General features: G+C 39.9%; 5 protein-coding genes and 1 long non-coding RNA gene across 8 annotated transcripts; 1 reads left to right on the top strand and 5 right to left on the bottom strand.

Annotated features, from left to right (window-relative positions):
- Positions 1-240: 240 nt before the first annotated feature.
- On the bottom strand, positions 241-25,081 carry LOC130917659 (myb-related transcription factor, partner of profilin-like). Of its 2 annotated transcripts, none has more exons than XM_057839286.1 (7): positions 24,726-25,078; positions 16,505-16,711; positions 9,927-10,021; positions 6,163-6,337; positions 4,335-4,496; positions 4,236-4,268; positions 241-991 (listed from the first exon to the last, which is right to left on the bottom strand). In XM_057839286.1, exons 2-7 carry the CDS (start codon positions 16,647-16,649, stop codon positions 510-512), a joined length of 1,092 nt encoding a protein of 363 aa, XP_057695269.1. In that variant the 5' UTR covers positions 16,650-16,711; positions 24,726-25,078; the 3' UTR covers positions 241-509. The 2 variants fall into 2 exon arrangements, with proteins under 2 accessions (XP_057695269.1, XP_057695270.1); XM_057839287.1 differs by having other exon boundaries at positions 529-1,026; positions 24,726-25,081.
- Positions 25,082-27,764: 2,683 nt separating this feature from the next.
- ints4 (integrator complex subunit 4) lies at positions 27,765-71,847 on the bottom strand. Its single transcript, XM_057839285.1, has 22 exons — positions 69,362-71,847; positions 61,786-61,980; positions 61,601-61,718; positions 60,183-60,401; positions 59,800-59,876; positions 59,146-59,196; positions 58,994-59,082; positions 58,811-58,931; positions 53,912-53,983; positions 52,252-52,426; positions 49,982-50,187; positions 49,781-49,923; positions 45,707-45,822; positions 45,500-45,633; positions 41,542-41,696; positions 41,382-41,475; positions 41,018-41,229; positions 38,180-38,239; positions 37,955-38,114; positions 36,958-37,101; positions 34,641-34,761; positions 27,765-29,536 (listed from the first exon to the last, which is right to left on the bottom strand). Exons 1-22 carry the CDS (start codon positions 69,413-69,415, stop codon positions 29,352-29,354), a joined length of 2,901 nt encoding a protein of 966 aa, XP_057695268.1. The 5' UTR covers positions 69,416-71,847; the 3' UTR covers positions 27,765-29,351.
- Positions 71,848-72,340: 493 nt separating this feature from the next.
- kctd14 (potassium channel tetramerization domain containing 14) lies at positions 72,341-107,856 on the bottom strand. Of its 2 annotated transcripts, XM_057839289.1 has the most exons (5): positions 104,888-104,904; positions 104,469-104,620; positions 95,303-95,530; positions 95,104-95,238; positions 72,341-74,561 (listed from the first exon to the last, which is right to left on the bottom strand). In XM_057839289.1, exons 2-5 carry the CDS (start codon positions 104,520-104,522, stop codon positions 74,250-74,252), a joined length of 729 nt encoding a protein of 242 aa, XP_057695272.1. In that variant the 5' UTR covers positions 104,523-104,620; positions 104,888-104,904; the 3' UTR covers positions 72,341-74,249. The 2 variants fall into 2 exon arrangements, with proteins under 2 accessions (XP_057695272.1, XP_057695273.1); XM_057839290.1 differs by having other exon boundaries at positions 95,303-95,527; positions 104,469-107,856.
- Positions 107,857-109,669: 1,813 nt separating this feature from the next.
- Positions 109,670-120,279, bottom strand: slc31a1 (solute carrier family 31 member 1). The gene is made up of 6 exons (XM_057839293.1): positions 120,092-120,279; positions 119,775-119,867; positions 117,347-117,489; positions 115,191-115,263; positions 114,958-115,126; positions 109,670-110,504 (listed from the first exon to the last, which is right to left on the bottom strand). The coding sequence occupies exons 3-6, from the start codon at positions 117,485-117,487 to the stop codon at positions 110,303-110,305; spliced, it is 585 nt and encodes a 194-aa protein (XP_057695276.1). The 5' UTR covers positions 117,488-117,489; positions 119,775-119,867; positions 120,092-120,279; the 3' UTR covers positions 109,670-110,302.
- Positions 120,280-122,607: 2,328 nt separating this feature from the next.
- Positions 122,608-138,461, bottom strand: rps3 (ribosomal protein S3). Its single transcript, XM_057839288.1, has 5 exons — positions 138,320-138,461; positions 137,373-137,503; positions 131,577-131,670; positions 131,207-131,301; positions 122,608-123,042 (listed from the first exon to the last, which is right to left on the bottom strand). The coding sequence occupies exons 1-5, from the start codon at positions 138,410-138,412 to the stop codon at positions 122,661-122,663; spliced, it is 795 nt and encodes a 264-aa protein (XP_057695271.1). The 5' UTR covers positions 138,413-138,461; the 3' UTR covers positions 122,608-122,660.
- A 22,006-nt stretch (positions 138,462-160,467) lies between these two features.
- LOC130917666 (uncharacterized) lies at positions 160,468-163,855 on the top strand. The gene is made up of 3 exons (XR_009063508.1): positions 160,468-160,583; positions 163,530-163,626; positions 163,709-163,855. It is a non-coding gene; the product is annotated as an uncharacterized LOC130917666 (long non-coding RNA).
- Positions 163,856-243,793: the final 79,938 nt, after the last annotated feature.

The raw sequence follows: 243,793 nt of genomic DNA, 5'->3' as shown, positions 1-243,793 counted from the left end.
AGGAAGTTACCAGCAAACATCCCCATAGTCAACAGGTGGTGACATGCAAACGTTCCCAGAGTCGACAGGAAGTGACCCGGGAATGCCCCAAAAATTAACAGGAAGTGACCCGTGAATGTTGCCAAAACCGACAGGAAGTGATAAAAAATCAACAGGAACTGAAATACCCCAAAATTAACTCTTTGGCTCCCATAGACGTCTTCCTGTGATCAACACATTTCAATTCACAGCACAACAATGAAAGATTGTTTTTCTGTTTATTAGTTTTATTGTAGAATAACATGAAATGATTTCATGACCCGTGTATTGCCATCATCGCGAACCTTGTATCGCATAACGTATCGCTAGGTACCCACGCACAGTCCGTGACGCCGCCGCTACTATTGAGGGCAAATTTCAAAATTTATTCTCACATTTCACAAAGGACTCGTTTTAAAAGTAGGACCGAAAGTAAATCGGCTTACCGGCGTCCGATTCGTTAAGTCTTTGTATTTTTTTCAACTGCTCGGCTAGCGCTGAGCGGTCTCGTCCGTTTTGGCGTCCACCTTGGCGTCCTTAAGCGCGGCCAGCGCGGCGGCCGAGAAGGTTTTAAGCACGCCCAGAGTTTCCCTCTGCAACGTCAGCGACTGGTCGACGAACTCCCGTTGGCCGTCGGCCAGCGCCCTCAGCGAGCGCGCCAGCGTCCCCAGAGAACGCGACACCGACGCCAGGAGCTGGCGACCGGCACGCTGCTGCTGCACGCTGTGGCGCGCCAGCTGCGCCAAGCCGCCAGAGGGCGGCGGCGGCGAGGGGCTGCGCTGACGCTCGGGGGAGGAGTCGCCGCCGGCCTCGCCGGAGGGTAGGAGCGACGGCCAAGACGAGGAAGCGGCGCCCGAGGGGGGTGACCGGTCTTCTTTGGAGGGTGCGCGGTCGTGGCGCGAGTACGTTTGGACCGGCTTGGGCGGAGCGAAGTACGAGGGGGCGGAGTTGTCGTCGTGGTCCGCGGAAGGTTCTGGTAGACGGAAGGCAGCAAATCAACTTGGACTTCTAAAGCGTTCAGAGGCAGTCAATGAGTTTAAAAAAATCAGTGCATTGACTTTTATGGGAACATCGCCCCTACCAACATGGCTGCCCTGAGGCCATTTTAGTAGGGGCGATGAAAATGCTTCTGGCATGAATTCCAATGAGTTTATCACTGATAGACGTCCAATCCATTTGGAGCAGGAGGGTTGACAGCAAAAGTAGGCACAATCGTTCGCTGCCACCCTCTCGCTTGAATCGGATTGGACGTCTAGCGCCGAAGTTTATCGCTAGTAGACGTTACATTGACTTTGACGGGAAGTCGCCCTTACCAACATGGCTGCCCTGTGGACACGTTGGTAGGGGCTTTTCATGCTTATGCTGTGAATTCCAATGAGTTTATCACTAGTAGACGTCCAATCCATATGAAGGGTGAGGGTGGCAGCGTTCATTCGCTGCCAACCCTCCCCCTTCAAATGGATTGGACGTCTAGAACCGTCAATGTAGTAAATATAAGATGCTTTGACGTTAATAAAATAATCTTTTAAGATAGCTATGCCTTTATTTTCATGTCAATGCATTGACTTTGATGAGAATGTTACCCCTACTGGGGGTGATGAAAGCTTGTTTCATGCTTCTGCCATTAGTTCCGTGGCCATGTTGGTAGGGGCAGCGTAAACTCTTTTAATACTTCTGCTGTCAATTCCAAAGAGTTTATCACGAGTAGACGTCCAATCCATCATGCTTGAAATGGATCAGATGTCTAGCGAGGCAAATGGGAGTAAATAGAAGATGCTTTGACATCGATGAAATAATTTTTGAACTTGGGTATGACTTCCTTTTCAGGTCGATGCATTGACTTTGATGGAAATGTTGCCCCTGCCAACATGGCCGCTCTGGGGACTCTTTTTACAGTCCTGCCGTCAATTCCAAAGAGTTTTTCGCTAGCAGGCGTCCAATCCATTTGAAGCAGGAGCGTTGGCAGCAAATGAAGGCGCGATCGTTCGCTGCCACCCTGCCGCTCGAAACTGATTGGACGTCTAGCGTCTAGTTAGAGTTTATCGCTACGAGATGTTACATTGACTTTGATGGGAACATCGCCCCTACCAACATGGCTGCCCTGAGGCCATTTTAGTAGGGGCGATGAAAATGCTTCTGGCATGAATTCCAATGAGTTTATCACTGATAGACGTCCAATCCATTTGAAGCTGGTGAGTTGGCAGCAAATGAAGGCACGTTCCTCCCCTGCCACCCTTCCGCTTCAAACAGATTGTACGTCCAGCGTTGTCAAAGGCAGCCAATGAGTAAATAGCAGTAGCAAAATAATCATATTTCATCATCATTTAATGTCAATTCATTGACTTTGCCCCTACCAACATGGCCGCTCTGTAACCATTTTGGTACGGATGACGAAAGCTCTTTTCATGCTTCTGCCGTTGATTCTGCAGCCATGTTGGTAGGGGCAACGTCACACTCCTACCGTCAATTCCAAAGAGTTTATTGCTGGCAGACGTCCAACCCATTTGGAGCAGGAGAGTTGACAGCAAAAGTAGGCACAATCGTTCGCTGCCACCCTCTCGCTTGAATCGGATTGGACATCTAGCGCTGAAGTTTATCACTAGTAGACGTTACATTGACTTTGACGGGAAGTCGCCCTTACCAACATGGCCGCCCTGTGGACACGTTGGTAGGGGCTTTTCATGCTTATGCTGCGAATTCCAATGAGTTTATCACTTCAAGACGTCCAATCGATTTGAAGGGTGAGGGTGGCAGCGTTCATTCGCTGCCAACCCTCACCCTTCAAATGGATTGGACGTCTAGAACCGTCAATGTACTAAATATAAGATGCTTTGACGTTAATAAAATAATCTTTTAAGATAGCTATGCCTTTATTTTCATGTTAATGCATTGACTTTGATGAGAATGTTGCCCCTACTAGGGGTGATGAAAGCTTGTTTCATGCTCCTGCCATTAGTTCCGTGGCCATGTTGGTAGGGGCAGCGTAAACTCTTTTAATACTTCTGCTGTCAATTCCAAAGAGTTTATCACGAGTAGACGTCCAATCCATCATGCTTGAAATGGATCAGATGTCTAGCGAGGTAAATGGAGTAAATAGAAGATGCTTTGACATCGATGAAATCATTTTTGAACTTGGGTATGACTTCCTTTTCAGTTTGATGCATTGACTTTGATGGAAATGTTGCCCCTGCCAACATGGCCGCTCTGGGGACTCTTTTTACAGTCCTGCCGTCAATTCCAAAGAGTTTTTCGCTAGCAGGCGTCCAATCCATTTGAAGCAGGAGGGTTGGCAGCAAATGAAGGCACGATTATTCGCTGACACCCTCCCGCTCGAAGCGGATTGGACGTCTAGCGTCTAGCTAGATTTTATCGCTACTAGATGTTACATTGACTTTGATGGGAATGTCGCTCCTACCAACATGGCTGCAGGGGCAACGTAAGCTCTTTTCATGCTTCTGCTGCTTATTTCAGTGAGTTTAACACTAGTAGACGTCCATTCCATTTGAAGGCGGAGGGTTGGCAGCGAATCATTGGACGTCTAGCAACATCACTGTAGTAAATAGAAGATGCTTTGACGTTAATAAAATAATCTTTTAAGCTAGCTATGCCTATTTTTTTATGTCAATGCATTGACTTTGATGAGAATATTGCCTTGGTAGGGGCCATTAAAAGCGCTTTTCATGCTTTTGCTGTGAATTTAAATGAGATTATCACTCGTAGACCTTGCATCGACTTTGATAAGAATGTTGCCCCTACCAACATGGCCACCCTATGGCCATTTTAGCAGGGATGGTGAAAGCTCTTTTCATGCTTCTGCTATCAGTTCCGTGGCTATGTTGGTATGGGCAGCATAAGCTTTTTTTTTCAGGCTTCTGCTGTCAATTCCAAAGACTTTATCACAAGTGGCCGTCCAATCCGTTTGAAGCGGGAAGCTTCATTTGCTGCCAACCCTCACGCTTGAAATGGATTGGAGGTCTCGCGCCGTCAATGGAGTAAAGAGCTTTGACGTTGATAATTTTTTTAAAGCTAGTTATGACTTCATTTTCACGTTGATGTTTCGACTTTGATGGGAATGTTGCCCCTACCAACATGGCCGCTCTAGTGACATTTTGTTAGGTGCCATGAAATGTCTTTTCATGCTTCTGCCGTCAATTCCAAAGAGTTTTCTTTTAGCGTCGAGCAAAAATATCCTATCAAAATAAAGGAAAGGCTTTTACCTGCGTCGTCCTCTGACGAGTGAAAGGGGTCTCCTGCCAAAGGTCAGACAAAAAGTCTTATCAGTGTCAAATGGGCGAGTTTCCGCGACGGACACTTACCGCTCAGTTCCTTGTCTGGCGAGGACAGAGGAGAAAAGTCCAAGTTGACTCCTCCGGGCAGCGAGAGCGAGCTGTTGTCGGCATCCAAGTAGGGGTAGCCGCCGGCCTTTTTGATATCCGGAGCGTCGTCGTCCTCGTCCTCGTCCACGTCGCTGACCGCATCTGGGAGGGAGAAATGTGGGCGTCAAACTCATTTTTTGCATGGATTTTATTTGGTTTTAGGTCAGTTCTTGTTGATTTAGGAGAAATTCTGGGGTACTTCCAGGTCCTTTCAGGTCACTTCCTGTTGATTTTGGAGTGTTTTTGGTTACTTTCTGTTCATTTTGGATCATTTCCTTTCTATTTCCGCTTACATTTCCTGTTGATTTGAGGGCATTCCCACGTCAGTTCCCGTTGATTTTAGGTCATTTTTCTTACTATTTTGGTCACTTTCTCTTCACTAATTCAATCGCAGCCAGTGCAACCATCTAACTAACCATCCAACTAACCAACGACATGTTTTATTGAAGTTGCCAAGCCTGTCACGATATGCAATGAGTCCATTTATCGCACGGGAAATAAAAACGAGGGTGTTCGTGCGTGTGGATGGCATATGAGACTCCATTTCTTTTCACAGATGTTAATTGGTCATAAACACACCACAGAATTAAGGTTCAGACATACAAAATAAGGAAACACATCTGTATTAAACACTGTAAACGTTAGCATTGCTACATTGAGGCTAATGGGGAAAAAAAGACAACCTACTTTAGCCTTCTATAAAACATTGGTAGTCTTCTCCAAAACGTAAACTCGCATTTAACTCAGTACTTCTCAAATAGTTTTTTTTTTGCAGTACTAGAATAAAGTGTACGTGCACATCCACTCAGTGGGTGGCAGTGGCGCTCTCATTCTCAAAGTGCGCGCAGTATTTTTGAAGTAAGCAAGAGCACATACAGTAGAAGAGAGACATGAAGAGCTGTGTGCCGTTTTCGAAAGCCGTTTCCTGGCCGGACTCACGTAGCGACCCACTGTCTTCTCCGGTTCTCTCGTGTCCGCCCGAGAAGTGTCATTTTCGGCTTGGGATCGTCACGACGACCGCCCTCACCTACGGTTCTTCCTCGGCCGCCGAGAATGCGCTTTTTTTTGGGCCGTTTGCCTTTTGGCTTTGACATTAAGTAAGCCAGAAATGTTCCAACATTAACAGGAAGTGACCTGTAACCGAAATTGATAAGAACTGATCCAGAGATGAACAGGAAGCAACCAAAAATGATCCAAAATCAACAGGAAGTGACCTGGACTAGAACTTCTAATTAAAGTAACCCAAACTAAAGAACTACCCAACAAATGCTCCGAATCAACTAAGTGTCTTGGAATCGAACCTAAATTTATAGGGAGTGACCCGAAATGAGCAGGAAGTGACCTGGACTTGAAGCTATATTAACAGGAAGTGACACGAAATGAACAGAAGTACCCCGCAAATACGCCAACATCAACAACTGTCCTGGACTTCAACCTAAATTTATAGGATGTGAGCTTAAGATAACAGGAAGAAAATAAGAAATGCTCCAAAATCGACAGGAAGTGACCTGGAATAGAACCTTAATTTACAGGAAGTACCCCACAAATCCTCCGAAATCAACTAAGTGTCCTAGAAATTGAACCTAAATGACTAGAAAGTGACCTGAAATGAACAGGAAGTACCCATGAAATGCTCAAAAATCAACAGGAAGTGGCCTGGCATTGAAGGTAAATTTAGTGAACTGAAACATTCCAAATTAGAACGATTTGACGCATATTGCTGTTGACAGAGTTGAAAAAAAAAAATCTCCCAGCTCGTCTCTTTTACCTCCTGTGGGACTCATGAGCAGGATCCCGTGGACCATCTTCTCCACCGAGTCCAGCGACTTCCTCTTCCTCCTGACCGCCGAACTGTCGGCGACTTGCTCGGCAGCGTCCAGGAGAGCCATGCGGCGCTTGCCGTCACACTTCAGGTCCGCCCACTTCTTCATGATTTGCCGCACCTGAAGGAGAAAAAGCCAAACGATACAGAAAAAAAATACTCAATATTGTTTTAGTTGAATAAAAACAAAAAAGAAACGACCTCGTCGGCCATTTTGTGTCAGTATCATGCGTTAAATGTGACGTTCTAGTCATAAACGTCAGATAAATTAAATAAAAGGCATATTTTCTACTCATGTCTTCTTATTGCCAGCCTGTTTTCGTGGTGTTTGTCGCCCCTTGTTGGCGCTAAGGTGTCATTGCTTTCGGTAGGTTCCAGCACTTTCTGTTGAAGTCAACATGTGGACTCGAACTGATAGCGAAAACAGAACTAAAAGACCAGCTAACGTCTGCAGCCAGTGTACCATTGCAGTTCTTGCCATCTTATCACATTGTTTGTGCCTTATAGATTAGATTCTTTTTTGTTTTACATTCATGAGCTTTATGTACGATATTGGAGGCTTGTATATTTCGTTTTGTTTGCATGTGGTAAAATATAGTTACAATATTTCATTTGGAGTCTGATTTGTCAGGAGGCTTGTATATTTCGTTTTGTTTGCATGTGGTAAAATATAGTTACAATATTTCATTTGGAGTCTGATTTGTCAATTTCAGTAAACATTAACTACAATCGGCCGCCAAGGGGCGCTCTTGACTCCTACTTATATTGTATCTAGGTCTTTTTTGTTGTTGTTTATAGGGCGTGTTTTGGACAGAACAGGGGACTCTTAACAGACCGGACATTTTGTGCTAAAGTTAGCCCTCCCTCAGCCTAGCTTTGCCAGTACAATAGCTAAATAGATTTTGGATACTTGATGTATAGACTTCAGAATGATATTGACGGGACAGGGGGCCGATTAATAGGGGGCCTGCATTGTTGGCGTGGCCGTCAATGTTGACCGAGTGGAATCACAGGAATCTTTTTTTTTGTTAAAAACTCTTGTGAATAAATGCTTAAATCCCTGAATTCTTTATAGATATGGACGTAAAACAGTCTCGATTCTCGGTTAAAAGCAAAAAAAAAAAAAAAAAAAAACAACGTGCAGTTAGCATTTATTTTACGTAAGTATGTCGAAGTACGATGCTAGTCTGTCAGTCAATGTGGCGGCCGCCAAATGTAAACAAAGCTTTTAGGTGAAAATTCTTGTGAATAAATGCTTAAATCCCTGAATTCTTTATAGAAATGGAAGTAAAACTGTCAATTCTGGGTTAAAAGCAAAAAAAAAAAAAAAAAAAAAAAAAAAAAAAAAAAAGTGCAGTTAGCGTTTATTTTACGTAAGTATGTTGAAGTGCAATGCTAGTCTGTTAGTCAATGTGGCAGCCGTCATGAGCTTTAAGGTGAAAATTCTTGTGAATAAATGCTTAAATTACGTAAAAGAGTCTCGATTCTTGGTTAAAAGCAAAAAAAAAAAAAAAAACGTGCAGGTAGCATTTATTTTACGAAAATATGTCGAAGTACAATGTTAAACTGTTAGTGAATGTAGCTAGCGGCCGCCTGATGTAAACAGAGCTTTTCCGGAGAAAATGCTTGTGAATAAATGCTTAAATCCCTGAATTCTTTATAGAGATGGACGTAAAACTGTCAATTCTCGGTTAAAAGCAAAAAAATGTGCAGTTAACATTTATTATACGTAAGTATGTTGAAGTGCAATGCTAGTCTGTTAGTCAATGTGGCGGCCGTCATAAGCTTTTAGGTGAAAATTCTTGTGAATAAATGCTTAAATCCCTATATTCTTTATAGATATAGATGTAAAAGAGTCTCGATTCTTGGTTAAAAGCAACAAAAAAAAGTGCAGTTGGCATTTATTTTACGTAAGTATGTCAAAGTACAATGCTAGTCTGTCAGTCAATGTGGCGGCCGACAAATGTAAACAAAGCTTTTAGGTGAAAATTCTTGTGAATAAATGCTTAAATCCCCGAATTCTTTATAGAAATGGACGTAAAACAATGTCAAATCTCGGGTAAAAGCAAAACAATGTGCAGTTAGCATTTATTTAGTATATGTCGAAGTATGATGCTAGTCTGTCAGTCAATTTTGCGGCCCCCGTATGTAAACAGAGCTTTTCCGGTGAAAATTCTTGTGAATCAATGCTTAAATCCCTGAATTCTTTATAGATATGGACGTCTGTCAGTCAATGTGGCGGCCGCCAAATGTAAACAAAGCTTTCAGGTGAAAATTCTTGTGAATAAATGCTTAAATCCCCGAATTCTTTCTAGAAATGGACATAAAACAATGTCAAATCTCGGGTAAAAGCAAAACAATGTGCGGTTAGCATTTATTTTACGTAAGTATGTCGAAGTACCATGCTCGTCTGTCAGTCAATGTGGCGGCCGCCATATGTAAACAGCGCTTTTCCGGTGAAAATTCTTGTGAATAAACGCTTAAATCCCTGAAGTTTTATAGATATGGATGCAAAAGAGTCTCGATTCTTGTTTAAAACAAAAAAAAAAAAAAAACGTGCAGTTGGCATTTATTTAGTATATGTCGAAGTATGATGCTAGTCTGTCAGTCAATGTGGCGGCCGCTGTATGTAAACAGAGCTTTTCCGGTGAAAATTCTTGTGAATCAATGCTTAAATCCCTGAATTCTTTATAGATATGGACGTAAAACAGTCTCGATTCTCGGTTATAAGCAAAAAAAAAAAAAAAACGTGCAGGTAGCATTTATTTTATGTAAATATTGCGAAGTAAAATGCCCATGCTGTAGCGGCTAATTTCTCCAAATGATTTTTTTTCACGTTTCAAAATGCATGCATGGTGCAAAAGAATATAATAATTACCTTGAATCATCGAACAAATCGCTCCTGAGACAAACCTTCCTGTTTGTATGCGGTAGAGCATTCAAACTTTTTCAACCTAAATCCAGCGTTGGATCGCTGCATGTGTCGCTGCGACCGACTGCGAATAACTGAAGCGGATTGTGGGATGGCCCACTATTTGAAGGGCGCACTGAAGGTCGAATCTGACCCTTCAATATCATTATGAAGTCTATAATTGATCATTTGACAAATAAACCTTTAGGATTCCATTTTTAAACGAGTGACCGAAGCAAATGCGTAAAATGGGACGCCACTATAGCGAAGCTAACGGGACTGCGGATGAGCTGGATGTTAAACAAAACCAGGAGTAAAAGGCTTTGTGCATGGTAGTGAAGTTGGAAAAAAAGGCTGACAATGTGGCTGTTGTTAAACTGAAGTGCTGCAAGGTAGTCTCTCGCTAAGCTAAAGGGTACTTCTGTTAGCACTAGCTACTTAGTTTAGCTAGTTTTGCCAACTATTCAATTCTTATGTGGCTGAAGTATTACTAGATACTGTCAATCGCAGCCCCTAGGTCGCGGCTGAGGGAGCGTACCAACTATCTCAACAAATAGCGCAAACGTAACACAAACAAATGGGACCCCTTCGGGTCCGTTTTGCAGTACGGGGGGGGAGTCACGTCATTACACAAAATTAATATCTCAAGCCCCACATTTATTGCAAAATGGTCAGTGAAGAAAATATTTTACCTCAGGTTGGCTGCAACTGAGCCCGTCACTGCTTACAGATGGCCGCCAAATCGGGCTTTTAGCATCCATCCCTCGACATATGCCATATCTATGGACACGTTACTCACCTCTCTGTGGTTCTCTCCGAGACCGTTTATCTGGTCGGTGATCTCGGCCCACTTCTGTTTCTTGGCTTCTGCCGACACGCCGTGGTTAAACTTCCCTGAAGGAGGAAAGAAAGGACAACATACAAATATGCTGACTGACGACCATTCACCGGACGTCTATGGAGGCCAATGAATTTAGCCATTATCGGGCACGAATTTAAAGATTAAATTAAAAAAAATTAGCTTTTTAGTCTTATTGGGTGCTATAACTGCAGTTCATTTCTCATGGATTTCATTCAGTTTTATATCCAGGTCACTTCCTGTTAAAAATGGGGCTTTTCGAGGTCACCTTCTGTTGATTTAGGGTAATTCATGGGTTATTTCCTGTTTATTTTGGTCACATTTTTAGGGTAAAAACTAGATCGATCAGGTCTGATCACGTCATTTTCAAAGTATCGGAATCGGCAAAAAAATATCGGACATGCCTTTTTTTAATATATATATTTTTTAATTAAATCGTTTTCTAATTGTATTCATCGTTACAGACATAATATGTTACACTCATCCAGAGTCTTTAGTTTAGGCTTAAGGTAGGGTTATCAAATTTATCCCGTTAATTTTTTAAAAAATTTATCACGTTAAAATATTTAACGCAATTAACACATGCGCAGCACGACCCACTCACGCATTGTCGCGTTCAATCTGTAATGGCGGCGGTTTACCTATATATAGAGCTAAAAGGCAGCGTAAAATGAGTAGAGTGCATTTTGGCAGCCTTTGGATCCTTTTTTTAATTGGTAATCAATTACAATCCCTCTCCCTATGATTAGAAATATCGTGGGGAGCAATGAGGGGTAAAAGGTAATAATTGATCTTTTTCTTAACACCTTATATTATTTCCCAACGCAGAGAAGATATATCAATTGGAACCACTACGCACAGTCATGGTTGCACTTCCCATCAAGCATTTGGGTAGAAGTTAAATGGCTACAATATCATTTACTGAAAGCTCAACAAATACACTAGATGGCAATATTTAGTCACAATATACAAAGTCACATTTATCCTTTAAGAATTACAAGTCTTTCGATCCGTGGATCCCTCTCACAGAAAGAATGTTAATAACTAGGCCTGCAAGCAGGACTGAACGGGCCCTCGCAATCTCGCGCAACTCGGACGTCACGCAACTCGGACTGTGTGCAGGTCAGGGTGGTGGCAGATCCTCCTCTCTAATCATCTCATTAGAACCTAAGATGCTCAAAAGTAGCCTATATACATTCCCACACCCAAGAGATAAAAACCCCTATTGGAGAGAGTACTACAAAAAAGGAGCCACTACTGAGCTGTGCAGCCAAGCCCTTATTCAAAACCCAAAACTAATCTTCTAAGTGGGCCAATTCGACCAAGTGTGCCAAATATTGTGGCTCTATAAGCTGCCTGAGTCTCTGAAAAAAAATATTTCCTTTAAATGGCGAACAAAGGGTCGTCACGGCAACAGACAGAGACACGTGGACATGGGCCGTAAATAAGTATTTTAATAGGTCTTGAAACTACAATGACCAACCTGAAAAGAACTGAACATGTATTGGAAAAACGAGTGACTTTCTATTGCCACTAGTTGGCGCTGTAGGTTTGATGCAAATGACCCCTACAAGGCCCTTCAGGGTATGACTCTCAACAAGCACGGGAAGTTTGGCGCAGATATGTTGTATATCTGCCGAGTTATGACTGTTCAAAGTTTTTGGAGAGAAAAATTGTTGACAGTCATTTTCACTTTCCTGTTTGGACCCCTCCGCTTCAACGAAACTTTAATATTTTTCATCAGGCACCTGAAGACAGGTCTTAAGGCTTCCCTTATGCAGCTTTGAGGTAGATTGATTTTTTCCCTTTAGAGGAGGAGTGTGTCCCGTAAAAAAAGGGCATTTCCTGTTCCCACTAGGAGGCGCCAAGCACAAATGGTAAATTTTCAATCCAGTCCTGCTCAGGCTGGTATACCTCACACACATGCCAGATTTAAAATAGATTGAACGTTGTATGAGGGAGTTATCAGTCATTTTCCGAATTCGGTGTTTTGGCAAAAAAATGGCCGACTTTGGCACCCCGCCCAGGTCAGGCCCGTGAATGAAAACACACCATTTTGATAACTTAAGATTTCATATGCCTCATGAACAGTCTCGCCAATTTTGAGAATGATCAAACTAATTCCCTAGGTGCCAAGGTGTAAAATGTGCACACTGTAAATCGATAAAAATTTCACATTCAATCCAAAATACCCGATTTCCTGTTGGGTTTGGAATATGCATGCAAGAGACTTTTTGGAGCAGTTTTGTACAAGGTATCGACTCTCCGAATTTCATCCCTCTACGTTGAAAAAACCTAAATGGAGAGGCCTTTTTGAAAATTTCAAGGGGGCGCCACTGAGCCATTTTGTTACATGTTTTCGTAACGTTGCAAGATTATTGAACGTTATGCAAAGCCACATGTATGTCCAAATTTTTGTGAGTTTTCGTGCATGTTCAAGCCTCCAAATGTAAACCCCTACTGTGAACCGATAAAAATTTCACATTCGATCCAAAATACCCGATTTCCTGTTGGATTTGGAATACGGGTGCAAGAGACTTTTTGGAGCAGTTTTGCACAAGGTATCGACTCCCCAAATTTCATCACTCTCTGTTGAAAAAACCTAATAGGAAACGACTTTTTGAAAAATTCAAGGGGGCGCCACTGAGGCATTTTGCTACACTTTTTCGTAACATTGCAAGATTATCGAACGTTATCTAAAGCCGCATGTATGTGCAAATTTTTACGAGTTTTTGTGCATATTCAAGCCTCCAAATGTAAACTCCAACTGTGAACCCATGAAAATTTCACATTCGATCCAAAATACCCGATTTCCTGTTGGATTTGGAATATGGGTGCAAGAGACTTTTTGGAGCAGTTTTGCATAAGGTATCTACTCCCCAAATTTCCTTGCTCTATGTTGAAAAAACCCAATAGGAAAGGCCTTTTTTAAAACTTCTTTCTGTCGCCACTAGTTGGCACTGTAGAGTTGATGCAAATGACCCCTACAAGAACCTTCAGGGTATGACTCTCAACAAACACGGGAAGTTTGGCGCAGATATGTTGTATATCTGCCGAGTTATGACTGTTCAAAGTTTTTTGCGTGACAAATTGTTGACGTTCATTTTCACTTTCCTGTTTGGACCCCTCCGCCTCAACGAAACCTCAATATTTTTCATCAGGCACCTGAACACAGGTCTTAAGGCTCCCCTGATGCAGGTTTGAGGTCAACAGATTTTTTTCCCTTGGAGGAGGAACCTGTCTCGTAAAAAAAGGCATTTCCTGTTCTCACTAGGGGGCGCTAGACCTAATGGGTAATATTTCAATGCACTCGTGTTAAGGGTGGGATACCACACATACATGCCAAATATGAAAAAGATTGAACGTTGTGTCAAGGAACTATAAGTCATTTACTGAATTTGTCATTTTGCCGAAAAAATGGTCGACTTTGGCACCACGCCCAGGTCAGACCCGTGAATGAAAACGCACCATTTTCAAAACTTAAGATTTCATATGTCTCCTGAACAGTCTCACCAATTTTGAAGATGATCCAACTAACTCCCTCGGCGAAAAGGTCTCAAATGTGCACCCTGTAAATCGATAAAAATTTCATATTTGATCCAAAAAAACCGATTTCCTGTTGGGTTTGGAATATGCATGTAAATGCTTTTTTGGAGCGGTTTTGGACAAGGTATAGACCCCCCAAATTTCATTGCTCTACGCTGACAGACCCTAATGTTATAGGCCAATTTAAAAATTTCAAGGGGGCGCCACTGAGCCATTTTGTTATATTTTTTTGCAACGTTGCAAAATTATCGAAATTTACAATTTTCCGGACGTATGTGCAAATTTTGGTGACTTTTCGTGCATGTTGAGGCCTCCAAATTGGCCGTTTTCATTTGCCCTGAAAAAAAAAAAAAATAATAATAATAATAAAAAAAAAAATAATCCTTTGCAAAACAATAGGGCCTTCGCACGCTTCGTGCTCGGGCCCTAATAATAATAATAATCCTTTGCATTACAATAGGGCCTTCGCACGCCTAGTGCTCGGGCCCTAATGAAAATGCCATCTTGAGGATTTATTGTCATAATAAACAAATACAGTACTTATGTACTGTATGTTGAATGTATATATTCGTCCGAGTTTTATTCATTTTTTTCTTAATGCATCGTCTAAATGTATATGATCGGGAATGATTGGAATTGAATCGGGAGAAGAAGAAAAAAAGCAATCGGATCGGGAAATATCGGGATCGGCAGATACTCAAACTAAAACGATCGGGATCGGATCGGGAGCAAAAAACATGATTGGAACAACCCTAGTAAAAACCTTCAAGTGTTATTGGGGCCAATAAACACAATTATATTTCCTGATAATGACCCAACATCAACAGGAGGTGACCAGAATAAACAGGACGTGATCTAGAAATAGCCAAAAAAAAGGAAGTGACGTGAACGACCGAAAGTGCTGTTCTGCTCCTCACTTTTCAGATCTGGTTCAAATAGGAAGGGTAGAACCGACGACATGTTGGGAAAGCTAACGGGTGACACGCTGGGATTTCGGCAACGGGCCCGGTGACGTCACGCACTGCGACGTAACAAAAATGGCGACCTATCACTTAAAATAATTTTACAAACTTTATTAAAACAAAAACATTAAGAGGGGTTTTAATATCAAATTATTATAACTAATACTAACATTTATCTCTTAAGAATTACTCGTCTTAAAAATAGAGGATCCCTTTAATAAGCAAGTGCCGCAGTGACTGAGAGCTGGGAAAGGGGGTGAGAGAGGCCGTGCGAGCGAATGAAGCAGAAAAAAGGTTTGTGGACTGGAAAAGAAAAAAACTATCGCACGTCCTTGCGATGGGACTATCGCGCATGCGCACATCGCAATGGCGATGTTTAAACGATATATCGTTCAGGCTTACTAGGAGGCATATCGGACAACGCCAGTGTTGGCAGCAGAGGTTGATTGTCTCCCCCAAGGGAGCAGTGATGGCCAAATGAAGCTTCTTGAAGCAATGAAGCATTGCAGGCAATTGGTTCAAAGCTTCATGGTGGTTTATAGTCGAGTGCGACTTATCTATGAACAAATGCCGTTTTCGTGCAATATTTGGTGGGTGGCAGCTTATAGTCAAGTGGGACTTATAGTGCGAAAATTACGGTAAATTAAAAGTAAAGTACCGTATTGGCCCTAATATAAGATGGTGTTTTTTGCATTGAAATAAGACTGAAAAAGTGGGGGTTGTTTTATATTCGTGGTCTAGACATTATACCCATTCATGACGCTAGATGGCTCCAGATTGAAGTGATGTTCTGTCATGACAAATCTCAGCTACTCTCAAGTTTAACCAGTTTGCATTATTTTATTGCAGTGTTTTTCCTTATTCAGATTTGTTTCAAGACTACAGTTACAGTTAGACCTCACTTTGATGGTTAATGCATTTATTGCACTTTTGTTGTTTTATCACAATAGATTGGTTCATTTTAGGGCTGTCAAAATTATCGCGTTAATGGGCGGTAATTAATTTTTTAAATTAATCACATTAAAATATTTGACGCAATTAACGCACAAGAGGGGTTTTAAATGAAAATTTCGATAACTTGTACTAACATTTATCTTTTAAGAACTACAAGTCTTCTTTCGCTTTAACAGAATGTTAAATGTTAATGCCATCTTGTTGATTTATTGTTATAAACAAATACAGTAGTTATGTACCATATGTTGTATATATCCATCTTGTGTCTTATCTTTCCATTCCAACAATAATTTACAGAAAAATATGGCATTTTTTATTGATGGTTTGAATTGCGATTAATTACGATTAATTCATTTTTAAGCTGTAATTAACTCGATTAAAAATTTTAATCGTTTGACAGCCCTAGTTTACATTTCAAATACCAGAAGCCATTCATTGACGAATGAACTTTAGTTTACATATTTCAATGTTCAGATATTAAGATTTGAATGAATGAGGCAAAATAACATGCTTTGTCTCTCAAATATATTGTTATAATCATGTTTCAGATGTACTGTAATTATTTTCTGTATAAAAGTTAATTTGGTGTTCAAAAGGTCTTTTTTCAAACTTGAGTCTTGAAAAAGAGGGGGTCATCTTATAATCAGGGCCGTCTTATATGCGGGCCAATACAGTAATGGAAATTGCAGCTGTAATTTCATTCTTTTAACAAGCCATATAACTTGCTATGATCCAAGGTTCTGAACAGGCGTGATACTGGTGTGTGGCCACCGTGTACACATCTGATGTTGCTCACCGTGGTCCGCAGTGTGCTCAAGGAGCATGTGTGTCTGCTCAGACACATGCAAAATTAGAGGGAACATTGCTAGTGACTAACCAGAGTAATCTGACAGCAGAAAGCGCCACACGATTGAACCCAGAGTAAAATACTATCCTATTTGGACGCAAGTCGCCATATTGAGTTACTAACATTAAAACAAAGCTTATGGATTTGACTTCCAAGCGAGAGAAGACAAACGGCCCATTGCCCAGGTTGACGGACGGATGGCGACTCACTCAGCAGGATGTACCGGTTCCTCCTGACTTCCCGCAGCAGCATTTTGACCTCGGAGAAGGAGAACCTGGGCCTGGAGCCCGCCAGGCCCCGGCCGGCCGCGCCCACTTTGAACTCCTCGTCCTCGTGGTGCCAGACGCCCTCCATTGTTAGCCCCTCGCTTTCCGCCACGCTTCGTGCCAGCCCTCCGGATTGGCTTCTTCCCGATCCTGTGGCGGGAGGGAAGAAGGAAATTATCAATGCGCCGCCTAAAGTTGAATGAGCAATTATTCCTAATTGCAGCACAGGAATTCATTTTAGGGCATTTACAGGTCACTTCCTATTAATTTTGAATCACTCTTGGTTTATTTTGCAGCTGTCTGTTACTAGTAGTAGTAGTATTAGTTTCTGTTGGCATTACGTTATGCATCCACAAGATGTAGTAGAGCTAAATGGAATGTCATGCCATGTTTAACCAAACCAATATTGACCCGTATACAAGGCACATCTGCTTATACTGTCAGCTTTTGAGAAAATGGAAGGCTTTCAGGTGCGTCTTATAGTATGGAAAATACGGTAAAAATGAAGGCTCATTATGTATTTGAAGCCAACTTAGTCATTTTGATAGCAGGCTAATATAGATACAGTGGGGCAAATAAGTATTTAGTCAACCACCAATTGTGCAAGTTCTCCTACTTGAAAAGATAAGAGAGGCCTGTAATTGTCAACGTGGGTAAACGTCAACCATGAGAGACAGAATGTGGGGAAAAAAAACAAACAGAAAATCACATTGTTTGATTTTTAAAGAATTTATTTCCAAATTAGAGTGGAAAATAAGTATTTGGTCACCTACAAACAAGCAAGATTTCTAGCTGTCAAAGAAAAAGCTGTCTTTCTTCTAACGAGGCTCCGCTCGTTACCTCTATGAATGGGACCTGTTTTAACTCATTATCGGTATAAAAGACCGATGGGAGGAATATAATATGACCCGGAATGAATCAGCATAATGTGAGGATTCCCTTTGTGACTACATATTGTGATGATTGCCTTTGTGACTGTATCAGTATATTGTGATGATTCCCTTTTATGACCCGGAGTGAATTAGCATATTATGATGATTCCCTTTTGTGACTGTAACCTTGACTCAGCATATAATGATTATTCCCTTTTATAACAGCAACCTTGTTTTCTTCGCCACTATGGCGCCTTTGTGATGTACGATTCCCTTTACCTTGTTTTCCTCGCCACTTTGGCGTCTTTGTGATGTGTGATTGCAAAACATGTGTCAAAACACATGCAACAATGGGCAAGTGGCTCGTCATCTGAGGTAAGGGACTGACCATCTCTGATCTCAGGTGTGAACCACTATAAGAGCTGGGGATTTTCCCTCTTCGGTTAGAGTCTGCTGTGGGTTAGTATACGGACGCCCAGGTTGTATTCCTCTGCAGCTCTACCAGGGTGTCAGCTCTCCGCCCGCTTGTCAATGGTAAGAGTTTTGATTGCTCAAAGGAATATCTTATATGGGGATTTAGAAGTGACAATCTACATCTAGCGTTATTGTTTTCTTCCTTTTTCTACAATAAAAATAGATTTCACAAAAGTGTGCGTGTTGCAGACTCACTGCGAACCCAGAAACGAAATTTCGCAAAAGTGTGACTCGGAAATTTCGTAAAACAAAGACACCTGTCCACAACCTCAGTCAGTTACACTCCAAACTCCACTATGGCCAAGATCAAAGAGCTGTCGAAGGACACTAGAGACAAAGTTGTAGACCTGCACCAGGCTGGGAAGACTGAATCTGCCATAGGTAAAACGCTTGGTGAGAGACAGAATGTGGGAAGAAAAACAGAAAATCACATTGTTTGATTTTTAAAATTAGAGTGGAAAATAAGTATTTGGTCACCTACAAACAAGCAAGATTTCTGGCTGTCAAAGAGGTCTAACTTATTCTAACGAGGTCTCACGAGGCTCCACTCGTTACCTGTATTAATGGCAACTCTTTTAACTCATTATCGGTATAAAAGACACCTGTTCACAACTTCAGTCAGTCACGCTCCAAACTCCACTAAGGCCAAGACCAAAGAGCTGTCGAAGGACACCAGAGACAAAATGGTAGACCTGCACCAGGCTGGGAAGACTGAATCTGCAGTAGGTAAAACGCTTGGTGTAAAGAAATCAACTGTGGGAGCAATTATTAGAAAATGGAAGACATACAAGACCACTGATAATCTCCCTCGATCTGGGGCTTCGTGCAAGATCTCACCAAAAAATGATAACATCAAAATGATAACAAGAACGGTGAGCAAAAATCCCAGAACCACACGGGGGGACCTAGTGAATGACCTACAGAGAGCTGGGACCACAGTAACAAAGGCTACTATCAGTAACACAATGCGCCGCCAGGGACTCAAATCCTGCACTGCCAGACGTGTCCCCCTGCTGAAGAAAGTACACATCCAGGCCCGTCTGGGGTTCGCTAGAGAGCATTTGGATGATCCAGAAGAGGACTGGGAGAATGTGTTATGATCAGATGAAACCAAAATAGAACAGGACGACTGATCTGTAGAGGTGTGCAAAATTTCCGATTCTTAGATTATTCGCGATTCGGCCGTGGAAGATTCGAGAACGATTCACAAACGTCCAAATTCCGATTATTGAAATATGCCAAGTAAAGCGGAAGTACAACACACTCAGCGCGCCGCGCGGTCAATGAGGAACGGAGCGAGAGTAGCTAAACATCATGCTTCTCATTACCCGGCTCCTCGGGTAATGCCAATGCTCAACTCACGGCTCTAGCTCAACTCATGCCACGAGATAAAAAAACACAACAACATACCTGACTGCTGCCGAAAAGCTGCTACAAAGTAGCATAATGTTATGGTAGATATCATTTATATAGGACTAGATGCATTATAGATTCGGTAGCGTTAGCAGCTCACCTACAAAAATCTAGATGCGGGCGTTAGTAAACGGCCGCCATCTTAAAGCAGTACACCTCCCTGCAAGGCTGTTGTAGCGAACCTTCCAAGCAAACCTGATCAACTTTTTATCTAAAATACTCCTAAATCGGTAAAATATTGACTTGAATCTATCTTTAAAATAGTTTTAAAACTTTCACATGTCGAAAGAAGACAAAAGGGAAATTATGGAATAACGGGAGCAATTTTAACAACTTTAACGGTTGATTCACAACATTAAATGAATTGAATGTAGTTTAAAGCTGCTGATACAGAATGGGGACTGGAGTTTTTTATTTACTGTTATTTTTGCATATTTGTTTACTGCTATGTGTTAACTTGATACTGAAATAGTAGTTTGGTTTAGCCTGAGAGTATTTTTGAACAATTTTGGAACTAATGTACAAAACATTTTAAAAAATAAATAAATCAAAAAGGAGGGGGGTGCATCTATAATCGTTTTATAATTGAATAGGAGCCTCTGAATCGTAATCGTAATCGAATCGTTAGGTGCCCAAAGATTCCCAGCTCTACTGATCTGTGTAAAGGAAAGAATGAATGGGGCCATGTATCGAGAGATTTTGAGTGAAAATCTTCTGTCGGCAAGGGCATTGAAGATGAGACGTGGCTGGGTCTTTCAGCACGATAATGATCCCAACTATACAAATAAAATTGAATTGAATTGAATTGAACACACAGCCAGGGCAACAAAGGAGTGGCTTCGTAAGAAGCATTTCAAGGTCCTGGAGAGGCCTAGCCAGTCTCCAGATCTCAACCCCATAGAAAATCTGCGGAGGGAGTTGAAAGTCCGTGTTGCCCAACGACAGCCCCAAAACATCACTGCTCTAGAAGAGATCTGCATGGAGGAATGGGCCAAAATACCAGCAACAGTGTGTGAAAAGCTTGTGAAGAGTTACAGAAAACGTCTGGCCTCCATTATTGCCAACAAAGGGTCCGTAACAAAGTATTGAGATGAACTTTTGTTATTGGTCAAATACTTATATTCCACCATGATTCGCAAACAAATTCTTTAAAAATCAAACAACGTGATTTTCTGTTTTTTTTCCCTCCACATTCTGTCTCCCATGGTTGAGGTTTACCCATGTTGACAATTACAGGCCTCTCTAATATTTTCAAGTGGGAGAACTTGCACAATTAGTGTTTGACAAAAATTTGCCCCACTGTACATAGAGCATTTGTTGCCTTCATTATAAGGCGTAAATAAGGCTTTCAATCTTTTTGTGGCTCCAGACATATTCGTTGCTTATTTTTTTTTGCTCCAATATGGCTCTTTCAACATTTTGGGTTGCTGACCCCTGATTTTGGGTCACTTTCAGTTCATCGTGAATCCTATCTTCAACTATTGAAGTGGCAATTTAGCACCTCCTAATGCATAAACTGTCAACTGCACGTCAAGTTTGTAAACAGGGTTTTTGTTGAGTTTTTCCCAAACGAATCACATAACAATTAAAGATACACGATAATATTGGTCACCGATAATTATCGGCCAATAATGGCAATTATGACGTCACATAGATAATAAAAAAATTTAACCGATAGTGCAATCCGATAATTATATACTTGATTTAGCCTCCAAATGTGCGCAACCGAAGAATTCAGCACGCCGCCTCCTCAACCCCTCCCCTCTCTGGAGCCCCTGAGGGAGGAGGGATTGAGGAGGCGGAGTTACATGACAAGAAGTAGTTGAATATTATGGCGGCTCTTACAAAAAAAAAAAAAAAAAACGACGCTCTCGCTATCTGCGAAACATGTACCGCAGAAGTTCCACGAGGCCGAAAGAAAGCGTCATTCAAAACCATTAACCCAGCATCCATTTAAAACTGCATCACAAAGATTTTTGGAACGAATACGAGGCTGCTGCTAGCGGGAATGCTAAAGCTATTGTAAACACAAGCTAAACTACGGGGCTTGTGACAATACAGAGTCGGGTTGTTTGGGAAAGCAGCCCACGGTGGGTGGTAAACTCGCATCTATGGCTAAACACTGGCACGACTGGAGACCGATAGTCTGCAAGTAGCCGTCTTCCGACGGAGCCCGCCGCTCTGGTCGGTCCGGCAGGCCACTGCCGCCTCGCCGTTGGCAGGGAAGGCAGAGCCCGGTTCCCCGGCTTCGGGACCTCCGGCGAACACCCCGGTTTCTCGAGCGTTCACCCACGGCGTGCGAGCAGAGCCAGGCCCCGAATACGCCGCGGCGAACCGGCCGGTGCGGGTGGATTATCCGGTACGAACGTAAACGCCGCCGCCGAGACACGATTTTTTTTTTTACCGAAATGACCCGAGAGCCAAAGCTCTGGATAAAAAAATAATGCCATTTATACGACCACCATTCTTCATGGAAAACATGCCAATCACATTTTCACCACGGACATTTGGAAAAGTGATGTCCAGTAAGCAAGCTTATCATGACGGCACAGTGGTTAGATGATAATTTAAACATGGACAAAACGAAGTCAGCCAGTCAATAATGCATTCAGTATGTAAAATGACGAGCGGTCAGATGACTTTGTAACGTTGCTTTTATTTCGGCTTAACAAAACTCAGGCACAAAACAACACGCTCGGAGATGCGAGCTCCAACTCCATCCAAATAGTACTGCCGTGTATCAGTTTAGCTGCTGTAAAGCAAATGTCGGGAGTGCCGCAAATGTAAACAAAGCGCTGCAGAATGGGTACATGACATCTCGCTCTTTTGAGTTAATCATATTCACAGAGTGCAACAAAGCATATAACATTAGCAATCACTTTTCAAATTGATTTTATTTGTCTGCTCAATTACAGTCACAGTAGATAATCTAAACTTATTGGCACTTAATAACACTTATCAATTTAAATATGATATTATATTAGATGTTGGAATTGAATACTTGTTCATATTTTATGTTGAAAAAAGACAATAAATGATATTTTTGCACATTAATATTTTCTTTTGTGTATACTTTAAATTTTTACATAAATCTTTTAATAGAATTATCGGCTTGACATTATCGGTTGGAATGAGGAGGAAATGATCAGTTATCGTTATCGGTTGAAAAATGTATTATCGTGCATCACTAGTGCTAGTCAAATGATCTGTTCGAGAAATAATTTTCACCCATTATAAAAAAATTTTGTTCATTTGATTATTTTCTGTTGTTGTTCTTTTAAAGACAATATTTTACCGTAGAACTCTTAATTTTAAAATCATGTATAGGAACGTCAATTACATGCAATGACACTTTTCGGGGCACCCTGGTCCGGCCCAGCCTATACGCAGATTATGCAGCTGCTTAGGGCCCCTGACCACTAGGGGGCCCCCAATCTGGCAATTGTTTAATTTATATTCTATTTTGTTTACTACAGTTTGCTTTATTTGACTTTTGTGAGTTTTGATACTTTATTACAAGCTTAAAAAAAAGTTCTTCCTTAACTTCTTTCTTTCCTCTTTTAGAAAAAGGTTTGGTGCTATCTACTGTATTTGGGGTGACAAGTTTGAAGTATGCAGTGCAACAAAATCTGATTAATATACAAAATATGGACGTATGGCTTGGATTTCATGTATGGGTTTCACAGTACACTGTGACGAAATGGTGGGCCAAAAATATGGGCCCCTTTGCATTATTTTGCTTAGGGCCCCCAAATGGCCTGGGCCGGTGTTGTGCCGAAAAATAGCCGCCCCGCGTGAAATGTCCCCCCCTGACGGGAACGCTTATTTATAATGCTTTACTGAGGTGAAAACATCAAATGTTTTCATGGACGCATTACAGTAATGGATTTACGACTGTAAAATCAGTTTTAAATAAAAATAATTAGACAAAATACTAGTCCTTTATTTTAGTAACAAATCGTGGACTGGGCCACATAACCATCTTTGAACAGAAATGTATTAGTCTACAGGTTTTCACAACCATATCTCAATGCAGGGCCGGCCCAGGCCATTTAGGGGCCCTAAGCAAAATAATGCAAAGGGGCCCATATTTTTGGCCCACCATTTCGTCACAGTGTACTGTGAAACCCATACATGCAATCCAACCCATACGTCCATATTTTGTATATTAATCAGATTTTCTTGCACTGCATACTTCAAACTTTTCATCCCAAATGATTGTCAGTACTTACACTAGATAGCGCTAAGCCTTTTTCCAAAAGAGGAAAGAAAGAAGTTAAGGAAGAATTTTTATTTTTTAAAGCTTATAATCAAGTATCAAACCCCACAAAAGACAAATAAAGCAAACTGTAGTAAACAAAATAGATTATAAATTAAACAATTGCCAGATTGGGGCCCCCCTAGTGGTCAGGGGCCCTAAGCAGCTGCATAGTCTGCGTATAGGCCGGCCCGGCCCTATCTCAATGACAATTTATTAGTTCAAGCAGAGTAAAAAAAAATACATATATTCACGGTACAAAAAAATCGTTTCTATGTCCATCGATTGGTAAGAAAAAGCTGTACGAGTGACGTGTGGACGCTCAATAATAAAATAAATAAACAAATAAATCAAATAAACGCTCAATAAAGCGCTATAAATAAGCGTTCCCGTCAGGGGGGACATTTCACGCGGGGCGGCTATATTTCGGCACAACACCGGCCCTGGGGGCACCCCCTTAAACTCCGCATATGTTGGCGGTGTTAACAAGCAACAAAATTATCAAAACGTAGAAGTATATTGTCGTACGAATAAAAAAGAAAAATCCTAATTATCGATAAATGTGTAACCAAACGGCGGTTCCTCAAAATCAGGTGACTCGGATTTTTAATTTTTCCAAGAAGCGCTAAAACTCCCATGATGCTGATTGGCGTAAACACAAAAATTACAACACAATGTGAACCCAGCTATGATTGTTTTTCTGGGTATGATACAAAAATATCCAGAATTATAAAATTGAAACATTTCATCTTAAACGAGAAGGCGTCTTTTCTTAATGAACTGGGTGGCTTATAATGTCTATTTAATACTTTCAATGTCATTCCGATTAGCCAACAGTGCTCGCTTTGGCAGGCTAGCAAAGCATTGCGAGCCTTCCTCCGTCAAAGACTGCAAAGTACGTCGAAAGCGTCGCCGCGGAGACGATACGACGCCTCACTAGTTAGCAACCAGCTAACGAGCCGGGCTAGCCAGCTAGAAACTAGCAGGCGAACGAGCCGTCAGGGATCGGCGTTCGCGTTTATTCGACGTCAATTAGCGAGCTAGTTGCTAACTAGCTAGGCGTACGCTAGTGCTCGCTAGCCGCAGAGTCAACGCGTGCTTGCCGAATTGTGTGTGATGAAGAAAGGGAACAAAAGGATGAGTTTACCGACAAAATGGCGACGTCGGCCCTCCTCCTTCCTCCGAAGCGATCTGGAAAATTCGCCGAGTGATGCCGACCGAGGCTACCCCGCACACCCGGAACGCGCAGTGTTTGCTGCGCGCACGCGGAAAGCCGACAACGGTCATGCAAACTACGGCTCGCGTTCCACATTCGTCGGGAAATGTTCAGCAAAGTTTCTCTCTGGTCAAGCTGGCGGACGTTGGGTGTTTCCCGTGGTCAAATTTGCGAACCATCGTCATCCAAGCGTTACCGTGAACGCATTCAAAGCATTTAAAAAGAGAGTTGACTTGTGTTCGCTTGCTTAAACATTGCCTAAGTCATATTTTTGCCAAATTCAGATTTATGACTATCCTACCCAGGGCCGGCGCTAGCTATTTTGGTACCCTAGGGCCTAGGCATAAATGCTTTGTGGTGCCCCCCCATCCAGCAATACAAGACAAAACATTCAGGGATTATACGGTGAAATATTGTTTTGAATCTAAATTAATTATAGTATTATGCAGGCCCATATTTAAACACAGATACATGAAAACTTTAATATGATACCTTTATAGACATGGACTGATAGGGCACTATATAAACATTCTGGACGTAATGTGGAAACAATGAATATGAAAGGGGAAATCTACATAGCTTTAAGATTGTTTTTTTTTTTTTTTCTGATTAGTTTCACCAGTAGATGTCGCTCTTGGCCTCTGAACCTCTCGAAAATGACTACGGCTTCTTACTCATGGAAAAATTTCGGTATCAACATAGTCGTTGCATAAAACCACTACCGGTATTTCTCGTAACATTCCATTTAATTTTCATTGTGCAATGAATTTGCAAGTCACATTATTTCCACCACAGTGTTTTGGAGTGTTTTTTTTTTGGGTTGTGCACACTAATAAACCGATCATAACCAGATTTCTCGAGTTACCAGATTATTCAAGTGGTCTTGTAAAGAGCATGATCCGCTATCCTTTATCTGATAAACACCGCTATTTTACATCTCTGAGCATGTGTACAAATGGAAAAATGGATGTCGCTAGAGAGGCCTTAGGGACGCCAAACTGATTCGCTTTCAGCCTATGGGCCTACTCTGCAGTTAGCGAGTTTGTTTAATGCAATCGCCACACTCGCATTTGAAGAGGTTCAGTGGGACAACTTCAAGCAAGCATGGGTTTTTGGTAGACATGGAGGAAGGCCTATGCTGAGACCAAGAGTTTTACGTCATGTACTTGGAAAGAAATCGAACTATTGACTTAACATGTAAACCAGGTTTTTCCTGATGATCACATCACTGAAGTGCACGTAGATGCGTCAAATCTCATTATTGTCATTACCTGGCTATTCCCAGTTATCAGATTATTGTAGTCATGTAAACGTAGCTGATAATGAATAAACAATTGTTTTTAAAAAACAACAACAACAACAACATTCTTACCTGCAAGTGATGCGCGGGCATCATCTCGCTCCTTTTTCCTCTTCCTTTTTTTCTGCCCCCGACTCTCGTTGTCTTTTCGATGACATTTCCTTTCAAGAATAAACTTCTGCCAAATATGCGACTGAAGCATAATGGAGCCATTTCAAAGCAGCTGCAGGTCCCAAGAGCAACAGTGCAAACAATTGTTTGTAAGTATAAAGTGCATGGCACTGTTTTGTCACTGCCACGATCAGGAAGAAAACGCAAGCTATCACCTGCTGCTGAGAGAAAATTGGTCAGGAGGGTGAAGATTCAACCGAGAATCACCAAAAAGCAGATCTGCCAAGAATTAGAAGCTGCTGACTGGAACGCAGGTGTCAGTGTCCACAGTCAAGCATGTTTTGCATCTCCATGGACTGAGAGGCTGCCGTGCGAGAAGGAAGCCCTTGCTCCAAAAGCGGCACCTTAAGGCTCGACTGAAGTTTGCTGCTGATCACATGGACAAAGATAAGACCTTCTGGAGGGAAGTTCTGTGGTCAGACGAAACAAAAATTGAGCTGTTTGGCCACAATGCCCAGCAATATGTTTGGAGGAGAAAAGGTGAGGCCTTTAACCCCAAGTACACCATGCCTACCGTCAAGCACGGTGGTGGTAGTATTATGCTGTGGGGCTGTTTTGCTACCAATGGAACTGGTGCTCTACAGGAGTAAATGGGATAATGAAGAAGGAGGATTACCTTCAAATTCTTCAAGATAACCTAAAGTCATCAGCCCGAAGATTGGGTCTTGGGCGCAGTTGGGTGTTCCAACAGGACAATGACCACAAACACACATCAAAAGTGGTAATGGAATGGCTAAATCAGGCTAGAATTAAGGTTTTCGAATGGCCTTCCCAAAGTCCTGACTTAAACCTGTGGACAATGCTGAAGAAACAAGTCCATGTCAGAAAGCCATCAAATTGAACTGAACTGCACCAATTCTGTCAAGAGGAGTGGTCAAACATTCAACCAGAAGCTTGCCAGAAGCTTGTGGATGGCTACCAAAAGCGCCTAATTGAAGTGAAAATGGCCGAGGGACATGTTACCAAATATTAGCGCTGCTGTATGTATATTTTTGACCCAGCAGATTTGATCACTTTTTTCTGTTCACCCATAATAAAGTCATAAAAGAACCAAACTTCATGAATGTTTTTTGTGACAAAGAAGTATCTGTTCCAATCACTCTATCAGAGAAAAATCAGAGTTGTAGAAATAACTGGAAACTCAAGAGAGCCATGACATTATGTTCTTCACAAGTGTATGTACTTTTGACCACAACTGTATATTTGTATTACTTGCATTTATCAGTTATAAGTTTTATTTTAAATACTATATATTGTTATTATTATTGTTGTTAAAATTACTATTTGTTAGGATTTTTTACAAACTTGATTTTTTTTTTTTTTGTGCCCCTTCAGGCAGAGTTGGTGCCCTACGCGCAGTGCGTGTTATGCAGATGCGGAGCGCCGTGTCTGATCCTACCACTGCTGCATGTCCTGCCTTACTGCTTTTCTCCTAAACCAGACATGTCCAAAGTGCGGCTCGGGGTCCAAATGCGGCCCGTGGTCAAATTTCATCCGGCCCCCAGCCTCCATCATAAGACCAATAACGTCTGGCCTGCACACAGACTTAATAAATAGACTGTGTTGTTATGCGGCCCAAACGGAGGGGAACACACCCCGGTTGAACTATTCATGTGATAGTTTGTGTCAGTTCAAGTCAAGCAATATTTACTTATGGAGTTTTACCCTTTTTTTTAAATAACCATTTAAGTCACTTCTCCTATACTCCACACACAAAACAGAAGGAAAAAAAATGGCCCAAATGTGTATTTTAAATCCATGATCCATGCCCGATTCAGTCCTTCTATAGAAACAACTCCTGCTTTACATTTAAATTGCAGTTCTAAAACACTTTTTTTTTTAAAGCAATGTACACATTTGGGCCATTTTTTTCTGTTTTTTTGTGTGTGGAGTATAGGAGAAGTGAGTTAAAAATTGTGTAAAAAGATAAACTCTATAAATAAATGTAACTTCACTTGAACTGACACAATCACATGAAAAATGCAACTGTGGTGTGTTCCCTTCCGTTTGAGCCACATACTACCACAATTTATGTCTAGCGGTTGCATTTACACATGAATGGTTGCTGTCTGTCTGACAACGACTTGCTAATTCAAAAGCACTTGGGTCATTTTGGCCACCTCTCAGTTTTTTTAGGAGAGCCCAAATCGGCCATTGCTTGGGAATATTAGGAGTATTTGTCTTGAGAAAGGCCGAGTCGGCCTCTGCTGGGTTTTCTAGTGTGAAAGAGTTCAATGTGAGGTGATTTTACCAAACAAGACACGCTGACATGTACAACAAGATTACAGGGAAGATACGCAGCGAGAAATTGAAGCAACTTGAAGCTAGTTTAATTTCACTGCAGCAGTATTTCGCAAGATCCCGAGAGTCGAAAGAGAACGCCACAAAGGCTAGTTGCGAGATTGTTGAAATTATTAATTAAAAAAAATAAAAAATAAAGCAAATGTGACAGACAGAATGGCTTGCTAAAAGTTGCTTAAATATATTGTTCTACATTAAGGCCGTCAGCCAAGGTCGGCCCCCCACATTTTTGCCACACCAAATCTGGCAAAAAGTTTGGACACCTCTGTCCTAAACCAATGAAAAGGGTTCAGAAATACTTTCTGTAACATATTTATGTCATATGAGAGATAGGAAGTGACCTGGAAATGCCCTAAAATTAACAGGAAGTGACCACATATCAACAGGAAGTGACTAATGAACAAGAAGTGCCCCAAAGTTAACAGGAAATGAACCAGATATGCCCTATAATTAACAGGAAGTGCCCAAAATCAACAGGGAGTCAACTGGAAATGCCCTAAAATCAACAGGAAGTGACCTGGAAATGCCCTGAAATCAACATAAAGTGACCGAAATCAAAAGAAATTGACCTGGAAATGCCCTAAAATTAACAGGAAGTGACCCAAAAATGCCCCAAAATAAAAAAAAGACCAGATATCAACAGGAAGTGACAAGAAAAACGCCCCAAAATGAATAAGGAATAAAATACGCTTTGCTTGTACTTTTCACTTTTACTTAAAAAAAAAAAAAAAAAAAAAAATTCAATAACATAATCATTTTAGTTAGCCGTAATCAGGCATGAGGTGTTAGCGTCTGGCGGGTTTGGGCATGATGAAGACTTTGACCGGTTCGCTGAAGGCGATGGTTCCCTCCGTGCCGCCCTCCGGTGGCGGGAAGCCGTCCGGGCCGTCAGTCCACGCCGGCTTGGGGTCTCCGGGAATGGAGGAGGAGCCGTAGGCCAGCAGGAGGCGCACTTCTACATGACAAGGTTCTAAAAGGAGGGAGAGTATATCACATTTTGACTCGTGTAGGGCAAGATATATCGATCCTTTCACGCAAAAATAGTGACTTATTTTTAAACTCATTGCCAGCCGTTGACGTCCAATTCACTTTAACTGGGAGGACTGGCTGCGAACGCTCATCTTTCAGTGTCATTCTAAACCATTTGATATTTAAAAAAAAGCCACGATTAAATGTTCGTTCAACTCTTACTGTTTTTCCATTGGTGATCTTCCTGAAGTTGCCCCAAAATGAACAGGCGATGACCCAAAATCAACAGAAAGTGACTCAAAAAGTGACCAATGAACAGGAAGTGACCTGGAAATGTCTCAAAATGTCCAAAAATTGTCCTCAAATGAACAGGAAATGACCCAAAATCAAAAAGAAAGTGATCCGGGAATGTCCCAAAATCAACAGGAAGTGACCCAAAATCAATAGGAAGTGTCCCAGGAATGTCCCAAAATCAACAGGAAGTGACCGGGGAATATCCCAAAATCAATAGGAAGTGACCTAAAATGAACAGGAAGTGACCAAAATCAACAGGAAGTGACCCAAAATGAACAGGATGTTCAGTTCAGTTCAAAGTTTATAGTCCCCTAAGAAGGGGAAACTTGTCTTACAGCAGGTAAGCATACAGATAACAGATAACACAACTAAGCCTGTCGCAATATGCAATAATTCCATTTATCGCACGGTAAATGAAAACGAAGGCGGTAATTTTCCCGCTGCGATTTACCGCCTCACGTGCATGTGTGCGCGCGCGACAGATGTGCTGTGGACGTGCTGTTAAAAGTTTGGCTTGCTTGTTACCAACAGCGCAAAATGCTTTTACGAGGATTCCCTGTGTTTTATTGATTTCTGGGTATGTTCGTTTTATACATTTGAGTTTGCGTGACCATCATTCAATGGGGGGAGGCGGGGCTGAGTGCACTGTCAGCGTACATTGCTGAAGAAATGAGACCGTTTTACCTCTGTTTAATGACACTTAGCCTAGGTTCATACTGCAGGTCTTCATGCACGAATCCGATTTTTTCGTGTTTTTCCGACTCAATTGAAGCATTAACTTGACGGTCTGAACGTGACAAGTCGCATAGAAGTGGACCATTCCAAATCTGATCTGGGCCCCATTTTTCCAGAATTTGGCTGGCAGTCTGAACTTTCAAGTCTCCCGAATCGGAATTCATGCAGCAATGATGTCAGCAAAGCGAAAGCGGCAGGAAGGACTGGAGCGATGTAGCTGAGCATTAGCTTCTAGCTTGAACTCTGCTTCTATGCACGAAGCGGGCTTGACCACAGTCATAAAAAAATAAATAAATAAATGAAGAAACGGATAAGCCTGACAATTTTCGATTTTCATTCTATGCGCCGAATGGGCAATATTTCAGTATTGCTTACATGGCCGAGACGGGCCAAATTGACGCACCGACGTCATGTCACGCACACGAGTCAAGGCTTATGTGCGTGCATGTATGCATTCTATCAGTCCATATAAACTTTGAATAAAAGACTAAACGGGGATTATTAGTGTCTGTTATTTGTGTCATCTTTTTGGAAATGAAAATATGATCACCCTGGAATGACATACAGCTAGCATGTGTAATTTGTTTTGATGCTTCTGGGCATGCGGGTCAATTTGCTGAGCGCATCCCGGGCTGCGAATTAGTGCTCATGCATGATACTTGAATGGGCTCCATGGACAAAGGCAGTCTGAAGGGGCACACCAAAAAAAACAGACATGACAAAAAATCGTTCTTGTGCATTAAGACCAGTGGCCTATACTACGAAGCCAGTTTTCTGGCGTAGCAGGGTAACTTCGAGAGTAACTTCATCACGTGCGACCTAAGTTCGCAGCTAAGCGAGACTACGAAAGGTGGATATGTTGGAACCGAGAAGTGTTGCCATGGCAACACACGCCAAACCTGGTCGTCTCAGAGTTAGATCTTGCTTAACCCCAGAATTCTAATTAACCACGCTATAATTAAACAGCACTCCTCCGCGGACGTGTCCTCCTGACAATGACAGCGTACCTGGACGACCCATACGACATTGGCGCGCGGATTGTGAGGGGCTCTGTGCACGGGTTTTTGGAGACCGCCAGAATCCGCTGGCGTACCCGGAAGATGTTCTCCGTGAAAGATTTTCAGCTGAGGGAATTCTTTACCTGTGCCAACTGATCGAGGCGGACGTCGCTATAATGTAACCCGCCGAAGTCAGGCCCTCACAAACGGGCAGATTGTGTGCCTCTCCGTGCGCTCTTTCGCCAGGGACAATATATGCATTCCAATGGTGATGCTGAATATCTGCGTAAGAACACTTCACTGTATGCCGTGCGATTCGAAGTGGGGTATGGAAACGCTTCAAATTGATCGTTGAAATTGCTGAATGTAAACGAATGCGGAGCTTTGCTCTCATATACAAGAAATATATTTAACGGACTTTTCCAGCGTTATTTCGTTGTGTAAATGAGTTAATAATAATCATAGAAATATGAAGACTACGTAAACATTGAGAAAACTTGCGTTTTTTTCTGCCAACTGGAAGAGATTAAATTAAATGTCAAATCCACTGATAGGACAGACGCACAAATATAAAAGATATAAATGTTTATTGAATACTCATCTTACAGTCTTGTTTAACTGTGAAAATTCGTTACAAAAGACGGGCTTTAATTCACGCAACAACGCATGGCATCCCCGCATTTCCTTCTTCTCCTGAGTCCTCACAAAGATAACATAAAATTATGGAGGAGGGGGGGGGGGGGGTCGGGTCGGGCTCGGGCCTGCAAATCAAGTTAATTGATCGGGCTCGAGTCGGGCTTGATTTTTTAGGCCCAAACTAAGGGGGAAAAAAAAAAAAGGACATACGTATTCATACAGTCAATGGGACTAAACATACAATTATCCTGCTTCATGTGGTGATGCGCCATAAATGATTTCTTACTGTTAACGTACCAAATCTTATTTTATTGTCCTGACAGCAGGCTTTATTTCTTTGCATGGACATAAGTAAACTGGCATATTGACGCATTCACAAATCACACGATCTGTAAATTCGCTGTCAACAGACCCGTCGCGCTCTACTCGCTGAAACGGTGTTGGATTTCACGGTGAGGGTGGATTTTAATTCCTCATAACTCCGCATGATCATCGCGCATTCCTCCTCCGTGAAGTAAGGTGCCCGTGCCATCGTCACAAGTAGTGTTTGACTCTGGTGTCCGCCCCCTTTTATGTGAACGCGCAGTAACTCTGACTGGGTTGTCACAGGTTCGACTAATCAACCTCATAATCAGCGTCGTAGCACCGACTGACCACAAACTAGACAACCAGGTTTTGTCAACTCTGGTTACCTGCTGGTAAACTGGATTACTTCTGGGGAGGTTGAACTCAGTTCGTAGTATAGGCCACTGCAGTATTAAGCTAGCCTTAGTGAAGCCCAATTTTTGTTACTGCTACTTAATTTATTTTTCTCTGTTGTTGTTGTTGTTGTTGAAGTGCAATTGTTTGTGTTACTACAACTTTATGCCTCTGTGCCTAAATGCTTAAGTTATTGAAGTGCAATTTTATTTCTTCCTTGAAAAAGACATTTTTTCTATTCTGTGTTCCTGTGCGGTATTGGTATTGTCTTTTACTTAAAAGAGGCATGGTCCGTTGTTTTTAGTTGCGATTTCTTAAAAAGTATTTTTTAATTTAAGATTAAACGTTTATTGCGTTTAAATGGATGCACTTAGTATTACTTAGTATTATTAAAATATACTGTATTCTTACTGTGTTATTGTAAATTGGTTAAAAAAAATTGGGGGGAGGGCGCAATAATATCGCATATCGCAATAATTTATGAGAGAATTTATCGCCCACCAAAATGTGTTATCGCGACAGGCCTAAACACAACCACTCATACACATACAATAAAATAACACAGACTACAAATTTAAAATGCCATAGACAGTTTTGCATCTAAGTGCAAGAATTGTGCAAATTTAGCAACCGAATTGCACTGGGTAGGAAGGAGTTCTTTGTCCTATTTAACTTAAAACAAGGGACTCTGAATCTCCTGCCTGAAGGGAGGACCTCAAACGAGCGATGAAGGGGATGTTGTACACAATTCAGGATGTGTTTTGCCTTCCTCATGACCTGCCTCTCATAAATATCTGTTAATGAGACCTGTGGACAGCCTATTATCTTACTGGCGACCTTGACAATATGGTTGATGTTATTTTTCTCCTTCATGCTAATTCCTCCATACCAGGCAATAAAAGCAAAAGTAAGAACCGATTCAATAAAAGATTTATAAAACAAGGACAAGATAGCCTTATCAACGTTAAAAGAGTAAAGCTTCCTTAGGGAGTACAATTGTTGTTGGCCCTTTTTGCAGAGAGACTCTGTAGATGTGACCCGGGAATGTCCCAAATTGAACAGAAAGTGACCCGGGAATATCCCAAAACCAACAGGAAGTGACCTAAAATGAACAGGAAGTGACTAAAAAAGTGACCAATGAACAGGAAGTGACCTGGAAATGTCAAAATGAACACAAAGTGTCCAAAAATTGTCCCAAAATCAACAGGAAGTGACCAAAAGTCAATAGGAAGTATCCAAGGAATGTCCCAAAATCAACAGGAAGTGACCCGGGAATGTCCCAAATCAAACAGAAAGTGACCAGGGAATATCCCAAAATCAATAGGAAGTGACCAAAATCAACAGGGAGTGACCAAAAATGAACAGGAAGTGACCCGGGAATGTCCCAAATTGAACAGAAAGTGACCCGGGGAATATCCCAAAATCAATAGGACGTGACTTAAAATGAACAGGAAGTGACCAAAATCAATAGGACGTGACCCGGGGATGTCCCAAAATGAACAGGAAGTGACCCGGGAACCAAAACAAAACAAGAAGAGATTCAAAACAAACTGGAAAGCACAAACTAAACAGGAAGTGACCAAAATTCAAGAGGAAGTGACCTGTGAATGCCCAAAACTGAACAGGAAGTGAACCAAATATGCCCCCAAATCAACAGGAAGTGACCCGGGAATGCCCCAAAATCAACAGGAAATGATTCAAAATGTACAGGAAGTGACACTGGATCATTTCTGATAAACCCACCTGTCCAGGCACCGTGCGACAAGTAGATTTGCGTGATGAGTCTGTGGCGCTGCGGTCCCGGTTTGCGGAAGTCTCCGGGTTTCGGCTGGATCACGTGACTCTGTCCGTCGGGGTAAACCACCTAAACGACAGCACGAGGTCAATACAAAAAAGGAGATTTTTTTCAAACTCTTTCCACTCAGGCACATGTTCAAGAACTACTTTTTGGATCTGAAGACACCCCAAGTCGTTCAGCACCATTGACCATGTTAGACATGAGCTTTGGGCCATTTACAGGTCACCACTTCCTGTCCCTACTAAGGTCATTTCCTGTTGAGCCATTTTATGTTGATTTCAGGTCTTTTCGGTTTCACTTCCTGTCGACTTTTGGGCAATTTCTGGTTCACTTCCTGTCGACCTTTGGTCTATTCTGGGTCACTTCCTCTCGATTTTTGGTCTATTCTGGGTCACTTCCTGTCGAATGTGGGCCATTTCTGGGTCACTTCCTGCTGATTTTTGGTCAACTCTAGTTAACGTCCTGTTGATATTTTTTTTTCATTTCAGGGAATCCTGAAATGAAGTATTTTGGTCACTTCCTGTTGATTTTGGTTCATTTCTGGGTCACTTCCTGTTGATTTTGGGTCATTTCCAGTCATTTTCTATTAATTTTGATCACTTCCAGTGGATTTTGGGTCATTCCTGGATCTCTTCCTGTTGATTTATGGGCATCTTCCTGAGTATTTTGGTGACTTTTTTCTTAAATTTGTGTCAGTCCTATGTATCTTTCGATGCATTTTGGTCATTTCCAGCTGGTTTTTGGGCAATTCTGAGTGACTTTCTGTTCTGTTGATTTTTGTGTAATTTCTGGGATACTTCCCGTTGATTTTGAGTCAATTCTGGGTTACTTCCTGGTTTTTTTGGGTCATTTCTTGGTCACCTCCAGTGGATTTCAGTACATATCCGGGTCTGCCTATGGATTTTGGTCACCTTCTCTTGATTTTTTTGGCATTTCTGGGCGACTTCCTGTTGATTTCCTGTTATTTCTGAGTCAATTTTGGGGTCACTTCTTATTGCTTTTGCGCCATTTTAAGGTCACTTCCTGTTGATTTTGGGCCATTTCCAGTCATTTTCTATTGATTTTGGTCACTTCCAGTGGATTTTGGTGCATTTTTGGGTGACTGATTTTGGGTCAGTCCTGGATCTCTTCCTGTTGATTTCTTGGCATCTTCGTCAGTATTTTGGTCACTTTTTTCTTGATTTCGTGTCAGTTCTATGTATCATTTTGGTCATTTCCAGCTGGTTTTGGGGCAATTCTGAGTGATTTCCTGTTGATTTCGTGTAATTTCTGGATTACTTCCCGTTGATTTTGGGTCAATTCTGGGTTACTTCCTGTTAATTTGTTTTCATTTCCTGTTGATTTTGGGTCATTTGCGGGTCACTTCCTGTTTATTTTAGGACATTTCCGTGTCCCTTCCTGTTGATTTTGGGTCATTTCCTGTTCACTTTGGGTCTTTTGCGGATCACTTCCTGTTCACTTTGGGGACATTTCCAGGTCACTTCCTAATGACTTTGGTTCACTTTTGGGTATTTTCTTATGTATGATAGTCATTCTGTTTTTGTTTTTGGGCAATTCGGAGTGACTTCTAGTTTACTTCCTGTTGATTTTGGGTCATTCCTTGGTCACTTCCAGTGGATTTCTGTACATCTCCCTGTCTGCTTGTGGATTTTGGTCACCTTCTCTCGATTTTTTGGCATTTCTGGGCGACTTCCTGTTGATTTCCTGTCATTTCTGGGTTACTTCCTGTTGAGTCAATTTTGGGGTCACTTCTTATTGCTTTTGGGCCATTTTAAGGTCACTTCCTGTTGATATTAGCTCATTTGTGTTTATCTTTATGCATTTTGGTCACTTCCTACTAACTTTTAAGCAATTCCGGGTGACTGCCAGTTAGATTTCAGTACATTTCCAGGTGACTTCCTATTGATTTTGCCCACTTCCTGGCGAATTCTGTACATTTCTGGGTACCTTCCTGTTGCTCTTGGGTCATTTCCTGTTCATTTTGGGTCATTCCAAGGTCGCGTCCTGTTCATTTTGGGTCATTTCCGGGTCACTTCCTGTTGATTTCTCAGTATCTTCCTATGCATTCCTATGAGTTCCTTTTGATTACATGTCATTTCTGGGTTACTTCTATACTTCCCACCTCAAATGGATCGGACCGCTTCCGACAACAAGGTCATTTCAATTCACAGCGCAAGAACGATCGGACGTCAATGACGATAGACGTTCACAATCATTTGGGAGGGGAGAGCTGGCGGCGATAGGACGACGTGTCAATTTCACCTCCACTTTGACAGAGTTGTGGGGGTCCCGGACGTGCTCCAGAGTGGCGTCCACGTCTAGCGCCACCACCAGGCCGGAAGTGAACTTGACCGGGTTGTCCGACTCTCCCGTAGGCTCGATGATGTTAGCCACAGCTCGGTGTATCTGCCCACAACAACACACAAATAAAGCTTTTTTGTTTCTAATAATCAAAATTTAAAAAACTTTTTTTTTTTTCCCCTTCATTTTTTTGATGTAGTATTTTGAAAATGATATTTCTGGTGCATAGTGGGGATTTTCCAGGTCACTTTCTGTTCATTGCTCACCACTTTTTGTTGCTTTGGGAACATTTCTGTGTCACTTCCTGTTGCTTTTGGGATATTTCGGGTCATTTCCTGTTCATTTTGGGACATCTATTGTTTTCAGGTCACTTCCTGTTGTATTTGGGCCTTCCTAGGTCACTTCCTGGTAATTTTCAGAGCATTCCCGAGTCACTGTCTGTTACTTTTGGGGAATTTCTGGGTCATTTCCTGTTTATTTTGGAGGGATGGCAGCGAATGAACATTCATTCATTCGCTGCCACCCTCCCACTTCAAATGGATTGGACGTCTACTAGTGATAAACTCATTCCAATTCACACTAGAAGCTTGTTTTTCTGTTAATTAGTTGTTTGTAGGATATGATTTCCTGACCGACGTATCGATAATCGTTGTATCGTCAGATCATCGTTATCGTGAGCTTTGTATCGTATCGTATCGTGAGGTATCCAGAGGTTCCCACTCGTATTTGGGAGTAGTCCCGAGAAAATGGTACATTTTGGGGCAATTTCCAGGTCATTTTCTGTTTGTTTTGTGGGCAATCCTGGGTCACTTCCTTTTGCTTTTGGAACATCTCTTGGTCATTTCCTGTTCATTTTGAATCTTTTCCTGTTGATCTTGGGTCATTTCCAGTCATTTTGGGATCACGCCCTGTTGTTTTTAGGGCAATTGCATATCATTGGATGGCGGTCAGACCCTACCTGAAGCGGAAGCGTCAGCTGCGGCAGAGCGCTCTGCCTCAGCGCCGTCTGGAGCACACGGACCAGCTCGGAAGGCTTGCGGGCCGCCGGCCGGCGAGCCGCCTCCGCCAGCCGATCGGCAAAAGCGTCCCTCATGTGAGGCAGCTCGGCCGCAAACAGTCTGCGGATGGAGGGCGAGCGCTAGTCAGCGTCTGTCCGGTCGGCGGCGGCGGCGGGAGAACGTACCTGTGGAAAGAGTCCAGCTCCTGCAGGAACTTTTCACAAGCGGCAAGCAGATCTTCCTCCCTGTGGGAAACACAAGCCCCTTTCAAAACATCTTGTAGTGCTAACTTATCAACTTCACACTTCTTGGTCACTTACTATTGATTTTGGGCCATTTTTGGGTATTTCAAGTGTATACTATTTACTTTCTGTTGATTTTGGGTCATTTCTGGGCATTTTCAGTGTATTTTGGTCACTGCCTATTCATTTTGGGGTGTTTGCGGTTCAGCTCCTCTTGATTTCTATTCTGTGTCTGATCACTGTTTATTTGAGGACATTTTGGGCTCACTTCCTCCTATCGGGCCACTTCCTGTTGATTTGGGGGCATTTTAGGGTTACTTCCTGTTCACATCGGGTCACTTCCTGTAGAACGTGTCACTTCCTGTTGATCTTGGGACATTTCGGGGTGATTTTTGTTGATTCGGGGGCATTTCAACGTCACTTCCTGCTGATTTTGAGGCATCTCGGACTTTCCGTAGATTACGTGTCACTTCCTGTTGTTGTTGGGGCATTTCAGCATCACTTCCTGTTGATTTTGGGTCATTAGAAGTCATTTCTGTTGATTTGTTAGCATTTCAAGGTCACTTCCTGTTGGTTTTGAGGCATCTCTGACTTCCTGTAGATTACGTGTCACTTCCTGTTGATTTGGGGACATGTTCAGAGTCACTTCCTGTTCACATCGGGCCACTTCCTGTTGATTTTGGGACATTTCAGGGTGATTTTTGTTGATCCGGGGGCATTTCATGATCACTTCCTGCTGATTTTGAGGCATCTTGGACTTTCCGTAGATTACCTGTCACTTCCTGTTGATTTGGGGAAATGTCAGTCACTACTGTTGATTTGGAGGCATTGCAAAATCACTTCACTTCCTGTTGATTTTGAGGCATTTCAGGGTCACTCCTTTTGATTTGGGGGGCCTTTCAAGGTCACCTTTTGATTTTGGGGCATTTTAGGGTCACTTCAGTTTGTATAGGGTCACTTGTTTATTTGGGGAAATTTCAGGGTCACTTCCTGTTGATATCAGCTCCCTTCTTGGGCCACTTCCTGTTAATTCGGTGGCATTTCTGGTGTGAAAGAATATTTTATTCAAGCTTATAAAACACAATTATTAACTGCTGTGAAACTATATGCTTGCATGTGAGACTGTATTCATGTTCGTGCATTCTAAATATGTGTGCTTCATATATTCCTTTGAACTTCCACAATGACGCCTGTTGACTGCCTTATCTATGACTCCCAGAGCTAGTTTCCAAGGTCATAACTCAGGATGTTTTTCTGGGGAAAATCCCCAGGTTGGGCTGTAATAAGTTTCACATAGGGCTGTCAAACGATTAAAATTTTTAATCAAGTTAATTACAGCTTAAAAATGAATTAATCATAATTAATCGCAATTAATCGCAATTTAAACCATCTCTAAAATATGCCATATTTTTCTGTAAATTATTGTTGGAATGGAAACACGACAGATATATACATACAACATACTGTACATAAGTACTGTATTTGTTTATTTTAACAATAAATACACAAATGCCATTATTAACATTCTTTCTGTTAAAGTGATCCACGGATAGAAAGACTTGTAGTTCTTAAAAGATAACTGTTGTTATAGTAATTTTATATTAAAAACCCTCTTCATGTTTTTGTTTTAATAAAATTCGTAAAATTTTCAATCAAAAGTAGAGTTAATATAATAATAAGAAGAATAAAAATAACAATAATAAAAATAGAGTGACCAAAGTCTAAGTTTTACGTGTATTTTGCATAGCTATTTTGATATGGAATGCCAGCTCATTTTGAATTGTTATTTAACTGTGTGTAAGAATAGGGCCTCATTACTATAGATTGAAGTGCTTTTCTTTTTGTGAACATTATTTTTTTTTGGAGAGATAGGAATATTATTTTTGTTGTGCTTTCACTAATGTTTGTTGTGAAGAAGAAGCTTATGCCAATAAATGGCGCGGTCCAAAGAACGCCTGTGTCCACTCGCCTTTACTGTATAACATGTCTCTGTACATATCTTACCCAAAATACAACAAGACACATAATTGCCACTAAAAGAAAGAAAACTTACCGAAATATGTGTGGAGCACAAATAGCAATTTGCATTGCATTGTGAATACAGCATAAACGTCTCACAACTACTAATTCTCCCCACGTTTAGAAGAAATGACATGAGTATGGAACGGCGCTTCCCCCAAGTGGCCGGTGGCATTCTCTTCACTCTTAATGTCCATAAAAGGCCTCATTGTAATCTGTTTGAGGCAATGTGCGAGCGGGTCATTTAGTGCATGCGTTAATTGCGTCAAATATTTCGACGTGATTCATTTAAAAAATTAATTAACGCCCGTTAACGCGATAATTTTGACAGCCCTAGTTTCACAGTAAGTATCCAGTTTTGAGAAACAACACCAAATAAGGAGAAGCAGTTTGAGCTGACTCACTTCACAAACTGTTGCTATTCTGAACTAACCGATCATCGCGCACCACGCGCCCAGTGTTATGACATGTTTTGACTATTGCACTATTGCTACTAAATAAAAAGGCAACATGGGAACTCGAGAGTTGGGAGACGATTCACGCTGCTACACAGCCGTGTGGCGCAGCTGCAGACCCCATGCGCACGTTAAACTTTGAAGCTGACTCGAGTTATTCCTGACTGCAAATGGTTTAATCCCCGATAGGTGGGAGGTTTCTCATGTTGACACTCGAATAGAATACTCGTGTGTTTTATTTCCTGACGTCGGGCTAACTTCCTGTTGCTATCTAGCACGTCAATGTTTGACATGATTGGCGACTGACCCGCGGGCGGCGCGAGCAGTGAGGACCAGCGTGAGCGCCCGCGCCTGCAGGCGCACGTGATGGATGACAGCCAGCTGTCTGCTCTGAAGGCCGCTGTACATGAACTCCAACTTGTAGCTCTCCTCCAGAACCTGCCGAGCAGCCGCCGCAGCCGTCACGTTCTGCTGGGGGCAGAGGGGAACCGCCGTCTTCCATAGCTTCTCTTGCAGCGCCTGAGCATAAAGACAAATAAATTGAAAACATTACCAACAGTCTTTACTGTAGCTCCCCTTTGGTTTTTATTTGAAAATCCCAAAATATCTAATTATATATATATTTTTTAAGTTAAAAATAAGCGGCCTATTTCCTCCTACGTCCAAGGCACCTTGATAAGGAGAAGCTGGCAGCGCAGGTAAGTGGCGCAGAAGTCGGCGGCTCCGGCCAGTTCCGTCTGCAGCCGGCCCAGTCTCTCCAAATCCCTGCCGTGCGGAAAAGCGCCTAAGCGATCGAGCGTCTTTTTCAGCTTGCCGGCTCGACGAGCTTACCGAATGGTAAAGACCAGAAGGTCCCGAGCTCCTGGCGCTTCCAGGTTCTGAATGGCGCCGACCCTCTCCAGACTTTGCCGTAAGAAGAGCTGAGCAGACTCCACGCCCTGAGAGTCGATGGAGTCCGAACCGTGGACCTGCTTCCTGCCAGGCAACTAAACTCAAAACCAAAGATGAAATTTCCAAGTCAAAAATAATAATAATACAGCGGTCCTTCAAGATACAAGCAACACAACATTCAAGTTTGGGGCATTTCCTATTGATTTGGGGGGGTTCTGGGTCACTTCCTGTTGATTTTAGATCATTTCTGGTCATTTTCCAATGTAGTTTGGTTAATATTTACTGTTGATTTTGGTTCATTTCTGGGCATCTTTCAGTGTATAATGGTCACTTCGTGTTGAGTAGGGGGCATTTCTGATCACTTTCTAGGTTATTTTGCTCATTCCCTGTATATTTTGGGTCCTTTCTGGCTATCTTTCAGTGCATTTTGGTCACTTCCTGTACATTTTGTGTCATTTCTGGGTATCTTCCTGTGTATTTTGGTCACTTCCTGTTGATTTTTGGTCATTTCCAGGTCACTGACTTTTGATTTTAGGGAATTTCTGTGCATCGTCCAGTGTATTTAGGTCCTTTTCTGTTGATTTGGGGGCATTTCTGGCCACCTTCCAGTGTATTTTGCTCCCTCCCTCCCTGTATATTTCGGTTAATTTCTGGCTATCTTCCAGTGTATTTTTGTCTCTTCCTATGTATTTTGGGTCATTTATGAGCATTTTCTGCATATTTTTGTCACTTTCTGTTGATTTTGGGTTATTTCTAGTTCTCTTTCAGTGTTTTTTTTCCACTTCCTGTTGATTTGGGGGCATTTCTAGCCACCTTCCAGTGTATTTTGCTCACTTCCTGTATATTTTGGGTCATTTCTGGCTAACTTCCAGTGTATTTTTGTCACTTCCTATGTATTTTGGGAAAATGACGTGTCCGATCACCTCATTTTCAAAGAACCGGAATCGTCAAAAAAAATATCGGCCATGCCTTTTTTTAAATATATATCAGGGGTCGCGTTAACTGAATATTTTCCGTCGTTGACCGGTTTTTTAAAACGGTGACGGAAAAAACTGAAGTCCATCTGTCATTTTGACAGGTTGCAATTCACACCCCATACCACAGGGTGGCGAGTGAGCATATTAATTAGCTATTGTCTCTCTTGATGCATGACGTCGTTGGCCTTACTTGGAAAAATGTCAAGGCAACTGAGTGTTTGCCCGGCACGACCAGCCTGTTCTCCCTGTATTTTTCAAACACTGAGAGAAAAGTCTGGGACACAGCCTCTCGAGTAGATACAAAATCAATCGACAAATCAGATTTGTTTATTTGCGTGACGTGTTCTTCACGAGCAACGTCACTCTTGCGCGCCGAAAGTCGTCTCGACAACAACACGGATGGCGAACGGGAGAGCCGAGAATATGCTCCAATCCGCGGTAAATTCAGTTTTAAATGAGCTAAAACACATCGACACGAGACATTGACAACAGTCTGTCTCGCGCTAGCCATGTTGAATAAACTCCGTTCTCCTCGTATGTTTACTTCCGCGCCCAAGTCACTCGTCCTGCCCTCGTCGCTTTGCTAACGGCACGTCTGCCCGTCGCTGATTGGTGCACTCCGCTGTCTGTTTGCCTCTTGTTAAGCTTGTTCGGACAGAACATTAATTAGAAATGAATGAAAACTAAATACTATTGAATATGTCATTATTATCATTTCAAAAATGTAAGTGACGCGTAAAAATAGATTATGACCGGATTTTTATGACACTGTCAGTCAAAATGACAGACCATGAAAAAGTCTAGCGGAACCTCTGATATATATATATATATATATATATATATTTTAAATTAATTCATTTTCTAATTGTATTTAGCGTTACAGACATAATATGTTACACTCATCCAGAGTCTTTAGTTTAGGTTTAAGGTAGGGTTATCAAATTTATCCCGATAACGGCGGTAATTAATTTTTTAAAAAATGTATCACGTTAAAATATTTAACGCAATTAATGCATGCGCTGCACGACCCACTCACGCGTTGTCGCGCTCAATCTGTAATGACGCCATTTTACCTCTATAGAGAGATAAAAGGCAGCGTAAAATGAGTAGAGTGAATTTTGGCAGTCTTTGGAGCCTTATTTTAATTGGCTAAAGCCTTACAGTCCTTCTTCCCACAATTAGAAATATCATGGGAACCAATGTGGGGAAGCAAGGTAGCAATTGATCTTTTTCTTAACACCTTATTTTATTTCCCAACGCAGAGAACATATATCAATTGGTAGCACTACGCACAGTCATGGTTCCACTTCCCATCATGCATTTGGGATGGCCACAGTATCAATTACTGAAAGCTCAACAAATGCACTAGATGGCAATATTTAGTCACAATATACAAAGTCACAAGTCTTTCTATCCGTGGATCCCTCTCACAGAAAGAATGTTAATAATGTAAATGCCATCTTGAGGATTTATTGTCATAATAAATAAATACAGTACTTATGTACTGTATGTTGAATGTATATATTCGTCCCAGTTTTATTCATTTTTTTCTTAATGCATTGCCAAAATGTATATGATCGGGAAAAATTATCGGCAATGATTGGAATTGAATCGGGAGCAAAAAAAAAAAAAAAAAAAAGCAATCGGATTGGGAAATATAGGGATTGGAAGATTCTCAAACTAAAACAATCGGGAGCAAAAAACATGATCGGAACAACCCTAATTTTTGATCATTTGTGAGCATCTTCCTGTGTATTTTTGTCACTTTCTGTTGATTTTGGGTTATTTCTGGTTCTCTTCCGGTGTGCTTTTGTCACTTTCTGTTGATTTTAGGCAATTTATGTGCATCTTCCAGTGTATTTTGGTCCTTTTCTGTTGATTTGGTGGCATTTCTCGCCTTCTACCTGTGCATTTTGGTCACTCCCTGTATATTTTGAGTACTTCCAGTGTATTTTTGTCACTTTCTGTTGATTTTAGGTTATTTCTGGTTCTCTCCCAGTGTATTTTGGTCCTTTTCTGTTGATTTGGTGGTATTTCTGGCCACCTTCCAGTTTATTTTGCTCACTCTGTATATTTTGGGTCATTTCTGGGTGTCTTTCAGTGTATTTTTGTCACTTTCTGTTGATTTTGGGTTATTTCCAGGTCCCTTCCTGTTGATTTTGTGTCATTTTTGGTTCTCTTCCAGTGTGTTTTTTGTCATTTTTTTGTTGATTTTGGGCAATTTCTGTGCATTTCGGCCACTTCCGATTCCTTTTTTTGGCATTTGTCGCTTCCTGTCAATATAAGCTCAATTTCGGTTAAGTAGATTTCAAGCTGTTCTATCGTCATTGTTGTTTGCTACATATCCGTGCAAAAAAACGTGTGTGTGTGTGTGTGGGGGGGGGGGGGGCAAGGGGTAGGCGTAGTGTCTGTAGGTGCAATCGGGGAAAAGCACCAAGATGGTGGGAGATGACTCACTTTTAAATTTGGGGCATTTCCAGGTCACTTCTTGCCGATTTTGGGCCATTTCTGTATGTATTTTGGTTATTTTGGGTCATTTCTGGTCATCTTCCAGTGTATTTTGATCACTGCCTGTTGATTTTGGGTCATTTCTGGACATCTTCCCATGTATTTTGGTCACTTTCTGTTGATTTTGGGTCATTTTTGGTTCTCTTCCAGGGTATTTTGGTCACTTCCTGTTGATTTATGGCAATTTCTGTGCATCTTCCAGTGTATTTTGATCCTTTTTCTGTTGATTTGGTGGCATTTCTGGCTATCTACCTGTACATTTTGGTGACTTCCTATTCATTTTGTGGCATTTCTTAATTCCTGTCGATATTGGCTCACTTCCGGTTTAGCAGATTTCAAGCTTCAGCATTACTGTTTGCAAAGCATCTGTGCAATAAACCAGTGTCCGTGTGTGTGTGTGTGTGTGTGCTAACCCGTAGAGGCGGCACCAGGTGTGAGAGGCTATCCCTGAGGTAGGCGTAGTGTCTGAAGGTGTGGTCGGAGAAGAGCGCCGGCATGGTGGGACACGACTTGGCGGCGTTGAACACCAACACCAAAACGGCAATGTCTGATAACGGTCAGGGAGAAGTAGCTTGTACGGAACAGCGAAAGGAACGGGGAAACCGGGGGAGCGAGGATACAGGCCGGGTCGTCCATGTCAGGTTCTGGGGTGTCAAAGTAAGGGTGCGTGCTGAGGAGCTCTGGGACCAGAGGCAACACCAGCATGGGGTGGCGCCCGCCCAAAAACTTCAGACACCTCCAAAGAGAGAGAGAGAAAAAAAAAATCAAATTTATTCTTCCTCTGATCAAAATGCTCTCTCTCACCAATGAGTTTATCACTAGTAGACGTTAGACATGTGCCGATTAGGGCTGTTCCAAACGACTAATTTTCTCCCGATTAGTCAGCCGACTATTCTTACCATTAGTTGACTAATCTAATATATATATATATATATATATTTTTTTTTTTTTTAAACTAATTTAGCAATGACATTTTTGTTGACGCTTATCAATTCACAAAAACGTTTTGGAACACTTTAATTCTTTAATAAAGGGATCCTCTATTTTTAAGACAAGTAATTCTTAAAAGATGAATGTTAGTATGAGTTATAATAATTTTATATTAAAACCCCTCTTAATGTTTTTGTTTTAATAAAGTTTGTAAAATTATTTTAAGTGATAGGTCGCCATTCTTGTTACGTCGCAGTGTGTGACGTCACCGGTCCCGTTGCCGAAAATCCAGCGTGTCACTCGTTAGCTTTCCCAACATGTCGTCAATTCTACCCTTCCTATTTGAACCAGATCTGAAAAGTGAAGAGCAGGACAGCACTGTCGGTCGTTCACAAGACGAGCTTCAGGGAAAAATGCGTGCAGCAAATACCTGATAAGACAAAAGTTGGGCAAAACTGGTGATGCGAGAGAGTGCTGTTAGGAACTCCGGTTGGGAGCGAGAGTGTATCCTTTTGGGAACTCCGGTTTTATTAGCAGATATTCAAGGTAAGCATATTGCGTTTTCAAAAGTATCCCAATTATGTAGATTGTTAGCATCCAGAGCTGGCGTGTGCTTACATACAGTACAGGCCAAAGAGCACACCTTGTGTAATCCACTGTAACGCGTGGTAGCTAGGATACGTGTATAAAAGTACCAAAAAGGGAAGAAGCTTCCACTAATGCACATTTATTCACAAAAATAATATTTCCACCTTGACCACTCTTCACTCGGGAGCCCAGCAGTACGCAAACACGCGTTCCCTGACGAACTCCAACATTGTTGTGAGGTCCACGTCAGAGTCACTGTCGTCACTGTAGCGTGCTATAGTGCTTTAATTATTTAGTATGATTTGGGGAAAACTCCCACAAAGAATAGTCAACATAAAAGATAGCAATAGTAATCCAAATCCGCGTTTTTTACTCACTCGAAGATCCAGGAATTAGACCGATCCCATGTCAAAAATGGACAGATCCGAAACCAATATTGCAGACGCTGTGGGACCGTCGGATCCAGAAAATAGACGGGTCCCTTACTTGACTGAGGATCCAGGAAAAATGTTCGGGCGCCAGTTGTAATGCGTGGTGGGTAGGATATAAGCCTGAACGATATATCGTTTAAACATCGCAATCGCGATGTGTGCGTGCGCGATAGTCCCATCGCGAGGACGTGCGATAGTTTTTTTGTTTTTTTTTATCCACATACGCCCTGCTTTCTGCTCTGCCCAGAGCCTCACACCCTCCCTAGTCCAACTCTTTGAACCTCACAGTCACTTGCAGCACTTGCTTATTAAAGTTAACGATGCTGGTATCTTTGATCTTGCCAAAGAAGCGGACAGCACAGCACAGCAGCTGTCAATCATCGTTTAACTGGTTAAACAGTTTCTGCAAGGAAGTCGCTTTGGAATGAATGTGTGTGCCTGTGGAGATGTTTGAGACATAAAAATAAATGCCAGAAGTGATCATGAGGAGTTTGTAATTTCTACATGTCCACCAAGAGTCACAGCTAAGGTAGATAAATAGAAGTATTTAATAAAGCTAAGCATTTTTCGACTACAGTACTTTATTCTTGTTCAAAAATTATTTTGGTTGTACAGTTACGTTTAAAACTGATCATAGTTATTACATTTGAAGTGCTTAAAATATACATTTTTTAAAATCATACTTTGGGGAAAAAGTGAGAAAAAAACACGCCTGAAATGTATCTTTCCAATGCTAAATCTGAATAAATACATTGAGAACACACACAAAAAAAATAAAAATTTGGGGGGCGGGGTGCGCAACTTCGCAGTTTTTCACTTATCGCGGCGGGTTCTGGTCCCCATTAACCGCGAAAAACGAGGGATCACTGTACACTGGTCATTGTGAGTCATCCAAAGTCTTTCCAAACAGCTATTCAAGTCATCTAGTGAAAATTTCTTTAAAAAAAATATATATATATATACTGGACTGTCTCAGAAAATTAGAATACACAATATTCTAATTTTCTGAGACAGTCCTGTACATTAATCCACCATTTAAAGCAGGGGTGTCCAAACTTTTTGCAAAGGGGACCAGATTTGGCGTGGTAAAAATGTGGGGGGCCGACCTTGGCTGACGTCCTTTACATAGAACAATATACAGGACTGTCTCAGAAAATTAGAATATTGTGTATTCTAATTTTCTGAGACAGTCCAGTATATTTTTTTAAATATCGGAAACCCCCCAAAAAATCACAGCAATAGTTTTTTCCAATATCGTTCAGGCCTAGTAGGATACGTGCATACAAGGACCAAAAAGGGGGAGAAGCTTCCACTTATGCACATTTATTGACTAAAAATAATAATTCCACCTTGACCACTCACTTCACTCCCCTTGTTTCCATTTGACTGAAAATTGCATCCAAAAGCAGCGCATCGTGGCATTTTACTTCGCGAATTTAGGCAGCAATAAGCAATTGTTGAACACGCTACACATTTGGAAAGATCCCAATGACGTCATCACTGCGAGCCCGCAAACCATGGCGCCAACTAACGGTCAAAATATGGACTAAATATTATAAAATATTGCCACTGATTTAACATTTTATGTGTTTCTAACAACATATTTTAGTACAAGAGAACAATTGTGGTTTATTAGAGCCTACATGTATTTATGTTAGAGGATCACTTTAAAGTGGTGTTGTAACGGTTTATTTTGAAAGTGTTTGCACTTAGTTTTATTGATTTGGGTGGATACACTGCCCTCTGGTCTGCCTCATTTCACATGGCTGGATCCAACTGCTCCCTGTTATAACCAACGTAAACTAAGTTTTTGTTTGATTAATGTTTTTTGATGCATTCATAATTAAGTTCATAGGTATATTTAGCCGTTTTTTGGGGGGAATATTTGTCTGAACCATGTGTCTGAGCATTGTAAAAAAAAAAAAGTTCACATTTTATAGCATTTAAGTTAGCGGACTTTTACTATGAGAGTTAGCCAATTCTTCTTTTGTTGGACTTACTGTATATCGTCATCTATTTTTTTATACCGTTTGAGGCTCAGCTCAGGTATTTTAATTTTTCATGTTCCTTATCCGATTACTCAATTATTTGAACTAACTGGTTCATCAACTCATCGACGACTAAAATAATCGATAGCTGCAGCCCTACTGATTTCTAAAGAATGGAAAAATATATGAACTAACTTTTTTTCTGCTGTAAGAAGAGTAATCTTTCCTTTGGTGGGTTCCATGTTTATATAGCAATAGAACAGAATTTTCCGTGGGCCTTGCAAAATATGTCAAAATCCAGTAAAACGGCCGGGAGTGAAGGGCCTTGCTCCGGGTGAAAATGGCTGGGCGTGAATGAGGTAACGACATCTGTCGTAGGCATTCATTAATGCCCTTGATAGTATCATGTCATAATTATGACGGTTTTATGACAGTCTTATGACACCCCTGTCAAATAAAGCGTTGCCTATTAACACAAATTAATCAACAAATAAGCCAGACTGGACTATTAGCCGCAGGATTACAATAGAAAGCAGCTTATAGTCCGTTTTAAAAATTTAAAATCCTGTTCAATGGAAAAATGTCTGTTTTTTTTCAATCCATATACCTCAAAGTAACACATTTATCATACTGTCAGAATCGCATACTGGCACATGCCTAGCTACTAGACGTCCAATCCGCTTGAGGCGGGAAGGTCCTCCCTCTTGAAACGAATTGGACATCTACGGCAGCCAATGAGTTAACGAGGAACACTCACTTCCAAACAGAGTTGCGGTCAGCGGGATACTTGTTGAGGTTCTTGAGCAGCTCCAGCAGAGCCAGCTGGACGCACTCCTTGGTGGACACGTTGGTGTAGCACAGGAGCTCGTGCAAAGCCTCTCGGATATCGCGAGACGAGTCCTGAACAAGAAGGAGAAGGAGAATGCGGCGATTTCCCTTGGTCCGACTGCCGGCTTACCTCTAGTACGGCCAGCACCGTGTCCAGCTGGTCCTCCCTTAGCGTGATGTGCGTAGAGATCTCTCGCAGCACGTGGATGGACTGCAGCCGCACCTCCTCGATTTCATCGTTGAACATATCCACCAGGAAGTCCAGGCACTTTTCGGCGAAGCCCGGCGACGAGCCGGCCAGCCGGCACACGGCCTCCACCGCCGCGATGCGCACCTCTGACCACACAGAAAAAATAGGACCGTTTTTTTCCCCTCTTCTTTCAAATTTAAAATAGAAAAAACACTCTTTATATTTCCAGTATAGTGGTACCCCTACATAAGAATTTAATTTGTCCGAGGACTTGCTTTATAAGTCGAAATGGTCGTATGCCGAGCTGGATTTTTCCTATAAGAATACATTACAAATCTATTGATTTGTTCCATAATCCAAAAACCTACGCGAGGTCCTTAATACAGTGGTATCAAAAGTATCTGAACATTATGGAATTTCTCACGTTTCTGCATAAAATCACCATCAAATGTGATTTGATCTTTGTAGAAATCACACAGATGAAAATATTAAATATTTTTCCACCTTCTGTCATTGTTTGCATGCTATCTTCATTATAAACAGTGGGGCAAATATGTATTTGGTCAACCACTAATTGTGCAAGTTCTCCCACTTGAAAATATTAGAGAGGCCGGTAATTGTCAACATGGGTAAACCTCAACCATGAGAGACAATGTGAAAAAAACAGAATTAAACATTGTTTGATTTTTAAAGAATTTATTTGCAAATCATGGTGGAAAATAAGAATTTGGTCAATACCAAAAGTTCATCTCAATACCTCGTTATGCACCCTTTGTTGGCAATAACGGAGGCCGAACGTTTTCTGTAACTTTTCACAAGCTTTTCACACACTGTTGCTGGTATTTTGGCCCATTCCTCCATGCAGATCTCCTCTAGAGCACTGATGTTTTGGGGCTGTCGTTGGGCAACACCGACTTTCAACTCCCTCCAGAGATTTTCTATGGGGTTGAGATCTGGAGACTGGCTAAGCCACTCCAGGACCTTGAAATGCTTCTTACGAAGCCACTCCTTTGTTGCCCCGGCTGTGTGTTTGGGATCATAGTCATGCTGAAATACCCAGCCACATCTCATCTTTAATGCCCTTGCTGATGGAAGGAGATTTGCACTCAAAATTTCTCGATATATGGCCCCAATCATTCTTTCCTTTACACAGATCAGTCGTCCTTGTCCCTTTGCAGAAAAAAAAGCCCCAAAGCATGATGTTTCCACTCCATGCTTCACAGTGGGTATGGTGCAATTGAGTATTCTTTCTCCTCCAAACACGAGAACCCGTGTTTCTACCAAAAAGTTCTATTTTGGTTTCATCTAACCATAACACATTCTCCCAGTCCTCTTCTGGATCATCCAAATGCTCTCTAGCGAACCGCAGACGGGCCTGGACCTGTACTGGCTTCAGCAGGGGGACACGTCTGGCAGTGCAGGATTTGAGTCCCTGGCGGCGCACTGTGTTACTGACAGTAGCCTTTGTTACTGTGGTCCCAGCTCTCTGTAGGTCATTCACTCGGCCCCCAGTGTGGTTCTGGGATTTTTGCTCACCGTTCTTGTTATCATTTTGACGCCAGGGGGTGAGATTTTGCATGGAGCCCCAGATTGAGGGAGATTATCAGTGATCTTGTATGTTTTCCATTTTTTAATAATTGCTCCCACAGTTGATTTCTTTACACCAAGCGTTTTACCTATTGCAGATTCAGTCTTCCCAGCCCGGTGCAGGTCTACAATTTTGTCTCTGATGTCCTCCGATAGCTCCTTGGTCTTAGCCATAGTGGGGTTTGGAGTGTGACTGACTGAGGTTGTGGACAGGTGTCTTTTATACCGATAATGAGTTAAAACAGGTGCCATAAATACAGGTAATGAGTAGAGCCTCGTTAGAGCTTGTTAGAAGAAGTTCGACCTCTTTGAAAGCCAGAAATCTTGCTTGTTTGTTGGTGACCAAATACTTGTTTTCCACTCTAAGTTGGAAATAAGTTCTTTAAAAATCAAACAATGTGATTTTCTGTTTTTTTCCCCCCACATTCTGTCTCTCATGGTTGAGGTTTACCCATGTTGACAATTACAGGCCTCTCTAATCTTTTCAAGTAGGAGAACTTGCACAATTGGTGGTTGACTAAATACTTATTTGTCCCACTGTATGAATACCTATAAATGTTTGGGTGGTTTTAGTTAAAGCAGACACTATTTTCATCTGTGAATCAAACCCGAGCGTTACGTACCGAACATCTCATCCTCCAGGCCGTGGACAAAGGCTCCGCAAGCTCCCGAGGCGATCAGGTTGACCGTGTTGGTGTCCACTTTCTCTTTGGGGGCGTCGTCAGCCCACTTCCTGCCGCTGGAGAACTCGCCTGACGCGAAGAGTTCCTTGGCACGTTCGTGGGCCGTGCGCTTCCTCTAAAAACATCGCAAAATGGATATCATTAGATATATCCCCATGAGACCCTGCGTACTCATTTGAGGGCATTAGATTTCTGCCTCTGAGACCCTTTAAACGTCATTTTTAAAAACTTTGACCACTTGGGCACATTCAAGGATATTGCCAGCACCCTCTTGTGGTGTCGACACTACCTTACAACTATTTAAATGAATGAAGACTGCGGTCTTCTCTGCTATCATAATAATCAACACGGCCCCGTGTTCAATACAAAACCCTCCTACCACAACAAAACAAGTACTAACTAATATTCACATAGAAACTCAAGTTATACAGTACAACATAAAATATACAATATAAATGAACACTACATCACATTTGTAAAATACAAACACATAATAAAATAAATAATAGCCCATTTAGATAAAATACATTGAAATGAGCTAAAACACCTGTAATTAAATAATAAGAATAATACACAGATCCTGCTTACACAATTACATTTATTAATTTCTGTGTTGCGCTTTAACTTGAGAAAATCCACCGATAAAGCTTTTGAAAACCGTTCATAAGAAAAAAAAAATATTCATTTAGGCATTTCATTTGTAAAATACATGTTAAAATCTTTGTCTTTGGGATTGCTTTTCTCTTTAGCACAGGACTTCTTTTTTCTTTCAGAAAGAAAGCTGAGCAATACGCGGGGTCTGAAAGGCAAGTTGTTGTTGGATTATCTTTAAATACCCGCTACTTTTTGAGCAGAATTCTAGCTTTGTATAGGCTAATGTTCCTATTGTTGAAAGCACAAAGGTGTGTAATAAACAACTAGCACATTTATATTTTACATTTTGTTTTCTTACTGTACCGAAAATGAACTCAACCGTGACCTCAAAACCGAGGTACGTGCCGAACCGAGATTTTTGTGTACTGTCACACCCGTAATGCACGGTATGAAAAATATAATAATTTCCTTGAATCCTCGAACAAGTCACTCCTGAGACAATCCTTTCTGTGAGTACGCCGTACAGCTGTTGTTCTTTTTTAACCTAAATCCGGCGTTCGATCGCTGCATGCGTGTTTGAGAATAACTCCGCCTAATGTGGGCAGGCCCCCTACACGAAGGCTTGGCGCAGTGTATGACGGATGTGACCCGTCAATACAATTATGAAGTCGATGAAAATATGATTTATCCAATTACTCGATGGAATTTTCAGTAGAATACTCGATTAATAAAATATTCGACAGCTGCAGCCCTAATCTTAAATAGCAACGAGAAATAAAAGCTTGGATGTCAGGAGGATACCGCATTTTTAGCTGGTTTAGATAAAATTGAGGGGCTGGTTGACCTCAGATTGGCCTATAAAAGAATTGGTAGATATCTCAAAAATGATGGCAGCACAAACCAAACTTTGTACAGCACAAACGATTTATATTAATTCGCGTCTGAAGGGTGACGGGGGGACTTCAAGAAACTCCACAGAACATACTCGTCGTTCATGATAACTCACCCGCAGATCCGACATGAGCTTCTTGTCCAGTGTCTGCTCCAGGAAGTGAGGACTGACGTGTGACATGGAGCCCTGGAATTAGGAGTGGGAACCTCTTATTACCTCACGATACGATACGATTTGTGTTACAAAGCTCACGATAACGATGATCTGACGATATGGCCATACAACAATTATCGATACTTTGGTCAGGAAATCATTCGAGGATATTCTACAAACAACAAATAAACAGAAAAAACAAGCTTCTGCTGTGAACTGGAATGAGTTTATCACTAGTAGACATCCAATCCATTTGAACTGGGAGGCTGCCATCCCTCCCACTTCAAACGGATTGAACGTCGATGGCCGTCATTGAAATATTAGACACCAATTATTGATTCTAAGATAAAAATGACAGACATTTTGAATAATAAATATAACTAATTACTTTTGTTGTCTGGCTGGGTTGAAACAAAAGCGGTTGCGCGACGTCTGTAAACAGGGGTTTCCGGGGTAAAATGGACAAATTAAAAATAGTTTGGGGGCTTCATGCGCCATGAATCTGCTATGGCAGCATATAGACATATGGTTCTATCAAACACAACAGTTGTTTTGGCTTAAAATACAGCAGTTTCTTTTAAAGAGGAGTGCAAGAGCAGAAACTGCTTTTTCAGTCTTGTCTGTGTTTTCCGCCATATATTGTTATCGGATTTATTGGGATGACGTCAAAATTACTATTATCGGACCGATAATATAATTAGGTTTACAGCTACAGTTTGTGGAGTTACGTGTGAGCGATTTGCTATGGGAATTGTAAATACATTAGCATTCGTAGCATTTAAAATAGCAAAGTATTGTAAGGAAAATTAGGCTAATCTAATCTACTTAATTTACATATTGATCACACTATATGGATGTTTGAACAGTAATCGTTTTGTGTCGAGTGTTTTTTTTTTGGTTAAAACGCGTGTCGTTTTGATCAGACGCGTACATACAGTGGGGAGAACAAGTATTTGATACACTGCCAATGGGTTTTCCCATTGGCAGTGTATCAAATACTTATTCTCCCCACTGTATGTGTGTTACAGCTTTACAAATATTCAAAAGTGAAGGAAGTAAAAAGCTTCAGAAAGCCCAATTGCTTTGTTTGCTGTCCGTCAAGCTGAACAATTTCACGTTAAGTGAGGACAGAACAGGTCATGTTTATAAAGTAAAAAATAAGATACTGTGAGGTACAATTAGTGCAATTTAGGGCAGTCAAACGATTAAAATTTTTAATCGAGTTAATCACAGCTTAAAAATTAATTAATCGTAATTAATCGCAATTAATCACAATTCAAACAATCTAAAATATGCCATATTTTTCTGTAAAATATTGTTGGAATGGAAAGATAAGACGGATATATACATTCAACATACTGTACATAAGTACTGTGTTTGTTTATTATAACAATAAATCCACAAGACGGCATTTACATTAACATTCTTTCTGTGAAAGGGATCCACGGATAGAAAGACTTGTAATTCTTAAAAGATAAATGTGAGTACAAGTTATAGATATTTTGATAGTTTGTATATTGTGACTAAATATTGCCATCTAGTGTATTTGTTGAGCTAAACTTAAAGAGCATACGACACCAGAAAAAAAGTCTTAAATGGCATTATTATGTGAATTAGAATCATATTTTGAGACGATTCGACCATATACAACAATTTAGCAAAGCGCAGATGACGAAAAATTAGTCTTTTAATCTGCCGGTTAGCCACGCCTACAATTATAGGGCTTTAGCGTCCCCAACAGGTGGATGACGTCAGCGGTAGACTAGGCTCATCGGTTTTACTATTCAGCCCATTGAGGGGGAATTGTTCAGAACGAGGAAAACGAGACGAAGAGAGCTGCAAAATGTCATTGTTTCAGTCTCTCTACTCCCAATATTTTTACAGGATATTCTTTTTATCCAAGTATTTTCCCCAATAGCTACATAAATGGCTGGAGAAGGACCAGTCAGCCCGTCGAGGGGGAACTATTCACAATGAGGAAAACGCGACGAAGAGAGCGGCAAAATGTCATTGTTTCTGTCTCTTTACTTCAATATTTTTACAGGATATTCTTTTTACCCAAGTACTTTCCCCAATTGCTAAATAAATGGCATGGTCATGACAAATAACTTGTGCTAAATGGAATATAAAATAATAAAAATCCATTTATTCAAGACGACATGGCAAAATTACTCCATAATGGTCAAAACAGTCGACTTTACCTTTACTGTCACACCTGCCGAACGATATTTTATGACACCTAAATCGGACATATGTCATTTCCCTTCCCCGGCTTCGGAGAATGTAAACAGACCAGAAGGAGTGACAGCTAGCCGACATGCTAACCCGAACCGAGGGATGTTTCAAAGTCTTCGAAGTGGAAAATCACACATAACTAGCCTGGATTATTTGACATGACGACCCGGTTGTCGAGTTTCTTTGCGGATCGGCAAACCGCCCGGCGGAGAGCAATTTACAGTTCGTTCCCTGGAGGAGGGTGGCTGGAATTGTTGTGTAGCTAACGTGCTAACAGCTAACTGCTAATGAGCGTGAGGATCGCTTTTTACATGCCTATCAATGATCAAACGTAAGTAGTCCTTTATTTAAAGGAATTTTATAGTGTTTACTTTGTAATCACTGTATTCGTATTTGACATAATACAAAACAAGATGTTTACTCACTTCCTTGTAAGTCCAATGGTCCCACAGTAAATATCCACGGTGAATGGGAACCTTTTGAAACTCCAAAAAGGCGCATACGCCTCTCCCGCATACAGAATGATTTTTCTGCAGCCGTTTGGCTGGCGTGATGCAAAAAATAAAAGTATTAATCCGCAAAATCAGCTGAATCCTTCGTCCTCATACACAACAGTACACTGTAGCGTGAAGAGGACGTCTTCTACCGTACACGTCACAGCGCCCTCCTCCTCAATGCGAGACCGAAGCCGGAAGTCACTCATTTTCCTGGCGCGGGATTCAAAAAACTAAATAAATATAGCGATCGCTTCCACACACATCCAAGCGGTCCATATCATTCAGGAGCATAAAATACCGCGTGTATTATGAAATAAACATGCTTTTTCGTGTCACAAGCACTTTAATGTTTGAATAGAGTATTATTTTGCATTGCTATTTTGATTGGGAATGCCAAATCTCTTTTGAAGGAGAAAAGATATCGTCATCGCACACACCATATAATTGTTTGCATTAGTCTAACACATATATAGTCTAACACATACATATGGTACAGGTTTTCATAGGCACCGTCTAACTGTTTGCATTAGTCTAACACACGTAATATAATTAATCAGGAAATAGTATCATTTTCATATTTACGGTAGGACTACACTACTAATATAAAATAAATAGCACACCATAGTTTAATGAGAAGAAATAGAAGAGATACACAATGCCGTCTTATCACAAGATTGACGCACCAACTCTGGCAATCAGCTCTCCCAGCAAACTCCAAGGACAAAGCGCTTTGTCCTAAAACAAGTACAACCAGCCCGGACAGCAAAGTTGATAGCGGGCGTCCCAATCCGCGCACAAACCTAAGCCGCCCAAAACCGGCCATAGAGGGGATGGCCCAAAAGCAACGCCCAGAAACGCCTTCGACAAGGCCCGCCTCCGCAAAGACTTTAAAAAGACTGGACACTGAGATAACAGATTTTTTCTGCTCGGAAACATATAGCCTTGTTTTGGATCCAGAATTGTCCCTCCGTCGTCTGTTTTTGCCTTGTTTTTACCATTGTCGACGAATAAATTGTCAACCTGTTTTCGGTGAGTGTTCTTCAAGCTTTTGAAACATGGAGTCAGTACAAACGGTTAAAATAAGAGGACGCGCGAGATTCGGCCTTCCCGGCGGGCGCACGCGGAGCAGCGTCAGCCGAGCGGCAATTGTTTTGGCTGGTGCTGTTCTCGGGTGCGTCTGGGCCGAGGGGGGGCGAATTTCAACAATTTGCATTGAGCGCTTTTCTTTTTGTGAAAATTATTGTATTTTTGCGAGATAGGAATATTATTTTTGTTGTGCTTTCACTAAATGATACTCTAGCGACTTAAATGTTCTTAACTGCCCAAATGCATGATGGGAATTTGAGCAACCATGAGTCACAGTGGTTGCTGCAAATGGTATATCTTCCCCGCGTTGAGTGCAATACATGGTGTTAAGATAAAAGTTATTCTTCCCAATGACACTTGCCACAATAGTTATAACAGTTATGGAAGAGATACCACCGCTTGTTCCATTATATAGCGCGGCTCCAATAAATGTCGCGTTACCATTTCGCCCTTCTTAGTAAACGGCGATGCTGTGGGGCGCCGATTCATGTAGGCTCATTGCTGTCAGTTGGCTCGGTTCGTCCGATTTTCCTCATGAGGAATACGGCGGCATACATACAAACACCGAGAGGCGTTGGATGACATATTGTGGGTACTTTTATTAAGAAAACAAAAGCATGTGGCGGACGCAGGCTGAACTGCACACTTTCTCTACTCTCTCGCTCGCTCGACCACTTTCTTCCTCACTGCTCAATCTGACAATCCCGATCACATTGAAAATAACAGCGGGTGCCGGTACCACCTGCGTCCACTCCACTTGCTTGTCTCTGCCCTTAGCTCTCAATATACTTCAAACGGCGCTATTGTAGTCTGTTCGCGGCAATGCTTGAGTGGGTCGTTCTGCGCATGCGTTAATTGCTTGAAATATTTGAACGTGATTAATTAAAAAAATAAATTACCACCCATTAACGCGTTAATTTTGACAGCTCTAGTGCAAATACAAAAAAAAAGAAGGGTAAAACATTTTGGTCAGTTGATGTAAAAAATTTGTCATGAACATAGGATAAAAATATTTTGTGTCATTTTGGAAGGCCTAGCCTACCAGCGTTTTGGCTGCTTGCACGCGAACCATCCACGAGCCGTCGCCGACCATGTGGCTGATCTTCCCGAAGGCGTCGTCCGCCAGCCGGATCTCTTCGTTGGATGACGGGATGGGCACGATGCTGCAAAAACAAACGTTGAGCGATGCGGGGACGGGACGGACTCGGGAGGGAGGGACGCCCACCTCTCGGGGTAGAGGACGCTGAGCACCCAAACCATCTGAACGGCGGCCGAGCGAACTTGCTCGTAGTCGTCCGCCAGCAGCCGGCAAGACTGCGGGCGGGCCGGTCAGCGGTCTGCGTTGGCGAGGGCGCAAGCGGGCGGAGTTTCGCTTACCTGCTCGTAAATCCCTTCCTGGATCTTCAGTCCCCTCTCGTGCAGCTGCAGCTGGAAGGAACAAAGAAACAAACAAAGGAAGGATAGCAAGAAGGAGAGAAAGAAAAAGTGGGAGAAAGAGAGAAAAAAAGAGAAAGCGTGGGAGAGCGAGAAAGAGAGAGGAAGAGGGAGTGAGAAAAAGGGAGACAAAGAAAGAGTGGGAGAGAGAACGATACAGGAAGAAAGAGTGGGATAAAAAGATAGAAAAAGAAAAAGCGCAAGGGAGACAGAGAGAGAGCGAGAAAGAAAAAGAGCAAAACAAAAGAAAGAACAAAAGAAAGGACAGGAGAGAAAGAAAGGAAGAAGGAAGAAAAAGTCAAGCAAGGAAAAACTAAGGTGCTAGAGCAGTGGTCTCAAACCGGTCCTCAAAGGGCCGCAGGGGGTACTGGATTTCATTCCAACCAAACGAGACAAATACCTTTTCACCAATCTGGTTTCTTACAAGTGTAATCAGTTGACTGCAATCAGGTGCTGCTTATGTTAGTAGAAACCTCATTGGTTGAACTGTTTGTGCTGGATCTGTTGGAACAAAAACCAGGACCCACTGCGGCCCTTTGTGGAGTCGGTTTGAGACCGCTGTGCTAGACTAACCCAGCGTAGCCTAGCTTAGCCTACCATTGCTTTGAGGGCGGCGGCTCGCACTCTGGGGTCCCGATCTCCAAAGTAGTCGCTGATGACGCTCGGGACGTCCCCTGAGGGAACAGAAAAGCGTCCGCTCGATCACGTCGGCCAATCGTTTCTTTACAGCTACAAATCAAGTCAGAAACCTTGGCGTAACTATTGACTTAGACCTAAAATTTGATAGCCATCTAAAGTCCGTCACTAAATCTGCTTATCTGCTCTCAGTCGAAATGGATTGAACGTTTATCCCCGTCAATGGGTCTTTAATATCAATTTCCTTCTTTTACAAATGACCAAAACACATACTTTGTAACATGAGCCAGCAGCCATTAAAAAGCAAAAAAAACATTCATTATTCGTCGAACAAAACAACCCACCGGCGGGGGAGGCGGCGGGCCCCTCGCCCTCGCCTGCCTTAGGGCCGTCGGCGGCGCCACCCAGATGTCCCAGCAGCTGCAGGCACTTGTTCCTGACGACGAAGGAGGCGTCCGCCAGGTGGCGGCGGGCCACGTCCGACAGCCGCCGCGCCGCCGCCGGGCTCTGCGCGCCCACCGTTAAGAGCGTGTCCAGCAGCTGTGCCAGAACCTGATGCGATTCTGACAAGTGCAAAAACAACATAATGGAAAAAAAAAAAAAACATGATATATAAATGACAATAATTACGAAGTGACACACAATAAACACATACAATGGCAAAATAATATTTCCAAAAAGTTTTAAGTATGACAAAAAAAAATGTATATATAATTGACAAAAAATATTTTATATTATTTTTCATTATAAATAAAAAGAAAATTGAAAATACATAAAATAGTGAAAAAATAAATTAAAATATGGGAAATAAATAAAAATTTTGAAAACAAAAAACAAAAACAAATTATAATGTAACTAAAAATATAAAATAAACAAAAACAATTACTTAAAAGATACATTTATGTAAAATATAGAAATAAAAAGATTTTAAAATGAATATCAAAATTGTAAAAAATTAAAATAGGGGAAATAAATCAAAATTAAACTATAAAAATAAAAAATAACATAAAAATTCAAACATAGCAAAAAATTGAAAATAAACAAAAAACATTAGTTAAAAAATTAATGTAAAATATGATTAGACATAAAAAGTCAATTTAAAATAAAATAGTGAAAAAATAAAATAGTGAAAAAATAATTGAAAATAGGGAAAATGTATCACAATTAAAATTTTAAAAATTCAAAATTGTGAAAAATACATCAAAATATATCAAAATTAAAATATGATTAGAAATAAAAAAATAAAATTCAAAAAATGAATTTTTCAACAATAAAAAATAACAATAAGTCTAAAATATAATTAGAAATTTGAAAAAAATCAAGTTAAAAATGAATTTTTCAACATTAAAAAAATTGATAAATCTAAATTAAAATATAATCAAAATTAAGAAAATTAAAAATGAATTAAAAAAGTTTTTAAAAATCTAAAAAAATTAGAACTAAAAAGAAAAAAGCTTAAAAATAAATTACAATGCGGAACACAGAAAAAAATCAAGAAAAAAAAAAAAAAAGTTTGAAAGAATTTGAAATCATAAAATTGAAATGTTGACCAAAAAAAAAAAAAAACAATAAATTAAAAAAAATTTTTTTTTTTCAAGTGAAAAAGAAAAAATAATTAATTTTAATTTAAGAATTAATAAAATAGGATTACATTTTTAGGGAAAAAAAAAAAAAGAAGCAAGACACGAACAGAAACAAAAAACACAGCCAATGACAAAACATTAAAATATATCCTAGAAATATTTCTGAAAATGTGACTGACTCTCGTTGTGGACGACGGCGAGCAGATCCTCCACGATGCAGTCGGGAGCGAAGCCCTCGGTGGTAGCCAGCACGCCAAGCAGCGAGGCCATCTTCAGACGCACTGACTTGTCCTTTTCCTGCCCCGACAAACTTATGAGCGCATGTACGGAAAAATACCTACGAGCAAAAGATACTTCATCCTACCTTGTAGTAATGTTCCAGGAGGATCCTGACGACGCCCTCCACGCTCTCGGCCTCCACGGGCTTGCGTGCGAACTGCAGCAGGAAGTGCAAGGCGTCGGTAGCGTTGGCTGCCTTACACAGATCCACGTGCAGCGCCGCCGACTTGCTGGGCTTACACAAACGGAGCTTCTTAGACGGGGCGTCTTCAGTGGGAACCTGCGCAAAACAGGGATTACCGTTGAAATTCATCAGTTGCCACAGCGACGAATGAAACCACATGGAATTAAAAAATATATACGGTTCTGGCCAAAAATATTGGCACCCCTGCAATTCTGTCAGATACAGATAATGCTCAATTTCTCCTAGAAAATGATTGCAATTACAAATGCTTTGGTAGTAATATCTTCATTTATTTTGCTTGCAATGAAAAAAAAAAAAAAATCATTATCATTTTACACAAAACTCCAAAAATGGGCCGGACAATAGTATTGGCATAGTTCAGCCTAATACTTGGTTGCATAACCTTTAGACAAAATAACTGCGAACAAGCGCTTCCGGTATCCATCGATGAGTTTCTTACAATGCTCTGCTGGAATTTTAGACCATTCATCTTTGGCCAACTGCTCCAGGTCTCTGAGATTTGAAGGGTGCCATTTTCAGTTCACTCCACAGGTATTCTATGGGATTCAGGTCTGGCCACTTTAGAAGTCTCCAGTGCTTTTGCTCAAACCATTTTCTAGTGCTTTTTGAAGTGTGTTTTGGGTCATTGGCCTGCTGGCAGACCCGTGACCTCAGAGTGACCCAGCTTTCTCACACTGGGACCTACATTATGCTGCAAAATTTGTTGATAGCCATCAGACTTCATAATCCCATGCACACGGTCAAGTAGTCCAGTGCCAGAGGTAGCAAAGCAACTAGTGCTGCAATGATTAATCGATTAACTCGAGTATTCCATTAGAAAACAAAAATATTCAAATTCAATTTTGTTGCTTCGAGTATCCGTTTAATTGAAGAGGCATTGTAATGGTTTATTTTGAAAGTGTTTGAATTTTGTTTTATTGTTTAGGGTGCATACACTGCCCTCTGGTCTGCCTCGTTGCACATGGCTGAATCCAGCTGCTCCCTGTTAAGACCAATGTAAGATAAGTTTTTGTTTGAGCTAATGTTTTTAATGCATTTGTAATTTACTTTATAGGTACAGTGCCCTCCATAATTATTGGCACCCCTGGTTAAGATGTGTTTTTTAGCTTCAAATAATTTTTTTATTCAAATAATATGGGACCTTAATGGGAAAAAAAGAGAAAAATCCAACCTTCAATACAAGTCGAATTATTCAGTGGGGAAAAAATCCCACATGAAGAAATAATTATTCGACATCAAATAATGTGTGTCACAATTATTAGCACCCCTGTTCTCAATACTTTGTACAACCCCCTTTTGCCAACAAAACAAGGTCTGGGGACTGAGATGGCCATGGGAGGAGCTTGATTTTGTGTCTGGTGAACCATTTCTGTGTAGATTTGGCCATATGTTTAGGGTCATTGTCTTGCTGAAAGACCCAGTGACGACCCATCTTCAGCTTTCAGGCAACAGATTTGGATTTCAAATGTCCTGGTATTTCAAAGCATTCATGATGCCATGCATCCTAACAAGGTTCCCAATTCTGACCAAAGCACACGGTCCCAGTTGAAGCCTGGGACCGTGTGCTTTGGTCAGATGAGACCAAGATTGAGCTTTTTGGCAACAAACACTCTAAGTGGGTCTGGCGTGCCACGAAAGATGCGCATGCTGAAAAGCACCTCATACCCACTGTGAAGTATGGTGCTGTGGGGCTGTTTCGCTTCCAAAGGCCCTGGGAGCCTTGTTAATTAAAAAACACATCTTAACCAGGGGTGCCAATAATTATGGAGGGCACTGTATATTGCCTGAACCATTTGTTAAGACCATTGTATAAAAAATAAATAAATTAATTAATTTAAAAAAGCATTTTATAGCATTTAAGCTAGCGGACTTTTGCTATGTAATTTAGCCAATTGTTCTTTTGTTGTACTTAGATCCTTATCTATTAATTCTTTATACCGTTTGAGGCTCAGCTCAGGTATTTTATTTTTTTATGTTCCTTAACCGATTACTCGATTATTCGAACTAACTAGTTCATCGATTAATCGACTACTAAAATAATCGATAGCTGCAGCCCTAACAGCAACCCCAAAACATCAGGGAACCTCCGCCATGTTTGGCTGTGGGGACAGTTTTTTTTTCTTTGAAGACCTCGTTTTTTAACCTGTAAACTATGTTGATCCCTTTTCCCAAAAAAGCTCTATTTTTGTTTCATCTGACCAGAGAACATTCTTCCAAAACGTTTTTGGCTTTCTCAGGTAATCTTTGGCAAACTCCAGCATGGCTTTTTTATGTCTCTGGGTCAGAAGTGGGGTCTTCCTGGGTATCCTACCATAGAGTCCCTTTTCATTCAGACGTCGACGAATAGTAATGGTTGACACGGTTGTACCCTCGGAGTGCGGGAAAGCTTGAACTTGTTTGGATGTTAGTCGAGGTTCTTTATCCACCATCCACACAATCTTCTGTTGAAAGCTCTCGTCAATTTTTCTTCATCTAGGGAGGTTAGCCAAAGAGCCATGGGATTTACACTTATTGATGACACTGTGCACGGTAGACACAGGAACATTCAGGTCTTTGGAGATGGACATTGGCCTTGTGATTGGCCATGCTTCCTCACAATTTTGCTTCTCAAGTCCTCAGACAGTTCTTTAGTCTTCTTTCTTTTCTCCATGCTCAATGTGGTACACACAAGGTCGCAGGACAGGGGTTGAGTCAACTTTAATCCATTTTAACTAGCTGCAAGTGTGATTTAGTTATTGCCACCACCTGTTATGTGCCAGAGGTAAGTAACAGGTGCTGTTAATTACACAAATCAGAGAAGCCTCAGATGATTATACAAAGCGTGCCAATACTTTTGTCTGGCCCATTTTTGGAGTTTTGTGTGAAATTACAATGATTAATTTCTTTCCCCCATTCCCTTTTGTGTTTTTTAATTGCGAGCAAAATCAATGAAGACATTACTACCAAAACATTTGTAATTGCAATCATTTTCTGGGAGAAATTGAGAATTATCTGACTGAATTGCAGGGGTGCCAATACTTTATGCCAGCAGTGTATATTACAATATTAAAAGAATTTCACCAGATGACTTAAATAGCTCTGTTTGAGAAGACTAGTTGACCCACCATGTTTTTGCATTCAGTATTTTATTACATTGTTTTTTTCCTGGGTTTTTCTCTTCTTTTTCTCATGTATCCTTATCTTTTTTCCCTTTATATTCTTTAAACCTTTAACACCGAACGTGTCGGCAGCGACGCGTTTACGCATATCATCTTTGAAGCTTCGTCACGCTGTAATTATGTCACCCACCTGCCGCTGGTTGGTCTCATTTAAAAGTGTGGAAGTTGATGTCCACACCGGTTTTTATTTGAAGTCAATCGGCCAAGAAAAACGGGAGATAATGTCATTTGAGTTTTATAGTTTTATTCCACTCATAAATATGCATTAAAACGCTGCATGGACCATGTATCCATCTCCATATTTCCATCATTTCTTGTCCTTTTTCAAAAGCGAAAGCAGCACAAAAGACTACTTATCCCAAGAGCTGTTGTGATGTCAAGAAGGACGAGCCGAATGTGATCATTTTTAATAAATTTCCGAGCGAGGCGGCAACTAAGGAAAAGGAGGCATGCAAAGCAAGCAACGGCCGGTTGGATTGAGCGAGCGACTTTGAAACATGCAGAATGAATCTAAACCTACATTTAGCACAAGCTAATGCATTATTTCATTAATTAAAAGAAGAAGATGAGCCGTATTTGTTGTTTTTTTTTCTTGGGATGAGTCGGCGTCTCGGCGAGTAGAAGTGACAGCAGCGCGCAAATGGCGAAAGAGTAGGCTGTGTGACGTTGTGTGTGACGCAGCTCCCTCTGTGACCTGTTCAAGAAGAAGCTTTATTGAGTGCGCAAAAAAAAAAAAAAAAAAAAACTTTATTGGGTCGCATGCCTAAAAATTTGAATTGAACTGAACTACTTGTCAATATTTTTTAAAATACCTCTAAATGTATATATATACACCTGTATATATTTTTTTCTTCACTATAACCTTTTCAATTTTTATGTAGGTGTGTGTCGGAGAAGCTTGATTGCATGTAGGTATATACTTTTGATAAGGTGATGGGTACAACACCTAACTTCACAAAGAGATATCCTCCATACCCTTTTTGTGTTAGATGATATATATATACATATATATAATTTTTTTTCTCACTATTTTGCACAGTATATAACCTGTTTTGACCATAGAATGTGTAAAGCCCAAAAACGCCTATGATCATACCTGCTGTTTGTGTTGAATTGTCAAACATAAAACTATTCAATCTTATTTTTTTCTATTGAATATTTATCCTAAAATTTTCTCCTACAAATCCTACAAATTTTGAAAAAAGATTTTGGGATTTTTTTGTTTTTGTTTTTTTGGGTCCAAAATGTGGATTATAATTGGTCAGTGAAGAAAACAACAGTTTAAACACAATGTTCAAGGTGTCCTGAAAAAAGGGACCCAACTTGGCCATTGTAAACAATTTTTTTCTTTGAAATGATAAAGGCAACATCAAATGCATGCAAATTCGGCCAAAATAGGCTTAGGTGTTAAAGGGTTAAACGATTTATCATATTCATTCTAAAAATCAGATCTTAGAGTCCGTATTTTTTGTTGCATTATAAGTTTAAGTTGCTTCAATTTGATTCTATTTAAGTATTTATTATTCATTTATTTAAGAACAGAAGGTTCAAAAAATTGCAAAACCACGATCTATTATTGTATTCCTGTAATATCGTTAAATCCAGGCTAAAGAGGTTTATCTGCGAATGATGAAAATTGCTGAATATAAAAGGGAAAGAGGAAGCCATATCTTGACACACTTGCTGCCATTATGAAGCAAACCAAAAGTTTACGTGTGAAAAATAATAATAATCGCACATCCTGCGATAGGACTATTGCGCATGTGCACATCGCGATTACGATATTCATACCATATATTGTCCGGGCTTAGCTCACGATACGATTTATGGTACAAGGCTCACGATTATCTCACTAACCATTATCGATACATCAGTCAGAAAACCATTATCATTACCTAAATTTACATTTAATTTGATTTTTGGTCACTTGCAGTTTTTTTGCACATTTTTCTGGGCATTTTCCTCTTGATTATTGGGGCATTTATGGATCACCATAAATTATTTTGGGTTACTTCAACAGGAACTGACCTGGGAATGTTCCCAAATGAATGGGAAGTGACTCAAAAATCAACAGGAAGTGACCTGTAAAAGCCGTAAAATGAACATGAAGTGACCAATAAATTCCCCCCAAACCAGGAAGACTGGCTGTGAATGCTCAGTTTCAGTGCCACTGACAGCATATTTGACCCTCACAGTCAAAATTGATTGGATGTCTACTCGTCTAGCGCCGTCAATGGCAGCCAATGAGTTCACCATTCACCATTTTAGTTGAAAATGAAAAGGTAGGACATGACCAAAATGCAAAAATACTAAGGAAATGACCCAGAAATTCAATTTTCTAATCTCAAAGCCCCACCCTCCCCAAAAAACGCCCAAAAACAAGAAAAACTGTGAAAAAACATAAATGCATAAGAATGTGGAAAAACTGAAAAACGCAAAAACTTGACAATGGCGTACCGCACGCAGGCTATTTTTAGACAGTGACGTCCCATCGTAAAGCGGAAGTAAAGCCGAAGTGGGACATTATAGACCCGCCCTCGCATAGACTCAACGTAAAAAGTGCTACTTTTCTCCGGTAATCTTTCAAAAACGAACATGCCGATCACGCATTGCTTTTTTGGAACTTGTAGAAACGATTCTAGACATTACGACCATGAAGGATGTTTTCTTCATACGTTCCCGGAAACCAAAAACTCGGGAGGAAAAAATGTGAAGACCGAATCAACTTGCGCGGACTTTAACACCAGCTCGGCGAATCCATTCACGTTTCATATGCAGTAAACATTATGTTGGGTTGACATGGTCTTTCAGAAGACAAAGAGGTAAGCCATTTTTATATTTTTAACTTATTTTTTTAGCGTAACGTTGTGCCGTACTGCTTCTGTCTGACAATGAATGACCTCAAAAGAATTACAATGGTATCTGACTGCCACTGTTACCGTTTCTGTTGTGTATATATATATATATATATAAAAAAACAACTTTAGTAAGGGGGAAGTGTAAATAAATTATAGGATTAAGATGTGTTATCAATGAAAAAATTAAAAGTGTTCGTCGGCTGTCACTGAGTAGCATTTGCGATCGCTACACAAAGCTAACTAAATTACCCCCAAGAACGGTAAGAGACGTAGGACAACCTGAGGATATATAAGAAAGACAGGGCTGATGGTAAAGGCTAGCTTGTTGAAACAGGAGAATGTCATTGTCAGTCGCGTCGATAAAAAAGCTAAAGCTATGCTTAGGTCGGCTCGTTTTTTTCTTCTTTTTCAGCCTTCGACACGAAAGCCATCTCTTTAACTGAACATTTTTATATTCTTCCACATCTATGCCAGTCAATTTGGCACCAGGCACATCATTTTCGGAGAGAATTGGTAGGATTAGCTCTGTAAATATCTCCTTCGTACACGATTTCCATTCATTTCCTATTAGGGACAAACGGTGGCTTGTCCTTGCTTAGCAACAGTAGCTAATGTCATGAATATTAATGAGCGGAAGTGACGTGTTGCTTGCGGTACGCCATTGCACAAGAAAAAACGTGCAAAAAATGCGGGAAAGCCATGAAAAGCACAAACACAACAAAATATGAGGGGGAAAAAAACCCTAAAAAATTCACATTGCAACATTTTGCAGAAAAACCGTGAAAAGAAAATGCTAAAAAAATGAATAACATGAAAACAACAAAAAACTGTGAAAAAAAATAGAAAAACAAAAATGCAGTGAACACATTTTTGGGGGTGAAAAATACGTTTAACAAAAGGTGGAAACAATGACAAAATGACGTTTTTGTCCAGTTCTGCTAACTGAAAGCGTCAATAACACTCTAAAGTTGCTGTATTTTTTTATTCATAGCATTTAACTCATCGGCTACCATAAACAAAACTAGATGTCCAATTCATTTTGAAGGAGATGGGGTGAATAAACCCTCTGAGTCGAATTAACATAAAAACTACACTTTTTTGGTCGCAACCTTTCTACATCTTTACAAAACGTTGTATGTTTTCTTGGCAGGGACATATCGATATTTTGTCACACCTCGAGTTCTCGAGTAAAGCCCTTTGAGTGGAAAAACAGCTCGTATTGTACTAAACATGTCAAATGTCACGTTCCTGTTGTTTTAGCCAGTTTGTCATTTCTTACACGAACGTAAATACAACCTCGACTTCTCATTTTGTTTTAGAATGCACCGGGGTTAGCAACGCCGCTTAGCAGACAGTTAGCTAGCTAGCTGTCGGCAGTAAGCTTATCTCTTCAACGTCATGACAGTAAACGATAAAAAATCATATGAAGGTTCTTCGTACCTGGACCACCCTGGAGAATTCCTCGTAAACTCGCTTTTTTAAATGCGCCGCCATGTCGTCGCTAAGCACCGTTTAGCTTAGCTTAGCTTAAATTAGCTTGCGCCGAGCAGGCGTTTGTCCCTCTGCGCTTTCCGTCCACGGCAAGAAGCTCGAAACGCGATTCACACAGGCTGTGTCCTATCCGCCGAAGTTGATAAAAACGAGTTAAATTAAAAGCTCCCGATCAAGATAAAGATAGACGTCGAGTCATGTGGCGTCCATTTGTTTTTCAGCTGTGAATTTCAATGAGTTTATCAGTCGTAGACGTCCAATTCGTTTGAAGCTAGCTGGGGCAGTCGGTGGCAGCCACTAAGTCTAAAGTCTAAATCTTTGACATTGAAAAAAGTGGAAATGCAATTCATGGAGAAGTTGCGATGGTAGCTTTGCTGTGTTGGTTGATATATTTGGTCACTTTCTGCTGATTTTGAGGCATCTCTGACTTCCTGTACATTACGTGTCACTTCCTGTTGATGTTGGGGGATTTCAGGGTCACTTCCTGTTGATATCAGGCCACTTCCTGTTGATTTGGGGGCATTTTAGGGTCACTCCCTGTTCACATCGGGTCAATTCCTGTACAACGTGTCACTTCCTGTTGATTTTGGGACATTTCAGGGTCACTTTTGTTGATTTGGGGGCATTTCAAGGTCAGTTCCTGTTGATTTTGAGGAATCGCCGATTTCCTGTAGATTACGTGACACTTCCTGTTGATGTTTGGGCATTTCAAAATCATTTCCTTTTGATTTTGGGGCATTTCAGGGTCACTTCTGTTGAGTTGGGGGGATTTCAAGGTCACTTCCTGTTGATTACGTGACACTTCCTGTTGATGTTTGGGCATTTCAGGGTCTTTTCCTGTTGATTTGGAGACATTTCAAGCTCACTACTGTTGATTTGGGATGATTTCGAGGTCACCTTTTGTTGATTTTGAGGCATCTCGGACTTCCTGTAGATTTCGTGTCACTTCCTTTTGATTTTGGGGCATTTTAGGGTCACTTCCTGTTGACCTGGAGACTTTTCAGGGTCACTTCAGTTGGTTTGGGGGCATTTCAAAGTCACTTCCAGTTGTTTTGGAGGCGTTGCAAAATCACTTCCTGTTGATTTTGAGGCATTTCGGACCTAATGTAGATTACGTGTCACTTCCTGTTCGTGTTGGTGCATTTCAGGGTCATGATCTGTTGATTTGGGGACATTTCAAGATCACTGTTGATTTTGGGGTTATTTCATGGTCACTCTCTGTTGATTTTGAGGCATCTTGTCATGTCACTTCCTGTTGCTGCTGGGGCATTTCAGGGTCACTTCCTGTTGATTTGGGGGCATTTTTGGGGTCATTTCTGTTGATTTGGGAGCATTTCAAGGTCACTTCCTGTTGGTTCTGAGGCATCTCGGACTTCCTGTAGATTACGTGACACTTCCTGTTGATGTTTGGGCATTTCAGGGTCACTTTCTGTTGCTATGGGGACATTTCAAAATCATTTCCTTTTGATTTTGGGGCATTTCAGGCTCACTTCTTGTTGACCTGGGGACATTTCAGGGTCACTTCTGTTGATTTGGGAGCATTTCAAGGTCATGTCCTGTTGATTTTGAGGCATCTCGGACTTCCTGTAGATTACGTGACACTTCCTGTTGATGTTTGGGCATTTTAGGGTCACTTGATGTTGCTATGGGGACATTTCAAAATCATTTCCTTTTGATTTTGGGGCATTTCAGGGTCACTTCTGTTGATTTGGGGGGATTTCAAAGTCACTTCCTGTTGATTACGTGACACTTCCTGTTGATGTTTGGGCATTTCAGGGTCTCTTCCTGTTGATTTGGAGACATTTCAAGCTCACTACTGTTGATTTGGGATGATTTCGAGGTCACTTTTTGTTGATTTTGAGGCATCTCGGACTTCCTGTAGATTACGTGTCACTTCCTTTTGATTTTGGGGCATTTTAGGGTCACTTCCTGTTGACCTGGAGACTTTTCAGGGTCACTTCTGTTGGTTTGGGGGCATTTCAAAGTCACTTCCAGGTGTTTTGGAGGCGTTGCAAAATCACTTCCTGTTGATTTTGAGGCATTTCGGACCCAATGTAGATTTCGTGTTACTTCCTGTTCGTGTTGGTGCATTTAAGGGTCACGTTCTGTTGATTTGGGGACATTTCAAGGTCACCACTGTTGATTTGGGGTTATTTCACGGTCACTTTCTGTTGATTTTGAGGGATCTTGGACTTCCTGTAGATTAGGTGTAACTTCCTGTTGCTGCTGGGGCATTTCAGGGTAACTTCCTGTTGATATCGGGCCACTTCCTGTTGATTTGGGGGCGTTTTTGGGGTCATTTCTGTTGATTTGGGAGCATTTCAAGGTCACTTCCTGTTGGTTTTGAGGCATCTCGGACTTCCTGTAGATTACTGTCACTTCCTGTTGATTTTGGGGCATTTTAGGGTTACTTCCTGTTGACCTGGAGACATTTCAGGGTCACTTCTGTTAATTTGGGGGCATTTCCAGGTCATGTCCTGTTAATTTTGAGGCATCTGGGACTTCCTGTAGATTACGTGACACTTCCTGTTGATGTTTGGGCATTTTAGGGTCACTTTATGTTGCTATGGGGACATTTCAAAATCATTTCCTTTTGATTTTGGGGCATTTCAGGGTCACTTCTTGTTGACCTGGGGACATTTCAGGGTCACTTCTGTTGATTTGGGAGTGTTAAGCATTGTTTTAAGTGTGCGCCCTCACTCAGTGCATTACGGTGATAAGTGGCTGAATTTGAGTTTCACTTTTCTTTATGTGACGTAGTCCTCCCCAGCAGAGAGAGAGAGAGCTGTGTGGAGCGCGCCAAGGCCAGCATTTTGTTATTGCATTTGTAAGTTTAATGCACAAATAAAAACGCCCGTGAAGGCTGACTACAAGACACGCAGTCCTTTCTATTTTTCCACGCACGGACGAGAGGTTACCACCACTGCGTGTAAACCTCGTCACAGGGAGCATTTCAAGATCATGTCCTGTTGATTTTGAGGCATCTCGGACTTCCTGTAGATTACGTGACACTTCCTGTTGATGTGTGGGCATATCAGGCTCACGTCTGTTGATTTGGGGGCATTTCAGGGTCACTTCCTGTTGACCTGGGGCATTTCAGGGTCACTTCTGTTGATTTGGGGGGATTTCAAGGTCACTTCCTGTTGATTACGTGTCACTTCCTGTTGCTGCTGGGGCATTTCAGGGTCACTTCCTGTTGATATCAGGCCACTTCCTGTTGAGTTGGGGGCATTCTGGGGTCATTTCTGTTGATTTGGGAGCATTTCAAGGTCACTTCCTGTTGGTTTTGAGGCATCTCGGACTTCCTGTAGATTAGTGTCACTTCCTGTTGATTTTGGGGCATTTTAGGGTCACTTCCTGTTGACATTTCAGGGTCACTTCTGTTAATTTGGGGGCATTTCCAGGTCATGTCCTGTTAATTTTGAGGCATCTGGGACTTCCTGTAGATTACGTGACACTTCCTGTTGATGTTTGGGCATTTTAGGGTCACTTTATGTTGACCTGGGGACATTTCAAAATCATTTCCTTTTGATTTTGGGGCATTTCAGGGTCACTTTCTGTTGACCTGGGGACATTTCAAGGTCACTTCCTGTTGATTTTGAGGCATCTCGGACTTCCTTTAGATGTTTGGGCATTTCAGGGTAACTTCCTGTTGATTTGGGGACGTTTCAAGCTCAGTACTGTTGATTTGGGGTTATTTCAAGTTCACTTTTTGATTTTGAGGCATATAGGACTTCCTGTAGATTACCTGTCACTTCACTTCCTGTTGACATTTCAGGCTCACGTCTGTTGATTTGGGGGCATTTCAAAATCACTTCCTGTTGAGTTTGGGGCATTTCAGGGTAACTTCCAGTTGACCTGGGGACATTTCAGGGTCATTTCTGTTAATTTGGGGGCATTTCAGGGTCGCTTCCCGTTGATATGGACTCATTTCCAGTAAATATCGGGCCACTTCCTGTTGATTGAGGCCATTTTAAGGTCACCCCCTTTTCACATTTGGTCACTTCCTGTTGATTTGTGGGCATTTTAGGCTCACTTCCTGTTGATATCAGGCCACTTCCTGTAAAATGAGTCACTTCCTGTTGATTTGGTGGCATTTCAAGGTCACTTCCTATTGATTTTGAGGCATCTGGGACTTCCCGCCGATTACATGTCACTTCCTGTTTATTTGGGGGCATTTTAGGGTCAGTCCCCGTTGATATTGGGTCACTTCTTGTTGTTTCAGGAGCAATTTGGGGTCACTTCTGGTCTATTTCAGGGAATATTTCATGTTGAATAACTGGTCACTTGCTGTCAATGGAATGGCAAATAGGGCCAGTGAAAATGAATGAATGAATGAGTTTTGGGCAAATTTTGGAGGAACCGTACTTTCTTGCCGCAAAAAAAATAATGGCCTGTTGCGCTTCAGTATCATGAAATGTTTGCTGCATAAATGACGTGATTTGGACAAAAACTGTTGGACGTGTAGCAGAGGCCGACTTCATTCAAGTGTCAATACACAGACTTACATGAGAACGTTTCACTGCCCCTACCAAGATGGCCGTAGGTGGCCACCTTGGTAGGGGAAGGGAAGTCTTTTCATACAATACCCGTGGATTTAAAACAAGTTCATCACAAGTAGACGTCCAATCCATTTGAAGTGGGAGAGTTGACAGCGAATGAACGAACATTCATTCGCTGCCACCCTTCCGCTTCGAATGGATTGGACGTCTAGCACCCTCAATGCGTTGTGTCCAAGCCATGAGAGCAATGATTCTACATTCAAGTATGTAGTCCATTTAGTCAGTTTAAACAAGGTATTTATTTGCCTTCTGCTATTCCTGAAGAAATACAGACGTCACCACCAGGTAAAGGTCATCGTATGGAAAAAGTTGTTGCTTCGGCCTAGGAATTTCCTCTCCCCCACGTGAGGTTGGACGTCCACTGTGTAGCCCTGACTCCGGATGTCCTTCTTCACGCACTCCAGCAAGTCGGCGCCTGAGGGCCCCGTGTTCCACGGTCCGAACGTCACAACGGAATCCTTGTTAGCCCGCAGCATTCTCAAGGCGTCGTCGAAGCTAGCCAAGTCCTCCTCTGTCCGCAGAACGCAGATCACCACGGTAGAGCGGCGGGAAGCCACCGCCTCAGAGCGGGCGATGCGGATTAGAACCTGGAACGGGGACATGAGAACCCGCTGAGAAATTTTGAGCGGTTTGACGCGAGATCGCTATAATGATAGTTATGCTACGAGCGAGGCTCAACACAGACAGAAAATGGCTATGATGAAACAACTAGACCAGACATGTCCAAAGTCCGGCCCGTGGTGAAATTTCATCCGGCCCCCAGCCTCTGTCATAAAATCAATAACCTCTGGCCCGCACACAAACTTAATAAATTGGTCCGCAGTACTGCAACCAACATATGAAGTAGCTTACACACGAAATGCAGCTCCTCATTTACCCACTAAAAGGCAGCAGCACTTTAACCCTTTATTGCCAAATGTATCACATTTGATACACCTAAAATTTCCTGATTTTCAGACTAATTTAGAATTTTGACATTTGTTTTTGGGAAAAAAAAAATGATGACTGTAAGTCAACACATGCATCTGCAGGTTCCATGAGAAAAAAAACATGATTTAGCATGGGTTATAGATATTAGAGCGCTTATTGCACATATTCATTTGGACTTTTCTTTTCACAAGTTTGAAAAAAAGGTTTCAATAGGATCTTATTTTTCAAATTTTGGGATTCTCTGATAATTGCTTCATGTTGCAGGTATTTAAAGAGCATATGACACGAGAAAAAAAAAGTCTTAAATGGCATTATTATGTGAATTAGAATCATATTTTGAGACGATTCGACTATATACAACAATTTAGCAAAGCGCAGATGACGAGAGATTAGTCTTTTAATCTGCCGGTTAGCCACGTGTAACCCAGTACAGAAAATATAAAGCCATTTTATTTTGAAAGTGCAATTATTTTGTAAAAGGAAATAGTTGTTGTTTTACGCTTGACTTCCTCCTGTGAGTTCACATGTGAGGATAATAGTATTTTAATTGGTCCGATTAACATGATCCCGCCCTCTCGAGACATCGTCTCGAAGGTTCTTTATTTTACGTTCTTTTCCGCTTGGATGCCAAAGAGGAAGGACGTAGTCAACTTCCTCAGCGCTTGGAGCCAATAAGTCACCCTTCTAGAAATAAAATAATTGACTCAACGCTGAAATAAGGCCGTTTGAACAAATAATAAGAAGGAAATTACATTTCCTCGGTGAGTGTTGACAAAATGAAGGAAAATAGTGCAGACATTCATCATTGCTAATTTGATGCTAATTTGAAAATATTATTTTGAACTTATAGTGTATGTGAACTGGAGGATTGGAGCCTGCATCCACTCAAGTTCACATTAAAAGAAAAACTTCGTCTTGGTGAGTTGTTTTGTTCTTGCCAAGTTGGCTAAATGCTAGGCGCGAAGCTAGCGAAATGCTAATCGCGACGCTAACACGAAGCTAGCGAAATGCTAATGCTAAGCTAGCGCGACTCCAACGTTAGCAATGAGTGAAAAACAGTTAAAATTCAATGAAGAATTGTTTGTTGTTTTATGTTATAGCACCGAATGATGTAACCATTGTATTGTATTGATTAAGATGATGATGTTATTTTGCATTTGAATGGCAGATGCATAAGCATTAACTTTGATTTGGATATTTTTGAAATATGTGAATATTACTGGTACAATGTAATATTTAGACAAAGGAAAAAAAAAAAAAGCTATAGCTATGGAAAAGATTCAATTATTGATAAAAGGCTGTATACAGTAATTTAATTATTGTTATGCAGGCTGGGTTTTTTGTTTCCTCCTTTCATTCCATTCATTGGACGTGGATGAAGAATTCGAAACTGGATAAAGACACTGGATAAAGACTTTTCCAACAGATGAAGATGGCGAGCTAATGCCCGGAAACCAACTGAATTGAATTTAGACGGACTGTCTGGTTTGAATTTTTGTTATTTTATTGTATATATTTGTGTATATATCGCCGGCTTAAATTGTAAATAGTTTTTGTATTAATACAATTATTTTGTTACTCATCTCGACTCCAGTTATTTCAGTTACTAAACATTATTTTCCTTATTGTAATCTCCGAGAACCTAGTTTTCTGCCCAAATACAATTGCATTCATAACAGAACCCCGTCATCTCGAACCGGGGGTTACACACGCCTACCATTATAGGGCTTTAGCGTCCCCAACAGGTGGATGACGTCAGCGGTAGACTGGGCTCATCGGTTTTACGATTCAGCCCATTGAGGGGGAATTGTTCAGAACGAGGAAAACGCGACGAAGAGAGCCGCAAAATATCATTGTTTCAGTCTCTCTACTCCAATATTTTTACAGGATATTCTTTTTATCCAAGTATTTTTCCCCAATAGCTAAATAAATGGCTTGAGAAGGACCAGTCAGCCGTCAAGGGGGAACTATTCACAATGAGGAAAACGCGACGAAGAGAGCTGCAAAATGTCATTGTTTCTCTTTACTTCAATATTTTTACAGGATATTCTTTTTATCCAAGTGTTTTCTCCAACTGCTAAATAAATGGCATGGTCACGACAAATAACAGTCTTGTGCTAAATTGAATATGAAATAATAAAAATCAATTTATTCCAGACGACATGAAAAAATGACTCCATAATGGTCAAAACTGTCGACTTCACCTTTACTGTCGCACCTCCCGAGCGATATTTTATGACACCTAAATCGGACATATGTCATTTCCCTTCCCCGGCTTCGGAGAATGGACAACAAACCAGAAGGAGTGACAGCTAGCCGACATGCTAACCCGAACCGAGTGATGTTTCAAAGTCTTCGAAGCGGAAAATCACACATAACTAGTGTTGAGGTAATTATCGGGGTTTGATTGATTAAATGTTTGCTTGGTTGGTTGAATGAATATTTGCTTGTGGTCATATATACCATAAATAATACATATTGCCATATTTTTCTTACTTATATAACCAGTAAATGATTATTGCTTGCTATACCAGGTTGTTGTATAATGCTTAAGTGTTACAAAGGGTAAAAGAGGGTCGGGATGACAACTATTTTGCCTCATGGCCGCACCATTGCGTAACTAGACCTTCCGAGGCATCTTCAGCACCTGGCGTCTGGACTTTCGTCTAGACCTCCGAGGACGATTTTCCATCCGAGGACATCTTCCATGGCTGCAGCGTTATATAACTAAAGTGTCTGGGTCATTTTGACTGTTTACATGATCATTTTGATTGTTTACATGGTTGTTTTGACTGTTTACATGATTGTTTACATAAGCTCTTGCTTCCACATGTGTATTCACTTAGTTCCACCTACATGCACACACATATCCAATCGAAAACCACATGGGTGTCTCCAGCTTGCTCTCCCCTCCCTTAGGGCGACATCCATCTTTGTTTAGGACAAACCCCTAAATAAAATACCAAGGAGGATTTTTTTTCCTTGAGATCAATTTTGGTGACTCACGAGTCACATGTTGCTCTCCTTGGCCAAGAAAACTGAGTGTCTTCTCTCCTTATTTCTGGGTAATTTTACAAATGTCAACCTAAGGATCTATTTTTGATATTTTTGAACTTGACAACTAGCCTGGAGTATTTGACATGACGACCCGGTTGTTGATTGTCTTTGTGGATCGGCAAACCGCCCGGGGGAGAGCAATTTACAGTTCGTTCCCCGGAGGAGGGTGGCTGGAGTTGTTGTGCAGCTAACGTGCTGCTAATGAGCATGAGGAGAGCTTTTTACATGCCTATCAATGATCAAACGTAAGTAGTCCTTTATTTAAAGCAGTGCTTCTCAATTATTTTCTGTTACGCCCCCCCAAGGAAGACGTAAATGTTTTGCAGCCCCCCAAACTTTGCGGCCACTGTAAATAGTATCATTTGTCTATATTACTATTATAAGTACACCTCTGCCTCACACTGTATCCTTTTTTTTCAATTAGAGAAAATAACAGAGATCAACTTATAAAGTATAACTTTATTAACGTTGTTTTGTTTGTAAAAGAAAAAACTCAACACACATCAATTTGCCTGAATAAAAAAAAAAAAAAAAGTCACATCCAAACTTTAAAACTACACTCAAGGTAAATTTTTGACCATTTGATACTGAAAAATAAAATCAGTAAATAAGAACAAATTCAAATTGATTAGAAACATGAACTCATGAGGACAATATGCCAAAAAAATTGACCGATAAAACAAAACTGAATCGAAGAAGAAGAAGAAAAAAAAAAAAGTGTCTTTGGACAGAAGGACAGTTTTTATTTTCACTGCTCGCTGCTCACGGTATCACCTCCAGTTAGCAATGGTGTGGGGTTATTTTGGCACTGAGCATGCCAACAGTGCTCACTGGTTTACTGATATAACACTGACAAAGCTGGACGATTGTTGGCAATATTCGGCACGTTTTCGCTGAAAAATAACCAAGCGGCTTATCAATGAGATTGGGGTCTAATGTCTTTAAGTGGCGTTCTAATTGATTTGGCTTCTGGCTGTCCGCTATTATCATTTTTAGACACAGTAAAACAGTGGTCTTTCCTCATCCACCACTGTATTAAATGTCAAAGCCAAAAGGCCCGAAAAAAAGCGCATTCTCGGTGGCCGAGGGAGAACTTTAGGTGAGGGCGGTCGTCGTGACGATCTCAAGCCGAAAATGGCACTTCTCGGTCGGACACGTGAGAACCGGAGAAGACAGTAGGTCGCTGCGTGAGTCCGGCCGGAAAACGGCTTTCGAAAACGGCGCACAGCTCTCGTCTCCAGCTCTTCATGAGTCTCTTTCACCGGTAGGTGGATGGCGAGATAGTGTAAAGCGCTTTGAGCGCCTTGAAAGGTGGAAAAGCGCTATATAAGTATAACACCATTTACCATTCCGTGTGCTCTTGCTTACTTCAAAAATACTGCGCGCACTTTGAAAATGAGAGCACCACTGCCACCCACTGGGTGGATGTGCAAGTACACTTTATTCTAGTACGGCAAAAAAAAAAAAAGCATGTTCCCCGAGGTCACACGCGCCACCCCTGGCATCGCTCTGCGCCCCACTATTTGAGAAGTATTGATTTAAAGGAAGTTTGTAGTGTTTACTTTGTAATCGCTGTATTCGTATTTGACATAATACAAAACAAGATGTTTACTCACTTCCTCGTAAGCCCAATGGTCCCACAGTAAATATCAACGGTGAATGGGAACCTTTTGAAACTCCAAAAAAGCGCATACGCCTCTCCCGCATACAGAATGATTTTTCTGCAGCCGTTTGGCTGGCGTGATGCGAAAAATAAACGTATTAATCCGCAAAATCAGCTGAATCCTTCGTCCTCATACACAACAGTACACTGTATAGTGAAGAGGACGTCTTCTACCGTACACGTCACAGCGCCCTCCTCCTCCTCAATGCAAGACCGAAGCTAGAAGTCACTCATTTTCATGGCGCGGGATTCAAAAAACTAAATAAATATAGCGATCGCTTCCACACACATCCAAGCGGTCCATATCATTTAGGGGCATAAAATACCGCGTGTATTATGAAATAAACATGCTTTTTCGTGTCACATGCACTTTAAGGGCTAAGCAACATTACTCCGTGTGACCCTCTACTTCCAATTTTCTAAAATGGCGACAATCAACAAAAAAAAGTTGACTGTGGCGTCCGGCGCTTCAAGGATAGGTGGAAATTGGACTATTTCTTCACTAAAATACGCAACAACTGTGTCTTGCCTCATTTGCAAAGAGACAGTTGCTGCTTTTAAAGATTTCAATGTGAGGCGATATTACCAAACAAGACACGCTGACACGTACGACAAGATTACAGGGAAGATACACAGCGAGAAATTGAAGCAACTTGAAGCTAGTTTAATTTCACAGCAGTAGTATTTAGCAAGAGCCCGAGAGTCGAAAGAGAACGCCGCAAAGGCTAGTTGCGAGATTGTTGAAATTATTCATTAAAAAAAAAAAATAATAAAGCGAATGTCACACACTGAATGGCTTGTTAAATTTTGTCTGAATACAGTGCCTCGCAAAAGTATTCGGCCCCCTTGAATCTTGCAACCTTTCGCCACATTTCAGGCTTCAAACATAAAGATATGAAATTGAATTTTTTTGTCAAGAATCAACAACAAGTGGGACGCAATCGTGAAGTGGAACAACATTTATTGGATAATTTCAACTTTTTTAAGAAATAAAAAACTGAAAAGTGGGGCGTGCAATATTATTCGGCCCCTTTACTTTCAGTGCAGCAAACTCACTCCAGAAGTTCAGTGAGGATCTCTGAATGATCCAATGTTGTCCTAAATGATGATGATGATAAATAGAATCCACCTGTGTGTAATCAAGTCTCCGTATAAATGCACCTGCTCTGTGATAGTCTCCGGGTTTTGTTTAAAGTGCAGAGAGCATTATGAAAACCAAGGAACACACCAGGCAGGTCCGAGATACTGTTGTGGAGAAGTTTAAAGCCGGATTTGGATTTCCCAAGCTTTAAACATCTCAAGGAGCACTGTGCAAGCCATCATATTGAAATGGAAGGAGCACCAGACCACTGCAAATCTACCAAGACCCGGCCGTCCTTCCAAACTTTCTTCTCAAACAAGGAGAAAACTGATCAGAGATGCAGCCAAGAGGCCCATGATCACTCTGGATGAACTGCAGAGATCTACAGCTGAGGTGGGAGAGTCTGTCCATAGGACAACAATCAGTCGTACACTGCACAAATCTGGCCTTTATGGAAGAGTGGCAAGAAGAAAGCCATTTCTCAAAGATATCCATAAAAAGTCTCATTTAAAGTTTGCCACAAGCCACCTGGGAGACACACCAAACATGTGGAAGAAGGTGCTCTGGTCAGATGAAAGCAAAATTGAACTTTTTGGCCACAATGCAAAACGATATGTTTGGCGTAAAAGCAACACAGCTCATCACCCTGAACACACCATCCCCACTGTCAAACATGGTGGTGGCAGCATCATGGTTTGGGCCTGCTTTTCTTCAGCAGGGACAGGGAAGACGGTTAAAATTGACGGGAAGATGGATGCAGCCAAATACAGTAACATTCTGGAAGAAAACCTGTTGGTATCTGCACAAGACCTGAGACTGGGACGGAGATTTATCTTCCAACAGGACAATGATCCAAAACATAAAGCCAAATCTACAATGGAATGGTTGAAAAATAAACGTATCCAGGTGTTAGAATGGCCAAGTCAAAGTCCAGACCTGAATCCAATGGAGAATCTGTGGAAGGAGCTGAAGACTGCTGTTCACAAACACTCTCCATCCAACCTCACTGAGCTTGAGCTGTTTTGCAAGGAAGAATGGGCAAGAATGTCAGTCTCTCGATGTGCAAAACTGATAGAAACATACCCCAAGCGACTTGCAGCTGTAATTGGAGCTAAAGGTGGCGCTACATAGTATTAACGCAAGGGGGCCGAATAATATTGCACGCCCCACTTTTCAGTTTTTTATTTGTTAAAAAAGTTTAAATTATCCGATAAATTTTGTTCCACTCCACGATTGTGTCCCACTTGTTGTTGATTCTTGACAAAAAATTAAAATTTTATATCTTTATGTTTGAAGCCTGAAATGTGGCGAAAGGTTGCAAGGTTCAAGGGGGCCGAATACTTTTGCAAGGCACTGTATATATATTAATCATTATTCGTTTTTTGTTTTTTTAAGGTTTGATTTTTATTTTAGGAAGGATAAAGCCTGTTGAGTATGCAGTTGAGTAAAAAATATTTCCATATAGTGTATAATGCATACTATATGGCAATAGGCCTATATTTTTTTGCTTTTGTTTTTTAAATAAAACTGAATTTTTCTATCCAGACGGAGTAGGCACACTTTAAATTTATTTTATTTAAATTTATATAAGTTTAATTTAAAGTTATACAGCCATCTTTGAGTGGACTTGGAGTAAAACTCAAGTATCTCGAGGCCGGGCCGAGTGTCCTCTTTTTTGGAAATCAAAATATGGTCACCCTAACGTATAGATATTATAGCCATGAAATCCTTGTAAGATAAATCATATTCGATAACAGTTTCATGAATGTACGGAGCCTCTAAAAGGGACATCGACAGAAATAAAATCAATTTAAACCATCTGGTGCACACCAGAACAACCTGGTAAATATTAGCATTATATAGCATTTAAGCTAGCGGACTTTTGCTATGGAAGTTAGCAAATTGTTCTTTTGTTGTACTGAGATCCTAATTTTTCATATCATTTAAGGCTAAGCACAGGCGCTAGTTGAGTCCAAGATTGAAGTAAAGCTAAACTAAATCTTGTATTATCTTTTTTAGTACGCCGAAACTGCTGCTAACTGATGCGCGCCGGAGCTTAGCCTCAAATGATTAAAAACTGTCATTTCTGGAGAAATTACGATGGGGCTTTGCTGTGGTAGATACAGATCTATCATGTCACTTTCTCTTAATTTGGGGACATTTTGGGGACACGTTCGGTTGCGTGGCTAACAATGGCATCCACTTACTTGGGCGCCAGTTGAATGTCAATGGCCTGTAATAGTAATCAAAGTTTTGGGTAAAAAAAAAAAAATAACCACACAGGTTTTTCTGCCATTGAAAATGAATGGGAAATTTGGACGTACATGCCCGTCAATGACACGGAAGTGCTATGGCTGTCAATGACACTGACTTACTTGGGCGCCAGTTGGCTGTCGTGGTGAGTGGTCAAAAATCACAATGGCCTATGTTTTCCAGCCATTGAAAATAAATGGGAAATTTGGACGTACATGGCTGTCAATGGCATCCCATTAGAAATGAATAGGCAGGTTTTTGCTTGGCAAATTTTGGCGGAACCTTAGGTTTTTGCCAAATTCTGTATTTTGATATATAAACGTTGTCATGTGGTCAAAAATTGTCGGGCAAGTAGCGTTTGATTGCTCAAAAAAACTACATTTACAGGCGAATGAAAAATTTTGTGGGGTCATTCGGAAAAATTCCCTGCATCCGGTGAAAATTTCAGTCATTTCGATATTTTTATCTTGATACAATCATCAATGATCAATATTCAAACGGGATTTTATTAGGGAACAACTTTGAATTTTTATGATGTCGCTGCTGATGGAGACTCATTTATGCCTAAGGGAGGTGTCCATTTTGGTTTTCGGTCACTAGCCGCTTTGGTTTTGAAAATATTTGAATTTGAAGTTTTTGAAAATAGGCCCCGAGCCCCATCAACTGATAGTGAAGTCGATGACCTAGTACCGTATTGACCCGAATATAAGACGGCCCTGATTATAAGACGACCCCCTCCTTTTCAAGACTCAAGTTTGAATAAAAGACTTTTTGAACACCAAATTAATTTTTATTAGGGCTGCAGCTATCGAATATTTTAGTAATCGACTGAAAATTCTATCGATTAATCGAGTAATCGGATAAAATATTTTTTTTTTAGGTGAAGAGCAATTACAAATATACATGAGAAAAAAAAAGACATTTAATCCAATATTGAACCATTTTCAGTCAATCAATGTCTTTATTTTTAATGTACATTGTTGAAAACAGCAAGTAATTGCATCTCAGATGTGACTAGAAAAAAAAATCAATGCTTTCACTCAAAAAACTTCTACATCTTATAAAAAACAAAAACATATTTCTTACCTAAAAATGTAATTACGCTTGATAACACACATCACTTGAAAGCTATGTGTTTTTCCCACGTGTTTCAATTTAATTTCCATTTGTGTCAAGCTATTTTTAAGTTTGAGTTAAGTTTTAAGTTTGTCTAAACTGTAAGTACTGATAGGATTTGGGATTTTTTGCAGTGTTCAAAATAAATGTATGATACCTGCTGTATTGGAGCACATTAGGGACCAGTGATACTTTGTTTTATTCAGCAATGACTACTGTGGCCTATACTACCAAGCCGGTTTTCTGGCTTAGCAGGGTAACTTTGAGAGTAACTTCATCACGTGCGACCTAGGTTCGCAGCTAAGCGAGACTACGAAAGGTGGATATGTTGGAACTAGGGTTGTTCCGATCATGTCTTTTTGCTCCCGATCCGATCCCGATCGTTTTAGTTTGAGTATCTGCCGATCCCGATATTTCCCGATCCGATTGCTTTTTTTTTGCTCCCGATTCAATTCCAATCATTCCCGATCATTTTTCCCGATCATATACATTTTGGCAATGCATTAAGAAAAAAATGAATAAAACTCGGACGAATATATACATTCAACATACAGTACATAAGTACTGTATTTGTTTATTATGACAATAAATCCTCAAGATGGCATTTACATTATTAACATTCTTTCTGTGAGAGGGATCCACGGATAGAAAGACTTGTGACTTTGTATATTGTGACTAAATATTGCCATCTAATGTATTTGATGAGCTTTCAGTAAATGATACTGTAGCCATGCCCAAATGCATGATGGGAAGTGGACCCATGACTGTGTGTAGTGCTACCAATTGATATATCTTCTCTGCGTTGGGAAATAACATAAGGTGTTAAAAAAAGATCAACTGCTACCTTGCTTCCCCACATTGCTTCCCATGATATTTCTAATCGTAGGGAGAGGGATTGTAAGGCTTTAGCCAATTAAAAAAAGGCTCCAAAGGCTGCCAAAATTCACTCTACTCATTTTACACTGCCTTTTATCTCTCTATTGAGGTAAAATGGCGCCATTACAGATTGAGCGCGACAATGCGTGAGTGGGTCGCGCAGTGCATGCATTAATTGCATTAAATATTTTAACGTAATACATTTTTAAAAAATTAATTACCGCCGTTATCGGGATAAATTTGATAACGCTACCTTAAGCCTAAACTAAAGACTGGATGAGTGTAACATATTATGTCTGTAACGTTAAATACAATTAGAAAACGATTTAATAAAAAAAAAAAAAATATATATATATATATTAAAAAAAGGCATGGCTGATATTTTTTGCCGATTCCGATAGTTTGAAAATGACGTGATCGGACCCGATCGATCGGCATCTCTAGTTGGAACCGAACACACGCCACACGCCAAACCTGGTCGTCTCAGAGTTCGATCTTGCCCAATTAACCACGCTGTTTTAAACAGCACTCCTCCGCGGACGTGCCCTCCTGACAATGACAGCATACCTGGACGACCCATGCGACATTGGCGTGCGGATTTTGAGGGGCTCTCTTCGGAGGGCACGGGTTTTTGGAGACCGCCAGGATCCGCTGGCGTAACCGTAAGATGTTCTCCATGAAAGATACAGATTTTCAGCTGAGGGAATTCGTTACCTGTGCCAGCTGATCGAGGCGGACATCACTAATGTAACCCGCCAAAGTCAGGCCCTCACAACCCCGCAGATTGTGTGCCTGTCCGTGCACTCTCTCGCCAGGGACAATATATGCATTCCATCGGTGATGCTGAATATCAGCGTAAGAACACTGTATGCCGTGATATTCGGAGTGGGGTATGGAAACGCTTCCAGTTGATTGTTGAAATAGCTGAATGTATACGAATGCTGAGCTTTGCTCTCGTACAAGAAATTTATTTAACGAACTTTTCCAGCGTTATTTCGTTGTGTAAATGCATTTATAATAATCATGGAAATATGTAGACAATTTAAACATTGAGAAAACTTGCGTTTTTTTTTCTGCCAACTCGAAGAGATTAAAATAAATGTCAAATCCACTTATAGGACAGACGCACAGATATAAAAGATATCAATGTTTATAGAATATGCATCTTACAGTCTTGTATAACTGTGAAAATTCGTTACAATAGCAGGGCTTTCATTTACGCAACAATGCATGGCATTCACGCATTTCCTTTTTACTACTGAGGCCTCACAAATATAATTTTTTGTGTGTGTGTGTTTTCGGGTTGGGGCCTGTAACTCCCCACTTGCAGCTTGTCCTAAAAGTTCTCTAAAAGGTCTTCCGCTAGTCCAAAACGCAGCAGCAAGACTTTTAACAGGAACCAATAGAAGAGAGCACAACACCCCTATGCTCCAGGCCCTTCACTGGCTTCCAGTCGAGTTTAGAATGAAATTTAAAATCCTCCTTACATTTTGAGACCATTAATGGGTTGGGGCCATCTTATCTTACCGATGCTCTGGTTCCATACCGCCCCAACAGAACACTCCGCTCTCAGAATGCAGGTCTACTGGTAGTTCCCAGGGTTTCTAAAAGTACTGTCGGAGCTAGAGCCTTTTAGCCACCAAGTCTGTTTTATGGAATCCGCTTCCAGCTAATATTAAAGAAGCCGAGACAGTCTGCACATTTAAGATTAGATTTAAAAACGTTCCTATTCGACAAAGCTTATGGTCAGGCTAGTTGAAGTCGGAGTAGATTCACAGTTTAGTCTAAGCTGCACTCAAAGCTAAAATGCTGGGGGAAGTACAGCCACTGAGTTCTCTCTCCTTTTTCTCACTCTACCTACCACTTGTCTTACTTTATTTCTATTTTCCAATGTTAATATCTAGTTGTCTAGTCTCTTCATCACTAGTCACCCGGTGTCGCCTTTCCTCCCTCCCCTCTGGGGAGGGGCTATTTTTCAGCTGCAGCCTCCTGACTGGTCCGGACCCCTGGCTGGATGGACGTCCTCGTTGCTACCCCCCATCCCATCTGGCTAGATGGACCTCTTCTTGTTCCTTTACTCCACTGCATCTTTACGGACTGTAACTTCTAGCGGTGTAACGGTTTGCGGTTCAAAGCCGAACCGTATGGTTCGCCCTGTACGGTTCAATACGCCTTGATAAACCGCGGCTTTTCGGTTTTGCAATTAATGTATTCCGAACGCTTGTGGAATGAATTGATCGAGCTCTGTGTGCCTGTGTGTGACGTGAAGCACCGCTGTGGAGAAATTCCCGCCCCGCAAGTAAATGTCGGATCGCTGTCAAGCACCTGTGTAATAGAAGCTGAGTAACGCACTCTCTCGCTTACGAGCGAAGTGAAAGTGAAACAAGAAAGAAAACAAATAGCTATAGCGAGCGGAGGAGTGGAGAGACAGAATTTTGAGTAAGCACCGGCTTCTTTCAAATCTGCGGTGTGGCAACATTTTGGTTTCCCCGTAGACTCCAATGCGAAGGGAGTGAAAATATTGAAGAAAAAAAAAAAATTGCAAGCATTGCTCAGCGCTTGTTCCCCATGCTAATGGCAACACTTTTATAACATGACTCCGGCACCTCAGCCGGCATCACCCACAGATATCACTTTCTCAGGGTAGGACAACCCCGAAGATGACACCAGTGAAAACACACGGCGGGCTTCGTTAATTTATTTGCAACGCTTGACCCGCGTTACATTGTTCCCTCGCGGACATATTTCTCCAACAACGTAATCCCCGACATTTATGAAATGTCACGCGAAGCCATCGAAGATAATTTTGCTAAAGCACATAGTTTCGCCCTGACCACTGATAGTTGGAAGTTGGACGTCCCGTGCTACAGAGTGCTACTACCTAACTGTGACGGTCCACTATAATTCATACCTGTCAAATAGTACGGTCTCGTCGTAATTTGTACAAGTGAGCACTCATTTTTAAATGTGTACGCCGTACGTTGCGTTCAAATTCTGTGCATATTTCGTGCATTACGTTTTTTTTCCTCCGTTCGTTAATACGTTGGTTGAATGACGCGAGAAAAGGCACGGAGAGGGTAGAGTGTTTGTTGTGACGCTGTAGCAAACGCGATGCTAGGCTAGGTGGCTCCAATATTACCTGACTTAGCTGCTACGCCTAGATATCTCATGCATATAGAACTACATGCGAAATGACAGACTCGGTAGCGTTAGTAAACAGCCGCCATTTTAGAGCAGTAAACTTCTCAGAAAGGCTCTGTTGTAGTAAACCTTACGAGCTAACCTAAGGAACTTTTTATCTAGAATACTCCTAAATCGGCAAAATCTTGACTTGAGTCTATCTTTAAAGGATGAAACAGTTTTAAAATTTTCACATGTCAAAAGTAGACAGAAGGGAAGTAACGCAAAAACGGGAGCAATTTTATCAACTTTAACGGTTGATTCACAACATTAAATGACCTCCAAACATAGCAAAGGTTACTATGTTTTTTTTTGTTTTGTTTTTTTTTTTTTATGAAAAAAAAAAACATGAAAAGTATCACCAGTTACTTTGCCAAGTAACTTTTTTACTACTGTGTGTGTATTTCAGTAGTCAGTCACTACAATAGCCAAAGAGCTAAGAGGCATTTTAACAGTCGAAAATGTTTACAATTTAAGTGTTTATTTCATTTTTTAAAAAGCAAAATAAAGGCAGTTTAAAAAAAAAAAAGCAAAACGCAAACCGAAACCGTGATCCCAAAACCGAGGTTTAAACCGAACAGTAAGCTAACTGATCCGTTGCGCCCCTAGTAACTTTGCCTGCTAATTCCCATAAGCAGTCCTGGGGCTTCCTGTCTAACCGTCCTGGGAGTGGATCTCTCCTGACTGTGGTACTCCCCAAGGTTTCTCATTTTCTCCCAAAGACTCTGGAGTTTTTGGAGTTTTTCCTTGCAGACATGGAGGGTCTAAGGATGGAGGATACCCAGGACTTGAATTTATTTATTCATCTTCGTTGCTTCATTTGCTGTTTCCGATTGTGTATCACATTGCCTCTGCAAAGCCCTTTGAGACAACCTTGTTGTGATTCAGGGCTATACAAATAAAATTGAATTGAATTGAATTGAAATCAAGTTAATTGATCTGGCTCGGGCCGGGTCGGGCTGGATTTTTTAGGCCCAAACTAAAATGAAAACACATACGTATTCATACAGTCACAATGGGACTAAACATACAATCATCGTGCTTCATGTGGTGATGCGCGATAAATTATTTCTTACGGTTAACATACCAAATCTAATTTTATTGTCCTGACAGCAGGCTTTGTTTCTTTTCATGGACATAAGTAAACTGGCATATTGACGCATTCACAAATCACACCATCTGTAAATTCGCTGCCAACAGACCAGTCGAAGCGGTGTTGGATTTCGCGGTGAAGGTGGATTTTAATTCCTCATAACTCCGCATGATTATCGCGCATTCCTCCTCGGTGAACTAAGGTGCCTGTGCCATCGTCACAAGTAGTGTTTGACTCTGGTCTCCGCCCCCTTTTATGTGAACGCACAGTAACTCTGGGTTGAAACAGGTTCGACCAATCAACCTTATAATTAGCGTCGTAGCACGGATTGACCACAAACCAGACAACCAGGTTTTGTCAACTCCGGCTACCCGCTGGTAAACTGGATTACTTCTGGGGAGGTTGAACTCCGTTCGTAGTATAGGCCACTGAGCTAAAACTGACAGTTAGCTTTATTATGTTTTAATTTTACACCCTCATCACTCTACAGCGCTGTTTTTACAGATTAAATAAAGCCTGTATGTAAGACACGTAAGCCACGTATCGACAGTGGTCATAATCAATAGAAAACCTACCGTAATTTCCCGAATATAACGCGCACTTTTTTCCCCCAAAATCAACTTGTAAACTCATGGTGCGCATTATAAACGGGTACATGGATGGAAACAGAAATATATATGTATTACATATATATAAACCGATTTTTTTTCATTGACACGGCCACGTTGTGTTGAAGAAACGTATGCGGCGACCCGTTGCCGACCATTACGGTACGTGACGTCACCGTTTTGTTTCGGTAATACTTCACTCTAATCAGCCGAATGATTTCGTTTGTGTTAAATTCTGCTTTTTTCACTCTTCATAAAGCACAGAATTTAGTTTCTTGAACTCATTTGAGTCGACGTTTATTGCAGCTCCGCAATTCGGACCATAACAAATGTAAGGACACACACTTCCTGTGTCCGTCAACTATATCGGTCCCTCGGGAAACTCAAACCCAAATAACAATAGTTACTTTTGTTACTGTCGAGTTGACAGCTATGCGCTCTCACGGATTTCCGACTTACGTTCTCACTTTCATTTTACCGTATCAATCCATGGAAGAAACATTTATTCATCATGAGGAAACGAGCAAGTTATACAGCAGCCTTTAAAAGAAAAGTCACATCTGTTTTGTTTTCTCCTAGATTCTGGTAAGTTGGAGAAGTTGTCAAATCATATTATTACCGTAAATATTGTCAGTTTACGGTAATGTTTTGAACTACCAATGTGCTATGCTTGTGCTGTGTTTCACCAGTCAGTAAAATGACATCTCTGTATCTGTACACAAGCTCTGTTTTCTTCTAAAATTAGGGTGCGCGTTATAAACGGGTACAATATTTTCCCTAGATTGTACAAGTAAATTTGGGGTGCGCATTATACACGGGTGCGCCTTATATTCGGGAAATTACGGTAGGCCTCCAAAGGGTAACGTTACGTGAGCGAGTGACAGTAACGTTATATTTATTAGTGATGAGAAGTCTACTGCTTAAACATGGCGGCTGTTTACTAACGCTGTCCAGTCTGTCACTTCGCATCTAGTCCTAAATGCATGCGATATCTATGAGACGCATCGGACACTACCTGCTACCACACTAGCATCATGCGGGCATAGTTTTTAGCAACGTCGGCGTAGTTTGTAGCGGCTGTAGTAAGTTTTTTAAAAATTTTTTTATTTTTATTGCTGCTTCTTCCTCTACACATGTGACGTCAGCGCGTTGTCCCGCATTAAAAGTAGTCCGGGCAAAACGTGATGCTTAGAGCTGGCAAAATTAAACGATTCCTCGAGGTGAATAAAATTACTCGGATCAGTTTTAAACTCGAGTTACTCGAATATTCGTTTCAGCTCAAATTTTTATACAGAAAATAATTACAGTACATCCAAAACAAATGATTATAACAATATATTTGAGAGAAAAAGCATGTTATTTTGCCTCATTCAAATCTTAATATCTGAAATTATAAATATTAGGGCTGTCAAACGATTAAAATTTTTAATTGAGTTAATCACAATTTAAAAATGAATTCATCGTAATTAATCGCAATTCAAACCATCTATAAAATATGCCATGTTTTTCTGTAAATTATTGTTGGAATGGAACGATAAGACACAAGACGGATATATACATTCAACATACGGTACATAAGTACTGTATTTGTTTATTATAACAATAAATCAAGATGGCATTAACATTAACATTCTGTTACAGTGATCCATGGACAGAAACTTTTAGTTCTTTAAGATAAATTTTACAGAAATTTTAGATTAAAAATCCTCTTAATGTTTTCCTTTTAATAAAATTTGTAAAATTTTCAATCAAAAATTAAACTAGTAGCTCGCCATTGTTGATGTCAATAATTACACAATGCTCATTGTGCTTAAACCCATAAATTCAGTCGCACCAAAGCGCCAGCAGAGGGAGACAAAAAAACATAAGTAACAAGTACACATTTCACTGTCCTGTCATTTTAATCTGTTTGAGTGGGGCCATGTGCGTTAATTGCGTCAAATATTTTAACGTGATTATTTTAAAAAATTAATTAACGCCCGTTAATACGATAATTTTGATGGCCCTAATTAAAAACCCTCTTAGTGTTTTCGTTTTATTAAAATTTGTAAAATTTTCAATCAAAAAATAAACTAGTAGCTCGCCATTGTTGATGTCAATAATTACACAATGCTCATTGTGCTTAAACCCATAAATTCAGTCGCACCAAAGCGCCAGCAGAGGGAGACAGAAAACACAAGTAACGAATGGACATGTCACTGTGCTGTCATTTTAATCTGTTTGAGCGGGACATGTGCGTTAATTGCGTCAAATATTTTAACGTGTTTAATTTTAAAAATTAATTACCGCCCGTTAACGCGATCATTTTGACAGCCCTATTAAATAAGTAAACTAAAGTGCAATCACATTGATAAATGAATGGCTTCTGGTTTTTGAAATGTAAATAAACCAATCTATTGTGATTAGACAACAAAACTGCATTAACCATCAAAGTGAAGTCTAACTAACTGTAGTCTTGAAACAAATCTGAATAAGGAAAAACATTGCAATAAAATAAGGCAAACTGGTTAAATTTGAGAGTAGCTAAGATCTGTCATGACAGAACATCGCTTCAATGATATCTGGCGCCATCTAGCGTCGTGAATGGGTATATTGTCTAGACCGCAAATATAAGACGACCCCCTCTTTTTCAGTCTTATTTCAATGCAAAAACACCGTCTTATATTTAGGCATGTGCCGGTTACCGGTTTCACGGTTTGCCGTGGTGTGAAAACGTCGCGGTTTCAAAACCACTAAATTTTTCCGTCAGACCGTAGGACGGTATTCGCTATTTTTCTTGTGTCAAAAATGCAGCCAGAAGCGGCGCTCACCCCCTCCCGTTTGTTGCTGTGTGTGAGAGTGACGCTATCGGCTACACAGCCAGCTAACCCAAAAACAATTACTCCAAACATAAGGCGTACTGTTCTTCAATTTATTGAGCTCTCAAATCGTGGTAAGTTTAATATACAAAATGAATACATTTAAAATGTTGTACAATTAGATTTTTCCATGTGAGTAGCTTCCACAGATTAGCACCATGGAAAAAGTTCGCCAAAAACAAAACACATTTTCCTTTCAAATTCAATATACAAACTAAGTAAAAACTTACAAAGATGAATGTTAGCCTAGGCTCAGCTGGGAGAGCAACTTCGTTGAGTGTTACAGCCGCAGAGTGAGAAAACAAGCTTGATTCGCTTGAATGAAGGGGAAAAAGTGATAGCATCAAAGATCGCTAATTGCAAACGATGATCTTGCCCTAAGCACAAATCCACGTTCGCTGGATCAAGGTGAGGTCTCACTCCCAATGTGTGTTTTTTTGTGTGTTTTTTTTTAGATGAAATCTTTCCACAACAATATTGACATTTTAACTAACTTATACATTTTTACCTAACTTATGAATTCCTTATGTTCTTTTTAACACAAAGGCATGACATCATGTAGACTAGAGTTGACACAGTGGCTGAAAATGGCGAAACTTCACTTAAGCTTTTCCACCCTCAAAAAAAAGTCATGCAGTATAAATTTTTAAACATTTTATTCAGAAGTGTTTTTACTTGATAGAAATGATTTTGTTCTTGCTGTAATCTTGTGCAACTTGAGCTGTGGCTGTGAGTATAGTCTATAAGTTATATTTATTTTAATTTTATTTCAAATATTTTTTTATTGATAATTTATTTATTTTAACAATATATTCATGTTCCAATTTCCAACTATGGTCTGAAAAAAAAAAAAATCCTGTTCAATGGAAAAAAGTTGTTTTTTTTAACCCATACATCCCCAAATTTTTGGGAGCTATAATTGCAATACCGTGATACCGTGAAACCGCGGTATTTTTGCTCACGGTTATCGTACCGTCAAAATCTCATACCGGCACATGCCTACTTATATTCGGGCTAGGGCTGTCAAAATTATCGCGTTAAAGGGCGGTAATTATTTTTTTTAAATCAATCACGTTAAAATATTTGACGCAATTAACGCACATGCCCCACTCAAACAGATTAAAATGACAGCACAGTGCAATGCCAACTTGTTACTTGTGTTTTTTGGAGTTTTGTCGCCCTCTGCTGGCGCTCGGGTGCGACTGATTTTATGGGCTGAAGCACCCATGAGCATTGTGTAATTATTGACATCAACAATGGCGGGCTACTAGTTTATTTTTTGATAGAAAATTTTACAAATTTTATTAAAACGAAAACATTTTAGGAGGGGTTTTGAAATAAAATTTCTATAACTTGTGTTAACATTTATCTTTTAAGAACTACAAGTCTTTCTATTCATGGATCGCTTTAACAGAATGTTAATAATGTTGATGCCATCTTGTTGATTTATTTTTATAATAAACAAATACAGTACTTATGTACTGTATGTTGAATAGATATATCCATCTTGTGTCTTATCTTTCCATTCCAACAATAATTTACAGAAAAACATGGCATATTTTATAGATGGTTTGAATTGCGATTAATTACGATTGATTCATTTTTAAGCGGTAGTTAACTCGATTAAAAATTTTATTCCAACAAAAATTTACAGAAAAACATGGCATATTTTATAGATGGTTTGACTTGCGATTAATTACGATTATTTTCTAAGCGGTAGTTAACTCGATTAAAAATTTTTATCGTTTGACAGCCCTAATTCGGGCCAATTAATTAATATAACAATAATAATAATAATAAAATGAGAGCACAGTGAAAGGTGTACTTGTTGTGTTTTTCGGAGTTTTGCCGCCCTCTGCTGGCGCCTGGGTGCGACTGATTTTATAAGCTTCAGCACCCATGAGCATTGTGTAAGTAATTATTGACATCAACAATGGCAGGCTACTAGTTTATTTTTTGATTGAAATTTTTACAAATTTTATTAAAACAAAAACCTTAAGAGGGGTTTTAATATAACATTTCTATAAAATTTATCTTAAAGAACTAAAAGTTTCTATCCATGGATCGCTTTAACAGAATGTTAATAATGGAAATGCCATCTTGTTGATTTTTTGTTATAATAAACAAATACAGTCCTTATGTACCGTAAGTTGATTGTTTATATCCATCTTGTGTCTTATCTTTCCATTCCAATAATAATTTACAGAAAAACATGGCATATTTTATAGATGGTTTGAATTGCGATTAATTACGATTAATTCATTTTTAAGCGGTAGTTAACTCGATTAAAAATTTTAATCGTTTGACAGCCCTAATTCGGGCCAATACGGTATTTTTGACAACCCTGTCTAAGAAGAAAGACAGAGCGGTCTGTTCCCTGGAGGAAGAAGAAATTCGCCGTTTTAAATACTGACCTCTATGTTCTCCTTGTAGTGTGGAACTCTGGCCAGAAACTTCTGCCTGCCCACCAACTCGCCAAACAACTCGGGAGTTTCCTCCAATCGCTTAGTCAGCAGCTGGACGTTGTAGTACACCGATTCCTTGTGAACCTACGACCCACACGCTGACGTGTTCTTAACCGGGCCACGCGGCACCGTTACGGAAAGACCATACCTGCGGGATATCGCGGACGGGCAGTCTCCCGGACCGGAGGAACTCCAGAACGGCCCCGAAGTGCTGTCCGTCGCGGTCCAGGAAGTAGTGTCCCCGCGCGTCCCTGGGAAGTTTCGGGGGTCCGTTGAACCACTCGGCCAGCTTGGACTCAGGGTACTTGGTTAGCGTCTCCACGCTGGTGCAGAAACTTTGCCCGCCCACGTTTAAGTCGATCACGCTTGGGTGCTGCTGCAGGGTGGGGGGGGGTGGGGGGGGGGGGGAAATGTGTTGGGACGTCCTCCACGCAATCGTTTTCAGAGGATCAGAATCGGTTAAAAAACATCATGTATTTTATTTAAGTATTTACTTATTGGCTGCTATTGATGGCACGAGATCCATAATACCCTAATTTTCGCACTATAAGGCGCACCCGACTATAAGCCGCAGCCCACCAAATTTGGCACGAAAACGGCATTTGTTCGTAGATAAGCCGCACTGGACTATAAGCCGCAGCTGTCCTCACTGTATCATGGGATATTTACACCAAAAGATATTGACCGGTACAACCTTATTTGACAGCGGCATCATACGACCGACTGTCATAAGTGTGTCAAATGAACCATCATTAAACTTTGAACTAATTAGTGCAAAGCTTCATTGCTTCAAGAAGCTTCATTTGGCCATCACTGCTCCCTTGGGGGACACAGTCAACCTCTGCTGCCATCTGCTGTCAAAACTTGTCTGACATGCCTCCTAGCATGCACTGCAGCGCTACAGATGTAAATAACAATCAAAAATCATGTTCTGTGCTAAATATTTCTTCAGTTAATGTTCCAATTGTCTCATCAATTGCAATCAATGGTATTTGCTAACACTTTATTTGACAGTGGGGCCATAAGACTGTCATTACACAATCATAATTATGACATGTCTCTGTCCTGAGCAGGGGTCGCGTTAACCGAATATTTTCCGTCGTTGACCGGTTTTTTAAAACGGTGACTGAAAAAACTGAAGTCCGTCCGTCATTTTGACAGGTTGCAATTCACACCCCAGACCACAGGGTGGCATATTAATTAGCTATTGTCTCTCTTAATGCATGACGTCGTTGGCTATTCTGTCCAGAATATTGTAGCGTCACCGTGGTCTGGCGGCAGCACCGTGATTGACACATCAACGCGAGGTTCTTATTGGTGCACCCGGTGTGCCAGCGCGTCATCCAATTGGTGGACTAGATTGTCGCCTGTGTATAGACAAGTTTCCGAGGTACTTCCGGTTTACTTCCTTATGTCTTCCTTCCCCTTCCGTTTCCGCCTGTTTACCGTTGAAGTCAATGGCGGTGGAATCGAAGTTGGGAGGTCTTTATACAAGATCCCGGGAATGTTATTTTGATGTAGGCGGGTGGAGAACCAAGCCAAGGCCTCCATGCTTCGTACCATGTCGATTTCCAAACCATGGGTGCTCGTACTCGTCATAAGGAGATGTACAAAACTGACAGCTCCTGCAGTCATGCCCCCACTGTTATGGAAGGTAATGTGCTCTAAAAATACGAAACCTAAAATCTGGCGCATGAAACGGCTTGTTGCCTTTGCTATTGATATTAGGATGATGATTGTAATTACGAAGTTTAACCATTTTTACAACAACTAGCTTCTGCTACTGCTGCTAGCCGCCTGTTGCTAATCGTGTTTGAATGCACCGCATAAATCCAAGTGTTACAAGTTTTTATTCGTTTGTTTACAGCTGGGAAATGCTGTTATAAAAGAGAAGACAACTTGACTTGTACGTTGATGGACATATATCGAACATATATCGTTTGCGTTCCACAATGATGATGACAGCTCGACTCCCGGGAGAGGCCGAGAGAGGCAGGAATTGTGACAGACGGTGGTTCGCCGAGATCGCCGTGATCCAACTACGAACTTGTGAATGGTAGCGTCTTTAAATATATGCTATTGGAGCTGGAATTACCGAGGACGGGAAAAAAGCACATCTAAATGCCGCCGAGGGCCTCCGTGATGTCGCTATTTGTTCACGAGGCTCCGGAGCTCTGCGGTCTGATATCACATTCTCGTATGCTATTTTTGCAATACTTTTATAAATGTGATTTATTGACCTGTTTTGGAGTGCACCAATTGTTTTAAATAAAACAAGAAATTGAATCATGTCTAATGTTTTATTGCGATCAATGCCTGCAATAAAAAAAAGAATGACTATGTACATAACTTTGTAGCATTTCCTTGTAACAAAACAATCCATGTCAGCCCTTCTGCAGTCGGCAAATGTAATATAACTTGTAATTTCACCACATTTTGGTCACTAATGGCCGTAGTATCAATCCATTCCTCACGTTAACACAGGCTGACCGTTGTTAATAATTTTGTCCACGAATGATCAACGAAGTGACACGAACTGCCATCCAATCTCATCTACGTGTCATCTAGGTCGTGCTGAATCAATTTTTGAAGATTCCATGGGTTGCTCTGGCTTGATTTCGTAGTTTTATCGTCGTCAATACACTGCTAATACACTGCTACTCGACCGGACCGGAAGTGCGAAGCAGACATTTTCCAAGATGGCGGCGCCCGTATTTCGTTCAGGAAACTTGTCTATAGACCCCAATCACATGACGTCACAACTCCGCCCCCTGACTGGAGCAGCCATATTGTCCGTCAGCTCATCGTGTTTACACATTACCGCTACGTACATGCCTCCTATTACGGCGTGTTTTTCTGCTCGTTAACATTAATAATCAAAATGGCGAAGGCGTGTGTGGCGGTTGATTGCAGTAACAGAGAAGATAGACGGAGAGACTTGAAGTTCTACCGTATTCCGAGAGACCCGAAGAGGAGAGCGAGATGGACTGCTGTAATTCGACAAGAAATCTGGGCACCAAACGATCCACAGACTATGTAGTAGTCATTTTATATCTGGTAAGATGCATTTAATATATATTTAGAAGATTTTGGGCTGACAACCACAATTAAGATCATTGTGTGACGTTGGTGATTGGGGTCTATATAGTTGCCTCTTTTTGTTTGGGAGTGGAGTTGTTTTGTTGGTGTTGTTGGCGGTAAGCAGAGTAAAAAGAGGGAGAAAAATACAACTTCCGTGTCTAATTTTTCGCCGCCAAACAAGCGTTACAATATTAATTAAAAATGAATGAAAACTAAATACTATTGAATATGTCATCATTATCATTTTTAAAATTTAAGTGACTGGTAAAAATAGATTATGACTGGATTTTTATGACCCTGTCAGTCAAAATGACAGACAACGAAAATGTCTAGCGCAACCTCTGGTCCTGAGCATTCATGAATGCTTACAACAGATGTCATTAAGTGTTATCCGGAAAATGATCTCACTTTTGAATGGATGCAAAAGATCCAAGATGAACAAAAATTGAGTTAGTGACATAATTTGCCAAATGACACTTAATGACATAAGCATTCAGTAATGTCCATGATAGTGTCATGTCATAATTTTGATGATCTTATGACAGTCTTATGACACTGCTGTCAAATAAAGTGTTACCTAAAAAAAAAAATCAACAAATAAGCCGCACTGGACTATAAGCCACAGGTATCAAAATGAAAGAAAAAAGTAGCGGCTTATAGTCCGAAAATTGTGGTAATATATATGGCGGAAAACACTCAGATGACTCGAAGTTCCGCTCTGAGACCTCCAATTTGGCCAACTTTCAAAATTGTCCGATATGCATGTGTACATCATTGAAAAGCTTAAAATCTCAATTCTCTGGGGGAAGAAAAATTTTGAACAGGAGGGCATTTAAAAAATAAAAAAAATGAAACAGCAAAACCCTATCTGGAGGTGAGAGCATGCGAGACCAGAATTAAAGACGCGATGATTTGTCGATCCAAAAACTCCATGTAGCATGTATCACTGAGTGTCAAGACACAGCTCTGAATGGCCACAGCTGGATTTTATGGGTGAAACATGGTAATATAAAAAGGGTCGCGATGCAGAAATCGCAGACATCAAGGAGTGGTTGAGATTTAGTTTTTCATATATTTATCCTTTTAAATGTTTTTTTTTTTTTGTGTATTTTTCTTTGGATCGATTATTTATCATCTAACATATCGGGAAAAAATGTGACAGTAACAAAAAAAAAAAATACAATTAAGCAATAGTTATGAGGTAGATATCCGTGACTTTTTGACAGACACCATTTTTTTCATTGTGACATAATTTGTTTAAAAGTTTAAAATATGCGAGTGAATCATTTTTTAAAGTCGTTTTTTTTTCTTCAACGAAATATTAGACATCAGTGAATGATTCTAAGTACGGTTGTTCCGATCATGTTTTTTTGCTCCCGATCCGATCGTTTTAGTTTGAGCATCTGCCGATCCCGTTATTTCCCGATCCGATTGCTTTTTTTTTTTGCTCCCGATTCAATTCCAATCATTCCCGACAATTTTTCCCGATCATATACATTTTGGGAATGCATTAAAAAAAAAAAAGAATAAAACTGGGACGAATATATACATTCAACATAGAGTACATAAGTACTGTATTTGTTTATTATGACAATAAAGCCTCAAGATGGCATTTACATTATTAACATTCTTTCTGTGAGAGGGATCCACGGATAGAAAGACTTGTAATTCTTAAAGGATAAATGTGACTTTGTATATTGTGACTAAATATTGCCATTTAGTGTATTTGTTGAGCTTTCAGTAAATGATACTATAGCCATTTAACTGTTCTGCCCAAATGCGTGATGGGAAGTGCAACCATGACTGTGCGTAGTGGTACCAATTGATATATCTTCTCTGCGTTGGGAAATAACATAGGGTGTTAAGAAAAAAAAGCATTTACTACCTTTCTTCCCTACATTGCTTCCCACGATATTTCTAATCGTAGGGAAAGGGATTGTAAGGCTTTAGCCAATTAAAAAAAGGCTCTAAAGGCTGCCAAAATTCACTCTACTCATTTTACGCTGCCTTTTAGCTCTATATATAGGTAAACGGCGCCATTACAGATTGAACGCAACAATGCGTGAGTGGGTCGTGCAGCGCATGCGTTAATTGTAGAGCTGGGAATCTTTGGGCACCTAACGATTCGATTACGATTCAGAGGCTCCGATTCGATTATAAAACGATTATTGATGCACCCCCCTCCTGTTTTTTTTTTTTTTTTTTTTTAATAAAGTTTTGTACATTAGTTCCAAAATTGTTCAAAAATACTCTCAGGCTAAACCAAACTACGATTTCAGTATCAAGTTAACATATAGCAGTAAACAAATATACAAAAATAACATTAAATAAAAAAACTCCAGTCCCCATTCTGTATCAGCAGCTTTAAACTACATTCAATTCATTTAATGTTGTGAATCAACCGTTAAAGTTGTTAAAATTGCTCCCGTTATTCTATCATTTCCCTTTTGTCTACTTTCGACATGTGAAAGTTTTAAAACTATTTTAAAGATAGATTCAAGTCAATATTTTACCGATTTAGGAGTATTTTAGATAAAAAGTTAATTAGGTTTGCTTGGAAGGTTCGCTACAACAGCCTTGCAGGGAGGTGTAATGCTTTAAGATGGCGACCGTTTACTAACCCCCGCATCTAGATTTTTGTAGGTGAGCTGCTAACGCTACCGAATCTATAATGCATCTAGTCCTATATAAATTATATCTACCATAACGTTATGCTACTTTGTAGCAGCTTTTCGGCAGCAGTCAGGTATGCTGTTGTGTTTTTTTATCTCGTGGCATGAGTTGAGCTAGAGCCGTGAGTTGAGCGTTGGCATTACCCGAGGGGCCGGTTAATGAGAAGCATAATGTTTAGCTACTCCCGCTCCGTTCCGTCCCGAAGACTGCGCGGCGCGCTGAGTGTGTTGTACTTCCGCTTTACTTGGCATATTTCAATAATCTGAATTTGGATGTTTGTGAATCATTCTCGAATCTTCCACGGCCGAATCGCGAATAATCTAAGAATCGGAAATTTTGCACACCTCTAGTTAATTGCGTTAAATATTTTAATGTGATACATTTTTTTTAAAATTCATTACCGCCGTTAACGGGATAAATTTGATAACCCTACCTTAAGCCTAAACTAAAGACTCTGGATGAGTGTAACATATTATGTCAGTAACGTTAAATACAATTAGAAAATGATTTAATTAAAAAATACAAAAAAGTAAAAAATATACAATATACAGCTATTAAAAAATGGCATGTCCGATATTTTTTTGCCAATTCCGATACTTTGAAAATGACGTGATCGGACATCCCGATTGATCGGGACATCTTTAATTCTCAGCTAAAAATGACCGACATTTTGAATAAGCAATATCATTAATTGCCTTCGTTTTATGGCTGGGTTGAAACAAAAGCGGTTGCGTGACGTCTGTAAAAGGGGGTTTTCAGGGTAAAACGGGCAAAATCAAATTAGTTTGGGGGGCTTAAAGCACGATAAATCTGCTATGGCAGTATATAGACATACTGTTCTATCAAACACAACAGTTGTTTTGGCTTAAAATAGAGCAGTTTCTTTTAAAGAGGAGTGCAAGAGCAGAAACTGCTTTTTCAGCCATATACATTTTTAATTAAAAAAAAAATAATAATAATTTTAATTAATCAATTTCATTTTACAGAGCCCCTAAAGGGATATCGACAGAAATAAAATAAATTTAAGCAATCTGGTGCGCACCAGAGCCTATCTGGTAACCATTAGCATCGTATAGCATTTAAGCTAGCGGACTTTTGCTACGTAAGGTAGCCAATTGCAACAACGGAACAATTGGCCAACTTGCATAGCAAAAGTCAGCTAGCTTAAATGCTATACGATGCTAATGTTTACCAGATTGTTTCTAGTGCGCACCAGATGCTTCAATTTATTTAATTTCTGTCGCTGTCCCTTTAGGGGCACCGTATAATCTTTTAAAAAATGTAAAATTCTTATTTAATCATTCCTTTTGAGTTTCAGTCACTGCCCATTCATTACAGGGTCACTTCCTATTAACCTTATTATTGTTAACCTAAAAATTAACCCTAATTTTAAGGTGTTAACCTTAAAATTAACAGGAAGTGAACCAAAAATGCCACAAACTCAATAGAAAATCCAAAGATATGCTCCAAAATTCACTGATTGGTTACCATTGACTGCCATAGACGTCAAGCCGTTTAAAGTGGCAGCGAATGAACGAACGTCCAGTTGTAATGCCCCAAAATCAACAGGAAGTGACCCGATAGCTACAGTAAGTGACCTCAAATTGCCCCCAAATCAAGAGGAAGTAAACTAATATCAACAGGAAGTGCACCAATATCTGCAGGAGATGACCCAGAATTGCCTCAAAATCAACAGGAAGTGACCTGACATGCCCCAAAATGAATTCATTGGTCGTCATTGACCTTCATAGATGTCCAATCGGTTTGAAGTGGAAGCTGATTAACGAACGTCTAGTTGAAATTCCCCTACATCAACAGGAAGTGACCCGATATCTTCAGGAAATGACCCCGAAATGCCCCCAAATCAACAGGATTGACCGAATGGACCGAATGGATGACAGGCGACGGATGACCGAGCAGAACAACCGGTAGAACGCCCGGGATGCCAGGCGCTGGACGACCAAGCAGAATGACCGGGACCATGCCGTACAGTCTACGCTGCTCGCGAGCAGAGCCCGCAGAGACTCAGAAAAATTCATCTTTTTGAAACAGGTGGCGATGAGGGAAAAGTTTAACTCGCTATCGTAGCCAACACGTCATCTTTCAGTTTGTTATGTGTAAATAAATTGTTACTTTGCTATCAAAAACTCAATTTGTCTTGTTGTTTCTGTTTTCTTGTAAAAGGAAAACATTCAGATGTTTGGGATGTAACTAAAGCAAAAAATAGCTGTGTTCAAGTCAAAGTTATGTTTGAAATGTATGCGTTCACAAAAAGCTCAATTTCTCCATTTTTTCATCAGAAATTGGAGAAATGCTCAAACTAAGCTATTTTCTAATGCTGATTCCTAAAGAAAGGAATAAGATATGAACTTATTTTTTTTCTGCTGAAAGAAGAGTCTAATCTTTCTTTTGGTGGGTTCCATGTTTATAAAGCAATAGAACACAATTTTCTGTGGGCCTTGCAAAATCAGTCAAAATCCAGTAAAACGTCCGGGAGCGAAGGGCCTTGCTCCAGTGAAAATGGCTGGGAGTGAATGAGTTAAATGACTAGCGCTATCTAGCGTTAAAGCTGAGAAGTGCAACACTGTACCTGGCTCGCGAGCTAATTTTTAAAAAATTATTATTATTTTTATTGAACCATATTCACACACTAAACAAAGCACCCAATATCAACATCAAATACAATATTATAGATTGAGGATTATCAAGCAGACAATAGAAACAACAACAACAAAACAACGACAAACACAAAAACAAAACAAAAAAATCAACAAATTTTCTTTTGAGGACTTTCTAAATCAAAAGAAATTGTTTGAATAAAGAAATTGATAAATGGTTGAAAACTCACCTTTTTAAACTGGCTTTTAATTTGTAATTCTTTTCTCTATTGTTTTGTACTGTCCAGGTTGTGTGAGCTTTGTTATTATTTTTTTCCTCAACTGTAAAGCGCTTTTGAGCACCGGTAAAAGTGCTTTATAAATAAAATGTATTTTTATTATTTTATTATATGAAAACAGATGAAGGGCAGTCCCATCTATCAAATTTAAGGCTTTACAAAAGATAGAGAAATCATTCCTCCCGTGAGCCAAACGTTGTTTGGTTTTAAAAAATCTAAACTTATGAATAAAAAAAGCTTCCCTATACGCAATATCACATTTAAAGCAAATTCTAAATTCTTATCTGTTTGATAAACACCAAACTAAAGTGTTTCTTCGGTTAGGGGTAAGCTCGCGGGCTAATTAGTTGGCTAGCTAATTATTTCGTACAACGAACACCCCTCTATAAAAAGTCTGAAGGCTGCCCTCTACTGGCTAGCTCAAAAGTATCACTCCACAATTAAGGAATCTGCCCTATTACATAAAAAAATAGATAAAATCGTGCTTCGAGAATCAATAAAGTGCTACATAGCTAGCAAATTTCAAGTCAATCGGTTCTCGATTGACTGAGGATTTCAAAATGAAGTGTTTGTTGCTGTGTCAAGCGCAAGAATGCGAAACGTTACTGGAATGAGAATCAGAATCGAATCGATAAAACGAATTGAAAGTCATTTGTAGTTTTACCGGAGATGCGCGTCCCCAATTTTCCTCCACAACTTTGTGACCGACTTGGTTCATGTTTTCTTGTCTTTTTCGTCGTTACTTGTGGAGCAGGCAGGTGAGGCGAGGAGGCCGGGCCAAACCCGGACGCGCATAAGTAATGCTGCCTTCACATGCTGTGGGAAAGATGAGCGTTAACGCGATCGGGAAATGACAATGAAAAACATGACGTAGCAAACATAGAACACACACGGACTTGATTTTGGCTTGTTTAAAGGTATTTTAGACATATTAATGAACCTACTACACCCAAACGTTATGTTTTTGTTACTTGGGATTTTAGCAAACACTTGGTTAAGAAATTAGTTTTATAAATGTGCACAGTACGTTATTGTGCTAGCGTAAAAAACAACTTTGTCGATAATGTTTTTAAAAACACTTACGTTTCTTACCATTCCACAAGTTCTTCTTCGTGCCCCAATCTCACCATTCCACAAGTTCTTCTTCGTGCCCCAACCATTTTTAAATATGTGTAAAAATAAATAAATAAATAAATAAATAAATAAATAAAAATAATGCTGCCTTCATATACACTGGGAAAGATGACGCTTACCACCTGCTAATTGGTAAGTAGGAGTACGTCCTTTTCAATTGCTTTTGTTGTAGCAAACAAGAAACTGCAAACACCGACTTAATTTTAGATTGTTGCGTGGGCAAAACTGTTTTAGACATATTAATTCATCTACTACACCCAAACGGTATGTTTTTGTTTGATACTTGACATTTTGGCAAACACATAGTTAAGAAACAAGCGTTTTATAAATGTGTACAATACCTTATTGAACGGAGCCCCCCGGGTGCCAGGGTAGGGGGAAAAAAATCATAGCTAATCTGTACCCCCAATTTAGTCATCTGTACGCACAGATGACTAAACTGTACCCACAGTTTAGCAATCTTTACCCACAGATTACCAATCTGTACCCACAGATAACTGTACCCACAGTTTAGCAATCTGTGGGTACATTTTAGTAATCTGTACCCACAGTTTACTAATCTGTACCCTGTACCAGTCTAGTTCTGTGTATATGTGATATCAACGAAGCATCATGTGGGCGTAGTTTGTAGGCTGTCGGCTACATTTAGGTATTATTGGAGCCATCTAGCATCGCGTTTGCAACGGCGTCTTCCCACTCCTGCTCCGCTCTCTCGTCTTCGTGAGTCCTTCTCTCTCAGACTTTTTTTATTCAACCAATTTAGTAACGCATAGTAACGCACGCCTTTCCCGCCTCAGTAACGGCGTTGCCAAGATGAGAAAAGTAATTAGATTACTCACTAATGAAAAAAATAACGCCGTTAGTAACACCGTTACTAACAACACTGCTCAGGAGTGATTTGTTCTAGGATTCAAAGTAATTATTAGTTTTCGTACCATGCATTCATTTTGAAATGTCGAGAAAAAAATCAATGGGAGAAATTAACCGCTACAGCATTGGCATTATACTTCACAATATTTACGTAACATAAATGCTACCTGCATCAATCGAGAATCTTTTGCATCCATATCTACAAAGAATTCAGGGATTTAAGCATTTATTCGCAAGAATTTTCAACGGAAAAAGCTCTTTGTTTAAAGATGTCGGCTGCTAATTTCCTTACGGACTAGCCTCATAGTTCGCAATATTTACGTAAAATAAATGCTACCTGCATGATTTTTTTGGCTTTTATCCAAGAATCAAGACTGTTTCACGTCCATATCTACAAAGAATTAAAAGATTTAAGCATTTACTCACGAGAATTTTCAACGGAAAAAGCTTTGTTTACATATGGCTCCAGCTGATTTCCTTACTGACCTGCCTCTTAGTTAGCAATATTTACGTAAAATAAATGCCAGCTGCACGTTTTTTTTTTTTTTATATATATATATATCTATAAAGAATTCAGGGATTTAAGCATTTATTCACAATAATTTTCAACGGAAAAAGGCGGCAGCTGTTTTTCTTACTAACTAGCCCCATAGTTTGCACTATTTATGTAAAATAAATGCTAGCTGCACTTATGTATATATATATATATATTTTTTTTTTGCTTTTAAGCAAGAATCAAGACTTGTTTTATGTCCATATCTCAAAAAAATGGAGGGATTTCAGCATTTATTCACAAGAATTTTCCGGAAAAAGCTTTGTTTACATATGGCGCCGCCAATTTCCTTACTGACTAGCCTCATAATTCGCAATATCTACGTAAAATAAATGTTATCTGCATTTTTTTTTTTTTTTTTTGCTTTTAAGCAAGAATCGAGACTGTTTTACGCACGTATCCATAAAGAATGTAGGGATTTAAGCATATATTCACAAGAATTTTCAACGTAAAAAGCTTTGTTTACATATGTCGGCCGCCAATTTCCTAACTCACTAGCCTCATAGTTCACAACATTTACGTAAAATAAATGCTACCTGCATGATTTTTTTGGCTTTTACCCAAGAATCGAGACTGTTTCACGTCCATATCTATAAAGAATTCAGGGATTTAAGCATTTACTCACGAGATTTTCAACGGAAAAAGCTTTGTTTACAAATAGCTGCAGCTAATTTCCTTACTGACCTGCCTCTTAGTCCGCAATATTTACGTAAAATAAATGCCAGCTGCACGTTTTTTTTTTTTTTTGCTTTTAAACAAGATTCGAGACTTAGTTTTACGTCCATATCTCTAAAGAATTCAGGGATTTAACCATTTATTCACAAGAATTTTCAACGGAAAAAGGCGGCTTTTAATTTTCTTACTAACTAGCCCCATAGTTTGCACTATTTATGTAAAATAAATGCTAGCTGCACGTATAGATATATATATATTATTTTTTATTTTATTTTTTTGCTTTTAAGCAAGAATCGAGACTTGTTTTATGTCCGTATCTCCAAAGAATTGAGGGATTTTAGCATTTATTCACAAGAATTTTCCGGAAAAAGCTTTGTTTACTTAAATATGGCGGCACCAATTTCCTTACTGACTAGCCTCATAGTTCGCAATATTTACGTAAAATAAATGCGACCTGCACAATTTTTTTGGCTTTTGACCAAGAATCAAGACTGTTTCACGTCCATATCTATAAAGAATTCAGGGATTTAAGCATTTACTCACGAGATTTTCAACGGAAAAAGCTCTTTGTTTACATATGGCTGCAGCTAATTTCCTTACTGACCTGCCTTTTAGTTCGCAATATTTATGTAAAATAAATGCCAGCTGCACGTTTTCCCGGACGCTGCCCGGCGGGTCATGGGAATAACACTGCCGGATCGCTGGTCGGCATCGTTTATGGTCGGAACTACGACGGTATCTGATCGTCTTCGAACCTCCGACTTTCGTTCTTGATTAATGAAAACATTCTCGAAGAATCGAGACTTGTTTTACGTCCATATCTATAAAGAATTCAGAGATTTAAGCATTTATTCACAAGAATTTTCAACGGTAAAAGGCGGCAGCTGTTTTTCTAACTAGCCCCCATAGTTTGCACTATTTATGTAAAATAAATGCTAGCTACACGTATATATATATATATATATATATATATATATATTGCTTTTAAACAAGAATCGAGACGTTTTATGTCCATATCTCCAAAGAATTGAGGGATTTGAGCATTTATTCACAAGAATTTTCCTGAAAAAGCTTTGTTTACATATGGCGCCGCCAATTTCCTTACTGACTAGCCTCATAATTCCCAATATTTACGTAAAATAAATGTTACCTGCACATTTATTTTTTAAGCAAGAATCAAGACTGTTTTACGCAGGTATTTATGAAGAATGTAGGGATTTAAGCATTTATTCACAAGAATTTTCAACGGAAAAAGCTTTGTTTACATATGGCGGTCGCTAATTTCCTAACTGACTAGCCTTTTTTAAATTTTTTTATTTTGCATATTGAAGATTGTATATAACAGTCCATTCTATGCGTAAGTGTGTGTGTGCACGCTATGGGGCAGCTTTGAATCTCATAACACTTTGTGAATTGACAATAAAGGCGTTCTATTCTATTCTTTGTGCTTCAGGCAGTCTCCTGCCTGGACTGTGATGTTAATTTCTCAGTGAGAATTCAAGTTAAAATGTATAATAATGCAATGTGTAGTTCTTCATAGCCACTTCATTTTTCTCTCAAAGTGCACAAAATTGATGCATTTTACAATCAAATGTTAAAAAAAAAAAAATCTCCCTAGAGGGCCTGTTTTTCCCTTCGTACAGCGATTCTTGTGGGGTGGGCTGAGTCAAATTCCAGGGCTGCTTTTTAGTCCCAGTCCACCACTGCCCATAACCCCTGGGACTTTCACTTTTTCAATTTCTTAGCCTCATAACCAGGGGTCCCCAAACTACGGCCCGCCTCCACATTTGGTCCGGCCCCCTGAACAATACCAGAGAGCATTTGTTTTCAAAAGTGTTATTTATTTCCTGGCTTTTTTCTGTGAAGGACCCAGAGAGGGTTATTTGGTTATTATCTATTTACCCTAATTTTCAGACTAAAAGCCGCTACTTTTTTCTCTCACTTTGAATCCTGCGGCTTATAGTCCAGTGCAGCTTATTCGTTGATTTATTTGGGTTAATAGATAGGACTTTATTTGACAGCGGCGTCATAAGACTGCCATAAGACCGCCATAATTAGGACATGACACTAACACGAGCATTAATGAATGCTTACGACAGATGTCATTAAGTCTCATCCGGCAAATTATATCACCAACTCCATTTATGTCAATCCTGGATCTTTTAGAGATAATTTGACATCTGTCATAACCATTCATTAATGCTCATGGCAGTGTCATGTCATAATAATGATGGTTTTATGAAAGTCTTATAGCGCCACTGTCAATTAAAGTAGCAAACTAGCAATTAATGAAACAACTGGAACAGTAACCGAAGAAATAATTAGCATAGAACATGAATTTTGATATTTACATATGCGGAGCTGCAATGCATGCTAGGAGGCATGTTGGACAACAACAATGTTGACAGCAGGCGGCGGCAGAGGTTGACTATCTCCCCCAAGTGGCCAGTGCAGTGATGGCAAAATGATGCTTCTTGAATTAATGAAGCTTTGGAGCCAGTGGTTCATTTGGTTTTATGACAGACTTATGATGCCACTGTCAAATAAAGTGTTACCGGTTAATATCTTTTGGTGTAAAGATCCCATTCTACATTGAGCACAGCTGCGGCTTATAGTCCAGTGCGGCTTATCTATGAACAAATGCCTTTTTCATGCGCCTTATAGTCCAGAAATTACGGTAATTAATAGTGTTATTATTGTTATTTTATTATTATTTTTATTTACTTTTGTTCCGTGAAGAATCCAGAAAGGGTTATTTGATTGTGGCTTTCTGAAACACAATACATTTTTACATTTAGGCACTCCTGCAATCCTCACACTTTTTCTGTTACAAACTGACCCCAGCCCCTCATTAGAGAAGGGAAAAGTTATGTGGCCCTCACAGACAAAAGTTTGAGGACCCCTGTTCATGACGTTTGATGTTTTTACCAACACGCGTCTTTTTTGCCGTTTTAATGATCATTATCAGGCAATAGGTTGATTCTGTGGGAAGAGAATAGCACATTTTATTTGAGTGATTCCAGCATAAGTTCCCTATTTTTTCAGCATCACCCATCACATTGGTCCCGCCGCTCGACAACTTGGAAAGGCAGCGCGTGTCTTTAAAAGAGATTCTTTAAGAGTTCATTTGATTGTACGAAACGAAGCCGGACCAAAAGATCCGACGCGCCGCACGGGCTAGTGCCGGCCGCCCTAAAGGCGGCGCTAGACAGCAAACTACAGATCATAATTAACGAGCATTGCAAAGCGTTTAGACCAGGGCGATGTTAATGGCAGTGCTCCGTGACGTCCACCACCACCGCCTTGCGCCAGCCAAACAGGAAGTAGCCGGCCCCGGCGCCCGCCGCCACCGCCGCACACAGGAACACGTTGTACGTCATGAAGATCAACATCAGTAGGTAGCTGACCACCACCTGGATGACGTGCAGCAGCGTCTGAAGGAAGTGGGCGTGGCTCAGCATCCTTTGCCTGGTGAACGACAACATCTGAAGTACAGTATGTCAAAAGCCCAACTTGCCCCCCCACCCCGTCAGATGAAAATTTATAGCAGAAAACACAGACAAGACTGAAAAAGCAGTTTCTGCTCTTGCACTACTCTTTAAGACAGCGGTCTCAAACCGACTCCACAAAGGGCCGCAGTGGGTCCTGGTTTTTGTTCCAACAGATCCAGCACAAACAGTTCAACCAATGAGGTTTCTACTAACATAAGCAGCACCTGATTGCAATCAACTGATTACACTTGTAAGAAACCAGATTGGTGAAAAGGTATTTGTCTCGTTTGGTTGGAATGAAATCCAGTACCCCCTGCGGCCCTTTGAGGACCGGTTTGAGATCACTGCTTTAAGAGAATCTATGGGGCGCCGTTTGTAAAGCAGCACATACTGAAAATTACGACATTTTCTCACATTTAGCGCAGCACAGTGTTTAAAATGTGAAATATTTAAGAGTGACTTTTTTTTTTTGCACATTTACAACATTATTAAGCAACTTAAATGTTTATTTTTAAATAAGAAGTTTTGGACCTGATTGTTTAAATCCAGAAGTGAATATTTAATTTAAATCTTAAACTTATATCCTATAGACCCTACCCACGTGACGTCACAACTCCTTCCTCCTGACTGGTGCCGCCCAATTGTCCGTCAACACATCATGTTTCCCTGTTACGGCTACGTACATTCCTCCAATTTACGACGTGTTTTTCTGCTCGTTAACATTAATAATCAAAATGGTGAAGGCGTGTGTGGCGGTCGGTTGCAATAACAGAGAAGATAGACGGAGAGACTTGAAGTTCTACCGGATTCCGAGAGACCCGGAGAGAAGAGAGCGAGATGGGCTGCTGCAATTCGACGAGAAAACTGGGCTCCAAACGATTACCACAGATTGTGTAGTAGTCATTTTATATCTGGTAAGATGCATTTAATATATATTTAGAGGGTTTTGGGCTGACAACCACAATTAAGATCATTGCTAGGCTAATCGCCGACAACATACACGTATGTATGTCGTGAGAGAGCTATCGCTAAACCATATAAACATTAAAAGCCCTAACTCCATTGACAAACGACATGAAATACATTAGACTTGACAGTGGATGTTAGCAATAACAAAAGATTTTGAATTGAAAATTTCGTAACTCACCTTTCCAAGCACAAGATAGATTCCTGCCGAATTTTCGTGGACGAGGACCTGTTTCACCCAACCAGCAACGAAGTATTTATAAGCCTCCAAGCTCTTAAAGTTTTTCAAACTTTCGTGAGAATAGGTTGATTTTGTGTGGACAACATAATTGTAAATATCAGCGTAGCAGATGTCAGGCAGACAGGGCGAAGACAGTGGGTCGAAAAACATCGATTTAGGCATCAAATATGGATCTGGCGAATGGATAAACTGAAGCTTTTCCACATAACGCCTTTTATGCAATGCATCAAGTGAGTTTATGGCATCCGAAAGCACCGGGTCTTCCATGAAATGGATTATAAATTGCTCGATCAATTGAGACCATTGATAATACAGACACAAAATGACGGACAAGTGGGCGGAACCGTACAGCGAGCACGTGATTTTGTGACGTCGGTGGGTAGGGTCTATATCCTAAATGTTAAATCAGGAAACGGTCAGAACTAAATACTTAGCTTAATATGCAAATTCACATAACAGGAGACCGGAAGTAACAAAATAAAAGCTGGAGCACACAAAATACTCTTTAAATAGTTTCTCCTAAATATGTATTTTACCTATATATTGTTATTATTAGGGTTGTTCCGATCATGTTTTTTTTGCTCCCGATCCGATCCCGATCGTTTTAGTTTGAGTATCTGCCGATCCCGATATTTCCCGATCCGATTGCTTTTTTTTGCTCCCGATTCAATTCCAATCATTCCCGATAATTTTTCCCGATCATATACATTTTGGCAATGAATTAAGAAAAAAATGAATAAAACTCGGACAAATATATACATTCAACATATTTGTTTATTATGACAATCAATCCTCAAGATGGTATTTACATTATTAACATTCTTTCTGTGAGAGGGATCCACGGATAGAAAGACTTGTGACTTTGTATATTGTGACTAAATATTGCCATCTAGTGTATGTGTTGATCTTTCAGTAAATGATACTGCAGCCATTCAACCCAAATGCATGATGGGAAGTGGACCCATGACTGTGCATAGTGCTACCAATTGATATATCGTCTCTGCATTGGGAAATAACATAAGGTGTTAAGAAAAAGATCACTTGCTACCTTGCTTCCCCACATTGCTTCCCATGATATTTCTAATTGTAGGGAAAGGGATTGTAAAGCTTTAGGCTAACAGAGTAAGGCTCCAAAGGCTGCCAAAATGCACTCTACTCATTTTACGCTGCTTTTTATCTCTCTAAATGGGTAACACGTCGCCATTACAGATTGAGTGCGACAAGGCGTAAGTGGGTCGTGCAACGCATGCAGTAATTGATTTAAATATTTAACGTGATACATTTTTAAAATATGAATTACCGCCGTTATCAGTACCTTAACCCTAATCTAAAGACTCTGGAGAAGTGTAACATATTATGTCTGAAACGTTAAATACATTTAGAAAACGATTTTATTAAAAAATATATATATTTTAACTAAATTATATATATTAAAAAAAGGCATGGCCGATATATTTTTGCCGATTCCGATACTTTGAAAATGTCGTGATCGGACCCGATCGATCGGGATGCTAGTTATTATCACAATGACTCATGTCCAAGAGCAGACTGCGACCGTTGAGTAAATTGTATTCATTTTCAAGCAACGTAAACCGACAGTCTGAGCTGCTCCACCCGCTTTTATCCGCCCGACGACGTTAAAAAAAAATAAAAAATGCGATATTAAATAAGTTCTCGCGGCACACTTGACGATCTCTCACAGCAAACAAGTGTGCCACGGCACACCGGTTGAAAAACACTGTGTTAGATGATAAATAATCGATCCAAACAAAGAAAAATTGAAAAGAAAAAAAAAAAGTTTAAAAGGGTAAATATTAGAACTGTCAAAATTATTGCGTAAATGGGCGGTAATTATTTTTTTGAATTAATCACGTTAAAATATTTGACGCATTTAACGCACATGCCCCAATCAAACAGATTAAAATGACAGCACAGTGTCATGTCCACTTGTTACTTGTGTTTTGTCGCCCTCTGCTGGCGCTTGGGTGCGACTGCTTTGTATGGGCTTCAGCACCATGAGCATTGTGTAATTATTGACATCAACAATGGTGAGCTACTAGTTTATTTTTTGATTGAAAATTTCACAAACTTTAATCAAACGAAAACTTTAAGAGGGGTTTTAATATAAAATTTCTGTAACTAGTACTACCATTTATCTTTTAAGAACTACAAGTCTTTCCATCCATGGATCGCTTTAACAGAACGTTAATAATGTTAATGCCATCTTGTTGATTTATTGTTATAATAAACAAATACAGTACTTATGTACCATATGTTGAATGTATATATCCGTCTTGTGTCTTATATTTCCATCCAACAATAATTTACAGAAAAATATGGCATATATTATAGATGGTTTGAATTGCGATTAATTACAATTTTTAAGCTGTGATTAACTCGATTAAAAATTTTAAATCGTTTGACAGCCCTAGTTTATATATTATATATATATATATATACTGTATATATATGATATAAATATATTTCTGTCTCCATCCATGTACCTGTTTATAATGCGCTCCATGATTTTACAAGTTGATTTTGGGGGGAAAAAAGTGCGCGTTATATTCGGCAAATTACGGTAATCGATAGAATTTCAGTTGATTACTCGATTACTAAAATATTGAATAGCTGCAGCCCTAAATTAGATTACTCACTACTGAAGAAAATAACGCCGTTATACTCTAACGCCGTTACTGACAACACTATGCGACATGGAGTTTTTGGATCGAAACAAGGTAAGTACGCAATAATAGCTCGTTAAAGTCGTCGTGTCTAATTCTGCTCTCGAGTGCTCTCACCTCCAGAATGTCGGCTTTAATTGACTGTTTCAATCATATTTTTGAATTAAATATGTTGAACGTTTCAATTTCTATGCCTTTTTGAACAAAAGAAAAACGACATTGCTTCGAGTGGACGGGCATATTTTTTTCCGGGCTGAGGGAGCTTGGTGGGGTCAAAGTGCATCATTCTCTGTCGCCCTGTAAATCTGCACTGCCCCCTAGGGCCTGGCATGAATGCTACATCGTTTTCATGCGGAATTGCGACATTGTTTAAATGGAGACACAAATGCAAATGCAAATTTGAAATTTTTCGTATTCTCGGAGAGTCACCATGTAAACGACCCCTTCGTGTTTTCCGCCATAAATTTGCAGCTGATGGGAGGGGGCCAACTACACGGAGGTCAGTTTTGCCTTCGGCTCGGACCGGTCGGTCGACCTACCCGACGGTCTTGTGAGTCTCCATCAGTACGGTGCCGTCGCTGCCCGGCAGCGGCATGCAGTTGTAGCGCACGTTGACCTGACTGCGACGCAGCAGCGCCTCCCGGCCCATCTTCATACCCTCATACAGGACAGCGAGGAGGAAGACGCCCAGGCAGGCGCCTGCCATTTCTGCATAAAAAAGGAGGAGGAGTCCAGACCGGGTTTGTTGGAGTGCCGAGTCCCCAGAGCTCACCTCCGGGGGAATTGATGATCAGTCCGCTGAAGAGCAGTGGCACGTTCTGGTAGTCCAAGTTGAAGGTCATGGCCTAGGTAAGGACAGAGTTGGTTTTAGTGTTAGCTTATGGCCATTGTGATTACCTACCATCAGTGTTGTCAATTTTACTTTAAAAAAGTAATTAATTACAGTTACAAATTACTTCTCCCAAAAAGTAATTGCGTTAGTAACTCCTGAATGTAAGAGTAATTAGTTACTTGGCAAAGTAACTAGTGATAATTTTCATGTTTTTTTTCTACAAAAAAAACAAACAAAAAAAACAGGTCACACAATGTGAAGTTTAAAGGGTTTTTGGGACAATTGGCCCTAGCCCAATTCTTTACCCTCCACTTAACTAGACACAAGGGTATTGCGATAACTAGATAGTAACCTTTGCTATGTGTGGAAGTCATTTAAGTTGTGAATCAACCGTTAATTTGTTAAAATTGCTCCCGTTATTGCATTAGTTCCCTTCTGTCTACTTTCAACATGTGTAAGTTTTAAAACTGTTTCATCATTTAAAGATAGATTTAAGTCAATATTTTGCAAATTTAGGAGCATTTTAGATTAAAAAAAAAAAGTCTCTACAACAGAGCCTTCCTGAGAGGTCTACTGCTTTAAGATGGCGGCTGCTTACTTACGCACGTAGTCCTTAAAACATGTTGCCAATGCAGCCGTGTCTGTCATTTGCATCTAGTTCTATAATATGTGATATCTACCGTATCATATAGGCGTAGTTTGTAGGCTGTCGGCTACAGTCAGGTATTATTGGGAGTAGAGCTGAAACAAATACTCGAGTAACTCGAGTAACTCGAGTTTAAAAACTGATCCGAGTAAGTTTATTCACCTCGAGTAATCGTTTATTTAGACAGCTCTAAGCATCACGTTTTGCTCGGACTACTTTTAACGCGGGACAACGCACTGATGTCACGTGCGTAGAGGAAGAAGCAAAAAAAAAAAAAAAAAACCCTTACTGCAGCCGACAGCAGCTACAAACGACGCCGACGTTGGTAAAAACTAGCCTGCATGATGCTACGTTGGTAGCAGGTAGCGTCTGATAGAGATCACATGTATGTTGAACTAGATGCGAAATGACAGAGTCAGCGGTGTTAGTAAACAGCCGCCATCTTAAAGCAGTAGAGCGCTAAGCACTAATAAATAAGATTAACGTTACTGTCACTAGCTCACGTAACGTTAGCCCTGCAGAGGGCTAGGTTTCTATTCATTATGACCACTGTCGATGCGTGGTTAACGTGTCTTACATACAGGCTTTAACATAACATAGCGTTGTGGAGTGATGAGGGTGTAAAATAAAAACTTAATCATGCTAACTATCAATTTTAGCTCAGTCGTCATTGCTGGTTAAAACACCAAGTAGCACGGGTCCCTAATGTGCTCCAATACAGCCTGTATCATACATTTATTTTTAACACTGCAAAAACTCAAAATTCTATTAGGACTTACAGTTTAGACTAACTTAAAACTTAACTAGAACTTAAAAATGGCTTGACACAAATAGAAATTCAATTGAAACACGTGGGAAAAAATCCTAACTTTTAAGTGATGTGTGTTATCAAGCGTAACGCCAATTTTAGGTATATATATATATATTTAATAAGATCTAAAGGTTTTTTGAGTGAAAGCAGTGAATTAGTCTTTTTTTATTCCAGTTACATCTGAGATGCAATTGTTGGCTGTTTTCAACAATATACATCGGAAATAAAGACACTGACTGAAAATGGTTCAAAATTAGATGAAATGTCCTGTTTTCTCATGTATATTTATAATTGCTTTTCACCTAAAAATACATTTGTTTTATCCGATTACTCGATTAATCGATAGAATTTTCAGTCGATTACTCGATTACTAAAATATTCGATAGCTGCAGCCCTAAATGGGAGCCACCTAGCATCGTGTTTGCAACGGCGTCTTCCTCACTCCTGCTCTGCTCTCTTATCTCCGTGAGTCCGTCTCTCTCCGACTTTTTTTATTCAACCAACGTAGTGACGCATGCCTTTATGCCTCAGTAACGGTAACCGCGTTGCCAAGATGAGAAAAGTAATTAAATACATTACTCACAACTGAAAAAAATAACGCCGTTATATTCTAACGCTATTATTAACAACACTGCCTACCATGCCTCCATGTCCCTCGTGTCCACCTCCACCGTGGTCCTGCCCACCCCCGTGGGTGTGCGCCGGAGTACCCATCGTCGGGTGAACGTGGTGGGCGTGGTCCTGGTGACTGTGCTCCATCTGCATGGCACTGTGGTTCATGACTGACACACACAAAAAAATGGCAAATTAGGCTTTTGACATTTTTTAAAGTAAATAACAGACTTCACCATCAGTTGACGAGACAGCTTTAACAAACATTGCGACATGCCTTCCCGTAGGGGGCCCGCCCAGGAAGAGCGTTCTGGTGGCTTTCACGGTGATAAACTCAAACCCTATCCCTGTATGACCAGTGTTCTGCCAAAACGTCCACCATGAGGCGAATTTGACACCCAAAGTACTACCGTGCGCTTTCAACTTGTTTTGTTTAGATGCATTCAGGGAGACCGTACTAAAAAATGCCTCAAGAAAAAATACTTAAATTTAGTTATATCAAAGAGCGACGGTTTAAATATGCAACGTGACTAATGGGGTCAACAGATCAACACTGCTTTAAAGCTACGCCAGCTAAGGAAATACTATGGTTAAATGTATGAAAGTGAAATGCAGTGGTATGAAAAAGTATCTGAACCTTTTGCAATTGCTCACATTTCTGCATAACATCATCAAATGTGATCTGATCTTTGTCAAAATCACACAGATGAAAAAACAGTGTCTGCTTTAACTAAAACCACCCAAACATTTATAGGTTTTCATATTTGAATGAGGATAGTATGCAAACAATGACATGAGGGATGAAAAATAAGTGAACCATCACATTTAATATTTTGTGCCACCCCCTTTTGGCAGCAATAACTTCAACCAGAGGCTTGCTGTAGCTATCTTCACGCTAGCCTGTTAAATCATGTGGTGTCTTTAAAGCACTGTAAAAGCTATTATTTATTTTATTATCTGTTTATAGTTTACAAATGTGATGTAGTATTCATTTATATTGTATATTTCATGTTGTATAACTTTAGTTCCTATGTGAATATTAGTTCCCACTTGTTTTGTTGTGGTTGGAGGGTTTTGTATTGAACACGGGGCCGTGTTGGTTATTGTTATAGCAGAGAAGACAGCAGTAACAAAGACAAGTCAACTGTGCCCCGATCTACCACTCAAGAGATCTGATGGACTCAAAAAGTGGGTTACGATTGCATTTTAGTTTGAAAATCGACCAAATCCACCATATTTTTACACGAGTGACTTCCTGTCTGCTAGCTAGTAGTATTGACGTAGGAGGGTCGCGTCTCGCGTCAAATAATAAAGTCTGCCGTTCTTTTCGCGTGCGTCGTTGAGCCGCTTTGGGAACGTGTCTAACACACGGCCGCACTGCGGCTGGTGTGCATTGGCTGATTGACTTTTACGCCCGCGTTTCACTGCGCTGTCGCGCCGTTGACGTTTCTGGGTTATACTGTCCTACCGTCTTGGTCCTCATTCTAGTAGATAAGACAGAGTAAATATAATCTACACAAAGAAACTGTAACCCGATCGACTCACAGCCTGGAAAAGTAAGGGTTACATTACGTCATAAACTCGTTCGGTACCCCTCCGTTCCGAACAGAGCACCACGTACCGAAAGTTCAATACAAATACACGTACCGTTACACCCTTACTAAGTACTACTGTGCACTCTCAACTTTTTTTGTTTAGATGCATACAGGCAGAACGTACTAAAAAAAATGCCTTAAAGAAGCGTCACCTTTTTCTTTGTTTCACCACCTGTACCAAGCTTTTTGAAACCTGTGTTGACAAGAAAATCCGCCGTGCGTTCGTCTGCTGTGCTGTCATGTCGTCGTATTTCTAGCATTTCATGGGATGTAGAAACAAATGGCGAGTCAAATTTTACGTCGGATGTCGAAAAGATCGTGTGTCGATGCGATCGTATGTCGAAGTACCACTGTATACTTTTCAGCGAATATTTTTTTTTTACTTGTATTTGAATACATTTTTTGGATGACTACTTTTACTTGAGTAATATTATTTTGAAGTAGCGTTACTCTTACTTGAGTACAATTTTTGGCTACTCTACTCACTTTTGAGTAAGGTTAACAACTGACAATGACTGGATGACTTTGAAGATTTTTTTTTTAGGTGGCCCATATGCATTCAAGCTCTTGACAAATGGAGTCGAAGCCACTGCTCTAATTGACGACCAAAATAGATAATAAGAACAATATCTGTCAGCTGCCAACGAGATGCTCTGCCCTTCGTCGGCCGCATCACCGTCGTCAAGACGACAACTGCGTAATCTGATTGGGCGAGTGGCCGCCGGCAAAAAGAGGGCGTCTGACAGCCCATTAAAGGACTTTGATCAAACGCTTGCACTCAAAAGCAACAAGTGATGCCTACGTGACGCCATTTGGACTGTATACGTTACAAGAACTCGTCAACTGTTTGCCTAATCAACCTTTGATCTCCAGGAAGGCTTTACAGTCAGCGTATCAGGTGCTTGCCGGTCAGGAAGCGTCGTCAGCGGGTTCTTCCAGGGTGCTTTGATAACCTACAACAATGGATAGAACAACATCAAACGAGTCCAAAAATGAAATTTCATTTGCATTGCATTTTTTGACTGCCTCACCCTAACAAAGTTCCTACTTTTCGCTGGCCAAAAGTAGCGTGCGTATTGTGCTACATTCCACAAAGTCAAATCAATCAACTACCTCGTTAAGTCAACAAGCAAGTCAGCCTACAGAGGTCACCGAGACGAAAAGTAACGAGACAAACCTGAGGAATTCTTCTTGGGGTCTTTCGCTCCCTTTGTCAGAGAGGAAAAATAATGGCAAAACGGTCAAATAGCCGCTGCTCTGCTCTTCTAGTCGCCGTTCGTCCCTCTCGTCTGGACTCGTCTCTGAGCCTGAGGACGGCGAGTCCACTTTCCCCACCAACGTCATCACACAGCGCCCAGAGGAGGAGCGTAAAGCCGAAATGGACAAATGAAAACAAGGGTCGGCGGCCTGAGTAATTGCGAGCCAAACACGTGATCATTTTTAAGTATGTTGTCAGTTGACCGCGTCTCGTCACGTTCATGAAAAACCAAACCGTTTGGAAATTGGTTGAAATTTCAGCTATCTAAAGCTATTTCAAAATATCGAATGGCTCCGACAAAAATGGCCGACAAGTGACGACGAACGACCCCATCGGCGCACAGCTCGAATCAGCCATCTAGCCTTATTTTTGTGATATCTGCGGACTTTGATCCCATCCACGTAGCGGGAGAAATCACGTGATATGGTTCGTGCGACGAAGGGAGCTAGCAGCAGCTAGCTAACAAAAAAAATAAATAAAACCTGGCTAGCTAAACAATCGAGTTTTTTTATATTGAACAATCATACATGTACAAAAAAGAACTGTACAATACTAGTAGATTAAAAAAATGGCTAAAACGTCTAACTTTCATCGCATTCTTTTTACGGTTCATTGTTTTTTTAATGGAGATGAATTCGTTGTTTCACTTTCGTAAATTAGCATTTATGTATATGAATTGTACAGAGGATGAGTGTGTTGTTAATGAGAAAGTCCACCTCTTTGTTTTCTACAACTAGTCCATATATAACGTCATTTTGAGAAAAAGGTTCAAGCTAAATATTTGTGTGCAGCCAGTCACGTACATCAATCCAGAATAACAATCGAGACTAAAAAGCAACGTCTCGGAAAAACGAGGGTAGCGTACTTGTTTGTCGCACAGTGATGACGTACCGAGTTACTCGTGCAGTGTCAAAAGAAAAGTGAAAATCACCGTAGCTAACCAACAGGTTCTGCTAGTTGTTCTTGTTAGATGGGAGCTTTGCAATGCAAAGTGCCAATTTCATGTTGTTCCTCAACTTTATATTTATACTAGGGCTGTCAAAATTATCGTGTTGACGGGCGGTAATTATTTTAATCATGTTAAAATATTTGACGCAATTAACGCACATGCCCGGCTCAGACTAAAATGACAGTACAGTGTAATGTCCGCTTGTTACTTTTTTGGTGTTTGGCGCCCTCTGCTGGCGCATGGGTCCAACTGATTTTATGGGTTAGTACCATTAGTGAGCATGGTGTAATTATTGACATCAACAATGGCGAGCTCCTAGTTTTTTTGATAGAAAATTTTACAAATTTTAATAAAACGAGGGGTTTTAATATAAAATTTCTATAACTTGTACTAACATTTATATTTAAGAACTACAAGTCTTTCTATCCATGGATCGCTTTAACAGAATGTTAATAATGTTAGTCATCTTGTTGATTTGTTATAACAAATACAGTACTTATATACAGTATGTTGAATGTATCTATCCGTCTTGTGTCTTATCATTCCATTCCAACATTAACAGAAAAATATGGCATATTTTATAGATGGTTTGAATTGCGATTAATTACGATTAATTTTTAAGCTGTAATTAACTTGATTAAAAATTTTAATCGTTTGACAGCCCTAATTTATACCGAAATGACCGGAATTCTCGTGCAACACCGGGAATCTGTCGAATATCACTTAAGAGAATTAGCGTTCAATTATCCATAATCAGCCTTGAAGCACACCGATTAATGTTGCTCCAAGTACACAAAAGTATGCTAAGTTTTGGTACACTTAACCAGGGTACCAGGGTGTATGTTTAGATTCCTTTAACTGGTATAAAAAAGAATCACTGTTGGGGGGGGGGTGGCACAATATATGTACTGTACGTCTTTTTAATTAGTGGACATTTGCCGTGATGCTACACCAACATTGAAAACGCGCTTAAATTTACTTTCTTACGCAGTACTCTTATGTATTTTGTTTTGATCAGTAAAATTGCATAAACTGGTGGCCATTATATGGTAGGCGATTTTCTCCCAGAAAATACCGTACGCAGAATTCGATACTCAGTAATTTGCCATGGGGATCTCATTTAGCACCAATATTGTCAGAAAAAGGATATTTTTGCATTTACCTTATTGGATGCCATTGACGGCACTAGACGTCCAATTTGAACTGTTTATTCGTTGCCAGCTTCCCCTTCAAATTGATTGAACGTCTACTCGTGATAAATTTATGTGGAAGATGGTGCATGTTGGCCATCAAAAGAAATTTACTAACCCTCAGTGCCATTGACAGCAGTTTATGTCCAACTCATTTGAAGTGGAATGGCTTACAGCGAATGATGACAATTTTCAATACACAGGGTGTTGTATGGTCATCGGCACTGAAGGAGTTTAAAAAAAAAAATTAATTCATGCATTGCTATCAAGTTAAAAATGTAGTACGTTGGCAACACTAGCTTTTGTAGCTTTTTATTTTGTGGAAAAACGCACAAAGTCGGGTCGGGGTTTAGGCGGTGGGCACGGGAGTAGCGCCCTGAGGGACATCAGGCTTGGCGCCCTTCTGCTCGGAGACGGGCGTGGTGGGCAGTGGCTCGTCCTTGGGTTCCACGATGCTGACGTGGTCGGGGAGGGGCTTCTTGGGTCCGATCTTGCCGCTGGGGTCCCAGGGCAGCATGATCTTCACCTTGATGCCCAGCACGCCCTGGCGCAGCAGGACGTGGCGGACGGCCGTGTCCACGTAGTAGTTGACCGGGTCACCGCTGTGGATCATCAGCCCGTCCACGAACTTCATGGACTTGGCGCGCTGGCCGCGCAGCTTGCCCGACACCACCACCTCGCAGCCCTTGGCGCCGCTCTCCATGATGAAGCGCAGCACGCCGTAACACGCCCTGGCGGACAAGACCATAAGTTCGAACATCTACTTGTGACAAACTACTTTCACGATGGAGAGAAGACGTCTAATCCATTTGAAGCAGGAGGTAGGCAGCGAATCAACAACTGTAAGGGTTGTGTAAAACTTGAATTATTGAGTTACCACTAGAATTTATTTTTCATGAAAATGAGCCACAAACAACAAAGGGATCCAAAATAAACCAGAAATGAGCAAAAATAATTAGGAAGTGGCTCAAAAAAGCAGCCAAAACAAGAGAAAGTGACAAAATTCCCCAGACACCCAGAGATGACCCAAAATAAACAAAATGACACAGAAAGACATCCAGAAATAACCAACAGTAAACAGGAAGTGATGCATAGATGCCCCGTAGTGAACAAAGTGATGCAAAAATGACCCAAAATAAACCAAGGGACCCATAAATAAATCAAAGTAACCTAGAAATGACCCAAAAATAAACAAGTCACCTGAAAATACTCAAATGTGCAGAAATGAACCATAAACAGGATGTAACCTAAAAATGACCCCCCCCCCCCGCACCCCAAAAAAAGAAAGACCAATACACTGCAACCCATCCAGAATTGACCTATAATAAACAGGAAATGACGCAAAAAATGACCCAAAGTAAACAGGTAGTTGTCCAATATAATAAACCAACGGGAAATGACCCTAACAAAATGACCCAAAATAAACAGGAATGATTCGTGATTGGGCGTCCATCATTGTCAATGGCACTAAAAGTTAATTTCCCTCTCAGACAAATGCCTCAGCGTCTTCACCGGGCAAAGAAACGGACATTGCTGGCGGAAACGCAAAACGCGGTCTGCCGCGAACGCCGTTTCTGATCCGACTCGTCATCGTATCTTCATTGAGGGGTGGTGATTTTTAAAAGCCCAACTTGATGACGGACTCTATAAACGACTTCATGTGTCTTAAAGTGCCTGACAGCATAAAAAAATATTAATATGTGAATTAGAATCGTATTTTCAGATTATTCGACTATATGGCGGAAAACACTCAGGTGACTCGAAGTCCCGCTCTGAGACCCCCCAATTTGGCCAAATTTCAAAATTGTCCAATATGCATTTGTGATACATCGTTGGAAAGCTTAAAATCTCAATTTTCTGGGGGAATAAAAATTTTGGACAGGAGTACATTTAAAGTGATCCTCTACCTTAAATACATGTAGGTTCTAATAAACCACAATTGTTCTCTTGTACTAACATATGTTAGAAACACATAAAATGTTTAATCAATGGCAATATTTCATAATATTTACTACATATTTTGACCGTTAGTTGGCGCCATGGTTTGCGGGCTCGCAGTGATGACGTCATTGGGATCTTTCCAATTGTGTAGCGTGTTCAACAATTGCTTATTGCTGCCTAAACTCGTGAAGTAAAATGCCACGATGTGCTGCTTTAGGATGCAATTTCCAGTCAAATGGAAACAAGGGGAGTGAAGTGAGTGGTCAAGGTGGAATTTATATTTTTAGTGAATAAATGTGCATAAGTGGAAGCTTTTCCCCCTTTTTGGTCCCTGTATGCACGCATCCTACCCACCACGCGTTACAACTGGCGTCCTAATATTTTTCCTGGATCCTCAGTCAAGTAAGCGATCAGTCTATTTTCTGGATCCGACGGTCCCACCGCATCTGCAATATTGGTTTCGGATCTGTCTATTTTTTCCCCCCGTCGGTCCCACCGCGGTTTTTCGGATCAGTCCATTTTGTGGAATCGACGGCCTGTTCGCGGCTGTGACATTGCCATGGGATCGGTCTAATTCCTGGATCTTCGAGTGAGTAAAAAACGCGGATTTGGATTACTATTGCCATCTTTTTTGTTGACTATTTTTTGAGGGAGTTTCCCCCAAATCATACCAAATAATCAAAGCACTATGGCACGCTACAGTGACGACATTGACTCTGACATAGACCTTACAACAACGTTGGAGTTCGTCAGGGAACGCGTGTTTGCGTACTGCTGAGCTTCCGAGTGAAGAGTGGTCAAGGTGGAAATATTTTTTGTGAATAAAATTTGCATAGGTGGAAGCTTCTCCCCTTTTTGGTACTTTTATACACGTACCCTAGCTACCACACGTTACAATGTACAAAACCTAGTGTGCTCTTTGGTCTGTACTGTATGTAAACCACACGACAGCTCTGGATGCTAACAATCTACCACAATTTTCAGACTATAAGCCGCTACTTTTTTTCCTTGATTTTAAATCATGCGACTTATAGTCCAGTGCGGCTTATTTGTTGATTTATTTGAGTTAATAAGTAACGCTTTATTGGACAGCGGCGTCATAAGACTGTCATAATTATGACGTCACCATCATGGGCATTACTGAATGCTTGTGTCATTAAGTGTCATCCAGCAAATTATGTCACTAACCCCATTTATAACACTAAATGACATCTGTTAAAAGCATTCATTAATGGTCATGACATTTTCGTGTCATAATTATGATTGTCTAGTTTAGTTTAGTTTATTCACACATCGTATCATGGTACACACATGAACATGGTCATATATACAAGCAGTTCATCTGACAAGATGTATGAAAGGGACACTCCGAATAAGCTATTTAAAGCTTTTTAGTAGGGGCCCAGTCAAACAACACACATACTGTACACACATTCATACACATACATGCAATTAACTATGGGAAATTTCAAAATTCTGATTACATCGGATTTGACATGTGATACCTTAGGAGTGTTATTCAAAGACAGCATATTAAACATACATAGCAAGGAGATGAGTTTTCAGTTTTTTCTTAAAAATAGAGATGGAGTGTGACATTTTAAAAGTGTTTCGTCCAGTTCATTCCAGATCTGTGGTCCTCTGCATACAATGCCAAAGCTTGTAGACTTTAGACTTCTGGTTTTTCCAGTGATGTGATTTTTTTCTTCTAGTAGTATATGTGTGCTGAGGAGTACTGATTGGGATGAGATCACTTAATTTATGGTTTAGTTTATGGATGACCTGATACATTATGCAAGCATTTTGAAAGTAGTTGTGTTCTTTTAGCCTCAGAAGGTGGTGGTGGTGAAATATTAATTTAGTAGGAGCATGGAACCCAGACCATGTTATGGCACGTATGACTTTTTTCTGTAGGGTTTCAAGCTTTTTTAGATAGGTTGGAAATGTGTTGCACCATATGATATTACAATATTGTAAATGTGGCTCAAATAAAGATTTATACTTGGGGAGAAGTGCAGATAGTGGGATATAATGTCGCAGTTTAAAAAACAGCGCAGCATATTTCGACAGTTTATTCGTGAGCTCATCAATATGTTTTTTAAAATTAAGGTACTCATCAATATGGACTCCCAGGAATTTTGTAGAGCAGACTCAATGGTTTCTCCATTTATGTTTAAGCAGATTTGTTTGATGGGCTGTTTTTTATTGGAGCGAAACAATTTGTTTTATTGATATTTAGAGAGAGTTTATTACATTTGAACCATGTGTCTATTTTCTTTACTTCACTATTTATGATTTGTGCAGTGAAGTGCAGAGGGATGTTTATGGAAAAAGAATAAATTTGTATCATCAGCAAATAGTACTTTATAAAAACCAGATGAGGAATTAACAAAGTCATTAATGTAAAGGATGAAGAGGAGTGGCCCTAAGATGGAGCCCTGGGGGACTCCATGATTGAGGAGTTTGTATGATGACTCGGAATTGTTAATCTTGACATACTGATGTCTTCCAGATAGATAGCTACTGAACTACTCTAGTGCTAGGCCTCTAATCCCATAATGTTGTCAATTGTATCGTGGATTTTTTCTGTTAGATCAAGTACTGCCATATATGTGCTATTTTTCTTTTTGAATCCATACTGCAATGGTACAATGATGTCTAGTTTGTCTAGATAGTTACTGAGTTTGTTGTAGACTACTCTTTCCAATACCTTGGAAAAGGTAGGCAGAATAGATATTGGTCGGTAATTGCTCAGATCATTTTTATCTCCAGATTTAAAAATTGGTGTGATTCGTGCAATTTTTGCTATTTGAGGCACTACTCCAGAGAGTAGTGATAAGTTGATACAGTGGGTAAGAGGTGCAGTGATAATGTTGGAAATGTGTTTCAGAATTATGTTAGAAATTCCATCTGCTGCAGCTGAATTTGAATTCTTCATGGTCATGATTATTTTATAGACTTCATCATAGGTAGTTGGATTAAGGAAGAAGGAGCCCAGGTAATTACCTGATAAATAATCTCTAAAGGAGGCATCTTGAGGCTGACTGATTTTACTAGATATATATCATACCAATAGAGGCAAAGTAATCATTGAATTTGTCAGTAAGACTTATTTGTGGTGGCTGTAATTATATTATTATCATGGGCAGGGAACACAGGAGTTTTTTGTTTTTTGCTTAGGACCTTGTGTAGTACTCTCCAACATTTCTTACAGTCACCCTGTGATGCGTTTATCAATTCTGCATAATGGTTACTCTTTCTTTTCCTGATGTGTGTAAGTTTATTTCTATAATTAATATATTCATTTTTATTATTATAATTAGGTGTGTTTATACATCTTTTGTATATTTTTGTGCTTAATCGATTTTAGTATACCCTTGGTAATCCATGGATTTTGATTGAATGTGCTGCATTTGATGGTTTTTTCAGGAATTGTCCTTTCAATCGAGTCACTTATTTCTTTAGTAAGCGTCTCAAATGCGGTATTAGCATCACTACAACTGTATATTTTATTCCATGCCTTGTCCTTCAAATCCTCACTCAAATTATACATAGTTTCTTCATTTAATATTTTTATTTCATGTTGTATGGGTGATGATTTAATATGAAGGTCAGCAAATAATACAATGGGGTAGTGATCCGAAATGTCAGAGAGTACGGCTCCAGACATAAGTGTAGAGTTTTGAATATTTGTGATGATGTTATCAATAATTGACTTTGTGGATTGAGTGACTCTGGTATATATGGTGTCTAATGACAGTCTTATGGCACCACTGTCAAATAAAGTGTTACCAAATACTATAACTAGCAGTTAATGAAACAAGCGGAACAGTAACCGAAAAAATAATTACCGCAGTACATGAATTTGATTGTTATTTACCTCTATAGCGCTGCAATGCATGCTAGGAGGCATGTCGGACAACAACAGTTTTGACAGCAGATGGCAGCAGAGGTTGACGGTCTACCCCAAGGGAGCAGTGATGGCCATATGAAGCTTCTTGAAGGAATTGCAGCCAATTGGTTCAAAGCTTCATGGTGGTTCATTTGGTCTTACGACAGTCATATGATGCCGCTGTCAAATTGTGTTACCGCTTAATATCTTTTGGTGTAAATATCCCATAATACACTGAGGACATCAGCGGCTTATAGTCCAGTGCGTCTTATCTATGGAAAAAATGCAGTTTTCGTGCCAAATTTGGTGGGTGGCGTCTTATAGTCAGGTGCGCCTTAAAGTGCAAAAATTATGGTACATAATTATATTGGGATAAGTTTAAAAAACGCAATATGCTTACCTTGAATATCTGCTATCTGAATATCTGAGTTTCCAACAGCGTACGCTCTCTCGCTGTGTTGTCATTGAGACTTTTGCCCAACTTTTGTCTTATCAGGTATTTGCTGCACGCATTTTTCCCTGAAGCTTGTCTTGTGAACGACCAACAGTGCTGTCCTGCTCCTCACTTTTCAGATCTGGTTCAAATACGAAGGGTAGAACCGACGACATGTTGGGAAAGCTAACGAGTGACAAGCAACGGGACCGGTGACGTCACGCACTGCGACGTAACAACAATGGCGACCTATCACTTAAAATAATTTTGCAAACTTTATTAAAGGGATCCTCTATTTTTAAGACAATTCTTAAAAAATGTTAGTATGAGTTGTAATAATTTGATATTAAAACCCCTCTTAATGTTTTTGTTTTAATAAAGTTTGTAAAATTATTTTAAGTAATAGGTCGCCATTCTTGTTACATCGCAGTGCGTGACGTCACTGGCGCCGAATGCCCAAATTCCAGCTCGTCACTCGTTAGCTTTCCCAACATGTCGTCAGTTCTACCCTTCCTATTTGAACCAGATCTGAAAAGTGAAGAGCAGGACAGCACTGTCGGTCGTTCACGAGACGAGCTTCAGGGAAAAATGCGTGCAACAAATACCTGATAAGACAAAAGTTGGGCAAAACTGGTGATGCGTGAGAGTGCTGTTAGGAACTCCGGTTGGAAGCGAGAGTGTATCCTGTTGGGAACTCTGGTTTTATTAGCAGATATTCAAGATAAGCATATTGCATTTTCAAACGTTTTCCCAATTATGTAGATTGTTAGCATCCAGAGCTGTCGTGTGCTTAACAGTACAGGCCAAAGAGCTCACCTTGTGTAATCCAGGTCTTTTACATTGTAACGCGTGGTAACTAGGATACGTGTATAAAAGTACCTGAAAGGGGAGAAGCTTCCACTTATGCACATTTATTCACAAAAAATAATATTTCCACCTTGACCACTCTTCACTCGGGAGCTCAGCAGTATGCAAACACGCATTCCCTGACGAACTCCAAAATTGTTGTAAGGTCCACGTCAGAGTGACTGTCGTCACTGTAGCGTGCCATAGTGCTTTAATTATTATTTAGTATGATTTGGGGAAAACTCCCACGAAGAATAGTCAACAAAAAAGATAGCAATACTAATCCAATCCGCGTTTTTACTCACTCGAAGATCCAGGAATTAGACCGATCCCATGGCAATATCGCAGCCGCGATTAGACCGTCGATTCCACAAAATAGACTGATCCGAAAAGCCGCTGTTGCACCGACGAATAAAAATAAATGGACAGATCCACAACCATTATTGCAGACGCGATGGGACCCTTACTTGACTGAGGATCCAGGAAAAATGTTCGGGCGCCAGTTGTAACGCGTGGTGGGTAGGATACATGCATACAGGGACCAAAAAGGGGGAGAAGCTTCCACTTATGCACATTTATTCACTAAAAATAATAATTCCACCATGACCACTCACTTCACTCCCCTTTTTTCCATTAGGATACATGCATACAGGGACCAAAAAGGGGGAGAAGCTTCCACTTATGCACATTTATTCACTAAAAATAATAATTCCACCATGACCACTCACTTCACTCCCCTTTTTTCCATTTGACTGGAAATTGCATCCAAAAGTAGCACATCCTGGCATTTTACTTCGCGAGTTTACATAGCGATAAGCAATTGTTGAACACGCTACACATTCGGAAAGATACCAATGACGTCATCACTGCGAGCCCGCAAACCATGGCGCCACCAACGGTCAAAATATGGACGAAATATTATAAAATATTGCCATTGATTTAACATTTTATGTGTTTCTAACAACATATTTTAGTACAAGAGAACAATTGTGGTTTATTAGAGCCTACATGTATTTAAATCAGAGGATCACTTTAATACAAAAACATTAAGAGGGGTTTTAATATCAAATTATTATAACTCATACTAACATTTATCTTTTAAGAATTACTTGTCTTAAAGATAGAGGATCCCTTTAAAAAAAAAAAAAAAAATTAAACAGCAAAGCCCTAACTGGAGGCAAGAGCACGCGAGAGAATTAAAGACGCCACGATTTTAACAAGATATCGCGTACATACCATGTTTTGATACAAAAACTCGATGTAGAATGTACCACTGAGTGTCAAGACACACCTGTGAATGGCCTCAGCTGGATTTTTAAAATTTGATTTTATAGGTGAAACGTGGTGATATAACAAGGGTCGCGATGCAGAAATCGCAGACAACAAGGAGTAGTTGAGATTTTCTTTTTCATTAATACCCTTTTAAACTTTATTTTTCATTTTTTTGATTTGGATCGATTATTATTGCGGAAAATGCGACAGTAACAAAGATAATACAATTAAGCGATTGTTATGAAGTAGATATCCGTGACTTTTTTACAGACGCCAAATTTTTCATTGTGACGTCGTTTAAAAGTTTAAAATATGCGAGTGCATTTTTTAAGTCTTTTTTTTTTAATTTAATATTAGACATCAATTAATGATTCTAAGCTAAAAGTCACATTTTGAATAATATAATTACTTGACAATGATTGACATCATTTTATATAAATTTGCGTCTGATAGGGACCAACTTCACGGAGGTGAAATGGGCGGGGCACCCTCTAAGGGTGGCTGTTCTCACCTTCGCACGGCCAACCCTCCCAGCAGCTTGTAGCGTAGAGATTCGGCTTGAGCGATGGCGCACAGCCCGCGGGTGGCCACTTTCTCAGCGTACAGCTGCAAACAAAGCCAGAGTCACGAACATCAACATCTCAATTGTGACATCATGAGCGGTCGCGTCTCGAGAGCCCGCGGGCCGCCATCCCTCACGTCCTCAGACAAATGCCTCAGCGTCGTCAGAAGCAGAGTCAACCCGGCCGGTCGGGGGCGCCGCCGGCGGACACGCAGAACACGCATCCGGAGCGGCGCTCTCCTGACGCCGAGCCGTCCCGTCGGTCTCGTCATCGAGTCATCACCGGACGGAGGGACGACAGCTCTCTGCTCCGACTAACCTCTACACTGCCTTCGGGGAAGCCGAACCTCTTCTGGACCACGGCAGTCAGCTCACGGATACGACGGCCTTTTTCTCCAAGAACATTTTGGGTCCTGTGGACAAAAAAGTTACACGTAAGCCTTTCGCGGTATGCAATAATTCCATTTATCGCACAGTAAATGAAAATGAAGGCGGTAATTTTCCCGCTGCGATTTTTCACCCCACGTGCATATGTGCGTGCACGTGCGGCAGATGTCCCGTTAAAAGTTCAGCTTCCTTGTTACCAACACCGCAATATGCTGCGACGAGGATTCACTCCGTTTTATTGACTTCTGGGTTTGTTCGTTTTATACATTTGAGTTTGCGTGACCATCATTCAATGGAGGGAGGCGGGGCCGAGTGCACTGTTGGCGTACGGCAATGAGCGTGCAGAAAATGGGACGGAAAATGATGATTGATTTCCAAGCCTAACACCACAGCCCCTGTGTGGGAATATTTTGATTTTAAACCAAATGAAAATGGCGAGGCAACCAAAAAAGGACGAACCAATCTGCAAAATGTGTTTGGAGGTTGTTTCAACAAAGACAAATCTACATGCTCATTTGAAACACTATCACTAGGGTTGGGCATCGTTTGAAATTGAAGGATTCTGGTTCCGAACAATTCTCGAAAAAAAAAAAAAAAAAAAAAAGCTGGGTCAAAAAATTTGTAGTTTAAAAATTTATTTGATTATATAAAAGAGCATATGACACGAGAAAAAAAAAAAGTCTTAAATGGCATTATTATGTGAATTAGAATCATATTTTGAGACGATTCGACTATATACAACAATTTAGCAAAGCGCAGATGACGAGAAATTAATCTTTTAATCTGCCGGTTAGCCACGCCTACCATTATAGGGCTTTAGCGTCCCCAACAGGTGGATGACGTCAGCGGTAGACTTGGCTCATCGATTTTACTATTCAGCCCATTGAGGGGAAATTATTCAGTACGAGGAAAACGCGACGAAGAAAGCCGCAAAATGTCATTGTTTCAGTGTCTCTACTCCAATATTTTTACAGGATATTCTTTTTACCCAAGTATTTTTCCCCAATAGCTATATAAATGGCTTGAGAAGGACCAGTCAGCCCGTCGAGGGGGAACTATTCACAACGAGGAAAACGAGACGAAGAGAGCGGCAAAATGTCATTGTTTCTGTCTCTTTACTTCAATATTTTTACAGGATACTCTTTTTATCCAAGTATTTTTCCCAATTGCTAAATAAATGGCATGGTCATGACAAATAAGTCTTGTGCTGAATGGAATATGAAATAATAAAAATGCATTTATTCAGGACGACATGGCAAAATGACTCCATAATGGTCAAAACTGTCGACTTTACCTTTACTGTCGCACCTCCCGAACGATATTTTATGACACCTAAATCGGACATATGTCATTTCCCTTCCCCGGCTTCGGAGAATGTAAACAAACGAGAAGGCGTGACAGCTAGCCGACATGCTAACCCGAACCGAGTGATGTTTCAAAGTCTTCAAAGCGGAAAATCACACATAGCTATCCTGGATTATTTGACATGACGACCCGGTTGTCGAATGTCTTAGCGGATCGGCAAACCGCCCGGCAGAGAGCAATTTACAGTTCGTTCCCCGGAGGAGGGTGGCTGGAGTTGTTGTGCAGCTAACAGTGCTGCTGCTAATGCATTAGGAGAGCTTTTTACATGCCCATCAATGATCAAACGTAAGTAGTCCTTCATTTAAAGGAAGTTTGTAGTGTTTACTTTGTAATCGCTGTATTCGTATTTGACATAATACAAAACAAGATGTTTACTCACTTCCTCGTAAATCCAATGGTCCCACAGTAAATATCCACGGTGAATGGGAACCTTTTGAAACTCCAAAAAGGCGCATACGCCTCTCCCTCATACAGAATGATTTTTCTGCTGGCGTGATGCGAAAAATAAACGTATTAATCCGCAAAATCAGCTGAATCCTTCGTCCTCATACACAACAGTACACTGTAGCGTGAAGAGGACGTCTTCTACCGTACACGTCACAGCGCCCTCCTCCTCAATGCGAGACCGAAGCCGGAAGTCACTCATTTTCCTGGCGCGGGATTCAAAAAACTAAATATAGCGATCGCTTCCACACACATCCAAGCGGTCCATATCATTCAGGAGCATAAAATACCGCGTGTATTATGATATAACATGCTTTTTCGTGTCACAGGCACTTTAATGTCTTCGATTTTTTTTTTTTTTTTTTTAATTAATGTGTATGAATTAAAAATGTATTATTATTTTATTATTATTTAGTATTACTACAATTAATATGAAATTTGTGAATAATATGAACGGGAGGCAGCAAGGAACGAAAACTGCGACAAGGATTAAGTCGACGAAAGAGGGGTGGCGGACACGGCCTCCCATCGGTCCTCAGCTATTCCCCATCTTCTGGATCGAATCAACTGGATAAACTAACCACTGAATTATGAACTAATCTACTGTATCTAATCAACATAACGATCACAAGGACACAATCGACAATGGACTATTGGGAAAACGAACAATTAAGGGGGATGGTTAAATAAAAAAAAAAAAAACAACAACAACAACAACCTTGTAATCACTACGCAATCTGATTGTCAAAAATTTCTGCGTCCTATGGTATACTTGGGGCAGGTTTCAATAAGCTTCGGCTTCTCCCGTCTGCCCTTTTCTTTTCGGGTTTAATTAATTGTAAACACATATAAATGCTGTATGTTTGTTGGATGTGTCATGCCTGAAGGGAAAATAAAGAAAAAAAGAATGGATGGAGACGGAGCAACAAAGTGTGGAGAAGATTGGGGAGTAGAAGCCACTTTTGGTTTAAAATATTATTTGCACTGATTTTGTTTAAAGCCTTCGTACAGTTGTTCAAGAGCAGAACTGATGCCGAGTTAACAGTTTATTTTCCACTGGGGTTGTGTGTTTTGCTTTTTTAAGACAGTTTATATTATTTGCACGTATTAGTGACAGAATGTGCCATTTCTGTTTGTTATTTATAATATTTTGTGTTTGTCACTGAATTAACAGGTCAGTTTGTTACCAACCATTGTGTGTTATTCAAACTCACCTAAGTCAGCTGGTTAGTTGTTATCAAGAGTACTAAAACCCTTTTCAACATTAGTCTGATAACTAAGTAAGGACGCTAAATAACTAATACATGCTCAGACAGGCCAGTATCGGATCGGAAGTTTAAAACAATATCGGTATCGGATCAGAAGTGCAAAAACCTGGATCGTGACATCCCGAGTCTGGATGACGATCTTTGTTAATAGCGTACCGCACGAATGCTACTTTTCGACCGTGACGTCGCATCGTAAGGCGGAAGTGGGACGCTATAGACCCGCCCTCGCATAGAAGCTATGTAATTTCTGCTACTTTTCTCCGGTAATCTATCAAAAACGAACATGCCAATCACTCATTGCTTTTTTGGATCTTGTAGAAACGACTTGACATTACGACATATGAAGGTTGTTTTCTTCATACGTTTCCCGAAACCAAAAACTCGGGAGGAAAAAACGATGAATCAACTTGCGCAGACTTGTAACGCCAGCTCAGTGAACCCATTCACAATTCATATGCAGTAAACATTTTGTTGGGTTGGTATGGTCTTTCAGAGGAAAAAGAGGTAAGCCATATTGATATTTTTAACAGATTTTTTAGCGTGACGTTGTACCGTGCTGCTTGTCTGACAATGAATGACCTGAAAAGAATTAAAATGGTATCCGACTGCCACTGTTACCTTTTCTGTTGTTAAAAAAAAAAAAAAAAACTAGTAAGGGGGGGAGTGTAAATAAATTATAGAATTAAGATTTGTTATTAATGAAAGAATTAAAAGTGTTCATTGGCTGTCACCAAGTAGCATTTGCGATCGCTACACAAAAAAATATAAATTACCCCCAAGAACGGTCAGAGACGCAAGACAACCAGAAGACATAATATATAAGAGACAGGGCTGGTGGTAAAGGATAGCTTGTTGAAACAGGTGAATGTCATTGTCAGTCGCGTCGATAAAAAAGATAAGGCTATGCTTAGGTCGGCTCATTTTTTTCGTCTTGTTTAGCCCTCGACACTCAAGCCATCTTTTTAACTCAACGTTTTTATGTTCTTCCACATCTTTACCAGTGAATTTGGCACCAGGGACATTATTTTCGGACAGAATTGGTAGGTTTAGCTCTGTAAACATCTTCATACACGACATCCATTCATTTCCTATAGACCCTACTCACCAACGTCACAGAATGACGTGTCGCTGTATCCGGCCGCCATATTGTCAGTCAGTGTTTATCCGTTTTCTCAATTTGTCGTGTAATTTATAGTGCAATTCATGGAAGCCCCGGTGCTTTCAGACGCTGTAAACTCATTGGATGCGTTGCATAAAAGGCGTTATGTGGAAAAGCTTCAGTTTATCCATTCGCCAGATCCATATTTGATGCCTAAATCGATATTCTTCGACCTGCTGTCTTCGCCCTCTCTGCCTGACATCTGCTACCCTGATATCTACAACTATCTTGTCCACACAAAATCAGCCTATTCTCACGAAAGTTTGAAAAACTTTAAGAGCAGCACTCTAAGCAACATTACCCCGTGTGACCCTTTACTTCTAAAATGGCGACAATCAATAAAAAAAAAAAGTTGACTGCGATGGCCGACGCTTCAACGATAGGTGGATATTGGACTATTTCTTCAATAAAACACGCAACAACTGTGTCTGCCTCATTTGCAAAGAGACAGTCGCTGTTTTCAAAGAGTTCAATGTGACGCAATATTGCCAAACAAGACACGCTGACATCTACGACAACATTACAGGGAAGACACGCAGCAAGAAATTATAGCAACTTGAAGCTAGTTTAATTTCATAGCAGCAGTATTTCGCAAGAGCCTGAGTGCCGAAAGAGAACGCCACAAAGACGAGATTGTTGAAATTATGAATTAAAAAAATTATAAAGACAAATGTGACACACAGAAGGGCTTGCTAAAAATTTGTTTAAATATATTGTTCTATGTAAATCAGCCAAGGCAGCCCCCACACATTTTTACCACACCAAATCTGGCCCCCTTTACAAAAGGTTTGAACACACCTGTTTAACTTCTTTCACTTGGTACCAGCTAATTATTATTCAAATAATAATGATGGTGGAAGAAATAAGCATCTTGAATTTGAACCTGTATGTTGTCGGCGATTAGCCTCGCAATGATCTTAATTGTGGTTGTCAGCCCAAAACCCTCTATATATATATTAAATGCATCTTACCAGATATAAAAGGACTACTACATAATCTGTCGTGATCGTTTGGTGCCCAGTTTTGTCGTCGAATTGCAGCAGTCCATCTCGCTCTCCTCTCCGGGTCTCTCGGAACACGGTAGAACTTCAAGTCTCTCCGTCTATCTTCTCTGTTATTTCAACCAACCGCCACACACGCCTTCACCATTTTGATTATTAATGTTAACGAGCAGAGAAACACGCCATAATAGGATGAATTTACGTAGCCGTAGTGCTTAAACCCGACGAGCTGACGGACAATATGGCGCGGAGGCGTGGTTGTGACATCATGTGAGTAGGGTCTATTGGGGGCAAACGGTAGTATGCCCACCCCCCCCCTTAGCAACAGTAGCTGAAGCGACGTGTTGCTTGCGGTACGCCACAGTCATCTTTTAGCACCTAGTGGCCAGTGTTTGAAACGCAAGTAGCACAAGAGCTGATTTTTTTGGGGGCTTTCAGAGCAAAGTCCTGAGCACAAACATGTCAGACGAGGTCCTGAGCCTCGCGCTCACCTGGTGGCGAGGATGATGATCTCTGTCCTGGTCGGGGTGACACGCACCTCCACGCCCGAGTAGCCATCCTCAGCCAGTTCGCGAGTCAGAAACTCATTCAGCTCGGCCTTGAAGATTCCATCGGAGACGAACTGAGGGCAGAAAATTACCCGGTGAGCACATTTGTTCGTTCGATGCCAGCCCTCCTACTTGAAACGGACTGGACGTCCATCGCCGTCACTGGCAACTGATGAGTAAATAGCAGTTGCTTTAATATTGATAACATTTTAAAATCTGGTGAGAAATAAACTAGTTATGACTTCATTTGATTGTTAATGCATCGACTTCGATGGGAACGTTGCCCCTACCAACATGGCCTCATTAAAGTTCTCATGCTTCTGCCGTCAATCCCAATGAGTTTATCACCAGTAGATGTTCACTTGATATGGATTGGACATATAAGGCAGTCATTGGCAGACAGTTAGTTAAAATATCAAATGTGCTCTTCCTCTAGCCGAGATACACCCTCTCATCTTTACATGTATCACTATTTGATGCCCAATGGACGTCAAGCGCAAAAAGTGCCACTGCAACCTGCTACGAGTCGCTAGCATTATTAGAAGCAATGCAACGGCTTCTACCGAATAACAAAGTTGCTAATTAGCATGGCTAACGTACACCGTGCTCACATCATAAATAGCTACCATCACGTCTTCCCCATTACGTAAAGTACAACAAAAAGCGGCAAGCGTTGCTCCGTCGGCTAGCTTGGCGCTACCGCCGCCGCCATGTTCGCGAGCCGCCAGAAAGCAGCGCGACACCGGCAGTTAGCATCCCGTGCCATCCTAGCCGAGCGGACGCGGACGAGACAAAGACACGCCACGGCGGACAAAATCACTCTTGTTGCCTTCTCTTCGTACGCTTATTTCCGAGAAATAAGGCTCCGAAATGGGGAAACTGGCACTTGCCTTCCTCTTCTTGGAGATCTGCACCGCCATGTTTTCGCAGGCCGTAGACAGGAAAGGACGACAGACCGATGCGGAAGTTAATTTATACAACATGTGACTACTTCCTGTTACGTCACGCTTGGGACTTGTCGTTTTCTTGGTATTTTCAGTCCAACTGTCTTCATGTGATAACAAACAAAATGAAAGCATGTTATTGAAGTTCATTCAGAAATATTTATATTTATTTAATCTTTTTTGTCTGTCTTTGTTTCAGTATTGAAAGGTCATATTGTGACTATTTCAAATTATTTAAAGAGTTAATATTTTATTTCATGTAAACTTGTTGATTTTTTGTTTATGTATTTTGTATTGTTTGATTAAAAATAATATATAACAATATAAATATATATACAAATAAAATATATTTAACTTTTTTTTAAACTTAATTTAGTCATTGATTATTTTTTAATATGAGATTGACTGTTTTTGTAAATCTCTAAAATGTACTGATAATAAGAAAGGAAAAGTTTTTGGAAGTATATCGCATAGAGCAGGGGTCGGGAACCTATGACTCGTGGGTACAGACTGTGGGTACAGATTAGTAATCTGTGGGTACAGATTACTAAACTGTACCCACAGATTAGTGGGTACAGGTTACTAAACTGTACCCATAGATTGCTAAACTGTGGTTACAGTTTAGTAATCTGTACCCACAGATTACTAATCTGTACCCACAGTTGAGTAAACTGTAAAAACAGTTTAGTAATCTGTACCCACAGATTACTAAACTATAACCACAGTTTAGCAATCTGTACCCACAGATTACTAATCTGTACCCACAGATTAACAATCTAATTGTTAATCTGTGGGAACATTTTAGTAACCTGGACTCACAGTTTACTAATCTGTACCCACAGTTTACTAATCTGTACTCACAGTTTAGCAATGACAGAACCCCCCTCTCAAGGGACGGCTCCAGAAGTCCCAAGGATTGAGCCCACCGAGGGCTACTAATCAGAGTCCATGGCCTCATCCTCTGAGGGCATTGGTCAATCTCAGAGTCCATGGCCTCATCCACCGAGGGCATTGGCTCTATCTCCTCCTCGCCAGTGGAGGAATCAAGTACCAATGGCACAGGGTTGGGTTCAGAGTCAGATGTAGGCATGGGCTGAGAGCAAGCTGCTCTAGGTCGACCCCGCCGCATGGACGGTTGGTCTGGATGGAGGCGGTGGAAGTCTGATATGAGGGTCCGATCTACAATCCGCCCAGCTGGAACCCACATCCTCTCCTCAGGACCATATCCTTCCCAGTCCACCAGATATTGGAGGCCCCTGCCCCGGCGGCGTGACTTGAGCAGGCAGCGAACTGTGTAGACAGGACCCCCGTCAACCAGGCGAGGAGGGGGAGGTAGTGCTGCATTGGGGACCAGGGGACTTTCATGGACTGGCTTTAGTTTGGAGACATGGAAGGTTGGGTGAACCTTCATAGACCTGGGTAGTTTGAGTCAGATAGCTGATGGGCTGATGACCTTCTCGATGGGAAACGGACCAACGAACCTGGGTGCCAGTTTATGTGATTCCACTTGGAGTGGCAGATCCCGGGAAGAAAGCCATACCTTCTGACCCACTTGGTATGCAGGGGCTGCAGTCCGCCGTCGGTTGGCTCTGATGGAATAACCAGAAACAGACTTTAAAAGAGCAGTGCGGGCTTGAGACCAGATTCGGCGACATCTCCGTACGCAGGCTTGGGCGGAAGGGCAGGAAGTGTCTCCTTCTTGGCTGGCGAACAGGGGCGGTTGATAGCCGAAGACTGTGTGAAAGGGAGACAGGCCGGTGGCAGAGCTGGGAAGGGAGTTGTGAGCGTATTCCACCCACAGCAGATGTTGCGTCCAGGAACGGGGGTTTCGTGAAGCCACGCAGCGGAGGGATGTCTCAAGCTCTTGGTTGAGCCTTTCCGACTGGCCGTTTGACTGGGGGTGATAGCCTGACGTGAGGCTCGCTGTGGCTCCCAGGAGGTGCGTGTTGGTTTAGCATAGCCATTGAGTCAATCTCGCAGCGAATCAGCGAGCGCGCAGGTCACGCAGTGAATCATGGGAAATGTAGTCTCGGGACAACACTGAAGTGGTGCTTTGTAATCTGTTCGCTTGTGTGAAAAAGCTACATTTCCTCACGCCATTAGACGCCAATTCCTGCCGAGAGCTGTGCCGAGCTGTGTTCTAACTTTTCCATAAGAACTGCTCCATGTGTTAATAAAGAGACAAGGTTGTCAGCGCGTCGTGTGTTCGATACATTTGTAAACAAAAAGCTCATAACAAGACATGCACAATCCGTTTAAGAGACGCTGGAGTGGGAGGCGAGGAGGAGATCGGCGAGAAGCAAAACTTCGTGGTCGAATGTGGCGGCAGTCCGCTATTATTTTGTTTTCTTATTGTTGCCACAATAAAGTGGAGAAAGCCATCGAAGACTCATCTCCTTCTTTCCCCCCAACGTTTTTATATTATTATTTTATATGCACGAGAGCTGCCGGATCTGCCAAAATGAACATGAAATCTGATTATTATTTTTTTTAACAATGTCATCAGATAGACAAAAACATAACATTATGTGCAAATGCCTGCATCTTCAAATCATAAAAATAATAACAGCCTATATCTTACCAATGTTGTAATCTCAATGGGTCTTGTATCCATTCCATGTCAGGTAGTCTAGGTACATTGTTTGCATTCTGGTTAGCGTCTGGTTAATACATGTTAGATCCAACATAAAATTCCAAGCTCCTCTTTTTCCTCCAACTCTTCAAAAACTTGGATCTCCTCCCTTGCGCTCGGTCTATCGCTTATATCGCTGTTTGAATCATTGTTTGAAGGGCTTTGTTTGTCGGCCGTATGTATGGAGCTGCCAACGCTGTTCCCGGTGTGACGTATCACTTCCGGGTTCGTCCTCTTTCAGGCTCGAACTTCGGAAACGCGATTATTTTGTCAAATATACAACATATAAATTATTTTTTCATGCTTTATTTGGTGGACAATGTTTAATTACTTTACTTGTGACCCTATTTGGCATGTGAAGAAATTAGTTCACACTACAGCTTTAAGAGTGATGTGATGCTTCTGCTCATGACAAGCATTGCATTTTAAATACTTCATTGCACTTCTCTTGATTAGTGGAAAGTTTAATAAACCTTACTAGGTAGAACAGAGGGTACAAAGACTGTAATAGTGACACGCTTATGGTTCGTTCCGCACAGGCGTTTATTGTTTTAAATTCCGGTATTCTTCTGACGATACAGATACTTTAAAAATGACGTGTTCGGGGCATCTTTAGTTGACATGATAGTAAGGGGCGCCCTAACGCCCACTTTACTAACTTGACGTGGAAATGAGCGGTATGAATCGAGTAAACTAGCAGATTTTTAAATTTTTTTCCTCAAGGGCGCTTGTGCGCCCCCAAATAGATTGCGCCCTGGGCGGTCGCCCACATTGCCCATAGCAAAAACCGCCTGTGGGTCCAGTGATACTAATGCGCCGGCGCGCGTGCCGAGCTCATGGAGCAACCCCTGCGTCGGTGCGCATATCGCTACAAGAAAATCACATGACCGATGCATGAACTCATTGAACTGTGTCGACACAGTCATGACGCGGTAAACTGGTTCAAAAGGAAGCGCGTCTGTCAACGCGATGGAGCTGCTGAAACAATCCACATCTCACGGTTACTTCCTCGTTGTCTACATGCTGTGGAAATGGACGTAAGACAGGGAAAACGCATTTGTCATCTTCCATTCAAAATACAATTAATTTTAAGGTAAATCTTAGTTTATGAGTGTGACGGGTGCACGCGGGACCCTCGTTTTTGTTGCCTTGCCTTCAAGAATACGTGCTGGCATTTGACCTGCTAACTCAGTGGTCAGAGCAAACGCCGGTTGTCCCCGGCGCGTGGGTTCGAGTCCTGGTCAAAACATGTTGAACGGATCGCGGCGCGTTACCAAAGCCTACTATTAAAGTTACTTTTTTTTGGCTGGTGAAGTCTCGCATTTGTACTTTGTATATGACTAACCTGTCATATACAAACAGTTGCCACCTCCTCAATGCTGAAGCATGATTGGGCCAAGCATGAGAATGAAGTTTCTGATAATCTTCCCACAGTCACTTTTTTGGTCATTTATTAGAAATCTGTATTTAAGCTATAATTTATTTTTTGTCCACTTCAATTTCTTTCTGATGGGCTATGGTAGCACTTAGATGACGAAGCGGGGAGTCAATGAGGCAATGCAACTGTAGATGAAATTGCAAAAGTGCAACGATGCATGGCTGAGCCGAACATGAACCAAAGCTGAACTGAGCCAATGGACATCTTCTCTAAACCTCTTTCAACTGGAAATTCTTGTGCATGCTGACATCGTTGGTTCCATGTGAGTGTGTTGTCCACAGCAGGCTTGTTTAAAAAAAAAAAAAAAAGTAACCAGCTACATTTTAAACATTAAAAAAATATATGTTTTTGAATAAAATGTTATCAGAACAAAAAGTCCACAGGCATTCCTCATTCACCCATTCAGTATTACTTACATTTTCACATTATAATATATGTTCACTTAATTTAAAGATATGGAATAATGCAATATGAATGCAAAGACTTAAATGATTTGATTTTACATGCTATGTCATCAATTCAGTGTCAGTCTGTCAAGTGGGTTGCCTGTAGGGACTTTTTTATGTCCAGCAGGTGTCAGTATTCAACGACACAGTACCCACACTGTGTCAACACGCTTCATGAGGTCTCACGGACCCATCACTACGGTGGGTGAATTATGCCATACAAAGGGTCACCACACAGGTCCCCCCAGAATTCACCCACAGAGGACGCCAGGCGCAACCCGAATCAACAGAACGGAACGCATGGGTTGCGCGGCCGGGGCGTCTGTGGAAGACGACCGAACAGACGGTCAGGCAGCCGTCCAGGACGCCAGATGCGGGACGTCCGAGCAGAACAGTCTGGAGGACGCCCAGGAAGAGGAGCGCGCCGTGCAGCACTACCCAGGCGAGGCCGGAGAAGCGGACGCCGAGAGAGCGTTGCTCAGCAGCGGTCGAGGAAGAGGTCGAGACGTGCGACAAGCAGTACCACCCAGTCGAGGCTGCAGACGAGGGCGATGGGCGCGGCGGTCGAAGTCGACCGGTCGAGGCCGGGGACGAGGGAAACGCCGAAACTGTAGTCGAAGCGACGTCATCGTCGTCCAAAGGCGGCGGACGAGGAGAGACGTCGGGGGCGACGTCCGCTTTGCCTGGCACGGCCAGACTGTTCTCCCTGTATTTTTCAAACACTGAGATAAAAGTCTGGGACCCAGCCCATTAACGGCCTCTCGAGCAGGTACAAAATCAATCGACAAATCAGATTCGTTTATTTGCGTGACGTGTTCTAAGTGAGCAACGTCACTCTTGCGCGTCGGAAGTCGTCTCCACAACAACACAGATGGTGAACAGGAGAGCTGAGAATATGTTCCAATCCACGGTAAAATCAGTTTTAATTGACCAAAAACACATCGACACGAGTCATTGACAACAGTCTGTCTCGCGCTAGCCATGTTGAATAAACTCCGCTCTCCTCGTATGTTTCCTTCCGCGCGCAAGTCCCTCGTCCTGCCCTCGTCACTTTTCTAGCGTCACGTTTGCCCATCGCTGATTGGTCCACTCCGCTGTCTGTTTGCTGTGGCTTGCTCCGCCCTGGAAATTTTATCCGCTGAATGGTGGCCAGACTCAATAGACCCCACTCACATGACGTCACAACCACGCCTCTGCGCCATATTGTCTGTCAACTCGTCGTGTTGACGCATTACCGCTACGTTAATTCCTCCTATTATGGCGTGTTTTTCTGCTCGTTAACATTAATAATCAAAATGGTGAAGGTGTGTGTGGCGGTTGGTTGCAGTAACAGAGAAGATAGACGGAGAGACTTGAAGTTCTACCGTATCCCGAAAGACCCGGAATGGAGAGCGAGATGGACTGCTGCAATTCGACGAGAAAACTGGGCACCAAACGATCACCACAGATTATGTAGTAGTCATTTTATATCTGGTAAAATGCATTTAATATATATTTAGAGGGTTTGGGGCTGACAACCACAATTAAGATCAGTGCGAGTCTAATCGCCGACAACATACAGTTTCAAATTCAAGATGTTTATTTCTTCCGCCATCATTATTTTTTGAATAATATTTAGCTGGTACCAAGTGAAAGAAGCTGGCCTCGTCTCCGGATCATCAGTTAAACAGGGGTGTCCAAACCTTTTGCAAAGGGGGCCAGATTTGGTGTGGGAAAAATGCGGGGGGCTACCTTGGCTGATTTACATAGAACAATATATTTAAACAAATTTTAGCAAGCTCTTCTGTGTGTCACATTCGCTTTACTATTTTTTTTTTATTCATAATTTCAACAATCTCGTCTTTGTGGCGTTCTCTTTTGACACTTGGGGTCTTGCGAAATACTGTTGCTGTGAAATGACGGTGACAATGCCGTGAGAACTCATTGGCCGCTTTACTCCAGAGGAAATTAGTTCAGCTTCAATTCTTCGATGCACTATCAGTGGCGCCACCAGGGGGTGGCCAGGGGTGGCCATGGCCACCCCTATAAATTGGTTGGCCACCCCACTGGCCACCCCGCTTGCCAGTATATCGTTAGATTGTTGTAGCATCAGTTATGCATTTCTTTCCAAATGAATGCATTTATTTTGTTTTGTTAAATGTAGGGCTGTCAAATTTATCACATTAACGGGAGGTAATTTTTTTTTTTTCTAAATTAATCACGTGAAAATATTTATCGCAATTAACGCATTTGCGGTACGACTTATTCACCCATTGCCGCAAACAGCCTACAATGGCGCCGTTTTACTTGAATACAGAGATAAGAGGCCGAGTGGAGTAGATACAAGCATTCATTGGGGCTGTGCTTTGAATTGGCAAAAGCTTTGTCATCTCTCCCACAGCAACTATAAATATTGGGGGAAGCGACGTGGGGAAGAATGACAAGAGTTGATCTTTTTCTTATGACCCTGTAGTGTACCCAAAGCAGAGAACATATAGCATTTGCAGCAACCACACACAGCCATGGTTGCACCACTTCCCATCATGCATTTGGGCAGAACAGTTAAGTCGCTACAGCAGGGGTCAGCAACCTTTTTGGTGTGGAGTGCCACTTTCAAATTTTCTTGTCAATCAGTGTGCCACCCCAAGATTTATGACGCGCATCCGAATTTTTATATCCGGCAGAGCTGTAATTTTACTCCAAATAAAAAAAACATGGACATACATTTAATTTGTATAACTACCATTCGTCTTCATCAATTAACTAAAAACTAATGCATATTGTAAAAAATATCAAAACTTGAAAATAAGTGCAACAGTAATAACAGCTGTACAGCTGTACCATTTTATGCAAACATATCACACACACACACACACACACACACACACACACACACCCCAGCACGCAAAGGGGAACAGGTGTGATTCTCAGTGCAGGTCTCCCACAGTACAGAGAGCCTTCAAAGTCAGAACAGCCGACTCTTACATTTTGTCTTGTTCACTAGCTTAAACAGTGAATTATATGCACAATTTTATATTTTATATTACACATATAAAAGATGCCCACTTTAATGTGTTCCTTGGCCCTGTTTTCTATGAATTTTCATGTTTTGTCTCGTAGTGGCGTTTGACACTTGTTGTGCGACACACAACACTCTCGAGGCATAATGCACAAAAAGAGCTACCGGAAGTAACCAGGCAACCAGTTGTTACCGGTATCCCCAAGGAGCCGCTGTCCGCTACAATATGATCGGCTTACTAGTTAAGCGTAGAAGAGGAATTGGGCGTCTGTGCGAGAAAAAGAGAGGGAGGAGCAAAGGAAGGTGTTGAGAGAGAGCGGAGAGCGCCGTGAAAAGGAGAGAAGAGGCTGTGTCCCCCGCTGGTTTTTGTTTTGTTTAATAAAAGTCTCCAGTAAAACGCCATCCAACGCGTCACAGTGTTTTTATACACATTGCCACCTCTCCGAAGTAAGCACCGGACGAATCGACGGCAACGAGCCACGTTAATCGCCGGTTCACTCCATACTAAAGTGCAAGCATCGCTTCACCCGCTGCCCTGACCTGACAGCTGGCAATCGGGGTCCAACCGGAGTGTTGCGATGCGCCGGGACAGGGGTGTACAGTCCCGTATCTTAAGCGACCGGCCTTCGCGCCGGGGCGAGTGTGTGACATCGAGATCTCAATTCAAAGCCCGGCGCGGACGCCGGCGATTCGCCGGCTGTCTACTCGCTTACTAGCCCGCCGGCCTCCACGCTGGGGCTTGGAGTAACAGCACTAAAAAGTGCAGATTGGTGACAATGTGTACTTCCGCCAGCTCTCTGACTGGTTGGCTTCGTGACACGTTAGTAGCGGGTGCTGAACTGAGCGCGCAGAATTGAGTGCGCAGAGGGGGAAAAAAAACGACGAGTGCAGGAATCGAGAAATTGAAGAGCTGGAAGTGTGCTCAAAATCCATAATTGTTCGCAAATAACGCTATAGGCAGAGGGGTCGGGAGGGACGCTCCTGTAAAGCCCTAAATAACAGGGCGTGCAACTAAAAATGTCTTAATTTCAGGTAAAAAAAAAAAATGATAATAATATTTTGCCATGCGCTCGCGTGTTACTGGTTAACCCATCGCGTGCCAGTGCTGACACGCGTGTCATAGGTTGCCGACCCCTGCGCTACAGTATCATTTTCTGAAAGCTCAACAAGTACACTAGATGGCAATATTTAGTCACAATATACAAACTCACATTTATCCTTTAAGAATTACAAGTCTTTCTATCCGTGGATCCCTTTCACAGAAAGAATGTTAATAAAGTTAATGCCACCTTGTGGATTTATTGTTATAATAAACAAATACAGTACTTATGTACAGTATGTTGAATGTATGCATCCGTCTTGTCTTATCTTTCCATTCCAACAATAATTTACAGAAAAATATGGCATATTTTAGAGATGGTTTGAATTGAGATGAATTACAATTAATTAAATTATAAGCCGTTAACAACTCGATTAAAAATTTTAATCGTTTGACAGCCCTTGTTAAATGTACACCTTATGCTTAATATATACGTCTCACAATAAAACAATTGTTGTGGAACTCAAAATGTTGACTGGACAGTTATGGACTATGCACATTTAATCATTAGTAAAATCAAATATTTCACAATACACCAAAGTATATCAGTAGCCATGTCCTTAAGTCTTTCCGATAGTTTTCCCCTGACCTTTTTACTGCAATAATATAATGAAAACCTGAAATTATGGCTTTTAGTTTTGGCCACCCCAAGATTTTAAGTGGCCCCATCTGGCCACCCCTATGAAAAATTTCTGGAGGCGCCACTGTGCACTATGCACTTGAGATGTTTCCTTGTTGATCTTAATCAGAGGTACTGAAAAGTTGTCTGTATTCTCATAGTGTTCATCAGATAATAAGCCGATGTAACGCGTAATAGTGCCCCTGCCAACTCGCGACAGTGAACTTTAGTTCCCACCCCATATCAAAGAAACTAAATGCTTAACATTACACCCCCAGATCAAAGAGTCAATTATTTATTTCTTTATTCTGCCTTAGTGGCAGCTACACCCAGTACATTCGCACTCCAGCCATTTGTATCAGGCCCATCTTCAGATACATGCCCATCGTTCCTTCTATTTCTTCTTTGTTGGTGTTTATGGATCTTCTATGTGTTTGAAGGCTATACTCATTTGCGTTTATTGTGAGTGACTCAATCATGTCTTCAGACACAAATTGTCGGAAGCATTCCAATGGTGTGTGGAGGGAATGAACTAGAGCTGTCCCGACTAGTCGACATTGTCGACGTCATCGATGACGTAAATCCGTCGACGAGCGCAACATCCCGTCGACGGTTAATAAAGGGTTAAAAAAAATATATGCGTGGAAAGTTCAGAATGTCGGACGCCCTCTGTATGCAAGCGGGGAAAGCGGCACAAAGCCAAAAAAAAGCGCACCAGTGTGTCCAAAACATTGACTTATTTCAAAGAAACAAAGGAAGGTACACTCTTTCTGTCCTCTCTTCAATGCCAAGCTTGGCTGCACGTCGGCCGTGAATAAACACCTCAAGCGCCGTCGCCCAGTTTGTAAGTCCATCTAACTAACAAACGACATGTTTTATTGAAGTTGCTAAGCCTATCGCGCTATGCAATGAGTCCATTTATCGCACGGCAAATAAAAATGAGGGCGGTAATTTTCACGGCTGCCTTTTGTCGCTGCGCACGTGCGTGCGTGCATACATTGGTGCGTGCGTGCTGATGGCTTGTGAGACTCCTTTCTCTTATCAACACGCTGTAGAATTAAAGTTCAGACATATCAAATAAGAAAACACATCTATATTAAACATTGTAACGTTAGCATTGCTACACTGAGGTGAATGCGGGGGGGGGGGGGGGGGGGAGGCAACCTACCGGTACTTTAGCCTGCTATGAAACATTGGCAGTCGTCTCGTGAAAGCAAACTTGCGGTTAAAAGGTGACACTTCAAACATGAAAAATCGCTGGTTAACAGCATTTGCAAACGAAAAAAATGACCAAAAAAATCTATTATTGACACATGCAATGACAAAAAGTGCTTTTTTTGCGAGTGTAAAGCTGAAGTTAGCGGTTTAGCGAACGTACTTCCGGTTAGCGGTTTAGCGAACGTACTTCCGGCGAACATTTCAAAATAAAAGCATGTCATGTTCGTCATATAAATAACGATTTCAGGAGTTAATCCCGCATACTTCAGAATTTAGATTCTACACTAAGAATACCTTTAAAATGACACCCTTTATGAAAAATCTGATTGGCAATGAATAATTATTATAATAATTATAAAACTATTATATATAGTACTATACTATAATATTAAGGCTAGGTGTTTTTTCAAGAATTGTTTTAAAACATGTTGGAAAGGCGAAGTCAGTGTTCTTAATCTGTTTACATTCCATTGTTTTGCACTAGTTAATTCTACCAGCATTTGAACTCATTGTTTATTTGTGATTTATTATTGTTATTTACGTGTTTATTTGTACTTTAATAAATAATTTAAGTGTTCCAATATGTTTTTGTGAATTGATAAGCGTCAACAAAAATTTCATTGCTAAATTAGTAAAAAAAAAAAAAGTTTTTTTTTTTTTTTTATAGATTAGTCGACTAATCGTAAAAATAGTCGGCTGACTAATCGGGAGAAAATTAGTCGTTTGGGACAGCCCTAGAATGAACATCTTTTGTGAGAGGTGGGCCAGAAATATCCAAATCAGGGCTGATGAAAACTGCCAGCGATATCTGTCACGGGGCATGGCATGTTTGGCTGGTCGGGGCTCAATGTCCTCATTGGCTGGGCAGTCAATGGGTGGATGGTTTTCTTTGTCCACTTCTTCATGGGTTTCGTCATCTGTCTCTTCATTAGGGATGGGAATTGATACGATTTTTACGATTCCGATTCCATTATCGATATTGCTTAACGATTTGATTCTTTATCGATTCTCTTATCGATTCTAATTTGGGGGAAAAAGAAGAACAAATGTTTTGATTGGCATTGAGTTTGTTTAATCAGAAGTCACAACCTTACAAACGAGGTCAAAAGAGGCCCAAAGCCTCAATGTTAACTGTGGCGATAAGTGGCAAATACACAAGAATGTGGAACATTTTACTGAAACATTTTTCTAATAGAAATAAAAAAAAATATTGGTATATATTGGCATATAGGTTGTTGTTCTGCCTTTGGCAATATGTGTTAAAGCAGGGGTCCCCAAACTTTTTCCCATGAGGGCCACATAACTTTTCCCTTCTCTGATGAGGGCCCGGGGTCAGTTTGTAACAGAAAAAGTGTGACGACTACAGGAGTGACTAAATGTAAAAATTGTTTTTTTTTTTCCAGAAAGCCACAATCAAATGACCCTTTCTGGATTCTTCACGGAACAAAAGTAAATAAATTAAAAATAATATAATATAATATAATATAATATAATATAATATAATATAATATAATATAATATAATATAATTAGGGCTGTCAAACGATTAAAATTTTTAATCGAGTTAATTACAGCTTAAAAATTAATTAATCGTAATTAATCGCAATTAATACCATCTATAAAATATGCCATATTTTTCTGTAAATTATATATATATTCTGTAAAATAAATTGTTGGAATGGAAATTGTCCTCTTTAGACCGACATAAAACTACAAAAAAAAAAGTACACAAGCATTGCATTAGCAACAACGTTAGCTTACCACGCTATACAGGTTCACTAAACATAAACAAAAAGCGTCTCATACAAAAAATATAACATTTCGCTTACTAACATAATATGTACATACTTTACAACAACCATACTTACGGACAAATCTTGTCCAACGATCATATAAGGACAACATTACAACGTAGGCATCAGCCCGAGACGTCGTGCAGCCATATTGAACTGGCAAGAAAAAAATAAACCATGTCGCAAAGCGACCACAAGAGTTCGCTGTTAGACAGCGCAAAAAGCCTTGCTTACCAAAAGGCAGAATACTGTCTGAGCGGGACATGTGCGTTAATTGCGTCAAATATTTTAACGTGATTAATTTAAAAAATTAATTACCGCGCATTAACGCGATAATTTTGACAGCCCTAAATATAATATAATAGTAACACTATTAATTAAATAGATAATAACCAAATAAGCCTCTCTGAGTTCTTCACAAAAAAAAAAAAAAAAGCCAGGAAATAAATAACACTATTGAGAAAAAAAAAAAAAAAATCAAAATGCTCTCTGGTATTATTCAGGGGGCCGGACTGAATTGGGGACCCCTGTGTTAAAGTGTATTATTTACCATTACTGTAGATTGAAATGCATGCCTTTCAGTTTTTATGGCGCTATCACGCTTAAGTGGGGGCGCCCTTGCGCTTCCTCACGCGAAGAAGAACGCGCTCACGTGAAGAAGAGCGAGCTTACACGCGAAGAAGAAGTGCAGCTGTCACAACAAGCGAGTGAGCGAATTAGTGAGAAAGGCAAACACTGCTACGAGCCTACGTTCTTTGTTAATGTTTGTAAAATATCTACAGAGGCAACGCCTCTATGTATCATCTTTTGTGTTGTTGTTGTGTGTTTCCACTCGCGATCGGACACTTAAATCCAGTTGTGTGGTGGTTTGAACGATGTGGAAATGCTGGCGAACGTGTTAGCAGCTAATCATCGCTGATTTACGTTGTTGCAAACCTGTTATTACGGACGAATTTGATGTGTTTCATTTCTATTTTTAGTTTCACTCTTCAAGTGATGGTTGAATAAAGTCAGCAAATTATACCAAAGTCCTCTGCATTGTCATTCGGGAGTTTAGCTAGCTGTATAGCCAGGACTGAGCCTTAGCGTCTCGGTTAGGACAGTGCAGTCATATTCCCTCCCGATGCAGTTATCTCCACCTTGCAATGACTGCAAGTTGCTTTGTTGTAATTTTTCCTCGTGAAGTGAAGACACACTTTCGAGCGTTTGAACCTACGTGCTGTCATTGTTATGTTTACAGCTGCAATGCTCGTGCTAAACCATCGTAACCTTTCATTTTCACCCTCTTTCCTGGTAAAGTGTAGTCAAACTTTGGAGTAAGTGGTTCTTGGCGCCATGCTAGTTTGATGTGTCTAGACAACAAGACACGTCACGACGCAATAAGCATCTTTAGGAATCAGTAAAGGGATCGTTAAAACTTTTTCATTGTGATGTCGAGGCCTCGAAACACTAGAAACCGGTTCGGAATTGGAATCGGATTTCGATTCCCATCCCTACTCTTCACGAGTTTCATCAAAGTCTTTGTCCACATCACTCTCTTCATTTTGGACGGCATCGATGACCTCCTGCACAGTGTAGAAGGTCTTTCTCCTTGCTGAAGACATTCTGAAATGACAAAAACTACATGGAAATAACATTTGTAGATAGGTGGGGGGCAAAGTAGGTTTATTTACACATCTCACTAGTCAAACAATACTGTCTGGCCAACTTTATTGTGCTCTGATTATCAGGTGAGAATGTTCAAGAATGTGAAACCATCATCCCAAAAGGAAGGCATGTTGCATTTCTACAAAGATGATAATGTCTGCAATGGGAATGCATTTCCGAACGTTGTCACCTTTTCTGGAACAATGCAACAGACACCCTTCACCATCCCCCCAGATCTAACTGCTTAGGCCAGGGGTCGCCAAACTTTTTCCTGTAAGGGCCACATAACCCTTCTCTTCTCTGATGAGGGGCCGGGGTCAGTTTGTAACAGAAAAAGTGTGACGATTGCAGGAGTGCCTAAATGTAAAAATGTATTGTTTTTCAGAAAGCCACAATCAAATAACCCTTTCTGGATTCTTCATGGAACCAAAGTAAATAAAATAAAAATGATATAATATAATATAGTATAATATCATATAATTAGGACTGTCAAACGATTAAAATTTTTAAGCAAGTTAATCACAGTTTAAAAATTAATCGTAATTAATCGCAATTCAAACATCTCTAAAATATGCCTTATTTTTCTGTAAATTATTGTTGGAATGGAAAGATAAGACACAAGACGGATATATACATTCAACATACTGTACATAAGTACTGTATTTGTTTATTATAACAATAAATCAACAAGATGGCATTAACATTAATATTCTGTCAAAGCAATCCCTGGATAGAACGACTTGTAGTTCTTAAAAGATAGATTTTAGTACAAATTATAGAAATTTTATGTTAAAACCCCTCTTAATGTTTTCGTTTTAATAAAATTGGTAAAATTTTCAATCAAAAAAATTAACTAGTAGCTCACCATTGTTGATGTCAAGAATTACACAATGCTCATGGTGCATAAAATCAGTCGCACCCAAGCGCCAGCAGAGGGAGACAAAAAACACAAGTAACAAGTGGACATGACACTGCTGTCATTTTAATCTGTTTGAGCGGGGCATATGCGTTAATTGCGTCAAATATTTTAACGTGATTAATGAAAAAAATTAATTACCGCCCGTTAACGCGATAACTTTGACAGCCCTTAATATAATATAATATAATATAATATAATATAATATAATATAATATAATATAATATAATATAATATAATATAATATAATATAATATAATATAATATAATATAATATAATCAGGGGTGCACATAATTTTTTTGCCCAGGTTCTCAGAGGAGGACCTGGAGATGTGACTTGGTCCTCATTGAGCTTGAGAGCCGACCCACCTGATGCGATAAATTTATGACAAGCTTTACTTAGAGCCAATTAACTTTGATTAATTATATTAACAGTTAATGCTTGATTAACATCAACTGGCACAACAAAATTGCCATTACTTTGAAGTGAAATGTAAAGAAATAAACATAAAAGCACCAATTCAAAATAAAGGGCATTATGCGGCTCCCACATTAACTCCAAGCCTTTTTAAAAGTGGGATGTCCTCCTCATAAGACCTCATTGAACGTGTATGTTTAGCTTTGTAAAATGCGAGCAAAAACACGTTTGTCAGTGCATGTCGCTGTTCATTACCTTTATTCCGCCCTATTCCGCCACATATCCATAGGGCGAGTCGGGTCCTGTTTGACATCGATAGTTTGCTTAATTGCCACATGCTCTCTGTTTTTTTCGTGCTTTTCAAAGTTTGGATGGCTGAAATTCTTTGACCCTACATAAAATGCGTTGCTCTTATCGGCGACATTGGGATACTCACGGCACATTTTGTACCGCATTTCCGTGCGAGCATCATTCACTTCTAGCCATGGTACCTCCTGTAGCCACTTTTCAGCAAAAGTCCTTTTTTTCGGTAGCTCCGGTGACGTCTCTGTCGTCTGTCTGTCTTTTGACGGGGGTGGGGGAACACGGAAGTAATTACTCAGTGTGGCCTGCCTCATCGACATTTTGAGAAGTTATTTTCTCGTGTCCGCCGCAAATAGTGGTCAGCCATCGGTACGCAAAAGCGTATGGAAGCCGTTGAGGGCCAGCGCGTTTGTCTACGTCCAGTACGCATGTGCGGACCACTTATGTGCACCCCTGAATATAATATAATATAATATAATATCATGTAATGTAATATAATGTAATAATACTGTATTAATTAAATAGATAATAACCAAATAACCATTGCTCAGTTCTTCACAGAAAAAAGCCAGGACATAAATAACTCTATTGGGGGGAAAAAAAAAAAAAAAAATTTTTTTTTTTACAAATTTTTTTTTTTTTTTTTTACAAATTATTTTTTTTTTGTTGTTGTTCAGGGGGCCGGACCAAATGTGCCGTAGTTTGGGGACCCCTGGCTTAGGCGATGAATTGAGCCAACATACTAGGCACATATACGTACACAAACAGAATGAGAAACTGAACTATTGTCGGTGATTGCAATTATAAGCAGTAGAAAGTGGTATGCTATTGCAATATATTTTGGTAATACATCTCCTTGTAAAGTGGGTTCCAAATAGCACTGGTTTGGAAATTAAAAATAAATATAAAGCCTATATAATACAGTACAGTATATTTGGAAAGTGTACTAGATGTGTGTAATTTTAAAATATATTGTGAAAAATAGAAGGTCCCATGTGAAAATGTCTATTTAGGCTACACTCAGCTAGGTAACTTGTAAACCTACACCATGGCCAGTTTGACTACCCAAGGGCCAGAGCTGTAAAACTACAACATGTATACAAGATGCTCTAATTTATATTCGATGAATGTATTTCACTATTACTGCATATGTACATGGTCTAGTAAGTGTAATGATTACAAAAAAAATATTAAAGGCATTATACTTACTTAAATCTGATAAATCCAGTCCAAGGAACCAAAGTGTTGTTGCCGGTGTTGTTAATTTTACTTTAAAAAAGTAATTAATTACAGTTACAAATTACTTCTCCCAAAAAGTAATTGCGTTAGTAACTCAGTTATCTGAATTTAAGAGTAATTAGTTACTTGGCAAAATAACTAGTGATAATTTTCATGTTTTTTTTTTTTTTCTCAAAAAAAAAAAAAAAAGTCATACAATGTGAAGTTTAATGGGTTTTTGGGACAATTGGCCCTAGCCCAATTCTTTACCCTCCACTTAACTAGACACAAGGGTATTGCAATAACTAGATAGTAACCTTTGTTATGTGTGGAAGTCATTTAAAGTTGTGAATCAACCGTTAAAGTTGTTAAAATTGCTCCCGCTGTTGCATTAGTTCCCTTCTGTCTACTTTCAACATGTGTAAGTTTTAAAACGGTTTCACCATTTAAAGATAGATTTAAGTCATAATATTTTGCCAATTTAGGAACATTTTAGATTAAAAAAAAAAAAAAAGTAGGTTCGCTAGGAAGGATCTCTACAACAGAGCCTTCCTGAGAGGTCTACTGCTTTAAGACGGCGGCTGTTTACTAACGCATGTAGTCCTTAAAACGTGTTGCCAATGCAGCCGTGTCCATCATTTGCATCTAGTTCTATAATATGTGATATCTACCGTATCATGTGGGCGTAATTTGTAGGCTACAGTCAGGTATTATTATGCTTGAGCGTTTACGTCACAGCAGCACGGGATCATGCGAGATTTGCGACAACGCAGCCATTTCGGAAGCACGTCTGCATCACGGGACATTTAAACTTAACGGCAAATACAATTCAACTACGAGTGCCAAAGATGGAAAAACGTAAGGAAAACTTGCCAGTTCGATACGGAGACAAACTTGTTTCCACGGCGAAGGACAGATATGTGAGCAATTTTAAGGATGTGAACAATGTTGACCCTTACGAGCAAGCCGAACACAAATGGAATAAAGATGTCGACAAGCTTCCACCACTACGCGAAACTGACATCGTGCTGTATTTAGTGTTTGGTGTAAGTTACTACACTCATCAGCAATTCTGAAACTACAAATCGCTACAAAGCTACAAACAGTTTTGCTGCGGATGGGTGCAGGATCTGCACATTATGACCATAGCAAACGGCAACACCATCTTTCCAGCAAAGGTAGGCAATGTGTGTTTACATTAGTCTGTGACCACGGATGTACAAATTTTTTGTTGCAGAAAATGTAGCCTGTGTACAAATTCTTTGCCACTCTCTCACGTCAAAATATTACAGCTTTTTCATTTAGCAACGACAGGAATTATGTCTTATGAAGACAATGCACATGTATGCATGCTAGTTGTTTAGCTGTAGCTATAGCTAACAACAGGCCGACTTAGGGCATAAAGTTACCGAAATTTGCGTAAACAAACGAAATTAACTTACCGGAGCGGAAGTGCATAGAGCAAACTCTGTGTGTAACTGGAGAATCAAACGTTATGCCCTTCCTTCTGATCGAGGCCACCCATGCCATTCTTCAACGTTTGGTTAGTTCAGATATGACCTTTCCCTCGCCTTTTCTCCATGTAAGGGTCCGGAAGAAATTCAATGTTGTTCCGTCGAGCTGTACATTCTCCTTTCTATTCGATCGGTTCTTGCAATTCTTTACCGCACAATAATTTCCAACCATTTTTAAAGAGCGACCTGTGTTGAAATGCCTCACTGTTTATGTTTACCGCTTCCATAATGGCGATAGCGGCGGAAACCTCGCGAGTGCCACGTCATACGCTCGAGCCTAATTGCAGCCACCTAGCATCGCGTTTGCAACGGCGTCTTCCCCACTCCTGCTCTGCTCTCTCGTCTCCGTGAGTCCGTCTCTCTGACTTTTTTTGTTCAACCAACTTAGTAACGCACGCCTTTCCCGCCTCAGTAACGGTAACGGCGTTGCCAAGATGAGAAAAGTAATTAATTAGATTACTCACTACTGAAAAAATAACGCCGTTAGTAACGCCGTTATATTGTAACGCCGTTATTAACAGCACTGGTTGTTGCACAGCCAAAGTTCTGCAGATTCTGAAAGTCCTGGAACTGTGGGCAGGGCTTATATACAAATTTCCTATTGTGAGACTGAACTGTAGGACCCAGTGAAAACAACAACAACAAAAAAACATTTCAATCCTTTTTTACAAAAAATAAAAATGTTGTAACTCTACAACGCTGGCCTCTACAAGGTTAATTAAAAAAAAAAAAAAAAAAAAATTAACGCCCGTTCGCGTGATAATTTTGACAGCCCTAATTTAAACATAATGCGAATGGTAGACGCATTTAGATTTTTTTTAAAATGTTATTTTATTTTTTTAATGGGATAGTTGGACAAATGGCTGCTCGGTTGTTCCATAAGCATGTGTTACTCCTTTTTTATTCCATTTGCAAGGAGCAGACAAAAAGGTGTACATTTCAAGTGTGTTGCTTACGTTGTCAACCCTCGAGATCTAAATAGCTGTCATTAGTTGTCAAGGGAGCCACCATTAGGCCGAGAAATCCCAAAACCCAGGAAGCTCATAGGGTCCCTTAATTTGCATGGAGCAGACAAAACGTATTCATGTGAGTGAATTCAAGTGTTGTCACCTCTCGAGACTTAAATAGCTTTTAAATATAGATACATATAGCTGCTGACGAGAGCCATCATTTATGTTCTCAGTTGTTTTTTTCCAATTCCAGCATCTGAGTGAGCTGAATGGGCTGAGTCTTTCCACACACGTTGATGCATTAGGAGCGTCCTGTGTTTAAGGACAGCAGTGTATCGGCTTTGTCGTGGGACAATTGCCTTGCTTACAGCTGCATGTGGTGCCCTTTGGGTTGTACTTTTTATTAAATACAAACTTGTTCGCTATTACTGGTCTCTGAGTCTGTGATTGAGATTCATCACAGAATCCTCCGACCACATGGATCCCACAGACTCAGAGGGCATTCGGCAAGAACTTGCTGCTCTTGGTGACGAGATCAACAGACCTAATGAGACAGTGCGCGAACTAGAGGAAAGTGATTATTTGTTAACCAGTCATTTTGAGCAACTGCTAAACCTGCTGGTGGTGTTGTTGCTGCTTCTGCTGGTGGTGTGGCTGCTGCTGCTCTGTCATGGATAAGTCACGCGGGCGTCTTTTGATTATCCGGTCAGGGGCAGTGTGTCAGTCAGCAACCTGTTGGATTTTTTTTTTTTTATTTTTTTTTTTAAAGGCGATCAGACTGTGGCCAGTTACTTGAGTCAGCTCCGTATTTTGGCAGCGGAGTGTGGCTTTGATGACGCGGCACCGTGTGGGATTTTCTGCCGGGGGCCGTCTCCTGCGCTCAAGGATGAGCTGGATGCCCATCCTGATTCGCCCAGTCTGGAGAATTGGATCGTTTTGGCCTTTCCTCTCGAAAATCGTCTGCAAGAACGTGAAAGGAAGCGAGCCAGGGAGCGCCGGGGACCGAGGCCGTCTGCGAGGCCCAGCCCGACCACTTCCTGGGTGGAGGGCATCGTCCACTCATCGCTCGTCTCGGCGTCCGCGCGGAGTCCAGCCTTGACGGAGGAGGAGCCCAGCGGCGGGCGCCTTTCGGGTGCGGAGCGAAGACTGCTGAAAGCAGGAGTCTGCGTACATCGCGGCTTGCCGGGGCATGGTCGCCACCTGTGAAGCAGCACGCCCGCGTAGACTGATGGACGCCCGCGTAGATGATGGACGCTCTGCTCCCTCTTTTCAGAGGGAGCAGAGCGTCCATCATCTCGTGATAAAACAATGATAATAATGTTTTAGTATGCTTAAAAGTTAATGAATTGGACCATCCAAAAGCTCATGGGTGAAACTATGTTTTCAATATTTGACTGATTAATGATTATAATGAAGAAGAAAAAAATTGTTATAAAAGGAGGTCTATACTCAATAAAACTGGGGGAGGGGGGGCGTGTATTTAACAGGACGTGCAAGTGGGAGAGTAATGTCCCATTTCAAAACAAAACAAAAAAAAGAAACATTTTCTTGTGTGCTTTTAGCCGGAGATTGAAATAGGTTTAGGAAAAAATTATCATATAAATTACAGTGTTGACAAATCGTTTTAAAGGGGACAGTGAAAAAGTAATGTTTCATTTAAATGCATTTTAGACAATGAGATATGATCGTAGCAAATTCAATGAAAACCTTAGAGTTAATTATGTGGAATCATTATCATGAGGTTTATTTTTACATAGTGGATAGTGTGAAATGTGACTTAGATTTTTAGGGGGGTTGAAAACGCTGAATATTGCTTAAGCTCCTTGCTATTGGATCACATGCTGAAAGAATTAGCCTATCTTTGATTTCAGCTGTGAACCAAATAGTGAAAAGACATTTTCATCAATTTCAGAATTTGGAATGAAAACACAATTCTAAATTTAGGTCAATTTTGTTGTTCTGAAATTATAGTGGGAATTACTGGCCAATTTTGTAATGATAGGACACGGCAAAATTTATTGAATAAATTACAAAAGAGGGAATTGAAAAATTTGGGAGCAGAAGCAAAATACTGGTATTTCCCCGAGTGGAAATAATTATGCTGGGGAATTTTGTAATCCAATTTGACGACACGATAATATTATGAGTTTTAGATAATGGGCTATTTGTTTTTCATATTGCCTATTACGATTTTCAAATTTACATTGTATGATTGCAATTTTCCCAGTTTAAGTCTAATGTTTAATTTTTTTGATTTTCAATGTGCTACTTTTATTCAGTCGTGAAAGTGGGCTGTTCCGGTAAGAAATTTGGTGCCGGAACGGTGCTTAGATCCCGAAACTAAAGAGAAAACTAATAAATAAACAAAAAATATATATATATGACAGCAACTGTCAAAACCTCATGCTTGTTTTTTTTTTTTAATACAACCACACAAACATTACAACATAAGTGGCATGCTACATTGTTAAACAACTTTAAACATAAATGACAAGCCTAAGGAATAATCATGAATCAGAAATTACAATCGCAAATAACTTAGTAGAAAAATAAATGAGTGAGAGAAAAGAATAGATATATAAAAAAATAATAGTTAAAGAAGAATTTTAGGGTCTATCAGCCAATTCAAGCTCCTTAACAATCCTACACCGTTTCAAAGCATTTTCCCCCGTCATATATATCATATATAAGAAAAATAATGACATATTTCTTTGTAAAAATATTAAAATTTGGAATAAATGTGAAATATGTATTCTTATGTATGAAAAATTTACCATGGCTGCCACACGGGCATCACCAAGAGGAATGAAGTAAATGCCACCAGCCGGTAGAGTTCTGTCTTTATCGCTTGGTGAAGCGCGCCATCTAGTGGCCGTTTTTTTATTGTTTCAACAACAACAACAAAAAGAACAAGAATGAAAGTTCTTTAAATGTTTTTCATTGTGCATAATGGCAGCAACACTCTCACAACCACTGTGGTGTTTGTGTTTAAGTAACGTCTGTAAGTATTTTGTCGTCAAATTAAGAAATACCCTTTGTATATTGTCTTTAGGTTGCATGTTTGAGACGGCCTCTTTTGTTGTTAGCAACACTGTCGCTGCCTGTACATCATTTTTGGAATTGTTGTAGTTTAAAAAAAAGAGAGAGAATGGGAGACACAGTTACGCATCTCTGAAAAGACCCGGAGTGTGAATCTCTTTATGTTTAGCTGTTTGGATAGCGGAAGCGCGGCCATTTACATGTTGTATGAGACATTTATGCTGTTGTATTGCATTCATCGTGTACTACACATATTTCCGTAAGTTTATCTTCTATTAGTGTCAACTACGGGTCTGTAGTTGTAGTTTGTGTTATATATGTGTACAGTATAGGGCAGCACTTCTCAAATAGTGGGGCGGGCCCCCCCAGGGGGGCGCAGAGCAATGCTGGGGGTGGCGCATGTGACCTTTGGGAACATACTTTTTCTTCGTACTAGAATAAAGTGTAATTGCACATCCACTTAGTGGGTGTCAATGTCGCTCTCATTTTCAGCGTGTGCGCAGTATTTTTGAACCAAACAAGAAAACACAGCAAAGAGCACTGGAGATATGAAAAGCTAAGACAAGGAAATATGACGAAGCGTATGTAGCACTTAACTTTTGGCTTTGACTTTTAGTACAGTGGGAGACGAGGAAATACCAGTCCATCTACTTTGTCTAAAAATGTTCGCAGCAGACAGCAGGAATTATTTTTTTCAGCGAGTGCCAAATATTGCCAACAATACAGTAAACCAGCGAGCACTGTCAGCATCATATAAGGTGGCATACCAAGTTGCTCAGTGCAAAAAAAACCCACACCATAGCAAAGGAGCTGATACTGCCTGAAGCAAAAATAAAAACTGTCCCTCTGTCCAATGCCACGTCGTTTTTGTTCTATTAATTTTTGTTTTTTTCGGTCTAATTGTTTGACATATTGTCCTCATGAGTTATGTTGCTAATCAATTTGAATTTATTATTATTTACTGATTTTATTTTTCAGTATCAAACGGTCAAAAAATGTATCGAGTGTATTTTTACAGAATGTATTTTGATGGAGTTTTTAACACACTATTGTAAGTTGAACTAGATTACGTTTTTCTTTAATATTCAAAAGAACACAATATTATACAGAGTTGTACTTATAATAATAAGAATTTCATATACAAATTATACTACAGTATATTTACAGTAGTGGCAGAGAGTTCGGGGGGCGCGGAACGTTTACGTCTTCCTATGGGGGGGCGTAACAGAAAATAATTGAGAAGCACTGGTATAGGGGGATATATGTTATCAGTCTTGTAATGACTTGTTCTGCTTTCTTGTATATAGTTAAATGCTGTGGCTAAGTAGCTGTGCTTCTTGTACTTGAAGGTCCCCTCATCTGTGTCAATAAAAGAACATTCTAAATTGAAATTGAGGGGTATTTCTTCAAGGAAAATATTCTAACCTCTATCCAGTGGTGTTACCAGGATGCCAGGTGTGGGTGGGCATTAGTCTTACCTGGGGTCGGGGGGGCAAAAAACAAAACAAATAAAGCTACAATGCTCAATAGGGTCGAAATCCAGCGGAAGGCTACTGCACCTTAAAACATGTTTTGTTTTCTCCTTGAGATAACTGTTGTTGTGATTTGGTTCAAACAAATAAAAGTTGATTTGATTTTAGAACACATCCATAACTGACACGGTATGGAAGCCCCCCCCCCCAAGTTTTATTTATTTATTTTAGGGCTGCAGCTATCGAATACTTTAGTAATCGAGTAATCGACTGAAAATTCTAGCGATTAATCGGATAAAACAAGTATATTTTTAGGTGAAGAGCAATTATAAATATACATGAGAAAACAAGGCATTTCATCTAATCTTGAACCATTTTCAGTCAATCAATGTCTTTTTTTCCCGATGTATATTGTTGAAAACAGCCAACAATTGCATCTCAGATGTAACTAGAATTTAAAAAAAAAAAGACAAATTCACTGCTTTCACTCAAAAAACCTTTAGATCTTATTTAAAAAATAAATACATAAATAAATAAATAAATAAAAAAAAAATATATATACCTAAAAATGCCGTTACGCTTGATAACACACATCACTTAAAAGTTAGGATTTTTTTCCCACGTGTTTCAATTGAATTTTTGACAAGCCATTTTTAAGTTCTAGTTAAGTTTTAAGTTAGTCTAAACTGTAAGTCTTGATAGGATTTTGAGTTTTTGCATTGTTCAAAATAAATGTATGATACAGGCTGTATTGGAGCACATTACAGTGGGGAGAACAAGTATCAAATACTTGTTCTCCCCACTGTGCACCAGTGCTACTTGGTGTTTTATCCAGCAATGACAGTGGTCATAATTAATAGAAACCTAGCCCTCCGCAGGGCTAACGTTACGTGAGCTAGTAACAGTAACGTTAATCTTATTTATTAGCGCTTAGCACTCTTTATTAGCGCTTAGCGCTCTACTGCTTTAAGATGGCGGCTGTTTATTAACGCTGCCCAGATGCGGCCGAGTCTGTCATTTCGCATACATGTGATCTCTATGAGACTCATCAGACGTGCGGGCTAGTATTTAGCAACGTCGGTGTCGTTTGTAGCGGCTGCCGGCTGCAGTAAGTTTTTTTTTTTTTTTTTTCTTGCTTCTTCCTCTACGCACGTGACATCAGCGCGTTGTCCCGCATTAAAAGTAGTCCGAGCAAAACGTGATGCTTAGAGCTGTCAAAAACGATTACTCGAGGTGAATAAAATTACTCGGATCAGTTTTTAAACTCGAGTTACTCGAGTTGCTCGAGTATTCGTTTCAGCTCTAATTTATTTATTTATTTTTTACTTGCTGTTGCCTGTTTCCGCCGGTAGAAAAAAAAAGAAGTTTTTTTTTTTACTTGCTGGTGCCTTTTTCCGCCACTGGAAAAATTGTTTTTGTTTTGTTTTACTTCTCAGAGTCCTTACACAGAAGCTAAGCTAAGCTTACTTGTAGGCTCCAGCCCAGGATGTAGATGTTGCACTCAAAGGCAACCTTATCCGTGACTTTGTGAAGGTATCGTATACTTTTTCTCGACAAAATGAAGTAAGTGATGTGTATGATATTGTAGTTTTATTCTCCCAAACATTGTGTACAGGTGCCGTGTCGCACTTCTTGTCGCAAAATCAAACCAGAGGACCCCACGGAATCTCCAAATGGATTCAGGACGACGTAGATGAAGCTCTGGGACTTTCTGTGTGTCGTTGTGTCAATTGGAAGCGGCTATACGTATATATATGTTAGGGTTGTCAAACGATTAAAATTTTTAATCGAGTTAATTACAGCTTAAAAAGTAATTAATCGTAATTAATTGCAATTAATTGCAATTCAAACCATCTATAAAATATATATATTATATATATATATATATATATATATATATATATATATATATATATATATATATATATATATATATATATATATATATATATATAAAAATATAAGAATATATATATTGTTGGAATGGAAAGATAAGACACAAGATGGATATATACATTCAACATGCGGTACATAAGGACTGTATTTGTTTATTATAACAATAAATCAACAAGATGGCATTAACATTATTAACATTCTGTTAAAGCAATCCATGGATAGAAAGTCTCATAGTTCTTAAAAGATAAATGTTAGTACAAGTTATAGAAATTTTATATTAAAACTAGAGATGTCCCAATCGATCGGGATGCCGATTGATCGGGTCCGATCACATCATTTTCAAAGTATCGGAATCGGCAAATAAATATCGGCCATGCCTTTTCTTTTTATATATATATTTTAATGAAATCTTTTTCTAATTGTATTTAATGTTACAGACATAATATGTACACTCATCCAGAGTCTTTAGTTTAGGAGTAACGTAGGATTATCATAAATATCCCGATAACGGCGGCAATTAATTTATTAAAAAATGTGTCACGTTAAAATATTTAATGCTATTAATATATGTGCTGCACGACCCTCTCACTCATTGTAACGCTCTATCTGTAATGACGCCGATTTACCTATACAGAGAGATAAAAGGCAGCGCAAAATGAGTAGACTGAATTTTGGCAGCCATTGGAGCTTTTCTTCAATTGGCTAAAACCTTGCAATCGCTCTCCCCACGATTAAAATTATCATGGGAAGCAATGTGAGGAAGCAAGGTGGCAATTGATCTTTGTCTTAACACCTTGAGTTATTTCCCAAAGCAGAGAAGATCTATCCATTGGTAGCACGACGCACAGTCATGGTTTTACTTCACATCATGGTTACACTTCCCATCATGCATTGGGGCATGGCTGCAGTATCATTTACTGAAAGCTCAACAAATACACAAGATGGCAATATTTAGTCACAATATACAAAGTCACAAGTCTTTCTGTGTGTTATTTGTTGTTGTGAATCTGTGTGCTCACCTGCTGTAAGATAAGTTTCCCCTCCTTAGGGGACAATAAACTTGAAACTTGAAACTTCTATCCGTGGATGAGGATTTATTGTCATAATAAACAAATACAGTACTTATGTACTGTATATTGAATGTATATATTTGTCCGAGTTTTATTCATTTTTTTCTTAATGCATTGCCAAAATGTATATGATCGGGAAAAATTATCGGGAATGATTGGAATTGAATCGGGAGCAAAAAAAAGTAATCAGATCGGCAAATATCGGGATCGGCAGATACTCAAACTAAAACGATCGGGATCGGATCGGGAGCAAAAAAACATGATCGGAACAATCCTAATTAAAACCCCTCTTAATGTTTTTGTTTTAATAAAATTTGTAAAATTTTCAATCAAAAAATAAACTAGTAGCCCGCCATTGCTGATGTCAATAATTACTTACACAATGCTCATGGGTGCTGAAGCCTATAAAATCATTCGCACCGAAGCGCCAGCAGAGGGCAGCAAAACTCCATAAAACACAATTAACAAGTCGGCATTTCACTGTCATTTAAATCTGTCTGTCTAATTGCGTCAAATATTTTAAAATGAATAATTTAAAAAATTAATTACTGCCCGTTAACGTGATAATTTTGACAGCTCTAAGATATATATATATATATATTAGGGATAAGATATATATATATATATATATATATATATTAGGGCTGTCAAACGATTAACATTTTTAATTTTTAAATATGTCATATTTTTCTGTAAATTATTGTTGGAATGGAAAGATAAGACACAAGACGGATATATACATACAACATACTGTACATAAGTGCTGTATTTGTTTATTATAACAATAAATCCACAAATGGCATTATTAACATTCTTTCTGTTTAAGTGATCCACGGATAGTAAGACTTGTAGTTCATAAAAGATAAATGTTACAGTTACAAGTTATAGTAATTTTATATTAAAACTAGGGCTGTCAAAATTATCGCGTTAACGCGCGGTAATTATTTTTTTAAATTAATCACGTTAAAATATTTGACGCAATTAACGCACATGTCCCGCTCAGAAAGTATTCTGCCTTTTGTTAAGTTTTACAGCAAGGCTTTTTGTGCTGTCCAACAGCGAACTCTTGTGGTTGCTTTGCGACATGGTTTATTGTTTTCTTGCCAGCTCATTATGGCTGCACGACGTCTCGGGCTGATAATGTTGTGCTTATATGATCCTTGGACAAGATTTGTCCGTAAGTATGGTTGTTGTAAAGAATGTACATATTATGTCAGTAAGCGAAATGTTATATTTTTTGTATGAGACGCTTTTTGTTTATGTTTAGTGAACCTGTATAGTGTGCTAAGCTAACGTTGTTGCTATTGCAATGCTTGTGTACTTTTTTTTGGTAGTTTTACGACGGTCTAAAGAGGACAATGGTTTGAGGCCATTTTATTAATAAATCAGATGAAAAAGGAAGAAGTCTAATTATTAAGGCGTCGTTCACTAGCTGTCTAGCTTTGGAAAAAGTAGACGCTTCGGAGTGAGGACAGCATAGACAGATTTTAATGACAGTAGAGTGAAATGCCCACTACAGTCCTTATGTACCGTATGTTGAATGTATATATCCATCTTGTGTCTTATCTTTCCATTCCAACAATTTATTTTACAGAATATATATATATAATTTACAGAAAAATATGGCATATTTTATAGATGGTTTGAATTGCGATTAATTACGATTAATTAATTTTTAAGCTGTAATTAACTTGATTAAAAATTTTAATCGTTTGACAGCCCTAATTATAATTATTTTTAGGGGTGCAACAGTACACAAAAATCTCGGTTCGGTACGTACTTCGGTTTTGAGGTCACGGTTCGGTTCATTTTTGGTACAGAAAAAAACAAAACGCAAAATATAAATGTGCTCGTTGTTTATTACACGCTTTTGTTCTTTCAACAATAGGAACATTAGTCTATACAAAGCTAGAATTCTGCTCAAAAAGTAGCGGGTATTTAAAGATAATCCAACAACAATTTGCCTTTCAGACCCCGCGTATTGGTCAGCTTTCTTTCTTTCTGAAAGAAGAAAAAAGAAGTCCTGTGCTTAAGAGAAAAGCAATCCCAGTGACAAAGATTTTAACATGTATTTTACAAATGAAATGCCTCAATGAATCATTTTTTTTTCTTCTTATGAACGGTTTTCAAAAGCCTTATTGGTGGATTTTCTCAAGTTAAAGCGCCACACAGAAATTAATACATTTAATTGTGTAAGCAGGATCTGTCTATTATTATTTAATTACGGGTGTTTTAGCTCATTTCAATGTATTTTATTTAAATGGGCTATTATTTATTTTATTATGTGTTTATATTTTACAAATGTGATGTAGTATTCATTTATATTGTATATTTTATGTTGTTTAACTTTAGTTCCTATGTGAATAGTAGTTCCTACTTGTTTTGTTGTGGTAGGAGTGTTTTGTATTGAACACGGGGCCCTGTTGGTTATTATTATTACAGCAGGGAAGACAGCAGTAAATCAACAAAGACAAGTCAACTGTGCCCCGATCTGCCACTCAAAAGATCTGATGGACTCAAAAAGTAGGTTACGATTGCATATTAGTTTGAAAATGGACCGGATCCACCGTATTATTACACGAGTGACTTCCGGTCCCCCCGATCCTAGCTAGTAGTATTGACGCAGGAGGGCCGCGTCTCGCGTCAAATAATAAACTCTGCCGTTCTTTTCGCGTGAGTCGCGTTGAGCCGCTTCTGGGACGCATCGAACACGCGGCCATTGCCATTTCACGCTACACAGAGTTATATGACATGTGTCACAAATGATCCCGGACCAGGTTATTGAAAGCCCCTGCGACTCCCTTTTGCGGAGGATGTCATGCATCCATTAACGGCGCCTTGTTGGTTCAGGAGCCTCCTCCTCTTCCTCAAATGTCAAAGCTAATACCAATAGCATTTTATTAAACAAATTTAATACATAAATTAAAATGCTAACGATGGACTACGTCAGCATATTTGGTTGATCAACGTTACTAACCGTCAGGGGCGGACTGGGACTAAAAAGCAGCCCTGGTGTTTGACTCAGCCCAGCCCACAAGAATCGCTGTATACAGACCCTCTAGGGGGGTCCGGGGGCATGCCCCCCCCCCGGGAGAATTAAAAAATATATTTTCTTGTAAAATGCATCAATTTCGTTCACTTTGAGAGAAAAATGAGGAAAATGTGTCTAGACCAGACATGTCCAAAGTCAGGCCCGGGGGCCAGATGTGGCCCATGGACAAATTTCATCCGGCCCCCAGCCTCTGTCATAAAATCAATAACGTCTGGCCCACACACAGACTTAAAAAATTGGTCAGCAGCACTGCTACCAGCATATGAAGTAGCTTACACACTAAATGCTGCTCCTCATTTACCCACTAAAAGGCTGCGGCACTCCACACAACATTACCCCGTGTGACCCTTTACTCCCAATTTTCTAAAATGGCGACAATCAACAAAAAAAAGAAAGTTGATTGCGATGGCCGACGCGTCAAGGATAGGTGGAAATTGGACTATTTCTTCTCTAAAATACGCAACAACTGTGTCTGCCTCATTTGCAAAGTCGCTGCTTTTAAAGAATTCAATGTGAGGCGATATTGCCAAACAAGACAGGCTGACATGTATGACAAGATTACAGGGAAGATACATAGTGATAAACTGGAGCAACTTGAAGCTAGTTTAATTTCACAGCAGCAGTATTTCGCAAGAGCCCGAGAGTCGAAAGAGTAAGCCACGAAGGCTGGTTGCGAGATAGTTGAAATTATTAATTTAAAAAAAATAATAAAGCAAATGTGACACACACAATGGCTTGCTTAAATATATTGTTCTCCGTAAAGGACGTCAGTCAAGGTCGGCCCCCCACATTTTTAACACACCAAATCTGACCCCCTTTGCAAAACGTTTGGACACCCCAGGTCTAGACTGTGACTGTCTGACTTGGGGCGCTCAAAGTACTGCAAGGATGAATTGTAGTTGGATTCATCTTCTGCCCTAGCTCTATAATCAACCTGAATAAACAAATAAAAGAATTTCTTTTTGAAAGCAAGTTTTATGTATCCAATTGATTATAATAACACCTATCCCTTGTCTATAAAATGACTTCATTGTTTATGCCATAATTAATCTTGCCACACAAATAATAAATTCCAATGAAAATACAATAAACATTTCAAGACAAATCCTGTAACCTTCATTGGAAAGTATTAACCAGAAAACAAAACGATATATAAATGATTAAAAATATATCTCAATTTAACTACCTAAACTTGAAAGTAAAACAATTCATTTTATTAATATTTTGTTATATTTCTTCTGAATTAATATTGCTGCTGCGTGTGCATACGTTGTTTTACAGCTAAAATGTTTGCCAATTGCTAAAATACCTAGCAAGTAACCCTCTCCATCTCAACCCTTCGTGGGCCACAACAAGTCTTTCAGCCAGGTGCATTGCTGCCACCTGTCGGATTGGATGCAAACTGTAGATAATCACAGAGTAGAGAGGGGTTAAAAACAGTGTAGTTAGTATGTATGGCGGCCGCCGGCCGTCCAGAGCACCGGCCGTTCTGTGATCAGTGGCGCCACCAGGGGGTGGCCAGGGGTGGCCAAATTGGTTGGCCACCCCACTGGCCACCCCGCCTGCCAGTATATCGTTAGATTGTTGTAGCATCAGTTATGCATTTCATCCCAAATGAATGCATTTATTTTGTTTTGTTAAATGTAGGCTGTGAAATTTATCGTGTTAACGGGCGTTAATTAATTCATATAAATTAATCACGTGAAAATATTTATCGCAATTAACGCATTTGCAGTACGACTCATTCCCGCATTGCCGCAAACAGCCTACAATGGCGCCGTTTTTCTTCTATACAGAGAAAAGAGGCAGTGTCAAGTGAGTGGAGTAGATAAAAGCATTCATTGGGGCCGCGCTTTTAATTGGCAAAAGCTTTGTCATCTCTCCCACAGCAACTATAAATATTGTGGGAAGCGACGTGGGGAAGAATGACAGGAGTTGATCTTTTTCTTAACACCCTGTACTCTACCCAACACAGAGAAGATATAGCATTTGCAGCCACCACACACAGTCATGGTTGCACAACCTCCCATCATGCATCTGGGCAGAACAGTTAAGTCGCTACAGTATCATTTACAGAAAGCTCAACAAATACACTAGATGACAATATTTAGTCACAGTATACAAACTCACATTTATCCTTTAAGAATTACAAGTCTTTCTATCCGTGGATCCCTTTCACAGAAAGAATGTTAATAATGTTAATGCCATCTTGTGGATTTATTGTTATAATAAACAAATACAGTACTTATGTACAGTATGTTGAATGTATATATCCGTCTTGTCTTATCTTTCCATTCCAACAAAATTTTACAGAAAAAAATGGCATATTTTAGAGATGGTTTGAATTGCGATTAATTACGATTAATTATTTTTTAAGCTGTGATTAACTCGATTAAAAATTTGAATCGTTTGACAGCCCTAGTTAAATGTACACCTTATGCCTAATATACAGTATACATAACACAATAAAACAGAATTGTTGTGGAACTCAAAATGTTGACTGAACAGTTACGGACTATGCACATTAAATCATTAGTAACATCAAATATTACACAATACACCAAAGTATATCAGTAGCCGTGTCCTTAAGTCTTTCTGATAGTTTCCCCCTGACCTTTTTACTGCAATAATATAATGAAAATCTGAAATTGTGGCTTTTAGTTTTGGCCACCCCAAGATTTTAAGTGGCCCCATCTGGCCACCCCTATGAAAAATTTCTGGAGGCGCCACTGTCTGTGATCCTCCAGAAGCTACAGATTACCAGTCCGCCCCTGCTAACCGTTATGTTTGGTGACGTTTAAGATAGAATCCCGTTTAGAATACTCGCTCAAAAGGCGCAGGAGGCAGCGCGCCAAGTGTGAACACGGCCTAATACTAAATAAACGGTAACTGTGAGCTGCGGACGCCTCCAGGAGGGAGAGAACTGTCAATCTATGGAGGCTTGCTTACCTCATGTGCACAGGAAATAGTGCAATGAAAAAGTATATACATGTAATTTTTTTCCGAGTGTGTGTGTGTGTGTGTCAGGTGTTGGTTGGTTTGACAAATTATTTTCCATCTATCTGTTACGGTGGCCCTGAAGTGCAAAACACAACGGCAAATCAAAAAACACAACGGCAAATCAAAAAACACAACGGCAAATTAAAAAACAAAACCCCAAATGAAAAAACACAACTGCAAATCACATAACAAAATAACAAATTGAAAAACAAAATGCCAAATCACATAACAAAAAAACAAATCAAAAAACACAACGGCAAATTAAAAAACACAACGCTAAATTAAAAAACACAACTGCAAATCACATAACAAAATAACAAATTGAAAAACAAAATGCCAAATCACATAACAAAAAAAACAAATCAAAAAACACAACGGCAAATTAAAAAACAAAACGCCAAATTAAAAAACACAACTGCAAATCACATAACAAAATAACAAATTAAAAAACAAAACGCCAAATCACATAACAAAAAAACAAATTAATAAACACAACTGCAAATCACATAACAAAAAAACAAATTAAAAAACACAACGCCAAATTAAAAAACACAATTGCAAATCACATAACAAAAAAACAAATTAAAAAACAAAACGCCAAATCACATAACAAAATAACAAATTGAAAAACACAACGCCAAATAAAAAAACACAACTGCAAATCACATAACAAAAAAACAAATAAAAAAACAACGCCAAATAAAAAAACACAACTGCAAATCACATAACAAAAAAAACAAATTAAAAAACACAACGACAAATCAGATAACAAAATAACATTAAGAAAAACACAACGACATTTCGGGTACCGGAAAAGGTAGGGACAGGTCAAAAAGTTAACTCATCGCTGATTGAACGAATCCACTGGAAAGCGTAGTACTGATGAAGAAGGAAGTTTCTCCGCTTCTGGCGTGGAATTTCAAAATGAGCCTTACTTACCGAAGATGCGAACATGGCTGCCGCTATAAAAGAATATTTTTATTCGGGGCATACACATGAAGTCCGATTGGACATACTCGCAAAAGGTTTGTGAGACGCACGTACCACTCCATGGGGCCAAATTACATCAGGCACGTGGATGGCTACGATAAACTTAAACCCTTTGGCCTGGCTCTGGGTGTATGGATTCTCGAGAAGAATAATGGCTTGTGGCGCAGCAAACAACAATCCGTCTGTAATCGCGTGCAATTCTATTAATTGCGGCACGGGTCTTTGTGACATCCCAATGAGAATGCGAACAGACCTCAGCACGGAAAATGAGACAATCGCAGCAATACAGTGTGACCTCCGTCAACGCCATTTATGCCGGTGTTCTTTTATAAGGGAGCAAATTTTAACAGAACACCGGCTCATCCACCCACCGTTATGGATCATCAATCGGCAATCAACGGATTAAATCCTGGTGGTCGTTGTTCAGAAGAAGGTCAGTGTGTATATGACACAGAAGAACACAGCATTTTAAACAAAATTGTGTATACCGAAAGTGAGTCAAATTATCTTTTTTTTTTTTTTTTTTAATTCACCTCATATAAGGGTTAATTATTGCCACCTAAAATCTTATGTATCCCCAGGTCTCAGTTTTGGATAGACTTCTTTGGAGACCTGAGAGACTATGGAAGTTTCAGTGGAAGTCAGGAACTGCCTGCTAGGATTTTGCTTCAGTGGTGGTGTACAAAAAGACCTGGATGAATGCAAGGACCACTGGAACAAGCACAGGATTCGTCCAAGCGGTCTTGCATCTTGTCCTGGAGAGATATCAAATGAAGTATCTCTTGCCCCATAGGTAATTGTTTCATGTTGAATTGTATCACATTTTACGTCATAAAATATACACATTATTCGTCTATCAAAGTGTGTGAATTGTATACATGGGTAAAGCAACTTAAGAATAAGTGCTCTCTATCAGTTTACTATTCCATCGCCTGATAAGCAATTATTTGGGAAATATATCGAAGTACAGTTAAATGATTCCATTAGAACTGATTTTCCAAACAAAATGGGGGAAATGCTGTCAATTTAAACTCATTTAGAAGTGATGTCTGAGATTGATGTCTAATTTGATTTGTGTAAGAAAACCTTAATCATATTTTCTCATTTTGCATATATGGTTCCAGAGATGGTGGATTTCCTGTTGGGAGGGAACTGGATGTGTTTCCTGAGGCAAGGCAAACCGTAGGCTTGTGCAACGACCCAAATATTGAATACCTACAGCACGTTGCTCACCAACATTGACTACAGCAGGACTGGAAGTCACCCACAGAATTGTATATTTTACTCTGAAGGAAATAGCTGGGTTGTAGTATTTTTGAAACTCACTCATAGTATGTGACTTTTCTTTCCTCACAATAAACTTGCTATGGTAACATTTTACCTGGTACTTATTATGAAACCCAAAAGGTTAAGCACAAAGAATTTTAAAATTTTTGGCCACTTCCGAGTAAATGTATTCACCCTGTAGTTCACCTAGTAGTTAATTTCTGTAAGTATTGGCTGACTTGAAAATGTACAGTTAATACCATTTTCCAGTACATGCATAGCAACATGGAATGTTTAAAAATATATATACTAGAAAAAATGAGTTAAAAATTAAGTCTGGCACTGTCAATGAAAACTTTATTAAAGATTTAAAAATCAAGAGCAAAAAATAAAGCTAGGTGCTTCTCAGAACTTTAATACCAGTTTCTGCCAAAATTTCCTACATGGGCGAAACGTTCTACATGAGTCGAATTTGACACCAAAAGTACTACCTTGCGCTCTCAACTTTTGTTTAGAAGATGCATACAGGCAGAACGTACTAAAAAAAATGCCTTAAGAAAACGTTAATGTGGAAATAAGGACAGTTTAAATACGCTACGTGACTAATGTGGTCAACTGCTTCAAGGCTGACACAGAAAAACACGATGATAAAAGTATGAAAGGGTAATACATGCAAAAAGTATTTTTGAGGCAAAGGTACTAAAAAACAAAAATAGTGTTTATTCTCCACTTCTAACCGATGTGTGCATACGTGCCAATGCTTGCGCAAGCGTGCTGAGCATTGTGTAGGATGTTTCGCCACGTAGTAAGGAATCGCCGAACACCGGTCAACAGTACCTGGTGAGAACTGGCTTATTAATAAACAGAATAACATACACGAAACAGACAAGGCCACATTTGAGTCCACAACCTCAGAACTCTTAAGGTGCAGGGGGTTACTACTTGGCTAACATGCGGTATTGCAAAAAGGCTATGACAAATCCTAAACTCTGAGTGCCATTGTCAATGATAGACGTATAACCACGTGGCTCTTTTCATACTTTTGCTCTGAATCTGAATCTTTAAATATCACCAGCAGACATATAATACATTTAAAATAGGTGGGGTGACAGAATGAACATCCATTCCTTTGCTAACCCTCCCATTTCAATAGATTTGACATCTAACGTCGTCAATGGCAGGGAGTTAATTGTTACTTTAAAAAATTCACAGGATGTTTCTCAAAACGTCATACAAAAACATTGTAAATACAGTACATTAAAAACACCAAAATCCAGGTGAATTCTGGATTCCAAAGTCCATGTTTTGCTTGAAGACACCATATGCGTCTTAAAATAAAGCTGACAATGTATTGGCACAAGTGTTGGCGAGTGGAACCGTGAGTGACAAGAACTCGATGCGTGGAAGGGGCTGGTGGAAATGCTGCTAACCCTGTAGTGAACATCAGAACTTCTTCCAGGGAAACGGTTGCAACTTTCTCTGAAATAAGAATGGCAACAATGCAGTATGATCATTTGATTGGCATGCATTACGCAATGCTTTTATTCCCAAAATGAAAGTGCATAATTAGGACATGTCAAGGAAATCTTATTAAGGCCTGGTAACCGAATGAATAATGTTAGCTTTCTCCGGTAAGCGTATGTATCGTTTTACAGAGGTAAAGAAAGTCATACTGCACCATTTTACTTACTCGAAGGACGTTTTGCGTCATTGACATTAGAAACTTCTCGACGCCTCTTGTCACAGCCGCTGCACCTCTTGTCACAGCCGCTACAAAAATTAGGTTAAGATTCCACCAACTGCTTTCCACAGGTCTGGCACTGCATTATACTTCAAGAATTCAGTTGTGTTTTACGTATTTTTGGCCAAATGTTGAACTTCAACCAAAAGCGAGCAGTAACTATCTCTGCCGGTAGGCGCCATCTTGCAGTCGAGTCTTCCGTCTCGTCCAATCAACGATGAGCGTACTGTTTCCGGTGGATTCGTCCAATCAGCGATGAGTTAACTTTTGGACCTGTCCCTACCTTTTCCGGTACCCGAAATGTCGTTGTGTTTTTCTTAATGTTATTTTGTTATCTAATTTGTCGTTGTGTTTTTTAATTTGGCGTTGTGTTTTTTAATTTGTTTTTTTGATATGTGATTTGCAGTTGTGTTTTTTTATTTGGCGTTGTGTTTTTCAATTTGTTATTTTGTTATGTGATTTGCAATTGTGTTTTTTAATTTGGCGTTTTGTTTTTTAATTTGTTTTTTTGTTATGTGATTTGCAGTTGTGTTTTTTAATTTGGCATTTTGTTATGTGATTTGCAGTTGTGTTTTTTAATTTGGCATTTTGTTATGTGATTTGCAGTTGTGTTTTTTAATTTGGCATTTTGTTTTTTAATTTGCCGTTGTGTTTTTTGATTTGTTTTTTTGTTATGTGATTTGGCATTTTGTTTTTCAATTTGTTATTTTGTTATGTGATTTGCAGTTGTGTTTTTTAATTTAGCGTTGTGTTTTTTAATTTGCCGTTGTGTTTTTTGATTTGTTTTTTTGTTATGTGATTTGGCATTTTGTTTTTCAATTTGTTATTTTGTTATGTGATTTGCAGCTGTGTTTTTTAATTTGGGGTTTTGTTTTTTAATTTGCCGTTGTGTTTTTTGATTTGCCGTTGTGTTTTGCACTTCAGGGCCACCGTAATCTGTCCATCCTGCGCTACTCAACCGGCCAAAACAACACAAGCAGGCACTGGTGATGTAGTAATATGTCTCCAATTTTCTTAACAGACTAATGAGGGTAGAAAGGCGACATTGTAAAGAACAAACAATTATTTCTCGTCAGCATTTGATGATCTGAGATGAGGGGACGACAGGAGAGCTGACTGGATTATTTATTTATTAATACCAGTGCAAAAATGATATTACAATAAGATCCTCTTTATACCGATTTGCAATGAAACTTTTTATATCAAAATTTAGTATTGTTTTCATTTAAGAGCAACACATTTGACAGCCAGCTATTTACACTTTAGTTTCAATAATAGTTAACAAAAATAATATTGATGAGCATAAAAACAGAAACACAACCGAGGGTGAGGTAAATATAATGTGTTAGTCGCTCCACATTTAGAAATGAAACTTTTGATTTGTCTTTTTATTCGCGTTACAGCAAGTGTGTCACGGAGGCTGGTGGCGGCAATGTTGTATATGCAGGGGTGAAAGTGGCTAGAATTTCTTGCCGGAACTCCCCGACGTGAAGGTCGCCAAAATGTTATTTATTTTAGGGCTGTCAAAATGATCGTGTTAACGGGCGGTAATTTTTTTTTTTTTATCAATCACGTTAAAATATTTGACGCAATTAACAGAATGTTAATAATGTTAATGCCATCTTGTTGATTTATTGTTTTAATAAGCAAATACAGTACTTATGTACTGTATGTTGAATGTACGTATATATCCATCTTGTGTCTTATCTTTCCACTCCAACAATAATTTACAGAAAAATATGACATATTTTATAGATGGTTTGAATTGCGATTAAGTAAGATTAATTAATTTTTAAGCTGTAATTAATTCGGAAAAAAATTTAATCATTTGACAGCCCTAATTAATTTCTTTCTTTCTTTTTTTGGGGGGGGGGGAGTCAAACCTCTTAAACTACTGAAATGCAAAGATAACTTTTAGCACGGTTATTTCTATAACACATACAAAAATGGATTTTCATTCAAAATTGTAATTTTTTTCATGATTTGCAAAATAAACATGAACAAAAACAGCAATAACCCCAACCTCCATTTCCTAATTTTTATTTTCCCTCATTTCCTCACATACTAAATCTCAATTTTAACTACTTAAGAACATAGGATATATATTAAAATCGAAGTTAATGTAAACATTTCCTTTTTCTTTTATAATAAAGATATAAGAAACATACATTCAGAAAAATAAGTACAAATGACTTATATTATGCAGAGTGAAATGGAATATATTTTGAAGATCACGCAAATAATTGACTTTTTGAAATCATAAGGAAATGAATAAGTACCCTAACATAAATGAACAAATATAAATCCAAAGTGCACATTGACAGCTAAGATGTTCTGAACCTCCCAATCAGAGTAAATAAAACTAAATATGATAAATAAGCCTCTTTCGTTGCTCTTAAAGATTTGATCCATTTTATGTTGCATTGCCCTTTTTTTTGTCGCATCAATTCAACAAACTTTTTTTGTTGTTGTTTTTTCGCTGTTCCAGAAAACATGCACATTTGAACCAATCAGAGCTAACCATCTCTGCTGATCACATGTCAGTATGTCAGCCAATTGAACGGATAAATGAGTCCAGGCGTTTTGCTTTGCTGCCTGCGTGCATTCGCACATTGACGTGACTCATCATCGTCAGACTCAGACAACAGCAGAAGCTGGGGAAACCTCCATGCCGTCCGTGGAATAAAATTCAATATTTAATATTGCTGGAAACGGATTATGCTACACAAGCACTTTATGATGCTTGTTGTTAACACTTGTGTATGTAAATCTGATGTTGGTAGATTGTTTTCGTCTTGGAGCTGAAATGCATGTGTGGCAGCTTAGCATTTTTTTACATAGCGTTTTGACAGTTGCTGTCATATTTTCGGAATTAAAGCACCGTGTACCGGAACGGCATTCTGGCCCTGAATCCTATACCGGAACTGCGTTTCTGACTGTTCTTCCACTCTTTCACCCCTTTGTATATGTGATCGAGATCCTGCTAGAGAAAGTCCGTGCGCTCCCGAGCATACCCAAAAGGAACATGTTTAACCGTGTTCCTAAATAGAAATGCATGCACGAGCCATGACTTGTCTTTGATCCCATAGAAATACCATTGACGACGCGGAAGTTCTCCCTCGCTATTGCAGCAGCGGGGGAGAGAGGAGACGAGACAAGGCAGCGAAAACAGAATGATATAATCTGTCACTCACTTCTGAATCTATGTCAAGCGACCATTTTCTCCAGCGATTGTCTTCTTGAATGTCTTCTTCTGTCGCAACTAGGATGTTTATGCAACGAATAGGGTTACAGTGGCGAGTAGCGCCATCTACTAGGGGCGCAACGGTTCAGTTAGCCCACGGTTCGGTTTGAACCTCAGTTTTGGGATCTCGGTTCGGTTTTGGTTTGCTTTTTTTTTTTTTTTTTAAGCTGCCTTTATGTTGCTTTTAAGAAAATGAAATAAACACTTAAAATCTAAACATGTTCAACTGTTAAAATGCCTCTTAGCTCTTTGGCTAGTTTAGTGACTGACTACTGAAATACACACACAGTTGTAAAAAAGTTACTTGGCAAAGTAACTGGTGTTTCCTTTCATGTTTTTTTTTTTTTTTTTTTTTTCATTTAAAAAAAAAACAAAAAAACCAAGAGTAACCTTTGCTATGTTTGGAGGTCATTTAATGTTCTGAATCAACCGTTAACGTTGATCAAATTGCTCCTGTTTTTGCATTAGTTCCCTTCTGTCTACTTTTGACATGTGAAACTTTTAAAACTCATTTAAAGATAGACTCAAGTCAAGATTTTGCCGATTTAGGAGTATTTTGGATAAAAAGTTGCTCAGGTTCGCTCGTAAGGTTTACTACAGCAGAGACTTTCTGAGAAGTTTACTGCTCTAAAATGGTGGCTGTTTACTAACGCTACCGAGTCTGTCATTTCGCATGTAGTTCTATGTGCATGAGATATCTAGGCGTAGGTTGTAGGCTACAGTCAGGAAATATTGGAGCCACCAAGCCTAGCATCGTGTTTGCTACAGCGTCACAACAAACACTCTTCCCTCTCCGTGCCTCTGACTTTTCTCGCGTCATTCAACCAACGTATTAACGAACGGAGGGAAAAAAACGTAATGCACGAAAAATGTACAGAATTTGAACGTAACGTACGGCGTGCACATTTAAAAATCTGTGCTCACTTGTACAAAGTACGCCGAGACCGTACAACTTGACAGATATGAATTATAGTGGACCGTCACGGTTAGGTAGTAGCACTCTGTAGCACGAGACGTCCAACTATCAGTGTTCACAGCAAAACTATGTGCTTTAGCTATGTCATCTTCGATGGCTTTGCGTGCCATTTCATAAATGTCGGGGAATACGTTGTTGGAGAAATATGTCTGCCAGGGAACAATGTAACGCAGGTCAAGCGTTGCGAATAAATTAACAAAGTTGTTTTCACTGGTGTCATCTCCGGGGTTGTCCTGCTCTGAGAAAGTGATATCTGTGGGTGATGCCGGCTGAGGTGCCGGAGTCATGTTATAAGTGTTGCCATTAGCATAGGGAACAAGCGCTGAGCAATGCTTGCAAATTGTTGTTTTTTTTTTCTCATTATTTTCTAGGGCTGAATCTCTGGAACATTTTAGTAATCGAGTAATCGACTGAAAATTCTATCGATTAACCGAGTAATCGGATAAAACAAATATAATTTTAGGTGAAGAGCAATTATAAATATACATGAGAAAACAAGAACTTTCATCTAATCTTGAACCATTTTCAGTCAATCAATGTCTTTATTTTCGATGTATATTGTTGAAAACAGCCAACAATTGCATCTCAGATGTAACCAGAATTAAAAAAAAAAGACTAATTCACTGCTTTCACTCAAAAAACTTTTAGATCTTATAATAAAAAAAAAAAAAATATATATATATATATATATATATATATACAGTATATATATATATATATATATATATATATATATATATATATATATATATATACATACACACACACACACACACACACACACATATATATATATATATATATATATATATATATATATATATATATATATATATTAAAAGTTAGGATTTTTTCCCACGTGTTTCAATTGAATTTCTATTTGTGTCAAGCCATTTTTAAGTTCTAGTTAAGTTTTAAGTTAGTCTTAACTGTAAGTCCTGATAGGATTTTGAGTTTTTGTAGTGTTCAAAATAAATGTATGATACAGGCTGTATTGGAGCACATTAGGGACCAGTGCTACTTGGTGTTTTATCCAGCAATGACTACTGAGCTAAATTGATAGTTAGCATTATTAAGTTTTTATTTTGCACCCTCATCACTCCACAATGCTATGTTATGTTAAAGCATGTATGTAAGACACGTTAGCCACGCATCGACAGTGGTCATAATTAATAGAAACCTAGCCCTCCGCAGGGCTAACGTTACGTGAGCTAGTAGCGACAGTAACGTTAATCTTATTTATTAGCGCTAAGCGCTCTTTATTAGCGCTTAGCGCTCTACTGCTTTAAGATGGCGGCTGTTTACTAACGCTGCCCAGACTCGGCCGAGTCTGTCATTTCGCATTTAGTTCAACATACATGTGATCTCTATGAGACTTATCAGACGCTACCTGTACCAACGTAGCATCGTGCAGGCTAGTATTTAGCAATGTCGGCGTCGTTTGTGGCGGCTGTCGGCTGCAGTAAGTTTTTTTTTTTTCCTTCTTCCTCTCCGCACGTCACAGCGCGTTGTCCCGCATTAAAAGTAGTCCGAGCAAAACGTGATGCTTAGAGCTGTCAAAATAAACGATTACTCGAGGTGAATAAAATTACTCGGCTCAGTTTTTAAACTCGAGTTACTCGAGTATTCATTTCAGCTCTAATATTTTCTCTCCCTCCTCTTTTCTCTCCCACCGCATTGTAGTCCACAGGGAAACTGAAATGTCACAAGGCAGATTTGAAAGAAGCCGGTGCTTCCTCAAAATTCGGTCTCTCCACTCCTTCGCTCGCCATAGCTTTTTATTTTCTTTCTTGTTTCACTTTTACTTCGCTCGTAAGCGAGAGAGGGCCTTACTCGGCTTCTATTACACAGGTAGCGATCGGACATTTACTTGCGGGGCGGGAATTTCTCCACAGCTGTGCTTCACGTCGCACACAGAGCTCGACCAATTCATTCCACGAGGGTTCGGAATAATTTCATTGCAAAACCGAAAAGGCACGGTTCATAAAGGCGTATTGAACCGTACAGGGCGAACCGTACGGTTCCGCTTTGAACCGCAAACCGTTGCACTCCCACCATCTACTGTCGGAGAGTTTGAAAAAGAAACGAACAAGTCTCGGCCCAAAATCAGATTGTTATTTTTTTTTTGCGTGAAAATTCGGATGTGTGGCGTGTCCGCGTGAGAAAACAGGCAATTGCGTGTGTCTCACGCTCAGAGCGTGAAAGTTGGCAGCTCTGCTGTTGTACCCTCGGACTGCGGGACAGCTTGAACTTGTTTGGATGTTAGTGTAGGTTCTTTATCCACCATCCATCCTTTCACTGAAATCTCTTATCAATGTTTCTTTTCTGTCCACATCTAGGGAGGTTTGCCACAGTGCCGTGGGCTTTACACTTATTGATGACACTGCGCACGGTAGACACAGGAACATTCAGGTCTTTGGAGATGGACTTGTAGCCTTGGGATTGCCCGTGCTTCCTCACAATTTTGCTTCTCAAGTCCTCAGACAGTTCTTTGGTCTTCTTTCTTTTCTCCATGCTCAATGTGGTACACACAAGGACACAGGACAGAGGTAGAGTCAACTTTATTCCATTCTAACTGGCGGCAGGAGTGATTTAGTTATTGCCACCACCCGTTATGTGCCACAGGTAAGTAACAGGTGTTGTTAATTACACAAATTACAGAAGAATCACATCATTTTTCAAAAGGTGCCAATACTTTTGTTCAGCCCACTTTTGGAGTTTTGTGTAAAATGTAGGGATGGGAATCGAAATCTGATTCCAATCCCGAATCGGTTTCGAGGCCTCGACATCACAATGAAAAAGCCTTAACGATCCCTAAAGACGCATATTGCGTCATGACGTGTCTTGTTGTCCAGACGCATCAAACTAGCATGGCACCAAGAACCACTCGCTCCAAAGTTTGACTACACTTCACCAGGAAAGAGGGTGGAAATGAAAGGTTACGATGGTTTAGCACGAGCTTTGCAGCCGTAAACATAACAGTGACAGCACGTAGGTTCAAACGCTCGAAAGTGTGTCTTCACTTCACGAGGAAAAATCACAACAAAGCGACTTGCAAGGTGGAGATAACTACATCGGGGGGGAATACGACTGCGCTGTCCTCACCGAGACGCTAAGGCTCAGGCCTGGCTATACAGCTAGCTAAACTCCCAAATGACGATGCAGAAGACGTTGGTATAATTTGCTGACTTTATTCAACCATCACTTGAAGAGTGAAACTAAAAATAGAAATGAAACAAATCAATTTCGTCCCCAATAACAAACAGGTTTGCGTCAACGTAAATCAGCGATGATTAGCTGCTCATAGAATAATAACACAAACTGTTAGCATGCGTCTGCTAGCATTTGCACATCGTTCAAACCACTACACGACTGGATTTAAGTGTCCGATCGCGAGTGGAAACACTCAACAACACAAAAGTTGATACATACAGGCGTTGCCTCTAGAGATACTTTACAAACAATAAGAACGAACGTAGGCTCGTAGCAGTGTTTCCCTCTCTCACTAGCTCGCTCACTCGCTTGGATGCGACATTTCTTCTTCGCGTGTAAGCGCGCTCTTCTTCACGTGAGCGCGTTCTTCTTCGCGTGAGGAAGTGCAAGGGCGCCGGGCGCCCCCCCCCCCCCCCCCATGAGCGTGAAAGCACCATAAAAACTAAAAGGCATGCGTTTCAATATAATGGTAAATAATACACTTTAACTGTTAAAGTGTATTAATTCCCCAAACTACGGCCCGCCAACCGGATACGGCCGGCCCGCCTCCACATTTGGTCCGGCCCCCTGAACAATACCAGAGAGCATTTAGATTTTTTTTTTTTTCTCAATAGTGTTATTTCCTGGCCATTTTCTGTGAAGAACTCAGACAGGGTTATTTGGTTATTATCCATTTAATTAGTAGTGTTATTATTATTTATTATTATATTATTTTATATTATTATTTTATTTACTTTTGTTCCATGTAGAATCCAGAAAGGGTTTTTGGATTGTGGCTTTCTGAAAAACAAATTTTTTTTTTTTTTTTACATTTAGGCACTCCTGCAATCGTCACACTTTTTCTGTTAAAAACTGACCCCGGCCCCTCATCAGAGAAGGGAAAAGTTATGTGGCCCTCACAGGAAAAAGTTTGGGGACCCCTGCTTTAACACATATTGCCAAAGGCAGAACAACGACCTATATGCCAATATATTCCAATATTTTTGATTTCTATTAGAAAAATGTTTCAGTAAAATGTTACACGTTCTTGTGCATTTGCCACTTATTGCCACAGTTAGCATTGAGGCTTTCGGCCTCTTTTGACCTCGTTGTGAGTTTGTAAGGTGATGACTTCTGATTAAACAAACTTGATGCCAATCAAAAGGTTTGTTCTTTTTCCCCAAATGGGAATCGATAAGAGAATCGATAAAGAATCGAACCGTTAAGCAATATCGACAATGGAATCGGAATCGTAAAAATCCTATCAATTCCCATCCCTAGTAAAATGATCATGATTTTTTTTTATTGTCCATTCTCGTTTGTGTTTTATCATTGCAAGCCAAATAAATGAAGAGCTTACTACCAAAACGTTTGTAATTGCAATCATTTTCAAGGAGAAATTGAGCATTATCTGGCAGGATTCGCTGGGGCCCAATACTATGTCTTTATATGGGGGTAATTTTTATATTATTCATCTTTAAATAGTTGTTTTTGTTTTTTTTTGTTGCATAAAATCAATAGATTAGATTTGCACGTGACCAAGATGGACGCTTAGAAGAGAGGCTCGGTCACACCTCCAACATTACTAACAAAAAAACCCTTTTTCAACTGCCATCATTTTGTGAACTGATACGCGCAAAGGTTATGTCGCAAAAACCAGCTCTGAAAGAGTGTGAAATCTTCACCCGGAGCCGAAAGATCACCCCTGTAAGTCTCCCGAAGAGTAGCGATAGCATGGCTAAAGCTAACGCAGCCATGCCGGACGCTTTCAGCAACACTGAGATATCTTCCAGTATGGACGCGATTTTGTCTGAACTCCGGTCCATGCGGGGTGAATTTGGAGGAAGGCTTGACGGAATCGATCAAGGGTTGACCAAAATAACTACAGCACTCACTGCTCTGGAAAGTAAGCTGATGGTTACTAATCAGGAAGTCGCTGCTAATGCGTGCCGCATTGAACAAACAGAGGTACGCATTGCCACGAGTGAATCCGCACAAGAAGAGATGGCTAAACAATTGAAACAAGCTTTGAAGCGAATTGTGCATCTGGAAGAAAAAAACGAGGACCTCGAGAACCGGGGAAGAAGAAAAAACCTTCGTATTTTTGGACTACGAGAAGGATCCGAAGCAGGTCGGCCATTAATTGATTTCATCGCCGAAATGCTGCCTAAATGGCTAAACCTTCCAACACAAAAGACATTTACACTTGACCGTGTTCATCGCACACTTGCGGCAGTAAAACCAGGTCAAAATAGAGCTGTTCTTGTCCGCTTCCTGAAAATCCAAGATAAAGAGCTCGTCTTTCGTGAGGCTAAGAAGCTCAAAATCACGCACGAAGGACAACAACTGACCTTTTCCCAGGACTTCTGCGCCGAGACGGTCCGTTTCAGGAGAGGATTCCAACCCGTTATCCAAAAGCTGATTGCGATTGGAGTATTTCGTGGATTCCGATATAACCCACGTCAGCTCAGAGTTATCCACAATGGAAAGCTCCGGTTTTTCTCTACACCACAGGAAGCCGAGGAATTTTGCAAACAATTTCTTTCGACAAGAGAGGACGGATCTTCGTGAAGACTGAAGATAGATGCGTGTGACTTCAGTCGAATCAACGCATTCAAATGAATGCACATAGCAGGTGACTCTAAATTTGGCAGTATAGATTTGCTCTGTATTTACCGTTCGTTTTTTTTTTTTTTTTTTCTTCTTAGCAGTTATGTTTGAGAGACTTTTCTATTTTCTCTTTATTTACCAACAAGGGTTAAAATGTATAAATATTAGGAGGCTGTGCGGAAGCCATTTTGTTATAGGTAATTTGGTGAGGGCCACGTTGATTAGCTGCTCCCCAGTTTTGTGGATCAGCATCCCTATACATGATGATCTCACTTTGGGTGGGCTTTGTATTCCACTGGATGGAATACAGGGGTTGGGCAAGGGATTGTTGTTTTCTTCTTTTTTAAATCTCTACATGTTAGGTAGGTGTGATAGTGTGGATGAATGTGTAAGCTTGCAAAAGAAAAAAAAAAGTTATTCTTCTTTTGTGTAAATTAAACATTTCATGGACAGGACAAGCCAAGAAAACAATTTCAATGTAATAATAACTAGTTGGAATGTCAGGGGCATAAGAAAATTAACAAATTTGAAGAAAATATTGAATAGAATTAAAGAAATTAAATCAAAAATGGTTTTTATTCAAGAGTCTCATCTAACAACATCAGATATTAAAATGTTAACAAAAAGATGGCCAGGTCAGGTGTTTCATGCTCCCTTCACTAGCCAAGCTAGAGGGGTAATTACGTATATTTCATAAATCATTACCATTTCAAAAATCTAAACTTATTGTTGACACAGGGGGAAGATATATTATTGTTCAAGGCACAATCTATTCACAAAAAATAAATCTTGTTAATCTATATGGCCCTAATGAAGATTCCCCATCATTCTTTGATGAGCTCTTTCTGACAATCTCTGCTCTTGATGGAAAATATATTGTGGGGGGAGACTTTAACTGCACTCTCAACCCAGTATTAGACCGGTCCACTGAAAATGATTACACACATATAAAATCTAGAAAATTATTACAAAATTATATGCATGACCTTGCATTACAAGACGTATGCAGGGCCAAAAACACAACCATCAGACAATATTCATGTTTTTCAAGTAGGTTGAAAAGCCATTCGCGCATTGATTATTTTTTTATATCAAATACATTGCAAAAAAATGTGGAAGAATGTTGGTATAATAGCATTGTGATGAGTGATCATGCACCTGTATCAATAAAAATACAATTGGGTAATACTGACACTAAGTCAATTAGGTGGAGATTACAAACTTTTCTATTAAAAGATAAATCGTTTATCAAGAATATTGAAAAATCCATTGAAACCTATTTTGAACACAATAAAGAAGAAACATCTGCTAATATTAGATGGGAAGCTTTTAAAGCATATATTAGAGGGGAGATTATTAGCTATACGAGCTCTCGTAATAAAAAAATAAACCAAGAGATGAGATCTTTAGAACATGAAATAAAGACATTGGAAACTGAACTATACAAAAGCAACGACCCCATTAAATTACACAGTTTAACTATGTTGAGAGCCAAATACGACAAAATCTCAACAGATAAAGTGGCAAAACAATTAATGTGGGCAAAACAAACATTTTACGATCAAGGTGAAAAAGCAGGCAAATTGTTAGCCTGGAGGATTAAAAAACAACAAGCTGATAGAGCTGTACTAAGTATAAAATCAGAAAATGACCAAATTACGAACGATCCCCTTGAAATAAACGAAAAATTTAGAGAATTTTTCAAGAAATTATATACATCAGAATGCATGGTAAATGATGCTCTTCAAAATGCATTTCTTGATAAATTATAATTTCAATCATTATCGGAGGGTGACAAAGAAATACTTGACAGCCCACTGTCAAGAAATGAAATTTTGGAAGCCATAGGTAACATAAACAGTGGGAAAGCACCGGGGCCAGACGGAATACCGATTGAGTTCTACAAAATATTCAAAAATAAGTTGACCCAGCCACTGCTTGATATGTATAACGAATCATTCAAAACAGGGACTCTTCCAGATACATTGAGATTAGCCACAATTACATTGATTTTGAAACCAAACAAGCCACAAACGGAATGTGCCTCATATAGAGGAATTAGTTTAATGGGATGTGATATTAAGATATTGTGTAAAGTATTTGCTAGAAGATTAGAAAAATACATTCCAAAGCTAATATTGGATGATCAACAAGGCTTTGTTCAAAAAAGACAAAGCTATATTAGGCGAGTACTGAACATAATGCATGAGAAAAAAAATGCTAAGGATACAGCAATGTTAGCAGTGGATGCATGTCAAGCATTTGATAGGATAGAGTGGAATTATCTTTTAAAACTACTTCCAAGATACGGATTCGGGGAAAAAATTGTAAAATGGATCAAGTTACTATATACAAACCCTGCTGCTCAAGTCCTAACTAACACTAATACATCCAAACCTTTCATTTTGCAACGTTCAACTAGACAAGGCTGCCCATTGTCCCCTATTTTGTTCATTCTGGCAATGGAACCATTGGCTATGGCAGTAAGAACACATCCTGGACTATCTGGTATCTCTCTAGGAGGAATAAACCATGTAATATCTCTATTCGCAGATGACTTAATATTCTTTCTGTCTGAGTTGAAAAATACTATCCCAACCCTGGTTAAGTTATTGGAGGACTTTGGTACCTTTACAGGATACAAAATTAATAATAATAAATCAATGCTCATGTTCCTGAATGAGGAAGACCAATACCCAATTTACAATTGCAACAAATGGCTTTAAATATCTGGGTATCAAGATTACTCCAAATTTAAACAAATTTATCGAATCAAATTATCACCCACTGGTGGATGAAATTACTGAAAAATTAAATCGCTGGTCAACTTTACCCATTTCCATGATGGGACGGATTAATGTAATAAAGATGTCAAAACTACCCAAATTTTTATATTATTTCCAAACAATTCCTCTGCCATTACCACAGATTTTTTTCGACAACATGAATAAGCTATTTAGAAATTTTATCTGGGATAAGAAAAAAGCGAGACTTCGATTCAAATTACTCTACTTGCCTTATGAAAGAGGAGGCCTACAACTCCCAAACCTTAGATGGTACTATATAGCTGCGCAATTAACATCAGCTACCCACTATTTCAACATAGACTCCCCTCCCCCATGGGTAAAGATTGAACAACAACCAATATCAAACATACCAATCCACAGTTATCTATATTCTGCAAACTTGAAAAAACTAAAAAAGGACACAAAAAATCCCTTTTTAAATAATACTTTAATGAACTGGCACAAGGCACACAATCTTGTTGATAGTCCTATAACAATATCTTATTTTTCTCCTTTGCAGAATAATGATAATTTTCCACCTGGGAGAATGGATGGAGGTTTCAAATTATGGAAAATCAAGGGTATCGAAACAGTTGGGGACCTGTATGAAAATGGAACATTGCTTACATTTAACTCTCTATGTGACAAATACCAAATCCCCTCAAGACATTTTTTCAAATATTTGCAAATAAGCAATTTCATTTACACAAACACTGGAGATGTCACACATTCTCTTAATCTATCGCAGATCGAGGAAATAACACTCAAGCAACTAAGAAATGGTCTTCTGTCAAAGTTCTACAATTTACTTATTTTCAACTGCAAGGAATCCTCAGTGGATAAATTGAACGCTTGGAGAAATGACTTGAACGAAAATATTTCTGAGAACGATTGGAATGAAGCCTGTTTGAAAGCCCAACTAAATACAATAAATACTAGATTAAAACTGATTCAATACAAGTGGTTAACAAGAATGTATATAACTCCTGAAATATTGCATCACATGTCTGGTAACTTTCCTGATACATGCTCTAAATGTAACAACTTTAAAGGTACCCTCATACACTGTGTTTGGGAGTGTTCGAAAATTTTGAATTTTTGGAAAGATATTACAAAATGTTTATCATATGTCTTTAAAGTGAATGTACCTACCTCGGCCAAACTTTGTGTTTTGGGTATTTATCCCACAGATGTTGTTATAACCAAAAAAATGAAAAAAATGTTAGATTTTGGATTTTTGCATGCACGAAGAGTGATCGCCTTGAACTGGAAGAACATGGAACCCCCTTCGTTAAGACAATGGATTAAGGAACTGTCGCAAGGCATAGGAATGGAAAGACTGACTTACATTGCGAAAGGAAAACCGAAAGAATTTGTGAAATTATGGGACACATATATGTATATTGTATCAACATTCTAAAGAAATCTGGGAATGTAATGACATCTATATAGGTATATATAAGAATTTTTCATTTTTCTTTGCAAGCTGTGTGAATGTGTGTGTGAATGTGTATAAGATTATTCATTATTTTTTGTTTTTTATTCAATTGGAAGGCAAAATATGGCCTTCTTATGGCCATGATGTTTTGAATTTTCAATTTTTGTCTGTTTATTTTTTGAAAAATAATAAAAATATTACCAAAAAAAAAAAAAAAAAAATCAATAGATTTCCCCATTTAACATAGAAAAAGGCAACAACAGAGTCCAAAACAAGTTTAGAGTTGTTTTATTCCTTCACGTCATGGAAGAAAATCTGTTTCTTGAGTGACAAATTATAAGACGTGAAAGTTTTTCATTCAAACATGATCATTCAAATGGTAGATGCATTAGAACATTTTGCTTACCGTACATATTTGCCTCCCTTTTTTTTTTTTTAATAGGATAATTGGACAAATGGATGCTCGTCTGTTCCATAAGGAGGTATTATTATTCCTTTGATATTCCATTTGCAAGGAGCAGACAAAAAGTGTAGATGGTACATTTCAAGTGTTGTGTCTCGAGGTCCAAATAACTACCGTACCATTAGTAGTCAAGTGAGCAACCATTAGGGCGAGAAATTAATGCGAACCCAGGAAGCACGTTAGAATAAGGGTCGCGTACCAAATGTCAATATTGTGGCTAACATGCCCCAAAAAAATGATGACCATGTACAGTGGGGAGAACAGGTATTCGATACACTGACAACGGGAAAACCCATTGGCAGTGTATCAAATATTTGTTCTCCCCACTGTATGTGGGCACCAAGTCTTTATATGGAGGTAATTTTTTTAATGACCAAACATATTCATTTTTAAATAGTAGGAATTTCTTTTATTTTTGCATAACATCAATACATTTGAATATTTCACTTGTAACAGCAGAGTCCAAAACAAGTTTAGATGTGTGTTTTTTTATTTTTTTTTTACAGCATGGAAGAAAAGCACCGTACAAATGATACGACATGAACGTTTTATTTAAAGCAGTAATGTGAAGTAATTTCTTCACATGTCACAAGTAAACTAATTAAACATTGTCCAACAAATAAAGCATGAAAAAAATAATTTATATGTTGTATATTTGACAAAATAATCGCGTTTCCGAAGTTCGAGCCTGAAAGGGGACGAACCCGGAAGTGATACGTCACACCGGGAACAGCTGTGGCAGCTCCATACATACGGCCGCCATACAAAGCCCTTCAAACAATGATTCAAACAGCGACATAAGCGATAGATCGAGCGCAAGGGAGGAGATCCAAGCGTCTAATGGCGTGAGGAAATGTAGTTTTTTCACACAAGCGAACAGATTACAAAGCACCACTTCAGTGTTGTCCCGAGACTACATTTCCCATGATTCACTGCGTGACCTGCGCGCTCGCTGATTCGCTGCGAGATTGACTCAATGCCAACACGCTAAATTGTCACCTGTCAGCGGCTCTCGCGAAACAAACTAGAAGGCTATCAAGCGATCACATATATATATATATATATATATATATATATATATATATATATATATATTTATATTAGGGCTGTCAAAATTATCACGTTAACGGGCGTTAATTAATTTTTTAAATTAATCACGTTAAAATATTTGACGCAATTAACGCACTAGGCCCGCTCAGACAGATTAAATGTCAGTACAGTGAAAGGCCAACTTGTTAATTGTGTTTTATGGAGTTTTTCCGCCCTCTGCTGGCGCTTGGGTGTGACTTGCATATGTTATATGGCGTAATGTCGCCCTCTGCTGGCGATTCAGTGCAGCTGATTATTTGGGTTTCGGCGCGCTTTTCTGACGTGTTTATATGTCGACGCGAACTCACACTAATAGACAGTGCTATTCAGACCAGCTAACGTCCGCATCCAGTATTCAGTGGCAGTTCTCATAGCCCCATCACACTGTTTGTGTCTAATACATGCATCGCTTGTGAGTTATATTCCTCCTTTGTTTATATTCATGAGCATTAGATAGTTATTGATGATGTGTATTTGAATTTGTTCACATATATGGTGAAATGCAGTTACATTGATAGATGCTTGTGAGCTAATTGGCTAGTGTTACTGCTCAAATGGACACGTGTGTGTACATTTTATGTTATTTTGTGATTTATGCAAGTTATTGACACATTGCCTTGTTATTTTCAGTATTACAAAAATACAAGAAATGTGCTCCTGTCAAAAAGAGATGATTTCAGTAAAGCCCATGCAACTTTGCCACACCGTCTGATTTCTTTTTGGAACTTATGTTCGCTATCTGTCAATTTGTGTACTCACACACATTGAGGACAGAATAGGGCTACTAGTTTATTTTTTGATTGAAAATTTTACAAATTTTATTAAAATGAAAACATTAAGAGGCGTTTTGATATAACATTTCTATAACTTGTACTAATATTCATCTTTTAAGAAGTACAAGTCTTTCTATCCATGGATCACTTTAACAGAATGTTAATAATGTTAATGCCATCTTGTTGATTTATTGTTATAATAAACAAATACAGTCCTTATGTACCGTATGTTGAATGTATATATCCATCTTGTCTTATCTTTCCATTCCAACAATAATTTACAGAAAAATATGGCATATTTTATAGATGGTTTGAATTGCGATGAATTGCGATTAATTACGATTAATTAATTTTTAAGCTGTAATTAACTCGATTAAAAATTTTAATCGTTTGACAGCCCTAATTTATATATATATACAGTGCTGGCCAAAAGTATTGGCACTCCAGCAGTTCTGTCAAGACAATGCTGAATTTCTCCCAGAAAATGATTGCAATTACGAATGCTTTGGTAGTAATTTCTTCTATATTTTGCTTGCAATGCAAAAGAGAATGAATTTTGTTTTTTAATCATTTTACACAAAACTCCAAAATTGGCCGGACAAAAGTATTGGCACCCTCAGCCTAATACTTGATAGCACAACCTTTAGACAAATAACTGCGAACAACCGCTTCCGGTATCCATCAATGAGATTCTTACAATATTCTGCTAGAATTTTAGACCATTCTTCTTTGGCCAGCTGCTCCCGGTCTCTGAGATTTGAAGGGTGCCTTCTCCAAACTGCCATATTCAGATCTCTCCACAGGTGTTCTATGGGATTCAGGTCCGGACTCATTGCTGGCCACTTAAGTCTCCAGTGCGTTTTCTCTGGAGAGAATGCCACCGGCCGCTAGGGGGCAGGGCCGTTCCATAGTAATGTTACTCCTCCTAATAGTGGGAGAGTTAGTAGTTGTATGAGACGTTTAGGCTATTGGATGGTGCTATTTGTGCTCCACACATATTTCTGTAAGTTTACTTTCTTCTCGTGTCAGTTATGTATATATTGATGTATTTTGGTTTATACACATATAGAGATATGTATTTTATCAGCCTTGTCATTACTTGTTGTTCTGTTTTCTTTTATTTAGTCAAGTGAGTATGCTATGGCTAAGTAGTTGTGTTTTTGTCCTTCAGGGTTCCCTCATCTTTGTCAATAAATGAGAATTATAAATTGACATTGAGGGGTAGTTCTTCACTCTCAAACTATTTTCTAGTGCTTTTTGAAGTGTGTTTTGGGTCATCGTCCTGCTGGTAGACCCATGACCTCTGAGGGAGACCCAGCTTTCTCACACTGGACCCTGCATTATGCTTCAAAATTTGTTGGTCGTTTTCAGAATTCATAATGCCATGTACACGGTCAAGCAGTCCAGTGCCAGAGGGAGCAAAGCAACCCAAAAACATCAGGGAACCGCCGCCATGTTTGACTGTGGGGACCAAGTTCTTTTCTTTGAAAGCCTTGTTTTTTTTCCCTCTAAAGTCTATGTTGATGCCTTTTCCCAAAAAGCTCTACTTTTATCTCATCTGACCAGAAGAGAACATTCTTCAAAAACCTTTTTTGGCTTTCTCAGGTAAGTTTTGCCAAACCCCAGCCTGGCTTTTTTAAGTGGGGTCTTCCTGGGTATCCTACCATAGAGTCCCTTTTCATTCAGACGCCAACGGATAATACGGGTTGACACTGTTGTACCCTCGGACTGCAGGAGAGCTTGAATTTGTTTGGATGTTCGTCGAGGTTCTTTATCCACCATCCGCACAATCTTTCGTTGAAATCTCTTGTCAATTTTCCGTCCACATCTAGGGAGGTTAGCCACAGTGCCATGGGCTTTACACTTATCAATGACACTACGCTCTGTGGACACAGGAACATTGAGGTCTTTGGAGATGGATTTACAGTATAGCCTTGAGATTAACCATGCCTTCTCACAAATTTGCTTCTCAAGTCCTCAGACAGTTCCTTGGTCTTATTTCTTTTCTCCTTGTTCAATGTGGTACACACAAGGACGCAGGACATACAGTAGGTTGAATCAACTTTAATCCAATTTAACGGGCTGCAAGTGTGATTTAGTTATTGCCACCACCTGTTATATGGCAAAGGTAATTAACAGGTGCTGTTAATTACACAAATTAGAGAAGCGTCACATAATTTTTCAAAGGGTGCCAATACGTTTGTCCGGCCCATTTTTGGAGTTTGTGTAAAATGATCAATGATTTAAGTTTTTCCTCCCATTCTCTTTTGTCTTTTTTCATTGGAAGCAAAATAAATGAAGATATTACTACCAAAGCATTTGTAATTGCAATCATTTTCTGAGAGAAATTGAGCTATATCTGACAGAATTGCAGGGGTGCAAATACTTTTAGCCAGCACTGTATAAGTATTGTCAATAAATGGCCTATAACAGCACCTTATAGTTACAATTTCAAAGTTCTTGTCAACTTAACATTTTTATTTGGGATTTTTTTCTCCTACAAATCTGTGATTTTCTGGAAACTTCTGGGCGAAACCCTGTAATGCATTAGTTGCCAACAGTAGAACAAATAACAACAGCAAAAAAATAGACAGTGAGCATATGTTTCCAAATGTACGCTTTATTTTAAACAAATGTACAAAAAACACAACATCCAATTACAATACTTGCATTGGCAATGTTCATTTTCTATGGTCATTTTTCCAAATAGATGGTTTCAATTCAGAAACGAACTTCTATTCTTCTCCACTCTGCAAACGTATTTTCATGGCTGTTCAAAATGCAGTACAGCGGGGGGAAAAAGCCATTTGAGCATCAGGACAATCTTTCATCGTGTACAATATTCATAGCAACAACAAAATAATACTCATATTTCACAATGGCACTCTTCGGCGGAGACATCAACTAAACTATGAATCACTCACTAAAGACACAAGCTGGTAGATTTACAGGAAGAACAGAAAAAAACAACTCACTTACTGGATAAATCTAGCCGCGCTAGCCAGCTGACGACACATGGTACATTTGGAAAAACATCAACGGTGTGTGTTCGACAAGACTAGGGTGACCAAATGTCCTCTTTTGCCCAGACAAGTCCTCTTATTACGTGCTCTCTGGAGCGTCTGGCCAGGTTTCATAAATTCATGAAAATGTCCGGTTTGTATGATTTTTCACGGGACCAATTTGAAGAGAATCCCTCCGGCCGCTAGGGGGCTGGGCCTGCCTGCGTTGACGTGGCTCCTACTAGTAGGGGCGAAACATGGAGTAGATCTTCTTGTTTTTTGTTGGCAGTTTACCCTTTGTTTCATGGGGAATTACCTTCATCTACTGACGGTTTGGCGAGGGATCAGACTACAGTAAGGAGTTTTAAGACGTGGCTCCATACAGTACACCTCTCTTTAGTTTCTCCTGTTAATGTCGATCACGTGTCTTCTTTTGTATATTGGGTTATATGTGTACACAGAGATCCAGTATATTGTATGAGTCTTGTAATTGTTCTACGTTCCTTTATTTGGTTGGATGTTAGTATGAGATTCTAAGTAGCTCTGTTTCTGATGAGTTTTTTTACACTAAATACGTATATAATGGCAACTGTTGACTTCTGTCAGAGATTTGTACTGGAGTAATCTGTAAAATCCCGTTTAATGTCGCATCGTTGCGCTGCCGATGATTGGAAACTTTTATAGCAAAGTTTGATTTTGCCTCGGCTCCCGGTACTTGGTAATAGACCCTACCCACCGACGTCACAAAATCACGTGCACGCTGTATGGTTCCGCCCCCTTGTCCGTCATTTTGTGTCTGTATTATCAATGGTCTCAATTGATCGAGCAATTTATAATGCATTTCATGGAAGACCCGGTGCTTTCGGATGCCGTAAACTCACTTGATGCGTTGCATAAAAGGCGTTATGTGGAAAAGCTTCAGTTTATCCATTCGCCAGATCCATATTTGATGCCAAAATCGATGTTTTTCGACCCGCTGTCTCCGCCGTATTTACCTGACATCTGCTAGCTACCCTGATATGTACAACTATCTTGTCCACACAAAATCAGCCTATTCTCACGAAAGTTTGAAAAACTATAAGAGCTTGGAGGCTTATAAATACTTCGTTGCTGGTTGGGTGAAACAGGTCCTCGTCCACAAAAATTCGGCAGGAATCTATCTTGTGCTTGGAAAGGTGAGTTACGAAATTTTCAATTCAAAATCTTTTGTTATTGCTAACATCCACTGTCAAGTCTAATGTATTTCATGTCGTTTGTCAATGGAGTTAGGGCTTTTAATGTTTATATGGTTTAGCGATAGCTCTCTCACTACATACATACGTGTATGTTGTCGGCGATTAGCCTAGCAATGATCTTAATTGTGGTTGTCAGCCCAAAACCCTCTAAATATATATTAAATGCATCTTACCAGATATAAAATGACTACTACATAATCTGTGGTAATAGTTTGGAGCCCAGTTTTCTCGTCGAATTGCAGCAGCCCATCTCGCTCTCTTCTCTCCGGGTCTCTCGGAATCCGGTAGAACTTCAAGTCTCTCCGTCTTCTCCGTCTATCTTCTCTGTTATTGCAACCGACCGCCACACACGCCTTCACCATTTTGATTATTAATGTTAACGAGCAGAAAAACACGTCGTAAATAGGAGGAATGTACGTAGCCGTAACAGGTAAACATGATGTGTTGACGGACAATTGGGCGGCACCAGTCAGGAGGAAGGAGTTGTGACGTCACGTGGGTAGGGTCTATAGGTTAGCTATCAGTGAGTTCAGCCGCGCTAGGCATTATGGGCAATGTAGTTTTGAACTGCTGCGTTTGGAAACACGCTGGTTGAATAGCTTGTCAGTTTATTTCGGTTATTGTTTGCGCACAAGCTAGAACATTGAATGAGAATAAAAATGGACTGGGAATAACAATTTGTCAACGGCAATTGTCGTGATGGTTTTTTATATAAATGTTGAGTTGGCACATAGCCTACTGTGCGTGTGTATTGACTGGACTACATTTCCATGGGTCTGCATTATATATATATTTTTTAAAATCATTATTGGTTTCTTTTTTTGTTTTTTTGGATTATTTTTTTAGGGAAGAATAAAGCCTGTTGAGTAACTAGTTGAGTAAAAAAATATTTCCATATAGTATATAATATACAGTATACTATATGGCAATAGTCCTATGTTTTGTGTTTTTGAATAAAACTGAATTTTTCTATCCAGACAGAGGAGGCACACTTTAAATATATTAATGTGATATAGGCATCTTTGAGTGAACTTTGTGTAAAATTCAAGTATCTCGAGGCCGGGCCGAGTGTCCTCTTTTTTTGGGAATCAAAATATGGTCACCCTAGCCAAGACCTAACTCTAGCAATTAATAACTCTTTAGTATATTCCACCATTTCTCCACGACACAAATGCACAAACCGAAACATTTCGTATTCATATTTCAAAAACGAAAAACGGCTGACTGAACAAGACGTAATGCGCTTCCTACACAACTTTAACAGCAAAGCCATACCTTGTAAATTATTTAAAGGGTATTACAACACCTGGGGAAATGCTAATATTCCATCATTTATCCATAAACGCATGCCTTTTGGATTCCTATCATGCCACTTTGTGTAATGACACACATCGCAACACCAAGAAAATGATAGAAATTTGGATCGATTGTCAAGCTAAAACGACCGGCGGCCGAGACCCCGGAAATCTAGCGTACTGTGCGCGTGACGTCACAACAAGAAAACACCCGGCTCAGCGCATAGTACTGAATGGCGGTGATAATAGCGGACAATTTTGTTTCTCGTTGCAGCGACGAATCAGATGTAATGAACGGTCTTCTAATGGTGAGGAGAGTTATGAACCTTTCTTTGGTGTTTTGGGTTATCAACTTGAGCCCAAACGAAAGCCAATGCAGCCTAATGAAAGGATCATTGAGGGGAGCAATCACACTGATGAAACACCGGCGGCAACAGAATCACCGAATGGTTTGTTTTGCATTTCTTTTTGTGAAGCTGATACACCGTGACTGCAAAATAAAGTAATGTAAAGAATAATTATCATTCATTGTGCTATCATAGGTTTTCGCTCTGCCAACAGACACAAATATGAATGGGATTAGAGTTGTTCTATATATTTTACGAGCGATAATTTATACAGGTGTCCAGTCCTATATCCAATTTGTGATATGTTTTTTATTATAAAAGAGTACTCACTCTGGCCATTTCGAGCTTGGCTGCTCTGCTCCTTTGGTTAGCCTGTGGTGGTGGGGTGGTCTCATCAGAGCCAGTCATCGTCCTCTTTCTTGATATCTCGGGACATTTAGGTGGCTGCGCGTGTACCGTGGGCACCGCTTCTGCTTTCAGCAGCAATTTCTTAGCAAAACCTGATTTCATTTGTCCATAGTTCGAATAGCTTTCAGTTGTAAAATGCGCACCACATAAAACCGTGCCGGAGGCTGGGTCTGCAAAATTAGCCCTCTTGGCACGGACAAACTTTACTCATTGTCTGCATAGACCAGCTCTTTTTCTCGCGTTCGGGAACTCATGAGTACTACATTGCGACAAATGGCTATTTGTACACCACATAGCATGACAGGTTTGAACCATTTTAGCGATTTTTTGACAAAACACGAACGCAACTCTCTGGTCGATAAACAACGATGGCACCCGCCTCGACCTTTTGTTTCCTTGTTGTGACGTCTCCAACCCATTCGGCTGTTTCCGGAATACTTTCGGAAATGTTCGTAATTTTCGAATGTATTTTTGATAATTGTGTTTTTTTTTGTTTTTGTTAACTTTATTAATATTTGTTATCTTGCCACATAACGGTTCTATTGATATCTCACAGCCCCTCAGTATTATAATACCCTTTAACTTGCAGCAACTAAGCAACAATAGTTCCTACTTAAAAAACATGACTGCTAAAAGACGACATAGCTACACTGTCTATAAGCGTGTGTCAAGTAACGTATGTATATCACATACATTAATACATTTTTTTTTCTCCAAGAGTTGAAATGGATTTGTCGTTAAATTCTCCCTGAAATGAAATCCAAGCTGCCTTCTTTGTAATCTAAATTGTTTTCTTTTCCCAAAAGATGAGGTAGGGAGGAGAAATGTACAAAACTCCATGTTCTCACTGGAAAGGAAAATGTCTGTGGTTATTCATGTGATAATATTGTGTGCGTGTTTGTGCGCTAACTTTTCAAATTCCGAAAGGACGGCAGGTGGCTTAGATTTTTGTTTACTCTTCAGGATTTTGGATGGTGTCCAAGTTTGTCTCCTCGAAGGAGGGACCGTTCTCACTCTCGGCGCTGTTCCGCCTGCCTTGCCTGTTGGGTACAGAACGTTGGCCACATTTGTGAGTGCTTTGTCGCCATCTTGTATAATTTTTATGATGTTACAGGCTCAAGTTCAGGGGTGTGTCACGGGGCCTCAATTAGTCACGAATTAAAACGAGCAACCTCCTGTTCCATTTCAGGCACAGGTTGTCCAAGACCCATTACATTAATGGTACGACTGAACGATACAATAAAACACTCGACACAAAACGATTGGTGTTCGAACGTCCATCTAGTCTGATCCAATATGTAAATTTAGTAGATCTACCAAAGTTGATACAAATCACTTTTGTATCCAGAGAAGGATCATCTGACTCTAATCAGTATATCTTTTGTGAGCATCGAGGTACTCATTAGTCATTCCATTCACACTCGCAAACCCACAGGGTTGGATTGCTCCAATAAGCATCTTGAGTGTTTGCAGGGCAGGCCTGCCTGTTTGCGGAGGTCTGTCTGACATTACAACATTGAGAAAGAACAGCTATCTCAATCTCTCTGAATATGTAGTTGCACAGTTCTTGTATGTATGGAGCTATAATTGTCATATTGCTGATGATGGATGGCTGATGATGCACAACACAAGTCATTTTTTGCACAAAAAAGCTTTCTATTCAATAAAGAAACGTATGTGAAAAAGACAACAAAAGAAACTATATACATTACAAGGGACGGTGTAATAAAAAAAACAAAATGATTTTTATGTGGTGACCAGTGTTGTCACCAATTACTTAAAACGTTTTTTATGTGGTGACCAGTGTTGTCACGAATTACTTAGAAAAGTCATTTAATTACTGAGTACGCCTAAGAAAAAGTAACTAAGTTACTTTAAAAGTAACTTATCAGTGATTTAAATTTTTTTTTTTTTTTTTTTTTTTTACAGTTTTTCTGCTTTTGCTGCCTCAACAAAAATGACAACAAACAATGTCATCGCATGTAATTGAATTTTTCACATAAGGCTTAATATTTGAGTTAGTAGAGGTTTAATTAGTCGATGGAGTTGATTTCAACCATCGTTGACTCGTGTTAGCTTAGCCACTCCGAATCCCCGAAACTAACAAATAACTGACAAACTGCACGGAATTTGTTCAAATCAACTACAACGGCTCATTAAACCCCCGCTAACTCCAAGATTAAGCCTATTGTCAAAAATTCTGAACTTCCGCTATAAAATTAAGACCTAGCCGTTAAAATGTAGTCTATAAAAGTTGTGAAGCAATAAAGCAAACAAAAAAAAATTAATGAAATGAACAAGAATCCTACAAGGTATTTCATAATGGGTCAAAATCATTTTTCGAAAAGATCATGTGACTAGCAACTTCGAGACTATCCTTTGCTTTGCTTAGCCAAAACTACACGTGAGGAGTTGCCAAGATGGATACTTAGAACTTCTAAGCTTTTAAACGCTACCAACAACAACTGACGCCAGGATCGAAACAGAAAGTAAAATAGCGCTCTCTTGCTCACGGTCACGTCAGCCCCGCGGTGCGTACGGGAACAGCAAAAAGAGTCCGGCACATTAGAACCCGATTCGTTACATTATTAAAGGTATTATTATTATTATCATTTTTATTACAACAATTATATTATTATTTCGATTTTTATTCATGATTTTTTTTTGTTTTGCTTTGTGTAATTGCTATTTGCAATCGTACCAGCAGTATTTATTAAGGATTAAGTGCAGGTTTTGAGGCTGTAGAATGAATAGCGTACCGCACGCAGGCTCTTTTTAGACCGTGGCGTCGCATCGTAAAGCGAAAGTAGGACATTATATACACGCCCTCAATTGCAAACCATTATTTTTTGGCCTTCTTTCTCCGGTAATATTTCAGAAACTGACATGCCGATTAGTCACTGCTACTATGGAACTTGTAGAAACGACTCTAAACATTACGACATATAAAGGATGTTTTCTTCATACTCTCCCGGAACCAAAAACTCGGAGGAAAAAATGTGAAGACTGCAGCTACTATGCTATTATGGCGCGGACGTCTAAAAGACCAGTTTAACGCCAGCAAAGTGAAGCCGTTCACATTTCATATGCAATAAACATTTTTGTTTGGGCCAAGAAGTAAGCCATTTTGACATTTTGACTTATTTTTTTAGCGTAGCGTTTTGTCGTGCTGCTTCTGTCTGCCATTGAATGACTTGAAAAAAAAATTAAAGTGGTATCTGACTGCCACCGTTGTTACCTTTTCTGTTGTAAAGAAACAGCTTTAGTAAAGGGGAAGTGTAAATAAATTAATAGAATTAGGATTTGTTATTAAGGAAAAAATGAAGTGCTCGTTGGCTATCAACGAGTAGCATTTGCGATCGCTACACAAAGCAGCAATGTCCCCCCCAAAAAACGGTCAGACACATAAGACAACCAGAGGATATACTGGACTGTCTCAGAAAATTAGAATACACAATATTCTAATTTTTTGAGACAGTCCTGTGTATATATACAGGACTGTCTCAGGAAATTAGAATACACAATATTCTAATTTCCTGACTGTCTCAGGAAATTAGAATATTGTGTATTCTAATTTCCTGAGACAGTCCAGTAATGTATAAGAAAGATGGGGCTTATGGTGGTAAAGGATAGATTGTTGGAACAGGAGAATGTCATTGTCAGTGGCGTAAGAAAAAGGTGTCGATAAAAAAAGCTAAGGGTAAGCTTAGGTCGGCTCGTTTTTTTCCGTCTTTTTCAGCCGTCGACACTCAAGCCATCTCTTTAACTGAACATTTGTATGTTCTTCCACATCTATACCAGTGAATTTGGCACCAGGGACACCATTTTCGGACAGAATTGGTAGGTTTAGCTCTGTAAACATCTCCTTCGTACACTATTCCCATTCATTTCCTATTAGGGACAAACAAGAGCTTGTCCCCTCTTAGCTAACAGCAGAGCCACAGAAGCTAACGTCATAAATATTAATGAGCGGAAGTGACGTGGAGCGTGCGGTACCCCATTATTGGAATTACACTGTACAGTGTATCACAAAAGTGAGTGCATTTCTGCAGCTATTTATATCTTTTCATGGGACAACACTGACAAAATGACACTTTGACACAATGAAAAGTAGTCCGTGTGCAGCCTATATAATAGAGTTCATTTATTTTCCCCTCAAAATATAGCCATTAATATCTAAACCCCTGGCAACAAAAGTGAGTAAACCGCTTTGAAAAATCATACATCCCCAAATGTCCAGATTGAGTACTGCTTGTCATTTTCCCTCCAAAATGTCATGTGACTCGTTACAGGAGTGCTGTCAGCATTGCCGTAGAGATTGAAGATGTGGGGGGTCAGCTTGTTAGTGCTCAGACCATACGCCGCACTCTACATCAAATTAGTGTGCATGGCTGTCACCCCAGGAGGAAGCCTCTTCTGAAGACGGTAAAGAAGAAAGCCCGCCCGTCTACATGCGTTCTACCTTTATGATGGGAGGCTCGATTTATGCTTCACCTTCATGAATATTTTTCTAATAATTTTATGAATTGTGAATTATTGACCTGTTTTGCATACGCACCAATTGTTATATATATAACAAGAAATGGAATCATGCTGTCCAAAAGATTTATTGCGATCAGTCTCTGCAATAAAAAAGAATGACATATCATTTGTGTTTATATGTACATGTGTGATGACCTCATAATCAGGGGCGTAGCGTCCCATTAGACATATGCAGGCAATTGGCTAGGGCCCCCAGCCAGCAGGGGGCCCCCAGAGAGCCATCAAATATGGCACACAAAGATTTAGAATACTCACCTTCCCTGCACTGTTGTAGGTACAAGTATTAGATGTGGTTCAATTCCATGGAATCATTTAGCAGATAATCAATTCTGTTGAACATCACAAGCAGCATTCATATTTATACAAGACCTATCACATGCAAATTGCATGTACTGGACTGTCTCAGGAAATTAGAATACACAATATTCTAATTTTTTGAGACAGTCCTGTGTATATATACAGGACTGTCTCAGGAAATTAGAATACACAATATTCTAATTTCCTGAGTCAGGAAATCCAGTATATGCGTAGATTAAGTAATTAAAACTCTTATGAAAAGTCTTTTCTGCTTTATATTCCGATGGCTTTCACAGGCCACCTCATTATTCATGTGACTACTTAAAGAAATGGGGATTTTTCCAAGAAAGTCTATTAATGGGTCTATCGTATTCCTCGTTGAATACTCTATAAGAAAAATATAACATATATGCATCTAAAATAATCCTAAACGATTTTATTAGCAATTTTAATACTGCTTTTAGCAAGGTTTCTTGGGTATGCCGCTGCGTATGTTCCCATTGCAACCAGTCCTGTTACTGTCCTACGTCACAAGCACTGCATATTCTGAGAACGAGAATAGGCGTAAACGTAAGGTGCGCATTTCGAGCAGAGGACGGCCACCCCACCTGTTGGGGGATTAAAGAGCATACTACACGAGAAAAAAAGTCTTAAATGGCATTATTATGTGAATTACAATCATATTTTGAGACGATTCGACTATATACAACAATTTAGCAAAGCGCAGATGAGGAGAAATTAGTCTTTTAATCTGCCGGTTAGCCACGCCTACCATTATAGGGCTTTAGCGTCCCCAACAGGTGGATGACGTCAGCGGTAGACTGGGCTCATCGGTTTTACTATTCAGCCCATTGAGGGGGAATTATTCAGAACGAGGAAAACGCGACGAAGAGAGCCGCAAAATGTCATTGTTTCAGTCTTTCTACTCCAATATTTTTACAGGATATGATTTTTATCTAAGTATTTTTCCCCAATAGCTATATAAATGGCTTGAGAAGGACCAGTCAGCCCGTCGAGGGGGAACTATTCACAACGAGGAGAAAGCGACGTTGACAGCGGCAAAATGTCATTGTTTCTGTCTCTTTACTTCAATATTTTTACAGGATATTCTTTTTATCCAAGTATTTTCCCCAATTGCTATATAAATGGCATGGTCATGACAAATAACAGTCTTGTGCTGAATGGAATATGAAATAATAAAAATGCATTTATTCAGGACGACATGGCAAAATGACTCCATAATGGTCAAAACTGTCGACTTCACCTTTACTGTCGCACCTCCCGAACGATATTTTATGACACTCAAATCGGACATATGTCATTTCCATTCCCCGGCTTCGGAGAATGTAAACAAACCAGAAGGCGTGACAGCTAGCTGACATGCTAACCCGAACCGAGTGATGTTTCAAAGTCTTCGAAGCGGAAAATCACACATTACTAGCCTGGATTATTTGACATGACGACCCTGTTGTCGATTGTCTTCGTGGATCGGCAAACCGCCCGGCGGAGAGCAATTTACAGTTCGTTCCCCGGAGGAGGGCGGCTGGAGTTGTTGTGCAGCTAACGTGCTGCTAATAAGCAGAGGAGAGCTTTTTACATGCCTATCAATGATCAAACGTAAGTAATCCTTTATTTAAAGAAAGTTTGTAGTGTTTACTTTGTAATCGCTGTATTCATATTTGACATAATACAAAACAAGATGTTTACTCACTAAGTCCAATGGTCCCACAGTAAATATCCACGGTGAATGGGAACCTTTTGAAACTCCAAAACGGTGCATACGCCTCTCCCTCATACAGAATGATTTTCCTGCAGCCGTTTGGCTGGCGTGATGCGAAAAATAAACGTTTAAATCCGCAAAATCAGCTGAATCCTTCGTCCTCATACACAACAGTACACTGTATAGACCCTACCCACGTGACGTCACAACTCCTTCCTCCTAACTGGTGCCGCCCAATTGTCCGTCAACACATCATGTTTACCTGTTACGGCTACGTACATTCCTCCTATTTACGACGTGTTTTTCTGCTCGTTAACATTGATAATCAAAATGGTGAAGGCGTGTGTGGCGGTCGGTTGCAATAACAGAGAAGATAGACGGAGAAGACGGAGAGACTTGAAGTTCTACCGGATTCCGAGAGACCCGGAGAGAAGAGAGCAAGATGGGCTGCTGCAATTCGACGAGAAAACTGGGCTCCAAACGATTACCACAGATTATGTAGTAGTCATTTTATATCTGGTAAGATGCATTTAATATATATCTAGAGGGTTTTGGGCTGACAACCACAATTAAGATCATTGCTAGGCTAATCGCCGACAACATACACGTATGTATGTAGTGAGAGTGCTATCGCTAAACCATATAAACATTAAAAGCCCTAACTCCATTGACAAACGACATGAAATACATTAGACTTGACAGTGGATGTTAGCAATAACAAAAGATTTTGAATTGAAAATTTCGTAACTCACCTTTCCAAGCACAAGATAGATTCCTGCCGAATTTTCGTGGACGAGGACCTGTTTCACCCAACCAGCAACGAAGTATTTATAAGCCTCCAAGCTCTTAAAGTTTTTCAAACTTTCGTGAGAATAGGCTGATTTTGTGTGGACAAGATAGTTGTAGATATCAGGGTAGCTAGCAGATGTCAGGCAAATACGGCGAAGACAGCGGGTCGAAAAACATCGATTTAGGCATCAAATATGGATCTGGCGAATGGATAAACTGAAGCTTTTCCACATAACGCCTTTTATGCAACGCATCAAGTGAGTTTACAGCATCCGAAAGCACCGGGTCTTCCATGAAATGCATTATAAATTGCTCGATCCATTGAGACCATTGATAATACAGACACAAAATGACGGACAAGGGGGCGGAACCATACAGCGAGCACGTGATTTTGTGACGTCGGTGGGTAGGGTCTATAGTGAAGAGGACGTCTTCTACCGTACACGTCACAGCGCCCTCCTCCTCAATGCGAGACCGAAGCCGGAAGTCACTCATTTTCATGGAGCGGGATTCAAAAAACTAAATAAATATAGCGATCGCTTCCACACACATCCAAGCGGTCCATATCATTCAGGGGCATAAAATACCGCGTGTATTATGAAATAAACATGCTTTTTCGTGTCACATGCACTTTAAACTGTGAGTCCATGAACGAATGTAAGTATTTCCTCTTCATGCCATAAAGTTCTTATGATAAGTTAGAGCCGTTATCAGCGCGACCGTTTCGTGTTTTTCCTGTTACGTCGGCTGGTTGATCCCACTCGTTCCCGCTGCGTCGAGGAGAGCGTTCTTTACATTATATTCGCATTGCACATTTGCTTTAAGAGGGAAGGTGTTAGTTTAGCATCTTAAAATGATGTTGTACATCCATATGAGTGTAAAGTGCTTAGTTTTCGCCACTTTTATGGCCAAGATGACCGCACGCAGCGCGCACTCGAAAATCCAGTTTTTAAACAGTATGGAGTTTGCATTAGTGTTGAATCGGTCGCGAACTAGTGTTGTATCGGTCGCGAACGATTCGTTCTTTTTGAACGAATTGTTTGGGTGAACGAGACCGAACTAATCACCATCTGCACTGATTCGTTCTATGAAGTTGGTGGCGCTTGTTCGCTGCGTGGGAGGGCGTTGAGCAAGCGGCAGCGTCTTCTGACATCGCACACGACCAATCAGACGCCAGCCTCATCGCGGGCAGGGGAGGGAGCGGAAACAGAATCAAGGCGTCTGTCACTCATTTCCACGTGTGGCCAATAAGCAGCCAGCGTGCAGGCAGGGGGGAAAGACTGAGTTTTGTCACTTCCCGTTCAGTGATTCGGTCCTCCGGTTCCTGACCTAGCTTGCTGCTAACATGACTTTCCAGTAATGCGGTGAACGAGTCAAAAAATGAAAGGAAATGACTTTGTCACATATTTGTTAACGTGGAGCCTATCAAATGCTGCTCAAACTGACAAAAACACCACACAAATCTAGCGAGCATGGTTTAGTGTTCTACTTTTCTCAACAGACTCGGGACTGTACCTATGACGATATACTATCAAATTTACAGTAATTTAAAACACGCGTAGCTACGAGGCAAGCAAAAGCTGAGCTGCGGTCGCGTGACGGCAGTGAAGCGGGCAGAGAACTGTCACTATATGGAGGCTTCATGGCAGCGATATTTACCTCATATGTGCACAGAAAAAAAAGAATATTTAGTATGATCACCATAATACTGATTTGCAATGAAACTGTATATACATGTCAATTTTTTCCGAGTGTTTTTTTTTTTTTTTTTTCGTGTCAGAGGGTGTCGGTTGGTTTGACAAATTATGTCAATCCGTCCATCATGTGCTACTCAAGCGCCCCAAAACAAAGCGCGCGGACACGGGAGATGTCGCAATATGTCTACATTTTTCTTAACAGACTAATGAGAGTAGAAAGGCGACATCATAAAGAGCAAACAATTATTTCTCGTCAGCATTTGACGATCTGAGATGCGGGTACAACAGGGGACCTGACCGGATTATTTTATTTGTTAATACCAGTGCAAAAATTCAATACGATCATCTTAATACTAAAAAACAAAAATACAACAGAGCGAGATGTAAATATGATGTGTTGGTCGTTCCATATTTAGAAATTAAACTTTCGATTTATCTTTATTTTCGTGACAGCAAGCATGCTGCGTTGGCTGGTAGCAGCAGCATTGTATATGTGATCAAGAACATGCTAAAGAAAGTCCGTGCGCCCCCGACCCCAAACCCCCACTCCCCCCACAATAGGAACATGTTTAACCGTGTCCTAAATTGAAATGCAAGCACGAGCCATGACTTTGAGCCCATAGAACTAGGACAGACGACGCGGAAGTTCTCCCTCGCTTTTGCAGCAGCGGGAGGGAGACGAGGCTGTCTGTGAAAGCAGAATGATATCGCCTGTCACTCATTTCTGAAACCACGACGAGCGGTCAATGAGGAGCCTGTGTGCAAGAGAGGGAGGGACCAAGCAATGTCACTTCCCGTTCAGTTATACTGCGAAGCGGTCTTTGGTGATTTGTTCGGCAACGTCACTTCCCGTTCACTAACCGAACGATTCATTTGGGCGGGGAGGGAGATGAGGGGGGCGAACGATTCGTTGAACGATTTGTTTGAACGAATCTTTTTACTGAACGAACCGGAATGGATTCGTTTACTCAAGTGAACGACAGATCCCGTCACTAGTTTGCATGCAAAATCATTTAGTGGTCTCTTGCGCCACTTGCTGGGTTAAGGGTGTAAATACACTCTATATCCGTCTCACATCTTATTTGACCGTCGTTGAAAGGATTGATACGAAAATCACGAAAATTGCAATAAAATACGTCAGGTGCAGGCCCGGAGTGACTAATCGGGAGCTTCTGGACGATTCCCGATGGGCCGGTCCGGGTTTTATAAAAAAAAAAAAAAAAAAATACACTGTTATAATTTTTTGTTTGGTATTTATTTATGACAGTGTCAGTGAGTATAACTTACATTCTGTTACCGCTGTCCCTGTGGGCCGTCTTAAAAAAAAAAAAAAAAAAAAAAAAAATATATATATATATATATATATATATATATATATATATTTTTTTTTTCCAGACGCATCCTCACGTGTGCAGACGAAAAATACAGCATGCAGCTCCGCCCCCTAATTGTAGTCTGTAATGAGCCAAATTAGCTGCTATCTCGGTGCTCGGATGGATAAAAAGAGCAAGGGTGGCGCTGAAAAAATAAGAATTAAAAAGAGAAAAGCACTCGTGAAAGAATCGGCAAAATGCGCAAAAATAGCTAATTTTTTTCATGCAACGACCTCGCAGCCTCAAACTACAGAGGATTACAACGAAATCGGTAAGGCCAGATGGCGAATAAAATGCAACTTGCACCGTGTGATACGACAATATGTACTTGTGGAAACTTTGGCTTCTTGTAGCACCTCACAAGGGGTATGTAGCAGCAAGCATTAGCCATAAAGAACACACCAAAGGTGCAGAGCTGGAAGGTAGGATTGCCATGTTGTTCAGCGAGTGAAAATTAGAATTAATATAATCAATTACGTGGCGTTTTTAAAGTGCCATAAAGCTGACTTGAATTGATCAGAATGCATTGTTAAAATGCACGATTTCTTTAATATGTGATTTAATGTCAGTGGCAGACACAGGGGGAAGTGGTGAGGATGGGATTGCTGCCATTGATGCTGTCAGTGTTGAAAAAACAGGTGAGGCGTTGTAACAGTGAGAACAAGCAAGCTTCAGTTCTAATGTGGTCACATTTTATGCTCAAATGATAATAGTGGCTCATTTATTTATCAAAAGTTAGATTGCAATCAAACCACACATTTGAAAGTGATAGATAAATGCAATTGACCTGCATATTTTACATATGCATACACATTTATATTACATATTATACACATTTTATACACACAGAATTACAGTACACGGCTTTAGAGAACACTGAACTGAACACGTGTATGCATAATGACATTATTTTAAATGAGTGGGCCGGTGTGAGGCATTAAATTCCAGGGCCAAAAATGAGTCCCACTCCGGCCCTGGTCAGGTGTACAAAAAAATCCAAATTTATGAATTATAATGGTAGTCAATGGTTACATATTTTGTAATTTCGAGTCACGTGCATTCAAGTTCTTTGGCTACTTAATGCGAAGGTTTAGAAATGACGGCAAAGTTGCATTTGGAACGTCTGCCTGTTTTAAGAACCTAGGAAATATTTAACATTTGGAGTTTTTTTTTTTTCCTATGCTTTCTCTTTGATGTAAAAACAAAAACCATCAAAAAATACATATAATGTAATATTCGGCACAAGGGTTAAAGAAAAAACACCTTAAGAACTATTCACTAGATTGTGCTCTTAATGTCTTTTTTTTTTACCACGACTTGGAATGATATTTTTGTGTTTGTGTTTTACAACAGATTATTTCGATGTACAAGTAGTTTTTTTCGTCTGTGGTTACAAGTGACTTTTGTCTCTGAAAAAGCGACAAGGGGGAGACAAAACTCGTGAGGTTGTAATTGGTGGTTTTTAACCTGTAGCAAAGAAAAACACCCGTAGAACAAAAAAAATTACTTGTAAACGAAAAAAAAAACACTTGAAGAATTGTTTTTTTTTTACATTGTTTTTTTCATGTTTATATCAACGCAAAATTTGGAAATACAAGTTGTTGTTTTTTTGTTTTACAAGTTAATATTAGTGATTTTACAGGTATTTTTTTTTATTTTAAAACTAGGTTACGAGTATCTTTTTTGGCTCATAAAACTCAAACAAAATGTGACAAAACTTGTGCACTTGTAATTGGTAATTTTTAACCCATAGTGAAGAAAAAACACCTGTAGAACAAAAAAAACAAACAAACTTGTAAACAGAAAAAAACAACTTGTAGAACAATTTATTCCTTCGAGTTTTTTTTTTTTCCATGTTTATTTTACAACGCAAAATTTGGAAATACAAGTGTTTTTTTTTAGTTAAAATTGGTCATTTTACAGGGATAATTTTCATTTTACAACCTCACTTCTTTTGGCACTATACTATCTCCATAATAAGATGTTACATGATTCACTTCTGTGCCAGAATGTTACCCTTATTAAGTAAAAGCAATATAACTTACCAGCTAGTCAGTAGAATACGGTATGTGTAAAGGTATGTGTACTAAGCACAATAATAATAATAATAATAATCTGAAGTACATCTTGTTTATTAAGGCAAATGTGTGTAAATAATCAAGGATAGTGTGAAGTGAATGAATAATGCAATTGGGGGGGGGGGGGGGGGGGCACTTTTGAGTGTCCTAAAAAGCGCTCTATGAGAGCGAGGCATTATTAGACTTTTATTAAATATGCTATTGCTCCAAGTCCAACCCTAACTTGCACATGCTCAAAGAGCCCCATGTTGCCTGTTGCCTGGGGCCCACGGGGTCCCTTGCTACGCCTCTGATCATAATACCATAACTGTAACCTAACTAGATGAAAATTACATTAGATCCACACTGGCGCTTTGAAGCTGTACGCTGTTCAAAAAAGCATATGTACATAGGTGCTTCCAGGAGTTCACACAACCAATCACAACACAGAAAGTCCCAGAGTGTCATCTGTGTCATGCTGAATCAATTTTTCAAGAAACTGTGGGTTCTTCTGGTTTGATTTGACAGTATAAAACTTTGTCAAGTTCAACCGCAATTCAGTCCGTAGCAGAAAAAGTCAGAGATGGCGATGGTCAGGAAACGTGTCTTTAATATTCTTCTTGTAATATCCCGTTTGACTTGTCTTTTTAGTATAATAGTCAAGGGAAGTTTTTTTTTTTTTTTTTTTTTTTTAATTAAAGTTTTAAGTAGAGTTGTCTGAAAATTACTTTTTAAAGGATAACCGATATACCAACTCCAAAAATTCGATAACAACCCGTTATATGCGGTCGTGCACTTAATATGATACTGTATTGCAAGCTCCCGTTTGTCCCCAATGGTAAATGAATGGAAATAGTGTACGAAGGAGATGTTTACAGAGCTAAACCTACCAATTCTGTCCAAAAATTATGTCTCTGGTGCCAAATTCATTGGTAAAGATGTGGAAGAACATACAAATGTTCAGTGTCGAGGGCTGAAAAAGACGGAAAAAGGAAACAAGCGGGCCTAAGCTTAGCCTTAGCTTTTTATCGACACCTTCGTCTTAGGCCAATGACAATGACATTCTCCTATTTCAACAATCAATCCTTGAGCACCGTATGGCCTGTCTAACTTATATATTATATCAGGGGTCTCCAAACTGGTCCTCGAGGGCCGCTTTGGGTCCTGGTTTTTGTTCATACCGATCAAGCACAGACCTTTTAACCAATGTGGTTTTTACAAAAACAAGCAGCACCTGATTGCAATTAACTGACTACACTTATAAAACACAAGATTGGTGAAAAGGTGTGGTCTTGTTGGAGTGAAATCCTTCACCCACTGTGGCCCTATGTGGAATAGTTTGGAGACCACTGTATTATATCCTCTGGTTGTCTTAGGTCTCTGACCGTTCTTTTGGGCAATTTACATTGCTATTTTTGCGTAGCGATCGCAAATGCTACTCGTTGACAGCCAATTTTTTTCAATTTTTAGTTTTTTCATTAATCACAAATCTTAATTCTATAATTTATTTACACTTCCCCCTTACTAAAGTTTTTTTTTTTTTTTTTTAACAACAGAAAAGGTAACAGTGGCAGTAAGATGCCATTTTAATTCTTCTCAGGTCATTCATTGTCAGACAGAAACAGCACGGCAAAACGCCACGCTAAAAAATAAGTACAAAATATCAAAATGGCTTACCTCTTTGTCCTCTGAAGGACCATGCCAACCCAACAAAATGTTTACTGCATATGAAATGTGAATGGCTTCACGTTGCTGGCGTTAACCGTCCGCGCAAGTTCATCCATTCTTCATTTTTTCCTCCGAGTTTTTGGTTTCGGGAAACGTATGAAGAAAACATCCTTCATATATCGTAATGTGTAGAGATGTTTCTACAAGTTCCATATCAGCAGTGCTTGATCGGCATGTTTGTTTTTGAAAGATTACCATTACTAGCAAAAATATAGTGGTTTGTATGCGTGGGCATGTCCACAATGTCCCATTTCCACTTTACGATGCAATGTCACGGTCTATAAATAGCATTCTTGCGGTACGCTATTGTATTGTGATGCCCCCCGGATGCTTTAATAATGATAAATGTAACAACTTTAATTATTTCCAAATAAAATACTCTTTGATGAATAAGATAACAACTTCAACAGAAGTTTTAGAAAATTAATTGAAATGAGCCAAAATGTCCATAGTTAAACATATGGAAACATTCACAATTAAATCACGTTTACAGTAGCTACTTCAAAGAGCCACTTGGGGGCGACCATAGCATTACAAATACAGGCAGGCTTAAAAAAAAAAAAAAAAAAAAAAAAAAAAAAAAAACAACAAAAAACAAATACAGGCAGGCATAAGACATGCCAATGCAATGGCAATTCCCAAGATACATTTTGCACAATGTTTTGTATTTCATTTCTTATCCGTTTTCTTAGTGATTATTTCTTTCTGGTAACGTAGTAGTTATGTGTAACAGGTTTTTAATCATTATTTTTTAATCATTTATTGTTCATTTAATTTTTGCACCATGAATGCAAATGGGCTCCTCACATGACAAATGCTAAGCATCTCTCTTGGGTGACAGCTAATGGTAAATAAGTCTAACTGATGTCCTAGACAGAGTTTTCTACTGTGTACACATTGAAGGCAGTAAACAAAGTGACTCACGACCAATGTTAGTATCAGCCCATATCATTCTACGAGTGGTATTCAGAAAGTAATGCACCCAACATTATTATGAACAAACATATTAGAACAGGAACATGTATTATACATCAAAATAAAGGTCCAATTGTGAGGATTACAGTTTTACTTCTCCACATAGTCTCCACCTCTATCAAGAGCTAGTGATGTGATGACCTCCATGGTCTTGATGCTTGTGTGAGTACGTGCACTGTCATGCTGGCGGAGCTCGTTTGCCATGTCCAAGTTGGGCCGAACACATCAAATTATTGCTTTGAGCTTCCGAAGAGTCTCAATGTATACCTCCACAAACCAAATCCACAAACCCTAACCCTCAGATGGGTTTCTCCCTCTGCAACAAGGAATTTGATTACAGCTCTTTGTTTCTGACGAGCTTCAAGAGGGGCAGCCATTTTGAAAACTAGTTTAAATTTTAAAAATCTGAAAATAAGAAAAACACATATAACAATCGCAAATAGGTGTCTCCTATCATGTTTGTGCCAAATATGAACAAGATTGGTAAAAAAGGAAATAAAACATGGAGTCCCCCAGGGATCAATTTTGGGCCCACTACTTTTCCTTATTGACATTAATGACCTTGTTAATTCTTCTGACATACTACACATGATTTTGTTTGCTGATGATACCAACTTGTTTCTTTCACATAAAAACCCATTAGACCTACGGCACATTTTAAATGCAGAGTTAATAAAGATAGATAGCTGGCTCAGGTGCAACAAACTTTCCCTCAACATGAACAAAACCAATTACGTAGTATTTAGATCAAACAAGAAAGCAGTTGACACAAACAGGATTTTTCTGAAAGTAAACGACGACAATTTATTACAAGTAGATTCCACAAAGTTCCTGGGAGTCTTCATTGATAAGTCTCTCAATTTCAAATGCCATCTAGAACACCTTATATCTACACTATCCAAATATGTTGGACTATTCTTCAAAATAAGACACCATCTCCCTTTAACCGCACTTCTTACCTTGTACAAAACCTTGTTTGAGCCCCATACCAACTACTGTAACATCATATGGTGCAACACTTTCCCCAGTCACCTAAAGAAATGAGAAACCCTACAAAAGAAGATGGTACGGGCCATGTCCTGGGCTAGTTTCAATGCTCCCACCTACTCCATGTTTTATAGTTTACGCATTCTCCGACTCACTGATTTGAACACATTTCATAACGCATGTACAATGTTCCAAATTGTAAATAATATGAATAGCAGACTGTCTGAGCTCATTCCAGTCTGGACTCCTCTCCATACTTATAACACCAGAAACAAAGACCTCATCAGTGGAAAAAAGAGAAGACTTGTTAGCACCAGCCTGAGCATTGCAACTAGAGGCCCTCAGATTTGGAATGAGCTCGACGAAAATCCAAAAGTGTTGAAATCCATCATTAAACGATGCTAAAAAGTATTCTGATCAGTAAATATAACAATTCCAACATACTTAGGTTATAAATTGTCTTCTAGGGAAGTATTTTTTATAGGGCTGTCAAACGATTAAAATTTTTAATCGAGTTAATTACAGCTTAAACATGAATTAATCATAATTAATCGCAATTCAAACCATCTATAAAATACGCCATATTTTTCTGTAAATTATTGTTGGAATGAAAAGATAAGACACAAGAAAGATATATACATTCAACATAGGGTACATAAGCACTGTATTTGTTTATTATGACAATAAATTAACAAGATGGCATTAACATTATTAACATTCTCTTAAAGCGATCCATGGATAGAAAAACTTGTAGTTCTTAAAAGATAAACGTTAGTACAAGTTATAGAAATGTTATACTAAAGCCCCTCTTAATGTTTTCGTTTTATTAAAATTTGTAAAATGTTCAATCAAAAAATAAACTAGTAGCTCGCCATTGTTGATGTCATTACACCATGCTCACTCCCCAAACCCATAAAATCTTTTGGACCCAAGCGCCAGCAGAGGGCGCCAAATAACAAAAAACAAGTAACAAGCGGACATTACACTTCTGTCATTTTAATCTGAGTGGGGCATGTGTGTTAATTGCATCAAATATTTTAACGTGATTAATTTTAAAAAATGAATTACCGCCCGTTAACGCGATGATTTTGACAGCCCTAATTTTTTACTTTTTTTTTCTGTGTGTGTGTGGGTGTGTGTGTGTATATATATATAGTTATTGTACATTAGTATGTTTATGTATGAGAACCCTGTAAAAAATTGCAACTCACCCATCTGCTAATGATCTGATAATGTTTCTTGTGATTGTCTTGATGTATGCAGGCTCCTGACTATAAGCTTTTAGTAGCTTCTTAAGGAGACCTGACTCAAACATAGTCTTGGTTCAGCACTCAGATATGATGTACACTTTGTAAATATGAATGTGTGTGTGAAGAAATTGAATTGAAATTGAATTGAATTGAACATCCTGTACGAGGACTGCACTTGAGTGCATTACTTTTTGAATGCCCCTCGTAAAATGCTTCTGGTTTCCTGACAATATTAGTGTCACCAATTATGTTTTGTTTTCATGCTTAGAATTAATAACGGGTTGCTCTTTCTACCTTTGAGTAAGAGATGAAGTTATTAATCATGGCTCTTCAAAGAAAGTTTTCAGTGAACCTAAAATTACAGTCCATAAAAGGTATTTTTAAATATGCTGACTGTAATATTCAGCTAAACAGTGACTCACTTGCATTTTTCCTGATAAATTCCATTGGCCAGCCCAATGACCACGGTGAAGATGAAAAGGCCAGCCACCACTCTGATCACCAATTGGGTTTGATCGACGCCCTCCGACTGGTCTGTGCGGCAAAAAACAATGCGGAGTGTCACACAGATGACGTACACAGTGCTGACTTTCTGACCACAAATAGGATGTTGAGCGCTAAACGTGTGGGCTGAATGGAAACATCGCCACTGCACATGATTAATAATTGCTGAGGTTTATGTTAATTGCAGCCATCCTCTGTTGATGACATTTTCTCATGAGGCAGCAGAATAATGGGTCATGTTTGCCAAGACCTGGTGGCACCGCTCCTTCGCTCTATCAGTAGACCACATTTATTTATTCCTTTCATAGAACATTTGGCTTTAGTCGCTTTCACAAACTCCAACAAGTAAGAAGATGTCTGCTACTTACCTCACTTACCAACTCGCACCTCCTCAAATACTGAAATCAAATATATGAAATGCAAATTAACGTCTAGCCAAGGCAAAAAAGGACGTCTAGCGCTATTTCAAGTCTCCTTTCTGCATGCAGAAAAGTCCAACCAGAGAAGAGGATGAACCGGTACCAGGACAAAAGCTTCGGATGAGACGGTGGCATGCGGGTATCAGTTGTGTGTGATTACGTGATGGACGAAAGAATTCAGACAAACCACAATCAATAAACAAAACAGACACTATGAAACTAACATTGATCCAAGCAAGCCACTCTGGACAATTGGATGCTTTCAGTTTAGTGGATAAAGGTTTGGTTCAAAATTCCATTAACTATTGTGTGATGTTAGGTTGTAATAGTTCTTTTTTGTCAGCTGCACAATAACTAGGGCCGGTCATTTTAGGACGTTTTTTTAAGACCATAAAATACTCAGATTCGATCATGACTCTGACTTTTATTTTTATTGATATGTTATGTTTTTTTATTATTGTTGCTCATGTTACCATATGTTTATTCATTATAAATGAGTGATTGCCACTCACGTAATGACTGAATAACTATTTTCACACTGCCAAAATGCTGCAAAGGAAGACAAGGATACGGCCTACTGATGAGGCAACACCCTACAGTGGTATGAAAAAGTAACTGAACCTTTTGGAATTTTTCACATTCCTGCATAAAATCACCATCAAATGTGATCCGATCTTTAACAAAATCACACAGATGTTAAAGCTGTGTCTGCTTGAACCCTTTAACACCGAACGTGTCGGCAGCAACGCGTTTACGCATGTTGTCTTTGAAGCTTTGTCACGCTGTAATTACGTCACCCATGTGCCGCTGGTTGGTCTCGTTTGAACGTGCAGAAGTTGATGTTCACACCAGTTTTTATTTGAAGTCAATCGACCAAGAAGAACGGGAGATAATGTCATTTGAGTTTTATAGTTTTATTGCACTCATAAATATGCATTAAAACGCTGCATAGACCATGTATCTATCTCCATATTTCCATCATTTCTCGTCCTTTTTCAAAACCGAAAGCAGCACAAAAAACTACCGTTGTGATGTCAAAAAGGACGAACCGAATGTGGACATTTTTAATAAATTTCCGAGTGAGGCGCCAACTAAGGAAAGGCAGGCATGCAAAGCAAGCAACGGCCGGTTGATTTGAGCGAGCGACTTTGAAACATGCAGAATGAATCTAAAACTAAATTTAGCGTAAACTAATGCATTATTTCATTAACTCAAGGAAGAAGATGAGCCGTATTTGTCGTTTTCCTGGGATGAGTCGGCGTCTCGGCGAGTAGAAGTGACAGCAGCGCGCTAAAGAGTAGGCTGTGTGACGTTGTGTGTGACGCAGCTCCGTGACCTGTTCATGCAGAAGCTTTATTGAGTGCGCAAAAAAAAAAAAAAAAACTTAATTGGGTCGTATGCCAGAAAAATTTGAATTGAACTGAACTACTTGTCAATATTTTTCAAAATACTTTTTTTCAATGTTATATATAGTTTTTCTTCACTATAATCTTTTCAATTTTTATAAAGATGAGTGTTCGAGAAGCTTGATTGCATGTACGTATATACTTTAGATAAGGTGATGGGTATAATACCTAACTTCACAAAGAGATATCCTCCAAACCTTTTTTGTGTTAGATAATTTTTTTTTTCTCTCACTATTTTGCACTGTATATAACCTGTTTTGACCATAGTATGTGTAAAGGCCAAAAACGCCTATGACCGTACTTGCTGTTTGTGTTGAATTGTCCAACATAAAACTATTCAATCTTATTTTTTTCTATTGAATGTTTATCCGAACAAGTTGAATAAATATTATCAAGCTTCAAAACGGTTGGTCGAGCATGTTTGGTTGTAAATGGGACATCAACATTGCAAATTTTGAAAAAATATTTTGGGATTTTTTTTTTGTCTTTTTGGGTCCAAAATGTGGATTATAACTGGTCCGTGAAGAAAGCAACAGTTTAGACATGAAGTTCAAGGTGTCCTTAAAAAAGGGACCCAACTTGGCCATTGTGAACAATTTTTTCTTTGAAATATAAAGGCAACATCAAATTCATGCAAATTCGGCCAAAATAGGCTTAGGTGTTAAAGGGTTAACTGAAATCACCCACACATCTATAGGTTTTCCTATTTTAATGAGGTTAGCATGCAAACAATGACGGAAGGGGGAAAAATAAGTTAGTGAACCCGCTGCTTAAGGAGAATTAAACAGCAATTGAAACCAATTGTTACCAAACAATTTAAGTCACGTGTGTGCGCAATCACTGATGAGTGATTTAAAGCTGCCCTGCCCACTATAAAACACACACCTGGTAAGAAATGTCTTGATGAGAAGCTTTGTCTCATGTGCATCATGGCTCGGTCAAAAGAGCTGTCTGAAGACCTGCGATCAAGTATTGTTGATTTGTATATAGCTGGGAAAGGATACAAATTCATCTCTAAAAGTCTGGATGTTCATCAATGGACAGTCAGAGAAGTTGTCAACAAATGGAGAGAGTTTGGCACTGTTGCTTCTCTCCCAAGGAGTGGCCGTCCACGAAAGATGACGCCAAGAGTTCAGTGCAGAATTCTCAGAGAGGTAAAAAAAGAACCCTAAAGTGTCTGCTAATGACTTACAGAAATCACTGGCACAGTCCAATATCAACCATATGTAAAACTAAGGCCAAGAATGGTGTGCATTGGAGGACTCCACGGAGGAAGCCACTGCTGTCTAAGAAAAAAATTGTTGCACGTTTAATGTTCGCAAAAAGGCACTTGGGCACTCCAAAGAAGTTTTGGCAAAATATTTTGTGGACTGATGAAATCAAAAGTTGAATTGTTTGGGAGTAACCCACAACGTCATGTGTGGAGGAAAAACGGAACAGCTCACCAACATCAACATCTCATCCCCACCGTGAAGCATGGTGGAGGGAGCATCACGATTTGGGCCTGTTTTGCTACCTCAGGGCCTGGACAACTTGCAATCATTTAAGGAAGAATGAATTCAAAAGTTTTGCAGGAAAACCTGAGGCCGTCTGTCAGATGGTTGAAGCTAAAAATAGGAAGGATGCTGCAACAAGACAATGATACAAAACACAGAAGTAAACCAACTTCAGAATAGTTTCAGAAGAGCAAAATACACATTCTGGAGTGGCCAAATTCAAGTCCAGAGACCTTTGAGATGCTGTGGCATGACCTAAAGACAGCGATTCATGCCAGACATCCCAGGAATCTGACTGAACTACAGCAATTTTGTCGAGAAGATTAGTCCTTATCGATGTGCCTGACTGATCTGCAGCTACAGGAAGCGTCTGGTTGAAGTTATTGCTGCCAAAAGGGAGGCCACAAAATATTAAATGTGATGGTTCACTTACTTATTGTTCCCCCCTCTGTCATTGTTTGCATACTATCCTCATTAACATGTGAAAACCTATAAATGTTTGAGTGGTTTTAGTTAAAGCAGACCCTTTTTTTCATCTGTGTAATTTTGACAAAGATCAGATCACATTTGATGGTGAGAAATTCCAAAAGGTTCAGATACTTTTTTTGTACCACTGTACATTCTATCTTCAAAGGACGAGCCTTGGTTCACCGAAAGATTTATTGATAGTTACAAAGGTTAAAGGACATCAGGCCCGTTCAGGGTCAGCATATTCCAATAATTCTCCGTTTTATTGATTCATGTTTACATAAAGAAAACATTTAGGCTACATGTCAGGCTACAGGTCAGACAGATTGTAATTTGTAACTCACTGCCGCAAGCCATTAGAGAAAGCTCATCTTTTTTTATGTTCAATGTCCAACTCAAAATCTGGTTTATAAGTGTTCAAAAGTGTATACGTTAGCATCTACATGAATTTTTTCTGTTGTTGACAGCCATGATTTTAATTTTGTTTTTTGAGCTTGGCTGTTTCAGTTGTTTTTCATCTGCTTTATTATGTCACATACACTGCTGGCCAAAAGTATTGGCACCCTTGCAATTCTGTCAGATAATGCTCAATTTCTCCCAGAAAATGATTGCAATTACAAACTCATTGGTCGTAATATCTTCATTTATTTTGCTTGCAATGAAAAAACACAAAAGAGAATGGGGAAAAAAATTAAATCATAATCATTTTACATAAAACTCCAAAAATGGGCCGGACAAAAGTATTGGCACCCTTTGAAAAATCATGTGATGCTTCTCTAATTTGTGTCATTAAAAGCACCTGATACTTACCTGTTGCACATAACAGGTGGTGGCAGTAACTAAATCACACGTGCAGCCAGTTAAAATGGATTAAAGTTGATTCAACCCCTGTCCTGTGTCCTTGTGTGTACCACATTGAGCATGGAAAAACGAAAGAAGACCAAAGAACTGTCTGAGGACTTGAGAAGCAAAATTAAGAGGAAGCACGGGCAATCTCAAGGCTACAAGTCCATCTTCAAAGACCTGAATGTTCCTGTGTCTACCGTGCGCAGTGTCATCAATAAGTGTAAAGCCCATGGCAAACCTCCCTAGATGTGGACAGAAAAGAAAGACTGACGCAAATGATGTGCGGATGGTGGATAAAGAACCTGAACTAACAGCCAAACAAGTTCAAGCTTTCCTGCAGTCCAAGGGTACAACAGTGTCAACTTGTACTATCCGTCGGCGTCTGAATGAAAAGGGACTCTATGGTAGGGTACCCAGGAACACCCCACTTTTGACCCAGTGACATAAAAAAGCCAGGCTGGAGTTTGCCAAAATTTACCTGAGAAAGCCAAGAACATTTTGGAAGATGAATGTTTTCTGGTCAGATGAGACAAAAGTAGAGCTTTTTGGAAAAAGGCATCAACATAGAGTTTACGGGGGGGGGGGGGGGGGGGGGGACGAGGCCTTCAAAGAAAAGAACACGGTCCCCACAGTCAAATATGGAGGAGGTTTCCTAATGTTTTGGGGTTGCTTTGCTACTTCTGGCACTGGACTGCTTAACCGTAAACTTGGCATTATGAAGTCTGAAGACTACTAACAAATTTTGCAACATAATGTACAGTGTTGTTCATAACGGCGTTAGAATATAACGGCGTTACTAACGGCGTTATTTTTTTCAGTAGTGAGTAATCTAATTAATTACTTTTCTGAGAGTCAGAGAGACGGACTCACGGAGACGAGAGAGCAGAGCAGGAGTGGGGAGGAGGCAAGGGAGCTGTGACAGCATTGCAAACGCGATGCTAGGTGGCTCCAATAATACCTGACTGTAGCCGATAGCCTGCAAACTACGTCCAAATTATATTACGGTAGAGATCACATAATATAGAACTAGATGCAAAGACAGACACGGAGGCATTAGTAACATGTATAAAGAACTAGATGCGTTCGTAAACAGCCGCCATCTTAAAGCAGTAGACCTCTCAGAAAGGCTCTGTTGTAGAGAAACTTCCTAGCGAACCTAAGTGTTTTTATCTAAAATGTTCCTAAATCGGGAAAATCTTGACTTAAATCAAACTTTAAACGATGAAACCGTTTTAAAACGTACACATGTCGAAAGTAGACAGAAGGGAACTAATGCAATAATGGGAGTAATTTTAACGGTTGATTCACAACATTAAATGACTTCTACACATAGCAAAATTTACTATCTAGTTATTGCAATATCTGCAATACCCCTGTGTCTAGTTAAGTTTAGGATAAAGAATTGTCCCAAAAACCCTTTAAACTTCACATTGTGTGACCTGCTTTTTTTTTTTTTTTGGAGAAAAAAAAAACGTGAAAAGTATCACCAGTTACTTTTCCAAATAACTAATTACTCTTATATTCAGGTAACTGAGTTACTAACACAATTACTTTTTGGTAGAAGTAATTTGTAACTCTAATAAATTACTTTTTTAAAAGTAAGATTAACCACACTGATAATGTAGGGCCCAATTTGAGAAAGCTGGGTCTCCCTCAGAGATCATGGGTCTTCCAGCAGGACAGTGATCCAAAACACACTTCAAAAAGCACTAGAAAATGGTTTGAGAGAAAGCACTGGAGACTTCTAAAGTGGCCCACAGTGAGCCCAGACCTGAATCCCATTGAACACCTGTGGAGAGATCTGAAGATGACACCCTTCAAATCTCAGAGTCTTGGAGCATATGGCCAAAGAAGAATTCCGGCAGAGCATTGTAAGAAACTCACTGATTGATAGCGGAAGCGGTTGTTCGCAGTTACAGTGGGGCAAATAAGTATTTAGTCAACCACTAATTGTGCAAGTTCTCCCACTTGAAAATATTAGAGAAGCCAATACCAAAAACTCATCTCAATACTTTGTTATGTACCCTTTGTTGGCAATAACGGTGGCTGTAACTCTTCACAAGCTTTTCACACACTGTTGATGGTATTTTGGCCAATTCCTCCATGCAGATCTCCTCTAGAGCAGCGATGTTTTGGGGCTGTCGTCGGGCAACACGGACTTTCAACTCCCTCCACAGATTTTCTATGGGGTTGAGATCTGGAGACTGGCTTGGCCACTCCAGGACCTTGAAATGCTTCTAACAAAGCCACTCCTTTGTTGCCCTGGCTGTGTGTTTGGGATCATTGTCATGCTGAAAGACCCAGCTACGTCTCATCTTCAATGCCCTTGCTGATAGAAGGAGATTTTCACTCAAAATCTCTCGATACATGGCCCTATTCATTCTTTCCTTTACACAGATCAGTCGTCCTGGTCCCTTTGCAGACAAACAGCCCCAAAGCATGATGTTTCCATCCCCATGCTTCACAGTGGGTATGGTGTAATTCAGTATTCTTTTTCCTCCAAACACGAGAACCTGTGTTTCTACCAAAAAGTTCTTTTTTGGTTTCATCTGACCATAACACATTCTCCCAGTCCTCTTCTGGATCATCCAAATGCTCGCTAGCGAACCGCAGACGGGCCTGGACTCGTACTTTCTTCAGCAGGGGGACACATCTGGCAGTGCAGGATTTGAGTCCCTGGTGGCACATTGTGTTACTGATAGTAGCCTTTGTTACTGTGGTCCCAGCTCTCTGTCGGTCATTCACTAGGTCCCCCCGTGTGGTTCTGGGATTTTTGCTCACCGTTTTTGTTATCATTTTGACGCCACGGGGTGAGGAGGGAGTCGAAAGTTTGTGTTGCCCAACGACAGCCCCAAAACATCACTGCTCTAGAGGAGATCTGCATGGAGGAATGGGCCAAAATACCAGCAAAAGTGTGTAAAAAGCTTGTGAAGAGATACAGCTAAAGATGTCCCGATCGATCGGGACGTCATTTTCAAAGTATCGGAATCGGCAAAAAACATATCGGACATGCCTTTTTCAATATACAGTGGTGCCTCTACATACGAAGTTAATCCGTTCCAGGATCTTGTTTGTAAATCGAAATGGTCGTATGTCGAGCAGGATTTTTCAATAGGAATACATTATAATTCCATTAATTCGTTCCACAGCTCAAAAACCTACATTAAATCCCTAATAAATACTGCTGGTACTATTACAAATTGCAATTACACATAGCAAAACAAATCAATTATAAATAAAAATCGGAATAATATAATAAAAATAATAAAAATAATTCCTGTATTAATGTAATGAATCGGGTTATAATGTGGCGGACGTTTTATGTGCTACCTGAACGCACCGCGGGGCTGACGTGCCAGAGACAGAGAGCGGTGAGCTTGAGAGTTTCACTTTCACTTTTAATGTTTTCTTGAGAACACCATCAATTGCAGCACACAGTAGGTGTTTTGTCTTGAATAAGTTGTGAAATAAATGATAAAAACGTGGCGAATCTGGCAATTTATATGGAGATGTTACCACAATAAGAATTGTCAGCTTAATTTATAAAGACTGGCGAACGATGGTCGGAGGAGGACTGTGGAGATTTATTGTTTAGCCATTTCACGGATGCCCAGCCCACGCTCATATTTTTCAATCATTTGCATTTTCATTTAGAAGGTAAGCGTCAACTTTTTCCTTGTTTCACCACCTGTACCAACCTTTTTTTGAAACCTGTGTCGATTTGTCACACAAGAAAATCCGTCGTGCATTCGTCTGCGGTGCTGCCATGTCGTCGTATTTCGAGATTTTCGTCGGATGTAGAAACAAATGGCGAGTCAAATTTTACGTCGGATGTCGAAAAGATCGTGTGTCGAAGCGATCGTATGTCGAGGTACCACTGTATATATATATATATATATATATTTTTTAATTAAATCGTTTTCTAATTGTATGTAACGTTGCAGACAAAATGTCTTACACTCATCCAGAGTAGTTTTGGCTCAAAGTAGGGCTATCAAATTTATTGCGTTAACGGTGGTAATTATTTTTTTCTTAATTAATCACGTTAAACAATTAACGCATGCGCTGCACGACCCACTCACGCATTGTCGCGTTCAATCTATGAAGATGCCGTTATACCACTATATAGAGCTAGACACAGCATATAATGAGTAGAGAGAAGTTTGACAGCCCTTGGAGCCTTTTTTTATTTGGCTAAAGCCTTGCATTCCCTCTCTCAGCAACTAAAATTAACGTGGGAGGTAATGCGAGGAAGAAAGGTGGTAGTAGATCATTGTCTTAACACTAGTGATGCACGATAATACATTTTTCAACCGATATCGATAACCGATAATTTCCTGCCCATCCACCCGATAACCGATAATGTCACGCCGATAATTCTATTCAAATATGTATGTAAAATTTTAAAGTATACAAAGATCAAGTGTTACTGTGCAAAAATGTAATTTAGTGCTTTTTTTCCCACATCAAATGTGAACAAGTAGTAAATTCCAACAACTAAACAATGGCAATGACGTTGTGTAATGGTAAGCTTTTGGCAACAATTACTTAGAGAGTAAACACCCAAATTGCACAAAAATGCCTTTAAAAGTAAGACATTCCTAACATATATCACATTACTACACTGCAAAAACACCTCCTTAAAACTAGCAGAATTGGACAAAACTGTTGATTGCGCATATTTGGAGGCTAAATCAAGTATATAATTATCGGATTGCATTATCGGTTGAATTTCGTTTTATCTGGATTATCTGTGTGACGTCATAATTGCCATTATCAGCCGATAATTATCGATGACCGATATTATCGTGCATCTCTACTTAACACCCTATGTTCTTTCCCAACGCAGAGAAGATATATCAATTGGTGCCCCTACGCACAGTCATGGTTGCATTTCCCATCATGCATTTGGGCAGAAGTTAAATGGCTGAATGATCATTTACTGAAAGCTCATAAAAATACACCCGATGGCAATATTTCGTCACAATATACAAAGTCACATTTGTCCTTTAAGAATTACAAGTCTTTCTATCCGTGGATCCCTCTCACAGAAAGAATGTTAATAATGTAAATGCCATCTTGAGGGTTTACTGTCATAATAAACAAATACAGTACTTATGCACTGTATGTTGAATGTATATATTCGGCCGAGTTTTATTCATTTTTTTCTTAACGCATTGCCAAAATGTATACGATCGGGAAAATTTATCGGGAATGATTGGAATTGAATTGGGAGCAAAAAAAAAAGCAATCAAATCGGGAAATATCGGGATCGGCAGATACTCAAACTAAAACGATCGGGATCGGATCGGGAGATAAAAAACATGATCGGAACAACCCTAGTTAGTTCTGTTATTGCCAACAAAGGGTACATAACAAAGTATTGAGATGAACTTTTGGTATTGACCAAATATTATTTTTCACCATGATTTGCAAATAAATTCTTTAAAAATCAAACAATGTGATTTTCTGGGTTTTTTTCCACATTCTGTCTCTCATGGTTGAGGTCTACCCATGTTGACAATTACCGGCCTCTCTAATATTTTCAAGTGGGAGAACTTGCACAATTAGTGGTTGACTAAATACTTATTTGCCCCACTGTATTTTGTGCTACCAAGTATTAGGCTGAGGGTGCCAGTACTTTTGTCCGGCCCATTTTTGGAGTTTTGTGTAATGATAATGATTTCATTTTTTTTTTTTTCTCTCTATTATGTTTTTTCATTGCAAGCAAAATAAAGATAGAAGAAGAAGATGAAGATATTACTACCAAAGCATTTGTAATTGCAATCATTTTCTGGGAGAAACTGAGCATTATCTGACAGAATTGCAGGTGTGCCAATACTTTTGGCCAGCACTTTAGATACTCTAATGTGGTAATTAACAGTAACTTACTGGCAATATTTTTGCCAGTAAGTTACTGTAAAAATACAATGAAAAGTCTAACAGTGTGCCTAATTTTATTTCTTAAGGGTTTTAGTGTTTTCAAATTTGATCTGTTTTTATTGTTGTATTTGCTGTTTTGACTTTTATCGCGATGCGTTGCTTTGCTTTCGTTTTTTTCTCAATGTCATTGTATAATACTGTCCTTCCTTTTATTTATCATGAACTATATTTATCGTTGTTGTATAGCACTTTGATGACCTTTGGGGGTTTTTGTAAAGGGTTATAGAAATAAATTCGATTTAACTTAATAGTTCTCTCCTCCAGAAAATTAATGCATCAATTTCCTTAAACCTTGTGATTTTAGTTTTGAGAAGCAAAATCCTGTTTGTTGTTGTTGTTGTTTTTTGGGGGGTTGTAATGAAATTACAATGTAGAAGAAAGCATTGGATCTTAAATTTTTTGATTTGGAAAGAATTTTTTTTTTCAGGAGAACAGTTAAAAACTTTTTTTTTTTTTTCATAGATAATGGTCACCATTTTACAACAAAATGTCAGAGGTGCACAGAGTGAATGAAAACAATCCGGATCAGCAAAAGCCAAGATGGGTACATCAGACTTTTTCAAAAATCGGTGATTGGGCAGAAAGTTGTGATCAGTGGGCCCCTAGCATTACCTTCGATTTATTTATTTATTTATTTTTTACATTCCCTACACAGTTTTTTTCTCCATAATTTAACTCATTGACTGTGATTCATGTCCAATTCATTTGAACTGGGAAGGGCAGCCAATTAGTTAATCATTTTAAACATCACAATGAAATAACCTAACAGGAGGGGACAAAGGCTTTTGGGATCACCTGAAGAGATAATGCAACATTTTCTTCCATGGTCACTTCCTGTGTTTGTTATGCCTTAATACTTTTGCCGATTGTGTTTCATTCCTTGCATTTTTCCCCTGCCAAAAATTTCTAGTCAAAGAAAAAGAAAGCTATAAAAAAAAGTGAAAATGAGCACGATTTGTGTCATATCTGGTCAGCATGCGAAGAGTTGGTTAGCTGTGTCGAGGGTGGCAGGAAAGCAAGATGAGAGTCGGTTAGTGAATGACAGTGACAGATTGTGCCGTACTTACGAGGAGACACAGTTATGTCCCACGTGTCCATACCAAACTCATTGTACACGGTGCATGAGACGGTCAGGTTGACAGTGGGCACGATTGTAATCTTTTGCATGACCTTGCCATTGATGAAGGGGCTTTCAACAAGCTGTGGGACAAAATGGCAGGACTGTTTATTTGCTTTTTCCAACAAGATATATTACATTTGTCCCTACATCCTCGCCAGTAGAACCAATCTTCCACTCAAACCCCTGATTGGCTGCCATTGATGGTGCTAGATGTCCAACCATAGACATCATAGACATAAGATTTTTGTGGCCATTTGAGCGTTAAGTGATGCCACCGCTCAAATGGCCACAAAAATCATCACGGAGCTCCGGGATCATGTAAGGCTCGCTCGCGGGAACCGGGCAAGGGAGGATGATGACTAATCTTCTGAAGCGGATACAGCAGACGTGGGCCTCCGTGATACCCCCGGCCATCCCTCCCTACACCAACTTGGACATCAACTGATACAATGAACCCACTCAAATTGACAATATGTGAAATTCCATGGCAATCAATGACTTTTGAATCATATGTGAGTAAAAATAAATAAATAGAATATAAACAACAACAAAAAAAACCTGATAATAACTGGACTGTAACACAAACATGCTTGACTGTGCGTCCCGGGCTGTTGGGGGACGGGTATCGATAAGCATTTGCTTTCCCGTCTTTCCTTTGTCTGTCATCGTCTTTCTTTCGGGCAAATTCCACACTCTGAAACTGTCAATGATTATGATGATGAAGACAATGACAATAAATTCATTCATTCATATTTTACTTGACGAGTCACTTGAGGTATTCTCCGCGCACCGCCCGCCCGTAGGGGGCTATGTAAGTCGGCCTCATTTATTAGAAGTAGGTGGGAATGACTATCACATATGCTGCGTTTGGAATAACCTTCAAAAAGTACGAAATCTGGAACGCATGCTAACAAGGATTGTCTCAGGAGTGATTTGTTCGAGGATTCAAGGTAATTATTATATTTTTCGTACAATGCATCCATTTTGAAACGTCGTGAAAAAAATCAATGGGAGCCATTGGCGTCATTCTTCGACAAATTAATGTAAAATAACTGCCCGGTTTTTGCTTTTAACCAAGAATCGAGACTGTTTTATGTCCATATCTATAAAGAATTTAGTCATTTAAAGAGCATATGACACGAGAAAAAAAGTCTAAAATGTCATTATTATGTGAATTAGAATCATATTCTGAGACGATTCGACTATATACAACAATTTAGCAAAGCACAGATGACGAGAAATTAGTCTTTTAATCTGCCGGTTAGCCACGCCTACCATTATAGGGCTTTAGCGTCCCCAACAGGTGGATGACGTCAGCGGTAGACTTGGCTCATCGATTTTACTATTCAGCCCATTGAGGGGAAATTATTCAGAACGAGGAAAACGCGACGAAGAAAGCCGCAAAATGTCATTGTTTCAGTCTCTCTACTCCAATATTTTTACAGGATATTCTTTTTACCCAAGTATGTTTCCCCAAAAGCTATATAAATGGCTTGAGAAGGACCAGTCATACCGTTGAGGGGGAACTATTTACAACGAGGAAAACGCGACGAAGAGAGCGGCAAAATGTCATTGTTTCTGTCTCTTTACGTCAATATTTTTACAGGATACTCTTTTTATCCAAGTATTTTCCCCAATAGCTAAATAAATGGCATGGTCATGACAATTAACAGTCTTGTGCTGAATGGAATAGGAAATAATAAAAATGCATTTATTCAGGACGACATGGCAAAATTACTCCATAATGGTCAAAACTTGTCGACTTCACCTTTACTGTCGCACCTCCCGAACGATATTTTATGACACCTAAATCAGACATATGTCATTTCCCTTCCCCGGCTTCGGAGAATGTAAACAAACCAGAAGGCGTGACAGCTAGCCGACATGCTAACCCGAACCGAGTGATGTTTCAAAGTCTTCAAAGCGGAAAATCACACATAGCTATCCTGGATTATTTGACATGACGACCCGGTTGTCGAATGTCTTAGCGGATCGGCAAACCGCCCGGCGGAGAGCAATTTACAGTTCGTTCCCCGGAGGAGGGCGGCTGGAGTTGTTGTGCAGCTAACGTGCTGCTAATAAGCAGAGGAGAGCTTTTTACATGCCTATCAGTGATCAAACGTAAGTAGTCCTTCATTTAAAGGAAGTTTGTAGTGTTTACTTTGTAATCGCTGTATTCGTATTTGACATAATACAAAACAAGATGTTTACTCACTTCCTCGTAAGTCCAATGGTCCCACAGTAAATATCCACGGTAAATGGGAACCTTTTGAAACTCCAAAAAGGCGCATACGCCTCTCCCTCATACAGAATGATTTTTCTGCAGCCGTTTGGCTGGCGTGATGCGAAAAATAAACGTATTAATCCGCAAAATCAGCTGAATCCTTCGTCCTCATACACAACAGGACACTGTAGCGTGAAGAGGACGTCTTCTACCGTACACGTCACAGCGCCCTCCTCCTCATTGCAAGACCGAAGCCGGAAGTCACTCATTTTCCTGGCGCGGGATTCAAAAAACTAAATAAATATAGCGATCGCTTCCACACACATCCAAGCGGTCCATATCATTCAGGAGCATAAAATACCGCGTGTATTATGAAATAAACATCCTTTTTCGTGTCACAGGCACTTTAAGCATTTATTTACAAGAATTTTGAAGGGAAAATACCATTGTGGCAGCACCCTTATCATAACAAAGCTAACAGACTAGCTTAATTCTTCGACAGATTTAAGTTGAAGTGAACTCAAACTGCCCGTTTGTTTTGCTTTTAACCAAGAATCGAGACTGTTTCATGCGCATATTTATAAAGAATACAGGGATTTAAGCATTTATTGACAAGAAATTCAACGTAAAAACCTCATTGTTTTGCTACGGCGGCCATGTTGGATTTTGTATCTCTAGATTTTATTTTAGACATCCATATTTAAAAACAATCAGCTTTTACGCATTCTATTTTATGTCATATTTCAATCTAATAACTTTCAGTTAAACACCATGGTCCTACACAGCGGCGTACTTGGCAATTTTGGGGCCTAAGGCGAACATATCCAGGGGCCCTCTTCATGGGTCAGGGGTTCAAAAGGTGAGAAGGGTGTGGAGGAAATATGTTCCAGTACACTAGGGCTGTCCTAAACGAAAAGTTTTCTCCTGATTAGTCAGCCGACTAGTTTTACGATTAATCGACTAATCTAATAATTTGCTTTTTTTTTTTTTTTTTTTTTTTTTTTTTTTACTAATTTAGCAATGAAATTGTTGTTAACGCTTATTAATTCACAAAACCATTTTGGAACACTTAAATTCTTTATTAAAGTACAAATAATCATGTAAATAACAATAATTAATCACAAATAAACAATGAGGTTAAATGTTGATAGCATTTACTAGTGCAAAAGAATGGAAAGTAAACAGATTCAGTACACTGACTTTGCCTTTCCAACATTATTCAAAACAATCCTTAAAAAAGAATTCTAGCACTATTATTATAGTATACTACTATATATAATAGTATAATAACTATAAGAATGATTCACTGCCAATTATATTTGTCATAAACCGTGTCATTTGAAAGTTATTCTTAGTGTAGAATCTGTATTCTGTAGTATTTACTCAACATTTTATAATATTAATTCTGAAGTATGTGGGATTAACTCCAGAAATCATTATTTATATGATGAACATGGCGTGCTTTTATTTTGAAATGTTCACCGGAGGTACGTTCGCTAAACCGCTAACCAAAAGCTTTACACTCCGTAAAAATACATTCTTCGTCATTGCTTGTCGTGTCACTAATAGATTTAATTTTTTTTTTCGTTAGCAAATGCTGTTAACCAGCTCTTGAGTGCAATTGTATGACTGATTGGAACTGTACTGCATTGTTTCGCCACAGGGTGTGCTGTCGTGTAATTTATGTTCGGTGTGAAGAAGAAGAAGAAATTTAGAAGAGGCATTAGCGGCCTGTTCTCAACTTCTGCCTCACTGCACTTTGGCTGTCATGGAAAGCACGTTCGCTCATGTGTTTGAAATAAACGATAGCCGACGTGCAAAGTAGCAAGTGAACTGTAAAAATAACGAGCTTAGTGGCGTGAAAAACGCGGGGGAGCTAAGTGAAGCTAACGAACAGCTAAGCGGAGCTAAGCAATGCTAAACAGAGCTAAGCGAAGCTAAGCAATGCTAAACAGAGCTAAGCGAAGCTAAACGGCGCTAAATGAAGCTAAGCGACTGATAGTGCGTGTGTGTGGGGGAGAGATGATATAAATGCAGCATTCAAATGGCTTTCTGTTTTTGTTTTGTTATTTGTTTGTTTGGTATGCTGACATAATTATACATGACGAATAGTTGGGGGTGCTGCTGGCTCCAGTGGCCCAAGCCCTTGTTCATTGGGCCAAGGGCAGCTGGTTGGGGGGCCCCCTACTGGTTGGGGGCCTAAGGCGATCGCCTACTTTGCCTGAATAGTAGATCCGCCTATGGTCCTACACCAACCCCTACGCCGACGGCAACAAGCAGATCTTCATCTACTTTGACCCCGTGCACCTTTGGAAGAACATCCACAGCAGCTTGTACAACAACGGCTGCATGGTGCTGCCCAGGTGTCCTGGGGCTGAGGTAAGTGGCCAGCATTATTCACTTTATGAAAAGTGTCAAGGCTGGCTACAAGTTGACCCAGAAGGTGCTGGCGCCCTCTTCGATCGAGAAGCAGAGCGTCGTGCTCATCATGGCGGTGGTCAACCCCTACACGGTCGCCGGGCTGAGGCTTCTCTCACCAAGACCACGGGTGAGGAGGAACACAGGGACACGGCTGACGTTCTGGAGATGTTCCAGAGGATGATCTCTGTGATGAACCTGCGCGGGACGGGGCAGGACGTGCGCTGGAATGACCTCCTGCCAAGAGCAGGAGGTGATAGGGGCAGCCTATATACAGGTGCCAGGAAGGGCACAGGCTGGTCAACACTATTTCGCCGCACATCAGCAGGTCCCTCTTTAACTGTTTTGGTGCGAACTTCTCCAAGGATGTGACTTCCGAAGCGAGGACGTACAAGGCCTTAGAGTGGCAGACCGGCAGAAAGGAGATAGCGAGGAACAGACTTGTACAAGTCGAAGAAGTTGACCAGAAAACACAGCAATAGTCCAAGATTCATTTGCATGCACATTTTATGTTGAATACTTTCCCACCAACAATATTCAAAGCATTAACTTTCAAACTGCTGCTCATTCACATCGATTATTTGCACTGCCTGAACATACGACTATCTCATACGCATTTTATATTTGTTTATTTAGATTTTAGTCACTTTTGAGATTTTCATTTACAATGCACAGTAAAGGGAAATGCTCCACAATTTCATTGTATACAATAAAGGCCGATTCTATTCTATTCTATTCTGTTTTGGTTTTAGGTCGGTAGCAGCTTTGGTTTTGAAAATGTTTGAATTTGAAGTTTTTGAAAATAGGCCCCGTTTCCCGTGTCATGCCAGTAGGTTATGAAGTCTATGACAGGCCTTCACCCTAGAAAAAAAACCATTTATACTGATATAAATAAAGATCTGGGGTTCACATACGTGGACATCACTTTTTGAGTCATGTACTTATATATCAAATGTTAATATTGTGGCCTGCATACCCCAAAATGTGATGTCCACATATGTGGCGCAAGGTTTTGTTCTTTTTTTCTTATCTTTATCCTTAACCTTTCTAATTAAAGTGCATGTGACACGAAAAAGCATGTTTATGTCATAATACACCCGGTATTTTATGCTCCTGAATGATATGGACGGCTTGGATGTGTGTGGAAGCCATCGCTATATTTTTTTAGTTTTTTGAATCCCGCGCCATGAAAATGAGTGACTTCCGGCTTCGGTCTTGCATTGAGGAGGAGGGTGCTGTGACGTGTACGGTTGAAGTCGTCCTCTTGACTATACAGCCGTACTGTTGTGTATGAGGACTAAGGATTCATCTGATTTTGCGGATTAATACGTTTATTTTTCGCATCAAACCAGCCAAACTGCTGCAGAAAAATCTTGCACTATGAGGGAGAGGCGTGTGCGCCTTTTTGAAGTTTCAAAAGGTTCCCATTCACCGTGGGCATTGGCCAAAACAAGCCCTACTACTGTGGGACCACTGGGCTTACGAGGAAGTGAGTATACATCTTGTTTTGTATTATGTCAAATACTAATACAGCGATTACAAAGTAAACACTACAGACTTTCTTTAGAGGACTACTTACGTTTGATCATTGATAGGGATGTAAAAAGCTCTCCCCATGCACATTAGCTGCACGTTAGCTGCACAACAACTGCAGCCGCCCTCCTCCGGGGAACGAGCTGTAAATTGCTCTCCGGCGAAGACAATCGACAACCCAGTCGTCATGTCAAATAATCCGGGCTAGTTATGTGCGATTTTCCGCTTCGAAGACTTTGAAACATCACTCGGTTCGGGTTAGCATGTCGGCTAGCTGTCACGCTTCGTTTACATTCTCCGAAGCCGGGGAAGGGAAATGACATATGTCCGATTTAGGTGTCATAAAATATAGTACGAGAGGTGCAACAGTAAAGGTGAAGTCGACAGTTTTGACCATTATGGAGTCATTTTGCCATGTCGTCCTGAATAAGTGCATTTTTATTATTTCATATTCCATTTAGCACAAGACTGTTATTTGTCATGACCATGCCATTTATTTAGCAATTGGGGAAAATACTTGGATACAAAGAATATCCTGTAAAAATATTGAAGTAAAGAGAAACAATGACATTTCGCAGCTCTCTTCGTCGCGTTTTCCTCGTGAATAGTTCCCCCTCGACGGGCTGACTGGTCCTTCTCAAGCCATTTATTTAGCTATTGGGGAAAAATACTTGGATAAAAAGAATATCCTGTAAAAATATTGGAGTAGAGAGACTGAAACAATGACATTCTGCGGCTCTCTTCGTCGCGTTTTCCTCGTTCTGAATAATTCCCCCTTAATGGACTGAATAGTAAAACCGATGAGCCCAGTCTCCCGCTGACGTCATCCACCAGTTGGGGACGCTAGAGCCCTATAATGGTAGGCGTGGCTAACCGGCAGATTAAAAGACTAATTTCTCGTCTTCTGCGCTTTGCTAAATTGTTGTACATAGTCGAATCGTCTCAAAATATGATTATAATTCACATAATAATGCTATTCAAGACTTTTTTTCTCCTGTCGTATGCTCTTTAAGGTTTAATAAAGCTCTGTGCTTGATGGGGGAAAATATTACATTATGCCTTTGTGATGTATGATTGCTTCTGTGACATAGATTGTAACAACTTCTATTGTTTTTCACCTTGAGTCCCATAAGTTAGGAGGGAATCTCATGAGATAACTTGTTTTGCACTCATAATATTGACGGTGGGAACACAACATCTGCTACCGGACAGCACAACCTGGGAAGCACGCAAGGAAAAGCCCCTTTTTCGAGGGGCTGAACCAAAAGTAGCTTTGTCATTGGACGGGGCCGCGCCGCCTGGGAGCGGAGGTTGGCCGTCTCCGCCCCCGTGTGGCGCGTCCCTACAAAAAACAGGACATTTCCAGGCGACCCGTGAAGTCCGCCAGCGGGTCACGTACGGATCGCCTGGCTTTGTTCCTTCGCCGCCTTACCGGAGCGTCGGCTCCCGCTCATTTGTCACGGTAAGCGATTTTCATTGCTGAAGGAACACCTGGTTGTGCTGTACCGATAACGCGGGGATTCTGGGATTGACAAACTCAAATCTAGCGTCACGTTACCATTGTTTTTGCTTGTTTTTGATACTTGTTGCTTGCTCTTGTGGGATTATAATCAATAAATCTCATTTATTCTGCATTTTCTAATCAATAAACATTGTCTTTTTTGCAAAAGTGTGCCTGTTACTGATTCACCGCGAACCTGGAAATTTCGGAAAACAGTGCTTTTCTCTTATCATAGCCCTGTAGTTTTCATTTAATTACTCAAAGTGATTCTACACAAAAGTATTTTATTTCATAAGACTAAGGCTGCAACAACGAATCGATTAAATCGATTGATAAATTAGTTGCCAACTAAATTGATCAGCGATTTTTGCCGGCAACTATGAGCCGTCCCGTTTGGGTCCTTGTTTGTGTGTAATGCGAGGCTGCGTGCGTGCCAGTTGTTAGAGCAAGACAGAGAGAGTTCACTGCTGCAACTGATAGTGCTGCTGGATTGTTGAATCAATAATATTACTAAATGTTGAGAGTTAGACTGTCTTTTATGTTGTTAGATCCAGTTTGTCTCCGTCAGAGGTGAGTAAATTTAGCATATTGCATTTGTTTGTATTCTTTGTTAATGAAACCTTACCGCTTAGCACAGAGTGCTAAGCTAGTTAGCGATTATGCTAATTAGTGTCTTAAGTCTCCATTTGTATTGTATTTTGGAGCAGCATATTATCACTTGAGTTATTGTTATGTAGGAGATAGTGATTGGTTTGACATGCACCCCCCGTGTACTTGATTTTCACAAGTGTTAATACATTTTTGTGCTCTGTCAAATTATTTTGTGTTTCCGCATTGCAATGGAAGTCATCGTTTGTGAGACTGAAATTTCCGAGGGCACAAAAAACGCACCTCGTGTGTTTTGGAGGGGAGAGAAAAAGAGAGCGTGGTTGTGAACTGGTGGACGCGACAACAAAGGAAAATAAAAGTTCAAATCTCAAAAGATAGACTGGCAGACTTCTTCCTTGTGTCGAGCTGCAACAGTTAGATAGTAAATTTGTCTCATTTCTTGATAAAGAAACCACACACATAAACCCATTCACATAATAGCTTAGAATCTCCTTTCAACACAAACCCAAACTGTAAATTGCCATACAAGAGAGTGTGCTTTGAAATTGGATTGAATTTATGAACGTAAGTTTGATAAAGAAAACTGATTCATTAGTCTGCCTCCTCCTTATTCAATTTTGCTGTTTAGTTTGTTTAAAGAACATAAATGAGTTGACACAATTTATATCAGCGCTCTGCCCACATGACAAAAAAAAAAAAAAAAAAAAAATGTCAATCAGCAGCACTTTTTTAAAATTTGAATGAACAGGACTTTTGTCTGACTTGTGCAGTGAGAGATTCTTTTTATGTTTAATACTCAGAACCTTTACTAAAAACTAACAGGTTTTATGTACTGAAAACAGTAGAGTTGTAGACTACAGTACAGTTAAGTTAGGAAGTTGTAATAAGATATTGTACTGTACTATGATCTTTGTATATCAGGATTTTCAATTATCCTGGATCCGGATGCACGTATCACCCCCCCAAAAAAATTGTGGGTTCACATTTGTTTTTACAGCATGGCAAGTTATCTGAAGCACCACGAGGAGGTGATGTTCTCCAACAAGAGCTTTGTGTTCAAGTACACGCTAACAAGTGCTGAATCCTCGCAGGAAAAAAAACAACCAGACCAGAGACTAACCAGCAACCCTTTCAACAATCCTTTCAGCACTCATACATTTCATGTTGGATGCACTTAACAGTCCATATGAGTACCCATTAATTCACTTCCTTGAAAAGATGTCTAAAATGGGTGTAATTAGTTTTTTTCTTTTTCAGTTGACAACTTAATTGACTTAAATTGCAGATAATAAAGGTAATATTGCTTGAACTTTTTTGAAATATTAATTTTAAAAAATACTTGATTTTCATATGGATCTGGCGGATCGGTACAGCGTCTGCAGTGATGCGGACTCTCCGCAGCTCTGTAGTGGTGAAGAAGGAGCTGAACCGAAAGGCGAAGCTCTCAATTTACCAGTCGATCTACGTTCCTATCCTCACCTATGGTCACGAGCTGCGGGTCGTGGCCAAAAGAACAAGATCTCGGATACAACCGGCCGAAATGAATTTCCTCCGCAGGGTGTCCGAGCTCTCCCTTAGAGATAGGGTGAGAAGTTCAGTCATCCGGGAGGGACTCTGTGTGGAGCCGCTACTCCTCCTTGTTTAGAGGAGCCAATTGATGTGGCATCTGGTTTTGATGCCTCCTGGACGCCTCCCTGGAGAGGTGTTCTGGGCCTGTCCCACCGGGCGAGGCCCGAGGTAATGACCCAGGACACTCTAGAAAGACTATGACTCTCGACCTGGGAAGGCCTTGGGATCCCACCTGAGGAGCTGGTTGAAGTGGCTGGGGAGAGGGAAGTCTGGGCTTCCCTGCGAAAGCTGCTGCCCCCACGACCTGACCCCGGATTGAGCGGTAGATGATGGATGATGGCTCTTACACATAAATAACATTACATTAAATATAGGGATGGACTCTTTCCTTGATATCTCATGATTCAATTTTAATATTGCAAACAGATTAAAAGAACACTGTCATTTGGATATAAGGCACCAAGGGAGATTAAAAATGATGCTTTTGCTTCGGTCTCATGTGTACAGTACGATGTCTGACATGTCTTACATGTTTGATTTCCTAATATAATTCTAGTGAAACACCAGATGTCGCAAAACAAACAAACAAACAAACAAACAAACAAAAAAATAAAAACATGTCTGGCAATAGGCGTGCTTCCTTAATGTGGAACACTTCAATTAGTTTCTTCATCAAATAGGAGGAAAAAAAAATAGTGATTTTTGCATGCAATTACTTCTTATAAACCCCCTTCGATTCATTGGTTTTGCAGGCCCATACCAAGGAAAATATTTATTGATCAGAACACTCCTTTTGCTATTGCTTATGTAGTTTTCCTAAGGAAGGAATTAATACCATTTCCTTTGCTTCTTCCTTTGTGTGTGTGTGTGGTGGTGTAAGTGGCGGGTTGGATACATACCGAGATGCCAGTGATGCTCCAGGAAAAAGATGGCTTTGGAAAGCCCTCAGCCTCACAAATCAAGACTTTATGTTGACCATCTTCACTACGTTGTTCGGACAAGTGTGAGATCACAGGAGCGCCTACAACGAGATGCTCTTGTTTCTAAGTTCTTTTTTCCATTTTCACAAACACACACACAATAATACGCACACATGTCCAATTTAAAGTGAGGACCTAAAGCAAAAGCTGGGAGTATGGGGTATCAGAATCCCTAATACAGGTGTCTGGTCCCTGTATGACTGGTGTCAGAGTTTGCCGGTTGGAAGTCAGATCCGTGAGGGTTGGACTCCACCAAGGCTGCCCTATGTCACTGGTTCTGATCATAACTTTTATGGACGCAGCTGAGACGTTGAGGAGTTCTGGTTTGCTGGCCTAAGTATTGCATCTCTGCTTTTTGCAGATGATGTAGTGCTGTTGGCTTCATCAAGCCGTGATCTTCAACTCTCACTGGAGTGGTTCACAGCGGAGTGTGAAGCGGTCGGGATGAGAATCAGCACCTCCAAATCCGAGACCATGGTCCTTAGTCAGGAAAAGTTGGAGTGCCCTCCCCGGGTCAGGGATGAGGTCCTTCCCTAAGGGGAGGAGTTCAAGTATCTCAGGGTCTTGTTCACAAGTGACAGAAAAATGGAACGGGAGATCGACAGGCAGATCGGTGCCGCGTCTGCAGTGATGCGGACTCTGCGCATCGGTCCGTCGTAGTGAAGAGGGAGCTGAGCCGAAAGGCAAAGCGCTCTATTTACTGGTCGATCTACGTTCTTACCCTCACATATGGTGGGCTGTGGGTCAGAACCAAATGAACAAGATCCCTGATACAAGCAGACGAAATAAGTTTCCTCCGTAAGGTGTCTGGGGTCTGCCTTAGAGATACTGTAAGGTGAGAAGCTCGGTCATCCGGGAGGGGCTCGGAGTAGAGCCGTTGCTCCTCCGCATCGAGAGGAGCCAGATTAGGTGGCTTGGCCATCTGATAAGGATGCCTCTGGGGTGCTTCCCTGGTGAGGTGTTTTGGGCACGTCCCACTAGGAGGAGGCCATGGGGCCGCACCATGACACGCTGGGGAGACTATGTCTCCCGGTTGGCCTGGGAACGCCTTGGGATCCCCTAAGAAGAGCTGGATGAAGTGGCTGGGGAGAGGGAAGTCTGTGCTTCCCTGCTGATGGTGCTGCCCCCGCGACCTGACCTCAGATAACCAGGAGAAAATAGATGGATGGATGCATTTCTCTGGGCTTAACCAAATGTATTCGACAATTATTAGTAAGTTTGAATAAATGGCCTTTTCATTCATTCAATTGAGAGAGTTGATTTGAGACACAAGCATGGTCAAGGAATGAATTTACTATATTTTTCGGACTATATGTCACACCTGAGTATAAACGGGAGAAGCAGCAGCTAAAACATGCACAATGAAGAGGAAGACACTACAACCACGAGCAAAAAGTATGGAATCACTAGTCTCGGATGAGCACTCACTCAGACATTTTATCATGTAGAACAAACTCATATAAAAAGCTTGAAAAAAAAAATGAATTAGTTCATAAGTGCAACTCTTTAGCATTCAGACACACTAAAAGAAATGAATGAAAAACATTTTGGTGGTAAGTAAATGTTACTTTTATTGAGCAAGTGCAGGGAAATATATACGGAGTCACTCCATTCTGAAGAAAAAAATATGGAACCATGAGAAACAAACAAAGAAAAAACAATCAAAACACATCTCCAGTATTTAGTAGTACCACCTCTGGCTTTTATGACAGCTTGCAGTCTCTGAGGCATGGACTTGATGAGTATTCTTCATCAATTTGGTGCCAACTCTCTTTGATTGCAGTTGCCAGATCATCCTTGCAGGTCGGAGCCTTGCTGTGGACCATTTTTATTTTTCAATCTCCACCACAGGTTTTCAATAGGGTTGAGATCTGGACTATTTGCAGGCCATGACATTGACTGGATGAGTCTTTCTTTAACAACTTTAGCTCTGTGGCATAATGCTTTGTCATCTTGGAAAATGACAAACATACAGTGGGGCAAATAAGTATTTAGTCAACCACAATTGTGCAAGTGCTCCTACTTGAAAAGATTAGAGAGCCCTGTAATTGTCAACATGGCTAATCCTCAACCATGAGAGACAGAATGTGAAAAAAAAAAAAAACAGAAAATCATATTGTTTGATTTTTAAAGAATTTATTTCCAAATTAGAGTGGAAAATAAATATTTGGTCACATACAAACAAGCAAGATTTCTGTCTCTCAAAGAGGTCTAACTTCTTCTAACGAGATCTAACGAGGCTCTACTCGTTACCTGTATTAATGGCACCTGTTTGAACTCATTATCGGTATAAAAGACACCTGTTCACAAACGCAGTCAGTCACACTCCAAACTCCACTATGGCCAAGACCAAAGAGCTGTTGAAGGACACCAGAAACAAATGGAAGACATACAAGACCACTGATAATCTCCCTCGATCTGGGGCTCCATGCAAGATCTCACCCCGTGGCGTCAAAATGATAACAAGAACGGTGAGCAAAAATCCCAGAACCACATGGGGGGACCTAGTGAATGACCTACAGAGAGCTGGGAGCACAGTAACAAAGGCTACTATCAGTAACACAATGCGCCGCCAGGGACTCAAATCCTGCGCTGCCAGACGTGTCCCCCTGCTGAAGAAAGTACACGTCCAGGCCTGCCTGCGGTTCGCTAGAGAGCATTTGGATGATCCAGAAGAGGACTGGGAGAATGTGTTATGGTCAGATGAAACCAAAACAGAACTTTTTGGTAGACACACAGGTTCTCGTGTTTGGAGGAGAAAGAATACTGAATTGCATCCGAAGAACACCATACTCACTGTGAAGCATGGGGGTGGAATCATCATGCTTTGGGGCTGTTTTTCTGCAAAGGGACCAGAACGACTGATCTCTGTAAAGGAAAGAATGAATAGGGCCATGTATCGAGAGATTTTAAGTGAAAATCTCCTTCCATCAGCAAGGGCATTGAAGATGAGACGTGGCTGGGTCTTTCAGCATGACAATGGTCCCAAACACACAGCCAGGGCAACAAAGGAGTGGCTTCGTAAGAAGCATTTCAAGGTCCTGGGAGTGGCCTAGCCAGTCTCCAGATCTCAACCCCACAGAAAATCTGTGGAGGGAGTTGAAAGTCCGTGTTGCCCAACGACAGCCTCAAAACATCACTGCTATAGAGGAGATCTGCATGGAGGAATGGGCCACAAAAACAGCAACAGTGTGTGAAAAGCTTGTGAAGAGTTACAGAAAACGTTTGGCCTCCGTTGTTGCCAACAAAGGGTACATAACAAAGTATTGAGATGAACTTTTGGTATTGACCAAATACTTATTTTCCACCATGATTTGCAAATAACATCTTTAAAAATCAAACAATGTGATTTTCTGTTTTTTTTTCTTTGCACACTCTGTCTCTCCTGGTTGAGGTTTACCCATGTTGACAATTACAGGCCTCTCTAATATTTTCCAGTGGGAGAACTTGCACAATTCATGGTTGACTAAATACTTATTTGCCACACGGTATTTTCAATTGAAGGGATAAGAAAGCTGTCTAAAATTTCAACGTAAACCTTTGCATTTATTGAAGATTTAACCACAGCCATCTCCCCCCTGTGCCCTTGCCTGACATGCTGCCCCATATCATCATGGACTGAGAGAATTTTGATGTTTTCTTCAGGCAGTCATCTTTGTAAATCTCACTGGAACAGCACCAAACAAAAGTTCCAGCATAATCACCTTGTCCAGTGCAGATTCTTGACTCTTGACACCATTTCCAATGCATATTCTTGACTCTTGACAAGGAGCCAGAGGTGCCAGTGGTGGTGCTACTAAATACTAGAGATGTGTTTTGTTATTGCTTTGTTTGTTTCTCATGATTCCACATATTTTCCTCAGAATGGAGTGATTCCATATATATTTCCCTGTACTTACTCTATAAAAGTAACATTTACTGACCACAACAATGTTTTTTATTCATTTTTTTAGTGTTTCTGAATGCTAAAGAGTTCCACTTCTGAACTAATTATTTTTTCAAGCTTTTCATCTGAGTTTGTGCTACATGATAAAATGTCTGAGTGAGTGCTCGTCCGATACTGGTGATTCCATGCTTTTCGCTAGGAGTTGTACACACAAGTTTTACAGGAGTATAAAACACTTTTTTGGGAGGAAATTTATTGGCTCAGAGATGACGAACCAACATTATTTAATACTATGATTATTATTCAATTGCAGAGCTGGGTAGAGTAGCCAAAAACTTTACTCAAGTAACAGTAGCATTACTTCAAAATAATATTACTCAAGTAAAAGTACTCATCCCAAAAATGTACTCAAGTACAAGTAAAAAGTATTTGGTGAAAAAAATACTGTTTTGATTTTTTTTTATTTTTTTTTTTAAACAATTATATTTTTCTGTCAACACAAAGTTATCTACGGTATATAAAATGGTTTATTATACAGTGCTATAACGTGTTACATAAGCACATTGAGCCAAAGATATTTAAAAAAAAAAAATCCCCCCAAAAAATCATTGCATTACTATGACAGACAAAACGTACAGAAATTATCATGAGTGCCCTCTAGTGGAGAAAACATTTTTTTAAATGAAATTAAAAACATCATATCTCCAGTTTTCCGTGGTCATTCGGTGCCAAATAAAAACTGTGAGAGGTTATAATCTGTGCTTTCGACTCACGTTGGCGGCACCGCTGTCAAATACTTAATTTTATACAGTGCTCTAAAGACTATATGTGATTGAACAGGCCAGCCTGATCATAGAACGGCAAACTGGAGTCTGATTGGTGTTATGGAGTCATGTGATTATAGTTGCGACATCTCATTGGTGAATATATAACCGATCTTGTCCGCCGGTGACGTCTGCTGTAAATTAGCCACATTAGCCTGCTAGCAATTGGTAATTGTTTTGTGGCCGCTAGATGGCCTCATTAATTTGTGAGTGAATTTAGTCAGATATACCTGTTGTTTAGTCAATGCTCACTTTTGGCTCACATTCAGACTTTTCCCAAAGTTAAAAGATATTTAAATGGGGAAAAAAATAAAGACTTCAAGACCTGATATAATTTAGTTGTTCTCCTCCAAAAACTATTTAACCACATCCTTAAAAATAGCGATTCTGTTTTTGTTAAGCAAAATGCTGTATTGCTATATTTTATTTTTCGATAAGGGAAGATTTTAGAATAAGAAAATATAAGTTTGTTGATCAAGTTGTCCGATAATGACTTTTTAACCGATAACCGATTTCCCCATATTGTCAAATTTCAAAAATCTGATACCAAATTCAAACCAATAAAGACATTTATCGTGTTATTGTTAATTGTATTTTGACGCCCCATGGCCACTGGATGCTTTAATACTGATCAATGTAACAATTTCAAGGTTTATACCAGAGATG

This window comes from Corythoichthys intestinalis, chromosome 6 (genome assembly GCF_030265065.1).
Source record: "Corythoichthys intestinalis isolate RoL2023-P3 chromosome 6, ASM3026506v1, whole genome shotgun sequence".
Classification (NCBI taxonomy): domain Eukaryota; kingdom Metazoa; phylum Chordata; class Actinopteri; order Syngnathiformes; family Syngnathidae; genus Corythoichthys; species Corythoichthys intestinalis.
The sequence above is the reverse complement of the archived record's forward strand: the minus strand, read 5'-3'. Positions and strand labels throughout refer to the sequence as shown.

Bases quoted from the DNA above. Each gene is read 5' to 3' on its own strand.
- rps3 (XM_057839288.1), bottom strand. From the start codon at position 138,412: ATGTTGTATAAATTAACTTCCGCATCGGTCTGTCGTCCTTTCCTGTCT. The intron at 137,504-138,319 runs GCAAGTGCCAGT...TTCTGCCCTCAG, and splicing joins AGATCTCCAAGAAGAGGAAG to TTCGTCTCCGATGGAATCTT. The intron at 131,671-137,372 runs GTGAGCGCGAGG...TTTTGTCCACAG, and splicing joins ATCATCATCCTCGCCACCAG to GACCCAAAATGTTCTTGGAG.
- slc31a1 (XM_057839293.1), bottom strand. From the start codon at position 117,487: ATGAACCACAGTGCCATGCAGATGGAGCACAGTCACCAGGACCACGCC. The intron at 115,264-117,346 runs GTAGGCAGTGTT...GTCCTTACCTAG, and splicing joins ACGAGGGACATGGAGGCATG to GCCATGACCTTCAACTTGGA. The intron at 110,505-114,957 runs GTAGGTCGACCG...GTCGTTCACCAG, and splicing joins GAGACTCACAAGACCGTCGG to GCAAAGGATGCTGAGCCACG.
- ints4 (XM_057839285.1), bottom strand. From the start codon at position 69,415: ATGGCGGCGCATTTAAAAAAGCGAGTTTACGAGGAATTCTCCAGGGTG. The intron at 49,924-49,981 runs GTAAGCCGGCAG...CTTCTTGTTCAG, and splicing joins CGGTGCTGGCCGTACTAGAG to GACTCGTCTCGCGATATCCG. The intron at 45,823-49,780 runs GTGAGTGTTCCT...CTCTCTTTGGAG, and splicing joins GACCGCAACTCTGTTTGGAA to GTGTCTGAAGTTTTTGGGCG.
- kctd14 (XM_057839289.1), bottom strand. From the start codon at position 104,522: ATGAACCAAGTCGGTCACAAAGTTGTGGAGGAAAATTGGGGACGCGCA. The intron at 95,531-104,468 runs GTAAAACTACAA...CCCACCCTGCAG, and splicing joins ATTGGGGACGCGCATCTCCG to CAGCACCCAAGCGTGATCGA. The intron at 95,239-95,302 runs GTATGGTCTTTC...TGTGGGTCGTAG, and splicing joins CCGTCCGCGATATCCCGCAG to GTTCACAAGGAATCGGTGTA.
- LOC130917659 (XM_057839286.1), bottom strand. From the start codon at position 16,649: ATGGAGGGCGTCTGGCACCACGAGGACGAGGAGTTCAAAGTGGGCGCG. The intron at 6,338-9,926 runs GTGAGTAACGTG...TTTCTCCTTCAG, and splicing joins TCGGAGAGAACCACAGAGAG to GTGCGGCAAATCATGAAGAA. The intron at 4,497-6,162 runs GTAAAAGAGACG...TCTCCCTCCCAG, and splicing joins GCTCATGAGTCCCACAGGAG to ATGCGGTCAGCGACGTGGAC.